At 43.4% G+C, this 270,681-nt stretch overlaps 11 protein-coding genes, 1 long non-coding RNA gene and 1 pseudogene across 38 annotated transcripts in view; 7 read left to right on the plus strand and 6 right to left on the minus strand.

The window, feature by feature from the left end:
- The window catches only part of KNL1 (kinetochore scaffold 1), a 65,708-nt gene extending 8,881 nt beyond the window's left edge, over positions 1 to 56,827 (plus strand). For 2 of the 4 annotated variants that reach the window (XM_082387212.1, XM_082387211.1), the window contains exons 4-26: positions 966 to 1,031; positions 5,258 to 5,319; positions 13,090 to 13,142; positions 13,390 to 13,423; positions 15,442 to 15,479; positions 21,866 to 21,918; positions 22,751 to 27,844; positions 30,962 to 31,100; positions 31,495 to 31,562; positions 31,953 to 32,051; positions 39,234 to 39,349; positions 41,612 to 41,702; positions 42,288 to 42,404; positions 43,264 to 43,351; positions 46,974 to 47,051; positions 47,223 to 47,262; positions 48,451 to 48,552; positions 49,010 to 49,110; positions 52,202 to 52,270; positions 52,941 to 53,050; positions 53,253 to 53,371; positions 54,077 to 54,199; positions 54,907 to 56,827. In XM_082387212.1, coding sequence (XP_082243338.1) covers positions 966 to 1,031; positions 5,258 to 5,319; positions 13,090 to 13,142; positions 13,390 to 13,423; positions 15,442 to 15,479; positions 21,866 to 21,918; positions 22,751 to 27,844; positions 30,962 to 31,100; positions 31,495 to 31,562; positions 31,953 to 32,051; positions 39,234 to 39,349; positions 41,612 to 41,702; positions 42,288 to 42,404; positions 43,264 to 43,351; positions 46,974 to 47,051; positions 47,223 to 47,262; positions 48,451 to 48,552; positions 49,010 to 49,110; positions 52,202 to 52,270; positions 52,941 to 53,050; positions 53,253 to 53,371; positions 54,077 to 54,199; positions 54,907 to 55,006 — 6,960 coding nt within the window. In that variant the 3' untranslated portion in view covers positions 55,007 to 56,827. Of the gene's footprint in view, positions 1 to 965; positions 1,032 to 5,257; positions 5,320 to 13,089; positions 13,143 to 13,389; positions 13,424 to 15,441; positions 15,480 to 21,865; positions 21,919 to 22,750; positions 27,845 to 30,961; positions 31,101 to 31,494; positions 31,563 to 31,952; positions 32,052 to 39,233; positions 39,350 to 41,611; positions 41,703 to 42,287; positions 42,405 to 43,263; positions 43,352 to 46,973; positions 47,052 to 47,222; positions 47,263 to 48,450; positions 48,553 to 49,009; positions 49,111 to 52,201; positions 52,271 to 52,940; positions 53,051 to 53,252; positions 53,372 to 54,076; positions 54,200 to 54,906 lie in introns of those variants that run through there. The other 2 variants (XM_082387213.1, XM_082387214.1) reach the window with 2 other exon arrangements.
- A 1,978-nt stretch (positions 56,828 to 58,805) lies between these two features.
- On the plus strand, positions 58,806 to 64,471 carry LOC309626526 (DNA-directed RNA polymerase II subunit RPB9 pseudogene; annotated as a pseudogene). The gene has a single exon. The product of its transcript is annotated as a DNA-directed RNA polymerase II subunit RPB9 pseudogene (transcript).
- A 19,645-nt stretch (positions 64,472 to 84,116) lies between these two features.
- RAD51 (RAD51 recombinase) lies at positions 84,117 to 124,287 on the plus strand. Of its 3 annotated transcripts, none has more exons than XM_082387262.1 (10): positions 84,117 to 84,395; positions 88,354 to 88,456; positions 92,363 to 92,500; positions 103,700 to 103,817; positions 105,748 to 105,839; positions 112,208 to 112,302; positions 121,217 to 121,330; positions 121,680 to 121,809; positions 122,029 to 122,150; positions 122,861 to 124,287. In XM_082387262.1, the coding sequence occupies exons 2-10, from the start codon at positions 88,370 to 88,372 to the stop codon at positions 122,982 to 122,984; spliced, it is 1,020 nt and encodes a 339-aa protein (XP_082243388.1). In that variant the 5' UTR covers positions 84,117 to 84,395; positions 88,354 to 88,369; the 3' UTR covers positions 122,985 to 124,287. The 3 variants fall into 3 exon arrangements, with proteins under 3 accessions (XP_082243388.1, XP_082243387.1, XP_082243389.1); XM_082387261.1 differs by having other exon boundaries at positions 84,118 to 84,395; positions 88,305 to 88,456; XM_082387263.1 differs by having other exon boundaries at positions 84,118 to 84,395; positions 88,382 to 88,456.
- On the minus strand, positions 113,466 to 121,210 carry LOC309626529. Its single transcript, XR_014243249.1, has 2 exons — positions 115,845 to 121,210; positions 113,466 to 115,539 (listed from the first exon to the last, which is right to left on the minus strand). It is a non-coding gene; the product is annotated as an uncharacterized lncRNA (long non-coding RNA).
- Positions 124,288 to 124,640: 353 nt separating the features above from the next.
- Positions 124,641 to 155,865, minus strand: RMDN3 (regulator of microtubule dynamics 3). Of its 2 annotated transcripts, none has more exons than XM_082387249.1 (13): positions 155,647 to 155,865; positions 143,506 to 143,687; positions 141,503 to 141,695; positions 140,945 to 141,088; positions 132,564 to 132,864; positions 131,697 to 131,799; positions 128,459 to 128,519; positions 126,796 to 126,871; positions 126,556 to 126,633; positions 126,217 to 126,315; positions 125,896 to 125,949; positions 125,676 to 125,756; positions 124,641 to 125,377 (listed from the first exon to the last, which is right to left on the minus strand). In XM_082387249.1, exons 1-13 carry the CDS (start codon positions 155,670 to 155,672, stop codon positions 125,324 to 125,326), a joined length of 1,452 nt encoding a protein of 483 aa, XP_082243375.1. In that variant the 5' UTR covers positions 155,673 to 155,865; the 3' UTR covers positions 124,641 to 125,323. The 2 variants fall into 2 exon arrangements, with proteins under 2 accessions (XP_082243375.1, XP_082243376.1); XM_082387250.1 differs by lacking the exon at positions 155,647 to 155,865 and adding an exon at positions 144,073 to 144,222.
- Positions 155,504 to 159,060, plus strand: GCHFR (GTP cyclohydrolase I feedback regulator). Its single transcript, XM_082387292.1, has 3 exons — positions 155,504 to 155,673; positions 157,392 to 157,486; positions 158,715 to 159,060. Exons 1-3 carry the CDS (start codon positions 155,638 to 155,640, stop codon positions 158,836 to 158,838), a joined length of 255 nt encoding a protein of 84 aa, XP_082243418.1. The 5' UTR covers positions 155,504 to 155,637; the 3' UTR covers positions 158,839 to 159,060.
- Positions 159,061 to 159,412: 352 nt separating this feature from the next.
- DNAJC17 (DnaJ heat shock protein family (Hsp40) member C17) lies at positions 159,413 to 197,866 on the minus strand. 3 transcript variants are annotated; one of them, XM_082387265.1, is made up of 11 exons: positions 197,708 to 197,866; positions 170,078 to 170,147; positions 169,721 to 169,779; positions 169,406 to 169,493; positions 167,579 to 167,670; positions 167,242 to 167,338; positions 166,596 to 166,639; positions 166,079 to 166,156; positions 165,466 to 165,546; positions 164,860 to 164,970; positions 159,413 to 159,615 (listed from the first exon to the last, which is right to left on the minus strand). In XM_082387265.1, exons 1-11 carry the CDS (start codon positions 197,783 to 197,785, stop codon positions 159,493 to 159,495), a joined length of 921 nt encoding a protein of 306 aa, XP_082243391.1. In that variant the 5' UTR covers positions 197,786 to 197,866; the 3' UTR covers positions 159,413 to 159,492. The 3 variants fall into 3 exon arrangements, with proteins under 3 accessions (XP_082243391.1, XP_082243390.1, XP_082243392.1); XM_082387264.1 differs by having other exon boundaries at positions 166,524 to 166,639; XM_082387266.1 differs by lacking the exon at positions 159,413 to 159,615 and having other exon boundaries at positions 164,897 to 165,031; positions 166,524 to 166,639.
- LOC309626524 (uncharacterized protein C15orf62, mitochondrial) lies at positions 161,455 to 163,975 on the plus strand. Its single transcript, XM_082387291.1, has one exon. The coding sequence runs from the start codon at positions 161,973 to 161,975 to the stop codon at positions 162,498 to 162,500; it is 528 nt and encodes a 175-aa protein (XP_082243417.1). The 5' UTR covers positions 161,455 to 161,972; the 3' UTR covers positions 162,501 to 163,975.
- Positions 197,867 to 197,980: 114 nt separating the features above from the next.
- On the plus strand, positions 197,981 to 204,705 carry ZFYVE19 (zinc finger FYVE-type containing 19). Of its 7 annotated transcripts, XM_082387255.1 has the most exons (11): positions 197,981 to 198,213; positions 199,452 to 199,573; positions 199,743 to 199,796; positions 200,181 to 200,299; positions 200,396 to 200,541; positions 200,890 to 200,998; positions 202,799 to 203,008; positions 203,442 to 203,521; positions 203,833 to 203,931; positions 204,066 to 204,193; positions 204,276 to 204,705. In XM_082387255.1, exons 1-11 carry the CDS (start codon positions 198,160 to 198,162, stop codon positions 204,352 to 204,354), a joined length of 1,200 nt encoding a protein of 399 aa, XP_082243381.1. In that variant the 5' UTR covers positions 197,981 to 198,159; the 3' UTR covers positions 204,355 to 204,705. The 7 variants fall into 7 exon arrangements, 6 of the variants coding, with proteins under 6 accessions (XP_082243381.1, XP_082243382.1, XP_082243385.1 ...); XM_082387256.1 differs by lacking the exon at positions 199,743 to 199,796 and having other exon boundaries at positions 197,999 to 198,213; XM_082387260.1 differs by lacking the exon at positions 202,799 to 203,008 and having other exon boundaries at positions 198,145 to 198,213.
- An 83-nt stretch (positions 204,706 to 204,788) lies between these two features.
- PPP1R14D (protein phosphatase 1 regulatory inhibitor subunit 14D) lies at positions 204,789 to 222,977 on the minus strand. Of its 3 annotated transcripts, XM_082387286.1 has the most exons (6): positions 222,649 to 222,977; positions 218,839 to 218,925; positions 216,109 to 216,343; positions 206,336 to 206,419; positions 206,100 to 206,132; positions 204,789 to 205,905 (listed from the first exon to the last, which is right to left on the minus strand). In XM_082387286.1, exons 2-6 carry the CDS (start codon positions 218,868 to 218,870, stop codon positions 205,831 to 205,833), a joined length of 459 nt encoding a protein of 152 aa, XP_082243412.1. In that variant the 5' UTR covers positions 218,871 to 218,925; positions 222,649 to 222,977; the 3' UTR covers positions 204,789 to 205,830. The 3 variants fall into 3 exon arrangements, with proteins under 3 accessions (XP_082243412.1, XP_082243414.1, XP_082243413.1); XM_082387288.1 differs by lacking the exon at positions 206,336 to 206,419; XM_082387287.1 differs by lacking the exons at positions 218,839 to 218,925; positions 222,649 to 222,977 and having other exon boundaries at positions 216,109 to 216,713.
- A 124-nt stretch (positions 222,978 to 223,101) lies between these two features.
- Positions 223,102 to 230,638, minus strand: LOC309626518 (large ribosomal subunit protein uL11-like). Of its 4 annotated transcripts, XM_082387282.1 has the most exons (6): positions 230,504 to 230,618; positions 229,787 to 229,925; positions 226,675 to 226,694; positions 226,000 to 226,229; positions 225,372 to 225,556; positions 223,742 to 224,060 (listed from the first exon to the last, which is right to left on the minus strand). In XM_082387282.1, exons 2-6 carry the CDS (start codon positions 229,841 to 229,843, stop codon positions 224,046 to 224,048), a joined length of 507 nt encoding a protein of 168 aa, XP_082243408.1. In that variant the 5' UTR covers positions 229,844 to 229,925; positions 230,504 to 230,618; the 3' UTR covers positions 223,742 to 224,045. The 4 variants fall into 4 exon arrangements, with proteins under 4 accessions (XP_082243406.1, XP_082243408.1, XP_082243407.1 ...); XM_082387281.1 differs by lacking the exon at positions 226,675 to 226,694 and having other exon boundaries at positions 230,504 to 230,612; XM_082387283.1 differs by lacking the exons at positions 225,372 to 225,556; positions 226,675 to 226,694 and having other exon boundaries at positions 230,504 to 230,612.
- On the plus strand, positions 230,391 to 240,714 carry SPINT1 (serine peptidase inhibitor, Kunitz type 1). Of its 7 annotated transcripts, XM_082387235.1 has the most exons (11): positions 230,471 to 230,598; positions 230,813 to 231,352; positions 236,286 to 236,413; positions 236,645 to 236,783; positions 236,894 to 237,064; positions 237,240 to 237,266; positions 237,606 to 237,731; positions 237,846 to 237,896; positions 238,922 to 239,092; positions 239,330 to 239,377; positions 239,813 to 240,714. In XM_082387235.1, exons 2-11 carry the CDS (start codon positions 230,854 to 230,856, stop codon positions 240,022 to 240,024), a joined length of 1,572 nt encoding a protein of 523 aa, XP_082243361.1. In that variant the 5' UTR covers positions 230,471 to 230,598; positions 230,813 to 230,853; the 3' UTR covers positions 240,025 to 240,714. The 7 variants fall into 7 exon arrangements, with proteins under 7 accessions (XP_082243359.1, XP_082243358.1, XP_082243361.1 ...); XM_082387233.1 differs by having other exon boundaries at positions 230,391 to 230,526; positions 237,240 to 237,731; XM_082387232.1 differs by having other exon boundaries at positions 230,400 to 230,511; positions 237,240 to 237,731.
- Positions 240,715 to 252,832: 12,118 nt separating this feature from the next.
- Positions 252,833 to 254,856, minus strand: RHOV (ras homolog family member V; the record flags this gene model as incomplete). Its single annotated transcript, XM_082387279.1, has 3 exons — positions 252,833 to 254,198; positions 254,398 to 254,456; positions 254,649 to 254,856. 3 exons carry the CDS (start codon positions 254,854 to 254,856, stop codon positions 253,755 to 253,757), a joined length of 711 nt encoding a protein of 236 aa, XP_082243405.1. The 3' UTR covers positions 252,833 to 253,754.
- Positions 254,857 to 270,681: the final 15,825 nt, after the last annotated feature.

The following is a 270,681-nucleotide window of genomic DNA, read 5'->3' on the forward strand; positions in this document are numbered from 1 at the left end:
TATTTGGAAACTGATAACCTGTCTAATGAAGGAAGAAATTTTAATGAAAAAGAAAAAGCGCGATGCCAAATGAAGAGAACGAATCAATAAACAAAAAAATGTATAAAATACTATGAGCAAAAGACAGAAGGCAAATGCTTAGGTACAACCCACAAAATAAAATCAGTTATTTGCTCAGCATTGCCATGAATCTACACACATTTTAAATGTATTCAAGTATTTCATATCTTCCAATAAAGTCTTTAACTTTCTTATTCATTTTTCATGTTTCATTATGTCCTCTTTAATGTCCCTCTTTTATCTTTTATAACAAAATTGCCTTACGGCCAGTTAGTTACGCAGCAAAAATGTTTGCAACAAAGATGTCTGTGGCAAATATGCTTATGGTGAAAGTACTGGACACGATCACCAGTACTAGGATTTCATTTTTTATACTCTGATCACTTTATCTGGGTAATCTCCATTATCAGAACGGCTCTTCCTCTGTGATTACTATAGTACATCTAGCTCTCCCAACTTCCAGGTTCAAGTCCTACATAAAAAATAGTGTCTGTTTCCTCAGGATAAAAAAAAAAGAGAATTCTCAGGATTGAATCATGTTGGCTGATTATCTTGATATGGGTCAAGTCCTCATTACCAAACCAGTCACTATTGACAAAAGAATATCATGTGCAGATTGTTCTCAGCCAGGGCTACCTGTTGAACTCTAGAGTTGGAGTAGAGCTTTACCCAGACCACATGGGATGAGAGTAAGCAAAATAATTGGGGAATGTGGGCAAGGAGAAGGGAATAGATGCCGAATATTTAAAGCAGCCACAAAGTATACCACTGAGCAATATGAATTTGAGGAGTTTTAGAGGTTTTTACAGGAATTTTACCATCTCTACCTTTCTGCTCATGGTATAACTTGAAATGAAGTGATTATTAATAGACATTGCAGATTTTCTTGAATAATTCTGTTCTAGATTTTGAAACCCCCAAGGAGTCCTCTTCAGGACCTCAGAGGTGGGAATGGGAATGAAACTGTTCAGGTAAGTCTCTGGTACAAATGCTTTATAGATGACTGTTTTCAGTGATATTTTTAATAGTTAGAAACTTTATTAGCTATATGAAGGGAGAATGTCATAAATGATTCTCAGTTGAATATGTACAAGTAAGCATCCCATGGCCTTAAGGTTAAAATCCAAACACTTGAGCAAGCTGGCACTCTTGATTTTTAACCCCTATTTGCTTTTCCAAACTTCTTTCTTGCCACTCTCATACATGTGTCTCACCATTCAGAACTGTTTACCATTCCCCAAACAGACATGAACTGTCAAGCCTGCAGGTATTTACATGTGATGTTACCTCTGTCTAGATGGCTAGTCCCTCATTCTTCGTTTATCTGCCAATATTTTATTAAAAATTTGTTTTTCAAACACACTGAAAAGTAGAAAGAATTTTAGGGTGAATGTTCATATAGTCATTACCTAGATTCCATAATTAATATTTTATCATACTTGGTTTATCATATATTTGTAGTCCTCTTTTTTAAAAATTAATTAACTTATTTATGAATTTTGGCTGCGTTGGGTCTTCGTTGCTGCACACTGGCTTTCTCTAGTTGCAGCGAGTGGGGGCTACTTTTCGTTGCAGTGTGCAGACTTCTCATTGCGGTGGCTTCTTTTGTTGCGGAGCATGGGCTCTAGGCACATGGGCTTCAGTAGTTGTGGCTCACGGGCTTAGTTGCTCCGCGGCATGTGGGATCTTCCCGGACCAGCGCTCGAACCTGTGTCCTCTGCATTGGCAGGCGGATTCTTAACCACTGCGCCACCAGGGAAGCCCTGTAGTCCTGTTTATCTGGTAATTCCTATTTGTTTTCAAGACTCAGTTTTGGTATCATTTCTCTCAGAAAATCATCCCTTAACATCTCCTGTTGTAATTGTTTACTAATGTCCATTCTAAATTGAGAACTCTCTGAGGTTGGGACTTCGTTATATGTTTTTAAATATATTATGCCTGGTATATAGTTCACTTTCAGTACATTTTGTTGATTGATGAAATGTGTATAGTTTTGGAGACCATATCATTCTGAGTGCTTATGCTACTTCTGCCTCTCTTATCTTTCTATTTCTCAAATACATCAAGCCTTTCCCTGCCTCAGGGCCTTTGCACATGCTCTGCCTAGAATGTTTTCCCTCTGTCCAACTCTTCATCTGACTACTAACTAATCCTTCAGGTCTCAACTTAAATGTACTTCCTCAAAGAAATCTTCCATGATTATCAGGCTAAATTATTTTTTTATATACAGTGTTTATTCACACCACTCATTACACTTTGAATTTTATATTTGTGTGGATTTTTTGTTTTAATCTGTTTCACCATTAATCCCCATTAGAGTAAGGACTGTATTGTTTCCTTTACCAGTCTTTTTCCATCACTCAGCATGGGATTTGGTATGTATGGTGTTTTTTAATTTAATGAATGTTTGAATGAGTAAATGATAGATTCATAGACTCACAGAGCTTTAAAACCAACAGGACCTCAATACTAATCTTGAATCTAGTTCCTTCATTATATAGATGAGAAATATGAGGTCCAGAGAGGTTAAATGTTTTGTCTAAGCCCACACAGTTAGTGGCAAACTTCAAATTGGAGCTCTAATCTAATTTCTAACTCAGTGCTCTTTCCAATATACCACACAAATTTCAGGGGTTTTTAGTAAGAAATATAGTAGTATTTACTATGTCCATATTATTGTCATTATTAAGCTCAAAGCTGCCTGTAGTGTCTGCCAAAGATCTTAACAGAGAGGATGATTCTTTGTTATAACAAAACTTGTCCTCAGTTATCCAGAATTAGCACAGTTAAAATTCTCTATGGATTTCATTTGTTTTTGTCTTTTGCTTTTTGTGTTCAGTATCTACGTGAGTAAAAATGTTTGCCGTTGTTAAGGAAGATGAGGGAAAATAAAAGTAAATTATAATGAAAAGATGCTCAGCATCACTAATCATTAGAGAAATGCAAATCAAAACCACAGTAAGATATTAACTCATACCCATTAGGATGGCTACTATTAAAAAAAAAAAAAATAGAAAATAGCAAGTGTTGGCTAGGATGTGGAGTAATTGGAACCCTTGTGCACTGTTGGTGGGAATGTAAATGGTGCAGCTGCTGTAAAATACAGTGGTTCCTCCAAAAATTAAAATAGAATTACCATATGATCCAGCAATTCCACTTCTGGGTGTATACCCAAAAGAATTAAAGCAGAGTCTTGAAGATATGTATACCACTGTTCATAGCAGTGATATTCACAGTAGCCAAAAGGTGGAAGCAACCCAGAGTCCATTGATAGATGAATGGATAAACAAAATGTGGTGTCTATGGAATATTATTCAGCCTTAAAAAAAGAAGGAAGATGCAAGAGGGAGGAGATATGGGGATACATGTATATGTATAGCTAATTCACTTTGTTATAAAGCAGAAACTAACACACCATTGTAAAGCAATTATACTCCAATAAAGATGTTAAAAAAAAAAAAGAAGGAAATTCTGATACATACTACAACATGGATGAACCTTGAGGACATTATGTTAAGTGAAATAAACCAGTCACAAAAAGACAAATACTTTATAAATTACACTTAAGAAGTACCTACAGTAGTCATATTCATAGAGACAGAAGGTAAAATTGTGGTTGTGGGCAGGTTGGCGGGGGAAAGGAGGAGTTGTTTAATGGATATACAATTTCAGTTTTGCAAGATGAAAAGATTTCTGGAGATTTGTTGCACGACCACATAGAGGTACTTAACATTACTGAAGTGTACACTTAAAAACAGTTAAGGGGGCTTCCCTGGTGGCGCAGTGGTTGAGAATCCGCCTGCCAATGCAGGGGACACGGGTTCGAGTCCTGGTCTGGGAAGATCCCACATGCCGCGGAGCAACTAAACCCGTGAGCCACAACTACTGAGCCTGCGCATCTGGAGCCTGTGCTCCACAACAAGAGAGGCCGCGACAGTGAGAAGCCCGCGCACCGCGATGAAGAGTGGCCCCCGCTTGCCACAACTAGAGAAAGCCCTCACACAGAAACGAAGACCCAACACAGCCAAAAATAAATAATAATAAATTAAAAAAAAAAAAACAGTTAAGGACTTCCCTGGTGGCGCAGTGGTTGGGAATCCACCTGCCAATGCAGGGGACGCCAATTCAAGCGCTGGTTCAGGAAGATCCCACATGCCGCAGAGCAGCTAAGCCCGTGAGCCACAACTACTGAGCCCGCGTGCCGCAACTACTGAAGCCCACCCGCCTAGAGCCCATGTTCCGCAACAGGAGAAGCCACTGCAATGAGAAGCCTGCGCACTGCAGCTAAATAAATAAATTAATTTAAAAAAAACAGTTAAGATGCTTCAGTATGTTATGCTAAGTAAAATAGTCGCAGAAGGACAAATACTACATGATTCCACTTATATGAGCTGTCTAAGATGGTCAAACTCATGGAAGCAGAGAAGAGAACAGTGGTTGCCAGGGACAGAGAGGAGGGGGAAATGGGGAGTTGCTAATCAACAGGTATAAAGTTTCAGTTATGCAAGATGAATGAATGCTAGAGATCCGCTGTACAACATTGTCACTATGGTTAACAGTATTGTATCATACACTTAATCTGTTAAGAGGTTAGATTAAGTGTTCTTACCACAATAAAATTTAAAAAAATTTTTTTTAATTTTTGAATTTTATTTTATTTATTTTTTTATACAGCAGTTCTTATTAGTTATCCATTTTATACATATTAATGTATATATGTCAATCCTAATCTCCCAATTCATCACACCACCACCCCCAAAAATTAAAATTCTTAAAAGTGGTTAAGATGGTAAATTTTATGTGAATTGTATTTTACCGCAATTAAAAAAAATTTTTTAATCTTAAAAATAGTATAGTAGGGTTACCATAATAGGCAACATATCACTTGTTTTGTTCCCAGTCTTTCTTCTACTTAATTGCAAAATAACCATTCATTTAAAGGAGAGAGAAAAGGTAAGGGATAGTAATCACCTTCCTTAAATATGTTGTTTGTGTCACTGTGCTTATTTTTCACATTGAAAATCATATTCATGTTAAGTGCTTCTATATTGGAATTTTTTGGAGAATCAGATTAATTATCAAAATTAATGATATCACATTAATTCAGAATAAGAACTGGTCTCTGTCTATCGTAATTTTGGAGACCTAATTCACAGTGGTTTCATTAAAAATCATACCATATATTCTCTGCCCTTAGGAATCCAATGCTTTGAGAAATAAGAAAAACTCTCGTCGAGTCAGCTTTGCAGATACTATAAAGTAAGTTGAAAAGAAAAATAATTAAAATGTTACAGGTAATACTTTTTGTGTGTCACACCAAATATGTTGGTACTAACTGATTGGGATAATTTGTGTTTCAATTAGAGAAGCTTTAGAAAATTGTTATTTAAAAGGCTGTTATGCTTAAAAGAGAAACATTGAAAGCATCCCCTCTACAGTCCAGAACAAAACAACTGTGTCTTACGGCTGCTATTTAACATTGTATTGGAGGTGCTAACCAACAAAAAAAAACTAGAGAAAGAAAATGGAGTTATAAAAATTGGAAAGATAGGGATAAATCTGTCACCTTTGCAGATTAAATAATTGAATATTAGGAAAATCCAAGAATATCAATTGAAATACCTCTATAAACAGTAAGTAGCAGGATACAAAATTAATATTTAGAAATTAATATATTTCCTATATAAAAATAATAACCAGATAGAAGATAAATGTCCTTTTTTCCATCATATTTAGTTGCTGTAAATTTAATAATAAAAGAATATAAATTGTACAGGGATTTCCCTGGTGGTCCAGTGGTTAGGACTCTGCACTTCCACTGCAGGGGACACAAGTTCGATCCCTGGTCGGGGAACTAAGATCCCAGATGCCCCGCAGCATGGCCAAAAAAAAAAAAAAAAAAAAAAAAAGAAAGAATTGTGCAAATGAAGACAAGTTCCTGAATAAGAAGATTTAACATCATAAAGATATCACTTCTCCCTAAGTTATTAATTTAATGTAATTCTTATATGTAATTTTTTATGATTATTTTCTTAATGCTGAGCAGTATATTTGTATTTCTCATTAAAGAGTTGTTTAATTGAGAATTTTCACATTCATATCTAGGTGGTAAAGACATCTTGTGGTCATTAATTTTCAGTTATATTGTAGTAAGAGAATGCTAATTTGTATTATTTTGATTTTTATTGAAATTTTCTGTGTGGTCTTGTATATGATCAATTTCTGTGAATGATCCATCCACTTGAACAGAAGATACATTTTGTATTTTAGGGTGTAGAATTTGATATATATCAATTATATCCATTTTATACATGTTGTTTGGGTCTTCTGTAATTTTATATAATTTTAGTCACTTTAATCTGCATGAATTATGAGAGAGGTAAATTAGTCTCTGACAGTGCATCCCACTCTATCCAGTAGTTTTTCTTTATGAATGTTTATTCTATGTTTATTGGTGCATAGTCATCATTGCTATATCTTCATTTGGGATTGCACTTTCTAGCATTATGAAATATTCATCTTTGCTTTGTTTATTGCTTTTTGACCCAAATTCTACCTAGACTGATCTTAAGATTTCTGTCTTTGTTATATTTTTGTTTTCATTTTTGTGGTATACCTTTGTGTAATGTTTGACCATGTATGAGCAATGGTAAAGTTAGTCGATTTCCTCTCTCCCAACCCAATTTTACTTAATAATATACTTTTGTACTATTAAAAATATGCTTAAACTTCAATTAAAACTTCATTGTATTATATAATATCCTTTGGCATTTATAATGGATGAGGTTATTGGCCTACTTCTTCCTCTTATTTTCTCCCCCTCATTCCCTACCCATCTTTTTTAAAAATTTTATTTATTTATTATTTATTTTGGCCGCACTGGGTCTTCGTTGCAGCGCGTGGGCTTCTCTTGTTGCAGTGTGCAGGCTCTAGAGCGCATGGGCTCAGTAGTTGTGACATGCGGCTCTCGTTGGGGCACACAGACTTAGTTGCAGTGTGTGGGATTTTAGTTCCCTGACCAGGGATCGAACCTGGTCCCCCTGCATTGGGAGCACGGAGTCTTAACCACTGGACTACCAGGGAAGTTCTTCCCCCCCCCACCCCCCACCTTTTTTTTAAGTTGTATTATATCTCTTTCTCCCTTTCTCTCACTCTCTTATCTCTCTCTCTCTGTCTCTGGGTATTTGACATTAGGTCATCTGTCACATTTGTGTTTTAGTTGTATTATATATATTTAAATGTTCACATCAGTTCTATTACTATAGTTGCCCTAATTATCTCTTGGTTGACCAAAGCTTTTTCTCTTATGTTTTCCCAAGAAGGGCTCATTGAAGCAATACTCCCTGAGTTCTTGGGCGCTCAGAACTGTTAGTCATAGCCTTTATACTTGAAGATTTAGCTGGATATAAAATCTTCAGTTCACATTTTCTTTTTTTCACTTTGAATATGTTTTGTTTTGTTTTTGTTTTTTATCAAACACCAAAGTCACTGAGGGTTTTTGTTTTTTATACAGCAGGTTCTTATTAGTTATCTATTTTATACATATTAGTGTATGTATGTCAATCCCAGTCTCGCAATTCATCCCACCGCCACCCCACATTTTCTTTAAGGAACTTGTTAATGTGATTCTGTTATCTTCTGGTATTGAATGTTTCTATGAACAAGTCAGAGGAGAGCATGATTTTTCCCCATCATAAACAACTAGATCTTTTTGACAGGCTACCTAACAGATTTTTTTTTCCTTTATCTTTGAAGTTTATTGACTTTACTTGGATACATCTTTATTTTGACTGTTTTGGGTCTTGAATCTTGAATTAACCTTTAAATATCTTTTTCTATTTCATTTAAATTTCGTTAGGGACTCAATAATTTAGAAACACAAATTATGTTTAAATTCTTTGCTTTTCTTCTGTATTATATTCTCTCTTAAGTCCTTTTATTTTCTTTTACTTTGTTCAGTTAAAATTTTTTTCTATGTCCTTTACCATATTTTCCAAGATAGTTATTCGCCCTTATGTCTCTTCCAGTTTTGCCTTCATTCTGTGATGATTATATTTTTTCTTCTGCTTCTTTCATGAGTTTCATCTGTTTGTGTGTCATTTCCTGTTTTCTTACTATCTTTTCCTTGAGTTCTTGTATTTCTGCTTTCATTTCTGTCTTTCATAGAGATTATTGCTTCGTTATGTTTTTTAAGTCCATAGCAAACTGTATGCATACAATTTTCATTTTCTCTGGGACAACATTTTTCTGAGTGTTTTTCTTATGTTAATAAGTTATGTTATGCTTTGCTTTCTTTTAATCTTACAGTGTCCTTATGGATTGTATACTTTTTACTCATCATTGAATGGGTTGGGTTTTCCTGAACCACCTATTTTCAAGACATTTCTGTGGAGGGAGAGGGGATGTAATGGTGTTCCAGGGTAGCTGTCTTTTTGTAAACAGGCTCTCCTTTTAGCTATCATAAAGATAGCTTGTCTACTTAATATCACCTTCTTCAAATTTTATTTTCTGTATAATTCAGACTTCTTTAACTTGGCCTATTGTGAGGTGAGCTCCTAGATCAATTTAACCTTGAATTTAAACATTTTAGGATGAGGCTTGATTGTTTCTTGTCCAGAAATCTTCCTAGGAAAGTCCTGGGCTTTGATCTGCATTGTTTCCCATTCCTCATTTGTTCCTCTCTCTCCTCTGAATTCTTTATCTTAACAAACCTTTAGGATCAGACAGATTAAAGAAATTCAATTCTGTATTTGCCATATAAAACATGATTTTGCATTAGGATAAGTTTATAGTTGCCCAGGATTTCAGTTGTGGGACTACTGGGAACATGTTTTCTTTCTTCTTTTCCTTAGAGGAGTAGTAAGTAGATGTTGGTAAGGGGTGAAGAAGGGGGTTCCCACTTAGCGGCAGACTATGTGACTTCTTTCTGTTACTGAATAGTTCCAAACAGTAGGTACCTTCTGAAATATAAATTCATTGTTGTCGATTGATAGTAATTCTAATTGTTTTATACTTCTTTTCTATCCATCTTTTATCCATAAATCAATTAACGTCTTCCTGGATAAACATGAGTTGTCAATATTTCATATGTATTGAATTCTGGGAGTGAGGGGTGGGAAAGACATAGTAAGATTTGGTATTATCAGGGAAGACTAGCTATTGCCTGCCAGTAGAGTTCCCTAGGTGGTATATTCCTTGGTGACGTTGCTACTGTCTTCCTAGATCTTGCCCTTGGCTTTGCAGGCTCCGTATTGTTTTTTTTCTGTACCAAAAATGGTTCTGTCTCTTAGAGATGGACTTCTACTAAACATATTCACTAGAGATTTGTGTATAAATAAGAATGCTACCACTAAATATATCATGAGAACCAAATCAAATGAATCAGAACCCTTATTTGAGTAGATCAACACATTTCTTATAGGCATTCTACCTAAGAAAGTAAATTATAATGTAAATATGGCTTGCTGATCATGGAATCTGAACTATTAGTTATTTGAATGATTCAGAATGTTTAATGGCACCAGGCTAATGAATCCATGTCCACAGTAGGTATGTACACACCTATTGCAAGCCTTGAATGATTCTGTCTGTATACTCCCAGTATACTCCTTGAATAGGTGTGGCCAAGGTTTGATTTAATAACTCATTTTCTCCCCTTTGTTTCAGACTGACTTTTCCTTCACATGCTGTTTTTCTGTTTTTTTTGGCTACACCACTTGGCTTGTGGATCTTAGCTCCCTGACCAGGGATTGAACCCAGGCTACTTGGTGAAAGCGCTGAGTCCTAATCACTGGACTGCCAGGGAATTTCCTTACGTGTTTTCTTTAGGAATAGTAATGTTAATGTAAAAATAACTATTTTAAATTTTCTGTTAAGCATTTGATTGTTCCTTGTGCTGTGTTAGATATTTTTGTGTAAATTACCTTTTTTCTTTTGAGTTACTACCTTGGGATTATAGTCCCCAAAGTAGAATTGCCAGACTTAAAAGAAGAAATGGTTACATAGTCATTATTACATTTTTGTTATTGGTTTTAGTACCTCTAGTAATGTACCTTTTTTTTCGTAAGGCACTGTAAATATTAGATTTTAACACTTAATTTTAGCTGATTTGATTGATTTTATTGTTATCTTAGTTATTTTAATTTGTACTTTATTTTTCATTACTATTTTTTCTATATTTTGTTCATTTATGCTTTTTTTTCCTTCTCATTTTGAAACGTTTCGTTTTTTATTTCCTAGTCTACCTAGACGATATTGAAGAAAATATTTTAAAGTTTTTGTGTGGTTAAACCCTTTAAATTTTGTGTTATTAAAGCATGTGTCTTTCTTGGTTCGTAAGTAATTTTTGCAACAGATTGTACCTTTGAAAGCTTTCCTTGTATCACAGACACTATATAGGTTGAAAAAAAAAATGAGAGAGCAAGGAACAACCATAATTAAGATAAATATACATAAAGTTAAATATGGAGGAAAGAATTATTTTGCCCTTTCAGTTAGGTGTCTCCATATGTTTGCTAAATGTTTTATTAATTATATGTATTTACAACTTACTCTTTGTCTACCTAATATGTGGTGTTCTAAAATTTGTATCTTGAGGCATCTAAATATATTTCTGCATTTTCTTCTTTGTATTTCTTTCATTTTTTTCCTCTGACTTCTTTTTTTACATGTAATTTGGTTTATTCATTGTTAGTTTTCATTGATAATTTTCATCTTACTGTATGATAGCAACATTGTTTAGTTCTAATACTTTTTTGCTATGAAACTTAATGTGTTGGATGACTTCATAATTATCTTTTCTGTCGTTTGTCCACAGATAATTTTTAGCTGTGAAAATTTTTAATTTGTAACTTATAGGTTGTAGATTGAGTTTAAAATTTTAAAAAATTTAGTCAATAGCCATTTTTTAATAGGGTAGCTCAGCCAATTTACATTTGTTAAAATCAGTACACCTATTCTCCCTGTATTGTTGGATAAATTTAACTTTATTGTTGCAGATTTTTGTTTTGTATTTAAACAAGAATGGATATTGGATTTTATAAATGCTTTTGACCATCTATTAAAATAACTAGAGTTTTTCCCAGTTTAATCTTTAATATGATAAAACAAATTTTTGGGTGTTGAGTTATCTCAGCATTCCTGGGATAAATCCAGTTTAGTCATAAAATATTCTTTTATTGGGTGGGCCAAAAGGTTCATTTGGTTTTTTCCGTAAGATGGCTCTAGTAGCACTTAGTCATCTTTAACTTCATTTGAAACAATTTTGTTAGATTGTATGTGACAGCTGTTATATCAGCGTGCATTTTAAAAAAGACTTATCAAAATCGGTGAATTTTTGTGTAGCCATTTTAATATTGAAGATGGAAGAAAAAAAGCGACATTTTCGGCATATTATGCTTTATCATTTCAAGAAAGGTAGAAAAGCAAGTGAAACGCAAAAAAAGATTTGTGCAATGTATGGAGAAGGTGCTGTGATCGATCGAATGTGTCAAAAGTGGTTTGCGAAGTTTCGTGCTGGAGATTTCTCACTGGACGATGCTCCATGGTCAGGTGAGACCAGTTGAAGTTGATAGCGATTAAATCGAAACAATAATTGAGAGCAGTCAGCGTTATACCATGCAGGAGGTAGCCGACATACTCAAAATATCCAAATCAAGCGTTGAGAATCATTTGCACCAGCTTGGTTATGTGAATAGCTTTGATATTTGGGTTCCACATAAGTTAAGCAAAAAAAACCTTCTTGACCATATTTCTGCATGTGATTCTCTACTGAAACATAATGAAAATGTTCCATTTTTAAAACAAATTGTGATGGGCAATGAAAAGTGGATACTGTACAATAATGTGGAATGGAAGAGATCTTGGGCAAGCGAAATGAACTACCACCAACCACACCAAAGATGTTGATGTTCTGTATATGGTGGGATTGGAAGGGAGTCCTCTATTATGAGCTTCTTCCAGAAAACCAAACAATTCATTCCAACAAGTACTGCTCCCAATTAGACCAACTGAAAGCAGCACTCGACGAAAAGAGTCCAGAATTAGTCAACAGAAAACGCATAATCTTCCATCAGGATAACACAAGACCGCATGTTTCTTTCATGACTGGGCAAAAACTGTTAAAACTTGTATGGGAAGTTCTGATTCATCCGCCTTATTCACCAGACGTTGCACCTTTGGATTTCCATTCATTTTGGTCTTTACGACATTCTCTTAATGGAAAATATTTCAGTCCCCTGGAAGACTGTAAAAGGCACCTGGAACAGTACTTTGCTCAAAAAGATCCATCTTTTGGGAAGATGGAATTATGAAGTTGCCTGAAAAATGGCAGAAGGTAGTGGAACAAAAAAGGGTGAATACATTGATCGATAAAGTCCTTGGTGAAAATGAAAAATGTATCTTTTATTTTTACTTAAAAAACCGAAGGCACTTTTTGGCCTGCCCAATAAAACATTGCTAGGGAATTCCGTGGCAGTCCAGTGGTTAGGACTCTGTGCTTCCACTGGAGGGGGCACAGGTTCTATCCTTGGCCAGGGAACTAAGATCCTGCAAGCCACACGATTTAAAAAAAAAAAAAAAAAACCTAGCAGATTTTCAGTAATCTTTATTTTGTTTTCTAGAGTATTCCAGACAGAGCCTCATATGCGCGCAGTGCAGCCAAACAAAAACAAAAACATTACTAGAGGCAGTTTGCTTATATTTGGGGATTTCTGCACTAATATTCATATGTGAGATTGGCCTATGGGTTTTGTCGTGTGCTATTCTTACTTGGTTTTACTATAAAATCAATCAGAAAGCTTTATTTTACCTTTCTCAAAACAGACTATAAATTAACATCATAGTGTTCTAATTAAAACTTCCAGATTTTCGGGAGTTCCCTGGTGTCCTACTGGTTAGGATTCTGGGCTTTTACTGCCGTGGCCTGAGTTCAATCCCCGGTCAGGGAACTGAGATCCTGCAAGCCACACGATTAAAAAAAAAAAAAAAAAAACCTTGCAGATTTTCAGTAATCTTTATTTTGTTTTCTAGAGTATTCCAGACAGACCCTCACATGAAAATAGTGAAAAAGTCAGAAATTTCAGGTAAATTTGTTACTGCAATCCCTGCTAAATCTGTTTTCTATATAATTATGCTGTGGTTATCTAACCAGATAATTGGTATAACTTAATATCCATCTTATTGCTTAAAAAGTGTAACTTGAGCAATGGGGGGCAGAACGTAAGATACATCGTTAGTATTTTTTTTTATTGTTGTTAATGTCCTTATGCAATTTTTCTAATGCTTAATCAGTGTATTATTGAAAAACTTTAATCTTTTCTCTATTTATAGAAACAGAAGCAGGAGGAAATGTTCTATTTATGCAGTAAGTAAAAAAATGTGATGTAAATTATACTTTAAAACTTGTTTACTCCTATTAAATGAAGTGTTTTTAAAGTTAAAATTCTTTTTGTTTTTTATTTCCATTCCCTTTTGTGGAATACTTAGGATTAATTCAGAAAACAGATTCTTTGCATAATTTAATATACTGCTGTAGTTGATAAGTATGTGCATTGTACACCTTATCCTATTAAGAGGGATGAAACATTCTACTTTCATATATAAATCCTCAAATACATGAGCTAGTACAAAACAATAAATAGCAAGTCCTCAGATTTTTTTTAATTAAACTAGTTTTTCTTATTATAACATTAATACAAAAATTAAATAGCAGTAGGCTTGAACAAATGAAAACATGCTTATCTTAATCATAAGAGAAATACAAACTTAAACTATATTGAGACATAATTTTTCATCCAATCAGTTAAGAATATAGGTAAAAAGTCTCTCATTGCTAGTGGGTATATATTGTAGAAGGCAATTGGCAATATCATTCAAAATTTTAAATGCACATGCTCTTTGGCTCAGAGATTTCATGTCTGGGAATTTATCTTACCAATACACTTGTAAATGTGTGAAATGATGAATATATAAAGTTATTCACTGTAACATTTATTTTAATAGTAAAAGATGTAAAAGATCCTAAAGGTCCATCAGTAAGGGACTGGTTAAATAAATTACAATTTTTCCATGTAATTGACTAGTGTTGAGCTGGAAAAAAAAAAGATTCTCTTTATATATTGACACAGAAAAATCTCTAGGCTATATTACTTAGGCTCCTCACAGATAACCACTGTTGATAATTTTGGATGTCCTTGCAGAAATTTTATATGTATATCCAAGTGCATGGTTTATCTTTAGCACTTTTTTTTTAAACAAGACAAAAATGGGATCACTCAATGTCTTTTGGCACTTTCCATGTTGTTACATGTAGATCTACCTTAGTCTATTATAATCTGTTGTATGTCTGCACCAGCATTTAGTCAGCTCCCCATTGATGGACATTTGGGTTAACATTTTTTTTTTTTTTTTTTTTTGGCCGCGCCGTGCCCTGGGATCTTAGTTCCCCAGCCAGGGATTGAACCCAGGTCCCCTGCAGTGGAAGCGCGGAGTCCTAACCGCTGGACTGCCAGGGAATTCCCTGGGTTGTTTCCTTTGACTTACCTTTTTTTTCCTAAAGCTAAATTTCTAGAAAATGAGTTGCTTTACAGGTCATTCATTTTTTCGTTGTTTTATTTATTTATTTATTTTAATTTTGACCGCGTTGGGTTTTCGTTGCTGCGCTCAGGCTTTCTCTATTTGCAGGGAGCCGGGGCTACTTTTCATTGCAGTGCAGGCTTCTCACTGCAGTGGCTTCTCTTGTTGCGGAGCACTGGCTCTAGGCGCGTGGGCTTCAGTAGTTGTGGCACAGGGACTCAGTAGTTGTGGCTCCCGGGCTCTAGAGCGCAGGCTCAGCAGTTGTGGCTCACAGGCTTAGCTGCTGTGAGGAATGTGGGATCTTCCTGGACCAGGGCTCAAACCCGTGTCCCCTGCATTGGGCAGGTGGATTCTTAACCACTGTGCCACCAGGGAAGCCCCTACAGGTCATTCTTAAAAACAAAATAGGGAATTCCCTGGCGGTCCAGTGGTTAGGACTCCGCGCTTCCACTGCAGGGGACCCAGGTTCCATCCTGGTCGGGGAATTAAGATCCCGCAAGCCTCGTGGCACGGCCAAAAAAAAATTATTTTTAATAAAAAATTAAAAAAGAAAAAGCAAGCTCATGTATTAAGCATATTTTTATAGTGTTCTTGAAATTTAGATATCTGAAAAAATTTAATGGTAAGGTCCTTTAATTGCCTTGTAATTTTTTCTGCCAGTATTAGATGAGTCTTTTTTTAAAGATGTCTTTGGAGTTTTCTGCCAGTCACCCTATGAAAACCTTTTGCCTACCCTACTCTTTCAACTGTTGTGATTCTTGGTAATTGTCCAGAGTATAGATTTTTAAATTACTTTATTATTTTTAGGAATAAGAATCCAGAAGATAACTACTGTGAGATAACTGGTGAGTATGATCAGAATACTTTTCTTATCATACGTTTTTCTCTTTATCTAGATTCCTTGAAAAATAATATGTAAGAGAACCATGAACAAAAAATGTAGAGAAAGTGTTCGTCTTTACACAAAATCTTTAATTTAAAATTTCACAAACTTACTAATATTTCTCTCAAACCTGCTGTTCCTCTTGTTCTCTATCTTGAACTCCCACTCACTGTCGTTCACTCAAGTCAGGAATTGAGTCATGTTTTACCTTTTCCTCCTTTCTCCATATCCATTTGGCCCTATTCTCTTTGATTTTTTTTTTTTTTTTTCTGGCTGTGCGGCTTGCGGGATCCTAGTTCCCAGACCAGGGATCGAACCTGGGCCCCCTGCTGTGGTAGCGCGGAGTCCTAACCACTGGACCACCAGGGAATTCCCCAGGCCCTATTCTCTTTCAATTCTGTCTCCAAAATATCTGGCCCATCTGTTAGTTATTCTCTGTTCCTTCTGCCCGTATTTGAATTCAAGTCCTCGCTGTTCTATCTTGGGCTATTGTATTTAGTTTCTTATCCTTCTAGTCCATTCTACATATTTCTAAATCTTATCATATTACCTCCCAGCTTAAAATTGTTCAGTGACACTATTTTGCTTACGGGATAAAACCCACACTCTTCAGCATAAACTTGGAAAACCTTTTATAATTTGGCTTGTTTTTTTCTCCAACTTTATCTCCAGCCTGTTATAGGCATCCTGTGTTATATCCCATGAATAACTACTTGCATTTTCCCATGTGGACTTTTTTCCTGCCTGTATCCATTTGTAAATGCTATTTCCTCTGCCTAAAGTGATCTTCCTAATACAATTTGTCTAACAGTCTTCTCATCTTTCACTTAACTTAGCTTTTCACTTAGCTTAACTTTAGTGCTTTCAAAGTAGCCAGTCCACAAACTGTTATAGTCCTTGACAGAAAAGGAACTTGCAATAGAATGTAAATCAACTATGGCAGTAAGCTCCTGTTTAGTTAGTGGCATTTTTTTCTTAGCAAAGCTCTACTGATGAAAGGAATTTCACATCAGCTGCAAGCTCCTTATCTCAAAATGAATTAATTAATTGATAATAAGCAGTTCACCATCTGGCAACATATGTTAAGTAATACTGGCTTAAATCGAGCCTTCACTGACAAAACCAAGGAGTTAGTCACTCTGTTTTGTGCTCTTACAACACCCCTTTTATTTCTCAGTCTATTGTAGATTTTTTTTTTATATAAATTTTTTATTTATTTTTATTTTTGGCTGCGTTGGGCCTTTGTTGCTGCACACAGGCTTTCTCTAATTGCCGCGAGTGGGGGCTACTCTTCATTGTGGTGCACAGGCTTCTCATTGCGGTGGCTTCTCTTGTTGTGGAGCACGGGCTCTAGGGTGTGTGGGCTCAGTAGTTGTGACTCGCGGGCTCTAGAGTGCAGGCTCAGTAGTTGTGGTGCACGGGCTTAGTTGCTCCATGGCCTGTGGGATCTTCCCGGACCAGGGCTCGAACCCGTGTCCCCTGCATTGGCAGGCGGATTCTTAACCACTGTGCCACCAGGGAAGTCCCTATTGTAGAATTTATCATGCTGTATTTTAGGTATTTACTTTTGGCTCTCTTATTAAACTAGGAACTCTTTGAGTCCAGAAATTTTGTCTTGTTCTTTGTGCTTTAGTGCATGGTTGAGTTCTGGGGCACATAATAGGTTCTGAAACAATATTTGTTAAGTAAATGACAAGAATGGAAGCTGGATATGTAAATAAGACTTTAATAAAAAGCCCATAATTACTTCATCATATTCAGTCGAGGTTGCCCTAAACTCTTTGAAATATTCTAAATATTAAACTTTAAACTTAAGTATTTTAAAATGTATTTCCTGTTTTATTATAGCATCTTCAGTCCCTTCCTTATTTCCAACATCCAGTTTGTTACCTAAACCTTTATATTTCAGTTCTAGAATGTCTTTTTTTTCTTTTTTTTTTCAACTTCTACTCTTTTTATTTTTTTATACAGCAGGTTCTTATTATTCATCCATTTTATACATGTTAGTGCATATATGTCAATCCCAATCTCCCAATTCATCACACCACCCCGCCCACCACCACTTTCCCCCCTTGGTGTCCATACATTTGTTCTCTACATCTGTGTCTCTATTTCTGCCCTGCAAACCGGTTCATCTGTACCATTTTTATAGGTTCCACATAGATGCATTAATATACGATATTTGTTTTTCTCTTTCTGACTTAGTTCACTCTGTATGACAGTCTCTAGATCCATCCACGTCTCTACAAATGACTCAATTTCGTTCCTTTTTATGGCTGAGTAATATTCCATTGTAGATATGTACCACATCTTCTTGAGGTGGGCTTGTATTACTATAAACTTCCCTCTTAGAACTGCTTTTGCTGCATCCCATAGGTTTTGTATCATCATGTTTTCATTGTCATTTGTCTCTAGGTATTTTTTGATTTCCTCTTTGATTTCTTCAGTGATCTCTTGGTTATTTAGTAACATATTGTTTAGCCTCCATGTGTTTATGCTTTTTACGTTTTTTTTCCCTGTAATTGATTTCTAATCTCAGTGTTGTGGTTGGAAAAGATGCTTGATATGAGTTCAGTTTTCTTAAATTTCCTGAGGCTTGATTTGTGACCCAAGATGTGATCTATCCTGGAGAATGTTCCATGTGCACTTGAGAAGAAAGTGTAATCTGCTGTTTTTGGATGGAATGTCCTAAAAATATCAATTAAATCTATCTGGTCTATTGTGTCATTTAAAGCTTCTGTTTCCTTATTAATTTTCTGTTTGGATGTTCTGTCCATTGGTGTAAGTGAGGTGTTAAAGTCCCCCACTATTATTGTGTTACTGTCGATTTCCTCTTTTATAGCTGTTAGCAGTTGCCTTATGTATTGAGGTGCTCCTATGTTGGGTGCATATATATATATATATATTTTTTTTTTTTTTTTTTTTTTATTTATTTATGGCTGTGTTGGGTCTTCGTTTCTGTGTGAGGGCTTTCTCTAGTTGCGGCGAGCGGGGGCCACTCTTCATCGCGGTGCGCGGGCCTCTCACTATCGCGCCCTCTCTTGTTGCGAAGCACAGGCTCCAGACGCGCAGGCTCAGTAGTTGTGGCTCACGGGCTTAGTTGCTCCGCGGCATGTGGGATCTTCCCAGACCAGGGCTCGAACCCGTGTCCCCTGCATTGGCAGGCAGATTCTCAACCACTGCGCCACCAGGGAAGCCCGGGTGCATATATATTTATAATTGTTATATCTTCTTGGATTGATCCCTTGATCATTATGTACTGTCCTTCCTTGTCTCTTGTAACATTTTTTATTTTAAAGTCTATTTTATCTGATATGAGTATTTCTACTCCAGCTTTCTTTTGATTTCCATTTGCATGGAATATCTTTTTCCATCCCCTGACTTGCAGTCTGTATGTGTCCCTAGGTCTGAAGTGGGTCTCTTGTAGATAGCATATATATAGGTGTTGTTTTTGTATCCATTCAGCAAGCCTGTGTCTTTTGGTTGGAGCATTTAATCCATTCACATTTAAGGTAATTATCAATGTGTATGTTCCTATTACCATTTTCTTAATTGTTATGGGTTTGTTTTTGTAGGTCCTTTTCTTCTCTTGTGTTTCCCACTTAGAGAAGTTCCTTTAGCATTTGCTGTAGTGCTGGTTTGGTGGTGCTGAATTCTCTTAGCTTTTGCTTGTCTGTAAAGCTTTTGATTTCTCCATCAAATCTGAATGAGATCCTTGCCGGGTAGAGTAATCTTGGTTGTAGGTTCTTCCCTTTCATCACTTTAAATATATCATGCCACTCTCTTCTGGCTTGTAGAGTTTCTTCTGAGAAATCAGCTGTTAACCTTATGGGAGTTCCCTTGTATGTTATTTGTCGTTTTTCCCTTGCTGCTTTCAATAATTTTTCTTTGTCTTTAATTTTTGCCAATTTGATTACTATGTGTCTCGGCATGTTTCTCATTGGGTTTGTCCTGTATGGGACTCTCTGCGCTTCCTGGACTTGGGTGGCTATTTCCTTTCCCATGTTAGGGAAGTTTTCAACTATAATCTCTTCAAATATTTTCTCGGGTCCTTTCTCTCTCTCTTCTCCTTCTGGGACCCCTATAATGCGATTGTTGTTGCGTTTAATGTTGTCCCAGAGGTCTCTTAGGCTGTCTTCATTTCTTTTCATTCTTTTTTCTTTAGTCTGTTCCGCAGCAGTGAATTCCACCATTCTGTCTTCCAGGTCACTTATCCGTTCTTCTGCCTCAGTTATTCTGCTATTGATTCCTTCTAGTGTAGTTTTTATTTCAGTTATTGTATTGTTCATCTCTGTTTGTCCTTTATCTTCTAGATCTTTGTTAAACATTTCTTGCATCTTCTCGATCTTTGCCTCCATTCTTTTCTCGAGGTCCTGGATCATCTTCACTATCATTATTCTGAATTCTTTTTCTGGAAGGTTGCCTGTCTCCACTTCATTTAGTTGTTTTTCTGGGGTTTTATCTTGTTCCTTCATCTGGTACATAGCCCTGTGCCTTTTCATCTTGTCTATCTTTCTGTGAATGTGGTTTTTGTTCCACAGGCTGCAGGATTGTAGTTCTTCTTGCTTCTGCTGTCTGCCCTCTGGTGGATGAGGCTATCTAAGAGGCTTGTGCAAGTTTCCTGATGGGAGGGACTGGTGGTGGGTAGAGCTGGGTGTTGCTCTGGTGGGCAGAGCCCAGTAAAACTTTAATCCGATTGTCTGCTGGTGGGTGGGGCTGGGTTCCCTCCCTGTTGGTTGTTTGGCCTGAGGCGACCCAACACTGGAGCCTACCTGGCTCTTTGGTGGGGCTAATGGTGGACTCTGGGAGGGCTCACGCCAAGGAGTACTTCCCAGAACTTCTGCTGCCAGTGTCCTTGTCCTCATGGTGAGCCACAGCCACCCCCTGCCTCTGCAGGAGACCCTCCAACACTAGCAGGTAGGTCTGGTTCAGTCTCCTTTGGGGTCACTGCTCCTTCCCCTGGGTCCCGATGCCACATTACTTTGTGTGTGCCCTCCAAGAGTGGAGTCTCTGTTTCCCCCAGTCCTGTTGAAGTCCTGCAATCAAATCCCGCTAGCCTTCAAAGTCTGATTCTCTAGGAATTCCTCATCCCGTTTGCCAGACCCCCAGGTTGGGAAGCCTGACATGGGGCTCAGAACCTTCACTCCAGTGGGTGAACTTCTGTGGTATAAGTGTTCTCCAGTTTGTGAGTCACCCACCCAGAAGTTATGGGATTTGATTTTACTGTGATTGCGCCCCTCCTACCGTCTCATTGTGGCTTCTCCTTTGTCTTTGGATGTGGGGTATCTTTTTTGGTGAGTTCCAGTGTCTTCCTGTCAATGATTGTTCAGCAGTTAGTTGTGATTCTGGTGCTCTCGCAAGAGGGAGTGAGCACACGTTCTTCTACTCTGCCATCTTGAACCAGTCTCTAGTTCTAGAATGTCTTGAGTCTAATCCCTTATTTCCGTTCTTATTGTCTCTTGCCCTAACACAAACTCTCAACATGTTGTATCTGAACTTTTAGAGTAGCTTCTTCATTGGTTTATCTTCTCTTGAATCTTCTTTCTTCTCCTTCTCTTGAATTATTTTTATAAAATGCATGTCTCATCCTGGAAACATTTAGATTCCTTAACATAGAATAAAAGATGCTTCAAAATCTTACCCTAACATCTTGGTCTTTTTTTTTTTTTTTTTTTTAATTGGAGTATAGTTGCTTTACAATGTTGTCTTAGTTTCTGCTGTACAGCAAAGTGAATCAGCCACACTTATGTATATATCCCCTCTTCCTTGGATTTCCTTCCCATTTAGGTCCCCACAGAACATTGAGTAGAGTTCCCTGTGCTATACAGTCTATTCTCATTAGTTATCTGTTTTATACATAGTAGTGTTTATATGTCAATCCCCATCTCCCAATCCATCCCACCCTTCCTTTCCCCCTTGGTATCCATACATTTGTTCTCTATGTCTATGTCTGTCTGCTTTGCAAATAAATTCATCTGTACTATTAACATTTTGGTCTTATCAGTTGGTACTCTTTACTATGTAACTTCTACTATCCAGGAAATAAAAATGGAGAAGTGAAGGAGGAAAAAAAGTAGTCCACACTTTCCACTTTTAGAATCCCACCTTTTAAAAATCTCTACCACATTCGAAAAATATTTCAATCACACAGAGAATACAGTAATCACTGATCTCTCTGTTTCTAAAATGGGAAAATTTAAAAGTCTCAGTGAAATTTAGGAAGGACTTAGTAACTGAAAAAACTTTAGTAAATACTTGTAGCTGATGAAATTCCTAAGAAAAGGAAAGTCAGGCTCTTGGTGATATATATTTTTGTCATTGACTATAGTTTTTCTTTTTACTTAATAGGGATGAATACATTGCTTTGTGCTCCCATTCAGACCCAGATGCCCCAGGGAGAGGTATGAGTTCATGCAAGTGCCTTCATATTTTAATCTTCTTTGATAGTTAAAACTTTTAAAACACAAAAAATTTCATGTTAGTGACATGACTTAGGGATTACTTACCAAAATGGACCAACATAGACTGGAAAAACTATGTACCTTTCCAGTTAACTAAGTATACTTAAATCACTGCCAGTGTAAATAACAGGGAAATATGTTAATTATATAAGGACTTCTCAACTTTAATGGGCATATGAATCATCTCAGGATTTTATTAAAATATAGATTCTTACCCAGCAGATCTGTGGTAGGTCCTGAAATTCTATAGTTCTAACAGTCTCCTAGGTGATACTAATGCACTGGTCCACAGACCATACTTTGAGCAATAAAGAGTTAGACTGTGTGCTTACAAGTAAAACCACTGCATTCAAGGACAACTCAACCATCCAACAGTATAGAGTGTACTATAAATTAGCCATCATGCACTTATTCCTTCCAAGTCTTTTTTACTTAGAATGAGAATGACCTATCTAATATAACAATTAGAATTTACATTATAGTTACATTTGGTATTGTCAGTCTTTTCAGTTTTTAGTCAGTCTAGGGGCGAATAATTAACCTTAACTTTTAATTTGTTCAGAAACACTAAAAGTATTCACAGACTTCAGAAAAAAATTTAAATAACAAATTACGTGCTGCACACCACACCATTGATTCAAACAAACCAATGTAACATGAAACCATCATCTAGGATTGTTTATATAATACTCTTTCTATATAGTACATGTTATAAAATACCTTTTTAGAAGTTTGCATTTGATTTGATCTCTTATATTTGCTTTCTTTGTAGATTTCAATTACAGAATACAACCATGAAAGGAAACATGCAAATGACCAGACAGTCATCTTTTCAGATGAAAACCAGATGGACCTGACAGCAAGTCACACTGTGATGATTACCAAAGGCCTTTTAGATTGCACCAAAAGTGAAAAATCAGCCAAGATAGATACCACATCATTTCTGGCTAACTTAAAGCTCCACATTGAGGATGCAAGAATGAAGAAAGAATTAAATTTTTCCAGGGATCAAAGCACTTCTTCAGAAAAGAAAATAAATTTCAATGACTTTGTAAAAAGATTGAAAACAGGAAAATCGAATGCTTCTCCTTTTACAGGACCTGATAAAGAAAATTCTGAGATGCCTATTCATTCCAAAGAATCAAATAGGGCCTCTTCTATGCACCAAATGCATGTATCTCTTAGTGTAGATGAAAATAGCAGTAATATGACTAGACTCTTTAGAGAACAAGATGATGGGATGAATTTTACCCAGTGTCATACAGCCAATATTCAGACTTTGGTTCCCACATCCAGTGAGCCCAGCTTAAGGGAATTTAGAGGTGATGATATTACAACTTATGGCAATGACTTTATGGACCTGACAATTAACCACACAATACAGAAGTTACCTTCAGCAGATAATCTGTCTGAAATAGAAAATCAAACTCAGAATGTCATGATGGATGTTTCAACAGGTCATGGAGCTAAAGCACTAGGACAGAAGACAGTCTTTAAGGATAAACCGAATGATGCTTTTCAGGACCCTTCCTTAAACCCTGAAGGTGACATACATATTACCAGCAGTCATATTACAGGGAGAGAAATTCAGACAGTCACACAGACTTCCAACCAGGATGTCAGAACATTGGCCATGATCTCAGAATCTAAACATTCCAGTCCAGCTATTCAAGATTATAAGACATTTTTCTATTCTAGTTGTAATGATGCCATGGAACTGACCAAGTGTTTCTCAAGTATGAGAGAGGAGAAGAATTTGCTAAAGCATGACAGGAGTTATTCTAAAATGTATCCCAATCCAGATGCCATCTCTCTTCTCAGGGAGAATACTATTTATTCGGGAGAAGAAAGCATGGACATTACCAAGAGTCACACAGTTGCAATAGATAATCAGATTTTTAAACAAGTTCAGACAAATGTACAGATAGCAGCTGCACCAGTATCTGAAAAAGAAATGATGATCCAAAATCACATAATTGTGTCAGAGGACAGGGAAATGAATATAAATTATAGCTCAGTTCCTCATGTATCTAAGGAAAGATTACAGCAGAGCCTGGAAAATCCTTTATTTATTTCATTGACTGACAAAAGGACTGAAATCTTCACAGATGAAAATATGGATTTGACTAAAAGTCACATAGCTAATGTAGGAAGTCAGTTTCCTCTTGCATCTTACAGTCTGGCATCTGAGAATACCAGTAAATCTCACTCTCACAGCATAAGCCCTTCAGATGAATGGGAAGAAATGACCAAAGGTCATATTGAACCATGCCGACAACCAAACATAATATCTAAAAACATCCCAACTGACACCTGGGACAAAGGAAAAGATCAAGTTTTGAATATTTCACCCTATCTTGATAAAGATTCTCCTCAGTCACCTGATATTAACCAGAACATAGCAACAAGCCATAATAGAGTATACTCTGGTGGAGATCTTTATAAACAAGTACCACTGAGAAATAATAGAAATACAGTTTCTTGTGAGCAATCTTTGTTTCCTACTACAAAGCCATTGTTTTCATCAGAAGGACAGTCTGCTATGAGAAATCATAATACTGCTAACAGTCAAACAGTGAAATCTGTACCAGACCAGAATTCTAAACTGCCTGAGCCACTGAGGAAAAGTTTAGGCAGTCCTACACCTGACTGTTTTCATGACAAGATAATTATTTGTTCAGAGAAGGAGCAAAATATGGACCTAACCAAGAGTCACACTGTTGTCACTGGATTTGGTCCTTCTGAAGTACTAGAACTAGGTAAGACTAATTTAGAAAACACTAACAACCAGCTAACAACAGTAAACAGACAGAAAGCTGTAAAAGTTGAAAAATGTAATGAAACTCCAATAGAAAAAACTGGAGTATTTATTTCTAATGATATCATGGGTGTGTTGAAGGACAAAACTGGAATTCTGAATGAAAAGCAAGATGTCAAAATTTGTGAAAGGAAAAGTCTTGGCAGACTAAAAATTGATAAGACTGTTGTATTTTCTGAGGGAGATGAGAATGATATGGATATCACCAAGAGTTATACAGTGGAAATAAATCATAGACCTTTACTTGATGAACATGATTCCCATTTGGTGCCTTTGGCAGGAACTTCTAAAACTGTTTTGTATACATGTAGGCAGGATGACATGGAAGTCACCAGAAGTCACACAACTGCTATAGAATGTAAAACTGTCTCACCAGATAAAATAACTACTAGGCCTGTGGACAAAACTGTAATGTTTATAGATAATCACGATGAACTAGAGATGACAAAGTCCCATACTGTTTTCATTGACTACCAAGCAAAGGAGAAAACTGTGCTTCCAGACAGCCCTAACTTTGAACTATCCAAAAGAAAAAGCCTAGAAAAATCAGAAGTGACACCTAATCCTGCTAAGGAGGGTGTTTTCTTTCCGGACAATGGTGAAAGTGATCATTCAGTAGCAAAAGTCAGCCAGCTGACATTACCGGGGGAATGGTCTAATAGTGATCTTTTAGAGAAAGCTGAAGCATTTATATCTGATGATAACATGGAAGTATCTAAATCAACCACTTGGAAAAATGACAAAGGTGTACGAAAGCCTGGATTTCTGAATGAATCCCTATCAGGCAAAAGTCAGAGAAGGAAGAGCCTTAAACACAAAAATGGCAAGACCATTGCATTCTCAAAGAATGACAGAAATGATATGGATGTCATCCAGAGTTGTACAGTGGAAATAAATAACAAAGGTGTCCTGGAAGATAGAGAGGACTCCCATTGGGTGCCTTTGGAAGGAACTTCTAATACTGTTTTACATACATGTGGGCAGGATGATATGGAGATTACCAGAAGTCATACAACTGCCTTAGAATATAAACCTCTCTCACCAGATAAAAGAACCACTGGGCCTATGAACAAAACCGTTATGTTTGTAGATAATCACAGTGATCTGGAAGTTACTAAGTCTCACACTGTTTTCATTGATTGTCAAGCCATGGAGAAAATACTTCAAGAGTACCCTAAATTTGGAATAGCAAAAGGAAAAACCTTGGGTGTTTCTTTTCCTAAGGATGGTAGCTCTGTTCAAGAAATCACTAAAGAACAAGCACTGGCTGTAGAAAACAAAATTGTTCTTCACACTGAGCAAAAGCATCATGTGATACCCTTTGTTCCTACTGATACATTGTCTGGGGGTCAAGGTGAGACAGAAATCAAATTCCATAGCACTGCTGTGGATGAAGAGGTCATGAAAGTTGTAGTCCAGGCCCATGTATTGGAAAAAGCCAAAACTGAATGCTGTCACTTAAATAGTACAGATAGAAGAAATGTGGGTTTTACAGGCAGTTCTGCAGCTGCTACTTGTGGATCCAGTGATAATTATTCCTGTTTACCTAGTGTTGTTTCCTTTTTTGATAATTTGGAGGAGAATGGCATGCCCTTATGTGATAAAGATGATGTAAAAGCCAGTCATTGCCCAGTGCAAAATGATCTTCCTTATGCAAACAATTTAGCTAGTGAATATTATTTGAAATCTGAGGGACTGCCTCTTTCTGCTCCTTGTTCTTTGTTAGAGAAGGAAAAAGTTGTTCAAACCAGTACCCAAGGACAGTTAGACTGTGTCCTAACAGTACTCAAAGATCAAGATCTGATTAAGGAGCCCCCAAATCTATTAGCTAATGAAACTTTAGTATATGGTGAAGATTTGGGGGAGATGACTAAACTTAACTCAAAGCAAGTATCTTGTAAGCTTCCAAAGGATCAAATGGAGGCCTTTGTTGATAATGCAGAGCATAGTTTAAAGAAGACCTTTGTTGATGATGTTTGTGTTGCTTCTCAGCATCATCTGTCAACCCAGCAACGTCCATTACCTCAACAAGGACAGAGTATTGTCAGTAAAGATGAAACAATATTGTCTAAATCGGGAAATAAGAATTTAAATATTGTTAGAGGAAATTCCTCTGAACCCATATGTGAAAACGATTCCACAATGCTCAATAATGAGAAACAGTTTACTATGGCCTGTAAAAAAGAACTAAAGAAAAATATTCAAACAGCTAAATGTAATACAGCTATAGATTTCCACAGTAACTCAGACTTGACTAAGCAAGTTATTCAAACTCATATCAATCCTAGAGAAGCATCAGATCCTGTAATTGCATCTAATGCTGCAACTTTTAGTAGTATCAAACCACATCTGAATAATTTGAATGAAAAAACTGAAGAATTTTTATATTTCCAACCAGTTCATATACCACCTTCTCCAGAACAATTACTTGAATTAGTAAATAAGGCACACAGTAATAAGAGTATAGTGCAAGCTACAGAAATACATAATGTTAACATAGTGTCCAGCAGTGTTAAAGATCATAGGGATGAAGAAAATAAAATTTCTCATAATGGAGCTGAAACCATCTCTGTACCATTAATGACAACTATAAAAGATAAAGTGAGGAGATGTTCTTTGGGAATATTTTTGCCCAGATTGCCAAACAAGAGAAACTGTAGTGTCACTGGTATTGATGACCTGAAGCCGATTCCAGCAGACACAACTGATTTAAATAACTTAGAAACTCAACCAGTCTCCAATAAACATTCAGATACTGGATTTGTTGCAGCTAAACTGAACTTAAGCCCATCTCAATATATAAATGAGGAAAATCTTCCTATATATCCGGGTGAGATTAATTCCTCAGACTCTCTTAGCATAGATACTGAGGAAAAGGCTTTGACTGACACATACCAAAAAGAGATTTCACCATCTGAAAATAAACTGGAAGAAACCTGCAATAGCCAAAAAAGAACCTGGGTACAAGAAGAAGAAGATGATATTCAGGATGAGAAAAAAATCAGAAAAAGTGAAATTAGGTTTAGTGATACCGCACAAGATCAGGAGGTGAGCTCTGTCTTGAATTAAGAAATGTTCTTGATTTTTTATGAGTATTCTTGAATTTTAATTTTAGTCTCGGGTAAGCAGGAATTGATTATTTCCAATTCTAGGCCTGGAGAAATATTCCTATGTAGAATCTTAAGAAATTAATTGACTAGCATTATACTAGTCATCTTAAACCTTTCTTAAATATTCCCATGTAGAATCTTAAGAAATTAATTGACTAGCAGTTAGACTTAAACACAATTTGAAGTGACAAATGGTCACAAAAAATGAAATGGCAAGTAGTACAAAAATTAATATCAAAATTGTGTAATTAATTCTAAATATTCTGTCACTTCTAGTGATTTGTCATTTTGGCTTTGCATATGAGAATCTCTAGCCAGGGTATATGTGGTTTGACAAGTCATCTTCAGTGTGAAAATATTTGGAGGGTAAAAAGTTTTTTTATTATGCAAACTGCTTAAAGAAAAGCTGGACTGAATTTTCTTGGCTAATGAGGATATATAGAAGCTGAAAGTCCATTTCTTTCGAGGATGGGAGAATGCCTAGATCAAGCCCAGTATCTCAAAGTGAAGTAAGTGAGATTTTGTGTTTATTTAAAAAGTCATAGAAGGTTCTTTCTTTATTTTGCAACACCTAGGCTTCTTAGATGTCCTGAGGTGACAATGTATGATAAAAAGTAGAGCTAGTGAATTAACCAATTTGTAAATATCTTCGTTATAATTGATAAAAAAGCAACATCTTGGACATGGAATTGTTAAACCATCGCTGAGAAATGTATGTCAGGACTTGTTCATTAGGTTGGCAGCAGAGGGGCAGAAGGAAGTATAAAGGGAGGGCTATATGTGGATGTGTTCATATTTAAATTTTGATGATAACCACTGATGTGTGTGTATCTCTTGGCTGTACTATAGGAATATGTTGTTAAGTAATTCAGTGGAAACATACCTCCTTGCTAATACTTTAATAGTTTAGATAATGAATCCTCTTAGAAGCATTATACTTTACGTACTCTGTTGCATTATGTCTCATTTTTAATTGAACATTAAGGGAATGTAGTATTTTAGTCGTAACTGCCAATATCTTTATCTAGAGGCCTGTTGCCATTTTTGTCTTTTATGAAATTTTTGTTGCCAAGAAAGGCAGGATTACATTTTTTCCTTCCAGATTGAGTTGGTTTAGTGTATTCTTGGTTATCAAAATACTCATAGCTTTGGGACTTTTAAATGGTAAATATTCATGATGTGTGAAAAAGCATGATACATAACTGTATGATCTTAATTATATAAAAATGGATGCTAAGTTTTGTAGGTACACAAACGAGACCTAGGACGACACATCAAACAGTAAACTGCTTGTGATTGTGGATGATTTTGTTTTTTCTTCTTGTGTTTTTTGGTTTCCTATTTTGCACATGTTAACTTTTAAGAAATAAGTGTTATTTTAAAAACCTGTAAAAAAAAAGGCATAGATTATAAAAGTTGAGGGAACACTGATTTGGATAACTTGTCACTGAAACTGAGTTTTACAGGTGGAGAAAGTATCATAGGTTCATAGGGGACTTCCCTGGTGGTGCAGTGGTTAAGGATCCGCCTGCCAGTGCAGGAGACACGGGTTCAATCCCTGGCCCAGGAAGATCCCACATGCCGCAGAGCAGCTAAACCCGTGTGCCACAACTACTGAAGCCCGCGTGCCTAGAGCCCGTGCTCCGCAACAAGAGAAGCCACGACAATGAGAAGCCCGCGCACCACAATGAAGAAGTAGCCCCAGCTTGCCGCAACTAGAGAAAGCCCGTGCACAGCAACGAAGACCCAACACAGCCAAAAATAAAAAAACAAATAAATTTATTTTAAAAAAAAAGGAAGTATCATAGGTTCATAGAAACAAAGTTTAAACTCTGTTAAGAAATATGTAAATAAGCTTAGAAGATGATTTCAGTGGTTCTTTAAGGTGAGGTCCTGAGGAAATTGTTCATCTATGAAGCTTTGAGAAAGTTGTAACAGTAATATAAAATGTATAACTGAATAGATTCTATGAAAGTTAGTATTATTTTGTTCAATAAATATTTATTGGGTATCTGCTATGTCCTAGGTACTGTTTAAGTCCTGGGAATGCTTCAGTGGGAATTTACGGACAAAAATCTGTTCTCATAGACGTCACATCCTAGCACTTAGACAAGGAATATATTGCCCTTAAAAACATAAGCAGGGCTTCCCTGGTGGTGCAGTGGTTGAGAATCCACCTGCCAATGCAGGGGACGCAGGTTCAATCCCTGATCTGGGAAGATCCCACATGCCGCGGAGCAACTAAGCCCGTGTGCTACAACTACTGAGCCTGCGCTCTAGAGCCTGTGAGCCACAACTACTGAGCCTGCGTGCTGCAACTACTGAAGTCCGCACGCCTAGAGCCCATGCTCCGCAACAAGAGAAGCCACTGCAGTGAGAAGCCTGCGCACCGCAATGAAGAGTAGCCCCCGCTCACTGCAACTAGAGAAAGCCCACACGCAGCAATGAAGACCCAGCTCAGCCAAAAATCAATAAATAAAATAAATTTATTTTAAAAAAATACATAAGCAAGTAGGTAGATGAAAATGGCATTTAAGGCTGTAAAGTCAAATGGTTAAAATGGTCAAAGCAGGACCATATGACTTATTTGATTTCATCCAAAGGAGTCTTGGTCACCTGGGGAAGGAAGTACTAAAGCCTGGAAATAAATGCCTTCTCTGTACTCTAGACAGAGCCATCGTGTACAGCCGGTATTCTCTTCTGGTTTTCTGCAGTGTGGTAGCCCTGACCATGGTGACTAGTAGTTGAAAAATTGGATAGGTCAACATTTGGTAGCTCATAGGATATGGCTGTAACCTAGATACCTCTGGGGAACATTTGCTTTTATAGTATAATGCACAAAGTTATTTCTATATATTTTTAAATAAAATTACTTTGAACTCTAAAAGCCTAAAAAGTTACCTGTTGCTTATTCTAATTCTTTACTAAGGTATTTTATATGATTATAGATAAATTTTATGTTCGAAGTATTTCTCTTAACATTGAACATTTAGTCATTATAAGTATACACTGTCATAACATTATTCTTATGATGTTTCTTTATTGATCATTTCAGATTTTTGATCACCGTGCTGAAGGAGCTATAGATAAAAATGCTAACAGTGTGTTGATAAAAAGCCTGAGCAGGACCCCATCTAGTTGCAGCAGTTCTCTGGATTCAGTCAAGGCTGATGGGACCTCTCTGGACTTCAGCAGTAAGACCTTCATGAAGGCTAAATAATAGAAGTCATCTGCTTACTTGACTAATAATAAATGTATTTCAGTTCAGGAGATACTTGAAAGTTGTATAAGCTTTTTGGTAGTTGATAAGTAAAGTCATACTTAGTTTATTTTTAATTCTTAGTTATTTTAATAAATTGAGAAGTGTATATTACAAAAGTGATTTTCTTAAGAGGCTTATAATTAGTAGAGAAACATATGGAGCCTTAAAACTGTAATACACTTTGCCCTACAAATGACTGTCTTCCCAGAAAAATCCTAGCGGATAGCTTCAAGAGCATGAACCACACATAAACCTGAACAATAACTAAAATTAAGTTTACAATTTAATTTTGACTTTTTCATCACTTGAATTTGCTTTACTTGTAGCACACCCCAGTAGTCAAATAGAATCACAGTTCCTCAGAGATACCGTTTGTGAAGAGAGCTTGAAGGAGGTATGTTAAAGTAGTTCTCATTTCTAATGCAGCTTATTTCCTTATTTTGTTTTCTCGTTTAATTTTTTTTTAATTATGAAATATTTCAAATATACAGGAGACTAGTTTTCTTTTTTTTTGGTTAAGGATCCAACATGGCAATTAATTATGTGGAGTAGAATCACAATTGGAAGACCTACGTTTTGTTGGGTTTTTTCCCAATTTTACTGTTACTGAATAAACTTAAGAAATAATATTAGATAAAATCTGCTCATGTATAGCCTACAAATATCTGGATAGTGTTTCCACAAATATATGCAAAGTACTTTAAGCCATTTAGAAACAAAGGAGGTGGTTATAGTCAAAATGACTCACTTTGAATGGTCATGCAAACTTTTTTTTTTTCCTCAGAAACTCAAAGATGGGAGAATAACAATAAAGGAGTTCTTTATACTTCTTCAGGTCCACATTCTGATACAAAAACCTCGACAGAGCAATCTCCCAACCAAAGTAAGTTCAGTTTCTTGGCAAAATAGTTATCTCAGTTAAAATATATTGTACTTGTTTACTAAACTGCATCAAAGCAAGCATTTATTAAAAAACAAAAAAAGAATCTAAGGAAGCAAATTTTCCTGTATAAGGTTTTCCTGTAGAAGGTATACTTGGGGTTAGCATAAAAATTGATTTTTAAAAAAATAATCATGAATTTTGAAAACGTGAAATTTTATTTTTTTTCATTTCTTGCCGTCTATTTTGTTTTTTATACTTTTTCCTGAACATATGGTTTTTTAAAAAAGTACAGCAGAAGTTTGTTTTTTCGGGTTTTTTTTTTTGTTTTTTTGGTTTTTTGTCTGCTTTGGGTCTTCATTGCTATGCGTGGGCCTTCTCTAGTTGCGGCAAGCGGGGGCTACTCTTCGTTGCAATGCGTGGGCCTTCTCTAGTTGCGGCAAGCGGGGGCTACTCTTCCTTGCAGTGCGTGGGCTTCTCATTGTGGTGGCTTCTCTTGTTGCGGAGCACGGGCTCTAGGTGCGCAGGCTTCAGTAGTTGTGGTGCACAGGCTTAGTTGCTCTCCGGTATGTGGGATCTTTCCGGACCAGGGATCGAACCCGTGTCCCCTGCATTGGCAGGTGGATTCTTAACCACTGCACCACCAGGGAAGTCCCCAGCAGAAGTTTTTAAAACACTTTTCAAAATCAAAAATATATAAGGTCATAGAATACTTAAATAATACAGTCAAACTGAGTTTAAAAGATTAATAGACAAACATATCACTTACATACAAAATTACATAATATTTTTTTCACTTAAGTCTGTCAAACATTTACAAAAATTAATTATGCCCTTGGCCACAAAGAAAATGGGAAAAAAAAACTGGAGATTTCGTGGACATCATCTGATCTTAATCCAATAAAATTAGAACTAATAAAAGGACAAATATCTTAGCTTCTTGGAAATTAAGAAACACATTTCTAGATAACTCATATCAAAGAAGAAATCAAAACTATTTAGAAAGCAAAGTAAGGAGAACATTTAATGCCAAATATATGGGATATACAGCAGAAATTATACTTACCAGGGAATTAAAAGCCTGAGATATCATTGTTATAGAAAAGACTCTAAAAATAAAGGATTTTTTAACACTCACTTTAAGAAATTGGAAAATGAACAATAAAATAACATCCATAAAAAGGCAGGAAGACAGATTTAATCCAGGTAAATAGTAAAGTTATTGAAATAGAAAACAAAAATTAGTAGAAAAGATAACAGATCTAAAAACTGGTACTTTGAAAAGATGATAAAATAAGAAAACTCTTCAAGAGCCTAATTAAGAAAAAGGAGAAAGCTAAAATATATATGGTTGAGAAAGAAGACATGTCCACAGATTAAAGGAGAGATTAAAATAATTTTTTTTAATCCACCAACTGTGATGATAAATTTTAAGACCTAGATGGTTTTTCAGAAAAATATAAATTACCAAAATTAACCCAGGAACTGGAAAACTCTAATTAACTACCATTGAATTTTTTTTTTTTACAATTTACCATTAAAATTGTCTCTAGGACCAGATGAGTTCTAACTTTTAAAGAATAGATCCACACATATATGAATATTTGCTTTATGACAAAGATGCCCCTGCAGAACAGTGGCCTTTTCTATAAATGGTGTTGCATCAGTTGGATATCCATAGGAAAAAAATGAACCTTGATTCATACTTCACCCTATACATAAAAATCAGTTCTATACAACACCAAAAGCACAAGTGACAAAATTAAAAATTGGAGCTCATCAAAATTTAAAACTTGTGTGCTACAAATGATACCATCAAGAAAGGGAAAAGACAACCCACAGAATGGGAGAAAAATTTGCAAATCATACACCTTATAAGAGACTTGTATCCAGAATATATAAAGAACTCTTGAAATTAAAAAAGACAACCCAATTAAAAAAATTGTCTGGGACTTCCCTGGCGGTCCAGTGGTCAGGACTTCGCACTTCCAATGCAGGGGTTATATCCGATCCCTGGCTGGGGAACTAAGATCCCACATGCCCCACGGTGTGGCCCAAAAAAAAAAAAAGCCAGAGGATCAGAATAGACACTTCTCCAAAGAAGATATGCAAATGGCCAATAAACAAAATGGTGATTAAGGAAATACAAATTAAAATGAGTTACTACTTCACACCCACTAGGGTGGCTGTAGTCAAAAACACAGAATAATAAGTATTGGCAAGGATGTGGAGAAATTGGAATTTTCATACATTGCTGATAGGCATGTAAAATGGTGTAGCCACTTTGGAAAAGAGTTGAGTATTTCCTCAAAAAGTTAAACATAGGGCTTCCCTGGTGGCGCAGTGGTTAAGAATCCGCCTGCCAATGCAGGGGACAAGGGTTCAAGCCCTGGTCCGGGAAGTTCCCACATGCCGCGGAGCAACGAAGCCCGTGCGCCACAAGTACTGAGCCTGCGCTGTAGAGCCCACATGCCACAACTACGGAAGCTTACCTGCCTAGAGCCCGTGCTCTGCAACAAGAGAAGCCACCGCAATGAGAAGCCCACGCACCGCAACGAAAAGTAGCCCCCGCTTGCCGCAACTAGAAAAAGCACGCATGCAGCAAGGAAGACCCAGCACAGCCAAAAATAAATAAATAAAATAAATTAAAAAAAAAAAAAAGTTAAACATAGAACTATTATATGATCCAGCAATTCCACTTCTACGTATTTACCTAAGAGAATTGAATACATACATCTACACAAAAACTTGTATGTGAGCATTATTCATAATAGCCAAAAAGTGAACTGATTAGTAGTTACTTGAAGCTGGGATGGGGTGGAGGAGAACGGGGAATGACAGCTAACGGGTACAGGGTTTCTTTTAGCGGAATGAAAATGCTCTAAAATTAGCTGGTGCTTGATGTTGTACAACCCCGTGAATATATTTTTAAAATCATTTAATTGTATACTTAAATGGGTGAATTATATAGTGTGTAAATTAAATCTCAATAAAGCTGTTTAGAAAGAAATCAGTTATAGGAGGATTGTATATCTAACGTGAAAAGTAAATCAAAGATGGAAACTGGGAAGATACTTATGCATCTTTTGGGTTGCCAACCTCATTATTCTTATCACCATAGTGCCCCTTCCTAGTAGAATCTCCTTGCCTCAGCTGAAGATGGGGAGTAGAAAGGTGCCTAGGTATGCAGCCAGAGTCTTAGGAAAAGCAGAAAGAGTACCAGGGGACCAGAGCAGAGGGGAAGGGTAGGAACAGAGAGGATGCTGGCCGGGTGGAAGAGGGAGAGGATATGTAGGAAGCTAATCTTTGAGGGTATGAATGCTCCCCTTTCCTCTCAGGCCTTATGGAGGTCAGGAGGGGCAGTGTTAGGGAAATATATCTGGGAACAAACCCATCAAGATAGTAAGAGAAATCAACTATACTTCAATAAAATAAATTTTAAAAAAAAGATGGTAAGAGAATTCAGGCTATATCAGGAAAGAAATTTAAAAATCCCAAAGTAGAGGAAGCCCAAAGAAATGGAGTATGTATGGGCTGTGGAAAATGAGGTTCACAGCTATGGGCATCTGTTCCAGGACTTAGATGACTATGAGTCTCCTTTAGGGTAGACCTGGGGAGAGCGTTTTTGAGGCAGGTGGGGAGATGTGTGGCAGCCCTCATAGACAGATGTACAGCATCCATATGTGTGTGTGCAGTTGTAGGAGCTCAGCTGGCAGCACTGGCAAAAGGTACTAAGTAGAAATATCAAATCACTATATTGTGTAACAAGAACTAATAACATAGTGTTGTAGGTCAGTTATATTTCAAAAACAAACAAACAAACTTATTAAAAATGAGATCAGATTTGCGGTTACCAGAGGCGGGCAGTGAGAGGTGGGGAAATAGGATCAAGGCAGTCAAAAGGTACAAACTTCCAATTATAAGATAAATAAGTGCTAGGGATGTAAGGTACAACATGATAAATATAATTAACACTGCTGTATGTTATCTATGAAAGTTGTTAAGAGAGCAAATCCTGAGTTCTCATCACAAGGAAAATTTTTTTCTATTTCTTTAATTTTGTATCTGTATGAGACGATGGATGTTTATTAAACTTGTGATAATCATTTCATGATGTATGTAAGTCAGATCATTAGCTGTAAACCTTAAACTTATTCAGTGCTATATGTCAATTATATCTCAATAAAACTGAAAAAAAAAAAAGGTGCTATGGTAGTGCCCCAAGACCTCCTGCATGCCCAAGGAGTGGCTCAGGCCAAAACACTATAACTTACACCCTTTCAGTGCGGTTGAGGAACTACTGCAAGTACCCCTGCCAGGCCTGAGATACCCAAGAGCTGATTGTGCATAAATTGGGCAGTTAATCAAAATAGATAAGTCAAGTGAGGAGGGTGACCTGTGCATATAGTCCTGGACTCAAGGTACAGCAACTTACCCATGTATTGCATACAGCATGGGCAGTTGCATCCAGTATGTACCCATAGTGCATGAGCCTAATATCCATTGGCACTTGGCATTCCTGGTGAATCTCTGAGAATGTGGTCCCATGTTTCACTTTGTGGTTATGAAGGTTCAAGAGGAAACCTACTCTTTTTTTAAAAAAAACTTTACTATTATAGGAATTTTCAAACATATACAAAAATAGATAATAGTTTAATGAACTCCCCATGTATCCATCACCAAACTTCAAAAATTATCAACTCTTTATTCTCTACATTTTCCTACCTCCCCACCCCTGTTATTTTGAAGAAAATCGCAGGCATCATCAATTTATCTGTATTTCAGTATGTATCCCTAAAAAGATGGGGACTCTTATTTTTTAAATATCCAAATACCATAATCATATCTTAAAATGATTAATTATTAAGTCAGTATTTATATTTCTCTGATTGTCTGCATTATTTTCCAATTTGTTAAGTTGCAACCCAAGTGAGGTCCAAACATTATAAACACTTGATATCTCTCTCTCAATTATCTTTTAAAGTATAAGGTCCTGGGCTTCCCTGGTGGCACAGTGGTTGAGAACCTGCCTGCCAATGCAGGGGACACGGGTTCGAGCCCTGGTCTGGGAAGATCCCACGTGCCGCGGAGCAACTAGGCCCGGGAGCCACAATTACTGAGCCTGCGCGTCTGGAGCCTGTGCTCCACAACGGGATAGGCCGCGATAGTGAGAGGCCCGCGCACCGCGATGAAGAGTGGCCCCCACTTGCCGCAACTAGAGAAAGCCCTCACACAGAAACGAAGACCCAACACAGCCAAAAATAAATAAATAAATAAAGTATAAGGTCCCCTTCCATAACCCTCCCTTCCCCCCCGCTTCTCTCTCTCTCCCCCTCTCCCCCTCTCTCCCCTAACCCCCGCTTTTCATGAGGAAGCCAGATTTTTCCATACTCTGCTCAGTATGGATTTTGCCCATTGTGTATACCCAAACTTTCATTTTAACGTGTTCCTCTGTCCTTTGTATTTTCTGTAAATTGGCAGAGGCCTTATCAGATGAAGGGTTTTTTTTTTTCAAGTTTACTTTATAGTTGTACTTTCATCAGGAGATAGTATCTGGTGTTGATGTGATGATCAACCATTATTTAATGATCAACCATTATCACTAGATCATTATCTAGATCTAGTAATTCATTAGGAGTTGTAAAGTAGTGATATCCTAATTTTCTTCTTTTTTTTTTTCATTTATTGTCTAAAAAGAAATATTCCTTTATCAAGTATTTGGCTCCTATATGAAAGGCAGTCAGCCATTTTCCCAAGGAGGCCTGATTTCTTTGAGAAGAAGTATAGAGCTTTGATTTTTCTTTATAATTTAGCCTTAAAAATATTTTTTAAGAAAGAGAGTCAACATCAGTTATAATTGCTTTTAGCACGTTTTTACACTTTCTGAGCACATCTGTTAGAAAGTTTGTTACAGATAGAGAAATGAGATTAAAATCTCATTTGTTATTTCCTTTTAATTTGTCAACTGAAAGGGGAGAATGAGAGGAAACTAACATTTGTTAGATTATTTCAGCAGGCCCTGAGCTTTGGTACTTTTTTTTTTTTTTAATATTTATTTATTTTTATTTTTGGACGCGTTGGGTCTTCGTTGCTGCATGCGGGCTTTCTCTAGTTGCGGCAAGCGGGCTACTCTTCGTTGCGGTGCACGGGCTTCTCATTGCGGTGGCTTGTTGTGGAGCATGGGCTCTAGGCTCACGGGCTTCAGTAGTGGTGGCATGTGAGCTTGGTAGTTGTGGCTCGAGGGCTGTAGAGCACAGGCTCAGTAGTTGTGGCACATGGGCTTAGTTGCTCCGTGGCATGTGGGATCTTCGCGGACCAGGGCTCGAACCCTCGTCCCCTGTATTGGAAGGTGGATTCTTAACCACTGGACCACCAGGGAAGTCCCGCTTTGGTACCGTTTTAAAAAACTTTTACTTTAATCTTAAGAGGTTGGTCAATATTGTGCCCATTTTATAGATGAGGAGACCAAAGCTTAGAGTGGTAAAATGACTTATTCCGTGCCACACTGCCTATAAATAATGTACAGTTGTGGTGTTTTGTTTGGTTTGATTTTTATATGTAATGAGCCGACTTGGTTTTTCCAATACTGCATTAAGGACATCGGAAAGTCATTGGATTAGAGCTGTAAGACAGTTAAAAAATGTCCAAAAGACACTTAAGACATTTTAAAATAACCAAATTTTTACTGCTTTATTTTATGTATATCAGAAAAATTTGAGTTCAACCTGGGATACATGTAAGGAACAGGGCTAGAGAATGAAAATAGAAAAGCATAATCTTGGAAACTGGCATCTTTTTTCTTTCTTTTAAGGGAGAGGTTTTTGGTAAGTTTGAATTTTCAGGTATTGATAGTTTTTAAAACAATGCATAGCCATTTTCCTTTCTCCTCAGTTTTACTGAGGTATAATTGACAAATAATGCATAGTCATTTTCAAATCACTTTCAATCCTATGAGTGGAACATCCACAGTTCCTCTAAACATCTGTGAGAAATTGACTTTGAGATCAGAGACTTTATTTCAAATTCCAACTAGTAGCTTACTAGGTGTATGAATTTAACAGAGTTTTCAAATTTTTCTTTGTAGAACTTTTTAAAATAGGCACTCTGAGACTTGAAACAGTTCTTGAACATGGTTTGGTTCTCAAAATACCAGTTTTGAGGGACTGATTTTTTCTTTTTTTCCAGTTTACTGTAAACACATCACCTACTCCAGAAGACCTGATGTTAAGTCAATATGTTTACCGACCCAAGATACAGATTTATAAAGAAGATTGTGAAGCTCTTCGCCAGAAGATTGAAGAGTATGAAAGTTTTCTTTTTTGTGTGTGTTTTGTTGGATGGGTAAATTATCTGTGTGGCAAGGTTTTGATTAGAATAACACCGGCATAGGAAAAGTTGATAGCATTAATTGGCAGTGTGATATGGTATATGGGAAAGAGTTTCAGCTTTGTAGTCAGACAGATGGAAGTTCAATCCTGGCTACAACAGTAGCTGTGTAACCTTAGGTAAGTCATTTAACCTTCATTTCCACATCCATCAATTGAGGATAATAATACTTACTTAGTAGGTAGAAATGAGCAGTAGAAATAGTGTACATAAAAAGGTTGCATGCCATTCTAAGCAAAGAGTAGGTCCTTAATAAGCAATCATTATTAGATTATGATATCATAAATTGCAAAAGAACATCTTTAAAAGAAGATAATATCCTTTAGAGATTTATATATAGTGCCTAAAATCAAGATTGACTTTGGGTTTATAATTCTATCACATTTGCCCTTGATTTGCATTTATAAAAGAACAAGGTTTTCCTCAGACTATAGTCAGTGGTTTGGTATAAGTAGATGCTGCAGACTAATTTACAAATTAGGTATATCTAGATTTTCGCAGGTAAATCAAGACTTGCGACTCAAGACAATGTTTATATCATACTTATCTAGAACTGTCAAACTAAATTTGAACCAATCTAACAAATAGAAAAGAAATGAAATAATCTTTTAAGAATCGTGTAGTTTTAAAACTTTTGGTGATGAGCACACTGTAGTGTACATAGATGTCAAAATATAATTTACACATAAAATTTATATAATGTTATAAACTAGTTACCTCAATAAGTAAAAATAATTAAAGGGAATTATGTAGTTTTAAAACTAGAAGTTTAAGATGCTGTTAAATTATAGTACTGCAGATTTGCCTGATTTCTGGCTCGTTCATTCAAGAAATATGTATCGAGCACCTACTATGTGCCAGGCACTGTACTAAGTCCCAGGGTTCATCACTGAACAAGACAAGTTTCTTATCTTCATGTTGTTTAAAAGAGTTGGGTGTCTCAGGATTTGTCTGAGAATGTTTTGTTTTGAATGAAGTAGGCAGATCTTGTATACAATGAAAAGTCTGTTTAGATGTGCTCTACTGTTTGATTTTGCACCTATGTGCCTGTATATATTATCTTCTAACTCTGATAAAAATGTATTTCCTCTACTTATTAACAAGAAACTAATATATGACTTTGCTACTTTTATTAATGGTATTCTATAAAGGTGAGATAAGACCGAACTGAATTGGAAACTTTTACTTAAAATAATAGCTACGGGGCTTCCCTGGTGGCACAGTGGTTAAGAATCTGCCTGCCAATGCAAGGGACACGGGTTCGAGCCCAGGCCCGGGAAGATTCCACATGCCGCAGAGCAACTAAGCCCGTGCAGCACAACTATGGAAGCCCACGTGCCACAACTACTGAAGCCTGCACGCCTAGAGCCCATGCTCCGCAACAAGAGAAGCCACGACAATAAGAAGCCTACGCACTGCAACGAAGAGTAGCCCACGCTCACCGCAACTAGAGAAAGCCCGCACACAGCAACGAAGACCCAATACAGCCATAAATAAATAAATAAATAACAAAAAATAATAACTACAACTTCACAACAATAATGCATTCACAAGCTTTAAGGATTCTCTATAAGCGACATATTTTCGTTTTGGAACAAGTTGATGCATTGAGATGAGAAATCTATTTATTTGGGAGGGAAGTTTGTTTTTTTTTTTTATACATGTCAGTGAGATATTTCCTTTTCTTTTTTTTATTTATTTATTTTTTATTTTTGGCTGTGTTGGGTCTTCGTTTCTGTGCGAGGGCTTTCTATAGTTGCGGCAAGCGGGGGCCACTCTTCTTCGCGATGCGCGGGCCTCTCACTATCACGGCCTCTCTTGCTGCGGAGCACAGGCTCCAGACGCGCAGGCTCAGTAGTTGTGGCTCACGGGCCTAGTTGCTCCGCGGCATGTGGGATCTTCCCAGATCAGGGCTCGAACCCGTGTCCCCTACATTGGCAGGCAGATTCTCAACCACTGCACCACCAGGGAAGCCCTGGGAAGGAAGCTTTTTTGAATCATAACATTCTTGAACTGTTCTACAAGTGTTGAAATAATCAGGCTGGCCGCTGTTCCTGAGTGAATTCCGCTCTTTATGTAGAAAAGAACTAGGAAAAATTAAGTATGCCTGTAGATCTGAACTGATTCATTCTAGCTGACTTCTGAACTCCGTGCTAATTAACTTTTCTATGTTTTAGATTAAAGCTTTCTGCACTGAACCAAGATAAACTGTTCACTGATGTAAATAGGAACCTATGGGAAAAAGTGAGACACTACTCTGATGAGGAGGTACTTTTGTCTCATTTTCTGAATGGGAATCAGTATAGACATTTTGAAAAATGTTTATTGTGAAATTAGTACCTGTTACTTGATAATTAGTGATGAGTTCTTTAAAATTTACTTCTCAGATATAATATGTAAACAAGATTTTATTATACATGAATGATTATTAATTATAATCTTTTCAAACGTTAAGTGATCAATTTAATATATGAAATATATTTGAAATTTATTTAGAGTTCCCTCCTTGTTTGCTTTTCACTTAGATTAAGATGGGGAAGAGATTTACTTTAATTAATTAAATAATAAGCAACTCATTTTATATTTGCCCTAATTAAAGAATTTTATTAACTAAGAGCTGGTCGTTTTCTAATTTGTAATATAAGTGAATTAAAAGTAGGAATCAAAATTGAAATCTTTAGTTCTGGACTTAAACTATCAAATGGTATTAAATTTGCAAATGAGAAGCCTTAGGAATCAGAGTCTAGGATGGGCAAAGCTTAGCAGGTAGCAGCTGAACCAGCCTTCCCACACTATTTGCCTTCTCTAACTCATTTGTTTGAGTGCAGTATAATCTTTGACTTTCCCTTACAGCTAAAGGCCTTTGGAATTTACCTGAACAAAATAAAATCACGTTTTACTAAGATGACTAAAGTCTTCACTCACCAAGGAAAAGTGTCCCTGTACAGCAAGCTGGTACAGTCGGCTCAGGTAATTTGAGACAGTTAAGAGCTTAGAAAGATCTATTAAAATTACTTTATAGTGGTTATGGAATACGAAGCATGTTCCTTAGGAGACATGTGAATGAGAGCTGGGCAAAAACTTAAAATTGTTCATAAGAGGTGGGGTTCAATTTATTGAAAGTAGTAAATCCTGGCATCTTGAGTAATTCTAGAATATATTTACTAATATGTGCCTATGTGTCATCTCAAATTTGTTATTCATCATACATACTGAAATAAAACAATACAGGATTCTGATCTTCCATTGCTAAGGACTGTGCTGTAGTATTATCTTCCTCATAGTCCATACTCAGCTGTGTTTGTGTGTGCATGTGTTTAAAGTAGCATTTCCCAAAATGATCATCCTTTAAGAAAGGTCTTGCATAAAAAAACTTTCCATTGACAAATAAGTCTGGGAAATGTTACATGCAGTGTCCCCCTTTTGGAGGAATATAATAACTAGCATATTAAAGTCTAAGGTCAGAAATATATATATATATTTTTTTTAGTCTAAAAAGAAAAAAATGCTATAATTCTATTTGACCAGTGTTTCCCAAATTTATTTGACCATAGAACATTTTTCATGAACTCTTTTTAAGTAATACATATTAACATCTTTTATTACATGGAAATGCTAAAATAAAGTACAAAATATGAACTTATATTAATCTGTTATGTATGCTTTAAAAAAATTTTTTTAAGACCAGACTTGAAGTTTTGATCTTTGTTTTAAGATTTGCCTGTTCATGACTTAGACACAGCAGTTATGTTAGCAGTTTGAACCATTTATAATGTTATAATGTTTTGTTTGAGTTTTAACTTGACAGTCTATGATACTGTGTGTTTAGAACAAGAGGGAGAAGCTTCAGACAAGGATAGATGAGATGGACAGCATACTTCAGAAGATTGATAACTGTCTCACTGAGGTGGAAATAGGTAAAGTATCTTGAATACTTTTCCAAAAGAAAATTTAGTTGTATCTAAATGCTTCCCTACAGTACACATTGCTGGTAGCACTATGCTGAAGCCTTGTATTAGCAGCTTGAGACATTAAATTAGAGCAAATTAAAGCTCCTTTACTGTGGTCATTCATAACACAATCAACAAGAAATGCCCAAGATAATAAGTCTCTTTGGGAAGCTCTTCATAACCTAGACTGTGATATTGTATTGTTGTTGTTGTTTTAATAAATGAATTTACCTCTGTTTGAAAATTATCTATCCTTTCAGTTTGAGCTCTCATGATCCCGACTTGTTAGTATTATCTTGAAACTACTCTCTCAAAGATCACAAAATTTCCCATAATCATCAAATTTGGTAGCTCTCAGTCCTTAGCCATCTAGATGTCTTTCATCATTTGACACTGCTGATTATTCTTTTCTTCCTGAAACTTTCTTTTCCCTGAACTCTATGATACTGCACTACCCTGACCCTATTCTTTTCTCCTAGCTGTTCCTTTTAGCTCCTCTGTTGTCCCTTCTCTAACCTCTTGTGTAGGCATTTAGATTTTATCATCTACTCATTTCTATATTCTTTCCCCTAATGCTTTCATCTTCCTTAACAATTATGTTACATGAATAATTCCCAAATTCAGTGAAATTCATCAAGCATTTGTTGAGCACCTACTACATGCCAGATACTGTGCTTAGCATCAGAAAAAAGATATACATAGATTTTTGCCTTTAAGTGGCTTATAATCATTTTGGGTGAGGGCATCTTTAGCCTCTTTCTCTTGAGTTCCAGACTTAATGTTTCCAGCTTCTTGCTGAACCTCTCGGCAAAAGTGTCCTTAAGCACCTCAAACATTATGTGAAAAAATGGAATTTATTGTCTTCCCTTTCCAAAATAAAATCTGAAAACTTGTTCTCTCTATAAACAAGTTCTCTTTCTCATCTCTAACGGCATCACCATTCTTATAAATTGTAAAAGGCTCGAAATTTTATTGTCTTTTAGTCTCTCTTATCAAGTCCTGTCATATCTGCTTCTTCAGTATCCCCTGTGTTCTTTCCCATTCCCATTAAGGCTGTCATTAATTCTGACATGTGCTATTTCAAGTCTTCTAACTAATCTTTCTGCACTCTTAATTTTATTCTATCTCTTTCCTGTCCAACGTGCACATTGCTGCCAGATTAATGATTATGAAAGACAGTTTTCATTATGTTACTTCTCTGAAAACTTTTCTGCCTTTCCATTTATTACAAAATAAAGTCCAAACTCCTGATCTTGACATTTAACAATCTCTACAATCATTTTCAGATATTCCTTTCTTATATGATTTTACTATTATTCCCTTATACATCCTAAATTCCAACCAAATTTTGTCATTTCTGTGCAGTCCTGCCACTTTGTCTTTGCCTAATGCATTCTCCCTCTATTTTTACCAAAGGACATGTTCTCTATCTTCCTTGAGCTACCATGGCTATTTTGTTAGTACCTCTTATATTACCTATCATACATACTTGTAATTATGGTTACTTTTGTATAGTTTATTTTCCTAAGTAAATTGGAAGCTCCATAGGGGCAAAGATCAGCTTTTATTTTTCTTCATATCCTTCAAAGTTCTTAGCACTATGCTTTGCACAGAATAAGTGCCTAGTACATGTTTTCTGCATTGAATTGATAAGTATATGAATTTCATAGTCTTAAACTGTACCACCCCTTTGTTCATTATTTTGCTTTTTTACTTCATGAAAAAAAATAGAAACCATTAGGGCCAGAACTTCTAAACTTTCTGCTACCAAACAAACCAAACTTACATATTTGTATCAATTCTTTCATCCTTCCTTTTCCCTAAGATCAATGTTTCCACCTAAACTTTGAATTGCAGCCCCTCTTGTCTTCTCAGGAATCTTATAGCACTGATTTTCCCTTATCTGTTGTATAGTCAACCTCTCTGCCTCCTCCAATGGATATGTTCACCTCTCTCTTATCTTTAAAAATACCAACAACCACACTCTTTTTCTAGGTACCACTGAATGGCTCCCTATTTCTTTCTTCATTATTCCTTGAGCAAATTACTGAGTACCTGTTATGTGCCTTGTATAGTGCTCGGTGCTAAGAATACTATGGTGATTAAAAACAAACTTTATGCCCTCGTGGAGCTTTTTTTTTTTTTTCTTCGTTTATCAATACTTCCATTACTTTCTTTTTTTTTTAATATTTATTTATTTATTTGGCTGTGTCGGGTCTTAGTTGCGGCACACAGGATCTTCGTTGCAGTATGCAGGGTCTTTCGTTGCAGCGTGTGAGCTTCTCTCTAGTTGTGGCGTGCAGGCTTAGTTGCCCCGCGGCATGTGGGATCTTAGTTCCCTGACCAGGGATCAAACCCACGTCCTCTGCATTGGAAGGCAGATTCTTACCCACTGGACCACCGGGGAAGTCCCCCATTACTTTCTTTTAATTCAAACATTTATACGCAAAGAAAGGTTTCCATGCTTTAATTATTTAACATAATATACAGAACCACAATACTATTTCAATTGCAAATCATGGGAGATCACATTCAAATATGCTTGGATTTGACAAGTTGCTATTACAATACTGAGAAAAGATTATAAGAATTAAATAGTTTTATGGTAACTGCTATGGAAGAGTGGTTCCATGGTGCTATAAGTTCCTGAAACAGAAATCTGACCTAGTCAGGTCAGGAGAGGCTTCCCTCTGAGGAAGTGGCATTTAAGTCAAGATCTGAAGAATAAGTAGGAGTTAAAGTGAAAAGGGATGGGAGAGCCGACTATTCAATATGAATAGCACAGGCAGAAGCCCTTCTATGGGAAAGAATATACCAAGTACAAGGGTCTGAAATAAGGCCAATGTGACTAGAATAGAAAGCAAAAGGGAACACAGTCTGAGATGAAGCTGGAGATGTCAGTTTTAGGGGCCAGGCCAAGGAGGGCCTCTTAAAGAGTTTTGAGTTTTTCTAAGAACAGTGAATAGCCATTTGAAGGGTGTTAAGCACTGGCTGCAGTGTAGATACTGGATTTGAATAGATCAAGAGTAATTATAAGAAGTTAAGTAGTTATTGGACTGGTATGGTTAAGAAAGGACAATAGCTTATATTAAGGGAAGCTGGTGGTGGCAAAGGATAAAAGTGGATTCAGAAAATATTTTTGAGGTAAAAATGTAAATTTGGGTTTGGATGTGGGGAGAGAGAAGGCTTTTAAGGATGTTTCCAAGGTTTCAGAAACAAATTAAATTTAAAAATGTAAATTTGTGTATGTGCATCTGTATATGTGTATCTGTTCCTGCTTAGTCCATGGGGTTTCCTAACAATAACTTTAATATATGCAAATTATATATAAACAGTTTCCCTCTCAGAGTGTCCCCTAAGAAGCTGCTATTGGAGATCATTGCCATATGGCTCAAAGTTCACTTGTCTGCCACTAGAAGCAAGTCTTCGTATGAAATTATTATTATAGCTCAGTGCTTTTTTGGCAAGGAAAGGTGGGGAAAGATGAATGTGAAATATTCTTAACACTTCATTTGGGGACCATCTATTCTTTTCATCTCTGGTTGTTTATTTTTGACTAAGTTATTCTAATGCATGTTGTCTACTTTAGAAACTAAGAATTTGGAGGATGAACAGAAAGACAATCCTGTGGAAGAGTGGGATTCTGAAATGAAGGCTGCAGAGAAAGGTAAGTGAATTAATTAAGGAGATAAATGGGGAGAAAAAATCCCCTGTTCTGAGTTTATTTATTTATTTAGGTAAGATTAGTGAGATAGACTTTTCAATAAAACAGATGATTTTTGTACCAATATTTTTATGTGTACATTCTGATAGATTTGTTTTGTTTTTCTTTTCAAAGAACTGGAACAGCTGAAAACTGAAGAAGAAAAGCTTCAAAGGTTAGTCTTCTGTTTGAGTGTTAGAAAATATGCTAAACTTCACATGGCTAAGTGACTTCCTACCTCCAGAAACTGACAAGCTTGAGGACATGAGTATTGACTAAGGCTGAGTCAGGGCTTCTACTGTACTTTGAACTTGACCTTGGAGGCCATCTTAGTCAATAGTATTTTCTAAGCATTTATTGTTTACAGAGCATTAATCCAAGACAGTAGTTCTCAAGCTTGTAAAATATCAGGATCCTATTAAAGAAAATCTAGTATTAAACTGCTTTTATATGGCACTTAAATATAAATATAAAATGAGGTATGTGTTTCTTATACTCTGGATCTTATTTAACTGTAAGACTAAAAGAAATCAAATACAAATAATGGCAAAACCAAAAAAATTCCAATTGAAAATGTAAATTTGACAGGTGAGAATATCAATATTTGGCTAAAAATAAATTGATGCTAGCAAAATGACTAACAAATTATAAGTTCTATTTAGCTCTAATAAACTAAACAAAACCAAACGCAGGCACCGAAATTATGTCATGTCTCAGTTTTAAGGTGGGCATTCTTTTTTTTTTTTTTTAAATCATTTATTTATCTATGGCTGCATTGGGTCTTTGTTGCTGCGTGCAGGCTTTGTCTAGTTGCAGTGAGCGGGGGCTACTCTTTGTTGTGGTGTGCGGGCTTCTCATTGTGGTGGCTTCTCTTGTGGAGCGCGGGCTCTAGAGTGCAGGCTCAGTAGTCGTGGCGCACGGGCTTAGTTGCTCCGCGGCATGTGGGATCTTCCCAGACCAGGGCTTGAACCCATGTCCCCTGCATTGGCAGGTGGATTCTTAACCGCTGCGCCACCAGGGAAGTCCCAAGGTGGGCATTCTTACAATCTACATTATGCTTACATTTTTAACATCAAAATGAAAATGTAAATCTTAATAATAATCTTAAAGAACATGTGAACCCCTAAGAATATCTTCATGGATCCCAATTTGAGAGCCATTGATTTAGGCCTTTCTCAATTAGACCCAAACTTCTAGTTTAATGCTTATTAAAAAAAAAACAACAACTAAGAATGCAAAATGGATGTCATACACCTCACTGGGGAGCCATTTAGCACATGACTTTTTGTCATAAACTTTTAATGAAGTCTGAATTCTCTAACAGTGGCCTTATCTTTCTCTAAATACCTGGTTTGATTTGCAGAAATCTCTTAGAGCTGGAGGTACAGAAAAAGCAGACCCTTGCTCAAATAGACTTTGTGCAAAAACAAACAAATAGAACTGAAGAGCTACTGGATCATTTGAGGTAAGGAAAAGTAGGTGGCATTAATTTGTGTTTTATCCTGTACCTTCATGGTTGTCTAAATCCACTAGTGCAGTTGACATGTGTTTGTAATGTGTATCACTGTTTTTAACCTATAATACAATCCATTCTCAAAAAAAAGAGTTAATATATTCAACACTAAGCTGAAAGTATACAAGGTGGGAGAGCTATGGAATTATAATTTTAAAATATTTAATATTTTATATTGCCTAGACTTGGTTTTTCTCTGATATACAACTCAAGATTGAGTCCATTCTTATTTCTTTTAAAAGCGTAAGTTTGTATATTCACAATATTGGAATTAAAATAATGATTGTCTCCGAAGCCAGTAGAAAACTCCAGCAGCTGCTTATGGTACTATTCAGCTGGTATAAGAAGTTAACTCTTTTCTTTTATCTCAAAAAGTGTTTTTTTTTTGTCTTGTTTATTCTCTCTTCAGCTTGTCTGAATGGGATGTCATTGAGTGGAGTGATGATCAAGCTATATTCACCTTTCTTTATGACACAGTAGAACTCACCATCACCTTTGGAGAGCCAGTAGGTGAGTAGCAAGAATAAGATAATTCCCCTGCACATAAATGTATGGCTAAACTTACTAAAGATTCATATCTCTATTTTAATATAATAACTATTGACATAATAAAAGCACTGCTGAAAATCTTAAAAGAGGCAATCACTTTAATTAGTGATAATAGAATTTTATTTTATTAAATAAAAAATAAAATAAAAATTCAGCTAGTGAAAGTTGCCCTTTGTCAAATTACATTAGATAGAAATTTTGCCTATCCAAAATAATGGATCAACATGCTATTCACATCTGTTTACTCTGAGTTCCTTTTTTCCATCTGTCTTTTGTGATAGAGAATTTACTCTAATGGCTGATGATTCTTGACTGGTTGATTTTTGTATATAAGTTAACCTAAAAAGCTAATTGGAAATTCTGTGTGTATTGGTAGGTTTATCAAAGTAGGTAGACATCACTATATGGTAACTTAACAGAGTCCTAGCTATTTTGTTAAAATCTCCTGTCAGTATCTTTAGATCTTTTCTCTTGAAACAGATAGCTTCAGCATGGCCAACCCTGGGTGATCATGGCCAAATTGAAACTTAGGATCTTTATAATCTCCCAGCCTCCAAGCCCAATTCTCCTTAAAAGTTCCTGGGAATTCCCTGGCAGTCCAGTGGTTAGGACTCGGAGCTTTCACTACTATGGCCCCAGGTTCAATCCCAGGTTGAGGAACTAAGATCCCACAAGCCGCATGGTGTGGCCCCCCCAAAAAAGTTATTTTTCTAAGTGAATACCATCAACTTCTGTTCAGGTTCAAAATTAAAACTTAGGAATCACTCTATACCTCTTTCTTTATTTTTATTTCTTTATTTTTGGCTGCGTTGGGTCTTCGTTGCTGCGCGCGGGCTTTCTCCAGTTGCGGCAAGTGGGGGCTACTCTTCGATGTGGTGCGTGGGCTTCTTATTGCATGCGGTGGCTTCTCTTGTTGCGGAGCACGGGCTCTAGGCGCATGGGCTTCAGTAGTTGTGGCACGCAGGCTCAGTAGCTGTGGCTTGCGGGCTCTAGAGCGCAGGCTCAGTAGTTGTGGCGCATGGGCTTAGTTGCTCCGCGGCATGTGGGATCTTCCCAGACCAGGGCTCAAACCCTTGTCCCCTTCATTGGCAGGCGGATTCTTAACCACTGCACCACCAGGGAAGTCCCTATACCTCTTTCTTCCTCACCAGGCATATCTAAATCATGAATAAGACTTATTGATTTTAATTTAATATTCATCTACTTTTTTGTGTCTCTTCTGTCAATAGTCATCCCTAATCTAAATGACTACAGTAACACTATAGGTGGTCTTTCTGGATCTTTTCCTTTTCCTCTCCAATTCTTTCTCCTTCCTGTAGCAATAGTGATTGTTGGGCTTACCTGGTGGCGCAGTGGTTAGGAATCCGCCTGCCAATGCATGGGACACGGGTTTGGGCCCTGGTCTGGGAAGATCCCACATGCCGCGGAGCAACTAAGCCCGTGCGCCACAACTACTGAGCCTGCGCTCTAGAGCCCGTGAGCCACAACTACTGAAGCCCATGTGCCTAGAGCCCGTGCTCCGCAACAAGAGAAGTCACCACGATGAGATGCCCGTGTACCGCAACAAAGAGTAGCCCCTGCTCACCACAACTAGAGAAAGCCCACGTGCAGCAACAAAGACACAACACAGCAAAAAATAAAAATAAATAAAATAAAATAAAATTTAAAAAATAGTGATTGTTTAAAATTTTATCATGCACCTCCTACTCTTAGACTAATGATCAAAATACTAATATAGCCTGTAAGGCCCTGCATGAATTGAATTTTTCCTCCTTTTCCTGCCTCATTTTACACTGTTCTCTGCACATCAGCCACAATGGATTTCTTTCATTTCTTTAAAAGATCATGGTCTTTCATGCTCAGTCATATTCCATCCTACCTCAGGACATTCATACTGATGTTTCTTATGCCTAGAAGCTCTTTCCCCTGTCTTAGTCCTTCTGGGCTGCCATTTTTAAAACACCATAAACTGAGTAGCTTATAAACAACTACTGGAGGCTGGAAGTCCAGTTCTGGAGGCCAGAAGTCCAAGATAAGGATTCCAGCAGAGTCAGGCAAGGGCCCTCTTCCAGGTTGCAGACTTTTCATTGTATCCTCACATGACTGAAGGCCTAGTTAGCTCTCCAGGGTCTCTGTTGTAAGAGCACTAATTCCATTTCTGAGGGCTCCACCCTCATGATCTAAGCAACTCCCAAAGGTCCCAGCTCCTAATACTATCACACTGGGCATTAGGATTTCAGCCTATGAATTTCAGACCATAGCACCTCCTCTTCACTAAATAAATGTCTACTAATAGTCCTTAAGAGCTCAGCTAAATTATCACTTTCTCAGGAAAGTTTTCCCTGACTCTCCTTTACTCATTCCCTCCACTACTTGCCCTCCTGGTATGTGTTATCATTGGCTTCCTGCAGTTTTGTTAATTGAGCTTATTATAGTTTGTAGTTCTTGGTATGTTTATTAGTACAATTATCTGTGTGTCCCCCTGAGTTGTAAGCTTCTTTAGAGCATAGACTGATCATGTCTGTTTGTCTCACTGTCATATCCACGGTGCCTAATACATAGAAAATAATCAACAAAGTGAAAAGAATCAGAATTTGAGATACAGGAGATAACTCTGCTGTCTGGAAGAGCAATCAGCTCTCCTGGCTACCTAAAATTCATTACTATAATGCTGAAAGCATACATGATTTTCACTGTATTGTTACAAAGATAGTAGGTCTGGGGAGGTCATAGTCATTTTCTTTATATGGTTCCTGAAAATAATATTATCTTCACACAGAAGTTAGGGATCGAAGGAGGAGGCCCTGATAAATTACAAAAATGTTCCACACCTTAAATGTCATTTAAAGGCCTGCCAGTTAATATAGTTCAGCATTCTCATGGGAAACTTTGCATACACAGAGAATAATAATATGATTCAAGGATAAACCTTCAGCTGCCTGTGAAAAAAACCTTGCTACCCAGAAAGAGGAGGAGTCTAAAGCACTGAGTTATATGTGGCTTTGAATCAGATAATAAAAAGAAATACTATCCTTGTGTTGGTTTTTCCTAGTTGGTCTCCGTTTCCTGGACAAGGCTTGTAGGAAGATTGTTGACCTGAATTTTCAATCTCTGTTAGATGGTAAGTTCAAAACATTTAAACCAACAAGACTTTGTTGGAAATTTACAAGTGTATATTGCTCCTTGAGAACTCTTTTACATACTAAATTAAATATAAACACCAACAATAATAATAATTTGTTCTTAGAAATGTGTATTAGACCTAAAACTGCTTGGGTATTGTTCCAAATATTGGGTGGGTTTTAAAAGAAATTTTTTAAAAAAGTTATTACTAGATCTTGAACAATGGTTAATAATAGCTATTTCCATAATTTACAAATTACCATTATGACTACTTACTCTGTATCAGGCATGTGTACTACTTACATCAACGCTACTCCCCATTTTACAGTTAGGGAACTACAGCTCAAAAGAAGTAAGTATTGTGTTTAGGATCACTCAGGTAGTAAGGAAAGCCAGAATTTAAACTCACAGTTATGTTACATTTAAGCCTATACTTTTAAGTAAGTTCTAGTCTATATGTGATAAAGGCTTGAGTTTATATCAGAATGTCTTATGTTCACTATATATGTTGATTTATGTGTTTGAAAATAAAATGGAGAAGATACTTAGACACCTAGTAGTTTGAAGGTATTTCTAGTTAATATTTCTAGCTTGTGTTTATAAATATATATAAAATATATGAATAATAAGTAATACCCTGCTTTTGATTTTTTTTTCCCCTTCCTCAGAGGATAAAGCTCCTCCTTCCTCCCTTTTAGTTCATAACCTTATTTTCCAGTACATTGAGCAACAGCAATCCTGGAAGAAGAAATGTACAACACAGCATCAGGTACCCAAGGTAAATTCCCATTGAAGTATTTAAAGGAAAATTATGTTAACTGTCCCAAACAGCAGAACTGAAATTTTATATATGTAATAGTGTATCCTGAAATGATAAATATAGTAAAGTGTTTACCTTTGGGGGGTTCTTTATAAAAGAGCCACTAAACACTGAAATGTTTTCATACTCTCATTTTTTTTTTTTTTCCTATTTTTCCCAGATGCTTCAAGAAATCTCACTGGTAGTGAGCCATTGCAAACTTCTTGGAGAGGAGATTGAGTTTTTAAAGCGATGGGGACCAAATTATAACCTAATGAACATAGCTGTGAATAATACTGAGTAAGTGTGTTAGTTCCCTAGGGCTGCCATAACAAAGTACTACAAACTGGGTGGCTTAAACAACAGAAATTTATTGTCTCACAGCTCTGGAGGCTGAAAGTCTAAGATTGAGGTGTCAGCAGGGTCAGTTCCTTCTGATGGCTGTGAAAGAGAATCTTTTCCATGCCTCCCTACTAACTTCTGGTGATTTGCTGGCAGTCTTTTGGCATTCCTTGGTTGTAAATATATAATCCCAATAGCTCCTTTCATTTTCACATGACATTCTTCCTGTGTGCATGTCTGTGTCCAAATGTTCCCTCTTGATTAGGACACCAGTCATTCTGGATTAGGGGCCCCCACCCTACTCCAGGAGGACCTCATCTTAATTAATTAAATCTGCAATGACTCTATTTACAAATTAGTTCATATTCTGATGTCCTGGGGATTAGGGCTTCAACACATGAATTTTTAGGGGACACAACTCAATCTATAACAGTAAGTAATTTGTTGAAAACTTATTAAAATAATTTATTTTATTAAGTTTCATGACTAATGAAAATACAGCCATAATAACACTTTGTTGCAGTTGTTTTACTCTTTATTTGTTTGATAAGGACAAGAAATGATGTATACCAAAGTTTCTCATGCCAGTATAAAAGGAAAATGTATTTGTGTTTCATTCTATTTTTGTTTTGTATTTTTAATTGAGGATCTTGTCTTTTACAGATTGAGGCTTTTATTCTGCAGCTCAGCAGCATTTGCAAAGTTTGAGATAACTTTGTCTCTCTCAGCCCATTACCCATCTGTCCCATTACCTTTCTCTATTCAAAATCACCTTGGAAACATTGGGTGAGTAAAAGGCCAGCAGAAAAGGGCCCCCAACTACTTTTTTACCTTTGTTATATCTTTTGAAAGATCTCTCAAAGTGGTCAGAAAATGTATAGACCATAGTGAAAGCCAAATGTCACCTCTATCTGACTTCATTTTGAAGAATTTGTTCTTTTAAAGTCAGTGACCTTCATTGCTATCTCCAGTGGATGCTGGAGACAGCTGGTCTATTTTTTTATACTTGCTCCACTTTTTGAACACCCCTACCTAAACAGGAATCAAGAAGGATAAAAATCCTGCATAAGCTTAGCCCAGATCATATTTGAACAACTTTTATGGTGCAGTCGTAGTGCTTTTCTCAATTAGTCTGTGGAAACAGACCTAAAAATATTTCATTTCTACTGTATATTTTGTGACTTTTTGGACACACTGCTGACAGATTGTAAAGTGACAGAGTTTAGAATATGCCCACCTCAAATCCATCAGCAAACACCAACAGATACTTATAGCCAGAGAAAGCAGCTAAGTCAAGATACCTCACAATTATATACAGAATTGGTTCTTAGGCCTTATTTTTGGAATCTCAGTTTAAACTGGACAATCTAGTTATTTCCAGAAATACCTATTTGTGCTTCCTAGCAGACTCAGAAACTGTACTCAAAAATATGAATTCCACTGAAATTAAGACAAGTTTCCAGAAAAATTAAGTAACCTTTTGTTCTTTCCAGCCAAGATGAAATCGCTGCCATTCTATCTAAAGCACCACTGGAAGACAACTACCTAAAGAATGTAGTCAAGCAAATTTACCAAGTTCTGCTTCAGGACTGACTGCCCTTTCTACCAGTAGACCCATGGACTACAGTTGTAACAATCAAGCACAGTACACTAAATAACAATGTTATGTCAGAGTCTCCATTGCTGTTTAATCTTCATCTTTAGGTCACAGAAGTCTAAAATTTCTTCTGATGATGTTATAGTTAATTTGTATGGTTTTTAAATTTCTAGAGTCAGGAATATTGAAAGGCCTCAAATAGCCTGCTGTCAAGTTACTCACCTTTCTACCAAAGGTTTAAGTAGTAGAACACTTAGGGAAAATTTCTCCTAACTAAAGTTGTGCTCTCCGCTTTAGTACAAGCCCTAAGGAGTAACTTTTAAGTATAAGAAGAGGTGTCACCACCGACAAAAACATTAGCCATTTTCCATATATAGGGCTATGATTTTTAGTTGCTGGCTTCTGCCTACCAGGTATTTCTGGGGTAGTCATGTCTATCTACCAACCACTCATCCTCCTTTTGCTCCATTCCAGAGATGTTATTAAGAGAAAGCAATAGCACTCAGCTATTGGAATGGTTGCCGTCTTTTCTCGAAGACCTTGCCTTTTAAATAGTGTCTATTAGTATTTTCCTAATAAATATAATTTTGTAGGGAAAGTTAATTCATTTTTGGTCCAATACATATATGTAAATATATTAATATTGTTCTTGTGTTTGTGAGGTAGTAAGGAGATGTATATAGAAATACAAAAAGATGTATAGACACCCTTCTGCCTGGGCAGTTTCTATCTTTCTGAAGGATGCTTTACAGCAAGATTCTCAGTCTCCTTTTATTTAATAACCAGCTTCAAACAATATCACACCCAAAATACAGGTTTGTCAAGTTTTGGCAATAGTAATGAACTTAATATAAATATTGGTTTCTGAAGCCATACATTACTCATACACAAAGATAAGCACGTCATTGATATTGAATGATCAGTATTATCTGTAAGATAGACAAATATGAAAAAACTTCACCCAATCTTTAGTCAAATCCTAATCATGATAATTTTTGTTTCTCTTATATTGAAGCCTAAACTAAAATATATTTGCATTTTTAAACTAGTTCGTCTTAATATTTTGCTTTATACTTTAGGATGGGGTTAAAGACCTATGGGTCCCACGAATGTTATCTGCCCTCTTGATTGGCTTTTACTTCGGAGCTACTTTGTCAAAAGAGCAACTGGTCTTTTAAGCTTCAAAAGTCAACATAAAACTCATTTGCCATAAAAATCAAGATGTAGATGTTCCCTATTTCTGTGAACTCCTTGAAAAACTTAAAAGTCACCAATATGGTCTATTTCTCATGAAACTTAACTTAGTTTTCTTACTGGAGTTATTTCTTTTCTGTAAAGCTAAAAAATAGAAGTTTTGTTTTATGCATTTTGGTAACCTGGAATGACCAGTTCCCAGAATGATTTGGCTTGTAATGATGGTCTCTGCTTTCTTGGGCTTGGAGTATATAATTGTAATATTTACCTAGTTATTTGCTTTTGTATTTGTTCAAAGTATTGGTTATTTTTATAAAATTCTTTGGAAGTTTTTCCTCTACTGATTGGAAGCAGATTAGTTTTTGTGCTATTAAAATGAGCTTATTATATGAAATATTTTAAAAACAGTGTCTCTTCATGAAGTTGTTTTTTTTTTTAACCATGTCTCCAATACATCTTTGACGATATGCCAACGAAAGCTCCATTTAGGAACACCCACCTATTTGAAAACTCAGATAAGATTAAAGTATGTCAGGACCTTAATGAAAGAACCAGGTACAAACCGTAGTTATCCTTATGTCTCTAAAGGACAGTAAAAGAAAACTATTTTGAAGTTCCTTAGGAAACTATCACTTCTTATGAGTTAATGGAGCGGTTCTCAAAGTATAGTCCCTAGACCAGCAGCAGCAGCCTCACCCCAAAGCTGCTGAATTAGAAACGCTAAGGGAAGGGACCAGCAATCTGGGTTGTTGGGGTTTTTTTACTTTCCTTTTTTCAAAACAACTTTATTGAAATATAATTTACATATGATTCATCATTTTTTTTAAATTAATTTATTTTTATTTTTGGCTACATTGAGTCTTCATTGCTGTGTGCGGGCTTTCTCTAGTGGCGGCGAGCAGGACCTACTCTTCGTTGCGGTGTGCAGGCTTCTCATTGCTGTGACTTCTCTTGTTGCGGAGCACAGGCTCTAGGCACGCAGGCTTCAGTAGTTGTGGCACGTGGGCTCAGTAGTTGTGGCTCGCAGGTTCTAGAGCGCAGGCTCAGTAGTTGTGGTGCATAGGCTTAGTTGCTCTACAGCATGTGGTATCTTCCTGGACCAGGGCTCGAACCCATGTCCCCTGTATTGGCAGGCGGATTCTTAACCACTGCGCCACTGGTGAAGTCCCTGACCCATCATTTAAAGTACCCAAATGAATGGTTTTTAGTATATTCACAGATACGTGCAACCATCACAATTTTAGAACATTTTAATCACCTCAAAAAAGAAACCCCACTTTTCAACAAATGGTGCTGGGAAAATTGGATATCTACATACAAAAGAATGAAGTTGTACTCTTACACCATATGCAAAAATTAACTCAAAATGGATCAAAGATATAAATGTAAGAGCTAAAACTCTAAAACTTAGAAGAAAACAGGGGAAAAGCTTCATGACATTGGATTTGGTAATGATTTCTTAGATATGACACCAAAAGCCCAGGCAACAAAAGTGAAAATAGATAAATAGAACTATCAAAATTTAAAACTTGTGCATCAAGGGACGTAATCAACAGAGTGGAAAGGTAATGTATAGAATGGGAGAAAATATTTGCAAATAACGTATCTGATAAGGGCTTAATATCCAGAATACACAAAGAACTTCAATAACAAAAACAAACCAAAAAAAACATATCACCCAATTTAAAAATAGGCAAAGGACTTGAATAGACATTTCTCCAAAGATGATACACAAATGGCCAACAAGCACATGAAAAGATGTGCATTATTTGCATTAGGGAAATGCAAATTGAAACCAAAATGAGATACCACTCACACCCACTACAATGACTTGTAATCAAAAAGAAGATGGGGACTTCCCTGGTGGTCCAGTGGTTAAGACTCTGAGTCCCCACTGAAAGGGGCACCGGTTCAATCCCTGGTCGGGGAACTAAGATCCCGCACGCCCACGCAGTGCAGCCCCAAAAAAAGAGGGAAAAAGACAAGATAACACGTGTTGGCAAGGATGCAGAAAAATCGGAACCCTTGTGCACTGTTGAATTGATGGGAATGTAAAATTATGCAGCTGCTATGGAAAACAGCATGGTAGTTACTCAAAAATTAAAGGAATTACCATGCGAAGTAGCAATTCTACTTCTGGGTATATACCCAAAAGACGTAAAAGCAGGAACTCTAACAGATATTTGTACACTCACGTTCATAGCATATTTACTGATAGGCAATTTCAGTGTCTATCAGTTGATGAATGGATAAATAAAATATGTTATATACATAAAATGGAATATTATTCAGCCTTAAGGAAAAAAAAATTCTGACACATGCCACAACATATATGAATCTTGAGGATATTATGCAAAGTGAAATGAGCCAGTCACAAAAAGATAAATACTGCGTGATTCCACTTACATGAGATACTGAGTGTGGTCAAATTCATAGACACAAAGTGGAAGGGGCAGGGAATGAGGAATTCTTGTTTAATACGTATAGAGTTTCACTTTTGTAGGATGAAAAAGAGTTCTAGAGATTGCACAACAATGTGAATGTACTTAACACTACTGAAATGTACACTTAAAAATGGTTAAGATGTCAAATTTTGTGTATTTTACCACAATTAAAAAAAGAAATCCATAGGTGTTGCTATGGAAACAGACAGGACCCAGGAACCAGGCTTCATGGTTATTATATTCTGCCAGGAGTGTAACATGTTTTACCCAAAGAGGACAAAGAGAACCGCATTCTTCTCTACGCATGCCAGAATTGTGATTACCAGCCAGAGAAGAAAAACGGGGCATCATCTACGTCAGCAAAATAACACAACTGACCCAGAACATCACTGACGTGTTCCAGGACCAGACGTTGCCGGGAACCGAGCACTACCGCTGCCAAAAGTGTGGCCACAAGGAGGCAGTGTTCTTCCAGTCGCACAGAGCCAGGGCTGAGGATGCCATGAACCTGCACTACCTGTGCAGGGCCCCACACTTTGGCCACCACTGGAGTGAGTGAACCCCTTCAGCCCCACATGTATAAATGCTGGGTTCCTGCGTGCAAAACAAACAAAAAGCAAAACCCATAGCCTTTAGGTATTGCCCCCTATCTTCACATCACTCTGACCCACCCTACCCCTAAAGCAACTAGTAATCTTTTTTTTTTTTAATAGCTCTTTATTGGAGTATAATTGCTTCACAATACTGTGTTAGTTTCTGTTGTACAACAAAGTGAATCAGCCTTATGCATGCACATGTCTTCATATCCCCTCCCTCTTAAGCCTCCCTTCCATCCTCCCTATCCCACCCCTCTAGGTCATCGTAAAGCACCATATAATCTACTTTTTATTACTATGACTTTGCCTATTCTAGACCTTTCATATTAATGGAAGCATATAGTATGTGATATTTTATGACTGGTTTCTTTCATTTAGCATAATGTTGGAAGGTTCAGTCAAGTTATGTATCAGCTTCATTCATTCCTTTTTATGGCCAAATAATATTTCATTGCTTGAATATACCACATTTTATTTATACATGATTAGAGTAATGGGATTTTAGAGATTACACAAGCAACGAATATATATATACAAATTAGACTTCATCAAGATAGAAAACTTTTGTGCATTAAAGAATATCAAAGTGAAAAGACAATCTAAAGAATGAGAAAAGATAATTATGAGTCATATATCTGAGAAGGATCAAGTATCCAGAATATGTAAAGAATTCTTATAACCTAACGATAAATAGACAACTCTATTTTTTAAATGGACAAAGGACTTGAATAGACATTTCTCTAAAGATCTGCAAATGGCCAAAAAGTACATGAAAAAGATGCTTGACATCATTAGTCATTAGGGAAATGAAAATTCAAACCACATTGAGATACCACCTTAAACTTACTAGGATGGGTTATATAAGTTTTTAAAAATGGAAAATAAGTTTTGGATAGGGTGTGGAGAATTTGGAACAATGTGATTGCTGTAAAATAATGCAGCCACTATGAATGTAAAATGATGCAGCCACTATGGAAAACAATTTATCAGTTTCTGAAAAGGTTAAACATAGAACTACCAAATGACTGAGCAATTCCAATCCTAGGTATATATCCAAAGGAACCGAAAGCAGGAGCTCGAAAAGATATTTGTACATTAATGTTCATAGCAGCATAACTCGCATTAGCCAAAACCTGGAAACAATTCAAGTGTATATCAACAGATGAATGGGTAAACAAAATGTGGTATATACATACAACGGAATATTATTCAGCCATAAAATAGAATAAAATTTTGATATAATAAGAATGGACCTTGAAAATACTATGCTTAGTGAAATAAGCTAGACACAAAAGGACAAATATTGTATGATTCCACTTATATTAGGTAAATACAGACCTTATTCAGTTCCACTAGTTTTTATACGCAACTCATTTGTGTGTGTGTGTATGGTTTTATACAATTTTATCCCATGTGTAGGTTTGTGTAACAACCACCACAATCAAGATACAGAACTGATTCATCACCACAGAGTTATGATCCCTTTTGTTTCCACTTTATAGTCACACCCACACCTGCATCCTTATCCTCTGGCAACCACTAATCTGTTTTCCATCTCTACAATTTTATCAATTTTAGAATGTTATATAAATGGAATTATAAGGTATGTGACCTTTTGATACTGGCTTTTTTTCACTCAGCATAATGCCCTTGAGATCCACCCAAGTTGCCATGTGTATAAATAGTCTGTTCCTTGCTATTGTAGAGGGTTATTCCCACTGTAAGGATGTATCATAGTTTGTTTAATCATTCCCCCATTGAAAAATACTGGGCTGTTTCCAGTTTTTGGCTATACTAAATGATGCTGCTATGAATATTCATGAACATATTTTGTATGATCATACATTTTTATTGCCTTGGGATAAATGCCCAAGAGCTTGCTGGGTCATAAGACAAGTGTATATTTAGTTTTATAAGGAAGTACCATACTATTTTTCAGAGTGGGTACACCATTTTACATTCCCACCAACAATGCATGAGAGATCCAGTTTCTCTACATCCTCATCAGCATTTAGTATTATTAGCACAATTTTTACATTCGCCATTCCAACAGAGGTATAATAATACGATTGTGGTTTAAATTTGCATTTCCCTAATGGCTCACATCTTTTTGTGTGTTTATTTGACATCTGTGTGTCTTCTTTGATGAAATGTCTGTTCATGTCTTCCGCCCCTTTTCTGACAGTCTAAACAAATTGGATTGTTTTTTTATTTGTTTTTTTTTTTACTGCTGAGTTTTGAAAGTTCTTTATGTATTATAGATACAACTCCTTTGTCAGATATGTGGGTTGCAAATGTTTTTTTCCCAGTCTAGAGCTTGTCTTTTCATCCTCTTAAACAGGGTCTTTTGCAGAACAAACTTAAAATTTTGGTGAAATCCAACTAACAATTTCTCTTTTATGGATTGTGTTTTTGGTGGCATATCTAAGAACTCTTCACTTAGTCCTAGTTCCTGAAGATTTTCTCCTCCATGTACTTCTAAAAGTTTTATAGCTTTATGCTTTACATTTAAATCTTTTATCCATTTTGAATTAATTTTTGTAAAAGGTTTAGATTGAGGTTCATTTTTTTCCTATGCCCGTAGAATTGCTTCAGCACATTTTTTAAAAGCCTATCTTTCAGGCTTCCCTAGTGGTGCAGTGGTTAAGAATACACTTGCCAATGCAGGGGACACGGGTTTGAGCCCTGGTCCAGGAAGATCCCACATGCCACAGAGCAACTAAGCCTGTGCACCACAACTACTGAGCCTGCGCTCTAGAGCCCGTGTGCCACAACTACTGAAGCCCGGGCACCCTAGAGCCCGTGCTCCGCAACAAGAGAAGCCACTGCAATGAGAAGCCCGTGCACCGCAACAAAAGTAGACCCCGCTCGCCACAACTACAGAAAGCTGCGCACAGCAGTGAAGAACCAAAGCAGCCAAAAATTAATTAATTAATTATTTTTTCAAAAGCCTATCCTTCTATTGAATTACTTTTTTCAATTAACTTTTTTGGTGTGCAATAGTTTTTATTGTGGTAAAATACATAATACTGATCATTTTAACCGTAAATGTACAATTCAGCGATAGACATTCTAGTTGTTTCTGATGCAAATGTTTCTCTAGGCCCTAGAGTGTAGGGCACATTCTAAAGAGAGAAGTTTCTAAGTCAAAAGATATGTGAATCTTAAGCTTTACTAGGTAAAGCCAAATTGTTTTCACAAGTATGTCAATCTTTCCCAAACCCAGTCATGAAGATAGTCCTTTATTTTATCTTCTAAAACTTTATAATTTTTCTATTCACAGTCAGATCTTTAATAAACCTGAAGTTGGTTTTACATATGATGTGAGGTAGAAATTTATTTGTTTTTTTTTTCCATAAGTGCATATGCAATTGTCTGAGCATCATTTATTGAAAAGACCATTCTTTCCCTACTGAGAAATGACATGTGATACCTCTGTCATAAATGAAGAATCCATATATGTATGGGTTCTTTATTTTGTTCCACTGACCTATTTGTTTATAGCCAAGCCAATAAAACACTGTCTTAATTACTATAGCTTTAAGATAAATTTTAATATCTGGAGAGGAAAGTCCTGTCATTTTATTTTTCTTCAGTATCACCTTGGCTAGTCTTAGCCTTTTGCATTTCCACATAAAATTTAGAATCAGATTGTAAAGATGCACAGGGGAAAGGGAGACTTGTTGGGGTTTTTGTTGATAACATTGACTCAATAGACCAATTTGAGAGAAATTGGCATATTTACAATTTTGAGTCTCCAATCCCTAAATGTCTCTTCATTTATGTAGTCTTCAAGTCAAAGCCTTTTGATAAAGTTTTATAAGTTTCCCAATAGAGATTGTGTATATATTTTGTTTCTTGTTACTTTTTTATGTTATTATAAAAGATATCTTTTTCAAATGTCATTATTTTTGCTATTATATAAAATACAATTTTTGTATGTTTGTTTTTGTAAAGCCACCTTTCTAAAACTCTTGATAATTCTAATAGTTTATGAAATTTCTTTTTAATTTTTTTATATACATAATCATATCATCTGTGAAACTGAGTTTTATTTCTGCCTTTACAATAATTATTCTTTTTCTTTCTTTTTCGTGCCTTAATGCACGAGATTAAACCTCCAGTACAGTGTTGATTAGAGATGGTGATAGGCAGGCACCTTTGTCTTGTTCTCACCTCAAAGTAAAGCTTTAAAGTTTCATGATTAAGTGTGATGTTTACTGAAGGTTTTGTGATGTCACTGTTGCTGTTGATATACCCTTTATGCAGTTAAGAAAAGTTCCCTTTTACTCTTAGTTTCTAAGAAATTTAACATGAGTGGATACTAAAGTTTTATCACATAGTTTATTTTATTTATCATGATGATCGTGTGATTTACACTTTTATCCATTAGTGTGGTGAATTCTAGGAATTCATCCATTTAATCTAGGTTTTAAAATGTATTGGTATAAAATAGTTCATAATACTATTATATATGCTTATTATTTTTTCTGCAATGTGAAGATATGTTCCTTTTATTGATCCTGACTTTGGCTATTTGAACTTATTCTTTTTTTTCCTTGATCAGTTTAGCCAGGAGATTATTAGCATTTTAAAATAAAGGATCAAATTTTGGCTTTGCAGTTTTCCAGTTTACTAATCCTTGATTCTATCTTTATTTTGTCTGTCCTACTATTTTTAGGTTTATTTTGCTGTTCTTTTTCCAACTTCTTGCAATGGTAGATATCTAGCTCAATTTTTAGTCTTCTTTTCTACTATGTACTTAAGGCTACATATTTCCTCTTTTTATTATTTATTTATTTGTTTGTTTGTTTGTTTGGCTGTACCGGGTCTTAGTTGTGGCACACGGGATCTTTGTTGCCGCTTGCGGGATCTTTGTTGTGGCATGCCGGATCTTTTAATTGCGGCATGCGAACTCTTAGTTGTGGCATGTGGGATCTAGTTCCCTGACCAGGGATCAAATCCAGGCCCCCTGCATTGGGAGCGTGGAGTCTTAGCCACTGGACCGCCAGGGAAGTCCCTATATATTTATTTCTAAGTAATAATTTTGTTATCATTTAGCTTTTCTACATGATGTTTTAAATATATATTATGTTTCTATATCATATTAATATATACCATATATTTGTCTTTTTTCTTTTGTGGTCAATAAGAAAAAGAGATCATTATTGTACTTCATAACAGAACTCAGTCCCAAGGTTACAGATTGGACTTGGAAAACAGATGAAATTTTGAAGGTAGGTGTTTCCACAAATGAAGAATACCTGAGGGGCAAGAGATTGACTTGCAATACTGATATCTTTGCTCTTAAAATGTTCATATCTTCAGTTTCAAAGTTTATGAAAATGAACAATGAATAACATATCAGACTGAGCCCAGGTAGGACCTATATAGCTGAGAGTAATTACACTCACAGCTGAAGAAAGTCAAGATGTTTAGGCTGAAAATGGTATAAATCCCAAGTGGCACAAATATATATATATATAGATATAGATATAGATATAGATATATAGATATAGATATAGATATCTATATGTATATCTATATATTCCAACCCTTTTAAAATATTTCACTAGAGGGAATTCCCTGGTGGTCCAGTGATTAAGACTCTGCACTTCCAGTGCAGGCGGCACGAGTTGGATCCCTGGTCAGGGAACTGAGATCCCACATGCCGTGGTGCAGCTACAAAAAAAAAAAAAAAAAAATTCACTAGAAATATTTAACAAGGGCAAAAAAGTAATGAGGTAGAAAATTTTAATCACCACGGTAGCATTTCCTTGGAAAGAACCTCAGAATCCAGTCTGATGCTCAGATTTGCAAGTATACGAATTACCTTTACTGGAACTCAGCAAGATATTTAGACTTGCACTAACCAAATTCACAAGAGATTTTTTTCATAGCAGCTATTATCCAGTGTAACATGCACCATCCCAGAAGATCTTAATAGTTATTAACAAAATGTTAAGTTTATGTATCCATATACTTCAGTGTAAACTGCTGAGGAGGAAAATTTTTTTCTCTACCCTGCTAGGTTTGTTAGCAAGACAGTAATAAGGAAGGGCTGGGGTTAAACCAGAGTATGCCATACCTTGCAGAAGTAGAATACTGTACCAGGCAATAACAGAAATTGTAACATGTGCTGGACAAGCTTAAGTTAAGAACCAGAGTGTGAATTTCAGAAACCTCTTTGTGTTCTCTTTACTGATGATTGGAAGGAAGGAGAACTATGGCCTCCTAGGTCTTCATGTGGAACAAAGAACAGGTCTCACTAATTAATGATTTTAAAAGATCAAAGAGGGCTTCCATGGTGGTGCAGTGGTTAAGAAACGCTCAGGGGACACGGGTTTGAGCCCTGGTCCAGGAAGATCCCACATGCCACGGAGCAACTGAGCCCATGCGCCACAACTACTGAGCCTGTGCTCCAGAGTCTATGAGCCACAACTACTGAGCCCCCATGCCACAACTACTGAAGCCCGTGCGCCTAGAGCCCATGCTCCGCAACAAGAGAAGCCACCGCAATGAGAAGCCTGCGCACCACAACAGAGTAGCCCCGGCTCGCCGCAATTAGAGAAAGCCTGCGCACAGCAACAAAGACCCAATGGAGCCAAAAATAAATAATAAAATAAAATAAATAAATTTATTTTTAAAAAATCAAAGAATGCAGGAACTATTATTGGGCAAGAGAAGTAATCATAGCAGATAAAATAAATCAGTCACAAAACCTCCCACTTCCATATCAAAGTTAAAGACCAGCCATAAGCACATCCTTGAGCTGTTCTTGCAGAATCTAAACCCCCTTGAACACTCAACCACTAAACTGACTAGAGCTTAAGGATTGATTATGCTGACCTTTGCTGACCCTCTTGACTTCACTCAACTAGGTGCCTCGATTTTTTTAACCTAGAGTAAACTTTGCCTCATTTTAAGACTAAAATGTCCACCCCAAGGGCAGGGATTGCTACCATTTTTTAACATGCAAGTATGTTTGAACATGTTGTGCTGCTCAACTAGAACTCCACCTCTACGTGGAAGAGCACACTCACCCTTTCATGAATATGCCTGCACCCTTAGCTTAACACTTCCCTGATCTTGCTGTGCTGGGAGACAGTGTTTTCAGAGCTATCTCCCTGTCTCCTTACTTGTCACAAGTAAAAAACACCTCTGCTTTGATCAAAAGTACTTGGCGTGTTCATTGGCTATGCACCCCAAGCCACGGATCCATTGAGTCTGGTAACAATTTCTGGCGACGCTGGTGGGTCCTGATCAGGGACTAGGGTGGCCGGCCACACTGGGGTGAAGCAGTAGGTGGGGGCAACTCCTCCAGGGCTTACTCACCTCCGGTACTGATCAGGCCGCCTGGGGTCTCTTGGTCGGTCAGAGATCTGCTTGGTATCTACCAGCTCAGAGACTGCTCACAGGCTGATCTCTGTGGGTGGAGTGCCCACCTGAACAACTTTGTTCAGTGCCAGCAGACTTCAGAGGGTGAGTAGAATTCAGAACCAGTGCTATAATTAAGTGCAAGTGTTGGGATAATTTCACTTTTTGATTAAAGCAGAATTTCAGGAACGTGCAATTGGGGTTTCAGGTGGGACAAATTAAACCTTGGGTTTCTGTAACTCTGGGAGGTTGTGTTCTTCCCTCTCTGTGAGTGGGAACTTCGTTCCTACTGCTCTGGGGTGTTGCATTCCTCTTGTGGGAGACTAGAGACCTCTGGGTTTAGAAGCCATGTTTTCTGTGACTTGGAGAGGTTAAGTTCATTTTTTAATAAGAAACAAGCGACCTCTGGGTTCAGGGAATGCAGACCTGGATAGGGTCCCTATCAAGTTTCTGGGACACTGGAGACTGGGCAACTTGTTGTCGCAGTTTTTTGGGGATCAACAGAAAACTTGCCATGACTTAGGAGTTCCCACCTGAGATCAGTTGGGCCAGATACTCAACCTCATCAGGTTTTTCTTTTCTTTTTTTTCTTTTTTTTTTTTGGTTGCGTTGGGTCTTTCTCTAGTTGATGCGTGCGGGCTTTCTTTAGTTGCAGTGAACAGCGGCTACTCTTCGTTGCGGTGCCTGGGCTTCTCATTGCGGTGGCTTCTCTTGTTGTGGAGCATGGGCTCAAGGCATGCGGGCTTCAGTAGTTGTGGGGCGTGGGCTCAGTAGTTGTGGCTCGTAGGCTCTAGAGCGCAGGCTCAGGAGTTGTGGCGCACGGGCTTAGTTGTTCTGTGGCATGTGGGATCTTCCCGGACCAGGGATCAAACCCGTGTCCCCTGCCTTGGCAGGCGGATTCTTAACCACTGCGCCACCAGGGAAGTCCCAGGTTTTTCAATCAGGAGGATGAGAGGTGGGAAACTATTTTCAGACTCGGGAGGAACAGACTCTGATGTCTGTAAATTGTATCAGTCAGCCCCTGAGAATGGCTGCTTCCCTGTGGTACATCAGAATGGGAAACATTTCTGTTCTCGAATGTAGTCTGTTGAGATGTATTACAAGTAATTGTAAATCTTTTGGGTAACAAACCATGACAAAGAAACAAAGATAGTGATCTTCTGTAATGTTGTCTGGCCCCAATGCTCATTAGGAAGCCAAGACAAATGACCAGAGAATGGATCTCCAAATCACAGTATCATCCCATAGTTAGTTCTTTACTGCAGAAGGTTAGAAAAATGGGTCAAGATGCCACATATACAGTGCTTTATGGCCCTTTGTAAAGTGACAGCAATCCAAAAGCCAGGAAGCATTGGGAAACTGATTCTGCCAATCATAGAGGGCCTATATATCAGAGGGCCCTGTAGATTCAGGACTTCCCATGGGACGGGCCCAACCTCTTGTACCACCCCCTTACCCGGCACCTCTTATTTTTTTTCTTTTGGCCACGCCACCATGCAGCTTGTGGGATCCTAGTTCCCTGACCAGGGATCGAACCCGTGCCCCCTGCAGTGGAAGCGCCAAGTCCTAACCACTGGACTGCCACGGAATTCCCTACCGGGTACCTCTTACCGGGTACCAACCCTTGACCCTGTTCCGCCTTCCCTGTCAGCACCACCTCCTGCAGAAGTGAAGAAGGACCTGACTGTTCCCTCTCAAGATTTTTGCCTGCCCCTTCCTCCTGGGCCCTCTGTTTCAGGGGGAACCACCTGAAGTGGGGCTAATTATCAACCTGAGGTTTCTGTTTGCCGCCTCAGGCAGGTCCCTAATGGTGAGGGAGGCTTACAACCATCTATGTCCCCTTCTCTACCTCAGACCTCTATAATTGGAAAGAACATACTAGAAGACTGAGAGAGGATCCAGAGAGATTCATAGATTTAATGAGTGGAATATTTACGACTCATAACTCTAATTGGGCAGATCTTCAGTCCCTCTCAACCTCCTTACAGCTGAGGAAGACCAGGGTCCTGTTGAAGGCTGGGGAAGAGGCAGATAAGCAGCACTTAACTCAGCCAACCACCAGATCTGGAGACCAGCAGCGGAAGCAGTCCCTGCCATTGACCCTACATGGGATCCTGTGTTTCAGTGAATAGGGCCTGGCTTGAGAATTACCGAAGTCTCCCACTTAAGGGGATAAAGGTTTCTTGCCGGAGACCCATTAATTGGGGAAAAGTCATAAATATTCAGCAAGAGGCTGAAAACCCATCAGCATTCCTAGAGAGGACTAGAAAATGTCTCCAACAGTATACAACTCTTGATCTAGACGCCCCTGAGAGTAACCCAGTGGTCAATACTTATTATATCTCAGAGTGCCCCCAACATATGAAGGAAGCTGCAGAAAGTAGCAATGGGCCCAAACACCCCAAACTCCCAGCTGGTAGATATTGCTTTTGGGGTGTTCAACAACCAAGCTATGGCTGAGGAAGAAAAGGGGGACAAGAAGCTGAAAAGGCAAGGCACCCTCCTGGCTGTTGCTCTCCAGTTCACCTCAGGTGAGCCACGGGCATCGGATGGTCCAATGTGGGTGAGTAACCCCGGCCCCCACCAAGGGACCAAAGTGGGGCCACCAGTGAAGTTGGGGCCCAATCAATGTGCTTTCTATAAGAAGGAAGGGCATTTGAAAAGGGAATGTCCTGACCATCCTCAGAGCAGGAGGGCCACAGAAATCCCAAAGCTCATGATACCCCAAGTAGAGGAGGACTGACAGGGTCTTATAATCCTGATAATATATAATCCCAACCTCCCCAAAGGAGCACCAGGTTGTCTTAGAACTAGAGGGGGAGAAAGAATTTTTAATAGATACTGGAGTCATTTACTCAGTCTGGACCACCCTGAGAGAAAGACTGTCCAAATGGGAGTGTACTATTAAAGAGGTATTAGGCAACTTTACTAGGAGGTTATTTTTAGAACCATTGACATGCAAAATAGGACCCTGCACACTACTGGACTCCTACCTATATGTCCCAGAGTGTCCCATCCCTCTTTTGGGATGGGACCTGCTCTCAAAGTTAAAAGCCTCTGTAAGTGTTGACCTAATGGAAAGGCATATCTCTCAGTGGGGAAAAACAGCTTTTACTAGCCCTGGGAGAGGATATAAGAAAGTCTGAGAATGTACTTGCCCATATCTTAGAGAAGGTGAACCCAGCTGTATGGGCTCAGGGTTGAGTCTGAAGAGCTAAAAACATACAGCTGATTAGGATCACCTTAAGGAATTCTGATCAATATGCTCGAGGAAAGCAGTATCCCCTTAAGCCTGAGGCAATCAAGGATGAGTTACATAGGACTGAGTGAACTGGTGAATATGGTTGAAATATTTATGGGTTTTTTTTTGTTTTTTGTTTTTTTAAAGATTTATTGATTGATTGATTGGTTGCTATGTTGGGTCTTCGTTTCTGTGCGAGGGCTCTCTCCAGTTGCGGCAAGCGGGGTCCACTCTTCATCGCTGTGTGCGGGCCTCTCATTATCATGGCCTCTCTTGTTGCGGAGCACAGGCTCCAGATGCGCAGGCTCAGTAGTTGTGGCTCACGGGCCCAGTTGCTCCGCGGCATGTGGGATCCTCCCAGACCAGGGCTCGAACCCGTGTCCCCTGCACTAGCAGGCAGACTCCCAACCACTGCGCCACCAGGGAAGCCCTTATGTTTTTTGTCTGAAATATTACTGGCTTTTAATCTGTGTTTTCCAGATATAAGGAAACATTTCCACTTAAGCTAATTGTGATTGACAGCAACTTGGTAAATTATACCTATGTAAGCAGAACTGAAACACTTTTCTTTCTACCTAATCCCTCCAGAAACTGGAAACTCTTAGGTTCCCAGCAGCCTGTCAGGTGAACAAGGAAGGTCACCTCCCAACAGGTGCAGAAATCTCAAGGTATTTTGTGACTTCAAGAAGAGTGGAATTCATCCAAATCTGTAGATATCATAGGCATAATCTGTGGCAAGCTCTTGACGTGGATTTTCTGGCCTTGAGAGGCCTTTTAAAGAGTCAATCTGAGATTCCTTATGAAAAGTTCCAGCACAGCTAATTGAAAAGACCCTATATGATCAGTTAGACTTATGTAAATAATCAGGCCAAGTTTATTGAAATTAGACTTATGTAGCAAACAAATTAGTCTTAATTTGGCTATACTGTTTTCCATAGTGGCTGTACCAACTTATATTCTCACTGAATGTAGGAGGGTTCCCAACTGTAAAGTTCAATTAAATTATTAAAAGTACACTCTAAGTTTGTTTCTAAAGCTTATCACAGCAATCTGTCTTTAGATGAAGATCAGATGCCCTATGACCTGCAACCAGGAGATTAGGCATCTGTCTTCCATCTAGATAAAAGGATCCATACCAGGTACCCTTAACTAGCTCATGTGCAGTGAAACTGAAGGGAACTGACTCTTGAGTTCATATTTCCCACTTAAGAAAGGCCTCTGCACTGGACTGGTCTATAGAAAGAACTGCTGACCCCAAACAACATCCACACCAGGATGAGAAGAAGACAGCAACAATGGTAGGCAGCTGACCCAAGAATCTGGACTAGGCCTGTAAGACCCATCCTACTAATTTAATCGAACTCTTTTTTTTTAATAGTAATCTTTTATTTATTTATTTATATATTTTATTTTTGGCTGTGTTGGGTCTTCGTTTCTGTGCGAGGGCTTTCTCCAGTTGCGGCAAGCGGGGTCCACTCTTCATCGCGGTGCGCGGGCCTCTCACTATCACGGCCTCTCTTGTTGCGGAGCACAGGCTCCAGACACGCAGGCTCAGTAGTTGTGGTTCACGGGCCTAGTTGCTCCGCGGCACATGGGATCTTCCCAGACCAGGGCTCGAACCCGTGTCCCCTGCATTAGCAGGCAGACTCTCAACCACTGCGCCACCAGGGAAGCCCTAATCGAACTCTTTAACAAATGTTTGTAACTGCCTATTAATATTGAAAGTTATTGTTTTATTTCTAACCATACTGGTGGCCCCAATGTTTAGAATGGAAAGAAAATTCTCTAGTGAAGTTGTCACAGAGCCTAACTACTCATGACATGTATCATTGCTTGCTTTAAGTCTACTGTTAAAAGCACATATACAATGTTTGTGTAACAATTAGGTATAATTGATAAATGTATAGCCTATAAAAAGTTTTCCCAAAAAAAAAAAAAAGTTTTCCCATTAGCATACCTCAGCTTGTTCTCTGTGGTCTGATTAGTTTTCCCCCAACGTGGATAACTAGGTAAATATCTGTATAAACAAAAAGGAGACCTAGCACTGAGTGACATGATGGACCAGGGTGAGGCAGCAACCTCACTGGCACTGAAACACAAATATTTTGATCTAGACAAAGATTTGCAAACAAAAGGGGAAATGATAGAAGAAGTCTTCACACTGAAGTATGGGTAAGTCATTCTGGCTAATACATAATTAACCTGAACTTTATGCTGACCAGAACCGTCTGTTTTGTGACCTATCAAACATGTATCGTATATCTGCTCTGACCACTAAGGAGGGGAATCATTTGAAAATCCAAATGGAGTGGCTGTAGTTCAGGCATCCAAGGTGGAGCTGGATGGCCATTGTGAATGTGATTTTTATTCTTTTTTTTTTTTGCCTTGCCACGTGGCATGTGGGATCTTAGTTCCCCAACCAGGGATTGAACCTGTGCCCCCTGCAGTGGTAGTCTTAACCACTGGATCATCAGGGAAGTCACCCATTTTTATTCATTTTTGTTTGTTTGTTTTTGTTTTTTGGATGTGATTTTTAGACACATTCCTGTATTGCTGTATTTTCTGAACTGTGTCAAGGACACTCACTGGTTCTCAAGGCAGTGTCTGCTGGCAGTTGCCAGCTGGAGACCATCCTTGTGGTCTCCTCTTGTAACTATTAAATTTTTTCTTATTTTGGAAATAGTAACAAATGAGACAGTTCAAGCCATAGCCTCCCAGCAGAAGACACTAGATTCTTTAGCCAGAGTAGTACTGGGCAATAAAATTGCTTTAGATTAGATTTTAACAGAAAAAGGAAACATATGTGTAGTGGCCAATAGCTCCTGTTATGTGTATGTTAATAACACATCAGAAGTTAAAACCTCCTTAAATAACATTAGGCAACTCATTACCTGGCTACAACAAATCTCCCTAGAAGTGACAGGTACAGACTGGTTTTCAGGCTTATTCTCCTGAATTCCTCAGAGAATGAGATCTACTTTTCAAGGTTTATAAAAGTTCAGGTTGTCACTCCTCCTTCTACTTCTAATTGGGACTATTACACTAAAATGGTGGACCAAGGAACTAATATCTTCATCATGCAAGACTAGGTTCCAAGACCTGGAACTTGGGAATATTTCCATCTTGGTGTCCATTCCCCAGCTGAGGCAGGACTACACCCCATTTTAGTAGGAAGTATCCAGAGTGGTTATTGCCCCATTCCCTCAAAGATTTTGGGAAAGTTAAAACAGGAGAGGAGATTGAAACTGAGTCCCCCTAAAACTGAGTTCCACTGCCAAGTTTATGATTAACCTCTCTATCCAAAACTATTCCCTTTCTTGTCGTGTCCCTGTTACCCTCAGGATTGAGGAGTATCAAAGAAATGGGGGGATTAAAACTGAGCAGGTTATGACATAGTATGAGTGTGTTTCGTGTTTGGTAATTGCAATCATTGTTGCTTTTGCTGTGGTCATCCATTTACAATGCTTGGTGTCAGTCTACTTATCTCTTGTAAAAATAAAATACAGTGTGTGTGTGTGAAAAAAAGAATCCATATATATATATATACACATACTTCTCCCCTACCTCTTCTGGACAGTTTACTCAGAGGTACCGAGTGGCTGCGCAGGACCCTGTGAGGCCCTCCTAGGTACAAAATCCCCTTGAGTCCCCCATTTCTTATTTGTAGAAAAAGACTAGGCCTTCTCTGAATCCCAAACAGCAGACTCAAGCAGTTACTAATTAGGGGAATGCAGAAGCACAGGAAAAGCAGTCAAGAAACAATAATTCAGTGATAAAACAGAGTCCTAGTTCCTCCTCAAGGCATAACAATATGTTGAATATCTTTGAGTTGTTATGCAGAAACTAAGACCCCCTGCCCAGGTGGAAAATGGTGACTATGTGCTGACCACAAGTGTGTAGACCCCAGACTGATTAGTACCAGGTTGATGATTGAGATTTCTGAAACACCACCTTGTTACCTTACCACCAAGCAGTCAGAAGAAAGTCTATGACCTGATCATGCATGCTGCAACCCTTACCCCAAGTGTTGCCTTTAGAAACACTTTCCTGAGGGACTTCCCTGGTGGTCCAGTGGTTAAGACTCTGCCCTTCCAGTGCAGAGGGTGTGAGTTTGATCCCTAGTTGGGGAACTAAGATCCCACATGCCAAAAAAAACAAAAAACAAAAAAAAACACACTTCCCTGTTTGGGTTTTTGAGCATGAGTTACCCGTTCTCCTTGCTTGGTGCCTTGCGATAAACACTGTTCCTTCCTTCACCACACCCCAGAGTCAGTAAATTGACTTTGCTGCACAGCAGGCAAGTGGACCCTAGTTTGGTTTGGTAACAATAGTACCTCATATAAACAGATACATACATTTTAAATTCATAGGTATGTTAACCAAGGTTCAGCTGGGCTGTTTTCATGGGAAAACTGGATGCCTATGAGTATACTGGCTGTGACATTGATTGAAATTCACATGACTGAATCTTAAGGAATCAAAGCAAAACTGTATTCAGCTGAATCTTGGGGAAATATACTTGTAGAAAGGTGTTTTTATTTACAATGCATGTCTGCTGCCCAAGGACTCCTTCCATTTTGTCAGAGTACTAGGAAATTGAATTAGTAAGGAACAAATGAGATTGCTTGATACACATCACCTATATAGTATTCTGATTTTTTAAAAATGCTTAACTTGAATCTAATCATGAGGAAGTAAATAACCAAATCCAGATTCTCTGGACAACCGGCTTTAACTCTTAAAGTGTCAATGTTGTTGACCTAAAACACACTGCCAGATATTTTTCCAGCAAAAATGGGTTTATTCTGGATCAGCAGAGAATTGCAGTTCAAGATTTGCAACCATGGTGGGCCACATGCAAGTCCCCACACTATAAGGGAAGGAGAACACATTTATAGAGAGGAAAAGGAAGCTGGGAGGGATGCAGTAAACAAGGAGTTCATGGCTTTTTGTTGGTTGAGTCCTTGCCAGGAAAGAAGAGGAGTCTTCTGCTTTTTGCTGGGCTCTGCTATCAGTGCAAGGTTTGAGAGCTCCCCCTTCTGGTCTCCTGACTCTACTTAACTGAGTTTTCTGTTTATTAATTTTTTAAAATGTCATGAAATCAAAACAAAACAAAAAGGCAGGGAAATTCTCCTAGAACACAGGAGACTAAAGAGCCTTTGGAAAGGCAATGCCTGATCCCTGATTGAATTCTGTATTTAAAAAAAAAAATTCATAAAGGATATTTTGGGGACTTGGAAATTTGATGCAATGTTAAATTTCTTGACTGTGATAATAGTATTATGTAGGAGAATGTCCTTATTAGGAAATACATGTCTGCAAATTACTTTCAAATGGCTTTTTTAAAGTATATATGTGGGCGGGACTTCCCTGGCAGTCAAGCGGTTAATACTCCCCGCTTCCACTGTAGGTGTCGCAGGTTCCATCCCTGGTCTTCGAAATAAGATCCCGCATGCCGTGCGGTGCGGCCACAAATTTTAAAAATATATGTATATGTGGGTATGTGTATATATGCATGTGAGAGGAAACAGAGAAACAAATACAGCAACATGTGCATAGGTGTTCAAATGCACCGTTCTTTCAACATTTCTGTAGGCTTTTTTTTTTTTGGCCGCCAAGCGACATGCGAGATCTTAATTGCCCAACCAGGGATCCAACCCTGCCCCTGCAGTGGAAGTGCAGGAGTCTTAACCACTGGACCGCCAGGGAATTCCCAGGCTTTAATTTATTTTTATTTTTATTTCTTTTTTGAAGTATGGTTGATTTACATAGCCACTGTGTTATTCCTTTATTTATTTATTTATTGGCTACACTGTGCTGCATGCAGGATCCTAGTTCTCCAACCAGGGATTGAACCCATGCCCCCTGCATTGGGAGTTCGGAGTCTTAAACACTGGACCACCAGGGAAGTCCCTTCCCAGGCTTTAATTTTTTCAAAATGAAAAATTGCAAATGAAAAGAGGTTTGCTTGGTGGCCAACTAACTAGAGGTAGTATAGTTCTGAGAGAGGTTTCATCCAGGCTTTAGGGAAGCTTGATGAATCGCTTTTATTCCATTAGGAAGTATATCTTCCTGTAACTGTTTCTGATGCCAAATTTTGTTTCTTTCCTCCCTAGACTATGCCAAATTCTTGCTGGTGATGTATCCCCATCCTTTAAAATTTTTCCAAAATGAAAAATTGTATTGTGTTCATTTTTTAAAATCAGACTTAAATCTGTATTATTTTTAGTTTTTGAGTGGGTAATACATTCATATGGCCCAAAATTCAAAAAGTACTGAAAGGAAAGTAAGCATGTCTCTTTTAGTCTGCCCCCAGACACCCAGTTTCCCTTCTTGGAGACAACTAATGTTATCAGTTTCTTGTCCATCGTTTCAAAGCTATCTTGAATACAAAAGCAAACATGTATGCAAGTAGGAATGAGTGTGTAAATATATATTTCTTCTCTCCTTCTTTTTACACAAATAGCACAGCAATACACACTGTCCTTCACTTTGCCTTTTTCACTTAACGACATATCTTGATAGGTTCAGATCAATACATAAAGAGCTTCCAACCCATATTTTTCCTTTTTATTAAATCATAACCCACTGGATGGATGTACGATATCTCTCTTGATAAACATGTAGGTTGCTTATCACCTTTTGCTACTGCAACCTATGCTGAAACTTTGCATATGTGTAAGTTTATCTGCAGGATATTTTCCTAGAAATGGAGCTGTTGGGTCAAAGTCTAGTTGCATTTGTAACCTTAATAGATGTCACCAAATTGCCCTTTAAAATAGTCAAATCAATCCTACTAGCAATGAGTGCCACAAACTTGCTAATACAGTGCATTCCAAACTTTTTGGTGGTATCTCAGTATGGTTTTAATTTATATTTCTCTCATTATGTATGAGGTTGAGCTTCTTTATATATGCTTTAGAGAAATTTTTATGTCCTTTTCTGGGTACTGTTGATAATCTTTGCCCACTTTTCTGAGTTATCTTTCTCATTGACTTGTAGAATGTCTTCAAATATAAAAGAACTCTGTGATATAGGTTGCCAAATTTCCCCCCAGTTTGTTGGTTTATTTGACTTTATGATGGGTTTTGCCATTTAGAAATTTAAAGATATATAGTGATGAAATAAAATTCGTATTTTAAGGCAAGACAAAAATTTAAACATAAAATTTTTCTCTGCCCTTTCGGGCCTCCTCCTTCCCCTCCAGTGTGCATTGTGCATCTGCATTATGTATTAACCAGACCTCCCCAACAGCAGAAATACCTGCTTAACCATAAAGATCAATTTTTCTTCTTCTGGCACCAGCCATATAATCCTTAGAAAAAATCATTCCTTTCTCAATCCTGTAAGGGATCATGATGAACCACTACCGACATTGTATGTGTAGACATCTTTGGTGAACTTAATGAATAGAGATTGGTCCAGAACAGACTGGGTCAGATGACCTGGGAAGATACTGGGAGATACTAATGGAAATTCTTAGCTTAAATATTTACTTACTTTATTAATGTTACTAGCTATATTACTTGTATTCTGCCTATTTTACAAGGTTATTGTTTTTTGCACTACCAAATGTGTGACTAAGCCTTCAGTAAAATAATAATGACTAGGGAACTTGAAATGATTGACCAAATATATAGGTCTATAAGAGCAATGATTGTAATAGTGTTAACTCTAGATATGGGAAGAAGCCATTTCCTGGACCATAACAGACTAGTAAGACAGGCGGTCCAGAGGCTTTGGGCTACTGTTAATAGGGCTGAGTCCAGTAATAGCACAATGAGTGGCCTATTAATGAAATCCTTGCTTGACCTGAGAATGAGTATTCCTAGCGCTGTGGGACAAATTGGTCATGAAATGCCTCCCATCCTTGGTCGAAATTAAGACACAAAGGGAGGGTTTTGTAAGATAAAGAATGGTGGCCAGGGACTTCCCGTGTGGTCCAATGGTTACGAATCTGTCTTGCAATGCAGGGTATGCCGGTTGGAGCCCTGGTCGGGGAACTAAGATCCCATATGCCGCAGGGCAACTAAGCCCGTGCACCACAACTAGAGAGCCCAAGTGCTGCAACTACAGAGCCCACACGCTCTCTGGAGCCCGCAGGCCACAACTAGAGAGAAGCCTGTGTACTGCAATGAAGGGCCCATGCTCCACAATGAAAGATCTTGTGTACCACAACTAAGAACCGATGCAGCCAAAAAGTAAATAAATGAATAAATAAATATTTTAAAAAAGAAAACAAGAATGTTGGCCACCATCCAGTTCTATAAGATTCCAGTCGTTAGCAGTGCAGTCACTGACCTACAGTACACCCGAGAAAGGAATTCAGGGCGAAGAGCAGGATGAGGCATTTCCTGCTCTGGGAAAACTGGCAGAACTGACCCTCAGATAGATATTTTCAGGAGAAAATTTTATGAACCCAGTTTCTTGCATCTTCCCATACTTAGAAAAGCACTAACACCATTAACTAAGATATCCATTCCTTTCAAATAGCAGTAACCTTCTACCAAGATGTGTGCTTGTTTGCACATACCCCTTTGTTAAAATCACATACATACTGGCCTCCCCCTTTACTTCTTTGGAACAGTCCTCAGAGCTTCTGAAAGACTGTCTCCTGGGTTATAATCTTCAGGTTAGCTCAAATAAAATTTTCTGTTTCTTTCTTAGACTGAATATTGATTAATTTTCCATCGACAATAGTCAAATGTTTCAATATTTTCCTTTATAGCTTTTGTAAGGCCCATGGTTTCTCTTAGAACTTTTATGGTTTGACACTTTATATTTATATCTTTGATTCATTTAGAAATTTATCCTAACATAAAGTATGAGATAAGGATCAAAATTAATTTTTTCAGATGGCTATGTGGTTATCCCAACACCATTTAATAAACCCTCTATATTTTTTCCCTTTGATTCAAAATTCCTCTTTTATCATATACTAAATTTCTCTGTGTATTTGTATCTATAACTGAGCATGGTAGGCAGAACAACAGCCCCCCAAAGATGTCCACATCCTTTTAAAAAAAAAATTATTTATTTATTTGACTGCACAGGATCTTCGTTGTGGCATGCGAGATCTTTTAGTTGTGGCATGTGGGATCTAGTTCCCTGTCCAGGGATTGAACCCGGGCCCACTGCATTGGGAGTACGGAATCATAACAACTGGACCATGAGGGAAGTCCCAAGATGTCCACATCCTAATTCCTGAAAACTGTGAATGTTACCTCACATGGCAGTAGGGACTTTGCAGATGTTTTGAAGGATCTTGACATGGGGAGAGTATCGTGGATTAGCTGGGTGGGCCCAGTGTAATCACAAGGATCCTTATGAGGAAGTCAGGATGTCAGAGTCAGAGAAGGAGATGTGATGAGGGAAGCCAAGGTCAAAGTGGTTGTTGGCTTTGAAGATGGAGGAAGGAGCCTCAAGGCAAAGAATGCAGATGCCTCTAAAAACTGGAAAAAGCAAGGAAATAGACTCTCTCCTAGGACCTCCAGAAGGAACACAATTCTGCCAACACCTTGATTTTAGCTCAGTGAAACTCAGAATTTAGGATTTCTGACTTCCAGAATTGTAAGATAATACATCTTTGTTGTTTTAAGCCACTAAATTTATGGTAATTTGTTACTAGCAGTGATAGGAAACTGTGACACTGGGATAACTAGGCTGTGTGCCATTGACCTATCTTTTTAGCACAAGTACATTTTAATTATTGTAGTTTTATAATTTGTTTTAATAGCTGGTCAGTTCAGGCCCTTTTATTTCAGGATTTTCATGGCTCTTCTTGCTTTTTATTTTACCATATAAACATGAGAACTAGCTTGTTCAGTTCCAAAATAAAAACCTTGTTGGTATTTTTACTGAGATCATGTTGTATTAAATTTAAAGATCAACTAATGGAGGACTGCTACCTTTAAGATGTTGAGTCTTGGACTTCCCTGGTGGCTCAGTGGTTAAGAATCCCCCTGCCAATGCAGGGAACACAGGTTCGAGCCCTGCTCTGGGAAGATCCCACATGCAGCGGAACAACTAAGCCTGTGTGCCACAACTACTGAGCCTCCGCTCTAGAGTCCACGAGCCACAACTACTGAGCCTGCGTGCCACAACTACTGAAGCCCATGTGCCTAGAGCCTGTGCTCTGCAACGAGAAGCCACTGCAATGAGAAGCCCGTGCACCGCAACCAAGAGTAGCCCCCACTCACCACAACTAGAGAAAGCCTGCGCACAGCAACGAAGACCCAGTGCAGCCAAATAATTAATTAATTAAATTTTTTTAAAAAGATGTTGAGTCTTCCATTACAAGCAGATAGTATGCTTTTCTGTTTTGTGTCGTTCTTTAATATCTTTTTTTTTTAATTTATTTTTGGCTGCGTTGGGTCTTTGTTGCTGTGCACAGGCTTTCTCTGGTTGAGGCGAGCAGGGGCTACTCTTCATTGCAGTGCGCAGCCTTCGCCTTGCAGCGGCTTCTCTTGTTGCAGAGCACGGGCTCTAGGTGCGCAGGCTTCAGTAGTTGCGGCACGCAGGCTCAGTAGTTGTGGCGCACGGGCTTAGTTGCTCCGCGGCATGTGGGATCTTCCCCGGCCAGGGCTCGAACCTATGTCCCCTGAATTGGCAGGCAGATTCTTAACCACTGAGCCACCAAGGAAGGCCTTTCTTTAATATCTTAAAGTTTCCTTTGATGTATACTTTTCTCATTAAGTTTATTCTGAGACATTTTATATTTTTGTTACAATTTAAAACTATCATCATAGGGCTTCCCTGGTGGCGCAGTGGTTAAGAATCCACCTGCCAATGCAGGGGACACAGGTTCGAGCCCTGGTCCGGGAAGATCCCACATGCTGCGGAGCAACTAAGCCCATGCGCCACAACCACTGAGCCTGTGCTCTAGAGCCTGTGAGCCACAACTCCTGAAGCCCGCGTGCCTAGAGCCGGTGCTCCGCAACAAGAGAAGCCACCTCAGTGAGAAGCCCATGCACCACAACGAAGAGTAGACCCCGCTTGCCACAACTAGAGAAAGCCCACGCACAGCAACAAGGACCCAGTGCATCCAAAAATAAAATAAAATAAATACATTAAAAAAAAGAATAAAAAAAAACTATCATCATAAAATCAAAACAAATTTGTACAAAAAGTTCAAACCATACACAAAAGAATGCAGATGAAGACAAAGTCATCCAAAAATCTTACTAGAGAGCATCCTTCCACATACTAGTTTCTCTTAGCCATAAAGGAGGGCAGTGTCTGTTGGGTAGGCAACCGACAGCGATTGCCACAAATCCCATTGGGATTTCTATTAGGAATTCACTGATTTTGTAGAATTTTCAACTTTATAACATTGAGCTCTTCTGCAAACATAGTTTTAGAGATCTCTCCATGCAGGTCCTGAATATTTCTTAAAGTTTATTCGTAGACATTTATGGGTTTTGTTGCTACTTTGAATGGGATCTTTTTTCTATTACATTATCTAGTTATTGTTAGCACTTAATAAAGCTCTGATCTTTTTATATTTTGTAATTAGCTACACTAATGTACTTATTGTCCCTTAAACTATCCAGGTATATAATCATATCTGTAAATCTTTTCCAAGATTTGCATCTTTTCTTATTTGTTTTTTATCTTTTATTATTTCATTCTTTTGTTATAGCACTTAGTAGCACTTTTTGCACAATACTAAATAATAGTGGCAATAGATAATTTTGTTCTTGATTTTAATGAAAGTGTTTCTAACATTTCCTTAGCAAAGAGATGATGGCAGCTTGTCTGGGATATCTGTATCTATATATTACTGATGATGTTAAGCAAATATCTAATTCCTTTTTACCGTTTTTTCCCCTTAATCAGGAATTTATGTTGAATTTTATTGGATATGTAGGGGAGCAAAACTTGGCACACCAAAATGTCTCTTTGGTTTGTGGGTTATTTCGAGTTGAAAACAATCAAGGCCCAATCAAGGTCAGGAAATAACTTTGACCTTCCCCCTAATTGCCTAAAACAAGTCCACCCTGTGTTCCATTGTCTCTGCATGGCCAAACATTTATTTGCCAAACGTTTGCTTTTCCATCTGCTTGTGAATTGCCTTCCTCTCTTCTGAAGTCCTAAACCACTACCCCCAACATCCTCTTTTGTCCTTACTAAAGACAGTATTTAAGGTGAGGGTTCCTGCTGTTTTGAGGAGTAACTCAGGTTTCCTGGGTCACTCCCAGGTATACATGTTATTAAAATTTTGTTTGATTTTGTCTTACGTCAATTTAATTCTTAGATCAGGCAGAAGAACTTAGGAGGGTAGAGGAAAATTTCTTCCTCCCTGACAGATGCTTTTCCAAAATGATGAAATTAACCATTTGTTTTTTCTCCTTGACCTATTAATATAGCCAGTTATAACTGACTTCCTAATATTGAATTGTCCTTGCACTACTCAAATAGATCACTTGGATGTGACATGGGGTTTCCCTTTCTGGATTTCCCTTTCTATACTCCAGGGTGACTATACTGATGAGATCACTTTTTCTTGAGACGAATTATCAAATTTCTGCTGATTAAGTTTTGGTCTTATTAGAAGGTGCCTCCTTGAGATTTCAGATAGGTCACTTACATTGTAACTTAGGATATATTCAAAACTTTTCAATTACACATTTATAAATATTCTCATGGATTGCTAATTTAACTGTTATCAAGAAATCTATTTTGTCTCATTTCTGACTTCTTAGTGGGTTGTCTTGGAGGAAAAGACGTATTTGTTTAAGCAGAAAAAAATGGAAGATCATTGGAACATAAGGGTATCTCACGGACCTCAAGAGCATTAAATGCTGCTGGGCCCCTGAGAAATTGGAAAGATCTGGAAAGCAGTCAGAATTCAAAACTGTTTCTTTCTGTATGACTCTCTCCCACTTTCTTAGTCTCTCAACTTCTTAATCTTTCTGCAGATGGGGTTTCTCTGGTTTGACATCCACACAGCCAAAGGAATTCCATTTTAATGAAAGGTCAAAGTCATGTACCTTCACTCAGCCAAGAGGGGCTGTGGGTTTGCAGGTGCTCTCAGGAGGAAAGTATGTGAAGAATAGGAGGTAAAGGTGCGTATCTCTGGTATGGAAGGCAGTTCACTATTATCCCCAGGTATCATCTATAACCACTAAGTTAGGTTGATTCTACCTCCAGAATGCTTCCTGAATCTGTTCTCTCTGTCACTGCTCTAGCTCAGGCCTTCCTCTCTTGCCTGAAATATTGCAAGAGCTTCCTAACAGTTTCTGTAGTCTTTACTCTCACTCTCCTGAAATCTATCCTTCAATGCCACAAGGTAACAGTGTGAGGATTAAATAAAAACTTTACTAATTTTAAAGCACTCCACAAATATAAAGTGGTGGGGAACAAAAAACAGGTCTAAGCACATGACTCATCAGGTTAAAAACTTTCAGTGATTTCCCCATTACCTAAAGAATAAAGGCTAAAGCTCTATAATGGTCTTAAGCCTCTTCATAGCCTGAAATAAACGAAATTTAACAGTCTCAGCACCTGTTACGACACTTCTCCTGCCTCATCAGACAACAGTATTCCTTGACCACACTGTTAATTTCCATACCCATGCTGCTCTATCCGCTTATATTGTTTTCCATCTCCTCTTCTTCGCCCAGGAAACCCTACCCAACCTTTAAAACCGAAATCAACTTTTAACCACGATAAGATTTACATTCTCAAAATCAATGTCTCCTTCCTCTGGAGTCCCGCAAATCTCCAGTGAAGTACCACAGCTTTACTAATATTTCAGTCCTTTCTTCCTCTCCTCCATTAGCTGTATGTTCCAGTTTCATCCATCTACTCGAGCGTCCTCAGCTCCACCACCTACAAGGGCCTAGAAAGCCCCTGGCTCCAGAATTTGACTGAGTTGGAGATTCAAAGCAACCTGAAGGGCCAAATACCCCACTTTAGATGCTTAAGAAACAAATCAAGAGTTCCGAAAAGCCTAGCTATTCCCTACAGGTGGTGAGGAACTAAAGCTGCGTCGCCCTCCCGCGGTGCATACTGGGAGATGTAGTCTCGGGCCGGCCCACTACCTCTTGGGAGTTGTAGTCCCCGATCTGGTAAAGGGAAAAAGGACGTAACTTCCAAATTTTGAATTAGTCCTAAGGGAGAAAAACAAGAGGGGAACCCAAAACATCCTGCGAAGTCAAGTTCTTTCGGCCTATCTCGGCCTCACGAGTAGCCGAAGGGGCGGGGAGGCGGACCCGAGAAGGGCGGGGAGACGTTACGTTGACGCAGGCGTGACCCTGCCCAATAGGATTTGGCGGGATTTCCGAAAGCGGCAGACGGAGTGGACGCTGCCGCCGGAGACCGAGGCCTGAAGACAGTTGAGACGCCCCCCAGGAGCACAGTTAGGAGCTGAAACTCGCCTGGGTTACGTGCAGAAGGCCGGAGCAAGGGCGTAGAGAAGTGGGGCGCAGGCGAGGGGGTCTGCAGTCCGTCCGGGGTCGGCCGCGCGCGGGTCCGGCGGACTGTAGTCGGAGCGTGCAGCCCGCCCGGGCGAGTTACGCTGCAGGCGGAGGTGAGTGTGAGGCGCAGACCCGGTCCCTTCCCACCGCGTAAACCGGACCCGTACCCAGACCCAGACTTGGGCCCCAGCTCCCTCAGCGGGCTTAGGGGCCCCTCCATGCCAAGTGAAAAACTCGGATATGACGGGGCGGGGCGGAGCAGGGTTGTGCCCGGGCTCGTCCGACCCTCGGAGCTCATTGTGGCGGAAATAGAAGCGCATTCTAGAGCTGGGAGGAACCTTACTGGTCCTTCACTTGCAACATCCACTTTATGGGTGTGGGCGAGGAAGCCAAGATCCAGAGAGGTGTAGTGACTTAAAAGTAGCAGCTCTTGGGGCTTCCCTGGTGGCGCAGTGGTTGAGAGTCTGCCTGCCAGTGCAGGGGACACGGGTTTGAGCCCTGGTCTGGGAGGATCCCACATGCCGCGGAGCGGCTGGGCCCGTGGGCCACAACTGGTGAGCCTGCGCGTCTGGAGCCTGTGCTCCGTAACAAGACAGGCTGAGATAATGAGAGGCCCGCGCACCGCGATGAGGGGTGGCCCCCGCTTGCCGCAACTGGAGAGGGCCCTCGCACAGAAACGAAGACCCAACACAGCCATAAATAAAATATAAAAAATAAATAAATAAATAAATAAAAAAAGTCGCAGCTCTTAAGCCAGAGCCAGGGTTTCCGGATTTCTGGTCAGTGCCCTTTCCATTACACAAAGTTTGGCTTACAAAGTACCCACCTCCAGTTGCCAATAAGGTATTTGCGTTTTTTAATGCGGAAGACCGTTCAAGCGATGCCTAGGGAATGATTTCTAGTGAGATTTGTTTTTTCTTAAACTTCTGAAGTGAAGTGTAATATACAAATAGAAAAATGCACAGATAAAAGTGTTTACAGCTCCATGAACCATTACAAAATGAATATATCTGTGTAATCACCACTCAGGTCAAGAAATAGAATGCTGTCAGCAGCCCAGCTGCTGCTTGTGCCCCCTTCTCTAATACTCTCCCTTCTCCCCAGAGGTAACCACAGTGTTGACTACTAACACCATTGTCTAATTTTGCCAGTTTTTGAATTTTGTATAAAGGAAGACTATATATTTTTGTGTCTGCCTTTGCTCAACATTTTGTCTGCAGGTTTGTAAATGTCTTTTCATTTAGCAGTTCTTTCTTGTTCCTGTGTTGTATTCCTTATTCATTATACCTGTGGCAGATATCGGGATTGTTTCTAGTTTTAACTTGTATGAGAAAGGCTGCTGAGAATATTCCTGCATACATTTTGGTGCACACGTGTATGCTTTTCAGTGGGTTAATAATACAGAGTAGTGAAATTCCTGGGTCATAGCATTTGCCTATCTTCACCTTCCATATTTAATACTAGTTTTCTAAAGTTGTCCAATTCACACTCAAACCAGCAGTGAACGAGTGTTTAGTTGTTCCACACGTTTGCTGATACTTAGTATTGTCAATCTTTTAAATTTTGTTACCTTGTGGTTTTAATTTTTTTTTCTTTTTTTTTTAAATTAATTAATTAATTTATTTATTTTTGGCTGTGTTGGGTCTTCGTTTCTGTGTGAGGGCTTTCTCCAGTTGCACCGAGCGGGGGCCACTCTTCATCGCGGTGCGCGGGCCTCTCACTATCGCGGCCTCTCTTGTTGCAGAGCACAGGCTCCAGACGCGCAGGCTCAGTAGTTGTGCCTCACGGGCTTAGCTGCTCCGCGGCATGTGGGATCTTCCCAGACCAGGGCTCGAACCCGTGTTCCCTGCATTAGCAGGCAGATTCTCAACCACTGCGCCACCAGGGAAGCCCTGTGGTTTTAATTTTAATTTTCCTGATCATTAATGAAGTTGAGCATTTGTTGATATGTTTATTAGCCATTTGGTATCTTCTGTTGTGCAGTGCTTGTTCAGATCTCTTGCCTATTTTTCTATTGGGTTGTCTGTCTGTCTTGCTGATTTGAAGGAATTCTTTATATATTCTGGTTACCAGTTATATTTGTGGTAAATGTTTTCTCCCCTCACTGTCATTTGACTTCATTCTCACAATGGTGTCTTTTGATGAATAGAAGTTCTAAATTTAAATACAGTCTAGTTTTTCAGTCTTTTGCTTTTTGGTTATTGCTATATGAATACAGTTCAAGCCATCTTTCATAAATTATGAAGGAAGACACTTAAATTTAAGTTGCCTTCAGGTGATTCTGATATTTGGAATTATCATAAACTCACATTATGCTAAACATGCCATCTAAGAGCTACACCTGAACCAATCAAGAACAAATGGTTATCTTCTGTCAAGTCTCTAAGAATGGAGATTTCTTTTTTCTTTTTTTAATTTTATTTATTTATTTTTGGCTGCGTTGGGTCTTTGTTGCCGCGCCCAGCCTTTCTCTAGTTGTAGCGAGCGGGGGCTACTCTTCATTGTAGTGCGTGGGCTTCTCACTGTGGTGGCTTCTCGTTGCGGAGCACGGGTTCTAAGTGTGCAGGCTTCAGTAGTTGTGGCACACGTGCTTCGTTGCTCTGTGGAGTGTGGGATCTTCCCGGACCAGGGCTCGAACCCGTGTCCCCTGCATTGGCAGGCGGATTCTTAACCATTGCGCCTCCAGGGAAGCCCTTATCTGTTGTCTTTTGAGTTAAATTTATCTTGCTTGTTAAATTGTCCAGATTGTCTTGGTGTGATTTAAGTATATTTATTCTTGTGGCCATCAAGACTTGTTTGCTTTTACTAATACCTCATAATAGAAATCTTTTTGTTCTTCATTCTTTTCAACCTGAGCAGTCTTAACTCTATCAAAATAATCTGACTTTTGGTATAGGCCTTATATTTATATGGAATATTTCAAACTGAGCAAGGTAATTCCATGTTATTTATTCATTTGTGCATTCAGTGAGGTCTGGAGTTGATTAAAATGGTGATCTTTATGGGACTTCCCTCGTGGTCCAGTGGTTAAGACTCCGCACTTTTAATGCAGGGAGTGCGGGTTCGATCCCTCGTTGGGGAACTAAGATCCCACATGCTGCACAGCCCCCCCCCCCAAAAATGGTGATCTTTAAATTTCGTACACTTCTTTTAGAAGCAAACTGTGTGACTACAAGCCGTCCTTGCCTAAGGTGGGGATACTTCTCTCATCTCAGTCCATTGTTTCTCTATCAGGAATGGAGGCTTATGGCAATTATTCTGTACCTTTATTTCACTCCTGTCCCACCACCCCAAAACCCTGCTTTCTGGAAGGGAACGATGGAACTGAAACAGTTTAACCTTTCATCGATTTTTTTTTTTTTTTTTTTAAGTAGAGTCCTGGAAAGTCTGCATTCACTTGCTAAATATTTACCAAACACCTAAGATTTACCTAAGATTTATAATGTATCATGAGGTGTATACAAATAAATGAGACTTGGCCCCTATCCTTAAGGAATATGAAGCAGGGGAACAGAGGGATATAGTTGATCTAGTTAAGCTGTTCATCTTTTTTTTTTTTTTTAATTTTATTTTTTGGCTGCGTTGGGTCTTCGTTGCTGCACGCGGGCTTCTCTTGTTGCAGAGCGCAGGCTTCTCTTGTTGCGGAGCACGGGCTCTAGGTGTGTGGCCTTCAGTAGTTGCGGCGCACAGGCTCCAGGGCACCCGGGCTACAGTAGTTGTGGTGACAGGCTTAGTTGCTTCATGGCATGTGGGATGTTCCCGGACCAGGGATGGAACCCATGTCCCCTGCATTGGCAGGCGGTTTCTTAACCACTGCACCGCCAGGGGAGTCCAAGCTGTTCTACTTTAAGAAGCAAGATATTCCTGGCTCCTCCTAAAGTCTTTCTGATACAGCTATCTAGGTGGAAGGGAAGGCTGGTGAGAGATTTTTTTTCTTTTTCCTGCCATGGGTATGTCAGTGATTAAGCCAAAAGCCTGGCAAGTAATTCTTTAAGAGATTTATTGTAAAACTGTGTTTGCAGCTCTGTACTTTCTCTAGTGTTCTTCCTGATGGCCATCTGTACTTTTCAGTATTGAACACTAACTAATGGCTATGCAGATGCAGCTTGAAGCAAATGCAGATACTTCAGTGGAAGAAGAGAGCTTTGGCCCACAACCTATTTCTCGATTAGAGGTATGTGCTTGGTTGCTGATTTTAGAATTATAATGCTGGACAAGATTGTTCTACCTATTGGGAGAAATCACAACCTTTACATAAACCATTGGTTTACTACCTAAGGTCAAAATCCAAATTAGAGTTTTCAGGAGGGTTGTCAAGGATTCTGTGGAAAGGCTTAAGACAGTTGCTAAACATGTCTGGCCAGATCTCTTTTTTTGTCAAGAATTCTTCTACTACATTATCATTTTTCTTTCTTAGAGCTGGATGTCAGAAACTAAGAAGCCCTACGATCCCATGGTAGAGTCTCTGCTGTTTGTACTAAGTATGAAATTATTGTCCAGGGAATTACAATGGCCTGGGCCAGCTATGCAGGAAGGGGAGAGGAACAATGTCTCTCCACTGACCTCGATCTGTGCTGAGGTTACTAGGAAGACAGCTGTGATAGGCAGAGAGAAGGACTTGGGGTTACGTTGTAAGAGTTCAAGACTCTGCACAAGAACATCAAGCACCAGAGCTGGGGCCTTGCACTATTTCTGTGCATTGTACAGAGGCCCCAGAGTGAGTGCAGTTGACTTGGGCTGAAAGAAGCAGGAGAAATGCTGAGAAAGCCTTCATTCTTCTGTCTCTTTATGCATATTCCTCCCATTGGCCCCTAAGCTTCCACTCTCTGGAAGTTACTTAAACGGGTTTGTGATAAACATTGGAAAATTCAGAGTCATAACTTTTGGTTTCAGTTAGCATCCTTATACCCACACATGTGTATTGCTTTTTGCTTAAATATTAATAACAGACCGGTTTCTATGGGCAGGTACTATTCTCTCCACTCTCCCAAACCTTCCCTGACCCCCAAATGCATACACATCCCCCTACTAATTCATGCTGTCCTAGAAGTCATGGTTTTGGTGGCTAATAAAATCAAAGCTGACTTTGTATATAGGGAGAAAGAAGTACCTTTGGGTGGTTTGTTTTTGAGCAGTGGTATATAAATCCCTGACCAAAAGTAGTTTTCTCCATCTTTAATATCAGTTGTTAAAACAGAGCTTTCCAGTTATTGTGCTACAAAAAGGTTATGCTAAGATATGCTCACCTTTGCTCTGGGGCAGTCTTAGCTGTTTACCCCAGCTTAGTGTAAAACATATTTTTTTATGTGTGCTTGATGTGGAAAACTTTGGGAAATGTTTAAAGTGGGCTTTTAGGGCCCAGGGTCTCAAAGTTCATTTAGAATCCTAGTCATAAAAGGTTTAGAGTTACAGGTTTAATCCAATTCATGACAAGAGTCTATTTTAATATACATAGTGCTAGTTTAAAACTACTGGTTTTGCTCTCCAGAAAGTGGGCATAGAGGGAACCTACCTCAACAAATAAAGGCCATGTAAGACAAACCCACAGCAAACATCATTCTCAATGGTGAAAAACTGAAAGCATTTCCTCTAAGATCAGGAACAAGACAAGGATGTCCACTCTTGCCACTATTATTCAACATAGTTTTGGAAGTCCTAGCCACGGCAGTCAGAGAAGAAAAAGAAATAAAAGGAAGACAAATTGGAAAAGAAGAAGTAAAACTCACTGTTTGCAGATGATATGATACTGTACATAGAGAATCCTAAAGATGCCACCAGAAAACTACTAGAGCTAATCAATGAACTTGGTAAAGTTGCAGGATACAAAAGTTATGCACAGAAATCTCTTGCATTCCTATACACTAACAATGAAAGATCAGAAAGAGAAATTAAAGAAACACTCCCATTCACCACTGCAACAAAAAGAATAAAATACCTAGGAATAAACCTACCTAAGGAGGTAAAAGACCTCTACTCAGAAAGACACTGATGAAAGAAAGCAAAGCTGACACAAACAGATGGAGAGACATACCATGTTCTTTGATTGGAAGAATCAATATTGTGAAAATGACTCTACTACCCAAAGTAATCTACAGATTCAATGCAATCCCTATCAAATTACCAGTGGCATTTTTTACAGAACTAGAACAAAAAATCTTAAAATTTGTATGGAGACACAAAAGACCCCGAATAGCCAAAGCAGTCTTGAGGGAAAAAAACGGAGCTGGAGAAATCAGACTCCCTGACTTCAGACTATACTACAAAGCTACAGTAATCAAGACAATATGGTACTGGCACAAAAACAGAAATATAGATCAATGGAACAGGATAGAAAGCCCAGAGATAAACCCATGCACCTGTGGTCAACTAATCTATGACAAAGGAGGCAAGGATATACAGTGGAGAAAAGACAACCTCTTCAATAAGTGGTGCTGGGAAAACTGGACAACTACATGTAAAAGAATGGAATTAGAACACTCCCTAACACCATACACAAAAATAAACTCAAAATGGATTAGAGACCTAAATGTAAGACTGGACACTATAAAAAACTCTTAGAGGAAAACATAGGAAGAACACTCTTTGACATAAATCACAGCAAGATCTTTTTTGATCCACCTCCTAGAGTAATAGAAATAAAAACAAAAATAAACAATTGGGACCTAATGAAACTTAAAAGCTTTTGCAAAGCAAAGGAAGCTACAAACAAGACGAAAAGACACCCCTCAAAATGGGAGAAAATATTTGCAAACGAATCAACGGACAAAGGATTAATCGCCAAAATATATAAACAGCTCATGCAGCTCAATATTAAAAAAAAACAAACAACCCAATCCAAAAATGGGCAGAAGACCTAAACAGACATTTCTCCAAAGAAGACATACAGATGGCCAAGCACATGAAAAGCTGCTCAACATCACTAATTATTAGAAAAATGCAAATCAAAACTACAATGAGGTATCACCTCGCACTGGTTAGAATAGGCATCATCAGAAAATCTACAAACAACAAATGCTGGAGAGGGTGTGGAGAAAAGGGAAGCCTCTTGCACTGTTGGTGGGAATGTAAATTGATACAGCCACTATGGAGAACAGTATGGAGGTTCCTTAAAAAAGTAAGAATAGAATTACCATAGGACCCAGCAATCCCACTACTGAGCATAAACCCAGAGAAAACCATAATTCAAAAAGACACATGCACCCCAAAGTTCATTGCAGCACTATTTACAATAGTCAGGTCATGGAAGCAACCTAAATGCCCATCGACAGATGAATGGATAAAGAAGATGTGGGGACTTCCCTGGTGGCACAGTGGTTAGGAATCCACCTGCCAATGCAGGGGACACGGATTCGAGCCCTGGTCCGGGAAGATCCCACATGCCATGGAGCAACTGAGCCCGTGCGCCACAACTACTGAGCCCGTGTGCCACAACTACTGAAGCCCACGTGCCTAGAGCCTGTACTCCACAACGAGAAGCCACCGCAATGAGGAGCCTGTGCACCACAACGAAGAGTAGCCCCCGCTCGCTGCAACCAGAGAAAAGCCCACTCACAGCGACAAAGACCCAACGCAGTCAAAGATAAAATTAAAAGAATTTTTTGTTAATTTAAAAAAAAGAAAAAGAAGATATGGTACATATATACAATGGAATATTACTTAGCCATAGAAAGGAATGAAATTGGGTCATTTGTAGAGACATGGATGGATCCTAGAGACTGTCATACAGGTGTAGAGAACAAACATGGACACCAAGGGGGGAAAGTGGTGGTTGTGGTGGTGGGATGAATTGGGAGATTGGGATGGACATATATACACTAATATGTATAAAATAGATAACTAATAAGAACCTGCTGTATAAAAAATAAAATGCAAAAATTCAAAAAAAAACCCACTGGTTTTGATAATGAATAGGTTGATAATTTGTTATTAAATGCCTCACATTTTAGGTCATACTTTTCAAAGCTTTTGCATATAATATCACAGTTAAAAAGAGCTCTGTGAAGTAGGTAGGACAAATAACCACATTAGACAGATGAGAGAACTGAAGCTTAAATTTATCCATGGTTTTCTTCACTTGCAGCAATGTGGCATACATGCCAATGATGTGAAGAAATTGGAAGAAGCTGGATTCCATACTGTGGAGGCTGTTGCCTATGCACCAAAGAAGGAACTAATAAATATTAAGGGGATTAGTGAAGCCAAAGCTGATAAAATTCTGGTAAGTACTGTTTATGTGACCGAGGGAGGCAGTAGTGGTACAAAAGGGTGTACAGTGAAAGGCTACGGTCTTCCTCCTTCCACCCCTCCTGTGTCACCCTCTTCCCCTTTCCAGAAGTGACTGCATTACCAGTTGATTATCTTTGTATGTGCCTCCTTGCATAAATTGGGATTTTTCTTAGGGAATTGCAGTATCACGGGTTATGACATAAATACTGCTAAATTGACTACCAGTTTGCACTCCCACCAGCGGTGGGTGGTATGTACCTTATCATTCTGGATATTATGATTTCATGCCTTAGAAATATACTCATTAGTATGCAGCCACAAAAAATAGTTTCGAAGAATATCCATTGACATAGGAAAATATTACTGATATAAGAAAGCAGGTTAACAAAACATGTTTGTGTTCATATATGTTTTTGTTTTTTTAAATGTGTGTTTTTATATATGTATAGCACATACACTGGGGATAGACACACTAAAATATTAACTTTGTTTCTGGATGGTGAGAATGTGAGCAATCTTTATTTTTGCCTCAATTTTCTGAAGTTTCTACAGTTTCTATGATAAACATGTATTACTTTAAATAGAAAAGCTGTTTTTATTGCTTGAATATTAAAGCCATGTTAATTAGGCTCTCAGTGTGTATAATCTGTTAGTCAACTAGTCATAAGCAAGATTCTTTAATAATAAGAAAAAAATGTGATTATGAATCATATGCTTGTTTTTTTTTAACCTAAATAAATGACATAAAAGTGATTTCACTGGCTTAACCTAAATGAGGTAGTAACTTAATAACCCTTTATATTATATAACACTTTAACTTTTTTTAAACTTTTTTTAATTGAATTTTTATTTTATATTGGAGTATAGTTGATTTACAATGTTGTGTTAGTTTCAGGTGTACAGCTAAGTGATTCATATACATATACATATATCCACTCTTTTTCAGATTCTTCTTCCATATAGGTTATTATAGAATATTGAGTAGAGTTCCCTTATAGCACTTTAACTTTGAAATCCCATCCCTTTCATATATACAGTATTCTCACTTAGCCTTCATAATGACACTGGGAAAGATAGGACCAGTATTATCTCTGTCTTACAGATAAGGAAACTTAGGCACAGTGATTCAATTATTTATCCAAAGTCATGCAGTTAATCACAGAACTAAGACTAAATCCAATTATTTTCATCCTGATATACTGTGATCCTTTCTCATTTCCCTCCAAAGTCTTACAGCTACTATTCATTTTTCTTGCTTCATATATTCCTTCAGCACTCATAATACCCTGTGATTACATTTTATTTTATGCACTTATCCTTTGGTATTTACAAGCTATACCTTGGAGATAATAGCAGGTTAGGTTCCAGATCACCATAATAAAGCAAATATTGAAGTAAAGCGCCACGAATTTTGTTGTTTCCCAGTGCATATAAGTTGTGTTTATACTGTTCTGTAGTCTATTAAGTATACAATAGTATTATGTCTACAAAAACAATGTACCTACCTTAATTTAAAAATACTTCATTACTAGAAAATGCTACCCATCATCTGAGCCTTAACTGATTTGTAGTCTTTTTGCTGGTGAGGGTCTTGCCTCCATGTCAATGGCTGCTGACTGATCCGGGTGGTGGTTGCTGAAGGCTGGGGGGACTGCAGCAATTTCTTAAAATAAGACAACAGTGAAGTTTGCCACGTAGATTGACTTCCTTTCATGAATGATTTCTCTGTAATATGCAGTGCTATTTGATAGCATTTTACCCACAGTAGAAATTTTTCCAAAATTGGTATCAGTCCTCTCAGACCCTGGCACTGCTTTATCAACGAAGTTTATGTCATGTTCTAAATCTTTTGTTGTCATTTCACCAGGGTCTTCACAGCATCTTTACCAGGAGTAGATTCTATCTTAAGAAACCTCTCTTTGCTTATCCATAAGAAGAAACTCCTCATCCATGAAAGTTTTATCATGACATTGCAGCATTTCAGCCACACCTTCAGGCTCTACTTCTCATTCTTTTGTTACCAACCAGGGTTCTTGGCCTTCTTAATCAATGGAAATTGATCAGAGGCCAGACAAGAAATTCAGGCAAGGCTTTATTGGGGCCCCTGCTGCAGCAGGGGGGAGTGAGAACAAACAACAGGTTCCTTTGCTTGCTCGCTCCCTGAGTGGGGGTGAGCTTGTTCTTTACGTGGGGTGAGGGTAGGGGTGTGTCCAGGCGTCGGGCTGGAGGGGTGGCTTAGGTGGTTTGCCCATCCCTTAGTTCGTGTTTCATGTAGGGGGCGTGGCAGTACCCTCCTTTTGCTCCAGGCTCTTCAAAAGTGACAGTTGGGTTTTTTGGTCTCTTTGTATGTTTTGTCCAGAATTTGCCCTAATTGCGCATGCAGACAGTTATTTTTTGTCCCATACAGTTTCTTTGTATTTTGTTGCTCAAGGAGAGGTGTGTCCAGGTGCAAGCATTGCAGCACTGCAGCAAAGGATCCCAGGTCCCAGCCTGTCTCACTTTTGTTATTTCTACCACATCTGTATTTACTTCCTCTGTTGAAGTCTTGAACCTGTTCGAGTCACCCATGAGGGTGAGAATCAACTTCTTCCAGACTTCTGTTTAATGATATTTTGATCTTTTCCCATGAACCACGAATGTTGTTGTTGTTTATATATATACTTTTATTTTTAAACAAATGTTCGTAATGGCATCTAGAATAGTGAATCCTTTTCAAAAGGTTTTCAACTGACTTTGCCCAGATCCATCAGAGGAATCACTATCTATGGCTATTATAGCCTTACAAGGTGTATTTCTTAAATAGTAAGACTTGAAAGGTGAAATTACTCCTTGATCCACAGGGTGCAGAATGGATGTTGTGTTAGCAGGCATGAAAACAACATTAAATCTCATTGTACATCTCCATCAGAGCTCTTGTCAATGAGCAATAAAATTTGAAAGGTACATTGTCAATGAGCAATAAAATTTGAAAGGAATCTTTTTTCTAAGCAGTAGGTCTCACAGTGGGTTTCAGATATTCAGTAAACCATGTTGTAAACCGATGTGCCATCATCCAGACTTCGTGATTGCATTTATAGAGCACAAGCAGAATAGATTTAGCATAATTCTTAAGGGCCCTAGGATCTTCAGAATGGTAAATGAACATTGGCTTCAACTTAAAGTCACCAGTGGCATTAGCCCCTAAAAAGAGAGTCAACTGGTCCATTGAAACTTTGAAGCCAGGCACTGACTTCTCTTATGTAGCTATGAAAGTCCTCAATGGCTTCTTCCAATATAAGACCATTTCGTCTACATTGAAAGTCTGTTGTTTAGCGTAGCCAGATTCATTCATTATCTTAGCTAGATCTTGTGTATAACTTGCTGCAGCTTCTACATCAGCACTTGCTGCTTCACCTTGCTCTTGAATGTTATGGAGATGGCTTCTTTCCTTAAACCTCATGAACCAACCTCTGCTAGCTTCATACTTCTCTTCTGCGGCTTCCTCACCTCCCTCAGCCTTCACTGAATTGAAGAGAGTAGGGCCTTGCTCTGGATTAGGCTTTGGCTAAAGGGAATGTTGTGGCTGCTTTGATCTTCTACCCAAACTACTAAAATTTTTTCCATGTCAGCAGTAAGGTTGTTTCTCTTTCTTACCATTCATGTGTTCACTGGAGGAGCACTTTTAATTTCCTGCAAGAACTTCCTCTGCATTCACAACTTGGCTAACGGTTTGGCACAAGATGCCTCACTTTCGGCCTATTTCAGCTTTCGACATGCCTTCCTCACCAAGCTTAATCATTTCTAGTTTTTTATTTAAAGTGAGAGATGTGCAACTTCACTCCTTTCACTTGAACACTTAGAGGCCACTGTAGGGTTATTAATTGGCCTAATTTCAATATTGTTGTGTCTCAAGGAATAGGGAGGCCTGAGGAGAGGGAGAGATGGGGGAATTGCCAGTGGGTGGAGCAGTCAGAACACACAAAACATTTATCAATTAAGTTCACAGTCTTATATAGGCGTGGTTTTTGGCACCCCAAAACAATTTTAGTAACATCAAAGACCACTGACCACAGATCACCATTACAAATGTAATAATAATGAAAAAGTTTGAAATACTGTGAGAATTACCAAAATGTGACACAGACATGAAGAGAGCAAATGCTTTTGGAAAAATGGTGCATATAGACTTGCTCAACACAGGGTTGCCACAAACCTTCAATTTGTAAAACGCAGTATCTGTGAAGCACAATAAAATGAAGGGCAATAAAATGAAGTACGCTTGTATGTTGTTACAGAGTTTGATTATCTTTACTCTTGGAGTTTTCTGTAGTGTAAAGCAAGTATTTAATTTATAAAATTATATATTTATAGTTTGTGTTGACTACTGTTATACAGAAATTTTCTATGAAAAATAATCTTTAGACGCTAAAGAATCTTCAAAAAATGCATCCTACAGTTTCAGTGCATGTAGTTCTGCCACATAACCTAGTCAGATGGACAATATCTGAGATTTATTTAATATCTCATACAATAATATATACACAACCCAGTAAATTCTGTTTTATTGTATATTATACTAAGAGCTTTGAATTTTTAAGCACTGTTATTTTATAGTATTAATTCAGTGGGCTCAAAAATTATAAGTAATTCTTAATTTAAACCCTTAAAGATGTTGCCATCCATGAAGTATGAAGTTGTCATTTATTGGATTGCTCAAATAAATAAATTTGTTGAAGTGGTGACTTAATTGAATAAGTAAGAATTCTGAATACTTAATACCTCTTTGAAAGATTGTGATATTAAGCCAGTAGGTGTCCCTAAAGTCTATATATTGTTGATTACGGGGCATCAGTTTTTGTGACTGAACAAATCCTGACCTTTGCTTATGCCTTGTCAGACATAAAAAACTCCTACAGATTTAAGACAGATGAAAGCAAGCTTATTATATAAACAAAAGAATAGAAGTCAAGTTCTGCCAGATTAGGCAGTTGGCATGGTTTTTACTTCAGATTTCACTTTGGTTATAATCTGTTCCTTTAAGAGCTCATAGACTAGAAAATGTCGGGGTTAAAATGACAAGGGAAAACATCTCCTATGAGTTTGGTTTTTTTCCTTCACATTTTTGATTAAAATTTTTGAACTTACTGCAAAGTTGAAAGAATTTTACAATGAACACTTATTTATCCACCACCTAGACACTGCTATTAACATTTTAATATACTTGCTTTATCATCTGTTTATCTCTCCATCCAGCCATCTGGGATTTTTTTTATGCTTTTTATGCTTTTCGAAGACAGTTGTAGATGTCAGTACATTTCCCCCTAAATATTTTAGCATATATTAACTAGAGTTAAATATTGGTTTATAGTTCTTCTCCCCTCTCTTTAGTATTTTTATTTTCTAATTTTATTTTCTAATTTTCTAATTAATCCTGAAGATTAGTAAAAGTTATAGGAAAAAAGAAGGGAAGAAAATTCTCAAAGAAATAATACAAGATTTCCCAGAGCTAAAGGGAAGCAGAAGTCTAAGGCCCCACAGAGTGTCAAAGACGCACACCTAGACTCTTCAGTGTGAAATTTTCAGTATACCAATTATAAGGAGAAGATTCTGAAAGATTTCAGAGAGAAAAATGTAAGTGACCTCTAAAGGAACAAAAATCAAAAAGATAGCACATTTCTTATTAGAAATCTGGATGGTAGAAGCTAGTAGAGCAGTGCCTTCAAAATTCTGAGGGTAAATAATTTTAAACCTAGAATTCTATTTGTAGCAATATTATTCACCCAGTGTTAGGGCAGAATACAACATTTTCAGAAATACAAGAATTCAGAACATTTTTCTCTCATCCTATTCTTTCTTAGGAAGTTACTTGAGGATATACTTTACTAAAATGAGGGCAGAAAACATAGGATCTAGGTTGGAGAGACTCCAATTCAAATAGTCAGGAAAGGAAAGCCCAGGACAGTAGATAGCCTGGGGAGCAGATAGCCCCATTTGCAGAAGAAAAGGATATCTTCAGGGGGAAAAAGGATTAGCAGAATACATAGTAAGATTGAGAGGTTGGAAAATTTGAGAAATGATAAAGTCAGAGAATACTAGAGAAAGACATGCCTCAGATATAAAATCAAGGTAAAATGGAGCATGATTTTGAAACTAGAGGCATATAAAAAAGAATTCATTTGAACTTGACAGAAACCTTTGAGAGACATCGGTTGTTAACATTGGAACCTTAGTGAAAGAATTGTATTTCTAGCACACCATTTGGTTCTGCAATAACTATAATATAAACATTGTAAGGAGTTTTCAAGTGAAGTATTAAGCATATAGAGAAGTTTAGAGAATAATGCAAACCCACGATTCAGCTATTTATTGGTTTTTTCCCTTTGTGGAAAGTTTTTAAAGTACAAGTTTAATCTCTACTTGCTATAGATCTATCCAGATTTTCTCCTCCCTCCCTCCCTCCCTCTCTTCCTTCCTTCCGACTCAGACAATTTATTTTACTGAATTTAGATTCAAGCTCAGCTAATCATTTGGGGCCTGGACTTGGATTCTTTTTCTACTTCATTGAGTTTTGATAGTTTGTGTCTTTCTAGGGATTTCTGTATTTCTTATAAGTTATCTAATCTGTTGGCATATATTTATTTTGTAATGTTGGTAGTAATGTCCCCTCTTTCATTTCTGATTTTAGGGATTTGAGTTTTTTTAAATCAATTTTGCTTATTTTTTCAAGGAACCGACTTCTGGTTTCAATGATTTTTCTCTATTGTATTTCTATTCTCTTATTTCACTAGTTTCTACTCAAATTTTATCTTCTTCCTTCTTGCTTTATGTTTAGTTTGCTCTTTCTTCAGTAACTTAAGGTGGGAAGGTTAGGCTATTGATTTAAGATCTCTCTAATATAGGCATTTACAGCTATAAATCTCCCTTTAAGCACTGCTTTTCCTATATCCCATAAGTTTTGGTATGTTTTGTTTTCATTTTCATTCATCTCAATGAATTTACTAAATTCCCTTGTGATTTCTTTGATTCATTGGTTATTTAGGAATGAAATGTTTAATTCCATGTATTTGTGAATGCATTTATTTTTATTTATTATTTTTTATAAATTTATTTATTTATTTATTTATGGCTGCATTGGGTCTTCGTTGCTGTGCGCAGGCTTTCTCTAGTTGCGGCGAGCGGGGGCTACTCTTCATTGCAGTGCGTGGGCTTCTCATTGCAGTGGCTCCTTTTGTTGTGGAGCATGGGCTCTAGTCGCCCGGGCTTCAGTAGTTGTGGCTTGTGGGCTCTAGAGCGCAGGCTCAGTAGTTGTGGCGCACGGGCTTAGTTGCTCCGCGGCATGTGGGATCTTTCCAGACCAGAGCTCAAACCCGTGTCCCCTGCATCGGCAGGCAGATTCTTAACCACTGTGCCACCAGGGAAGTCCCCCTATTTTAAAATTTTGGTATCAGCCTATAGACTGATCATTAATGATTTATCATTGACTACAAAGTAGGATTAAACGTTCTCAACCTTGACAGGGTAAAAGAAAATGTACAGCTGACAGAGATGGAAAAGTAGGTGTGGAGGGAGCAAAAATCAAGGACAAATGTCCTCATTTAACAAAGTAGAAAGTTAAGAGATACATTCTGTGGTTGATAGAACAGGAAATGAAGGTTTAAATATGTAGGACTTTGTACTGTATTGTCAGGCAAAGTACATATGTGTTGGTCTATCATAGTTTTTTATTTTTAACTACATGAATGTATTACTTAATTGGCAATTTAAAAATTAATCTTCTTGGAGTCCCTAAATTAATTTATCCCTTATTTGCCAGAGAGATAAAATAATCCTAGAACTAGAACTACTAGTATTTTGATAACTTTTTTTTTTTTTCACACACACACACTGTATTTTATTTTTACAAGAGATAAATAGACTGACACCAAGCATTGTACATGGATGACCACAACAAAAGCAACAATGATTGCAATTACCAAACATGAAACACACTCATACTATGTCATAATATTGACATTCAGTCCAGTAATCCGCCACTGTAACAGCTCCTTTACTTTGCAGTGAAAATTGATTTGTATATTCTTTGCCTCTGAGCCCTTGTGGGATTTTTTTTTTTTTTTTAATTCAGACAGAAAGTCACAAAAATTATACTCATCCTCATCAGTTCACCCAGTCCCATGTAATTCATTTTTTTTTTCATCTTGATATTTTGTTAGCACTTTTATGAGTTCATCAGTTTTTCATTAGAGTTCTGGAAATGCTTATTCATTCAGTTCAGCAGTACAGTCAGTTACCAGAAACCTGTATTTGTCAGAGTCTTTTCCATGAATTTCTTGAAGATGCAACCCTTTTATAGGAACATATTTGCAAAATCATCAGAGTACACCCAGAACTGTCTGTAAATGACAAAAGACTTAAAAATGACCATGGTTAAAGATTTGATGAAAGTTCATAATAATGCAGTTGACAAGAAAATTAGTTATTTCTGAGATATACATTTTAAAGTAATAACTAGGATTATTACTTATAACATTATACCAGAACATATAAGATTTTTAGAAATTTCATGTAATGTCTGAAACATTTATATTAACATATTTCCATACATATTTCCATACATATACAAATATAAGATTTTTAGAAATTTCATGTAATGTCTGAAACATTTATATTAACATATTTCCATACATATTTCCATACAAATACAAATATAAGATTTTTAGAAATTTCATGTAATGTCTGAAACATTTATATTAACATATTTCCATACAAATAACCCAATGAAAGTTTAGTATTAGTTGTTTTGTTTGTTTTTTTATACTGCAGGTTCTTATTAGGCATCAATTTTATACACATCAGTGTATACATGTCAATCCCAATCGCCCAATTCAGCACACCACCATCCCAACCTCACCGCAGTTTTCCCCCCTTGGTGTCCATATGTCCATTCTCTACATCTGTGTCTCAACTTCTGCCCTGCAAACTGGCTCATCTGTACCATTTTTCTAGGTTCCACATACATGCATTAATATACGATATTTGTTTTTCTCTTTCTGACTTACTTCACTCTGTATGACAGTCTCTAGATCCATCCACGTCTCAACAAATGACTCAATTTCGTTCCTTTTTATGGCTGAGTAATATTCCATTGTATATATGTACCACAACTTCTTTATCCATTCGTCTGTTGATGGGCATTTAGGTTGCTTCCATGACCTGGCTATTGTAAATAGTGCTGCAATGAACATTCCGGTGCATGTGTCTTTTTGAATTACGGTTTTCTCTGGGTATATGCCCAGTAGTGGGATTGCTGGGTCATATGGTAATTCTATTTTTAGTTTTTTAAGGAACCTCCATATTGTTCTCCATAGTGGCTGTATCAATTTACATTCCCACCAACAGTGCAAGAGGGTTTCCTTTTCTCCACACCCTCTCCAGCATTTGTTGTTTGTAGATTTTCTGATGATGCCCATTCTAACAGGAGTGAGGTGATACCTCATTGTAGTTTTGATTTGCATTTCTCTAATAATTAGTGATGTTGAGCATCTTTTCATGTGCTTCGTGGCCGTCTGTATGTCTTCTTTGGAGAAATGTCTATTTAGGTCTTCTGCCCATTTTTGGATTGGGGTGTTTGTTTCTTTGATATTGAGCTGAATGAGCTGTTTATATATTTTGGAGATTAATCCTTTGTCCGTTGATTCGTTTGCAAATATTTTCTCCCATTCTGAGGGTTGTCTTTTCGTCTTGTTTATGGTTTCCTTTGCTGTGCAAAAGCTTTGAAGTTTCATTAGGTCCCACTTGTTTATTTTTGTTTTTATTTCCATTACTCTAGGAGGTGGATCAAAAAAGATCTTGCTGTGATTTATGTCTAAGAGTGTTCTTCCTATGTTTTCCTCTAAGAGTTTTATAGTGTCCAGTCTTATATTTAGGTCTCTAATCCATTTTGAGTTTATTTTTGTGTATGGTGTTAGGGAGTATTCTAATTTCATTCTTTTACATGTAGCTGTCCAGTTGTCCCAGCACCACTTATTGAAGAGACTGTCTTTTCTCCATTGTATATCTTTGCCTCCCTTGTCATAGATTAGTTGACCATAGGTGCGTGGGTTAATCTCTGGGCTTTCTATCTTGTTCCATTGATCTATGTTTCTGTTTTTGTGCCAGTACCATATTGTCTTGATTACTGTAGCTTTGTAGTAGAGTCTGAAGTCAGGGAGTCTGATTCCTCCAGCTCCATTTTTTTGCCTCAAGACTGCTTTGGCTATTCGGGGTCTTTTGTGTCTCCATACAAATTTTAAGATGATTTGTTCTAGCTCCGTAAAAAATGCCATTGGTAATTTGATAACTTTTTTAAAAATTTTTTAAATTTATTTTATTTATTTATTTTTGGCTGCATTGGGTCTTCATTGCTGTGCGCAGGCTTTCTCTAGTTGCAGCGAGCGGGGGGCTACTCTTCACTGCGGTGCGCGGGCTTCTCATTGCGTTGCCTTCTCTTGTTGCGGAGCACAGGCTCTAGGTGCGCGGGCTTCAGTAGTTGTGGCATGTGGGCTCAGTAGTTGTGGCTCGCGGGCTCTAGAGCGCAGGCTCAGTAGTTGTGGCGCATGGGCTTAGTTGCTCCACAGCATGTGGGATCTTCTCAGACCAGGACTTTAACCCTTGTCCCCTGCATTGGCAGGCAGATCCTTAACCACTGCACCACCAGAGAAGCCTGATAACTTTTTTTTTTTTTTAATGAATAGCCCAGTTTGCTTTTTTTTTTTTTTTAAAGAAATTCATGTTCTTTTATTTATTTATTTATTTATTTATTTATTTATTTATTTATGACTGTGTTGAGTCTTCGTTTCTGTGCGAGGGCTTTCTCTAGTTGCAGCAAGTGGAGACCACTCTTCATCGCGGTGCGCGGGCCTCTCACCATCACGGCCTCTCTTGTTGCGGAGCACAGGCTCCAGATGCGCAGGCTCAGTAATTGTGGCTCACGGGCCCAGTTGCTCCGTGGCATGTGGGATCTTCCCAGACCAGGGCTCCAGACCAGGGCTCGAACCCGTGTCCCCTGCACTGGCAGGCAGATTCTCAACCACTGCGCCACCAGGGAAGCCCAACCTGATAACTTTTTAAAGAGAGATCGTGCTGGAAATTTGTTAGATGTTATCTCTTCCCACTGTATGCCTGGTTTTACTAAGTGTATTTCATCAATTTGGCATTTCTTATTTTTCCCCAGACTGAGGCAGCTAAATTAGTTCCAATGGGTTTCACCACTGCAACTGAGTTCCACCAAAGGCGGTCTGAGATCATACAGATTACTACCGGCTCCAAAGAGCTTGACAGACTACTTCAAGGTATAGTAATCCCTCATCCTATGTTGTGAACTGCGGTTAGCAAAGCATCCAGGTTATAGAACATAACTAAATAAAATATTGGGGTCGGGTTTATGTGTTAGATAGAATTAAGAAAGAGAAGTATTCACATTGAAGAAGGAAGACCGCTGGAGGGTGGTACTTGACTTAAAAAATACTAAAATTATCTGCCAATTAAATAATTTAATCTCCATTTAATATTGCATTCTGAGAGTAAGCTCCCTCTGCCTAAAGAAATAATTATAACCTTTTATCTACCACAAGGTAGAAAATCTGATGACTGGTTAAAACACTCCATGCTTGAATACTACATTGTAGTATCAATACATTGTAGTGCACAGTAATCTTCAGGACTTTATGGAAAGCTGTAAAGTTTTTGAACTTTTGGAAGCACTGCTTTCCTAAATTTTTGCAAAGTTAGATTTGGTCCTTGTTGCTTCCCCAAATATTCGATCATTCAAGTTTCCTTTTTTTTTAGGGCACAAAATAGCATGGGTTCAGGAATCACACTCAAATTTGAGCGTTTGCTTGCTCTTCTGTTCCCCCTCTCAGCATTTACTGGCTGTATTACATGGTGCAAACTACTTATTGTGTTCTACGCCTCAGTTTTTTTATCTTCATAATGAGGACAAAAAGACTTCCTACCGGGACTTCCCTGGTGGCGCAGTGGTTAAGAATCCGCCTGCCAATGTAGAGGACATGGGTTCAAACCCTGGTCCAGGAAGATCCCACATGCCGCGGAGCAACTAAGCCCGTGGGCCACAACTACTGAGCCTGCGCTCTAGAGCCCACGAGGCACAACTACTGAGCCCGCGCGCCTAGATCCCGTGCTCCACAACAAGAGAAGCCACTGCAATGAGAAGCCTGTGCACCACAACGAAGAGTAACCCCCGCTCGCCACAACTAGAGAAAGCCCGCGCGCAGCAACGAAGACCCAATACAGCCATAAATAAATAAATTTATTAAAAAAAAAGACTTCCTACCTTATAAGTTATTGGAATTAAAAGAATTGATATATATATAAATACATAGCACAATGCCAGATACACAAGAGACATTTGGTAAACATTAGATATTATTTATAATTTATTTTTTTAAATGACTGCTTATTGACTTGTGATGGCATAGTTCTGTATATTGATTGTGGTGATAGCGAAATGAAGCTACAGATGTGATAAAATTGCATAGAACTACACACACACAAATGAGTGCATATATACCTGGAGAAATCTGAATAAGCTCTGTGGATTGTATCCATGTCAGTTTTCTGATATTGATATTGTATTATAGTTATGTAAAACGTTAACATTGGGGGAGACTGGATGAAGAGTTCACGGGCCCTCTCTACATTTCTTTGAAATTTTCTATGAATCTAGAATTATTTCAAAATAAGTATTTTTAAAATTACTGCTTGTTGAAAATTGGGTTTCTAAATTATGTAAACATCTTTCTAATGAGCTCCTAGGACATTTCTTTTTTTAATAAATATAAGTTTATTTATTTATTTATTTTTGGCTGCGTTGGGTCTTCATTGCTGCATGTGGACTTTCTCTAGTTGCGGTGAGCGGGGGCTACTCTTCATTGCGGTACATGGACTTCTCATTGCGGTGGCTTCTGTTGTTGCGGAGCATCTGCTCTAGGCACATGGGCTTCAGTAGTTGTGGCACGCAGGCTCAGTAGTTGTGGCTTGTGGGCTCTAGAGTGCAGGTTTAGTAGTTGTGGCACATGGGCTTAGTTGCTCTGCAGCATATGGGATCTTCCCGGACCAGGGATCAAACCCATGTCCCCTGCACTGGCAGGTGGATTCTTGACCACTGCGCCACCAGGGAAGTCCCCCTAGGACATTTCTATGATTCTTGTTTCTAAATATTTGTATTGTGCTAAGAGGTGTTTCTTATTGCTCTTCTATTAGGAGGAATTGAGACTGGATCCATCACAGAGATGTTTGGAGAATTCCGAACTGGGAAGACCCAGATCTGTCATACGTTGGCTGTAACATGCCAGGTGAGATGTTGGGGCTCTAACTAATCAGATCAGCAAGAATGCGTTGATTCCTGTTATTAGCAAGCATCTGTTAGCATGGACAAAAAATGCACTTTCTCTGTTTTCAAGAATGCTATAGCTAGGGGAACTTCCCGGGCCATCCAGTGGTTAAGACTCTGCGCTTCCACTGCAAGGTTCGATTCCTGGTTGGGGAACTAAGATCCTGCATGCCACGTGGCTTGGCCAAAAAAGAAAAAAAAAAGAATACTATAGCTAGTTAGAAGATAGACTGCTACTGCAAAACTTCCACAGCGTAGAAACTTTCAGATTATTAATTTCATACACTTTCTTACCAACCACTAGGCCTCCCCTGGCTTCACCTGCCCTCTTCACTAGTTTATATTGTATGATTCATCATTAAATGATTCTTCATTAAAGTCATTCCTTTACAGATACCCTCAGATTTACATCCCCCATCTGAAGAGATGCCATTCCTAGATAAACCCTATCTGTCTTTTCAGTGCCTGTTCCCAAGTAGCTGATCATACTGGAGAAAAATCCTAACATAAAGGTGATTGGCGTCACTTTAAATTCAAGATGACAGACTTTAAGTTAACATTCAGTACTGCTTGGCAGACCTACTGAGTTTCTCCTCTGAAAAAGGTTGAATTCAGGCAAACTTTTTCCCACTCAGTAGGACAGTTATCTCATACTTTGTTCTTTCTTCTCAAACCTTCATGCTTCTCTTCAGCCCTCACTCTTAGCCAAATGACCTAACCTGTTCTTCACATCAAAACTATAAAACCCACCTACCTTTTTTAAAAAATTGATTTTATGAAGTATAGTTGATTTACAATGTTTTGTTAATTTCTGCTGTATAGCAAAGTGATTCAATTATACTAATATATACATTCTTTTTCATATTCTTTTCCATTATGGTTTATCACAGGATATTCTTTTTTTAATATTTATTTATTTATTTATTATTCATTTTTATTTTCTTTTTCTTTTTGGCTGTGTCGGGTCTTAGTTGCGGTACATGGGATCTCTTCATTGAGGCATGCGGGATCTTTCGTTGCGGTGCGTGGGCTTCTCTCTAGTTGTGGTGCGTGGGCTCCAGGGCGCACATGGGTTCTGTAGTTTGCGGCACACAGGCTCTCTCATTGAGGCACGCTAGCTCAGTAGTTGTGGCAGGCGGGCTTAGTTGCCCCGCAGCATGTGGGATCTTAGTTCCCTGACCAAGGATTGAACCCATGTCCCCTTCATTGGAAGGTGGATTCTTTACCACTGGACCACCAGGGAAGTCCCTATCACAGGGTACTGAATGTAGTTCCCTGTGCTATACAATAGGACCTTGTTGTTTATCCATTCTATATATAATAGTTTGCATCTGCTAATCCTAAACTCCCAATCCATCTCCCCCCGCCATCCCTCCATCGCCCCCCACCTCCAGCAACCAGAAGTTGCTTCTCTATGACTGTGAGTCTATTTCTGTTTCGTAGATAGGTTCATTTGTGTCATATTTTAGGTTCCACATGTAAGTGATATCATATGGTATGTCTTTCTCTTTCTGACTTATTTCACTTAGTGTGATAATCTCCAGGTCCATCCATGTTGCTGCAGATGACAATAAAAAATACCCCTCAGCCCAACAATGTATTACTTTGGTAAACTCTAAAAAGGATTTCAGAGAGAGAGACAGTTTTATGGAAAGATGAGTTCAAAATTAGAGATGGTGGTTTGAGGTGTTTTGAACAAAATGGCATTACAGATCTTCCTTGACATACAATGGGGTAACATCCTGATAAACCCATCGTAAGTTGAAAGTCATAGGTCACAAATGCATTTAATACACCTAACCTACTGAACATTGTAACTTAGCCCAGCCTACCTTAAACATGCTCAGAGCACTTACATTAGCCTACAGTTGGGCAAAATCATCTAATACAAAGCCTATTTTATAATAAAGTATTGAATATCTCATATGTAGTTTATTGAATACTGTACTGAAAGTGAAAAACAGAATGGTTGTAAGTGTACCAGCTGTTTACCCTTCGGCTCAGGCAGCTGACTGAGCACAGCACACTGCTGCTGCCCAGCATCGTGAAAGTATTGTACAGCATATCGCTAGCCTGGGAAAAGATGGAAATTCAAATTTTGAAGTATGGTTTCTACTGAATTTGTATCACTGTCGCACCATGGTAAAGTTGAAAGATTGTAAGTCGAGCCATAGTTAAGTTAGGGACTATCTGTATTTGAATCTAGATAGATTATACTCACTTCTCCCATGGGCAAACTTACTGATGGAGTTGGAGAATAACTGAAAGGAAATCTGCCTCCTTTTATCATTATGACAGAGGGGGCTTCCTAGTATCTTTCCATTCAGTGTGAGTTCTTATCATCTCAACAAAATAACCAGTCATTGTTGGAACTCATTTATAAATTTAAACATCAAATATAAATTGTTCTCTTTTGTGTATTTTTCCCTTATAAAACAAGTTATGAACTGTCCTTCATAATTCATTCTGTATTTAAAAAGCACTTTATAAAAAATGTTTATTACATCATTGTAATGCAGTGCTATAGTTAAAGGTGGTATGTGCCATAAAAAAATATGGATTTTGTTAGGATCCTGTGTCTTGGGTAGGGTTCACATTTTAGTGAAACACATATATCTGCAGAGGCTAATATTATGAGACTGATTTTCTGAAGTTACCCAAGAAAATCTGTCTCCTCATTTTTTCATGTTACAGATATGCCCATCAGTCAATACTTCTGTCTTGAAGTGGTGAATGCCATTTCTTTCTTTCTTTCTTGCAATATTTATTTATTTATTTATTTATTTAGGCTGTACCAGGTCTTAGTTGCGGCATGTGAACTCTTAGTTGCAGCATGCATGCAGGATCTAGTTCCCTGACCAGGGATCGCAGCTGGGCTCCTTCCATTGGGAGCGCGGAGTCTTACCCACTGGACCACTAGGGAAGTCCCGCCATTTCTTGAGATAGGAAAATATTTTGGTTCTTCATGAATAAAAGTTTATCTAATAGCTAGAGGCCCAACTTGATGGTCTCCTGTTTTTCTCATCATTTTCCTTTCTCACTTGTCATTTTAATTGTGTTTCTCTCCTCAGTTGCTCTACTGATCTTTTCATTGCAACCAAAATGTCACCATATGACAGTCACGTTAGGATTCCAGTATCAAGTAGACCTAAGCCATGTTGGCTCCATCTCATACATAACTCCTAGTAGAAAAAGAGTTAGGGGGATAGGAGAACTTTTAGGATAAGAGGGGAAGCAATGAGAAGAGGAAGAGTGGTATAGTAAGCTGTAGAAGCTATAGCTTATTGCCCAAAGCACCATTAGAAAATTGTTAGCTAAAGGGAAATAGGAGTGTTTAAAATAACACCCAGACATGGGTCATTTGACATGATATGTGACCTTTTTAAATAGAAATGATTTCCCCATGTTGTTTTGTGTTTTTTTAATCTTATTTTTTTTTTAATTTATTTGTCATATTTATTTTATTTTTGGCTGCATTGGGTCTTCGTTGCTGCGCGCAGGCTTTCTCTAGTTGGTGTTGAGCGGGGGCTATTCTTCGTTGCAGTGCGCAGGCTTCTCATTGCGGTGGCTTCTCTTGTTGTGGAGCACGGGCTCTAGGCGCGGGCTTCAGTAGTTGTGGCTCGCGGGCTCTAGAGCGCAGGCTCAGTAGTTGTGGCCCATGGGCTTAGTTGCTCCGTGGCATGTGGGATCTTCCCGGACCAGGGCTTGAACCTGTGTCCCCTGCATTGGCAGCCGGATTCTTAACCACTGCACCACCAGGGAAGCCACCCCCTACCCCATGTTGTTTTGACAGGGATTCATGTGGAATAAATATTTAAAGTACAATACACAATATAGTTGCCATGGCAACTCAGCCTATCATGCTGATGCTCTTAAGTTGTACAAACAGACTCCTATATTGGAAATGTTTATTAAGTTGTCAGATAATGCCTATTAATAAACTGAAGCAAAATTCTAAAATAAACATATCCTCTCTATAAAAATAACTGAACATTCACAGTTGGCTGAATAACTATGGATCTTTGATATTTTTTTCAGAGAAAAACAATTCTAATTCATTAATAATAGAAAGGATTACATGTCACCAGCCTAAGAGCTGGAACCAGAGGTATAGAGAGGATGTTAGATTACTATTTAAATCTAAACATTATCACCTCACATTTTTTCAGGTTTTCTCAACTTAATGAAGCAAAACCCCACTATGTATTAGATCTCTGTCTAATAGTGAAGTTATATAAAGTTGGGAGCCATATTTAGGTTACAAAAATGAATAGCCCATGCTTGTTCAAAGTTCTAGAATAATTTTAAAATTCTGAGAAGACAGTTTAACATAAGTACCAATTTTAAATGCACATGCCCTTGACAGAAAATGTGTCTTACAGAACTTTTCACATATAGTCAAGAATAAATGTGTAAAGAATTTACACCATAGCATTATAAAATGGTGAAAGTTCAAAACTTGCATCACTACAAAATAGGAAGAAGAGTTAAATTATGGTACTAAACAGGTATTAAAAATAGCTACTTTGGTGGTGTCCCAGCCCAATAACACAAGATGGCTGAAGTGGCACTGGGAGGGTGAGGTGGAGGAGACGAAATGCACTGGGGTGCAGAGCATATAGTCCATCCCCTTGTGACTGGCCCAGCAATACCCTGGGACCATGTCCACTTCTCTGCTGTCAGTTGGCCTACCAATGCCATGCCCAGCCACTCATGGCCTCCCTTCTGCCCAAGGAGGTCTATTAAGCTGGAAAAGAACTCCCTCTCATGTTAGCACTAAAGATACAAGAAAGTGAGAGAAGGGAGAACTTCATTCATCTTAATTCCTGGGGACTTAGCCCCCTGAATGTGAAGATTTTCTCCTCCCCCCAAACTGAGGCAGCTTCTGCTGTCTGTCCTCTTGGCCAGTGGTTTTAAACATTTCCTCTATCAAGACCCTCTTTTGCTATATACATATCCTTTGCTCCTTTCATGGATTCCTAAGATTTGAAAGATTTTTATCTGCCAACCTGCATAATGATAAAGTAATCATTTCCCCCTTTCCAAATTAACAAAGCCTTCTGTAATTGAGTATATGCTAAAATCAGTGCCCTAAGAGGTGGAGGATATCATAAGTCTTCCAAGTACATTCTGTATGTCAGGCACTGTGCTAAACAGTTTACATGAATTATCTAATCTTCAAAACAGTGCCATAGGGAGATTTTATCTACATTTTACAGAAAATGTAGAAACTGAGAATTAATATTCTCAGGTTCACATAGCAAGTGGCAGAATCACATATAAAAAGTGTTTGTATGAAAATGTATAGAAAATGATCTGGAAGAGGACTCCTGTGGGAGATGGGAGTGATCAAGAAGAACTTTCAATTTTTTACTTTTTTCTATATTGTTTGAATTTTTAATACAAGCATGTAGTACTTTTGTAATTTTGAAAAAATACATTTTCTCAGAAATAGGAAAAGAAAATTTTGGCGCTACCAGGCACTTAATGTAAACTGTCCTGAGGGATTTTCCTCAGAATTTAAAGGTGTATTAGGCTCCCAAGTAGATTTCAAGGGTGGAAACTACACTTTAGCAGCATTCGCTTAAAATCTGTAGAACTCAGGGTGTCTGGCGTGGGATAGGTAGCCTGAAACAGATTTCCCTGAGGAGCTCATAAGACAGTTTTCATGGCATTCCTCCATTTTCTTTCCTTTTTTAAAACTCTTTGTATTCTTCCTTTTCTGCTTTTGTTCATTTTTAACATCTGTGTGTACAATTGGAGCAAACACCTTTTTATTCTTTCTTGCTCATACTGTAGACGTGCTAGGGATGCCCCTGGGGTATTTCCAGTCTCCTTTAGCAACCCTAAGGAATGAACTCTGCTCAATAAAGTGAAGTGTAAGTGTGGTCTGCATATGCTAAAATTAATTGGGTATTGGATCAGGGTCTCTTACTTATTAAAGCTAAGTAAATGATCTTCCAAATGTTTGTTGTCTTGAGATAATTGATCGGTCCTGTGTTGGTATACAGTCATAGAATTTTAAAAAAAATTAGAAGTTTTTATTTTAAAAAAAAAGAATTTTGTCACCTACTTTGGTCTATATTTCCAAGCACTCCAACTCTGGCTAGACTCTAGCCTCACATGTTATGGGACACAGTGAGCTTCATATCTGCTATTTCTATCAGAAGTATCAGAAGTGAATGCCTCCTCCCTACCTCTGATTGTCACTTTAAAGTGTTTTTTCCTTTTGCTTTATTGGGGGTGGGAGGAATTATAGACCCATCATGAGGAAGTTGGTCAGTTATATTAGAAGTACAGTGTCATTTCCACTGTTCTTTTTCTCTCTAGCTTCCCATTGACCGAGGTGGAGGTGAAGGAAAGGCCATGTACATTGACACCGAGGGTACCTTTAGGCCAGAACGGCTGCTAGCAGTGGCTGAGAGGTAGGTTACTGGATCAGATGAGAGAAATATGGCTCCATATGTCACTGTAGTGATTGCCAGGGTTAGTCTGGCTGAAGGGTGTCTCTTCTTCTCTCTTATTGCTCTGTATCCCAAAGTCATATGTGTGTTTCAAAAGAATAACCTTCCTTAGAGAAAAACATGCTTCTTTAGTCAAAAATCTATGAGTTGCTGTCAGACTGGATAAAAAACAAGATCCAACTATATGCTGCCTTCCAGAGAACCACTTAGATTCAAAGACACAAATAGGTTGAAACTAAAAGGATGGAAAAAAGATATTGCATGCAAACAGTAACCATAAGAGGGCTGGAGTGGCTGTACTAATATCAGACAAAATAGACTTTAAGACAAAAAAAAAAAATCAGAGGCAAAGAGGAACGTGTTAGAACTAAAAGGTCAGTTCATCAGGAAGATATAACAAATGTAAACATATACAGACCTAATAGAGCCCCAAGATATGTTAAACACAAATTGATATAATTGAAGGGTGAAATAGACAATTCAAGCATAATCACTGGGGACTAATGCCTCACTTTCAATAATGGAAAGAACATTTATCAGATGCCCTGATAAAGAGCATCTACAAAAAACCTACAGCTAGCATCATTTTAACGGTAAAAATCTGAATATTTTCTCCGTAAGATTGGAAATAAGGCAAGGATCTCCACTCTCACTACTTATGTTCCACATTGTACTGTAGATCCTAGCCAGTGCAGTCAGGCAAGAAAATGAAATAAAAGGCATCCAGATTGGAATGGAAGATGTACACTATCTTTATTCACCAATGATATGATACTGTATGTAGAGAATCCTTAGGAAACTACACACAAAAAACTGCTAGAACTAAATTAGTTTGTCGCAGGATGCAATCTCAATATGAAAAATCCATTGTACTTCTGTATACTATAAATGAACAATTCAAGAATTAAGAAAATAATTCCATTCACAGTAGTGTCAAAAAGAATAAAATACTTAGTAATAAACTTAACAGAAGTTCAAGACTTGTACACTAGGGACTTCCCTGGTGGTCCAGTGGGTAAGACCCCGTGCTCCCAGTGCAGGGGGCCCGGGTTCGATCCCTGGTTGGGGAACTAGATCTTGCATGCCGCAACTAAGACCCGGAATAGCCAAAATAAATATTAAAAAAAAAAAAAAAAGGACTAGTACACTGAAAACTAACAATGCTGAGAGAAATTGAAGATCTGCATAGAGAAACATTCCACATTCATGGATTGGAAGATGCAATATTATTAAAATGGTAAGGGAGTTCCCTGGTTGCCTAGTGGTTAGGATTCTGGGCTTTCACTGCTGTGGCCCAGGTTCAGTCCCTGGTCGGGGAACTGAGATCCTGCAAGCCGAGGTGCGGCAAAAAAAAAAAAAAAAAACTACCCTCAAATTGATCTATAAGTTCAACACAATGCCTATTGAAATTCACCAAGACTTTTTGCTGAAATTGACAAGGTGATTATAAATTAATATGGAAATGTCAAGGACCCAGAATAGCCAAAACATTCTTGGGAGGAAAAAAAGAACAAAATTGGAGGTCTCAGTCTTCCCAATTTTAAAACTTAACTATAAACAACAGTAATCAAGACAGTGTGGTGCTGCCATAAGGATAGACATATGGATCAATGGAACAGAATTGAGAGTTCAGAAGTAAACTGTTTCGGGACTTCCCTGGTGGCACAGTGGTTGAGAATCTGACTGCCAGTGCAGGGGACACGGGTTCGATCCCTGGTCCGGGAAGATCCCACATGCCACGGAGCAACTAAGCCCATGCACCACAACCACTGAGCCTGCGCTCTAGAGCCCGTGAGCCACAACTACTGAAGCCCACGCACCTAGAGCGTGTGCTCCGCAACAAGAGAAGCCACCGCAGTGAGAAGCCAGCGCACCACAACGAAGAGTAGCCCCCGCTCGCTGCAACTAGAGAAAGCCCATGTTCAGCAATGAAGACCCAACACAGCCAAATAAATAAATAAATTTGTAAGAAAAAAAGAAACTGTTTCACTTATAGTCACTTGATTTTTGACAAAGGTGAAAGACAATTTAGTGGAGGAAATAATAGTCTTTTTAATAAATGGTGCTAATGTAGTTGGATATCCACATGCAAAAAAGATAAATTTAGACCCTTACCTTACACTATACATGAAAGTTAACTAAAAATGGATACCATTCTGGTGATTCCTCAGAAAATTAAACGTAGAATTACAATATGATTCAGGAATTCCACTTCTGGGTATATACTCAAAAGAATTGAAAGCAGGGACTCAGATAGTTACACACCAGTATTCATGGCAGCTCTGTTCACAATAGTCAAAAGGTAGAAACAACCCAAGTATCCATCAACAGTTGAATGGATAAACTAAATGTCCTATATACATACAATGGAAAATTATTCTCAAAATGGAAGGAAATGCTCACAGTATGCTACAGCATGGATGAACCTTGAAAACATTATGCTAAGTGAAATAAGCCAGTTGCAAAAGGACAAATGTATGATTCCTCCTATATGAGGTACTTAGAGTCAAATTCATAAAGACAGAAAGTGGAATGGTGGTTGCTAGGGGCAGGGGTGAGAAGAATGGGGGGTTATTGTTTAATGGGTACAGAGTTTCAGTTTGGGATGGTGAAAAAATTCTGGACATGGATGGTAGTGATGGTTGCACAACAACGGGAATGTACTTACTGCCATTGGACTGTACACTTTAAAAAGATTAAAATGGTAAATTTTGTTATGTATATTTACTATATATATATATATTTTTAAAGAATGATAGTCCTATATTTAGCTAAAATTATAAAACTTTTAGGAAAAAAACAGAAAATCTTTGTGACCTTGAAGTAGGCAAAGTTTTCTTAGATACAACACCAGAAAGCATAGTCTATGAAAGAAAAAAACGATAATACAGAGTCAGTTTTCATTTAATCAAAATTTGAAACTTCTGTGCTTCAAAGAGCACTATCAAGAAAATAAAAAGACAACCCAAAGAATGTGAGAAAATATTTGCAAATCATATATCTGATAAGGTTCTAGTATCAAGAATATATAAAGAACTCTCACAACCCAGCAGTAAGACACCCCAATTAAGAAATGGCCAAAGGACTTGTATAGACATTTCTCCAAAGCAGATGTAAAATGGCCAATAAGCACATGAAGAGATGCTCAATATTATTAGTCAAGAGGAAATGCAAATTAAAACCACAGTGAGGGCTTCCCTGGTGGCGCAGTGGTTAAGAATCTGCCTGCCAATGCAGGGGACATGGGTTCGAGCCCTGGTCTGGGAAGATCCCACATGCCGCGGAGCAACTAAGCCCGTGAGCCACAACTACTGAGCCTGCGCGTCTGGAGCCTGTGCTCCGCAACGGGAGAGGCCACGACAGCGAGAGGCCCACGCACCGCGATGAAGAGTGGCCCCTGCTTGCCGCAACTAGAGAAAGCCCTCACGCAGAAACGAAGACCCAACACAGACAAAAATAAATAAATTAATTAAAAAAAAAAAAAAACCACAGTGAGATACCACCACTAGGATGGCTGTAATGAAAAAGATAGTAACAAGTGTCAGGGAGGATGTGAAGAAACTGGAACCCTAATACATTGCTGGTGAGAATGTAAAATTGTGCAGTCACTTTGGAAGAAAACAATGTGGCAGTTAAACATAAATTTGTCGTATAGCCCAGCAATTTCACTCTGGTTATGTACCCAAGAGATATGAAAACATGTCCACACAGAGACTTGTTTGTGGATGTTTATAGTATTGTTATAGTAGCCAAAACCTGGAAACAACCCAATTGTCCATCCACTGAACGAATAAAATCTGGTTGATCCATACAATAGACCACTATTCAACAATTAAAAGGAATGAAGTACTGATACTTGTTACAGCATGGATGACCCTCAAAAAACATGCTAAATGATAGAAGCTAGACATAAAAGACCACATATGATTCCATTTATATGAAATTTCCAGAAAGAAAATCTGTAGTGGGAATTCCCTGGCAGTCCAGTGGTTAGGACTTCGTGCTTCCACTGTAGGGGGCATGAGTTCGATCCCTGGTCGGGGAACTAAGATCCTGCATGCCACGAGGCAAGGCCTAAAAATAGAAAAAAAATCTAGAGAGACAGTAGATTTGTGGTTGCCTGGGACAGGGAGTAGAAACAGAAAGTAACTGCATATAGACTTGAGAAATCTTTCTGAGCAATGGAAATGTTCTAAAACTGAATTATGAAAGTCATTGAATTTTACACTTAAAACAGGTCAATTTTATGGTATATAAATTATTCCTCAGAAAAGCTGGTAAAGAATTTGTTCATTTTTCTACATCCCCTAATATAGCTTTCAAATAAACTCTCAGAATTGTTTTACTTAATTTTCCCTTGTCTAGGGTCAAATGTGATCATTTGACCCCTACCACACATTTTACTGAAACCTAGTGATTAAATGGAATTTAATTGCATGTTGAGATGTCAGATTCACATTGGAACCTGCCTGGCTAAGTTGAGGAGAATTTTCTTTTCTAATTCGTTTATAATTATAACCAAATTCTCTTTCCCAGTTTACAATTTGAGGAATCCAAGTCATCGAATATACACCATTGAGGCATAAAATTAGGTCGGAACAGTAATTGTAGCTCTTTGCTTCTGCTTACAAAATCCCTGTCAAGAAGAAAGAATTACTTTCTTGCAACCTGATCTTAGTTTTCTGAAGATGAGTATACTAAAATGTATCTTCCCTCCCCAAGTTGTTTTTGGTGTTCTACAGAGATCACACTTTTCATTTTTAAGTATGCTGTTTTATTAGTTGAAGAGTTCTTTGGGATAAAGTCATTAAGGTTTTGTCCAGTAATATAAATGGGTGTTCAGATAGGATATATGAGACAGTAGAATGTTGGCTATGAGGACTGGGACTTTGTTTTGATCACTTGCTGTATCCCCTAGCCCTCGAACAGAGCATTCAGTATTTGTTAGTGAATTAATACTTATTAATTGGAGCCATGTTTATGGCTGTTTTTGTCAACTGAAAGAAAAATGTTTAAATAGAAATTTCATTAATCATTTCAGTCACTTCTACCTATCAGGAAAAATTTTTATAACTGAATTTCTGTTTATGTACATTGCATTTAAATTTATATTTCTGAGAAAGTTACAGGACAGGGCCTCCTCAAGATAATTAATACCTAATTTCCTTTCACAAGAGAACAACCCTCACTGATTAAGTTTTGCCATGCCTATTGAAGAATATTAACCCACATTCAGGTGACTAGCTCAGGGGGTCTAAGACTAGTCCTCAGTATAGCTGCATTAGCATCACCTGAGAAATTGTTCGAAATGCAAATCCTCTGATTCCACTCCAGATCTATTGAATTAGAAACAGTCAAGAGACTCTGAGGATAGGGTCCAGCAATCTGGTTTTGGTTTTTTGTTTTGTTTTTTTCTGGCCATGATGCACAGCCTGCCGATCTTAGTTCCCCAACCACGGATTGAACCCGTGCCCCCTGCAGTGGAAGTGCAGAGTCTTAACCACTGGACCACCAGGGAAGTCCCCAGCAATCTGTTTTAACAAGCTCTCCATGTGATTGGGATGCTTGCTAAAGTTTGAGAACCATGGCCACAATTGCTAGCGACAGTGTCCCTACCTTTTTTGAATGTTCTTTTAAGTACTATGAAAGAGAGAATGCCAGAACCCCCTTGAGGCAATACAGCTGTTTTTCAAACTTGTATGTTAAGAATCACCTGAGGGGGCTTCCCTGGTGGCACAGTGGTTAAGAATCCGCCTGCCAATTCAGGGGACACCGGTTCAAGCCCTGGTCCGGGAAGATCCCACGTGCCCCGTAGCAACCAAGCCCATGCGCCACAACTACTGAGCCTGCGCTCTAGAGCCCACGAGCCACAACTGCTGGAGCTCGTGCTCGGCAACAAGAGAAGCCACTGCAATGAGAAGCCTGCGCACTGCAGAGAAGAGTAACTCTCCACGCGCTGCAACTAGAGAAAGCCCGCACGCGGCAAGGAAGACCCAACGCAGCCAAAAAAAAAAAAAACACCTCAAGTGATTTTTTTTTAGATTTATTTTTTTAATTTTTGGCTGCATTCGGTCTTCGTTGCTGCACACAGGCTTTCTCTAGTTGTGGCGCGTGGGGGGCTACTCTTCTCTGCAGTGGCTTCTCTTGTTGCCGAGCACGGGCTCTAGGCACGCGGGCTTCAGCAGTTGTGGCTCGTGGGCTCAGTAGTTGCGGCACACGGGCTTAGTTGCTCCGTGGCATGTGGGGTTTTCCCAGACCAGGACTCAAACCGGTGTCCCCTGCATTGGCAGGCAGACTCTAAACCACTGGGCCACCAGGGAAGTCCTATTTGTTTTCTTTTTAAGAATAGCCATTCTGACAGGTGTGAGGTAATATAGCTCATTGTGGTTTTAATTTGCATTTCCCTTGTGATTAGTGATATTGAGCATCTTTTCATGTGCCAGGTGTTTGTTAAATATGCAAATTATCACAACTCTTCCCTGAACATTGTGATTCATTAAGTCTGGTTTAGACCTAGGAATTTAATTTTTTTAACAGAGTATTCTTATCCTGAGGAAGTTCTGGAAACACTAAGAGAAGTTGCTTATTTCCAACCAACTTTTTCCAAGTTGTGGGAATTGAAAGTTCTATGTGCTGCTTCAGGAATGTAAGCACAGAGATCCCAATAGTCGTCTTTGTGAACTCTGTTGAGAGAAAAGCCAGGATGACTCTTTGTTTTTCTAGTAAATCTTCCATATTCTGACAGCAAAAGGTAATCTCCGTTCCTGATAGTAGATTATATCAATGTTTCTTGAGGCAAGACTAGAAGACTTGTGCAGTACAGTACTTAGGCCTCTTCAGTCTTTTTTTCTGTCTTATAGTCATGATTTAAATAAAGAAAATTTTATCTCCTTATTCCCATTTGGTCAGGATCCCAAGGTAAAACTCTATCTTCACTTCATTTTCTTATCTCCATGCCCAGACTCAACAAATTCATCATCATCAATCCACTTAATACAAGAGCTAAACTTCCATTTCTGTTGATAATGGTGAAGAATAGCTGGTGAAATGTCCAGGAAAGTGCAAAGACTGCATGTGCCTAATATGATGAATCAATTCATCGTAAGATGTGGAAAATTCATTTGGCTAGAGTGGGATCTCCTGATATCGAGGTTCAGCTTATTGCAGTGTTATTTCAAGTGCTAGAACATTCTTTTGTTTTTTTATTCTTTTGGGTAGGAAAAATGAGAGGAAAACTATTTACTAAAGCTAAGTCTCAGAAAAATAGGTTTGACACAGTGTATGCTTTTGTAATGATCAGAATCTACATAGAATAGACTACTTTTAAAAGACTGATAAAATCTTAAGCATAGAAGTTTTTGGTTCTCAAGGAATTATAGCACACTGATTTTGTTTAAACAGATTATCTTTTGAACTGTTACATAAGGGAGTCAGTATTATACTTTTGGACTATAATGATTTTAGGTAACATTAATATGAAAATATTACTTGAGTTAAAGTGATGATATATAATTCTCTTTTGGTTTGGGTTATAGATAAAAGCTGTATTCAGCAACATTTATTCAGAATGTACTAGGTATAAAAAAAAATGTGCTAGTTGGAAAGGCCTAGTCTTTTCCCTCAAGGAATTTGTTGTCTAGTCAAAGAATGGCAGGCAGCTCCTCACAAGTGCCATAGAAAAGCCTAAATCAAATTTTCTGGAAGTGCAGAAGAGGGAGAATCACGTCTATTTGAGAGGTACAGGGAAGCTTTTATAAAAGTGCAGGTATTTAGTTGTCTTGATAGATGGATAAATCAAACTACCTTTGAAGAAATGGGGTCCCATTAGCATACATTTAATGAGAAGTTGTCTTACTTGGACCACCTTGCGTATTCATGTCTTAGGTAGCAGTTACAAAGGTGAGAAAATATAGATTTTTCTAAGAAAATAGGAAGTATTTTTAAATGCAAAGGGAAGAAAAATCATTATTGAGGTATAAGATGAATTAAGGTATCACTTATTTAACCATACTAGATACATGTCACATATTCTATAACTGTAACTAGTTACTAGCAAGAAAAAAGGGGAGAATAGATGAAATATACTTATTTCTCTTAAACCTCTTACAGTATTGAGTCCTTAGAAGGTTTTTGAGCTTAGAAGGTTTTATTCCTATACAACAACAGTTTATATATTTTTTTAATTGATCTTTTTTTTTTTAATTTTTTTTTTTTTTTAATTTTGCTTGTGGCCTTTTTTCAAGTTTATTTGTTTATTTTTGCTGTATTGGGTCTTCGTTTCTGTGCGAGGGCTTTCTCTAGTTGCGGCAAGCGGGGGCCACTCTTCATCGCGGTGCGCAGGCCTTTCACTGTCGCGGCCTCTCTTGTTGCGGAGCACAGGCTCCAGACATGCAGGCTCAGTATTTGTGGCACACGGGCCTAGTTGCTCCGCGGCATGTGGGATCTTCCCAGAGCAGGGCTCGAACCCGTGTCCCCTGCATTGGCAGGCGGATTCTCAACCACTGCGCCACCAGGGAAGCCCTTTAATTGATCTTTGAGTGATCATTGTTTTTGTTTCAGTCCTAATTCTGTCATGCTGCCCTTTGTTTTTCCAGGAGACCACTGTTTCCTTATATTTGGAAATTTCTCATTCTAGTTCAAGAGTCCTCAAAGAATAGATTTGATTTATTCTGAAGTCCTGCCAGGTAGATCTACTCTAAAGCAGTTGCTGTCATCTCTTTATAGTTTCCCTGGGCTTCCTAATAGAAAGGGAATTATATTCTTTAGCCTTCTTACTATCATTTCTTACCTACCCATCCAGGTAATTTCGTTGTTAGAGATGAATTTCTCATCTGCCTTGGTTCTGTGTGCAGCCTCAAAATGTTCTTTCTTCTAGATATGGCCTCTCTGGCAGTGATGTCCTGGATAATGTAGCATATGCTCGAGGGTTCAACACAGACCACCAGACCCAGCTCCTTTATCAAGCATCAGCCATGATGGTAGAGTCCAGGTATGTGGGCAATAGAAGATACTGAATATGTTCCCAGAGCCCTTACCCTGAATCTTGTACAGGCTATGGCCAATTAGATAGTAGCTTGAATTAGATATGGGGAGATTTAAGTTTTAGTTCCTATTTTGCCACTCTTGCTTTGTCGTTTAGGTCAAGTCACTTTTAAAATATGAAGCTATAATCCACCTGAACTTGTTGGAATTTTTTACTTTGTTATAGGGTTATTCAGAAATGGATGCTGTATAAATAAATAATATATAACTATAAATATAAAATTTCAGGGTAGTGGGAAAGAGCAGAATCTGACATGGGCTAGAAACAGGCTTCAGAGAATCCGTGTTCCCTGTAGGTACGCACTGCTAGTTGTAGACAGTGCCACCGCCCTCTACAGAACAGACTATTCGGGTCGAGGTGAGCTTTCAGCCAGGCAGATGCACTTGGCCAGGTTTCTGCGGATGCTTCTGCGACTTGCTGATGAGGTAAGTTGTGGGGTAGGGACAGAGAATGCCTACTTTCAGGGGCCATGAATTCTAGTAGCCTTGCTGGGAGGCCAGGATACCAGGGCCTGGTATCATCAAGGTATCAGTTAGATATAGAGACTTTAATCATTCATTGCTTTGTGGGGGATAGGGGTGGCAGCAGTAAGTCTCTTGGAATGTCTGACCACAAAAAAATGACATTTATCCTTTCCCTGTCAGTTTGGTGTAGCCGTGGTCATCACCAACCAGGTGGTGGCCCAAGTGGATGGAGCAGCCATGTTTGCTGCAGATCCTAAAAAACCTATTGGAGGAAATATCATTGCTCATGCCTCAACAACAAGGTAAAGTGATGGGAGAGATGGCTTCATCATGGAGTGTCATATTAACTGTGCAATAGACATGAAGATAACATTTCCATTTGAACCTTGTTAACTGCTGCTGTTGTGTAATTAGACACAGGAGCCCTTGCTTATAACCTAACTGTCATGCTCTGGTTAGAACAGGTGTTTGCTTTTAGTTCATAAAGGAATTAAAAGCTCTCATATGTGGAAGAATAAATATGAGCAACTGATGTCTCTCATTATTTTTATAAAGGTTTCAATATGGGAAATCCACTGCGGGGCAGGGGGTGAGCAGAAATGCATTCCTCTGGATTGGAAGTGCCCTAAGGCAGTGGTCCCCAACCTTTTTGGCACCAGGGACCAATTTTGTGGAAGACGATTTTTCCACAGACAAGGGTGGGGGTAGTGGGGGGGTGGCCAGGATGGATGGTTCAGGCGGTAATGCAAGCGATGGGGAGCAGCAGATGAAGCTTCACTCACTCGCCCTCTGCTCACCTCCTGCTGTGCGGCCCAGTTCCTAAGAGGCTGCGGACCGGTACTGGTCCACGGCCCGGGGGTTGGGGACCCCTGCCCTAAGGAATACAAAAAGATCCCCAAAGTCCTTCTAGGAAGTATATATGTAAAAAATTTTTAGACCTACCATAAATAGTCAGGAATCGAATTTTTTAATTATAATAACTTTGGTGCTTTGGTCTGTGTCTTTGTCCCAGACTGTACCTGAGAAAAGGAAGAGGGGAAACCAGAATCTGCAAAATCTATGACTCTCCTTGTCTTCCTGAAGCTGAAGCTATGTTTGCCATCAATGCGGATGGAGTAGGAGATGCCAAGGACTGAATCGGTTTTTTTCCTGTGATAAACCTTAAGTGCTGCAGCCTAATGGAGAGGACTGCTCCCTGAGGTTCTTCACAGGCCTCTTCCTGTTGTGACTGCCAGGAAAAGGCTTCCCGGAAAACAGCTATTATATCGGCTTTTCTTATGGTGTAAACACGAGACAGGTCAGTAGTCACAAGCTGATCTGAAATGTTTATTCCTTCTAGAGTATATTAATCTCTATGTGAATTCTTTGGTTTGGGGGTGTAGGTATGAAGTACCTTTGACATCATAGTGCCTTGGGGTTGACTCAGGACTAACTGCTATTGGCCAATCTTATGTCTCTAAGAACTAACTAAAACTGGAGAGACCTGACTTCTCTCGCTGTCTGAATAATGTTGGGGAAAAAATGCCTGAGCTATGTGGCAAAGGGAGTGGGTCTCCTCACAGGTGTTTTTTTTCTCTGTCAGTCAGTAAAACTCTGAAATCAGAAGCAGGTAAAGTTTGTGTGTCTGAATTAGCTTATATAAGAATGCTTTTTTAGATAAGGGGTATTGAGTAGGCCTGCTGGGCTACCAGCCCTTCACCATCTACTCTTTTTTAATGCTAAGAGCAATTCAAGATAGTTCTGGAATCTTAAACATTTCAGAAGCTCTTCAAGTAAGTAGATTCAATGTGGGACTGCTAATAAAGTAGTTATTTGTAGTGAATGTGCTGTTTATAGGAGTTATTCTGGTACAAGCTGAATATTTCAGGATAGGGCCTTCATAATATAGTTTTGGATCTGGGTAGGGTGATCAGTTTCTATTGCTTTAAAATTGAAAATTTAAAAGGGAAGTCCCACATTCAGATGATTCATTTTATACTCCTTTAACCTAATAGAAGATCTCACAAGATGGCTACACCATGGCTTTCCTGTGGCCTTTGTTTTTATTCTTTAAGAAGTTTTGTATTGTATAGGGCTGGTTCTTGCCCAGATTATTCTACTTCAGGGGTTTAAGATACTCCTTCCTCTTCAGACTTCTACTCAGGATGGGTTCTAACCAACTCTTCCAATTTCAAAGGGCCTCTCGGCTAGTATTAGGAGGAGAGGCAGTGCGACTCTCTGCTGTTGCCTGTGTTGATCCTACTATATATAGGGAGTTAGGAAGACACAATTTAATGCAACTTTAAAAAGTTCTGTTCCCTGACTTTATAGAACAGAGTACCTCCTAGGCCTTCTTTCATTTCTACATTACAGAACAAACCTGGGATGAAATAATAAAGCCACAGTAACAGATTCTGGAATGGAAGCTTGGTTCTTAAATAAAAGCACCTCCATCTTTTAGTCCTATAAAGTATTTAAGTGACCTTGACCTAAAAACTTGTCTCAATTTTTCTTGTAGGGAGGATTTTCTTTACAGATGGGATTAGGCTTTGTGCTGTTGGCCCTGAGAGGGTCAGGGAGCACCTGCTTAGTTGGACTAGGCCTTGTTAGGCTAAAAGTAAGCTCTTCTTGTGTTTTACATTTAACTAAAATTTTCTCTGGAAGTATTATTAACCAGAGAGCTTATTCTAAACTATGTGGTACTGTTTTTCTACTTGTCTGCAATAGCCTCATAGTAGAAAACAGTTATGGAAGTGTCAAGCAAGAATAAGGAGCTGATAACAAATAAACATAGAAAGGGGATTATAATCACGTCTAGTTAAATTTGGTTTATTTCAGGTTTGTACCAAAATATATTCCAGGCAACTCCTCAGATCATCATTTTCACAGTCTCATAAGCCTTATGCACTGCTGTTGTTCCAAAAGCTTCCAGGACTCTGGAAGTCAAGTGGTCCAGCCCCTCGGCCCAGGAATACAGTTACAATCCACACGATAGGTTGAGAAGAGGCAATACCCATGGACTCCCCGACCTTTTATCCTGGTAGGTTAGGGTGTGATTTTAGGACTATATACTTTGGTGTTGAATATTAATCAGTGAAAAAGATTAGAGAGTAGAAGTTCTATGTTTTGTTCCTATAGCTCTTTGGAGTTTCATCCACCTCACCAGCAGTTGGAAGACAGCCTTCAGTGCTCTACCCACACTACCCTAGGGCAGGTGTTATACTAGTCTTGATTTTTCAAGAATTCACTTTACGGAGAGAGTAACAGAAACCCGGGCCTCAAGTACTTCCCCAATTTCAGATTAGGTAACGGATTAGAATAAAAGTTAACCAGTAGACAAGAAGAAATTGGGGAATGGTGGCAGGTAGCAGTCAGACCTAGGAGTCAGGACACTCCCTTAACCAGTCTTGCTCAGTTTTCCTGATCTAAGCAGAATCTAAGAGAAAAAAGACTTGATTTTTTTCCCCCTCAAGTCATGAAGGCCATTGAAATGTGATTATTCTCCTAAAATTACTTCCAATTCTTCCAGGTCCTTCTGGAAAGCTGAATCCTAGGGAGACAAGAGAATAAGACTAGGACTCAAAATCTAAGCCAACATTTCCAAAACCATTGGTACCTGAGAATGGGCCCTTTGCTTCCTTGCTAAGCTGTTATCATAGTCTTTTTCCTACTTTCCCAGAAGAGCCTGGAACCTACGAAATCTGTCTCCTCCCCTAGGTGAGATGTATACGAAACAGCCCACATGCAAAAGGAGGAAATAAGACCTCAAGGGAAGATATTCTTTCCTGAAAAGGTCACATAATGACTCAGAGAAGGATCCCTGTGTTAGTAAAGGTCTTAAGTATTACCTCTTTAGTGACATTTGGCAGCTCCAGGGCCAACTTCATCCACTGTTTAGCTTCAGGGTTTTGCCCTAGTTCTCTGTAGCACTGAGAAGAGACAACAGTGAAAACCTGGGAGAAATGCCACCAGGAGACTAGAAGGGGATTAATATGTATGCCCTCAGGAGTTCCTAGAAATATCAACACACATACTTTCATCTATGTTGAAATAGGCAGGTGAGTTTACCTTGGAAATATATATCCTTCCTGCTTTGGAAAATCCTGGCTGTAGTTCTTCAGCCTGAAGAAGGGAGAACATGTATCAGTAAGGTGTTCCAAAGTCCAAGTCAGGCTAAAGTTTATTAGAGAGTTCCAGTCCCCAACCTGGAGATTGATTCAGTGAATCTATATTTTTTATAAGCTTTTCTGATGGTTCTGATTTTCCCATAGAACAGGCACACATAAAACTGCCCTCTACTAGAAACCCCTTCCAATAATGTCCTTAGGAAAAATAAGGTCACCCTGGCCTTTCTGGCTGCTGTCCACCCTTCCCTTCCTTCCCCAATACCTTTAGGAAGCTCTGGAGGGCGTCCTGCACAGTGGCACCGAGAGGGCTTTCACACAAGGCTGTCGCAGTTTTTTTTTCTAGCCAGCTTAGGTGAGAGACCTGCCACCAAAAGATCAAGGTGTGACTAAAAACGTAAGTATCTTTAGGAACACTGAATGTTCTGTACTGAAAGCAAACAGGGCCAAATAGGACTGGGTCTAATCACCACTAACATGACCGCTTAGAGGAAATAACACATAAGCCAGACCAGGCTGAGGACCCTGCTCTTCCTTGCAAGGTGATCAGTGTCTCAGGACAGTTAGTTAGGGCCCTTATGTCAAGCCCTGAAATTTAGCTCACCTGGTAGCACCACCTGCCAAGGAGAAAGTGTGCCATGGGGTTTTCTGGCTTGAGAGCAATGGCTTTGTCCACATGCTCCTGAGGGGAAAATATAAATATAAGCTAACATCAGATAGCAGAGTTACTAAGGGAACAGAGGCAAGTCACAGAGGCTGTAGGAACACCTTTGCAAGGAGCTAGGACGGAGCAGGGAATCTGGACCAGACCAGCACCAGGGAAGGAGGAGAAGCCTTTCCTCACCTTGAAGCTAAAGCCACTCTGGATGCGCCTCTGGATGCCCTCATGCTCAGCCAGCTGACCACAAAGCACTGCATACCTAGGGGGAAGCAGCAGCAAGCTCAGGGACAAGGACTGAGTACCGTCCCTGCCAGTATTGGGATTCCCACCCATGGGCAACTGCACGGCCCCTGCATCCTTATCCAGAGATGAAAATATCATTTCCATCTGTACATAATTCCTCTTTTCACAGACTTGTGGTCCCAATTCATATTCTTTAGCAGATACAGTGGTAGGCTCACAATTCTCCAAAGTACCCTAGGTACAAAAAAGGTGGGTCTTCCACAATAAAGCTCTCTTAATATTTAGGCAAGGTCTCAGTCCAAATTTCCCCTCATAATGAGTATAGCCATAGCTATCATAAACACTTAAGCAGGTATCTAAAAATCAGCATCAAAGTATAAGAGACCTGAGTACACTGCTTTTTGTCTCCTGAGCAGACATTAAAGAAGAAGGTCTCATTAGCCTTGGAAGTATACAGGTATATCATTGGGAAGCTGTTTGGGAATGGGATTCTCTAGGAATTTCTAATGTTAGCTTGGGAACCAACAGAAGCAGAGGAAGAAAAGGCCTCCGATTTCAGCCCTCTCCTCTACATCCTCCCTCCCAGGAGAACAAAGGCAGCCAGCTTCCTATCTTCTGCCTTCAGAAACAAAGGTCTTATTACCCCCATCCCCTCTGCATTCTTTCTAGAAGCACAGTTGACAAATGAGTGTCTAAAGGCCCAAGTTGCTTTTTTGTGTACTCACTAAATATCTGGGGGTATTTGTATCGGATACTTCCAGAGGCTCATTTCCAGTTTAGTCCAAACAGCTGTTCCCCAGGAAAAGCTAAGAAAGTATGAGGTCAATTTCCATCCTTGGGACCCCAGGAGCCCCAAGAGAGCCCACAGGGAAACAGCACCTGTGACACCCACGAAACAGTGACCTGGCGTCTGAGAAGAGGCACTGCAGAGACAAAGTTTCAGCAACAGATGGAGAAACAGCCTCTCCCAGCTCACAATCTGAGGGCAGAGTTATGGGAAGCAAGGAGGTGGAAAAGGAACATTTTCACTAAAACTGAGGTGCTGGAACCACGCCCCCAGGACACAGGTTGGCCCTGACCCACACGGGTTGGCAGAACTTTGCCTCACATCAGACCACAAACAGGGCTGATGGTTTTGTAATATTAATGACTGCTGAACTTCCTGGGGGTGAGCTCACATCTACTTTTCCTCACGCGAGCCAAGCGAAGAAGCCAAAGTCCACCACCAGCCAGGGATCGCAGCTAGGGGAATGAAGAGCTTGTATGGGAGAGGGGAACTGCCAATGTCCCAGCCTCTCTGAGGAGCCAAGAACCCACAAGTTTTGTAGCCAGGGGTGACTAACAAAGCTACTCATTTCTCCAAGCTTCAACAGAAAGAAAATTGTACTATTCCCCCTTGCCTCATCCCCAAGGCACTTCCCAAAGCAAACTCCCCTGGGTCCCTAGCTTGGGGAAGGATGGGACATATGAAAATAAAGGCCAGAGCTCCCTCTCCTGGTGCCTCTGGCAAATGCCTCTTTGGCCACAGGGCAGAGAAACGGAAGGGCTCTCCTCCACTCTAACCCATGCTGGCTCTTCCTGGGACCCTGCGGGGTGTTATTACCACTGGTGACACTCAGCATTCTCATTCCCCTTCTCCAGAGCGGCCTCCGCTGCTTCTTTTCCTGTAAGACAGAGGTGATCCAGAGTTGACAAGGGCTCCCATGCACCCTTCCACGGGAAAGGCTGTGGGAAGAATGACTGCTCTAGCTCACCAACCCCCACCCAAACGGGACTTGTAAATACTTATGCACTTGAGCAGAATGAAGAGCTGCAAATAGCTTTTCAGGGATGACTTCTTCACCTTGCTCTCCCTATCCGTCATCAGCTGCCCCAGCTCCCTTATTTTTATAATACCCACCTGATATGCTTGAAGCATTGCAAATATAAAAGGACTCAAAAGCAATCAGAAACTGTCCCCAATAGACCGTTACCCTGGAGAGTTTTTGATTTGGGGTCTGGGTAGGCTTCAGGGTGTCCATGAATCCCACTGAAGTTGTATATAATTTTAGGTATATGTGCGTTTTATTGAGGAGAGGGTCCACAGCTTTGATCAAATTCTCTAGAGGGGGACTTCCCTGGTGGCGCAGTTGTTAAGAATCCGCTTGCCAATGCAGGGGACACGGGTTCGAACCCTGGTCGGGGAACTAAGATCCCACATGCCTTGGAGCAACTAAGCCCGTGCGCCACAACTACTGAAGCCTGCGCACCTAGAGCCCATGCACCACAACAAAGAGTAGCCCCCACTTGCCACAACTAGAGAAAGCCTGCGTGCAGCAATGAAGACCCAGTGCAGACAAACAAATAAACATTAAAAAAACAAACCAAATTCTCAAGAGGATCCATGATCTAGGAACATTAATCATGTTCTAGGCCAGAACTCCTCACCAGAGCCAAATGGACTGGGATCTGACCAAAGATGAGTTTCATGTAGTTCTTCCCCAGGTTTTCCAGGCACCAAAACTAACAGAAAGCAAGGCCTAAACACATGTAGGCTCTTGACAAGGGTCCCCTAGAATGTCAAGGAGCTGGAGCCCTTCAGATGAGGACCATCACGCCTACACACTGGAGAAAAGAGAACACTGCAAAATGGGAAATCTGATTAGAACAGAGAGGGCTTCCATAAAAAAGAATGAAATAATGCCACCTGTAGCAACATGAACAGACCTAGAGATTATCATACTAAGTGAAGTAAGAGAAAGACAAATATCATATATCACTCATATGTGGAATGTAAAAAAATGATACAAATAAACTTATTTACAAAACAGAAACAGACTCATATAGGAAACAAACTGGTTACCAAAGGGGAAAGAAGAGGGGAGGGATAAATTTGGAATTTGAGACTAACAGATACAGACTACTACATATTAAATAAACAAGGACCTACTGTATAGCACAGGGAACTATATTCAATATCTTGTAATAAACTATAATGGAAAAGAATCTGAAAAAGTATATATATGTATAACTGAATCACTTTGCTGTACATCTGAAACATTGTAAGTCAACTAACTATACTTTAATAAAATTTAAAAATAATAATTAAAAAAAATTTTTTAAATGGTGAGGGCTTGGAAGGGAAGATAGAACAAAAGTAATGGGTTGAGGTGATAGGCTGGCTATTCTGAAATGTTTCCTCATGTTTAAGTGATAGTAATCATGGTATAATTTTGTATATGCAACAAATACATTTAAAGAGAGCAGATGAGAACCCTACATTCCCCTATCCAAGCAGAAGAACCATACGGCTCCACCACTGAGGGACATTTTCTCTTAGGGGACTTCTCTCCGCCCCCTTCAAAGCACTATCTCACTAGGAAAATAACGGTGAAGAATGAGGCAACCAGTTCCCACTGCCTCCTGGTGGTCCAGCTTCTAGAGAAAGAACAAAATGAAGAACTTTAGGTCCAGCAAGGTTGGTCCTAAAAAGCTAGAATCCCAGAGCAGAGCCTTCAGAGATGCTGCATAGTCCTCTGACCTCCAGGAGGAACAGATTTGTCCAAGGTGCTGTGCTCAGGAAGCCAGACCAGACCAGTGCGGGCTTCGCAGCTCCTCTAATCACTGCCCCACCTCCACCTGTAGGGTTCATGTTGGCTGTTAGTGCTCAGAGATGATCAAAAGGGAAAGGAAAGGTGGTTGTTGCTACCAAGAGTGCAAAAATCAGCCCCAAAGGCTGATCAGAATCCTCACCTGAAATTTAAGAGGGGAAGCAGAAACTTTTGAAAAGAAAGAAGCAAACAGTAATTAAGCAAGCACCTTTTGTTACAACTTCCAGGGATTTTTTTGAAGATCTATATCAAACATTCAACTCAACTGACCTTTCTATATTGGCAGAATTCTATAACTGTTTAGAATAATGATCTTGAGGTACTGTCACTCTACATTATCAAAGATTTAATGTTTGCAGGACTGTACTTATAAAAGTAGGAAAGCAGTTAACTTTGGATAACTGAACCACAAGATCTGGAAGTCCACTGACAGTGCCTGACTCAAAGGGTGTGTAGGTAGGCAGGACACATCACCTTCCCCATAAAACCAGTCTCTTTTTAAAGTCCCAGGTTTCTCAATGACCTCATGACAGAGAAGGACAAGCCTTGAACCTGGCACAAGTCAGATGCACCCTACACCCCCAGGTACAGATTTTGACAACAGAATTCTTAAGTAGACCCCAGGGACTTCTAACCTAGCAGTATTCTCCCAAACTGCTCCTTCTGGGCACTCACCAAACGTACTCCACTCATTATATTCTTAAACACCTGCCCCACAGGCTCCGTAACTGAAACCAGATTCCTAAGCAACAGCCAAAAAACCTCCTCAGATTAAGAAAGGTTGTGTCTTTTGTAGTTGAGGAATGAGAACAGAGAACTGTGCTAATATGATAGAACTACAATTGACCTTGAACAACGTGGGGGTTCGGGGCACCAGCCTTCTGCCCAGTCAGAAATCCACATGTAATTTATAGTTGGGTCCAACCAACCATGGATTGTGGATTGAAAAAAATCCACATGTAAGTGGACGTGTGCTGCTCAAACCGCTGTTGTTCAAGGTTCAACTGTACTCCTAAAGTCGTGTATACCCATGTGACTCAAGCACCATGCCATGCAGAGAAGCAGAGGTTGCTCTCTGTCTCCAGGAGGAAGCAGGGGTCTCTGGGAGCCAGTCTGTCCCTAGTGAGTAGTTGAGCCCCAGCTGTACCGACAGCCTGCAATTTGGTGGTTCCCCTGGCCCCAAGCTGATGGGCTGGCTCCACCCTCAGAGTCAGTCAGTGGCCTTCCCACCAGGAACCTGTCAGCACTTACCACTTAGGGCATAGAACCTCTTCTCACTTGCCTCCTCAGCAAGCTCACACATGTCACTGTAGGCGCGGGCCAGGCGCCAGAGAAAGTCCTGCTGGCTTCCATGCTGCAAACCAAACAGAGGGATGAGGCCCCCTTCTCTCAGCTGCAGAGAACTGGGGCTCGACCTTCTCCCCACACCCTACCTTTGAGTGTGTTATAAACACTGACATCAGGCCACCTCACGTGACCTCTCACCTGCAGTTAGCTGATGACATTATCTCTAGTCAATAGATTGCACAACCCACAGAGTGAGGGCATTCTGGCCTTCTAACACTGTGAGGAAAAAAGGTCAATTCCAACATGTAATGAGGCACAACAGAGAAGTCTTGCTAACAATGAAAAATTGTGAAAATGCCCAAGAAAAGGGAAATTCTAACTTTGGGGGCATTTATAGCCAGGTGAGCATAAATTCTGGCAGTGAACCTGAGAAGGGAATTGTGGTTGAGTGACCTAGTAACCTAACACTTGTCACTTGTGATGAAAACTTTAAATGGGGTAGGCAGCTGTGGCTCTGCCTCAAGGGAAATAGGGAAAAACATTCCAGTTCTTTCCACATTTCTCCTTAAGGTGAGAGGAGGAGCTCTTCTGCAGTAGCTCTACAGGAGGCAGCCGACTGCCCTGGGGCTGGCAGAGAAAACAGCTCTGGGGCAGGCAGCACACAGGGGCGGCGCTCAGCCTCCTAGGAAGAGGATGTACAACCCTGGGGTGTAGATGCAGAACTAGCCACCTCACCCTCATTTCCCTTCCCATGTCACCTTGCAGGGTCAGTGACACATTCGCGGGGGGTTAGCAGGGGGACAGAGGACAGACAGGCAGTTGGAGCCTCACCGCCAGCTTGTTGTTGAGCAGCAGCTGGAAGCCCTCCCGCTTGCCCTGCTCACTGCCCTGGTGCAGCTCGTCTGCCTGCTGCAGGAGGGGCAGCACATCTTCTGGGCCAGGGGAGCCTCCAGCCTCCAGGGCTTCAGGCGCAGGGCCTGAAGCCACCTCCACCTCCACCTCCACCTCCAGGTCCAGAGAATCCTTTCTCCCCATCTTCACGGTCTCACAGCTCACTTCATCTTCCCCGTCATCGTCACTCTCCCTTTCAGAGTCCCGCTCATAGTCAGACTCAGCGTTGGCTGTTGTGTAACTGTGGCAGAGAAATGTAAGTGACAAGGTCAAGGGAGGGATTCCTTAGCCTCAGATCCCTGGGGTCTTGCCTCCACCCACAAAGAGGCACTCTCCACAGCACTGTTGTCCAAAGCACCAACTAAGAACCATTCCCCCCCCACTTAAGGGCAGGAATTAGTCCTTGAGAGAAAGCTTCCTATGGGAAGTATGAGCTGGGAAAATGATCTGGAAGGGGAAGAGTGACCAGCTGGGGCCCTGTGACAGTCGGAGGCCAATATGAGAATCCCCTGCTGAGCTACCACCAAGTCTGCCAGAAAATAGACAAAAAGAGAAAGCCTAGAAAGGTATGTACCAAAATGGCAGTAGATCTCTCAGGGTCAAGGAATTAATTTTTCCCCCTATACTTTAGTATTAGATATGATTGCTTTACTGAGCATGTATTCTTCTTATAAATAAAGAAATAAAAGTTTAAGATAAAAAACCTTAAGATGTAGGTGGAGCTGATCTCCTGAGCTAGATGGCTCACCAGGCTAAGGGTCTGTCAATCATTTTTGCTTTATCAGCCAAATGCACCTGTCAGAACCAACATGGGTGGGTGCCAGTCTCGGCGGCCATGGGCGGCCACAGATACCCACATTTTCTTTCTCAATTCAATGTATACCTCTGTCCCAAGTCAGCAACCAAACCTAAACCACAACAGGAGTAGCCCTTGAAAACCCTGGGAACTTGCCAGGGCTGGGAGGGGCCCTTTTGCAGCTGGAAGCAGGAAAGGAGAAAGATGCAAACAATCCCTTGGGAAGGTGTCTGTGGGGCCACTATGAGCCAGGTGTCTCCTAGGGAGCCCAACCCTGATGCAGCCACTGAAGAGGAAGCCAAGTTTCTCTTGGATCTTGGCCTCCACCAGCAGCTAATTATGGTGTGTTCCCTAATTGCCAACTGAATCAGACAAAAACTGAGTAGAGCAGAAGATAAGGCTTCCAGGGGTCACAACCAGACACCAAAGAGCCCTCCAGACTGAGTGAAGGAGAAGCAAATTCCATCAAAGCCAGAAGGTTCCAAGACACAGGGAAGATCTTTGAGTCACTTAAGGATAAGCCTTTCTCTGTCCTGTAATGAAAGGGGTAGGACCCCTATGACTGGAGCAATCAGACCTGAAGGAGAGAGACGTACGAATAAAGTCAATACAAGACAGCCTAAGGTCAGGGGCTGAATGCTGTAGGGCGAAGTGCTGTCTTCCTCATCCAGAAAGCCAGAGATGACGAGGGGGCAGGCTCCAGAAGGCAGCAGGTGAGAAACCAGACCTGATGCCCAATCCATCCATGCTGTTTCTTTATAGAGGAGCTTTCAGACTCATTTAACAAAGGGGCTCCAGTTACATCTATTACAGGAACTTTTGAGGTACTTGTAGGTAACCTGTAACCTTCCTAACCTTGCTTTTTAAAAGGTTATCCAAGTATCTCTCCCCTCTAGCAATTTGCAGTAAAAACTTTAGAAATTAAAGGGACAAGGAAAAGTGGTACCAGATTTCACAACCAACCTGGGTGGTGATGAGCAAGACCACACAGAAACAGCCTAGAGAAACTCGCTACCAATTCCTAGGCTTAGACAATAACCTGCCCCAAACGAGAAAGTCAAATCAGCCAAATCAGCATCTACCAGTGCCCCTACTCAGCCCAGCCAGGCCCAAAGGTAAAATGAGTAAATGGATTTTTTGGGGGTGCGAGCTTGAGTCTCATCATCTCCCACTGCAAAAAGAAGAGGAGACCCCATTCCTTGTTCAGCTGAAGGCTACCTTGGCAGATCAGGAATCTCCCAGGGAGGGACCCCTGCTCTCATCCCTGCTGGAGCACAGGCATCAGCACAGTCTCTCCAGGGAGCTAGGCCAAGAGGAAGGTCCTGCGATGCTGTGATCCTGCTGGGTCCTAACGGCCAGGGAGCTCACTTGGACAAGGAAACGGAGAGGACAGGAGGGGCCTTGCTGCCACCCAGAGTGAGAGCTGGTAGAGCCCTGTGAGGCAGGGAGGCTCTAGCGAGGCTGGCGTGGTGAGGAGACCTTTTACTGCACCTCAGCCCCACTTCAAGGAGCTCTGCCTCACTAATCTGCAACCCTGCTGCCTTACATGCAGCGGGCAGGCAAACACTTGTTGAGTGAATACAGACATCGGCCCCCTGGACTTCCATGGGCTTCCAGCCCCATCTCTTCCAAAAGAGATTTTTCACGTGCCAGAGCTCAAGAGCTGCTGTCTCGACATTCACAGCATTCTCTCACATTTCTTGGACCACCAACCCAGCCTCTGGAGAAATCCACCAGAGAAAAAGGGGTGGCCCTTTTGTTTAACATGACCGGCAGCTTTTGAGATGAGTCAGAGACTGCAGAGACCTTTGAAAAGGCCCTTTGGACCTGTGCACTCAGGAGGACACACTGTTCCCACAGTGGGGCGAGGACCCAAGGCTCCCTTGAAGCAAGGAGGCCACCTCTACTCCTTGAGGAGAGCCCCCAAGTCAGTGATCAAGAACTCGGTTACAGATGCACCCCCTCCTGGCAATTACTTTTCTTTCTTTCAACTCCTAAGCCCCATTAGAGGTGCTGAGCTGAGGCATTCAAAGACAACCAGGCCTGGGCCCTGACCCAGAGAGACTCTCAGTGGTGGGGGAAGATAAGACCAAGCAGAACGAGGTGATAAACGCCCAAGAAGGAGTGGCAATGAGGTTGCAGGCAGTTGCTCTTGGCTGGGATGCCCGGGAAGGCTTGCCAGAGGAGCTGTAGGGCAAGTTAGGTTTTGACAGGGAGGGAACTAAAGCTGTGTTTGGAACATGCTCTGAGAACAAGCTCACGGACCCACCCAGTGATTCTGACTCTACCACATTCAGTTGATCCCCTGGGAGCTCAAAGTTGCTATTTTATTTGGAAGAAAGAGGGAACACAGCTTTCAGTGGAGTAGAGTAGCCCATCAAATCGTCTTATTCTTTCATCCCTCAAAAAAGCTCTCCTTCCCCAGGGCCCACATGTTTAAAGTTATTCCAGACCAGACATTCCAGAATTCTGGTCTCCTTCCAGAATTCTCCCTGGACCATGACCATGGCAAAATGAATGATTCACCGTGGCCACTGCTCCAGATAGCAGCCAGCTAAACCAGAGTCTTGAACCACGCACGACCATCGGCTTCCACATGCCTTAGGATCGATCATGGGGCTGAGCCTGCTAGAGCTGTAATTAAGAAAGACACCCTTCCTCTCACACCATTACAGGTGGCTGGCAGCCCAGTCCTGCCCCTTATGGCCTTGGGAGCCCCAGTGAGCATCCCAAGCTGTGAAGCACCTGCAAGCTTCCCTGGTTAATCACTCTGGCTCTCACTGCCCCCAGAAGTTTGTACAATTACTAAAGATCATCACTAAGGGGTTTGAGTTCTAGTATCCTGGTCTTGGGCAGAGCTGTGACCTCTCCTTCTGTTCTACGCTGTTATAAAGTTCAAATGTCAAGTGATTGGCTTCCTTGGGTTGCATAGAGATGCTCCTTAAGTCTCAGGGCCCATTATCAACTATTTTGTCCTTTTCAATCCAGATGTGTCAATTTTTATTTTTTAAAATTTATTTATTTATTTATGGCTGTGTTGGGTCTTAGTTGATGCACGGGGGCTTTTTCTAGTTACGGCGAGCGGGGGCTACTCTTCGTTGCGATGCGCGGCTTTTCAGTGTGGTGGCTTCTCTTATTGCAGAGCATGGGCTCTAGGCACGTGGGCTTCAGTAGTTGTGGCACGCGGGCTCAGTAGTTGTGGCTCGCGGGCTCTAGAGTGCAGGCTCAGTAGCTGTGGCACACAGGCTTAGTTGCTCCACGGCATGTGGGATCTTACATACCGTAAGATCGCTCGAACCCGTATCCCCTGCATTGGCAGGCAGATTCTTAACCACTGCGCCACCAGGGAAGTCCCCAGATGTGTCAAATTTTAATTTCATTTTTGCCCCCTCTAACACAGCCCTCTGGAAGCATGTTTCAGCCCAGAGGTACTAGGTAAATTGAATAGAAAAGGGCTACTTCTTTGAGCCCTTGAGAATACAGATAATAGGGATCAGACAACCCAGTCAACAGTAGTCATGAATGGAGGACCAAAGCTTTTTACCAAGACCTCACTTATTTCAAGAGGCACCTGAGCACTAGTTAAATTCAGCACAGATGCCCAATGGCAGTGACATGGAAAAAGAGAGAAATACTACTCTTAATTTTCTTAGAAAACCAGATGAGGAGAGGCAGGAGAATATAATGGATCAAACAAGAAAACAAGGCTGAAACTTCTGAAGAAGATGTACTGAACAGACCGTACTGCTCTGGACAGGTCTTCCCTGGGCAGTGAGCTGTGGCAGCTCTCTCTCTTTTTTTTTTTTTTTAATAAATTTATTTATTTAATTTATTTATTTAATTTATTTATTTTTGGCTGTGTTGGGTCTTCGCTTCTGCACACGGGCTTTCTCTAGTTGCGGCGAGCGGGGGCTACTCTTTGTTGCGGTGCGCAGGCTTCTCATTGCGGTGGCTTCTCTCGTTGTGGAGCATGGGCTCTAGGCGCGCGGGCTTCAGTAGTTATGGCTCACAGGCTCTAGAGCACAGGCTCAGTAGTTGTGGCGCACGGGCTTAGTTGCTCCGTGGCATGTGGGACCTTCCCAGACCAGGGCTCGAACCTGTGTCCCCTGCATTGGCAGGCGGATTCTTAACCACTGCGCCACCAGGGAAGCCCCCGAGGCAGCTCTTAATCAATGGGAAGAACTGCCCGGGGCTGCAGGCAACATGTCTTCCTGTGAAGGCCCTTCTGTGCCCTGATGACCAAGCCATGCCTCAGAAGGCAGATGAGCCTGGCTGAGCCTGTGCTTAGGAGCTGTATAACCCTGGGAAAGCATGCATCAAACCTCGCTAAGCCTCAAGTCTCTGTCTGAGAAACAGGGCAAAGAACATCACCTACTTCATAGGAACCTTGTGAGGATTAAATGAGGAAATACCTCTGAAGTGCATTGCACAGTCTCTGTCACAGAGGAAGAATAAACGGTAGTTAATACTATAAAGCAGACAGCCTCTTCAATAAGTGGTGCTGGGAAAACTGGACAGGTACATGTAAAAGTATGAAATTAGAACACTCCCTAACACCATACACAAAAATAAACTCAAAATGGATTAAAGACCTAAATGTAAGGCCAGACACTATCAAACTCTTAGAGGAAAACACAAGCAGAATACTCTATGACATAAATCACAGCAAGATCCTTTTTGACCCAGCTCCTAGAGAAATGGAAATAAAAACAAAAATAAACAAATGGAACCTAATGAAAACTTAAAAGCTTTTGCACAGCAAAGGAAACCATAAACAAGACCAAAAGACAATCCTCAGAATGGGAGAAAATATTTGCAAATGAAGCAACTGACAAAGGATTAATCTCCAAAATTTACAAGCAGCTCATGCAGCTCAATAACAAAAAAACAAACAACCCAATCCAAAAATGGGCAGAAGACCTAAATAGACATTTCTCCAAAGAAGATACACAGATTGCCAACAGACACATGAAGGAATGGTCAACATCATTAATCATTAGAGAAATGCAAATCAAAACTACAATGAGGTATCATCTCACACCGGTCAGAATGGCCATCATCAAAAAATCTAGAAACAATAAATGCTGGAGAGGGTGTGGAGAAAAGGGAACACTCTTGCACTGTTGGTGGGAATGTAAATTGATACAGCCACTATGGAGAACAGTATGGAGGTTCCTTAAAAAACTAAAAATAGGGGCTTCCCTGGTGGCGCAGTGGTTGAGAATCTGCCTGCCAATGCAGGGGACACGGGTTCGAGCCCTGGTCTGGGAAGATCCCACATGCCGCGGAGCAACTGGGCCCGTGAGCCACAATTACTGAGCCTGCGCGTCTGGAGCCTGTGCCCCGCAACAGGAGGGGCCACGATAGTGAGAGGCCCGCGCACCGCGATGAAGAGTGGCCCCCGCTTGCCGCAACTGGAGAAAGCCCTCGCACAGAAACGAAGACCCAACACAGCCATAAATAAATTAAAAAATGAAAAAAAAAACAAACTAAAAATAGAACTACCATACGACCCAGCAATCCCACTACTGGACATATACCCTGAGAAAACCATAATTCAAAAAGAGTCATGTACCAAAATGTTCATTGCAGCTCTATTTACAATAGCCAGGACATGGAAGCAACCTAAGTATCCATCATCGGATGAATGGATAAAGAAGATGTGGCAAATATATACAATGGAATATTACTCAGCCATAAAAAGAAACAAAATTGAGTTATTTGTAGTGAGGTGGATGGAGTTAGAGTCTGTCATACAGAGTGAAGTAGGTCAGAAAGAGAAAAATACAGTATGCTAACACATATATATGGAATCTAAGGAAAAAAAAAAAAAGGTCATGAAGAACCTAGGGGCAAGATGGGAATAAAGACACAGACCTACTAGAGAATGGACTTGAGGATATGGGGAGGGGGAAGGATAAGCTGTGACAAAGTGAGAGAGTGGCATGGACATATATACACTACCAAACGAAAAACAGATAGCTAGTGGGAAGCAGCCGCATAGCACAGGGAGATCAGCTCGGTGCTTTGTGACCACCTAGAGGGGTGGGATAGGGAGGGTGGGAGGGAGGGAGATGCAAGAGGGAAGAGATATGGGAACATATGTATATGTATAACTGATTCACTTTGTTATAAGCAGAAACTAACACACCATTGTAAAGCAATTATACTCCAATAAAGATGTTGAAAATAAATAAATAGTTTTCAGCTGAAGAGGGACATGCTGCGCAGATCATCCTGAATGGCTGGTTTTAGCTTTAAGTTTCCATTTGCATGTTGTTAGCTAAACCAGTCATTCTGACCTGACAGAAGGCTTGACTGTTCACTTCGCCAGTCTCTTCCTTGAGGAGGAAGAAAGGTCATCAGAGGCCACTAAGGAGAGACCAGCCTCTAGACCTCACACAGGCCACCTGGATGACTGGACCTCACAGCAGAGAAGGGCAGATGCTGCCACCTGCAGCATCGGGCACCCCAACAAAGATGTTCATTCAGACTCCATCCTTGGGACCAAAGTTTCAAAATGGCATTAGTGGTTTAAAATCAAAAAGCCGTTTGCGGGCTTCCCTGGTGGCGCAGTGGTTGAGAATCCGCCTGCCAATGCAGAGGACATGGGTTCGAGCCCCGGTCTGGGAAGATCCCACATGCCGCGGGGCGGCTGGGCCCGTGGGCCACAATTACTGAGCCTGCGCATCTGGAGCCTGTGCTCTGCAACAAGAGAGGCCACAATAGTGAGAGGCCTGCGCACCGCGATGAAGAGTGGCCCCCGCTTGCCACAACTAGAGAAAGCCCTCGCACAGAAATGAAGACCCAACACAGCCATAAATAAATAAAAATTAAAAAAAAAAAAAAAAAGAAAAAGAAAAACATGCCTTTAAAAAAGAAAAAAGCCCTTTGCCTGCCCAAGTTTGGGGGTTGTCCACCAGACTCCTGCCTGCGGCCCTGTCTCACACACAGGCCTATGGTCAGACCTGCTGGGCCACCAATTACTCAGGTGAGTCACCGCCCACCTGTGAAGATGGCAAAGACGCATAAGCAGCCCTCTCCCGTGGGAAGAGAACTTCCCGAGGGAGGGAGAATGCTTAGTGCTTAGAGAGCTCTGTAGACCTGGCCCAGCCACTCAGTGAAGGAAACAGTCATAAAACAAAGCTTACAAAGTCCTTGTGATAACACAGGAAAACGCCCAACCAATGTTACAGGAAAACAAAAATAAAAGATACAATAACTACATAAAAAACAAACCTACTTGGAGGAAAATAACAGATGCAAGCACTAACCACTGTTAACATTTCAATTTGTCTGGATGACATAAGGTGGATGGTTTTTCTTTTTTAGGTAAGAAGTGGTGTTTTTGTTTTTGGTGGATGGCTTTACTTATTTCAACTGTTCTGTATTTCATTTATTTATACCCTTACCTTGTTCCAAAAATTATTTACAGCAGTTTGGTGTGAATTTTCCATTATAAACATTATTTTTACAAAACATAACCTGGCTGAAGCCACAACTGTCTCCAGGAGAGAAGACTCACCCGCCTTCGCTCTCAGCATCTGTGAACGTGGTTCCCGAGGTGGCCGTGAAGTAGACAGAGCTGGAGCCGGTGGAGTCACTCCTCTCCCGGGCAAATGGGAACCTTCGCCGCCGGGCCACTTTCTGGTTCTCTTCCAGGTGGGATCTGAAAAGCAGGCTCATTTCTAGAAGGTGCCATTGGGCCCCATCCAGCCTGCCTTTCCCCTCACCATGAGGGAGCCTCTTACTACTGCTGCTCATTGAAGAGCTAAAAGCAGAGAAAATCCTGGGTCTCTACCCTCAGGAGAGCAAGCAGGGCAGCTCGCTGGACCCAGCCTGCACGCAGACCAGGTTAGTCAGAACAAAGCATTTCAGCTGCTACAACAGACCATGAGGGCCCAAAAGCAGCAAGAACTTGTGCAAGGCAAGGAATCAAGCACACGGCTTCCCTGCCAATTAGGTGAGAAGCTATAAAACTGGCTTCGTCCTTAGAGACGGACAGCAAAGGCTGAAAAGCTGTAGGGATAGGGAAAAGTTGGGGAGCGGGGGACAAGGCAGAAAAGGAGGCTGCATTACTCACCGGACCTCGCCCACAATCTGCCCAGCAAGCCCCTGCAGGCTGCGCCTCAGCTCCTCCACCTCCCCGCGCAGCGCCAGCAGGCTGGTCAGCACGAACTCCAGACGGCCCAGCACCTCCTCCTGCCCTTCTCGTGGAAGGCTCAGCAGCACCGCAGCATCACCAGCCTCACCTGGAGCTGCCCGCAACGGCCTCACTGCAGGAAGGAGGACAGGAGACACTGATGCCCATGGGAGAGAGTGAGGAAAAGATCTCGCACCCAGAATTCAGGAACACTTGTTTCTCACTGGAGTTCAATTTACAAAGATCTTTGAGGCTCAGAGAGCATATGTTCACAAGTCCCAGGTAATGATCCAGAAAAAAATCAAGGTCCCAACCTCCAAACAAGAGCCCTCTGTTCCAAAAATCTTCCCCACCAGGGCCCTTCAGCAGTACTGCATACCATGGCAGATCATGTAAAATGCTCACAAGAGTGTGGTATCCAGAAGGAAGGACAGCTGTCCTGCTAGAGTAAAAGAAAACCCTTTATCTGACTATATTTCGTGCCCAAATCCCAGGCAGTCAATACTAACCACACAGCAAAATTAAAATTGAGCTCACTCAAATTCTGATCTTTCACTTTACAAAGAATGGCAAAGAAAACTCTGAGCTCCTCTCAAGAGCTTCATTTAGTATCATCAGAGAGGGCCAAGGAGAAAAGGGGCAGTTACTGAGAGAAAAGGTACACTGGGAAAAGCTCACCCAAACCCCACTGGAAAAACACCATTGCCGAGCCCTGAATTGAGCTCTAGGTAAATGCTAACAGTAAATGCTAGAAAACTGACAGCTACCTAAGGCAAGTGGACTGGAAAATGTAAAAACAGAGAAGAAACCAGTAAGGCAGGACCCACAGTCCAAGCAAGTATAAAGCTGTTAAAGGAAATCTAGTAACAATCTAGGCCAGATTACAATACACATCCAACAGTGTTCCAGTACGTAAAGCAAGAAAGATCCCTGGGAATGCGGCCACTTTCTCCCAACCTCAGCAGAAGAAACACTAGAGCTAAGAAATTACAAACAAACAAAATACAAGGAAAAGAAAGGAAGGACAAGCACACTTGCAACACTAGGTTACTACCTAGTGCTATAAAACGCTAGCCAATGATTGCAATCTAAGGTGACAACTCTTTGAAGACTTCAAAAACTAACTTTTCCAAACCATCTGGCATTTGGTAATCAGAGGAAACACTTGTTCCCAATTAACACAGGGTGAGATGATTTGAATGCTCCTCTATCACACACACCTGGGAGTGGTTTGAACCAGCCCTAGATGCTTTGCTCCAATGAGTTAACATGAAAGTTTTGCAAAACTGAAAGCGCTACCCATTTCAGCCGTGGCTGGCTCCCAGCCATATTCAGCTTCAATTGCAGTAAGTGCACTCCCAGCCCCATGCTGTGGAAAGTCCACAGGACTAGGTGACCAGGCCACTCAGGAGAGCAAGCAGCGCAGCTACCACTTACTTGCTCTGTGACAGCCTCGGGAAAGTTACACAATCTTTTTCAATATCGACTTATAAGAAGGATTTTAAAAACTTGGACTAGATAGTCTCCAAGGTGCCTTCAAAACTTAACACCTAATTTAATACATAAGCCTCAAAAAATTTTAATTCCTACAAGACTAGTTTTTCCTTTTGCCTTCTTTTGGACTTTTCCTCTACTTATTAAACAGCTCACCCACACTAAGCAAGTGCCTTTAATATATATATAGCACTCCTGTGGCCAGAACTAAACGTGAAAGCTAAGCCTTTTCGCAATATACTTTCCTGCAATTACAGGAGAAAGACGACAGAAGAGGAAGACTGCTTTTCCTTTTCAATAAACTTTCCCCAAACGTGAAACTCTCGGACCTCGCACCCACCCTCCTATTCCTTCCTCCGTTGTCCTGTCCCACAGGTTCTGCTAAAGGCAGCCCCGACCCCAGGCCCACCCCTCAGCAGTCACTGAGGCCTCAAGGGACCGTCTCCTACCCTGGCGTCCCGGCTCTGAAGTCTGCATGTAGTCCAGGGAGCTGGGCTGGCTCTGGCTCTGGCTCCGTTTCCACCGCTGGCTGTAAAGGGCACATAGGAATCCAAGGCCCGCGGCGGTGCCCAGCAACAGTCCTAGCCCGGCGCGGGTGCCACCCAAGGCCCCCAGACTAGACATGCTGCACCTGCAGCCCGCGTGAGCCACCGAGAGCAAGCGGGCGAGGGAGGAGGAGAGAGATTCGTGAGCGTGGTCCACCCATCTCCAAGGTCGAAACCCTGGAGATAATCTCCTTGCCCAGACCCTGGGCACCCACCACCCTCACCCTAGTCCCGACCCTAAGGTTTCTGCTAGCCCCGGACCTGGCTACCGCGCGGCTCAGCCGGCCCGGACGCAGCGTCCCCTCAAACACGCCCCCTAACCCTGATTCCGGAGTCAGGTTGCTGGGCCTCCAAACTCCTCCCCCAGCCTCACGACACTGCAGACCACAAGCCCGCCGCCCTGGCTGCAAACCCCTGGCCTCCCCGCCGCGCCATTTGAAGGCCCCCTGGCCTGTCAGGAGCTCAACTCACACTCCTACCCCGCTGCTCACTACTGTGGCAGCGGCCGCCGCTTCGCGCTGTCAATGACCGTGACGTCATCAAACGGTGCCGACCATCAGCCCCGCGCGCCTATAGGAAGGCGGGGGTGAGAAGATCATCGAGGCTCCGCCTCCGGTGCAGGGTTTTTTTCAGGGGGCGGGGCCACGGGCTCTACCAGAGGGGAGCAGCCAGCAGAGTAGGAAAGGGGAACCTAGAATGGGTTAGAAGCCGGGAAGAGGGGGAAAGCTGGGAGATCCCTTGGGCCGGATGCTAGAGCAGTAACCCCCACGGTCTGGCCAGCTGAGGTTCCATTTCCCTCCATTCACACCAGATTACTTAGTGTTCCCGGAATATGCTCCGCGTATTCACCCTTTCTACCTTTTCGACTGCTGCTTTCTGCCTAGAATGACCCTTTCTCTACCTGGAAAACGCGACCCCCCTCCCACCTTTCCTTAACACTCGGTCATAACTCAGACTTTGTTTGATTTCAGCTTAATTTGTTTATGCATTTTTACTCAAACCATTTACTAAGCACTAGACAATAGTGACTGGCATTTCAGATTAGAACAGATAAATTGTTGGTTATCCACAAGAGGTCCCTGAGTCCCCAGGGCCAGCTTCTGCCAGTTGACACCTAAAAACTTATATTGTAGATGCACACCCCATCATTAAAAAAAAACTTAAACCTTACATTGTCGTTATAACATTAATCAAGGACAGGGTTATAAAAACTTTTTTAATTTCCAGAATGTAAATGAAATTCATTCCTCTAATGATAACATTTTTTAACATTTGGCTGAGGCTGAAACTTGGGTTTATCTCTGATTGCTTAAATTGGTTCAGATATCATTTCGGGTTTTTTTGTTTGTTTTTTGTTTTTAATCTGTGTTAATCATTTTTTTCTACCTACCTGTGGCCCATAGTTCCTTCTATAATTCTATTTTACTCCTGTGATTTTATGGAACTGTAATTTTAGAAACTAAAAAGACATGATTTTGTGCACTATGGTTCCAATTTTATCATCAGCATTCCTTAAAAGTTAAATTTTAGTTTAGTGGGAGCTGAAGTATCTAGACCAGTCCTTCCCAAATCCTTGACTAGATATTATTTATTCACTTTTTAATTGTGAGATACTTTACACATTTAAGAGACATTTGAGGACTTCCCTGGTGGCGCAACGGCTAAGAATCCGCCTACCAATGCAGGGGACATGGGTTCAAGCCCTGGTCAGAGAACTAAGATCCCACATGCCACAGAGCAACTAAGCCCGTGTGCCACAACTACTGAAGCCCACGTGCCTAGAGCCCCTGCTCTACAACAAGAGAAGCCACCGCAATGAGAAGCCCGCGCACTGCAACGAAGAGTAGCCCCCACTCGCCGCAACTAGAGAAAGCTCACACGGAGCAATGAAGACCCAACACAGCCAAAATTTAATTAATTAATTAATAATAAAAAAGTACATTTGATGTATAGGTACATTGCAATGAATCAGTGAAAAGCAATGAGGTACCCATCCCACCGCCTAAGGAACAGAACTTCACCAATACCTCCTACTCATTTTTTTTTTTAATTTCCTACTCATTTTTAAGGACTCGGTTTGATTAGTACCTCTTGTGATACACTAAGAGATTAACTATGTTGTCCTGGTGGTGAGAAAGGAATGTTTTTAATATCTTTTCCATATTTTTCCTCATTTTTCTGAAATAACCATATATTTCTTTTCTAATAAGAAAAAATATTAACTTTACTTTAGAGGGAATAAAAACCCGTTTCCTCTGGGAAACTTTCCCAGACCACCATCTTAGTGGAATTAATCTTTTTATCTTTCTTTGCTCTTGAGGCTTGTTTACCTCTATTACACTTGGTTCCATGATTATTTGCTTTCTAGTCTGTCTACCCCACTGGGCTGCTCACTCTTCCAGGATAGAGTTCATGCCTGATTCATCCCCTATGCCTAGCAGAGCTCTAATGCAAAAGCCATCCATAAAAGTTGAATGGAGAAAAGAAGAAAATAAGGAATGACCAATATCCAGCCCCTGCCACACTGACAATGCTTTTGTTACCAAACCAGGTTTGTTTGCGCAATGTGTGGCAAGCCAAATGCTGAGACACAGAGGTTTGCGGCAGAAAAATAATTTATTCACAAGGCAGCCAAGCCAGGAGGTGGGAGAACAAATCTCAGATCCGCCTCTCTGAAGGCTTGAGCTATTTATGGGATAAAGAAGTAGTGTAGACTTAGGCATGGGAAAAGGTGATTAGAGGTAGGGAAAGGTGAGGTAAATAGTGTTTTGCACAGGCGTATCTGGATTATATGCTTCTTCATGGGATGCATGTTCAAAAATGGAGGGGCTTAGTGTGATCTGAGAGTGGACTTTTGGCCCTCTTATGTCAAAAGGTTGTTCTTTGGACACCGGTGAGGGCCCAGCTTTAGGGTCAGTGGTCCCAACCAGTCTTAGCCAGCTTGAACTGAACAAGAGCTGATTCAAGGTTCTGAAAAAACAACTTAAGCCCCTGTTACTATAGCGACCCATACTTCAGAAGTGTTATCTGTAGGGGTGGTTAAGGAGTCTTGTGATATATTACCCAGGCTATGCGATGCCTGGAGGGTATGAAATTAAAGAGAGGAAAAAAACAAATTAAAGCTAGCTTAATCAGTGAAGGTAGTTTACAAGCAGAGGGGTTTTTAACAAGCTGTTCCTTACCTGTTGTTCTGTAAAACAGGCTGAAGAATTTCTGCTAGTCACAAACCTCTGTTAACACTGTGGGCACAGTTTCATTTTCATAATGAAAGCTGAGTTGTAGAAGAACAATTTCTCCTCTTTTTACAGGGAAGGGAGATCTGCCAGATAAACTGATTGTGGCAAGGGGCGAGGCCAGATGGGAAAACCAAGTAGGGGAATTCATTTCCTCCTGGATATTAGAGATGTTATCTGGTGTGCATGCGTCTGCCAGGGGAATCAGCCGTGGGCTGGGTGATTCTGGATGGAGTGCTCTATCTTATGCTGCATCTGCAGACCACTTTTGCAAATGTAATAAATCCCTGGCAGTCTGAGATAGGCACTGCCCTCCTGTCTCCTCCCCACCCCTCAACCGCCCAGCCTGAGAGAAGAGAGTAGAGCAGACCCCAAACCCCTGTTCTGCTCTCTGCCCAGAATACGAGAGCCTTATGTACCTAGTTCTTTCAAGAGAGGCGACATATGCCTTGGGATGGTGGCCTTACCTCTTGTGTCTAACCTCTAATACGCTTGACACTTAAAAAAAAAATTGTTCTTATAAAATATTTAATGGCTACAAAATAATACTTATAATACATGTATAAAAATTGAGTACATTTATAACCCTTTGTACCCACGTCCTAGCGTAAGAAAGAGAACATCATTTTTGTCTTTTAAGAACCCTGCGTTCGTTGTTTTGCGTATACTGAAGAATCCTTGCATCCCTGGGATAAATCCCACTTGATCATGGCCTCTTTTTAATGTGTTGTTGGATTCTGTTTGCTAGTATTTTGTTGAGGATTTTTGTGACTATGTTCATCAGTGATATTGGTCTGTAATTTTCTTTTTTTGTGGTAGCTTTGTCTGGTTTTGGTATCAGGGTGATGGTGGCCTTGCAGAACGAGTTTGGGAGTGTTCCTCCCTCTGCAATTTTTTGGAAGAGTTTGAGAAGGATAGCTGTTAACTCTTCTCTAAATTTCGATAGAATTTGCCTGTGAAGCCATCTGGTCCTGGACTTTTGTTTGTTGGAAGATTTTTAATTACAGTTTCAATTTCATTACATGTGATTGGTCTGTTTACCATATTCACAAATTAAAGAATAAAAACCAGGGGCTTCCCTGGTGGCGCAGTGGTTTGGAGTCCGCCTGCCAATGCAGGGGACACGGGTTCAAGCCCTGGTCTGGGAAGATCCCACATTAGTTGCTGCAGAGCAACTAAGCCCGTGCGCTACAACTACTGAGCCTATGCTCTAGAGCCCGTGAGTTGCAACTTCTGAGACCGCACACCACAACTACTGAGGCCCACACGCCTAGAGCCCATGCTCCACAACAAGAGAAACCACCTCAGTGAGAGAAGCCCACGCACCACAACGAAGAGGAGCCCCTGCTCGCCACAACTAGAGAAAGCCCACGTGCAGCAACAATAACTCAATGCAGCCAAAAATAAATAAATAAATAATTTTAAAAAGAATAAAAACCATATGATCATCTCAATAGATGCAGAAAAAGCTTTTGACAAAATTCAACACCAATTTATAATAAAAACTCTCCAGAAAGTGGGCATAGAGGGAACCTACCTCAACATAATAAAGGCCACATACAACAAACCCACAGCAAACATCATTCTCAATGGTGAAAAACTGAAAGCATTTCCTCTAAGATCAGGAACGAGACAAGAATGTCCACTCTCGCCACTATTATTCAACATAGTATTGGAAGTCCTAGCCATGGCAATCAGAGAAGAAAAAGAAATAAAAGGAATACATATTGGGATAGAAAATGTAAAACTCACTGTTTGCAGATGACATGATACCATACATAGAAAATCCTAAAGATGCCACCAGAAAACTACTAGGACTAATCAATGAATTGGGTAAGGTTGCAGGATACAAAATTAATGCACAGAAATCTCTTGCATTCCTATACATTAACAACCAAAGATCAGAAAGAGAAATTAAGGAAACAATCCCATTTACCATCACAACAAAAAGAATGAAATACCTAGGAATAAACCTACCTAAGGAGGCAAAAGACCTGTACTCAGAAAACTATAAAACACTGATGAAAGAAATCAAAGATGACACAAACAGATGGAGAGATACCATGCTCCTGGATTGGAAGAACCAATATTGTGAAATGACTATACTACCCAAAGCAATCTACAAGTTCAATGCAATCCCTATCAAATTACCAATGGCATTTTTCACAGAATTAGAACAAAAAATTATACAATTTTTATGGAAACACAAAAGACCCTGAATAGCCAAAGCAATCTTGAGAAAGAAAAACGGAGCTGGAGGAATCAGGCTCCCTGACTTCAGACTATACTACAAAGCTACAGTAATCAAGACAATATGGTACTGGCACAAAAACAGAAATATAAATCAATGGTACAGGATAGAAAGCCCAGAGATAAACCCACGTACCTATGGTCACCTAATCTATGACAAAGGAGGCAAGAATATACAATGGAGACAAGACAGTCTCTTCAATAAATGGTGCTGGGAAAACTGGGCAACTACATGTAAAATAATGAAATTAGAACACTACCTAACACCATACACAAAAATAAACTCAAAATGGATTAAAGACGTAAATGTAGGGACTTCCCTGGTGGTGCAGTGGTTGAGAATCCGCCTGCCAATGCAGGGGACACAGGTTCAATCCCTGGTCCAGGAAGATCCCACATGTTGCAGAGCAACTGGGCCCATGCACCACAATCGCTGAGCCTGCACTCGGGAGCTGCCGAGCCACAACTACTGAAGCCCACGCGCCTAGAGCCCGTGCTCCGCAGCAAGAGAAGCCACTGCAGTGAGAAGCCCGTGCACTGCAACAAAGAGTAGCCCCTACTCGCTGCAACTAGAGAAAGCCCGCATGCAGCAACAAAGATCCAACGCAGCCAAAAATAAATAAATAAATAAAATTTTAAAAAAGACCAAATGTAAGACCAGACACCATAAAACTCTTAGAGGAAAACACAGGAAAAACACTCTTTGACGTAAATCACAGCAAAATCTTTTAGGACCCACCTCCTAGAGTAATGAAAATAAAAACAAAAATAAACAAATGGGACCTAATGAAACTTAAAGGCTTTTGCACAGCAAAGGAAAGCATAAACAAGACAAAAAGACAACCCACAGAACGGGAGAAAATATTTGCAAATGAAGCAAGAGAAAGGATTAATCTCCAAAATATATAAACAGCTCATGCAGCTTAATATCAAAAAAACGAACAACCCAATCAAAAAATGGGCAGAAGACCTCAATAGACAGTTCAGCAAAGAAGATATACAGATGGCCGAGAGGCACATGAAAAGATGCTCAACAACACTAATTATTAGAGAAAGACAAATCAAAACTACAGTGAGGTATCACCTCACACCAGTCCAAATGGCCATCATCAAAAAATCTACAAACAAGATTCATGAGCATTGCTTGATGCTCAGGAATTTCAAAAGAATAAGATTAGATGATTGATGACAAGGATTTCTGCAGAAGAGCTATGCAAATAGACCTCTCAGAATGGGCACAGGGGTGGAAGATGAAATCTATCCCATGCAAAGTCTCACCAAAGGTTATTCAGAGCAGAGGAATCTTAATAATCAAATGGACAGAATGGCCCATTCTACAGATGTTGAGAACATCCCTAACCATCTGCTGCTTGTGCAATGGCTTCATGAACAAAGAGAATCTAATGTCTAAGACGAAGGTCATTCATGGGCTGAATCACATGGACTTCCCCCAGACAACATGATCTGGTTAATACAACTCCTGAGGGCCCAAACTGCCAACAGCAGAGCCCAATACAGTGTATCTTCCCTGGTACTGCAAACCAGCCAGCTATGTGGAGAAAGATGACTATTTGTGGCTTCCTTCCATCATTGTGAGGCTGCGATATCTACACAGGCATGAACTTTATTCTGAATTTGCATATGATAGCCCTGCCTGTCTGCAAATTTACAAATTACTTTAATGCCCAATGATGCACTCCAGGGCTTCCCTGGTGGTGCAGTGGTTGAGAATCTGCCTGCCAATGCAGGGGACATGGGTTCGAGCCCTGGTCTGGGAAGATCCCACATGCCGCGGAGCAACTGGACCCGTGAGCCACAACTACTGAGCCTGCGCGTCTGGAGCTTGTGCTCCGCAACAAGAGAGGCTGCGATAGTGAGAGGCCCGCGCACTGCGATGAAGAGTGGCCCCCGCTCGCCGCAACTGGAGAAAGCCCTCGCACAGAAACGAAGACCCAACAAAGCCATAAATAGATAAATTCATTTTTTAAAAAAATGATGCACTCCAAAACAATGGCTAAATCTCTTCCTAAAAAAGTGAAACATGGACTGTTGCCTATGGAATTCACTGGCCTATAACACAGAAGCAGCTGCTCTTATAAAATGAATGATAAACTGGACAATTGAGGACCCAATTTAGGAAACAGCAGAGAAATGACTTTTAGAGTTTGGAGTGCTGTCCTACAGAATAATGTTTAAGCTCTGAATCCAAAACAAATTTATATTTTGTTTCTCCCTTACCAGAATACAAGGGTCCTGGAATGATGGGGTGGCGTGAGAAAGGAAGGAGGCATGGTCCATTGTATTAATTGACACCAAATCACAGACCGTACCTAATGTCTCTTCTGCTCAAATGATCAGAGACTTGAGATGAACAAGATTTGAGGACACTTGCCAAAGAGATTTGGGGAAGAGATGTGGGTAAGATCAACTAAGAAGACACCCAGAGCGTGAGAATATTTGCAGCCCTTGTAAATCTCACCAAAAAGGCCGGAATTGTAGGGAAGACTCTCTTATGAACTATTTCAAACATAAAATGGTGTCCATAAAAAAATGATAAAAACCTGTGTACCCACTACCCAGATTATGAAATAAAACAGTACCAGTACTATTTAAGGTCCCTGGGTAACCTTCCATGATCTCACCATCCTTACTCTCTATACCCCCTCCTAGATGTAACCACTGCTCTGAATTTAGTTTTTTATGTCCCCATTCATGACTTCGTAAGTTTATTACACATGTACATATCAACAAAAAATATGTCAATTTTCATATTTTTCCATTTTATATACATGGGAGCACACTATCTGGATCCTTCAGCAACTTATTTATTTTTTGCTCAAGATTAGGAAAAGCATCCATATTTAATTTTCAATAATGTATAATTGTCTAATGAGTGAGTTTATTATGATTGTAGTTAGCAAATACCTTTTGAGTATTATATAAGTTGTTTCTAAATTTCTTTTTGCTATTATAAATAATTCTGTAATTTTTGTACCTGTATTCTTGTACATTGAGTTTATCTTGAGTTTTCTGTATGAGCAATCATATTGTTTGAATAAAAACACTCATTTATGAAAAAAAGAAACCTACAAACAATAAATGCTGGAGAGGTGTGGAGAAAAGGGAACCCTCTTACACTGTTGGTAGGAATGTAAGTTGTTACAGCCACTGTGGAGAACAGTATGGAGGTTCCTTAAAAAACTAAAAATAGAACTACCATATGACCCAGCAATCCCACTACTGGGCATATACCCTGAGAAAACCATAATTCAAAAAGACACATGCACCCCAATGTTCATTGGAGCTCTATTTACAATAGCCAGGACATGGAAGCAACGTAAGTGTCCATCGACAGATGAATGGATAAAGAAGATGTGGTACATATATATAATGGAATGTTACTCAGCCATAGAAAGAAATGAAATTGAGTCATTTGTAGAGATGTGGATGGACCTAGAGTCTGTCATACAGAGTGAAGTAAGTCAGAAAGAGAAAAACAAATATCACATATTAACGCATATATGTGGAATCTAGAAAAATGGTACAGATGAACCTATTTATAGAGCAGGAATAGAAAGGCAGATGTAGAGAACGGACGTGTCGACACGGGAGGTGGGGAAGGGGAGGGTGGGATGAATTGGAAGATTAGGTTTGACATAAATACACTACCATGTGTAAAATAGCTAGCTAGTGGGAACCTGCTGTATAGCACAGGCAGCTCAGCTCGGTGCTCTGTGATGGCCTAGTTGGGTGGGATGCGGGGGGAGGGAGGTCCAAGAGGGAGGGGATGTGTATATGCATATGGCTGATTCACTTCACTGTGCAGCAGAAACTAACACAACATTGTAAAGCAATTATACTCCAATCAAAAAAAAAAAACAAAACCCTGCATGTCTGTCTCCACTCCATCCCTTTTCCTTTTCTCAGAGGTAACTACCCTTAATATTACACTTATCATTTCCTTTTCTTTTTAATCTGCCCACGCATGTCTTTATCTCCGAACCATATATTGTTTAATTTTGCATGTTTGTGAGCTTTAGGTCAATAGAATTATTCTGTATTTTTCCAAGATTTGCTTTTTCATTCAGCATTTTCGTTGCTATAGTTTCCATTGTATGAATCAACCAAAAACTCCACTTTTGATGGCCATAAAGACTGTTTCCAGTTTTTTGCTAGTTACAAACAGTGCTATTATGAATATTCTTTTTTTTTTTTTTTTTAATATTCTTGTATGTGTATCCTGATGCAGTCGGTGAGTTCTCCTAGGTTTATCTAGGAGAGGTTTGGTGGGTCACAGTGATGCATGTCTTTTTTTTTTTTTTTTAAATAAATTTATTTATGTTTTATTTATTTTTTGGCTGCGTTGGGTCTTCGTTGCTGCGTGCGGGCTTTCTCTAGTTGCAGGGAGGGATGGCTACTCTTTGTTGCTGTGCGCGGGCTTCTCATTGCGGTGGCTTCTCTTGTTGCGGAGCACGGGCTCTAGGCGCACTGGCTTCAGTAGTTGTGGGGCATGGGCTCAGTAATTGTGGCTCGCGGGCTCCAGAGCGCAGGCTCAGTAGTTGCAGCGCACGGGCCTAGTTGCTCCGTGGCATGTGGGATCTTCCCGGAGCAGGGCTCGAACCCGTGTCCCCTGCCTTGGCAGACGGATTCTCAACCACTATGCCACCAGGAAAGCCCAGTGATGCATGTCTTAAGCTTTACTAGATGATGCCGAATTGTTTTCCTTGTTTTCCAAGTTGATTGTATCAGTCATAACAATTTGCAGTCCCAACAGTAATGTTTCAATTGTTAGACATCTTCACCAATACATGATGCTTACACATTTTTATTTTTTGCAAATCTGTAAAGCAGTATCTCACTGGTTTAATATGCATTTCTGGGATTTCTAATGATATTGAACATCATATTATAAGTTTATTGGCCATTTCCACTCTCTCTTTTGAAAAGTGCCTATTTGAGTCATTTGCCCATGTTTCTTCTATTGATTTATCTTTTTCTCCCTAATTTGTAAGAGTTCTTTGTATGTCCTGGGCATTAATCGTTTGTCAGTTTAACAAATCCTTTGTTAATCTTGAACATGTCTTATCTCTCTAGCTAAACTGTTAGTCCTGGAGGTTGAGGATAGGGATAGAGAGTACAGAAAAATAAATTAGAACAGTAAGGATCCTTTAGGATTACAACTTCCTATTTCCCTTATACCTTTCTCCACATGGGTCAAAGTGCTGGAGGCACAGAACGTGCCCTTCAGTGAAGTGAAGATTTTTCAAGAGCCTGGGAGGGAAGGTTACAAGCTGGCTTTGTTTTGCTTTCTTTTTCTTTTCTTTTTTTTTTTTTATTTGCTCCAAGTATTTTATTTTTTTATTTTTTTATTGGGGTATAGCTGTTTTACAATGTTGTGTTAGTTTCTACTGTACATTGGAGTTCCCTGTGCTATACAGCAGGTTCTTGTTAGTTATCTATTTTATACATATTAATGTATGTATGTCAATCCCAGTCTCCCAATTCATCCCACTGTCTTGCTTTCTTTTTAAAGAACCAATCACAACAAGGCAGAAAAAGAATGTTGAGTTGTCAGATTTTGATACATTCAGATGAGGGCGTGGACGCGTGGAGGTGAACTCGCTGCACTCTCTTTGGTGGCTGGTGAGGGCAAGTTTCTTTTGCCCCCAGGTGTTGCCGTGTGAGCTCTTACACGTGCGCTGAGTCTCTCCAGCTTCGCCGGAAGCTTTCTGAACCGACAGCCAGATTCCGTTGGTTTAAGTCTCTCCAGGCCTGGCACTCAGCCAAGCGCTCAGTTCCTTTACAGATTTACCTACAAGGCCACAGAAATGCACGGTTCCGCCGCTGTACTAGGAATTGCAGTCGGGAAGGCGGGAAAGAGCAGTGCACCCGAGGGGTCTCCTGCCTGTCTCCCGCGCGCTGAAGGAATCTCTGGAGAAAGTGTCTTGGGGCCGGGAAGTGGGGATCCGCTAAACATTTTAGAGGCGTCCCCGGGTGCGGTGGGCAGGAGCTTGGGAGGCCTCAGTGGGGTAGCCGTCTGCACCCTGCTCTGCTTCACAGGGGAGGGGGCGGGGACCAGGAGGACTTTGTAACCTGTTATTGAAGGTGTTGCAGTAACAGGGCGCAAAGTCAACACGCGCGCAGGGCGCCACGGCCCACCGCAGCCTGCAGAGCCCGGCGGGCCACCCGGGTCTCCGGTCCGGGGCTGGGGGAGCGACACCTCGCCCCCCCTCCCCCCCCGCGCCCAACACAGATCCCGCCTCGCCGCGGGACGACCCGCGGAAGCAGCGGCGGGCACCAAGGGTCCCAGGGCGCTGCCCTAGCGCTGGGGGCGGGTCTCGAATCGCCGAGCTCCGGGGCGTGTCACGGGCGCCAGCTCCTGATTGGTCGGCCGGGGCGGTAACGGGCCAGGAGCTGCTGGATTGGCGCAGCCCGAGGCCAGAGCAGGAGTAACTGGACTCCAGGCGGCCGGTCGCAGTCCCGGAGCCCGAGGGGCTGGCGTCTGCGCCGGGCCCAAAGTCTAGGGAGAGAGCCTGACCGGGACGCGCGCACCATGCCCTACCTGCTCATCAGCACCCAGATCCGCATGGTGAGTACCCGCTGGCCATCCCTGGGAGTTGGCGTTCGGCCCGGGTCAGGGGTGGGGGGGCGCTGCAGACCGCATCTCGGCGCCTCCCTCCCGGGCGACGCCCGCGGGTGGCCGGACCCGGAAGCCGCCCGGAACACGCCCCCCTGGGCGGCCGGGAGGGAGGCTGGGTCTTGGACTCAGCCTGGATCCAGGGACTCAGAGAGCTCTGGCGGCCCGGCGACTACAGCGCCGCGAAGGGGACCAGGTTAGTGCGTCCCCACCACCCAGCGAGCTCCGGGCGCCTGTGGCTCCGGTCCTACCTGCCTGCGGGAGGTCGGAGCCTTCGGGAGGGACCCAGGAAGTCCTGGTCTCACATGTGCAGCACCCACTGCCCCACACAGAGCCACTCCGCCAGGGAGTGGGGAGTGGGAGTGGACTAACCTGAGGGAGAGAGGTTTGTTAAAGAAAAGGATGTGCTAAGACGCCAAGACCCCTGTGCCGAGTGGCCCACTAGCTGCACCCTTACGCACTTCCAGGAAGAGCTCTCCTGAGACCTTAGAAAAGGAAGAGAAGAAAGAACCCGAGACTGCCCATGGGGTTAGAGATGGGAGAACACCATTCAACAGTCAGAAACCACGCCCCTTTCCCTGGGCGCAGTTTCCTCTGCAAAAAGAAGGTGCTGGTTGCTCCATGAGTCCCCATTTGGCTCCCCAGTGCTTGGGTGATCCATCAGAGGGTACACAGCTCCCTTGGGATGCAGGAAATAACAGATGGGATCACCACTGGGTGGGAGAGGTCTCGGCAGTGCCACAGGGCAGTGGTTTAGGAACCAGTCAGCTGTGCAGTTGTTAAAATGTAGACTCCTGGACCCCTTCCCAGACCTCCGTAAGCACTCTGGAAGCCTGGGGCTTGGGAATTCAGTGCTCCTCAAGCAATTTAAAAAAATAACAGTTTCATTGATATATTATAATACATATCACCACAGAATTCACCAAAGTGTACAATTCAATGGTGATGGGGTTTGTTTTTTTTTTTTAGCTTGCTCAGGGTTGTGCATCCATCAACATAGGCAATTTTAGAACATTTCTATCACCTTAAAAAGAAACCCTGTACCCATACCCTGTCCTTAGCAGTCACTCCTCGTTTCCTCCGGGCCCCTCAGCCCCAGGTAACCACCTGTCTACTTTTCGTTGTAACATGTGGTCTTTGGCCTCTTTCACTTACATGATGTTTTCAAGGTCCATCCATATTGTAGCACACATCAATACTCGTTCCTTTTTATTGTCAAATAAAATTCCATTGAATGGCTATAGCACATTTTATTTATCCACTGATCAGTTGACAAACATTTAGGTTGTTTCCACTTTCTGGTTATTATGAATAATGCTACTGTGAACATTCGTGTGCAAGTTTTTGTGTGGACATATGTTCTCATTTCTCTGTTCTCCAGGTGATTCTGATACACAGATATAGGCGGTGGTGCCTGGCGTGAAGGTGCCAGTAGTTGGGCATTGCCCAGCCCGGCCTAGAGGGTGCAGGGAGGCCCCGCATGGCTCAGCCTGATCACTGATGGACTCCACCCCTTCCCAGCTTGTGTTTAGCCCCCAAGATTCCTTTCCTCTCCCTGCAGTCTTTAACTGAAGCGGGCTCAGAGCCGGCAGGCGGGGGAGGAAGGAGAGGTGAGACCGCTCACCTCTACCTGGCAGCCAGCCAAGCAGCCGCTGTGACTTACCTTGCAGGAGGTGGGCCCCACCATGGTGGGCGATGAGCACTCCGACCCAGAACTGATGCGGCATCTGGGGGCCTCAAAAAGAAGCGTCCTGGGAAACAACTTGTAAGTAGTAGCATTCCTAAGGATCTTCTCCTTGCCAGCCCCTAGACCTGTCTCTGTTCCTTTTACACAACAGGACAATGCCACTGCCTAGCCTCAGGACCCCTCTGCCTGCATCCTGGGGATCTGTCCTCTGTAGGCTTTCTCTGAGAGCTTTCCCACTGGCCCTCCCTTCACAAGGGAGCCCCTGGACAAAGTCCCAGGACAGAGTCCGGTTCCCTGAGTATAGGACTCTGCAAGTGGACTGCTCCTTGCCCTGCCCTCTCATCTCTAAACTGGATCCCATCAAGGCAAAGACAAGCACAGAGAAAGGCTTCTGTCTTGAAGAGATGGCTAAGGAACAAAGCTCAGCCCTAGAAACAGGGAGAAGGGAGCCTGGGTCCTGCTTCCAGTTCAGCTGCTGCCTGGGGACTTAGCCACTTCCCTTGGCATCCTTCACACCAGCCCCAAGTCTAAACAGTGATTGATGCTTCCTTTTCTGCCCCTCACCCCTTCCTGCCGTAGGCAGGGAGAACTCCGGCTACACAGGCTCAAACTCCTGAGAAGGGTCACCAGAGTGCACCCCAGTTAAAAGAAGGGAAAGAGGAGGCGAGCTGGCCGTAGCCCCTTGGTCAGGGTTGGAGGGCAGAAGCCAACCCCATCCCTTTGCCATAAGGCTTTTGTCTCTGAGATGCCCAGCCTGGGGCTTCAGCCCTTTATCTACCTGATGGCCCTTCAGAATCAATTAACCCTGAAAGAAGGGAAACCAAGCATTCTCCATCCTAGGGAGTGGCACTCCGAGCCAGGAGCTCTTGGGGGCCAAACTGACTGCTCCACGACTGCAGGACAGCCAGGCAGCAAGAGGGCAGAGGCCTGGGGGAGGGTCCCAGGGGGAGCAGGCTGCTCCTGCTGAACGGGCAGTGGCCCAGGGCACATGGAGCTGTTGTCAGACTCATGCTGGTTCTACTCTCTGGATGACATCGGGAAAGCTGCTTTACTCCTCTCTTTTCTCACTTATAAAATGGGAACAATTAACAGTACCTTCCTTAGGTTGTTGGAACAAATGAGATGATGCAAAGAGCTTAGTAGATGAGGGGCAGAGAATGTGTACTCAGCCTGGCACCCAGAAGGCACCCAGCAAATGTCAGTCCCTGTTAGTACTCCTGACCAGGCCTAGTCTGCAGCAGATACTAGCTTGGTACGCGGGGCTGTGCTGTTGTACCCCCTCACGCCACCCTCCTTCTCTTCGCAGCTGTGAGTACTACGTCAATGACCCTCCTCGAATAGTCCTTGACAAGCTGGAGCGCAGGGGCTTCCGTGTGCTGAGCATGACAGGGGTGGGCCAGACATTGGTGTGGTGCCTGCACAAGGAGTGACCCTCCCACGCTGAGGAGCTGCAGTCACCCCTTCTCTGGAGTGGTTGCCATGGGCCCCGACCCCAGGACCCTGCCTCACTCACCGCCCTGCCCATTCTTCCCAAGTCGTCATTTTCCTCGGCCCAGCACCACTGGGCAATGAATGGCCTTCTCTGAAACCTGCCTCAGCCAGTGGGGGGGCAGGGCCCCTGGCCCTGGTGCCCCCAGCTGCCCCTCCGGCTTCAGGCCTGGCGCGGGCCCTGGAGGAGGCCGTGTTCTGTGGCAGGCTGAGGAGCTGGCAAGAGCCAGGCTGCCCCTGGCAGGGAGCTGGGTGCCCCCACGGAGCGTGGCTCCAGGACTGCGCGCGTGGGTCCTGCGTAGCTAGTCCAAGCCAGTAAAGGGCTGTGATGAGTGGTCGCTCCTCTGCTCCGCTGGCCACTGACTCTCACCGTGCGGAGCGCCTCCCTGGGGTCTGCCCACTGCCTGGGAGGGAGAGCCAGGCCTGGGTGGAGCCCTCTGAGGCAGAACCCAGAAACCAGGGCCACGCTTGGGCAGGCCCACACCCTACACCTATGTATGCAATAGAGGTAGACTCTTTAAAAAAAAAAAAAAAAAAAAGTTTATTGGTGATGTTTAAGAAAAGGGCTGTGGGATGGGAGGGCTGGAGGCAGGAGGCTACGTGGGCTGCCCAGCCTGGTCCTCCTGCTGCATCTGGGCGATCAGCTGCTGCCTCTCAGCTGCCTGGCGCATGCGCATCATGACGAGGCTCTCATAGTCCCTCTCAGACCGCACCGAACCCTGGGGGTGCAGAGGGAGGACACGGGGGCGTCAGGGCGGCGGGGCAGAGCCCCGCGGATTCCAGACTCGGAGGACAGGGCCTAGGCAGAGCCGCCGCCAAGAGTCAAGGAGGGAGGATGCCCAGGAAGGGAAGGACCCTGGAACATCCTGCAATCCCAACTCACCCATGTTCCTTCAGAGCAAGCAGGCCTTTGGCCCCAGGCCAGCTTCTCAGCTGGCTCCCCTTCAGCCCATCTCAAGCAGCTATCACCCCACCACGCCTCCCCTTTCCCAGGCCCTTTACATCTACAGTCAGCTCAGGTGAATCACTTCCTCATGCTCTAGCCAGGCCTTCATCTCCCTTCATTTCCTCCACCCCATGGCTTCTGCTTCTCACAAGTTACCAGTGAAGGGGGGTTGTCAGAGGCGCAGAAATACACTCCACTCTGCCAGGTGGAGGTGAGAGCACTGACCCCTCCCAGCTGCCCACCCTCCCTGTGGTCTGGCTCCTGCTGAGGATGCACAGGGAGCCCTACCCTAGACACAGCCTCACTGAGCCCCACCCTAGAAGGAGAGAGAAACAAGCATGAGGCCAGCTTGCCTCCTAAAAATACACACCAGGGCTCCTGGAGGTCAGGGCCCGTGGCTTTTTCTTTTATGATCTTGCCCGCACAGTGTGGAGGATTGAACAGTGCAATATTTTCATAATCAAAAGAATAATAAACGACCACCTCAGTGGGCCAAGGCTGTGGGGTGGAGAGGCAGCTCTACAGGAGAGCCCTGAGCCACCAACGCCATGCCCTGATAAGGTCTGCAGTGGCACTTAAATCACTTCCTCCCTCCGTGCAGCTGAAGCTGCGTGAAGAAGTATGAAGCCCACCAGAGTTGGCACAGAAGGGAGCCAGGCCAGGGGGGCTGCACAGTAGAGAGCTGCTGAGGCCTGTTTCGCAGTACCCCAAGCTGATGCACCTTCGTGGAACAGGCCAGGAAAAAAGTACGGTGGTCAGTGACCCGGGGGATTAGAAGGGAGTGGCTGGGGTTAAGATGCCAGGCCCTGGCCAACTGGTTTGGAGTCAGGGGTGTACAGAACCAGGAAGTGTTACTCAGCCCAGATCCCCCTGCCCTTCCCGACAGCCCCACGCCTCCTCCTCTCTCCTAGGCCTCCGCAGCTCCTAGGAGAATTGCCCTCCCAGCCAGGCTCACCTCCTAGGCTTGGCCCAGCGCCTTCCCCAGAGGCGGGACCCCAAGTGAGGCCCAGGCAGCCCCACAGGAACGCAGGACCCTGGCTCTCAGATGTCCTTTCCTGCCCTGAGGCTATCTGGGAAAATCGAGGAAAGGCTGAGGAAATGGAGCAGCCAGGCTTGCTGTCAGGCCAAGGGGAGGGCAATTCTCCCCTCCCCAAGGTAATGCTGCTCTGCTGAGAAAACCTGAAGTCACCCTCGGCATGCCCCGAGCCTGGCCCTGGGAGGAGCCAGCCCTTTATAGGCACAGGGCTGCTCCACGTTAACACACCCTCTGCCTCCTTCCTTCCCCCCATCCCTGCAGGCTCTGCTAATGAGGGCCTGTCACGGGGCCCCAGGGCTGAGTCACCCACACCAGCCACAGGCCTCTTCCTTCCCCAGCAGTTGTTCCACACGCCTGCCTTTCAATTAGCTCCCACCTCCCGGAGCTCCTCACCCCACACCCACGGGGGCTGGGGAGCCAGGCCTGCCCGCGGGGACGCAGGGCGTTGGGCTGTGGAGGAAGAGGCGGCAGCGTGGTGACACACAAACCCGGATGGTCCCCAGAGGAATGTTACGCTCCCCGGTGCCCTGGGGCGTTGCCGCTGCCCCAATCCCTGCCTGCGGATGCTGCAATTACCTCAGAGCATGAGACCAGCCTTCCACCTGACTGAGTCAGCCGAAGACAACAACACATCTCCTCCGCCACACACTGGCACAAACAGCCAAGCCACTAATCAGTCTGGGAGCAAGCGGCGGAGAGGCCGGCCTCCCGCAGGGCCAGGGAGAGGGCGAGGAGCCCGGCACTGGGCAAGAGGAGCCACCTCAGATCGCGCCACAGCTGCCCTCGCTCCGGCTCCACGGAGTGGAGTGCTGTTTCTTCCTCCGGGGGTTTTTCCACTGCCCTATCAAGTAACCAGGCCACTCCTGTCCCTCTGGGAGACTCCCGTCGCCAGGAACTCTCAGCTTTTTCGGCTCTCCTGGACACGCGGCCAAAGGTCCCTGCTGAGCAGAAACCCGGAGGCCTCTGCTTCTGCCAGCGAAGGCTGCCTCCCTGATTCTCGCCGTTCACTGCTCCAGCGGGACCAGATGGCCCCCAGCTGCCCTTGAACCGGGCTTCTGAGGTACCAGGCTTGTCTGCTGGCTCCCCGGGGCCCCATGGAGACCTGGCAGAAAGGCTCCTTCTGCAGCACCTCCTTCTTCAAGGGGCTGAGCATGCGGCGGCCGCGGAGACTCCGGCGACAGGGCAGCGTGCTCAGCCAGGCCAGCACGGCTGGAGGGGACCACGAGGAGTACAGCAACCGAGAGGTCGCCCGGGAGCTGCGAGGGAGGCCAGATGGCCGGCGCCTGCCACTGTGGGGGGACGAGCAGCCCCGGGCCACCCTGCTGGCCCCGCCCAAACCCCCGCGCCTCTACCGAGAAAGCTCCAGCTGCCCCAACATCCTGGAGCCCCCATCCACCTACACCGCAACCTACTCTGCCACCCTGCCCTCCGCGCTCTCCCTGGCGGACGCCCTCCACCAATACTCCGATGAGGACCCTTTGGATACGCCCCCCTTCCAGAGGACACCTGCTCCGGACCTCAGTGATCCCTTCTTCTCCTTCAAAGTGGACCTGGGGATTTCACTTCTTGAGGAAGTTCTACAGATGCTGAGGGAGCAATTTCCCAGTGAGCCCAGCTTCTGAATGGGGGGAGGGTGGGCAGAGGTGGGTGAAAGAGCCAGAAGCCTGGGGACCCAGAGAAGGAGGGGACAGTCGTGGATTAAGGTAGGGATAGGAATCCAGGTCCCTGCCTTCCCTCTGGGTCCTGAACAGTTCTCTGAGTCACCCCAGAGTGGAGGGACAGAGGTACAGAGGCAAGATGGAAATGTGAGGGGGGCACCTGCTGGCAGGAGCCCTGAAGGCAGCTAGCTAGGCTGGGAAAGGGAGGCCATGCCTGCAACCACAGGGACCAGGCAGAGGCCAGCAGAGAGGGAGGGCGGCATAAGGGGTGAGTCCGGGGGTGGAGGACGCGCAGACTAGGCATGACAGATGGGTGCCCTGGGCCAGCTCCCTCTGAAGCCACTGTCAACAGAACGAGGTTACAGGACAGGTCTGGGCAAAAGTGGTCCAATCCAGGCTGGAGAGGAAAGTGGGAGACCTAAGGGGAGAGGGATGAAACAGGCGTGACCTTGTACAGTATGGTAGCCACTAGCTGCACGTGGCTGTTTAATTGAAATTAAATACAATTAAAAATTCAGCCCTCAGTCACACTAGCCAGGTTTCAGGTGCTCAACAGCCACATACGACTAACGGCTACCACACTGGACAGCGCAGAGTGAACGTTAACATCACTGGAGAAAGTTCTACTGGGCAGCACAGGCCTAGACCATGGCCTGGGGCCTGGTGGGGGGAAGGAGGAAGCATATGGGGCCTGCAAGGGAAGGGAGGGGCTGACAGAGTAGGAAGAATGAGGCAGGTAGAGATACACAGTGTAACTCTGGAAAACAAATCAAACAAATCACTAGCAGAAAAGGGAGCATGAGAGACTCAAAGTGCCAGTACAGCTGCCCGTAGCACGAGCACTCCCTGGTGCCCAAGGAAGGAGGCTCTAGGGAATGCCAGGCACAGACAGCTTGCGAAAGGGGGCTGTGCGGAATTCCCAGAATTACTAGTGACGGGAGCCCTTGGGAAATGCAACAAGAAACAGTGGCAGGTTTCCCTCCTTCCTGCGCCCATGAGAATATGGGCGGGAGGACTGGATCAGGGACAGACATGAAGCTCAGAGCTGTTACAATGAAGAGGCAAGCTGGTCTCCAGAATCCTCACCAGGACTGAGGAACTCTGCTTTGCTCAAAACCTCTGACGACGGGGCTACGGCCCCACCCTGAGGCCTGGCCAGAAGACTTGGAGCCAGAGCCCAGTTGGCCGCATGTGGTTCTGACACCCCAGGCCTTTCCAGGTGTGGCAGAGGGGGAAGGGAAGCCTGGACACACAGCGCCTCCACAACCCAAACCTGTGGCCTCCCCCTTCCCTCCTCTTGTGTGGCTGTGCTGAACTGAAAGCCCCCGTGGGATGGTGATAAAGAGAGCTCTTTGTAACACAGCCTATGGAGTGTCGTCTGGGGCTGTGAAATGCTGGGCCTTAACCGTGGGGAAACGGTCTCTAAAGAAGGGTCCCGAGTCAGGCTCAGACCAGGTCCTTTGCCTCCTCTGTCCAGGGTCTGGGACACACTCCAGAGAGCTCCCCATCCTCACGGCCAGGTGAGGGGCGTGGTGGCGGGGTGCCTGAGGCAATGGGAGCGGAGCCCTTGCTGACCCACGGAGGGGCATTCTTCCCCACCGAGGGGCTGGAACACGTCAGCCTGAGGCTCTCACACAGACCCCTGGGCACTTCAGAGAAGGGAGAGAGAGCTCTTGTCCCACCGAAGTGGGGACAAGTGTGACCAGGGCTGTGTGTGTGTATACGTGTGGGGCGGGGAGCGGAACATAAGCCTTCATGGAGCCGCGAGGACTAAGAGCCGGTGTTGGGCTTGTGTCAGCTCAAGTGCCTGCTTTACCACAAATCGGGCACCAGGCAGCACCTCAGTGTCGGCAGGGTAGCCAGTGTTATTTCTAAAGAGGAGATATTGCCTCTTGACAGTAGGTCCCCATCTGGGATAGCCGTGGACGCACCTGGAAGGAAGCTGGGGAAGGAAGCAGCCACCCTCATCACCGGCCCCTTCCCTGAAGCACCAGGTCATCTCAGCGCCAAATGCTTCACACTGCAACCAAGCGACCCGCAGGCCAGGACAACGCCTTTGGGTGATGATGAGAGAACCCAAAGGGGACCAGAATATGATAAATAAGGTCTAAGAGGTCTGTATAGGGTGGGCCCCACTGGCACTCAGAGAGGAAAGGGGATCAGCAAGGAATCCCAGTCCTCCTGCTTGGATTGGCAGACCTGCCAATCTCTCCATATTCCTGATGACTGGGATTTGCGAGGAAAGGGCCCTGAGAAGAGCCCAAACAGGAAGAGGCGCCCCGAAGCCTGAGCATGCCCGGCTGCGTGAGGCCTGGCTCCTTACCTGGGACAGTCCTGGGTGGTTAGGGCCCATTGTGCTCTGGGGCCGTCCCTCCAACCAGGAAATCTTCAGGGGGTTATCGACTAGGCCCACTTCATTCTGGACAGCCAGCTCCTGTCAAATACAGCATCCAGTCCTGGTCCCATCACTCCAGTCGGCTGCAGAGAGGCTCTCTCTACCCCCACAGAAAGAACCAGAACCAGCGCTCTCATCCTCCAAGCAAAGCACAGCAAACTTCACACAATGGTATGCTGAAGCGCTGACCTTCCCTGAGCGCCACGTGAGCTTTCTGACTGGGGAGTGGGGCAAGGGGAGAAGGCAGTGCCAGGGCTCCAACCTGGAGGCGTGCTGGCTTCCAGGGGAAGGTGGAGGGTGCGGAGCCAGGCAGCAGGAAATGAAGCCGTCCCTGGAATATTCTCCTGTCCATCCCTTCACCTGCTGTGCCTCTACTCCTGGGAGCTGGAGGGGCTCTGGGGAATCCTGGCTCTGAGCTGGCCCAGAGATCCCCCGGGAGTGTGGACACCTAAGCTCAGAGGGCCCACAGAACTGGATTCCTCCCCTGGAATGGCAGGGCTGTCGGCGGCCCCCAAAGCCCCACAGAGCACTCACCGCAGCCTTGATGGTTGCAAACTCCACCACGGCGGTGCCTGCCTTCTTACTGGACAGTACCAGGTTGAGCACCTCTCCGTACTGTGAGGATAAGGGGGTCCCGGTAAGCATGGCTCAGCCTTCAGGATGGCCCAGCTCACACCAGAGACAAGCCTGGGCCACCCAGAGGCCACCAGGCCATTTTTAGCTGGGGTATAACCTCTCATTGCTAGGTTCCCAGAAAGGGGGGATCAGAGATGGGAAAGAAAGGTTCCCTCGCCCCTCGGGAATGCAGAGGACAGCAAAGGAGAGCTCGGCAGACGTGGGAATTTAGACCAGCAGAGACGCACAGCTGCCTCAGCAACTGAAAGAGGTGAAGAGGATGTGGCTTTGGTGCCAGACAACAGCCTGTTCTCGCCCCACACACGCAGCCAAGCCCTTTGCTTCTAAGGACAGCAAGGGAGGGGGCACACGGCAACATGAGTGACTGGGGGGCCGTGGCCTGGGGAGAAGGTCTGTGACACAGAAAAAAAGGCAGGTAGAGATGGGAAGGAAGGTTAGGCCTGGAGCTCCTGGGGTTTGAGCTGAGGTGGGGCCTGAGATGATGGGTTAGGGGGAAGTCAGCAGGGCAGACCTTTTGAAAAAGCCGCAGGAGGACATCTCTGGAATAGCCGCCTTGTGACTTGGCCTCCTTCTTGCCCTTCCACTTGAGCTGAAAAGACAGCAGTGGGCGTCACCATTAAACACTGACTTCTCAGCAGAACGAGACCCTGCACCTGAGCTTTACAGTCTGAGCAGACACCCCCCCCTTCAAAGCACTGGTAATCTAGGGAGCACCCCCCAAAATGCATTCCCCTTGAAAACAGACAGGCAGGTGGCCTGCTCACCCACAGCTACGCTTCCAGCCCTATAAGATGCTCTCCTTCGAGGGCCTCAGGGATGCAGCCTTCAGGGCTAAGAGCAGCCTTTCACGGCCAGCTCTGAGAGGCCATCCTGATGCCCAGGCAGTGGGAAGATGGAAGGATGGGATGTGGGTAGTGGTGTGGCTCCCAGAGAGCCAGCATCCCCGCCAGAAGCACCTGTGCCCATGGAATCATCTGTTCTGCTGAGAGGAGATGGTGTGAGGTGGCCTGTAGATCCGCAGGGCTCACCTTTAGCTTGGGGGTTCCTTTGCTTTCAGGATTTTCTGCCATTCCTAGAAAATTTAGGAAAATTAGCAAGGTAGAATATGATGGAGTCAGAGGTTCTCTCTCCAATGGAGACACAGGCCAGGGCCAAAGGACCTAGAAAAGATCACTCCTGACCAAGGGCAGTATTTGCCCCGCCCTGCTGTGGAGCCTGGTAGGGCAAGTAGAGGCAATCCCACCCCAACCCTGAGGAGCTGTCACCTTGGGACAGCTGCCCAGCTGCCTGCTGAAGGCCATGGTCAGCACTCTGCCAACAAAGGGCTATGAACACCTACGGGGGGCAGAAGGTAGAGGTACAGACCACACAATTCTACTGAAACAGAGTACCCCAGAGCCTTCCCCACCCCGCCCTGGTGATCTGCTCCAAAACAGAGCCAGCTCTGCTTGGGACTAGGATAAATGGGGCCAGGAGATCTCAGGTAGAGTGAAAAGCCAATAGCCCTCAGAGAACTGGTAAGAAGAGACAGGTGGCATGTGTCCAAGTGGGGTGCCCAGGGGGTTCCAGCAGGTGGAAGGTTCCAGAACAACTTCCCTGAGCAGCCAGTGTGGCCACTCTGGGCATCAAGAGCTGCCTCAGAGGGGGAGGCAGGTTTGGGGGACGGACTCTCACCTCTCAACCTCTGTTCCCGTTCCTGGCGTATCTGCTCCTGGATCACCCTCTGCTGCTCCTCCAGCTGCCGGGAACCCTCTTCTCGCAGGCGTCTGATCTGCAGAGTGGGAGTTGGGGAGGGTGACAGTTCTGTGCAGATCCAATTCCAGGTTGGCTCACCTTGCAAAGGTCCCTGGGACATTCCACCTGCAAGCTAGGCTCAGCAACCTGCAGGTGGGACAGATTACCCAGATCCCACAGAAGAAAGTGGAAATGGCATGTCCTCTCCAGTCACGGCAACCCCTTTGCTCCACCAGCCTCCTCCCCCTGCAGATGGCCGCAGTGCCTGGACGCTCACCTCTTGCTCTAGTGTCCCGGTGCTCCGGCTCTCCTCCTCCTCCTCCTCGTCGCTGCCGTGGGCCTGGGCCTGCCGCTCCCGGGCCTCCAGATCTACGAACAAGGGTTGAATGACCCAATGTCTGGTCTAAGCAGTTTCTACATGGCCCCAGCCTACCAGGCTCTGGCTGCTTCCCCAAAGTCTCACACAGCATGAACCTATACAGTAACTCTGGCCCCTCCCTCAATGCCCATGTGCTCCCAAATTAATTTCCATCGAGAAAAGTCCTAACAAGGGAGAGAATAGGATCCAGCTGAGTGGCCGGGGTCTGGAAAAGTTAAAGCAGCTCACGCTGACCAAGCTGGTTCTCCAAACAGTGAACAAGGTGTGGGTGGGTGCTTATGTCAGCAGCCCAGGGCCACGGGTCAGGGCTGCCAGTGGGTGGAGCTCCTGGCCTCTGTTCCTGTGGTTTGGCACCACAGCCTGACCTGCGACCTTGCCATGGCTTTGATGCTCTTCCCACCACTGAGCTCAAGTTCCCACAGAATCTTCTTCTTTTTTTTTTTGGCTGTGTTGGGTCTTCGTAGCTGCGCGCAGGCTTTCTCTAGTTGTGGCGAGCGGGGTCTACTCTTCGTTGCAGTGCGCGGGCTTCTCATTGCGGTGGCTTCTCTTGTTGCGGAGCACGGGCTCTAGGCATGTGGGCTTCAGTAGTTGCAGCACGTGGGCTCTAGAGCACAGGCTCAGTAGTTGTGACGCACGGGCTTTGTTGCTCCGCAGCATGTAGGATCTTCCTGGACTAGGGATTGAACCCATGTCCCCTGCATTGGCAGACAGATTCTTAACCACTGCGCCACCAGGGAAGTCTCCCGACGGAATCTTCTACCTCCCCCCTCAACTCACATTTACCAAGCCTCACTGTGGACCCAGCTACAACGGCTCCTACAGGAACGGCAGCCTCCATGCAAGGACATCACCCCAGGTCCTGGAGCCTTCCCACCTTCCAAGAGAAACCTGACTGTGGCCCTGTCCCAGGCCAGCTGCTGTGACAAATGCTTCTGTCAGGTCTGGGACTCGCCGCTTTGTTTTCTGTTCACTTTACTTACCTAAACTCTTCAGGTTTGTTTGTTTTTGATGGATGTACTGGGATGGTATGTGTACATAATAAATATATGGATGTGAAGCAGGCAAGAGGAAGGGGAGGAAAATCGAGTAAAGAATGCTTGGACCAATCTTATGGGGGTGATGAAAATGTTCTAAAATTGATTTAGGGTCATAGTTGCACCATTTGGTAAATTTACTAAAAATCACTGAACTGTTCACTTGAAATGGGTGGATGATATGATATACGAAATATATGTCAATAAAGCTGTTTTTTAAAAGACGAATGCCTGAATCTCTTTGGATCCTTCTGAGAGGATTTCACAGGGACGAATGAAGAAGATCCAGGATGGCATGGCCAACAAGGACGCTGATTGTACTCATGCTGTGTGGGTTCAAATCCTGGCTCCAGCAAGTTCTTATCCTTTTGGTGCCTTAGCCTCTTTTGTCTATAAAAAGTGGGTTTCATAACACCCAGCTCCTTGGATAGTTGTAATAATTAAAGGAGGCAGTAAAACATCTGTCACAGCGCTTAGCTAATAGCACACCTAGTCACTGTTATTATTCCTAAGACTGTCCTTTAGGAGCCACTCCTGAGAACGGGGTTCTGCCCTGAGCCGGGGTTCTGCCCTGAGCTGGGGCCGCAAAGCTCTGAGTTGCTGGAACTGAAGCTACAGGAGGAAAGGTGGGGGAGCTGCAGGAAAGCGGTCCAGGGAAACTGCAGGCTACCAGCACCACGATGTCACCTACCAAGCTTCACTTTCTTCCTTCTCTCATCAAGTTTCTGGGTCCTCTCTGCTGCCTGCTTCCTGGCTTTCCTGACCTTGTCATATGCAGCCTGGCAGAAGAAAGGAACACGGAGGAGCAGTCAGCCAGGGAACACACACAGAGCCCAGCCACCTCCCCAGCCCTGCCGCTAGCCCTAGAGCCATCAGGAGGCAGTCTGGTGACAGGGTCTTCAGGCTAGGACAGCAAGGACTGTGACGCATGGCCAGGTATAGAGGATGAAGCACACAGTGGTCTATAAATGTGGAGTACAATTTAGATAGAGAAGGATGAGCTTACCCTGGCGGCAGCATCGGTCAGTACCTCCAAGGCCTGAGAAAGCTGATGGAAGAGTTCAGCTAAACACAGGGATCAAAAAAGAGAGAGGAGAAAAGTAAAGTTAGACTTGATGATGGTGTGCTCCCTCAAAAGAGCACCTCAAAGAAGCCACAAGCTGCTAGAAAAGCAGACATCAGCAGATGATGGACTAGCAAGGAAGGGTGAGCGCATCAGCAATTGACCAGATGCTCCTAACATGCGAAGTGCAGCCTTGGGGCCCAGCGCCCAAAGCCAGGCTGTGCGCGTTGGCCTCCCACAGCACTCACACCACACCCAGGTGGGTTGGCCTCCTTCTCCCCATGCCTAGGAGAGGCTCACCTGCTCTGGGATTATCCGGATTTTTGTCTGGGTGGCAGGAGAGGGCCTTCTGCCTATATGCCTTCTTCATCTGGAAGAGTTAAGATTTGGTTATTTACTCTCTCACCACAGGACAGAAAGCAAAACATTGTTAAAGTGATAAGGGAAATCCAGGGAGTGCTCTCCATCGCTAAAAGAAAGGCTGCCACACTGAAACAGTCACCTCACAACCACAGAGGAGACCTGCAGTGGAGGCAAAGGCCGTGGAGGGAGCTGACCACTGCCCTGCAGTAGAGGGGCTGGGCCTGCTTCCTGCTGAGCACCCAGTCTTACCACTGTGGATGTCAGAGGGCTCCTGGCAGGGGGCAGATGTCCCTATAGCCACCCGGAAACAGGCACTCTCACACACTCATGGTGTAATGTAATGTAAACCAGGGCAACCTTTCTGGAGGGAAATTTAGCCATCAAAATTTAAAATGTACTTTCCCTTTGACTTACTCTGGAATTTGGACTTGTAGAAGCATGCCAAAATAAATATGCAAGGATGTCCACTAAAACATAGTTTATATTACCCCAAAGTGGAGCCAACCAAAATCTCCAACAACGGAGAGACCCATTAAAAAAATTACCATAGACAGAAGTCTGTATGTGTTGTCTAGAAAGATCTTCAAGTCCTCATCACAAGAAAAAAAAATCATAACAATGTATGGTAACAAATAGCAAATCATGTTGTACAAAATGTGCCAATTATACCTCAACTTAAAAAAAAGAAAGAAATATCTTCAAGGTATGGTGCATGAAAAAAACAAGGCTTAGTATATACAATGATCATTTTGGGGTTGAAAATAAACAAGAAAGTAAAAGAAATGTAAATAGTTAGAGACACTCGGGCATGTGCACAGCCCTTGTTTTCTCTTCTTCTCTTTCCTCAAAGCAATCATATGAAACTTGTGGTTTCCTTTGGAAAGAAGCTGAAAGTGGGGGGGAAGGAAACATTTACTTCTCATTTTATACTTTTCTGTAGTTCAAATTTTCAAACCTTAAATAAGTCTTACTTTATTATCTTTTTTATTGATAACGGGTTATCTTGGTGGCGAGGCTATGGTCCTTTTTTAGTTTTTATCTTTGCACCTCTCTGTATTAAAAAGAACATGTTTTATTTCTTATATTAGTAAAAATAAGCAAACATAGCCACCAAGATTCTCTTTTATATATTCCCCACACATAAGGGAAGGCAGAGCACAAAATCCCAGAAGCTACCCTCTGCTTCCTGAGGCCTTGCTCTCAGTTCTGCCTGCACACCTTACCTACTGCTCAAACCTCCTGGGAGGAGGAGCCTCTAGACCAGAACCTCTACCAGTAGCTAAGAAGACTGGCTCCCCAGGCTTCCCAGAGGGAACCAATAAACACTTCTATCCAAAGTGTGCTAAATAAGGGGCTTCGGGGCTTCCCTGGTGGCGCAGTGGTTGGGAATCTGCCTGCCAATGCAGGGGACACAGGTTCGAGCCCTGGTCTGTGAAGATCCCACATGCCACGGAGCAACTAAGCCCGTGAGCCATAACTACTGAGCCTGCGCGTCTGGAGCCTGTGCCCCGCAACAAGAGAGGCCGCGATAGTGAGACGCCCGCGCATCGCGATGAAGAGTGGCCCCCACTTGCCGCAACTGGAGAAAGCCCTCGCACAGAAATGAAGACCCAGCACAGCCATAAATAAATAAATAAATAAATAAACTTATTTAAAAAAAAAAAATAAGGGGCTTCGGAGGCAAGCAGCCAGCACCCCCAGGGGAGGGCCTGCGGGCAGGTGCCTAACTCCACTCCCACCTCCAGAGCTAAGGAGGGCCAGGAGCCACCTAGCCCAGGACCTCTGGGGTGTGCTGCCACCTGCTGCGCCACGGCTAGAACCACACCTCCACCTGCCAGGGCAACCAAGCCCATCTAGCTCTCCTGGCTGAGCCTGAGGAAGCAGGAACCACTCCCAGGACAGGCTTTGAGCAGAGAGGGTGTAGATGTGCTTCCCTGCTCCCCAACCTTCCCAACTGCCCACCTACGTTCACCTCCCACCCCAACTTAGGTCTTCACCATTAAAAAGAAATGACAACAATAACAAAATCTAGCTTTTTTCACTATTAAGAAATAATAATAAGGGAAGGGGAGGTGATAGTTTTATATATAGTCTCACACTTGGAATATTCATCTTTACTCTTTTTTTAGAATTATTTATTTATTTATTTATTTATTTTTGGCTGTGTTGGGTCTTCGTTTCTGCACGAGGGCCTCCTCAAGCTGTGGCGAGCGGGGGCCACTCCCCATCGCGGTGCGCGGGCCTCCCACCACCGCGGCCCCCCCTATTGCGGAGCACAGGCCCCAAACGCGCAGGCCCAGCAGCTGCGGCCCACGGGCCCAGTTGCTCCGCGGCACGTGGGATCCTCCCAGACCAGGGCTCGAACCCGCGCCCCCTGCACTGGCAGGCAGACTCCCAACCACTGCGCCACCAGGGAAGCCCTCATCTTTACTCTTTAGGCACCTTATCATTCATCTTTTCTCCCTTTTACTCTTTCTTTTCCTTTCTCCATTATGCCCAGGGCCTTATTTCTTTTTATTTTAAACCAAGCCTTTATTATATATTCTTTACATTTAAGGGTCCTTTATTTGTTTTTTCAAAAAGTAAAACAATACAAAAAATATATAAAGAGAGAGCTAAAAAGCTAATATTCTTTCCCCATTTCCCCAGCCCTCTCTCCAAGGTTCCTGTGTTAACTGGATGGTGGGTGTCCTTCTAAACCTTCCCCCTTGATCATTCCAACAAATGATTTGGGGTCTTGTTTTGGGGTCTTTGGGGTCTTGTTTCTGCCTCTCCACCCCCACCTCTCTCTCTCTGATCCCAGGCCCTTTCTCTGAACTGGTTGTGAGGAAGAGGAAGGGAGAAGAGGGTGTCTATTGCCTCAATTTGTAACACTGCCCTCGGAATGAGCTTCCTCAGGACCAGGATTAGCAGCCATGCACTACTGATATTGGAGGATTTTGTGGAAGATGGTTTCTTTTATATCATGGGGCTCTTTTCAAAGAGTTACATGTTCTTTTTTGTAAATCTAAGAGGGACAGTAAAAGGGAGAGAGGAGCTAAGAAGGAATAGTACGAAAGAAAAATAAAAGAAGCATGGGGGTGCTGGGTAGTAGTACATTCTTCATTTTCTCTTCTTTTTTTAAAGAATACAGATTTTTATCCTAAACGAATGATATTAAATATTGTTTTGTGTTTTATAATTCATTTTAGATGTTCTATATCAGAAGATTGGTGGGGTTTTTTTCACTTAAACAGGAAAACAAAACTGTTCAAGCAAAAAAACTAAGTATATAATAATGGGAAATAATCTACATATATTAATTTGCTTCCTTATCAATTCTCTTTCCAGAATGTGTTCCTTTGACATATGTCTTTAACAGTCTCATCAGACTTTATTTGAAGCAATAGTACAACTGGACCTAGGTCACCTCACCCCCTGTATGGGTGGACCCCCATCTTACCCCCACCCCTCCAGCCTCCCACACTCCCAACATCTACAACCAAACACAACTGCCCCAATCAACTTGATGTATCCTGGACCCCTATTTCCTCAAGGGCTTACTGGGCCTCCATTTCCAAATCACCCTTTAAAGGTGAAAGAGGTTGAACATTCTGTGTTTCAAGATCCTATTGGAAAAATTTACCAGTCTCATGAGTAGGGGGAGAGGTGAGGCCAGAAGGTCAAGGTCAGGCTGGTATTCATTTTTAGAGAGGAATGTCTAAGGGTAGGAGGGGAGCTCTCCGAGAGCCCTTCAGTACAGCACCGAATCTACCCCACCTCCCAGGTCCACTCATGGAGCAGCTAGGATATGGAGGGGCTGAGCTGGAGCTGGGGATACAGAGGAAAGTCAGGAATTTCCCTGAGACTGAAGAGAAAGGACACTGCTTAGCAAGGAAGATGGCTATGAAAACAATGAATTACACTGAGGTTGTAAGATGCCTGTAAGAGAGGGCCCTAAGAATGGAAACAAAGAGAAAAGAGTGGCTAATTTTAGCCCTGAGGGCCTCAGAGAGGAGGCAATATCTGAGCTGGATCTGAAAGGTGAGTAACAGTTCTCCAAGCAGAGCCAGAAAGGGCATTCAAGACAGAGGATGTGGAAGAGCCCAACTTCTCTTCAAGCCCCAGACAAGCTTAGAGAAGAAATGTTTTCCTTTACTGAGGAATAAGTACTGAGAACAGAAAAAGACATGGAAAAGGAGAGACATGGTTGCAATAAAACATGGGAATAAAAATAATGTTTTTGTCAAAGAATATTTTGGTTAATTAAAAAAAAAAAAATTCAACCAAAGAAAAGTAATAGAAGAAAACCAGGAAAAGAATAAATTCATACAAACAAGTTTTAACGCACAAACTTGGGGTGAAGAAATGCTAGGGAATGAGAGCATACATGTAGGCAAAGAAATGCAAACTGGGCCGAGAAGAGGAGAAAAAGATTAAAGTTAACTCAGGTATGATACTGAAAGTACAAGAAAGTTAACGTGATTCATAACGTATGTGTGATTCATAAAACAAAGAGTAGAACAATTAGAAGAGAAAGCCCCACAGTGCATATGAGCAGGGCCAGATGTGGAGAGCCTTCTGAGTTCAAAAGTAATGAACCAGGATGAATGACTGAGGAGGCATTTGGGGTCTCCAAGCCCAAAGAACTTGAACCTCAAAGTTCTCTGTGAGCTAATCAAAGTTTATCATAAAGCACAAAGGCAAGATTAATGGAACATATAAGCATGGCCAAGAAACAAATAGTAATAAATATAAAAATTCAATGTATAGTAAAAAGTATTACTAAAATCCAATACACTGAGTGAAAAAAAAAAGTTTTTAGCTCTTCATCTCAAACCATATACCAAAATAATTCCAGATAGATAAAAAAACTAAATACAAAAAAAGAAACTAAAAGAACCTAAAGAAAGAAAATGATGGTAAAAAAAGAAAATGATGGGACCTTTTTTTTTTTTTTTTTAAAGTAAGCGGTACCGGGCTTCCCGGGTGGCGCAGTGGTTGAGAATCTGCCTGCCGATGCGGGGGACACGGGTTCGAGCCCTGGTCTGGGAAGATCCCACATGCCGCGGAGCAGCTGGGCCCGTGAGCCACAATTGCTGAGCCTGTGCGTCTGGAACCTGTGCTCCGCAACAAGAGAGGCCGCGATAGTGAGAGGCCTGCGCACCGCAATGAAGAGTGGCCCCCGCTTGCCGCCACTAGAGAAAGCCCTCACACAGAAACGAAGACCCAACACAGCCATGAATAGATAAATAAATAATAAATTAAAGTAAATTAAAAAAAAAAAGTAAGCGGTACCTTATTTTATTTTATTTATTTATTTATTTATTTATTTTTGGCTGTGTTGGGTCTTCGTTTCTGCGCGAGGGCTTTCTGTAGTTGTGGCAAGCGGGGGCCACTCTTCATCGCGGTGCGCGGGCCTCTCACTATCGCGGCCTCTCTTGTTGCGGAGCACAGGCTCCAGATGCGCAGGCTCAGTAGTTGTGGCTCACAGGCCTAGTTGCTCCGTGGCACGTGGGATCCTCCCAGACCAGGGCTCGAACCCGTGTCCCCTGCATTGGCAGGCAGATTCTCAACCACTGCGCCACCCGGGAAGCCCCATGATGGGACTTTTAATCTGCTTTTAGGATGGGGAAGAAATTCCTAAGCATTAAAACAAGGGAAGGAATCACACATGCATGCACACACACATGCATACTTACACAAAATGAATGGATTTACAAATGAAAAAATTTTAATTTCCCTAAGTAAAAAATCATAGACAAAAGAAAAAAATCATAGACAAAATTAAAAGATGAAGGTAATGATAACAGAGAGAAGTATCTGCATGAAATATGACACACAACACAGTCTTCACTATGCATAGAAATCATGCAGAAAAAGACAAGCAAGAAAAAGACAAACTACAAGAAAACAAAGAGAACATGAAGAAACAATTCATAGAATATAAATGGTTAATAACATGAAAAGTGTGCACAGCAAAGGAAACAATAAACAAAATGAATAGAAAACCCTCAGAATGGGAGAAAATATTTGCAAACAAAGCAACTGACAAGGGATTAATTTCCAAAATATACAAACAGCTCATACAGCTCAATATCAAAAAAACAAATGACCCAATCAAAAAACGGGCAGAAGACCTAAATAGACATTTCTCCAAAGAAGACATACAGATAGCCAACAAACACATGAAAAAATTCTCAACATCACTAGTTACTAGAGAAATGCAAATCAAAACTACAATGAGGTATCACCTCACATAGGTCAAAATGGCCATCATAAAAAAATCTACAAACAATAAATGCTGGAGAGAGTGTGGAGAAAAGGGAACCCTCCTACACTGTTGTGGGAATGTAAATTGGTACAACCACTATGGAGAACAATACGGAGGTTCCTTAAAAAACTAAAAATAGAGCTACCATATGACCCAGCAATCCCACTCCTAGGCATATATCCAGAGAAAACCATAATTCGAAAGGATGCATGCACCCTGATGTTCATTGCAGCACTATTTACAATAGCCAGGACACAGAAGCAACCTAAATGTGCATCGACAGAGGAACGGCTAAAGAAGATGTGGTACATATATACAATGGAATATTACTCAGCCATAAAAGGAATGAAATAGTGTCATTTGCAGAGATGTGGATGGACCTAGAGATTGTCATATAGAGTGAAGTAAGTCAGAAAGAGAAAAACTAATATCACTTGTATGTGGAATCTAGAAAAATGGTAGAGATGAATTTATTTGCAAAGCAGAAATAGAGTCACAGATGTAGGGAATAAATTTAATGTTACCAAGTGGGGAAAGGAAGGGTGGGATGAATTGGGAGATTGAGACTGACATATATACACTACTATGTATAAAACAGATAACTAACGAGAACCTATTGTATAGCACAAGGAACTCTACTCAATGCTCTGTGGTGACCTAAATGGGAAGGAAATCTATAAAAGAGTGGATATATGTATATGTATGACTGATTCACTTTGCTGTACAGCAAGAAACTAAGACAACATTGTAAAGCAACTATACTCCAATAAAAATTAATTAAAAAGAAAAACATGAGGGACTTCCCTGGTGGCGCAGTGGTTAAGAATCTGCCTGCCAACGCAGGGGACACAAGTTCGATCCCAGGTCCAGGAAGATTCCACATGCTGCAGAGCAACTAAGCCTATGCGCCACAACTACTGAGCCCGCGTGCCACAACTACTGAAGCCCACACGCCTAGAGTCTGTGCTCCGCAACAAGAGAAGCCACCTCAATGAGAAGCCCATGCACCACAATGAAGAGTAGCCCCTGCTCGCCACAACTAGGAAAAGCCTGTGCGCAGCAACAAAGACCCAATGCAGCCTAAATAAATAAATAAATAATAAGTAAATACATTTAAAAAATAAAATAAAATAAAATCATGGTTAAAAAAAACATGAAAAATTTTCAGCCTCACACACAAAAATTAGGCCCTTTTCACCTCTCAGTTGACAACAAGGAAAACAAGGATGGTATTTAATGTTGGTGGCTTTATGGTGAATATGTAAATTGACACCATGAGCCTGGTTTTTTTTTTTTTTTTTTGGCTGTACTGCATGGCTTGCAGGATCTTAGTTCCCTGACCAGGGATTGAACCCGTGCCCCCTGCAGTGGAAACATGGAGCCCTAGCATTGGACTACCAGGGAATTCCCAACACAATGATTCTGGAAAGCAATCGGGCACTATAATCAGGAAGCTTTGAAAAGTGCAGACCCTTTGATCCCGCAAGGCCTCTTCTAAGAGCCTATTCTAAAGAAATACTTAGAAATTTATACAGTATTTATAAACATTGCTGTTCATTTATAGCACTATTTATAAAAGAGAAAGTCAGAAATCATCTACATTCCAAAACAACAAAAATGGTAGCTAGCACTTACCACATAGCAAGCTGTCTGAAGTGCTTTACTTATAGTAACTTACTTAACTCTTAACACATCCCTATGAGGTAGAAATTATCATCCTCATTTTACAAAGGAGGAAATTGTGACATAATGAGGCGTTCATTATGATACTGAAAATTCATTCAATGAAAAACCATGCAATCATTATTTCATACAATACCTGCTCTACTCTAACCATACACCATAGAAAAAACTGTGGCTACCACCCCACCCATGCCATCAAAGGCCAAATAGGGAGTCTAGACTTCCACCCTTACCAGCTGTAACAAAGCACCCCAAACCTTTGCCAGGGTGGTGTCAGAGAAGGCCAAGAAGGGAGTTCACCCTCGCCAAATGAAAATATAAAAATATCCCTGAAAGAGAGGGTTATAGTTGACATTTACTTTTCACAATGAGCTTGTATTACTTTTCACATCAAGAAAAAGATTGTTAAAAAAAAAAAAATTAAATTCTCCAATCAAAAGACAGAGTGGCTGGGACTTCCCTGGTGGTCCAGTGGTAAAGAATCTGCCTTACAATGCAGGGGACGCAGGTTCAATCCCTGGTCAGGGAACTAAGATCTCACATGCTGCAGGACAACTAAGCCCGAGTACCACAACTACTGAGCTTACGCGCCTCAACTAGAGCCTGCGTGCCACAAGCTACAGAGTCCACGCTCTCTGGAACCCGCATGCCACAACTACAGAGCCCACGTGCCCTGGAGCCTGCATGCCACAACTAGAGAAGAGAAAATCTACACACCACAACTACAGAGAAGCCCACGCACCACAACAAAAAGGCTGCACGCTGCAACGAAAGATCCCACATGCCTCAGTGAAGATCCTGTGTGCCACAACTAAGACCCGATGCAGCCAAAAACAAACAAACAAACCCCAAGACCCATCTATATGCTGCCTACAAGAGACTCACTTCAGATGTAAGGACACACACAGACTGAAAGTGAAGGGATGGAAAAAGATATTTCAAGCAAATGAAAACCAAAAAAAGCTGAGGCAGCTATACTTATATCAGACAAAATAGGCTTTAAGACAAAGGCTGTAATAAGAGACAAAGAAGGTCATTACATAATGATAAAAGAGTCAACCCATCAAGAGAATATAACATCTGTAAATATTTATGCACACAACACAGTAGCACCGAAATATATAAAGCAAATATTAACAGACCTAAAGGGAGACATAGACAGCACTACAATGATAGCAGAGGATTTTAATACCCCTCTTTTATCAATGGATAGATCATCCAGACAGCATATCAATAAGGAAACATCAGCCTTAAATGACACATTAGTTCAGATGGACTTAACAGACATATATATAACACTCCACCCAAAAGCAACAGAATAGGGGCTTCCCTGGTGGCGTAGTGGTTAAGAATCCACCTGCCAATGCAGGGGACACAGGTTCGAGCCCTGGTCCGGGAAGATCCCACATGCCGCGGAGCAACTAAGCCCATGCGCCACAACTACTGAGCCTGAGCTCTAGAGCCTGTGAGCCACAACTACTGAGCCCGCACGCTACAACTACTGAAGCCCATGTGCCTAGAGCCCGTGCTCTGCAACAAGAGAAGCCACTGCAATGAGAAGCCCACGAACCACAACGAAGAGTAGCCCCCACTCGCCGCAACTAGAGAAAGCCCGCACGCAGCAACAAAGACCCAATGCAGCCAAAAATAAATAAATAAAATAAATAAATTAAAAGAAAAAAAAAAGGAACAGAATACACATTCTTCTCAAGCACACATGGAACATTCTGCAGGACAGATCATATATTAGGCCACAAAACAAGTCAATAAATTTAAGAAGACTGAAATCATATCAAGCATCTTTTCTGACCAAAATGGCATGAAACTAGAAATAATTACAAGAAGGGAACTGGAAAATTCAAATATGTGGAGATTAAACAACATGCTACCAAACAACCAATGGTTCAAAGAAATATCAATGAGAGCAAGATCTGTTTTTTTTGAAAAGATAACAAGACAGACGAATTTTTAGCTAGACTCCCCAAGAAAAAAGAGGGGACTCAAATAAATAAAATCAGAAATGAAAGATGAGCCATTATAATTGATATCACAGAAGTACAAAGGATCATGAGACTACTCTGAACAATTATATGCCAAAAAATTGGACAACCTAGAAGAAATGGATAAATTCACAGAAACATACAACCTACCAAGACTGAATAATGAAGAAACATAAAATCTGAACAGACCAATTGCCAGTAAGGAGATTGAATCAGTAAATAAAAATCTCCCAATAAACAAAAGTTCAGGACCAGACAGCTTCACTGGTGAATTCTACCAAACATTTAAAGAAGAATTAGGGACTTCCCTCGTGGTGCAGTGGTTAAGAATCCACCTGCCAATGCAAGGGACATGGGTTCAATCTCTGGTCCAGGAAGATACCACATGCCGCAGAGCAGCTAAGCCCGTGCGCCACAACTACTGAGCCTGCACTCTAGAGCCCGTGAGCCACAACTACTGAAGCCTGTGTGCCTAGAGCCCGTGTTCCACAAGAGAAGCCACCTCAATGAGAAGCCTGCACACTGCAACGAAGAGTAGCCCCCACTCACCAAAACTAAAGAAAGCCCGCGCACAGCAACGAAGACCGAACACAGCCAAAAATTAAAAAATTAAAATTAAAAAAATTTTGTTTAAATTTTAAAAAATTTAAAAAAAAAATAAAGAAGAATTCATACTAATCCTTCTCACTCTTGCAAAGAATAGAAGAGGAGGACACATTTCCAAACTACCTTTGCAAGGCCAGCATTATTGCCCTGATACCAAAACCAGACAAGGATGCCACAAGAAAAGAAAATTATAGGCCAACACCCCTGATGAACACTGATGCAAAAATTGACAACAAAATATTAGCAAACAGAATTAAACAATAATATGTACATTAAAGGATCATACACAATGATCAAGTGGGATTTATTCTAGGGATGCAAGGATAGTTCAACATCCACAAATCAATTAATGTGATACACTATATTAACAAAATGAAAGATAAACATCTTATGATCATCTCAAGAGATGCAGAAAAGGCATTTAACAAAATTCAACATCCATTTACAATAAAAACTCTCATCAAAGTGGGTATAGAGGGAATATACTTCAACTTAATAAAGGCCATATATGACAAGTCCACAGCTAATATCATACTCCATGGTGAAAAGCTGAAAGCTTTTCCTCTAAGAATCAGAAACAAGACAAGGATGCCTACTCTACCCTCTTTTATTCACCATAGTATTGGAAGTCTTAGCCAGAGCAATTAGGCAAGGAAAAGAAATAAAAAGCATCCAAATCAAAAAGGAAGAAGTAAAACTGTCACTATTTGCAGATGACATATTATATATTTAGAAAACCCTAAAGGGTCCACCAAAAAACCTGTTAGAACAAAAGAATTCAGTAAAGTGGCAGGATACAAAATCAACACACAAAAGTCTCTTGCATTTATAGGCACTAAAAATGGATGATCAGAAAGAGAAATTAAGAAAACAATCCCATTTACAATTTCATCAAAAAGAATAAAATACCTAAAAATAAATTTAGCCAAGGAGGTGAAAGATCTGTACACTGAAAACAAAAAGACAATGATTAAAGAAGTTGAAGAAGACCAAATAAGAGGAAAGATATTCCATGCTCATGGTGTGGAAGAATTAATATTGTTTAAATGTCTTTACTACCCAAAGCAATCTATGGATTCAATGCAATCCCTATCAAAATTCCAATGGCATTTTCACAGGAAAAAAAAAAATCCTAAAATTTGTATGGACCCACAAAAGACCCCAAATAGGCAAAGCAATCTTGAGAAAGAAGAACAAAGCTAGAGGCATCACATGTCCTGATTTCAAACTATTTACAAAGTTACAGTAATCAAAACTGTATGGTATTGGCATAGAAACAGACACCTTGATCAATGGAACAGAATAGCCCAGAAACAAACCCACACATATACGGTCAATTAATTTACAACAAAGGAGCCAAGACTATGTAATGGGGAAAGGACAAAGAAGCCAAGAATATGCAATGGGAAAAGAACAGTCTCTTCAATAAATGGTGTTGTGGGGAGGGGAGGGATAAATTAGGAGCTTGGGATTAACATACACACACTGCTGTATATAAAATAGATAACCAACAAGAACCTACTGTATAGCACAGGGAACTCTACTCAATATTCTGTAATAACCTATATGGGTAAAGAATCTGAAAAAGAATGAATATATGTATATGTATAACTGAATCACTTTGCTGTACACCTGAAACTAACACAACATTGTAAATCAGCTATACTCCAATAAAAAAATTTTCCCCAATAAAATTTTAAAAAATAAAAAATGGTGTTGGGGAAACTGCATTCCCCATTTTGCATTTTGCCACATGCAAAAGAATGAAACTGGATCGCTATCTTACACAATTCCAAAAAGGAAACATAGGGAGTAAGCTCCTTAACGTTGGTCCTGGCAATGATTTTTTTTTGGATTTGAGAGCAAAAGCAAAAGCAACAAAAGCAAAAAATAAACAAGTGGGACTACATCAAACTAAAAAGCTTCTGCACAGCAAAGGAAACCATCAACAAAATGAAAAGGCAAACTACGGAATGGGAGAAAATATTTTCAAATCATATATCTGATAAGGGGTTAATATCCAAAATATATAAAGAACTCATACAATTCAATAGCAAACAAACAAACAAAAAAACCCCAAAACAAAAAACAACCTACAAACAAACAAACAACAAAAAACCCAATCTGATTAATAAATGGGCAGAGGATCTGAATAGACATTTTTCCAAAGAAGATATACAGATGGCCAACAGGTACATGAAAAGGTGCTCAACATCACTATCCATCAGGCAAATGCAAATCAAAACCACAAGGTACTACCTTACACCTGTTAGAATAGCTATTATCAAAAAGACAAGAATAAGTGTTGGTGAGGATGTGGAGAACAGGGAACTCACGTACATTATCAGTGCAGCCACTATGAAAAACTGTATAGAGGTTCCTCAAAAAATTAAAAATAGAACTACTGGGAATTCCCTGACAGTCCAGTGGTTAGAACTCTGCACCTTCACTGTCAACGGCCTGGATGGATCCCTGGTCACGGAACTAAGATCCCACAAGCCGCACGGCATGGCCTAAATAAATAAATAAATATTTAAAAATAAAAAATAGAACTACCAAATGATCCAGCAATTCCACTTCTGGGTATTTATCCAAAAGAAATGAAAATACTAACTTGAAAATATAATGCACCCCCATGTTCAATGCAGCATTATTTACAGTAGCCAAGACATGGAAACAACCTAAGTGTCTACTGATGGATGAATGGATAAAGAAGATGTGAGATTATACATATACATACACACACACACGTATACACATAGATAGATAGATATACTCATTCAGCCATAAAAAAGGAAATCTTTCCATTAGTGACAATATGGATGGACATTGAGGGCATTATGCTGAGTGAAATGAGTCAGACAGAGAAAGACAAATATCATATGATCTCATTTACATGTGGACTCTAAAAAACAAACAAACAAGAAACAATTCATAGATACAGAGAACAGATTGGTGGTTGCTAGAGGCAGGTAGCTGGCGGAGGGTGGGGGGAGCAAAATGTCAAAATGTACAAACTCCCAGTTATAAAATAAATAAGCCATGGGGATGTAATGTACAGCATGGCAACTACAGTTAATACTGTACTGTTTATTTGAAAGTTACTAAGAGAGTAGATCTTAAAAGTTCTTATCACAAGAAGAAACAAATTTTAACTATGTACAGTGATGGGTGTAATTTACTTAGACTTATTGTGGTGATCATTTCACAATATATACATCAAACATATCAAATCATTATGTTGTATACCTGAAACTAATATGTTATATGTCAATTATACCTAGAAAAACAGGGGACTTCCCTGGTGGCACAGTGGTTAAGAATCCGCGTGCCAATGCAGGGGACATGGGTTCGAGCCCTGGTCTGGGAAGATGCCACATGCCGTGCAGCAATTAAGCTCGTGCGCCACAACTACTGAACCTGCACTCTAGGGCCCATGAGCCACAACTACTGAAGCCCACGTGCCACAACTACTGAAGCCCCAGCGCCTAGAGCCCATGCTCCGCAACAAGAGAAGCCACAGCAATGAGGAGCTCGCACACCGTAACGAAGAGTAGCCCCCGCTCGCCGCAACTAGAGAAAGCCCGTGTGCAGGAACAAAGACCCAACACAGCCAAAAAATAAATAATAAGTAAATTTATTTTTAAAAATTAAAAACAAAAAGCAAAAAACCAGGGATGCTGAGCTTCTTTCAACTATTCTAAGCTAGGAAGTAGCATGGTTCACTGAAAGAAAGAAGGCTCTGGAATCTAACATGTGTTTTCAAATTTTGAATCTTCCGCATACTACTAGCGTGACCTTGGGCAAATTACTGGATCTCACTCAGCCTTAGGTTCTTCAACTACAAAGTGTGGGAAGTATCCTCTACGCATAGGGCTGCTGTGAGGATTAAAGAAAATAACCCATGTGAAGTACCTAACAAAAACCAGGCACTCAATATAAGGTCCAAACCTCTTATTTATCCACTCCTGGGAGGGAGGTAAATTGTGACACCAGCCCAGGACAATGCCACCCTGACAGGAACTCCAGGGATGGACATGGGTCCACAATGGGCCCAGGTGAGTCCAGTATGAATTCTTGAGGTGTACAAGGCTGGTTTCAGGTCTGCTGGGGGAAGTTCTAAAATTCTATCCTTGGTTAGCCCCCAGGGGCTCTGAACTACTCTCATTCAAAGTGTAGGGGGTACGGGTAGGTAGCCTGAGATCTTCCAGAGTGGCCATGAACCAAAACCCAGCTGGCCTAAGAATGCTGGCCAAGTGTGTCTGTCCTGATTAACTAGTTATTACTATGGTTAGCTGCTAAGCCTGCCCTGGGCAAGGCCCACTGCTGGGTTTTAGCCTCGAAGGCCAGTTCTGACTTTGAACCGGTTGGCCTGGAGTTTGGTGTTTTGTGTTACAAATAGGACGCCCAGCTTTGCCCAGCCCTCCTGGAGTGACTGGTGCCTAAAGAATTTCTCATCATGTAAACACAACTCTCCTACAGCAGGCCTCTGAAAAGCTTCCGTGTCAATATTGTTTATTACGAAATATTCTACCTTATTAGCAGCTCAAGAGGCTGGATTCAGGGCAAAAAGATGCAACAATATTTTTCTTAACTATGATAAGTTGGGAAGGAAGAGGAACTTTCAGAAGAACAAAGAAATAGAAGGACCCTACATGTAATGATGTGAGAGAAAGACAGGACCATCTAATCCCAGGCACTGGGGTTGGCAGCTCCTCTATGAAACCGAGTCTGCAAGTGCTGGGACACCTAGGCAAGGTTGAAGCAGCCACTGGAAGGTGCCAAAAGCTGCTGAATTGTCTTAACACTTGCAGTTTTCCTTCTTTACCTATAGGTTTCTCCTAAATCCCCAGGTTTCCCTAGCACTTGGAAACATTCATTTGCATTTCCTGAGACTTCACAGAAAAGAGCTAGGTGACAGTTGAGGGGCTTCTCACCCAATGCCCCCTGCCCAGGCCATGGTTTTTCAGAGGACCAGGCTGTCTCCAAGGCTCAGCCCCAGAATGACAGAGATCTCAGATGAACATAAGCTCCACGAGGACTTTAAACTCCAATTTGCAGAAGTGTGGTCTTCCTCCTGATGTCTTTCTAAAATATTACTCCCTTTCCCCATCGTAGGACACTACTTGAATTTAATCTGTCTTCCATATCTCAGGATCATCATTCAGAACAGAAACTACTGAACAGTACAACATGTTCAGATGTTACTGAGGGCAGAGTCAGGCTTTCCCTATGCTTCCTTAGGTGGTAATGATCTTAAATTCTACTCTTTTTATAGTTTCTCTATCTCCTCCCCAGTCAGCCTCTACTACACTGTGCCAGATGCCAGCATGTCTCTGGAAGTGCTTATAATCTGCTGTTTCTTTTCTGGTATGGTCTGGAAAAACAGATAAACTGGTTATGATTGTGCCTCAAATGAGAGCATACAGGTACAGGAAATTATGGGGGTTCTTGTGAATAAAGGGAATGTGCTTTAGGGGGCAGGGAGTTTTGCCTATCCCCAGGGGCCAGAACTGTGCACTGGACAGCACCTGGTACTCAGTAGGCACACAGTAAATATCTATTGAATGAAAGGGGCAAAGGTCCATTTGTTCTCAACCAAACACAATTAGGAAGCCTCAACTATGTCAATTACTTCAGGCCTACTGAAGAGCAGAAGGAAGGGGGTGCTGTCCCAACCCTAGGAGACCTTCCCACACTATTTCATAATTTCCCCTTCTACCTGCTAACACTTCCTTTTGAGAAACTAAGCCTGGAAAAGGAAAGAAATCACTATAGCAGACTGATAAGAGAACCGTAGTGGGAACTAAATGTTATCCCCCCAGAGCCCACATCACAGAGGGGAATAATGAGTCATGAATTAGCAGCCACCCACCCAGCCCTTCCCGGGGCTCCATAACTGGTTTGGCCACTCACAGCAACCTGAGCCCAGAGCAGGGAAAGGACCCCGGAGCCGGGTCTCCCGCCATCTCCACTGGGCTTGGCGCCAGGCACACAGCAGGGCCTCTGACAATCCTCCTGCCTCCAGTTTCACCTCTTATAAGGAATGAACTCCTGACTGACACAAAAAAGCCAAGCACTAAGGGGTCCAATAAATATAAAATAGCCATCATTAAACTTAAAAGAAAGGTGCCCTACAAAGAAGAGATCATTATTTTTTAAAAGGCTGCTATCTTTTCTTATAATAAAACTTGGAGCCAGGTAAGCAGTACAAGTAATTAAGCCCAGTTCTCAAAAGCCAGACTCGTAGGTCAGACTCAGATACACAGGACACACAGGGAGGTCACTCTATGCGACAACAGGTACTGAATGAACAAACCATGCCAGTGAATCAGCTACGAAGCCATTACAGGCCCAGTTCCAGGAATGGGAACAGTCAGTAATCTAGGCCTGGGCAGTAATTCCTCCCTAAACCTGGGGGAGGCAGACAGTTCCCCAACCCTGTACTAGCCACAACACCAGAGGTTATGTGACTGCCTGATGTCATAGGCAGGAAGTAAACCACAGAGCTCTAGGCACTTACCTGGAAGTCCCCTGTGCCTAAAAGATTGGCCACTTTCATTCCTTACAGCCTGTGGTCCACACTGCAACAGCACTACATAGAAATTCCCAAATTCCTGCGGAAACCGGACTGCTCCAAAGGCTCTGAGCAAGCAGGGTACCAGCCACCCCTCAGACCAGCACCCTTAGATCAACATTCCCAAAACGCGGGCCTGCTGGTGGTAACGAGATGCTGGGGACACCCAGACCTCACACCAACATCTCTTGTAGTCTGCTAACCACGGCCCACAGTCCAGACTCAGGACAGTGACCTGTGCAGCCTGAACCAACTGAGACCATGTACAGGGCCTGGGCTGCTTCTCCCCATATGTTGCCCCTATGCACCCTAAAGGATCTGGATCCCCAGCCCATCCCTGAGGTCACTCTTCTGGTCCTCACACCCCTCGGGCTCTCACCTCTGGGTCCCCCTTTAGCACCCCCAGTATCCCTTCCTGGGCCTCAACCCCTTCCCTGCCCTCCTTCTCAGCCCACTTCCCCAAACCAGCTATCCACCGGGAGCACAGTCTACAGCCCTCCTCCTCCTCCTCCTCCTCCCATGCCCACTTCTCTCAGGCCCCGCCTCTCCCTCCCACCCTTACCCTAAGCAGGCTTACATCATGCTCAGACTCCAAAATCCTCACCTGCATTCTTCTATCAGGTTGGAGATTCCCACCCCTCAGATCTGTCAGATACCCTGGGTCTGGCGGCCCCTCACCTCTCCCCACAGCCTGCTGTCACTCTTAACCCCTGGAGACCTGGGTCCCTACCCCCAAAGCCACTCTCCTCTGCCCAGGTGCAGAACTCTTTCTCTCTGGGCCCTGGTACTCCCTACATCTCATTCTTTTTTCCCCTTAACACACTGGTTTCCTTTATAAACAAATTATATTAGTAAAAAGAAGTGAGTCAATTTAAAGAAAAATAATAATAACCAACTAACAGTATTCAGGAACAGCAAAAATAGGGAAAGCAGCTATGCAAATGGAGAATATTTTGAATTCTACCTTAGCTGAAATGAAAACTCCACTGTGGTAGTTTTAACACAAATTTTAACATACTTCCTCAAGTTGTCCAGGTCGGCTTAATACCCTTCGAGCTCACCCAGGTCGTGCAGCTTTACTCACAGAGTCAAATCTCTATCTGTGTCACAGATGGGAACACACGGCTTTCTGGGGCCCGCAGACCCATCTCTTATTACCCTAATTGCTCCTGAGGTGTGGGTCATGGAAAACAGCTCTGAAATAGGAGTAGAAAATGCAGGTTTGGGCAGGCGCTCTGCATTTACTAGCCACTTTATGCTGGGCAAATCAAACTCTGTCAGTGTCAGTCTTCTCATCTATAAATTGGAGCTAATAGTCCTTGTGTACCTCACACTTGTTTTTTTAAAAATTTATTTATTTATTTTTGGCTGCGTTGGGTCTTCGTTGCTGCACGCACGCTTTCTCTAGTTGCGGCGAGCGGGGGCTACTCTTTGTTGCGGTGCGTGGGCTTCTCATTGGGGTGGCTTCTCTTGTTGCGGAGCACGGGCTCTAGGCGCATGGGCTTCAGTAGTTTTGGCACACGGGGTCAGCAGTTGTGGCTCACAGGCTCTAGAGCGCAGGCTCAGTAGTTGTGGCGCACGGGCTTAGCTGCTCCACAGCATGTGGGATCTTCCTGGACCAGGGCTGGAACCCGTGCCCGTGTCCCCTGCATTGGCAGGCGGATTCTTAACCACTGTGCCACCAGGGAAGTCCTCACAGGCTTGTTTTGAAGATCACATCAAATGAGATAATTTATGTGAAAGCACTTTGGTGTCATGTAAATGTGAGGTATTATCTTGAATGCTAATGAATAGCTTACAGCTTACAAACACAAATGAATCATTCCTTTTGACTTAACAGGCAGCCAAGTAACTTCAAAAATTCAGAGTTTCAGCCAGACAGACAAACCCAGGAATGAGTTAACCATCAGAGAGATACAGAGAGGACTTGGAGGCCTGGCTCCTGGTCCCACCCAGTGCTGGTCAGGCCCTTGGTGAATGAACGACAGCTGTCAAGTGAAACCAGGCTCACTGCCCAACCCTGAGGCCTCAGTGCCTGTTCTGGAGGTAAGAGGCTTTGAGAAAGGCTCCCATTGGAGACAGTGGACTGAGTCAGGCTCACCTCAAATCCAGAAATGGCCCCCAGATGCCCACAGAATCAAGTCCAACCACCCTAGGGCCTAGAGGCCCAGAGACACCACTTTTTTCAGATTCAACTCCTGCCACACCCTCAACAGACCTTAGGCAATGTCCCATTCCTTGTCATGCCAGGCACTTTGACTTCTACCCCTTCATGCCATTCCTTCAAGTCCTTCTCTGTCCTCAAAAACTTATTCCAAAAAAAAAAAAAAAAACAAACTTATTCCTTTTAAATCTGTAAGAAACAATGTCAATGTATCACATTTTAGGGTATAACAGAAATAAGTGATTTAAATAAAGGTATTAGGGTTTCCCTGGTGGCACAGTGGTTAAGAATCCTCCTGCCAATGCAGGGGACACGGGTTCGAGCCCTGACCCGGGAAGATCACACAGGCCGCGCAGCAATTAAGCCCGTGCACCACAACTACCGAGCCTACGCTCTAGAGCCCGCGAGCCACAACTACTGAAGCCCACATGCGTAGAGCCCATGCTCCGCCACAAGAGAAGCCATCTCAGTGAGAAGCCCACGCACCGCAACAAAGAGTAGCCCCTGCTCGCCGCAACTAAAGAAAGCCCGCACAGCAACAGAGACCCAACGCAGCCAAAAATAAATAAAATAAATAAATAAAAATAAAGTTCCCTTTAAAAAATAAATAAATAAATAAATAAAGGTATTAGCTAGCAAACAGGTAAAACAGCCTTTTCCTTAAAGCAATAATAAAATATAAACTGAAAAGGTCAATATTAAGTTTCCATGGTAGTTTTCCTGGTAAATACATTTAAAACTTTAGTCTTCAAACAGTTGATCAAAATGCATTTTCAAGCTTCGCCAAATAACACCTGCCAAAATACAGTGAGTTATGTACCCTTCAAAGGGCTTCAAATGAAAGGCAAGGCTGCTATAGACAGGAGAGAAATTCACGTGTCAACTGCAGAGCAGTGGAAGGAATATTAAACTGGGGCTCCAGTCTGACCCAACACTCACTCACTGGGTGATCTCAGCAAGTTCCATAGCCTCTTTGGACCTCCATCCTCCTGTCTATAAAATGAAGAGAGTAAATGATCATGATGATCCCTTTTAACCCTGCTGTGATATATTCTTTTCTCCTCTCAAGGTCTTGCACAAAAACACCTCCTCAGGGGAAGTCTTCCATGATCCTGCCAATCATATGAATCTTGTCTTCCTCTTTATTCCAACAGCATTTTCCTTATATACTTTTATTCCACCTCTTTCACTCTACCTCAGAATTCATTGTTTACTATATTGTGTGAGCTGTCAGAAAGCAGAAGTGATGTCTTCTTCAGCTCTGAAGTCCCACCACGCCTACACAGTCCCTTGTCCATGGTGACATACTCGATTCATTTGTAGATTTGAACTGAACAGTGAACTCTGCTGATCCTCAATTTTGCTCTACCTGATGCCCCACCTCCTTTCTACCCTGACCACTGCCTTGGTCGAGAATCACTGGTGTAGTGTGAGGTGAATCAGCACTGGTCCATCAGGACTGGAATGAGTGAGACGGTGTGAGAAGTGGAGGGCAAACTTAGACATGAGTTTGGGAGATGTGCATTGGACATTAGCACTTACAGTGTAAGGAAGGTGGAGCAACAATGATAACAGCATGAGGGAACTTGTAGTGAGTCTGTGCCAAGTGCCTTGCCAAGTGCTTTGCCTGGATTGAGCCTCATAACAATGCCAGAGAAGAGGGACTGCCACCATTCCCATTTCGCAGACATGGAAGCCAAGGCACACAGAGGTTAAATATTTGCTCAGGGTCACAAACTAGGTAAGTCACAGAGCCAATATCCAGGCAGTCTGCCTCTAAAATCCACTTTCTTAACTGTCACTGGTGATAAGTACAAAGATGATTATAAAGGCACATTTAGAATTCCCAACATTGCTCAAGGCTCTGTATTATGATTTCCATCCATTCTCAACACACGGTAGATGTAACAAACAACAACTCTTGGCCTTACTTGTTAAGATTAGTTATAAAAGCTATCATTTTCTGCATATGAGTTACACTCTCTAGGAAATCACCATCTGATTAGAAAGCATCACCTTCTAGAATTATCAACTTTGACCTCTGCATTTCAAAATGATGGACCACAAAAGCAAGAGACAGAAAGGCTGGAAACAGACACGATGGGGTGACCCTCCAGGAACTGCTCTCTTCACATCTGTATCCCTAGTAGCAGGCTCTGAGACAGGCACACAGTAGGTAGGCACTTAAAAGTTTGTGGAATCGAATGGTGTTTGTGGGAAATGTTTCTACCCTCCTCGAAAACACAGATGAAGAAAGGGAAAGAAAACCAAAAGAGGCAGGGAGAACACTGTAAAGTTTGATTTAATGAAGTGTGGGGGACCTGTTCTGTGTGTGTGTGTGTGTGCAAGGCACTGGGCACACAGCATGCTGTTTTCGAGAGCCAGGATGGGAGCTGCCAGCTGAGAGATGGGGCGATCTCCTGCCTACCCAGTGGGAGTATAAGATGGCACCACTTTTCTGAAAGACAATTTTGAAAAAGCTTTTAAATACATCTACTTTTGGTAAATATATTTGATTGGTCTAGCAATTTCACTTTGCTGCAAAGTATTACTGCATAAGAAAGTAATAATACATATTCAATCATTCAACAAGGATTGATTGAACACCTATCAAGGGCCAGGCACTGTTCTAGGTGCTAGAGACATAGCAGTAAACAAAAAAGAGTAAGTCTCTTCCTTCCTGGATCTTTTACATTCTAATGGGGGAGACCAATGGTAAGCAAATGGGCATGTAATACAATGTGTAGTAATTAGATGTACGACTTCTGAAAGCCTTTGAGAGGGTAGGGGGTGATATGTGAATGGAAATCTGAATAAGGTGTGGGAGTGAGATATACAACTACCAGGAAAGAGACGTTCTAAACAGAAGCACTAGCAAATGTAAAGGCCCTGAAGCAGGAATGTGTTAGGTGAGTTTGAAAAAATATCACTGGAGGCCTCTTTCATATCCATTAGGATGTATTATCCAAAACACCGAAAATAACAAGTGGTGGGAAGAATGTGGAGAAATTAGAACGACTGAGCATTTCTTGTAGAAATGTGCCATGGTACAGCTGCTGTGGAAGGCAGTATGGCAGTTCCTCAAAACATTAAACGTAGAATTACATATGATCCAGCAATTACTGTGGGATATATACCCAAAAGAACTGAAAGCAGGACTTGAACAGATATTCATACACTCATGTTCCTAATAATACCATTCATAACAACTAAAAGGTGGAAACAACCCAAATGTCCATCAAAAGATGAGTGGATAAACAGAATGTGTACATACATATGGTGGAATATTATTCAGCCTTAAAAAGGAAGGAAATTCTGATCCATTCAACAAAATGGATGAAACCTGAAAACATTACATTAAGTGAAATAAGCCAGATATAAAAAAACAAATATTATATATTTGCATGTTCATTTATATGAGGTACATAAAATAGTCAAGTTCATAGAGAAAGAAAGTAAAATAGTAGTTACCAGGGGCTGAGGGGAGAAGAGAATAGGGAGTTAACGTTTAAAGGTATGGAACTTCAGTTTGGGATGATGGAAAAGTTCTGGAGATGGATAGTGGTGATGGCTGCATATCAATGTAAATGTACTTAATGCCACTGAATTGTACACTAAAAAAAAAGGTTTAAATGGAAAATTTTATGTTACGTATATTTCACCACAATTAAAAAAAAAATTATAGGACTGATGTGGCTGGAGCCCGGTGAGCAAGGGAAGAGTGATAGGGAACATGCAAGAGAGGCATTGAGGGCCCCAAGGGCCAGGAAGGGCCTTCAGCCTTCATTCTAAGACTGATGAGAAGCCCCTGGGGAGCTGGGAGCAGAGGTAACACCATCTGACTTACCATCTAAAGGCTCACTCTGGCTGCTGTGTGAAGAGGCTCAAGGGGGCAAGAACAGAACTAGGGAAAGGATTAGAAGGCCATTGCAGTCACCTAAATAATCCCTGAGATTAATTCAGAATCTCTTCAAGGTTTGCAAGTGGCATTAATCCATGACCTACTCTTCATCTTGGCAGGCTCTAGGGTCCGGCCCTGTCCTGTGTGTGTGCGCACATACACGCACACAGGCACATGTGCATTAGCACATAAGAATCTGGGGCTTACTGCCTGAGATTCTAGGAGGAGATTGGATTCCTGGGGCGTTATCCTCTCCCCAGGAGCACTTCCACACCAAACCTGGGTCCTCAACTCAAAGCTTTCCTACAAGAAAATGATACCTTGCCCCACCTGTCTCCCTTAGGGCTGGATGGGGAACAAAAACGTCTACCTTTGGGACTTGCTGACTCTCTAAATTCCCATGACATATGTTCTTCTTTGTTTTTATTCTGTTTTGGTTGGTTGTTTTTATTGTAAAACATATATAAAATAAAATATATATTAACATAAAAGTTACCATTTTAACCGTTTTTAAGTGTATAGTTCTATGACATTAAGTACATTCATATTGTGCAACCATTACCGCCATGTCTCCAGAACTTTTTTCATCTTGTAAAGCTGAAACTCTGTACCATTTAAACACTAACGCCTCATTCCACACTCACTCTCCTGTCCCCGGAAACTACCATTCTACTTTGTCTCTGTGAATCTGACTACTCTTAGGAATCTTGTACAAGAGGAACCATATAATATTTGTCCATTTGTGACTAGCTTATTTCACTCAACATCATACCCTCAAGTTTCATCCATATTGTAGCATGTGTCAGAATGTCCTTCCTTTTCAAGGATGAATAATATTCCATTGTATGTATATACCACATTTTGTTTAACCATTCATTTGTTGATGGCCACTTTGGCTGCTCCCACCTTTTGGCTATTGTGAATTATGCCACTATGAACATGGGTGTACAGATATCTGTTTGAGGGACTTCCCTGGTGGTGCAGTGGTTAAGAATCCACCTGCCAATGCAGGGGACACAGGTTTGATCCCTGGTTGGGGAAGATCCCATATGCCGCAGAGCAACTAAGCCCATGTGCCACAACTACTGAGCCTGCGCTCTAGAGCCCGCGAACCACAACTACTGAGCCTGTGTGCCTAGAGCCCGTGCTCCGCAACAAGAGAAGCCACCATGGTGAGAAGCCCACACACCGCAGCGAACAGTAGCCCCCGCTCTCCACAACTAGAGAAAACCTGCGTGCAGCAACGAAGACCCAACACAGCCAAAAGTAAATAAAAAAAACAGGTATCTGTTTGAGTCCCTACTTTCATTTCTTTTGGGTATATACCCAGAAGTGAAATTGCTGGATCATATGGTAATTCTATGTTTAATTTTTTGAGGAATTGTCATACTGTTTTCCACAGCAGCTGCACTACAAGCAATGTACAAGGGTTCTAATTTCTCCACATCCTCACCAACACTAGTAACTTTCTGTTTTTGTTTTTCTTTAATAGCCATCCTAATGGGTATGAAGTGGTATCTCACTGTGGTTTTGATTTGCGTTTATCTAATGACCAGTGGTATTGAGTGTCTTTTCATGTATTTATTGGTCATTTATGTATCTTCTTTGGAGAAATGTCTATTCAAGTCCTTTGCCTATTTTTTAATTGAGTTATTCGGTTTCTTTGGTTTTTTTTTGAGTTATTCGGTTTTTTGTTGTTGAGTTGTGGTTGTTTTTTTAACAATCGTTTTAACATGAAAAACCATTCTCAGCTCATGGCTCATTAAAAAACCAGGTCATGGGCCATTTGACCCCTGAAGTCATAGTTTGCCCAACTCCCTCATTTTACATTTGAGGAAAGTCAGGCTCTGAATGAGGCCCCAGATCTCCTGATTCTCAAGCCAAGTTGTTCCAGTGGGCTCTTAGCTGCTACTTCCTTCATTCAACAAATATTTATTGAGAGCCTACTCTGTGCCAGTCACCAGGAAGGGGCTGGTACAGAAGTGAATGGACCAGACCTGCTCCTCAGAGCTAAGAGTACAGAGGGGAGTAAGGCATGAGATAAATAATCACACAAATGAATATATACTTGCAAACTGATATAAGTGCTGGAAAGGAGAAGTGGCTGCTTTGAAAGAACAACAGGCAAGGCCTCTCTGAGGAAATGTCATTTAAGCTGAGTTCTGAAGGCCAAGTAAAAGTAACCCAGGTTAACAGAAGGGGAGGAAGAGCGTTCTCGGCAGAGGGAAAAGCATGTAAGAAGGGGTAAGAAATTCTATTGCATGTTTTATTAAAAGTGCAATAGGGTTTTAAAGGAGCACCAAGATTATTCCATTTTCCGTGAGTAGAACAGATTGGAGGAGTGCAACAGAGCGGAATAGAATAGACTGGAAGCAGGGAAATGAGTTGGCAGGCCACTCTAAGCATTCAGATGGAAGTTGATGGGCGTTTGGGCTGGAGCGGTGGTTGTGGAGACGGAGATTAATGAACAGGTTTGGAGATTATCTGAGAAGTGAATTCATTAGGACCTGGTGATGGACTAGATGCAAGAGTGAGAGGATAGGGAGGTATCAAGAATGACTCCAGGGGACTTCCCTGGTGGTCCAATGGTAAAAAATCCGCCTTCCAACGCAGGGGACGCGGGTTCGATCCCTGGTCAGGGAACTAAGATCCCATATGCCACGGGGCAGCAAAGCCCGTGCATCACGACTACTGAGCTCGCGCACCTCAACGAGTTGCAGCTACAGAGACCATGCGCTCTGGACCCCGCGCACCACAACTAGAGAGAGAAAACCTGCACACCAAAACTAGAGAGAAAGCCCACGCGCCACAACTAGAGAGAAAACCCACACACCACAACTAGAGAGAAAGCCCGCACGCCTCAACGAAAGATCCCACATGCCTCAACAAAGACCGTGCATGCCACAACTCAGACCCAACACAGCCAAAAAAAATAAATTAAATAAATAAATATTTTTAAAATTCTTAAAAAAAAAAGTCTTCTCACCTATCCCTTATCTCACCTGAGTGAAAACTGAATCCCAACCTCACTGCACTGCTTAGACCTTGGCCTCTTGCCTAGACAACAGCCCCACCTGACCCCCTAGTGGCAGCTCCTCTACCCACCCCCTACTTGTGTCCTTTCTGCACACTGATGTTGAATATTTTCTTTAAAATTTGATTATGTCACTTCTCTGATTAATATATACATCAGTGGCTCGTAATTGCCTTCCTCAGGAGTTCTCAACTTCGAGGTTCCAACACACTGGCTAGATCTGGTGTGACGTGTCCAAAGTAATTTCTCACTATTAACGAAGTACTAATTAAACAATTTACAAATGTAGAACACTTAGAATAGTGTCCAGCACATAGTAAGTATTATATAGGTGTTAGGCATTATTAATAGTGAAAATTTAAGACTTATGAGATAGGTGTAACAGATGCTTTTGGTGCTGTGTATACATCCCCATGGCCCACTTCTGATTGCAGCTGCAGCTGCAGGGAACAGTTCTGTACAGGCTGACAGTATCTCTCCTCAAGGGCCCTATGGGTCTCCCTGCTTTTCTGCCCCAGAGCTTCCTCTTCTCACAAGCTCCGCCGATGAGCAGAGCAGCCTGGAGGTACAGGGGCATCTGCAGGCATTAATTTCCATCTGGTGACTTATCTGCCTCCCCTTCCTACACTGCTACAGCTACCACCATAATCCAGGGGAAAGTAACAGAAATCTTAATTACAGCTTGATCTGTGTCCCACTCCCTGACACATTTATCAACGCCTTCCTGTGAAACTCTAGGTCATCTGCCTTATCCTTCTGATCCTCCTGCTTTTGGCCCACTATCACATGGTGAGAGGGCAACACCTGAGCATCTGCTACTTGAAAAGAGTCAAAGGGCTGGGATGTAAAAAGAAAATAGAAATGGCAGAGTCATATATCACACTGCTACGGAGGGTATGAAAAAGGAATGGAGGAGCCTTGAGACCTGGCCTTTCTTCCGCCCTAGGCTCTAAGCAGAGTTAAATCAGCCAGCAAGAGAGAGACAATGAAGCTCGCCCAGCCACAGTTTAGACAGAAGCGGAATCGGAGGCTAACACTGCGCACGCGCAGGAAGTAGGCTAGGGTTGTCTCACAGGCTCAACCGCGGCCTCTTCTAGACAAGGGCCACGAGGAGAGCACAGTACAGTTCCCCGCGCTAGGAGCCTTCGTCTCGTGCCCCCTCTTCCTCGTGAGGCCCTCAGACCATTCAGGAAAGGTCTGGGAACCCACCTGAGGCCGTCGGGCCGCCCCTCGTTCCCCACTCAGGGCCCGGCCGAACGTGGGAAGCTGGTGGTGCCAGCCTCGGGCGCGCCAAGACAGGAAAGCCCGCCAGGTCGCTCGGGATCGGCCCTCCTCGCCCCAGTTCTCACCTCTTTGTCCGTCGCCTCCTCCTCGATACCTAATAACGCGTACAGGTCCATCTGTAAGAGATCCTTGGCCACCGCCATGGTTCCAACCCTGACTGGGTTAGTACTACAACTCCCAAGAGCCTAAGCGTGTGGGGATTCCCGGGGACTATCGACCCCAAGCCTGATGAAGGCGCTTAGCCCCCTGGGAAATGTCGTGATCTGAACTAGGCTTGACTGCCTCTGAGGGAAGCGGGCACTAGTGAATGAACTACGACTCCCAGCAGCCATCGCGTCCGCCGCTGATGCTCTCGGGCTGGGGTGACTGTAGTGATTCTCCTGTCGGAGGCCTTGGCTGGCCCGCGCGAGTGGGCGTGGAGAGTAACGGAGGGGCTGGGTGAAGGTGCAAGGGGTCCTGGATACGAGCCGCAAGAGCTCAGCTCCGCCGACCTTGCCGCGCCGCGCCGGCAACCAGGATGGAGAGTAGGTGCTACGGCTGCGCTGTCAAGTTCACCCTCTTCAAGAAGGAGGCGAGTGTTCTCTCCCCGAGGGCTAGGGAGGACGCAGAGTAGAGGGAAATGCACAGGACTTGCAGTCCGCAGGCTTGTTTTTACGGGCCCTCTCCAGCTGTGTGGTTTTGATGAAGTCACTGAGCCTCAGTTTCCATTTCTATAAAGTGAGGCTAACACTCCCTCGCTTTCGGGGTTGGTGTGAGGGTCCAGTGAGGTGCTGGAGGTGAGAGTTCCCCATAAACTGTAAATTGGGCTCCTGTCATTTTTGGAAAGCTAGGCTTTTCTGTCTGTCAAGTGTAGGATCCGGCTGTTTCCTTCCCTCCACCCTGCTCCTCCACAGCCTACTCTACATCACACCATGCCCTTTACTCTCTCTGCTCTGAAACCGTCACCGGCAAGCAGCATGCCCTTCCCCGGTTTCTTGAGTTAGATTACCGCCCTTTCTCCTGCCCCAGGGCACCATGGCAAAGTCTCACTTGTCCTCAGGCCAGACCTGCCAAGTTTCCCTGGTAAACTGCAGGCTGCCTCAGCCTCAGTTGTGACCAGGAGATAGGAACCAGATAGGATGAATGAATAGCAGGTAGGGAAGCAGATCCATGTAGCACTCAGAAACCTGGGTTTTGGAGTCAAAGTGCTCAGGATCCAAATTTGAGCTCTGCTGTCATTCATGGGGTGACCTTGGTTTGGGCAAGTCATGTAACCTCTCTGACCCCGTTTAAAATAGGAATAATAATGGTGCTCATCAGGATTAAGTAAGATAGTGTGTATAAATTGTGAGGATTAAATCAGGTGATGAAAGTTAAGTACTGAGTTTAGTGCCTGGCACACAGTAAATGCTTAATAAATGGAGGCTACTGTTACCATCCCATCCTGAGTCAAGCCTCCTTTCATCTCTGCTAGAGCAGAGAAGGCATGGGCTCTGCACTGTTTCTCCTTTTTGAAGAGTCAGTGACCTGAAGCATGGGGCTTTGCCTATTTGTCTTTCACACTCCAGTGTCAGGGAATTGAAGACAGAGTAGAAAGCATGGGAATTTTGCATGAAGCTTTACGAGATTTGAATAGAAGACTGGAGACTGAGGAATCGCTTTACCCTCCACCCCTGTCTCTCCCCAGTCCTTAAGGGCCCCACTCCTCATCCTCCTCCCAGCAGCTGGTCACAACTCCAGTGTCTGCTCTCTGTGTGTGTTCGGAGAGTCCCAGGGAGGAGCCTGCAGGGGCAGGTGAGAGGTAGACCCCTTGCTTCATGTTTCTTGTAGTACGGCTGTAAGAACTGTGGCCGGGCCTTCTGTTCCGGCTGCCTTAGCTTCAGTGCAGCGGTTCCCCGGGCTGGAAACACCCAACAGAAAGTCTGCAAGCAGTGCCATGAGGTTCTGACCAGGTGAGAAGCCAATATGGTCGAGGGTTCAGCCAAGCATGGCAGCAGGCAGATGGCCAGGCCTCACAGCCTTGTGCTCTATGTCTAGAGGTCAGCCCAGGAAGTGTTTGGGATGGGGAACACTGATAGGCAGATGGCAGGTGACTTCTAACACCAAATTTCTTCTCTATAGAGGATCTTCTCCTGCCAATGCCTCCAAGTGGTCACCACCTCAGAACTATAAGAAGTAAGTGCTGAAGGGACAGAGACAAATGGGGATGGGGAAAGGACAAGGGAGCCATAGGGTAGGAGTCTCTTCCCAGCCTACAGATCAGATGAGCACAGGATCAGGAAAATATCTACCTCTCAGGCTCCTGACTGCCCTCTTGGGCTCAGAAAGCAGCTCACCAGTCCTTTCCCCAGAAAAGATTCTTGGTAGACCTCGCCCTCTCATCTGGACTCTCCCGTCGGTCAGCTGGGTTGGGCTGCAGGGTGACATGAGCAAGCGCCACAGAAAATTGTCCGTTGGAGGCCTCCCTAGCTGCCTAGAAATGATTTGAATGGGAAACAGTGAGTGCCTTCACCCCTCCCTTCTGCATTCTTTAAGAGCCTCTGTCTCATATCCTGCCAGGCGTGTGGCAGCCTTGGAAGCCAAGCAGAAGCCCAACACTCCCCAGAGCCATGGACTGACCCAGCAAGACCAAGTCATTGCTGAGCGCCTAGCACGGCTCCGCCAGGAGAACAAGCCCAGTGAGTGGGGGCAGACAGGGTGGAAAAGACGCTATTCAGGGCTCGTGGGACTAGGATTCCTCTGGATCTTACAAGGCTTCTCTATGCCAATTGCAGAGTCAGTGCCCTCGCAGGCGGAGATAGAAGCCAGGCTACTTGCACTGAGGGGTGCACCCCAGGGTTCCATCCCTTCCACCCAGGAGATGGAGGCACGGCTTGCTGCACTGCAGGGCAGAGTTCCACCTTCTCAGACCCCCCAGCTGGTGAGTGCTGTGGCTTTGGAGGGATGGAGGTCCTGGGACGAGGACCCAGCAGAAGCCCAGATACGTGTATGCTTAGATACTTTGCAGGAGTACCTCCCTGCTCCTGAGGCCTGCTGCCAGACCAAGGAACCAGGGACAGGCAGCAGGATCGGGTGGGGCAGGAAAGAGTGGCCCCTTGGTCCCGCTGGGGACTGCCAGACCTACTTGATCACGTGGGCTCTGGAACTGTCCCCTTTCCCTGAGCTTTGGGAACTCCTCAGCATCCACCCCTGACCTAAACTGTTCTGAGCCTTATGGTGCGGCTTCCTGCCTACGCTGCTCCCCACTGAGGTTCCCTCCTCTGAGCAGGCACATCAGCCACCAGACACCAGGACCCAGGCCCAGCAGGCACAGGATCTGCTGACAGAGCTAGCAGCGGAGGTGGCTATTGATGAGAGCTGGGAACGAGGAGGCCCAGGTATCTTCTCCACCTGGCTCCCCCAGGGACCTGCCCCCGACTCTTTCCCCAGGTGGGAGAGGCTCTGCTGCCCACGCTCTGGGAGGTGAATATCAATCAGAGAATAGTCAACATTACAAAGGCTACCATTTATTGAGTGTTTACTCCAGTGGGAGCCAGTGTAAGCCTAGTAGATAAGCGTGTGGGCTTTAGGCTCAGACAGTGATTCCCTTTTCTACCACTTACTAGCTGTGTGACCCTCGGCACATTACTTGACCAAAGTCTCACTTTCCTCATCTGTAAAATGGAGGAATGTGTGGTAAAACCGACCTCACAGGGAAGTCATGAGGAGGAAATGAGCTAATCCAGTAGTGCTTAGGACCCTGCCTGGCTCATAGTAAATGCTTAGTGAATGTTCTCTACAATGATGATGATGATGATAAGGAGGAGGAAGAGGCTATTTACATTTAGTTGAAATTAAATAAAATTTAAGATTCAGTTCCTCAGTGGTACCAGCCACATTTCAAGTGCTCAGTAGCCACAAGTGGCTCATGGCTACAATCTTGGACAGCACAAATACAGACCATGATATGGAATGATCCCATCATCTTAAAAAATTCTTTTGGACACTGCTGTTCAAAAGCTTCAAAGCAGTGGTTCTCAACCATGGATGATTTTCCCTCCAGGGCCCATTTGGCAATGTCTGCAGACTTTTTGGGTGTCACAAGTCAGAGGGTACCACTGGCATCTAGTGAGCAGAGGCTAAGGATGCTACTAAACATTGTACATACACAGGACAGCCCCACAACAAAGAATTACAGGCATGCCTCAGAGATATTGTGGGTTCAGTTGAATACCACTGCAATAAAGTGAGCCACAAATTTTTTGGTTTCCTGGTGCATGTAAAAATTATGTACACGATACTGTAGTCTATTAAGTGTACAATAGCATGTTTAGAAAAACAATGTACATACCTTAATTTAAAAATATTTTATTGCTAAAAATTGCTAACCATCATCTGACAACATAGGGTTGCCACAAACCTTCAATTTGTAAAAAAAAAAGGCAGTATCTGCACAGCGCAATAAACTGAAGCTCAATAAAACAAGGTATGCCTGTATCCTGTCCAAAATGTCAATAGAACCAAGATTAAGAAACCCTGCTTTAGAGATACAATCTCACTGAATATCCTCAGTAATCCTATAATAACTGTTATTATCCGTATTTGATAAATGAGGAAACTGAGACCTGGTGAGCTTAAGGAACTTGACCAAGGTCACACAGCTATTAATTAGTAAAGCTGGGACTTGAACCCAAAGCTATCTGACTTCAAACATCTTACTCTGAAACTCTGAGCTAAAGGGGACCATGTCAGAGCCACACCCACTCTGGTAAAATTCTTCCTGCCTAGTGACGTTCAAGACCTCAGCTTCCCTCATGTCCTCTCTGCGCTGCTCCCTGGAAATGCTGATTCCAGCCTGTAAGGCAGAGAGCCTGGCTGGACCTTGACCTCCCCATATCCTGCTCCTTTTGGGCAGTGATTCTCATACCATGGGGCACCCACCCTAAGGGCAGCATGTTAAAATATCAGGTGGGTGGGGATGGATATAATTGAAAAAGAAATGTCTAAGATTACTAGTTTTTTACATTTGGGATAATGGAGGAAATACTAATTTTATTTGTAATATAAACCACAGGAGCTATTGTTGAACAAAAAGCGGATAATCTGTGGTTTTTTTTAAAACCTTGAGAAACGGGCTCAGTGGTTTCTGATGAGAGATCCTGAAATATCTGCCCCCCTGAATGCATCACTCTTTCCAGCCACCTCTATCCAGAACGACCTCAACCAGGGGGGCCCAGGGCCCCAGAGCACCAGCTGCAAGGGACAGGCCACCTGGTCCCTGGAGGAGGAGAAGAGGAGGCTGCTGGCTGAGGCAGCAGTCGCGCTTCAGGAGGAGAACACAAGGCAGGAGCGGATCCTGGCCCTCGCCAAGCGCCTGGCCGTGCTGCAGGGACGGGATCCCGATAGAGGTAGAGGCTGGGGGGCAGCCACTCATTCATGTCCACTGGGCCGTCCTCCCCACTCTCACCCTCAGGCCAAACTGCACAGTGGCTGTACTCCCTGCCAGGCTGAGTCAGGGGCTGGGGGTCCCTGTGCCCAGGGGTCTATCGAGCTCCACCCAGAACCACGAGGAAGGTGCTGGGGCAAAGCACTGGATGAGGAACAAGTGGCAGCCATCAGGGGGCAGGGGAACCCTGGGTCCCTTCAGGTACGGAGCTTTCTGTTCATGCCCTCCAGCCCGGCATGGTGGGGCAGGGTCTGATCAGAGTGGCTGCAAAGGCTGCTCAGTTCTGGAACACGTGCCACTGGAAACCAAACCTCTCCTGGGGGCAGAAGTACAGCCACTCAGGTGAGCTCTCAACCTCACTCCTCTTCCCCTGCTCCCGTCTCTCCCTCTTCAAGTGACCCTCCAGGACTACCGCCTTCCAGACAGTGATGACGAAGAGGATGAGGAGACAGCCATCCAGAGAGTCCTTCAGCAGGTCGGCCCCGCCTTACCCACCCGACCACCCCTTGTCCTGTCCCTGCCACACTGCCCCACCACCCACCTGACCCCATTCACTCTGCCTCCGCGCTGGGGCTCGATGGCTAGTCACTGTGCAGCTCCTGTTCCAGCTGGGCCGCCCTGCCCCTGTGACACAGACCTGCCCCTGGGCCCTTGAGATGGGGTATCGGCAGCCACAGACAACATAAAGGAAGATGGGTTGACAGCTAAGGCCACAGAGCACAGAAATACTGTGTGTTGGCGGGGCTGCCTGGAGCGGGGAGCTGTACCTCTTCGCCCTGTCCACAGCTCACTGAAGAAGCTGCCCTGGATGAGGCAAGTGGCTTTAACATCCCTGCAGAGCCAACTCTCCAACCCCAAGCCCAATCCTGCAGGGCAGAGCCTGAGGTGAGGAAAACCCCAGACACAGACCCCGGGCCACCACCACAGCCTCCCTCCTTGCCTGGCCGACTGTTCGTCCAGCCGCCCTCCCAGACCCCATCGGGTACCTTATGTCCCCCATTCCTCCCTGGTCTCCAAAGGTCCAGGCCATGGCTGCCGGGCCTGAGGCTGAGGAAGAGGAGCTCCCCTGGTGCTGCATCTGCAATGAGGATGCCACCCTGCGCTGTGCTAGCTGTGACGGAGACCTCTACTGTGTCCGCTGCTTCCGGTGGGTGCAGGTGGAATGTTCTTTGGGGGTGGGCGAGTTGCGGGGCCGCCTGTGATCCCTGACCTCTATCGATGCTCCACAGGGAAGGCCATGATGCCTTTGAACTTAAAGAGCACCAGACATCTGCCTACCACCCCCAGCATAAAAGCCGAGAGCACTGAGGGAACCCTGGTCCTCCCGGGAAGGCCATCCTACAGGCAATCACACAAGCTGGAGCGCCCTCCAGGGCATCTGATGGGAGAACATGTCAGGCTAGACTGCTTATGAATGCGCCCTTTCCTGAGCCTCCGTCCCTGGAAGGAGGAAGGATTTCTCCATTGGAGACGATGACTGGAGGAGCCAGAGGGAAGGCAGAAGTCTGGAGCCTCCAGCATTGAAGTCTGGACTAGGAGTGAGAGGCATGATGGGGGAAGACCAGCCTGAATCCAAGGAGGAGCCTTGAAACTTGCTCAAGGGTCCAGGGCCCTCCACTGGCACTTAGAGCATTTAATAAAGTATGTTGATTCATTGGACCCAGCATCTTTTATCTATAGAACCCTGTGGGCCCTGAGCCTGGGCCTTGGAGAGGTGGCAAGAGCAGAGTAGGCTGTAAGTCCAGTCCTGTAGAGTGAGGAAAAAGCTTGAGCCATCCTGCAAGCTTCTGCAGGCAGGAACAGTCCCACCCGTCCTGGTGGCCTCATATGCAGTAGGCATGAATATTCATACTACTGAACTGAACTGAACTGCATCCTGCTCTGGGCAGCCCAGCTTAGCCCCCAGGCCCCACCGTACTCAAACGCTGCATGCACAAGCAGTGAATGCATACCCTGCTTCCTGCCTTACTCCCAAAGGATGCCACCTCCAGGGCTCCTGTCCCAACCCACGTGCCATTCAGACCCAGTGTCTGTTCCCACCAACTTCCTTCTGACCTGATTCCTGGCCTTTGAGCCTATACCCTTTACACCCCTCTGCTTAGCCCCTGCTTTTTCTCTTTCTGCCTCTGGCTTGGAGCTGGTTCAAGAAAGAGTCCTCAGCCTGAGGTCTCCTGAATCATTTAGTGAGGGAAGAGGGTGTAGCTTTCCCTGAGGCCCCCAAACCCAGCTAGTTTTTTTCCTGTTACCTCTCCTATGGGTCTTTGCCACTTGGGTTCCTATTGGTGATGTCAGGATGCGGTGTCTCTTAGCCAGGTGCCTTCTGCTTGGCCTCCGGGCCTTGCTTGATGGTGATTTCTCTGACGCAGAACTGTGACCTTTATCTTTGAATTCTCAAGCCCTGGGTGGATGGATGGATGGATGGACAGATGGGTGAGGTATGTGGATACAGCCTAGTGACTCAGGATGCTGGCCTTATGGTATAACACTTCAGTCCCTCCCTCCTCCATCCCTCAGCACAGATATGCTCCACACTCCATTCACCTGGGGCTCCTGAAGGTTTTATTTACTCAGCTGCCAAGGAAAGCACTGGGCCATAGCCATGACTGGCTCCCAGAAAGCCCAGCTGACAGGAATTAGCTGTGACTGCACATAGACAGGGGTGTCCAGATGTCCCTCCTCACTCTCCATGTTCCTTGTCTGTGTCCCAAGGAGCTGTTTCCCTCTCAGCCCAGGATCCAGGGGTTCAGGGCAGACCTGGCAGTGCTGAAGCTGGTGAAGGTAGCCTCACAAGGCTTGTTTCTGAGGCCGACTGAGTCTCCGAAGTTTCTTGAGTTGACTGAGCAGCTCAGAGATAAAAGGCTGAGAAAGAAACAGGGGTGAGATCAAGGCATGGGGTCACACCCACCCACCACACTGCTTTCCCTCGTCTCCACCTGACCCCATCGCATCAGAGTCAGGGAAGGGGAGAAGGACCCAGGACCAAGCTTTCCTCTTCACTAGCTGCCGTCCCACTGGGCCTCCTCTTACCCCCAGACTAACAGAGCATCCCTTACCTCTGTGGGGCGGGGGCAGTTTTGGAGAATAGCCTGGTGGAAGAAAGCAGAGAGTGGGTCCCCAAGCCACAGCACTTTGTCACGATTCCCCAGTCAGTCTCCCAGGAATTCTCCCCTCTGAATTGGTTCTCCCCACACAGATGGGGAGGCAGAACCTGGGTTCTTGGGCTCCCCTTGGTCCAAGCCCAGCTTCCATCCCCCAACCCCTGGGCCTGGGGCCTGGCCCCCCATTCTACCTCCAACTGAGTCTTCTGCTCCTCTGTGGATAGTTCCATGAGAGCCTCCAGGTCGATCTCAGGCTCAGAAGGAGTTGGTTGATCCTGTTTAGGAATCACACGGGGCTCAGAGGAGCCTGGCTAGCTGGTGCTGGGGTGACAGTTAACTGTCAGAGGTTCACCCGTCTCCCACTCTATTTCCCATGTTCAGTTCCTCTCCTCACCTTACTCAAACCACCCCATTCATCCTTTTATTCAACAGTTACTGAATAACTACTATGTTCTACCTGAAACAGTCTAGGGTTCTTTAAAAAGAGTATCTGTTTAATTTCAATAGTTATAAACATTGTTAGTAGGGATGCAAAATGGTGCAGATGCTTTGGAAAATAATTTGGCAGTTCCTTAAAATGTTAAATATAGAGTTATCATCTGACCCAACAATTCCACTCATAGGTCTATTCCCAAGAGAAGTGAAAACATACATCCACATATGTCCATATGAATGTTCACAGCAGCATTATTCATATTCAAATGTCCATCAACTGGTGAATGGATAAATAAAATATGATGTAGCCATACAATATTTTTCAGCAATAAGAAGGAACAAAGTAGTGATTCATGCCACAACATGGATTAACCTTGAAAACATGTTAGTGAAAGAAGCCAGTTACAAAAGGCTTCATATTATATGATTCAAATTGTATGAAATGTCCAGAATAGGTAAATCTATAGAGACACAAAGTGGATTAGTGGTTGCCTAATGCTGGGAGTGGTGGTGGTGGGGAATGGGATGTGACCACTAGCTGGTACAGGGTTTCTGTTATAGATTATAAAATGTTCCAAAATAAGGGTCGTCCCTGGTGGCGCAGTGGTTAAGAATCCACCTGCCAACACAGGGGACACGGGTTCGAGCCCTGGTCCGGGAAGATCCCACATGCCACGGAGCAACTAAGCCCACGTGCCACAACTACTGAAGCCCACACATGTAGAGCCCATGCTCCACAGCAAGAGAAGCCACCGCAATGAGAAGCCTGTGCACCACAACGAAGAGTAGTCCCCACTCGCTGCAACTAGAGAAAGCCCGCACACAGCAGCGAAGACCCAATGCAGCCAAAAATTCATTCATTAATTAAAAAAAATAATAAAAAAATTAAAAATAGAACTACCATATAACCCAGGAATTCCACTTCTGGATATTTATCCAAAGAAAATGTAAACACTAATTCAAAAAGATATATACACCCCCAGACTTCCCTGGTGGCGCAGTGGTTAAGAATCCGCCTGCCAATGCAGGGGACATGGGTTTGAGCCCTGGTCCGGGAAGATCCCACATGCCACGCAGCAACTAAGCCTGTGTGCCACAGCTACTGAGCCCATGTGCTGCAACTACTGAAGCCCGCGCGCCTAGAGCCTGTGCTCTGTAACAAGAGAAGTCACCGCAATGAGAAGCCTGTGCACCGCAACAAAGAGTAGCCCCCTCTCGCCACAACGAGAGAAAGCCCGAGCGCAGCAACGAAGACCCAACGCAGCCAAAAATTAATTAATTAATTTAAAAAAAGAGAGAGAGAGATATACACCCCCATTTTCACTGCAGCATTATTTGCAATAGCCAAGATATGGAAACCACCCAAGTGTCAATGGATGGGTGAATGGATAAAGAAGATGTGGTGTATATATATGCACTGGAATACTATTCAGCCATCAATAAAAAAAAAAAGAAAAAGAAATCCTGCCCTGTGCAACAACATGGATGGACCTTGAGGGTGTTTCATTGAGTGAAATAAATCAAAGAAAAACAAATACTGTATGATCTCACTTATATGTGGAATTAAAAAAACAAAACAAAAAATGAACTCATAGATACAGAGGACAGATTGGTGGTTGCCAGAGGCGGGGGGGGGGGTGGGGTTAGGCAAAATGGGTAAAGCTGATCAAAAGGTACAAACGTCCAGATAGAAAATAAATAAATCCTGGGGATCTAATGTACAGCATGGTGACTAGAATTAATAATATTGTACTACATATTTGAAAGTTGCTAAAAGAGTAAATCCTAAAAGTCCTCTTCACAAGAAAACAAAATATTTTTGGAACTGTGTATGATGACAAATGTTAACTAGGCTTATTATGGTGATCATTTTGCAATATACACAAATATCAAATCATTATGTTGTACACCTGAAAAAAATGTCAATTACACTTTAATAAAAATGCTTTTTAAAAATTTAAGATGTAAACTCAAGGACAAAGATTTAATAAACCTAATAATTCTGTACGGCTTTATCAGGGACTTTCTTAAGTGAAAGTGGCCTGGTGGGGAAGAACATGACTTCTAGTACAGGTTGGTGCAATTTTCTTGACTCATGGGAAGGTCCACCATTGCTTTTGCATCATCAGTGCAAATATCAATATAGTTTAAAAGGCAAACAACATCTTGCATCATTTATGAAAATAATCATGGACCCCCTGAAAGGGTCTTGGGAATGCCCGGGATCACCAGAACACACTTCAAGAACTGCTGCCTTCTCCATTTTTCTATTGGGTTGTTGAGGTTTCTTAACTGATTTAAGAAGTTTTTGTTTTGTTTTGTTTTGTTTTGAATTCAGATTAGCTCTAACATTTCATGTGTCATGGAAATATAGTTTCGGGGAGTCACTGGGGAAATAGGTGTATTAATTATATAGTTGAATGTAATGGTCTTTTCCAGTTTGACTTTTGCTTCCTTTTTTTTTTCAAATGCTTAGCAAGTTCTTCCCATACTAACTTGGATAAATATTTGATATTCACCTTTACATTTTTTTAGAGATTTGATAATTTCACCTTTTCTGATTATCTAATCCTTTGGAATCTATTTATTCAACAAATATGTGTCCAGTGGCTACTGTTAACCTGGCACTGTGAACTTGGGAACTTCAGTCAGCAAAACAAAGATCCTGCCCTCAAAGACCCTACATGTTAGGGGCAGTTGAGGAGACATAATAAAAACAGATGCACTGTCTGGAGCCTGTGCTCCGCAACAAGAGAGGCCGAGACAGTGAGAGGCCCGCGCACCGCGATGAAGAGTGGCCCCCCGCTTGCTGCAACTGGAGAAAGCCCTCGCACAGAAACGAAGACCCAACATAGCCATAAATAAATAAATAAATAAATAAACAAAACAGCACCAAAAAAAAAAAAAAAAACAGATGCACTAAGTAATTTAGTTGTATAATGTGTTTAAAAGTAAGTGCTGGGGACTTCCCTGGTGGCGCAGTGGTTAAGAATCCGCCTGCCAATGCAGGGGACACGGGTTCAAGCCCTGGTCCGGGAAGATCCCACATGCCACGGAGCAACTAAGCCCGTGCGCCACAACTATTGAGCCTGTGCTCTAGAGCCTGCAAGCCACAACTATTGAGCCCACGAGCTACAACTACTGAAGCCTGCACGTCTAGAGCCCATGCTCTGCAACAAGAGAAGCCACTGCAATGAGAAGCCTATGCACCGCATCGAAGAGTAGCCCCCATTCGCCTCAACTAGAGAAAGCCCACGTACAGCAACGAAGACCCAATGCAGCCATAAATAAATAAATAAATAAAGTAAGTTCTGGGGACTTCCCTGGTGGCACAGTGGTTAAGAATCCACCTGCCCATGCAGGGGACACGGGTTCGAGCCCTGGTCTGGGAAGATCCCACATGCCACGGAGCAACTAAGCCCGTGAGCCACAACTACTAAGCCTGTGCTCTAGAGCCCATGATCCACAACTACTGAGCCCGTGCGTCACAACTACTGCAGCCTGCATGCCTAGAGCCTGTGCACCACAACAAGAGAAGCCACCACAGTGAGAAGCCCGTGCACTGCAACAAAGAGTAGCCCCCGCTCACCACAACTAGAGAAAGCCCATGTGCAGCAACGAAGACCCAACGCAGCCAAAACAAGTTAATTAATTAATTTTTTTAAAAAAGTAAGTGCTGGGACTTCCCTGGCAGTCCAGTGGTTAAGACACCATGCTTCCATTGCAGGGCACATAGGTTTGATCCATGGTGGGTAAACTAACATCCCACATGCCACACGGTATGGCCAAATAAATAAATAATAATAAATAACAAATAATAAAATAAACTTGTTTTAAAAAAATTCCCTCTCTGTTTAAAAAAAAAACAAAAACAAGTAAGTGCTATTTGAAGAACTTTTTGGATGGTGGAAATGTTCCATATCTTGATGGGGTAGTGGTCATATATGGCGAAGTGCATTCAAATGTACACTTCAAAAACAGGCAAATTTTGTTGTCTGCCATTAGACTTCAGTAAAGTTGATTTAGAAAATAAAGAAAGGGCTTCCCTGGTGGCGCAGTGGTTAAGAATCCGCCTGCCAATGCAGAGAACACAGGTTCAAGCCCTGGTTGGGGAAGATCCCACATTCCATGGAGTGGCTAAGCCCATGCGCCACAACTACTGAGCCTGCGCTCTAGAGCCCGCGAGCCACAACTACTGAGGCCTGCGCACCTGGAGCCCGTGCTCTGCGAAGAAAGAAGCCGCCACAATGAAAGCCCGCACACAGCAACAAAGACCCAACGCAGCCATAAATTAATTAATTAATTAATTTAAAAATGTTTAAAAAAAAGAAAAAGAAAAGAAAGAAAGAGAAAAGATGCCTCACCCTCTCATTCCTTCCACTGCCAATGGGTAACCACTGTTAACAGTTTTGGTCTTTCTATACCATTTTTAAAATAAACAGTGCTAGGGTTCTAAGTTCTTTCACCCTAAACTCTAGACTTTCCCCTTTGCTTCCTTGGTTTCTAGCTCATCTGATTTAGCATTCATTCATTAAATGCATATTTATTGAGAGCATGCTATGCACCAAGCATTGTGATGGGGCCATAACAGCAAAGACAGAGAGACATGATCTTGCCCTTGAAAAGCTTCTAGTCTCCTGAGGGATACAGACAAGTCAAATGGCAGTTATAATACAGGGCAGTAAGCCCTCTGATGAGACACTATGGGAGCACATGGAAGGGGAACCTAACCAAGCCTGGGGTTTAGGAAGGCTTCCAGGAAGAGGTGACCTCTAATCTGAGACCTGAAGGCTGAATAGGAGTTAACAAGATGTTTATACTTCTGATGATGGAGTAACAAGGACTGGATTTATTCTCTCAACATAAGTAACTGGAAAACTGGACAAAAATATATGAAAAGTGTTTTCAGACTTTACACACAGGTAGCTCAGCACTACCTGGGAAAGAAAGGAAATTAAAGAGGTAAATTCTATAATTGTCCTGGATTTCTTCCTGGAGGCAATTTCCAGACCACAGAGCAGAGAGGGAGATCCCAAGCAGAGCACAGTGGTCATACTAAATTAACATGACAGATACCAGAATTCGGGGTTGAGGTGGCTGGAAGTTGCCAGAGTTCTGCAGAGGAGGGAGTTATGAAGAAAGAGACCTCCAGAAATCTGCATAAGGGTTCTCCTGAGTCTTTGCTGAACACAAGATACACATTCACTGGGTAAAATGTCACAAAGCCAGGTACTATGAGGCACTGTGGGCACAGAGATGAATACTTCCCAGACCTCACAGAGGACTGACACAAATCAATTTCCACTCAGAGTGGACAGTCATCACCGATCATACAGGAATTCAGGAGAGACCTCAGGAGGGCCCTGCTTTACTTGGGGGGTAAATTATTTCCTAGATTAAAGGCTACTCTATACTCACCCCAACAGAACTTAACAAGCTTCAGAAGGATCAAACTGAACCACAAGTAGCTAAACTGCATCCTAGAACAAAGTCCAACACTCTAAAGGAAGAAAAAAAATCCAACAACGTAAAATTCACAATGTCCAGCATCCAATCAAAAATCACTAGTCACAGGGCTTCCCTGGTGGCGCAGTGGTTAAGAATCCGCCTGCCAATGCAGGGGACACAGGTTTGATCCCTGGTCCGGGAAGATCCCACATGCCATGGAGCAACTAAGCCCATGCGTCACAACTACTGAGCCTGTGCTCTAGAGCCCGTGAGCCACAACTACTGAAGCCCGTGTGCCACAACTACTGAAGCCTGCACACCTAGAGCCTGTGCTCTGCAACAAGAGAAGCCACCACAATGAGAAGCCCTCGCACTGCAACGAAGAGTAGGCCCCACTTGCTGCAACTAGAGAAAGCCCACACACAGCAATGGAAGACCCAATGCAGCCAAAAATAAATAAATTAATTAATTAAATAAAAATAAATCTATAAAAAAAATCACTAATCATGCCAAGAAGCAGGACATGTGACCTATAAGCAGGAGAAAAAAATCAATTAATAGAAGCAGATCAGGTATGACAGAGATGATGGAATTAGCAGATGAGGAAAACATGAACATAGTAATGAGAGAAATGGAAGACATGAGAAAGAACCAAGTGAAGCATCTAGAGATGAAAAAATAAAATATTTTAAAGAAAAATTCTACTGAATGGAATTAATAGCATATTTGACACTACAGAAAAAAAATACCATTTAAACTTGAAGAAATAGCAAAAGAAACTAGCCAAAATGAAGCATGGAGAGAAAAAAACTAGTAGAAAAGAAAAGAACAGCATAGAACTTTGGTGACCTGTAGGACCATATCAAGTGGTCTAACATATGTGTAATTGGAATCCCAGAAGGTGGATCCTGGGGCCAAATAATAAAAATACATTCTAATGATTAGAGCTCCACCTCTAAAAAAGGATTAGTCCTGCTCCCAAAACCATTTTATATCATTTATGACATTAACTATACATATACTGAACATAGGGTATGTATATCACTGAGAGTCAGATTGTCACTGCAGTCTGGTATTGAGAATATGTGCTCAAATCATAATCCAAAATATTCTTTCCCTAAAGTATTTTTTGAATTCTCAGAAAATGAGCAGATATATCAAACAACTCTGACCGAGGTGAACAAGTATGGTCATCTTGTGACTCTGTATTACATGTGGTGGTTTCCTGACAGATGCTGCCTGATTTGACCCCTTTCTCAGCTCCACTCCATACTCTGTCCCCTTACTCCTGATCTCTCTGCCATAGAAACCAGCAATCGAGTAAAGTTCAGAGATTAGCTAACAAATGTTTGTTTCACATTTCATTGACCATATATATATAAGTATATATATATATATACACACACACACGTATATATATATATATACTTTTTTTTTTCCTTTGGCCTCACTGCTTGCAGGATCTTAGTTCCCTGACCAGGGATCAACACTGGGCCCATGGCAGTGAAAGCTCCGAGTCCTAACCACTGGACCACCAGGGAATTCCTGACAACACATTTTTAAAGTTGTAAGTTTAATAGATTGTTTCTTAAAATGTCATCACATCAAAAGGGCTGCATCAAAATGCATGGTATCATGTAAGCTATAGGAAAGGAATGTTTCAAAACTCTGGGGTGGTCAACAGTGTCCCCTGCTGATGTGTACACTAGATTTAGCCCCAAGGTGGTGATTGGTGACTTTACCAAGAGGTCTCAATAGAGTGGTGGGAACAGAAGTCAGAATCCAGTGGTTTGAATAGTGATAGGAAAGGAAAAAGTAGGTAAAGCCTCTGAGTTGGTACAAATCCTTTAAGGAGCCTTGTAAAGGAAACAGGAAATAGGGATGGTAACAAAAAGGGGGCATATTGTTAAACAAGAGTCTCCTTAAAATAGGAGAAACTCATGAGTGTTTAAGTCCCTGCTTAGAAGCCAAACCCACACTCCATTTCTGGACAACAGGAGCTCCAGGCCCCCAAGTCAATTTGTTTTGTTGAACCCAGACTTGGCTTTTCACAAGACCCTAAAGTAGGCTGCACACCCAGTGAGAAGAGGTGGGTGCTCCAACAAAGGAAGGTTGGGTCCCACTAAACTAAACAAATAGTGACACAACCCACTCCTGGAACCATTCCCAGTGGTGCTACCCAAGGTGGGCATGTGGTGGGGAGTCCCAGTGGGTGGAGAGGGGCTCTAAGAAGGAAGAACTGAGGCAGGGTAAGCCTGGAGACTGGGTTACCTCAACCTCTGCCCAAGATGACCAGCCACCTGGGGCTTCCCCAGCCACTTGCCTGCTTCCTGGTGAAAAGGGCAGGGATTAGAAGAGGAACTGCTACCTGGCACCTTTGGACAATTGCCATGACAACTGTAGACCAGGTATTTTATTACAATCATTGCCTGGGAGCGGTCCTCCCACATGTCCTGTTTTCCAGTGTTATGAGCTCATTATTTTACAGCTTTTCCCCTGCCTTGATCTTTGCCCTGAGGTGTCTGAGATATGAGACTTTTTATACAAGGGCACAACAGTCTGAAATTGAAACTGATCCAGAGAGGGAGGGTGCTGGCAGGAATGAAGGGCAGTGGAGATGTCCTGCAAGGTGAGAGTACACATAGGCCAAGAAAGTTTGCCTGTCCTGCTCCCAGTTCTAGGGCATCTCTCTCCCCTCTGCGAGTGGCTCAGGATGCTGCCAGGGACACCGTCAACACCTGGACCAAACCAACACATGACACAGTGAGACTCACAAGACAGCCTGGGCCACCTGCATCACTCTTCCCCGCCCCCAACCACAGGACCACTGACACAGACCTTACCTGGAAGAATCACAAGCCCTTGCCGCCCCCAGAAGAAAAGACAGGACCTGAGTAAGGAAGGAGAGAAACAAGGACCATGGCATGTGGACAAGTAGGACTCTGGTCTCTGGCTTGGTGCGTGGCTCTCGCCAGCCACACGCTACAATCAGCAGTGGAGCTTATGAAAAAGACCAGTGCCTGGGCCCCACCCTAGTAGATTGAAATTCAGTTGAAATGCAGCTGGGGCATTGGATTATTACTGAAGTACTTCAGGTGTGGAGAACCACTAGCAGCTTGAATAAACGCTCAGGTGCTACAGGCAGAGCCCCAGCTGCAGCTCCTGGTCCCTGGGCTCCCTAGTGGTGTGACCTTGGGCTAGTTACTCAACATTTCTAAGCCTCCATTTCCTCCACGGTAAACCGTACCTACCTAATGGACTTGTGGGGAGGGCTGAATGAAATAACACAAGTCAGGTGCTGGGCGCTGTACCTAGCGCAGAGTTAAGTGCTCAAAATGTTATTCTTGTTGTTGGAGCAGCATTTGTTACTACCCTAGGATCCCGATTAGGAGGTATCTAGGTCAAAAAAAAAAGGGCTACTCTCCCAGGGTGGGGTTGAGGGGAGTCAGTCAGAGCCAGGGCCGAGGCTAGGTCAGGTGCTGGTATTAGCGTTCGCTATTGGTCACTTTGACATTCTAGTCCAGCACTATCTGTTCTGAGATGATGGAAATGTTCTGCATCTGTGCTGGCAACTTGGTAGCCACTAGCCACCTGGATGTATGGGGCACTTGAAATGTGGCTAGTGTGACTGAAGAACTGACCTTTTAATTTAATTTTCATCAGTTTAAAGTTAAATAGCTACACATGGCTGACAGCTACAGGAATGAACAATGTCGCTCTAGACGTGTATGTGTGTTGAGGTTGAAAGTAAATAAAGACATAAAATAAAGAAAAATAACTCCTCTACTATCTCATCTGAGCCTCAAGAAGTCCTACAAAAGGGATACGACAGGCATTGATAGCCCCATTTTATAGATTAGGAAACTAAGTCTCAGGGATGTTAAAAGACCTGCCCCAGATTACGTAGAGAGTGCGAGGCAGAGCCCAGACCAGAGGGAGGCAGATTTCAGGACTGCAAACCCATGCTTCACCTGTGGGGAAAAACGTCTCCATGGGAGTATGCCTCATCTGCCCTCCAGCTCCTCCTGAGACCTCAGAGCAGGCTCTCTCCCAGTCCCCCGGCCCACGGTGTCTTACCCACCTGGAAGAGATCCTGAACCTGGGCGTCCACCCACTGCTCCATCTCCAGCCAGCTCTGGAGCTGCCCCCGGTCATACTTCACCGTCAGCCGGCTGAGTTTCCGGGACCTGGACGCTTTGGAGGGGTCGGACTGGGACTTTGAGTCTGTGGATGATGTCCTCCTCCTCCCAGAAGCCCACTGGACCTTCTTACTTGGATTCTGCTTGTCCGGGTTGGGAGACGTGCAGGAAGCAGGGCTTGAAGACAGCATGGAAGGATTGGTTTGATCAAGGAGCTGGGAAAAACTGCCAGTCAGAGCAAGAGAGCCAGGGAATGAGGAGACAGAACAGAGGGCGAGGCCAGCAGGGAAGAAAGGAAGGCGGGCAGGAGGGAGGGCCAAAGCTCCTGGAGTGGTGGGGGTCAAAGATCAACAGGCCTTTGGCTAGTGCTGGGAATGCCAGTCTTTTGGCTCCTGGCTGCTAGTGAGTGGCACTCCTGAGCTGTGCCCCGGCCACCCTTTCTGCAGCTGCTGGGACCGAGTGATATACCAAGCAAAGGTCAAGAGGATGCCATGCCTCCGGAGGAGGAAGAGGCCCTTCTGAGGCCCTCAGAAGAGGGTCCTGAGGGATGCGGGGCTCTGACCCGAGTCATACTCACCTGAGAGCCCTCAGCATCTCACTTTCCTGGCCTAGATCCACCTGGGCCCCCAGAAGCTGCGGTCACACGGATCCTGCAGGAGTAGGGTCCCTGGCTGGCAAGGGCTCCTGCTCAGAGAGTGGTGCTGCTGATGGCAGAGTCGCCTCAGGGATAATTAGAGGGGTGGTTATCTCTGGCCCTAATGGGGTCAGTATTCTCTGTGTCTGAGTGTGAGCTGCCTTTAGGGATGTGAGAGAAGAGAGAAGAGGCACTACCCTGGCCCTGTATGTTTGCAAAGGCGAGCTTTTCTCCCAAGCCCATTTCCCAGAGGCAACTGCTTAGGAAGCCATGTTTATCATCCCATGACCCTCCCCTGACTCACGTCCTTCCTGACACAGAGGAACCCTGCAGGCCTAACATTTACCCAGCTGTCAAGGACTATTACTTCTAGGCATACTTGCGTTCTAAAGGAAGGGTGTTTTTGGACTTCCCTGGTGGCGCAGTGGTTAAGAATCCGCCTGCCAAGGCAGGGGAGACGGGTTTGAGCCCTGGTCCGGGAAGATCCCACATGCCGCGGAGCAACTAAGCCCGCGTGTCACAACTACTGAAGCTCGCTTGCCTAGAGTCCGTGCTCCGCAACAAGAGAAGCCACTGCAACAAGTCCACACACTGCAACGAAGAGTAGCCCCCGCTCACCGCAACTAGAGAAAGCCTGCGCACAGCAACGAAGACCCAACACAGCCAAAAATAAATACATTACAAAATAAATAAATAAAGGAAGGGTGTTTTTGTTTGTTTGTTTAGTCTTTTGTAACAAAAATTTCAAAACTTTTTAGAAAAGTTACACAACAGAATACTACTATAATTTTTTTTTTTTAATGAACAGCTCAGAAGGACAAATAAAAAATGAAAGTGTCTCTCTTCTCCCCAGTTCCACTCCCTAGAGGGAACCCAACCAACAGCTTCTGCTTTTACTTTTTATTTATTTATTTATTTTTTAAAATTTATTTATTTTATTTTTGGCTGCATTGGGTCTTCATTGCTGCACACGGGCTTTTCTGTGGTTGCAGCAAACAGGGGCTACTCTTCATTAGTGGTGCTCAGGCTTTTCACTGCAGTGGCTTCTCTTGTTGTGGAGCACGGGCTCTAGGCACGTGGGCTTCAGTAGTTGTGGCACACGGGCTCAGTAGTTGTGGCGCACGGGCTTTAGAGCACAGGCTCAGTAGTTGTGGCGCACAGGCTTAGTTGCTCCGCGGCATGTGGGATCTTCCCGGACCAGGGCTTGAACCCATGTCCCCTGCATTGGCAGGCGGATTCTTAACTACTACGCCACCAGGGAAGCCCCAGCTTCTGCTTTTAGTTCTCTTGTGATCACCATTATCCCTTTGTGTAATATCATAAATTTGTCCATTTTAGACAGTATCTCTTCTCTCCTCAGTATGAACGATGAGAGATTTAACTCCCTCACTCATGCTCCCTCATCCCCTTTCCTTTGCATATTCTAATTTTTGTTTATGTATTTCTTTGTTTTTCTTTTATGTATTTCTTTTTAGGTCTTGTAGTGGTTGCCTTTATGATGCTGAGTTTCTGTTTCCAAAGTATCAACTTCATACACTGACTCCTAAAAGAGTTTTAGACACAGGCCAATGGATGAGTCTTTAATGATGAAATTTTAGGCCCTAAGTTAACAGGGTGAGGGAGATGTTTGAGGGCTGGAGGCCAGGATGTAGCCTGGAAAAGCCCAGGCTTCAGAGGAAGGCTGGCAGATCCCAGTTCAAACCCAGCTTTGCCCTGTATTGGTTTAATAACCCTCAAATTTCACAACCTGAGTCTGTTTTCTCATCTGCAAAATGGGGTTTTGGAGAGGATTAAATGAGATGATGTATGTAAACATTCAGCCTGATATCCAAAACAGAGTCCCTTCTCAATAGACATCCCTTCCCTTCCTTTCTTTGCCTTCTCATCCTCCCTGCCTTCCTCGTGAGGCTCTGTCCGTCAAAGGCTGGCCCTGGAATTTCTCTGCAGTGGCTTCCTTCCTGGTCCTCTTTGGAAGAAGGTGGCAATAAGAAGGGTGTAGGGAGGCCTCTAAAATACAGCCTGTAGACTCAGCTCTTACCTTGATGACCTGTTATATTCTGTGATAGGCATTATTATGGTTGTTCCCTCCCTCTTCCGTTTCTGTCTTCTGAAGCGTTTGGGAGCCCTTTCAGGAAAAGGAACCAGATCAGAAGAGTCTATGGGTTTTGTTCATTCATTAACTCATTCATTTAACAAAGATTTTATGAGCTCTTCTAGTAGGCCAAATATTATACTCAGTACTAGTGATTGGTGATCCAAAAAAGACACAGTCTCTGTTTTCATGGAACTTACAGTCTAGTGTAAAAATAAACAAACATTAACCAACTAATCAAATAAATGTAAAACTGCAACTGTATTTAATGATCTGAAGAAAAGGTAAGAGGAGATATAGAATGTCCAGTGTGGGTGTGACCTAGCAAGCGGTAACATTTGGACTGAGTTCTGAAGGATGAGTAGGAGTTAACTAGGTACCGGGGCTGGCAGGAGTGGAATTGGCAGAAGGCACAGCATATGCAAAGGCCCTGTGACAGGAGAAAGAGGGTGAGTACAAGGGACTAGAGAAGGTCAATGGAGGTGGAACAAAGAGATGAGGGAGGCAAAAGCGAGCCATGAGGCAGACAGGGTGGAGGTATCTACACAGGGCCCTGTCAACCATGTTAAGGAGTTTTGTCTCTATCCTAAGAGCGTTGGGTGGGAGCAACTGCAAAATCTTAAGCAAGGGTGGTTGGGTAGACTGACGAGTTCAGATTTAAATTTCCAAAATATCGCCTTAGCTATTGACTACAGAGTGGATCAGAGGGCACAGAAGTCCTGGAGGTCGGTTGGGAGGCCATTGCTGTAGGGCTTGACTTGGGGAGGTAGCGTTGGTGATAGTGAGAAGTGGACAGATTGGAGAGCTATTTAGGGGGTAATATTTAACAGAACTTGGCGATGGATTGGAATATGTAAACTTCATGAATGCCTACACAGGAATACAGACAGGTTCATGCATGGGGCCTCTCTGAGCATATTTCCTCATCTGTAAACTGGGGGTTGGTGAGATTCTGCATGAGCACACAACATGGCCCCAGTGAAGCTCGATGGTACACAAATGAGTTATGCCCATTATTTACAGTGTAAGCCTCCTTATTTACATTCTTCCATCTCAGCATTGACCTTCAAGTGTCACTATTCATCAGTAAGTTTGCCCAAGATAAGGGAACTCAAGTTTCAAGATAAGATGTGAAGAAAAACCACTAGGACCACAGGGTCATATCATGGTGGGGAAATAAAGAGGGTGCAGGCCTGGGCAGAGGCAAGGGTGTCTGCCCTGCTCTCCTGGCCTGGCCTGGCCTGGGTCCAGTGGTGGGATAAAATAAGCAGCAGGGGGCTTCCCTGATGGCACAGTGGTTGAGAATCTGCCTGCCAATGCAGGGGACACCGGTTCGAGCCCTGGTCTGGGAAGATCCCACATGCCGCGGAGCAACTAGGCCCGTGAGCCACAACTACTGAGCCTGCGCGTCTGGAGCCTGTGCTCCACAACAAGAGAGGCCGCGATAGTGAGAGGCCCGCGCACCGGATGAAGAGCGGCCCCCACTTGCTGTAACTAGAGAAAGCCCTCACACAGAAACGAAGACCCAACACAGCCATAAATAAATAAATAAATAAATAAAGCAGCAGGCCGACCCCATCAGAACTAGACAGGATTTTTGTTTTTATTTTTGTTTTTTAATTTTTCAGCCACGTCACGCAGCATGTGAGATCTTAGTTCCCCCACCAGGGTACCCGTGCCCCCTGCAGCAGAAGTCTTAACCACTGGACCACCAGGTAAGTCCTTAAAAATTTTTATAATAAAAGAAAAGCATGTTCATTTTAGAAACATTTCTAAATTTTCTAAAACATTTAAAAATTCCCATAATCCTGCCACACAAAACCACCACTGCTAGCATTCTGGCAAGTTTCTTTCTATTCTCTTTTTTTTTAATGATTTTTTTAAAAAATTTATTTATTTTTGGCTGCTTTGGGTCTTTGTTGCTGCACGGGGGCTTTCTCTAGTTGTGGCGAGCAGGGGCATTCATTGTGGTGCACAGGCTTCTCATTGCGGTGGCTTCTCTTGTTGCGGAGCACAGGCTTTAGGAGCACGGGCTTCAGTAGTTGCAGCATGCGGGCTTCAGTAGTTGTGGCTCGCGGGCTCTAGAGTGCAGGCTCAGTAGTTGTGGCTCACTGGCTTAGTTGCTCCATGGCATGTGGGATCTTCCCGGACCAGGGCTCAAACTCATGTCCCCTGCATTGGCAGGCAGATTCTTAACCACTGCACCACCAGGCTATGAATATATATTTAACATAGTTGAGAAAATGATATATAATATATAATTATTTAGAAAACTTTAAAAACTACTATCTTTATTATTCAAGAAATAAGTTTAACAGAAACAGACTCACAGATATAACAGACTTGTGGTTGCCAAGGGGAAGCGGGGATGGGAGAGGGATGGACTGGGAGTTTGGGGTTAGTAGATGCAAACTATTACACATAGAATGGATAAACAACAAGATCCCACTGTATAGCACAGGGAACTATAGTCAATATCCTGGGATAAACCATAATGGAAAAGAATATAAAAAAGAATATATATATGTGTATAACTGAGTCACTTTGCTGTACAGCAGAAATTAACACAACATTGTATATCAACTATCAACTACACTTTAGGGACTTCCCTACTGGTCCAGTGGTTAAGAATCCACCTTCCAATGCAGGGGACACTGCGGGTTCAATACCTGGTCGGGGAACTAAGATCCCACATGCTGCAGGTCAACTAAGCCTGCGCACTCTGGAACCCACTCGCCACAACTAGAGAGTCCGTGCACCACAACTAGAGAAGCCTGTGCACCACAACGAAGAACCCACACACCGCAACGAAGACCCTACTGCAGCCAAATAAATATATATTTTTTTAAATTAATTTATTTTATTTATTTATTTTTGGCTGAGTTGGGTCTTCATTGCTGCACGCGGGCTTTCTCTAGTTGCGGTGAGTGGGGGCTACTCTGTTGTGGTGCGTGGGCTTCTCATTGCGGTGGCTTCTCTTGTTGCGGAGCATGGGCTCTAGGCGCGTGGGCTTCAGTAGTTGCAGCATGCAGGCTCAGTAGTTGTGGCGCACAGGCTTAGTTGCTCTGCGGCATGTGGGATCTTCCCTGACCAGGGATCTAACCCGTGTCCCCTGCATTGGCAGGTGGATTCTCAACCACTGCACCACCAGGGAAGCCCCAAATAAATATTAAAAAAAAAAAAACTATCGGGACTTCCCTGGTGGCACATTGGTTAAGGCTCCACGCTCCCAGTGCAGGGGGCCCAGATTCGATCCCTGGTCAGGGAAATAGATCCCACGTGCATGCCGCAACTAAGAGTTTGCACGCCACAACTAAGGAGCTGGCGAGCCACAACTAAGGAGCTCACTTGCCACAACTAAGACCCGGCCCAACCAAATAAATAAATAAAATATTTTTTAAAAAACTATCAATACTTCAATAAAAAAAGTTTTTAAAAAGACATGTTCATTGTAGAAAATTCTAAAATATAGATATAAGAAGTATAAATGATATGTTTGGTATATTTTCCACTTTTTATATAGATTTACTTATTTTGGATTTTCACGAAATTAGATCATTTTGTAACATATGTGTGTTATTTTGTAACTTATATTTTGAATACTTTTTGTGTCATTAAGTAATTTTATACACATCTTTTTTCAACACTGCAGTTTCTCAAAATTTGGACCATGACTCAGAGTAAGAAATTCATTTAACCTCATGACACACACACATGCAAACACGAAATGAAAATTTCTTATGAAGCAAAACTTACCTTTATTTTATTTTTTCAAATGCTGACGGCAAGTCACTTTGCTTTCAAGACTCACTAATAGTTTCCAACCTGTTCTGTTAGAGGCAATTCCATGATCTAGTTACTCAATCCCCTGCTATTAGATATATAGATTGCTACCAATTTTTTTGCCATTATAAATATTGCTGCTCTGAACATCCTTGTAACTATTCCTTTTTTTAGCATCGCATGCTTCCCACCCCCACTCCCCCCTCCCCCGCTTTAGCGGATTTTCTAGAGGCAGAACTACAAGGACAAAGGAAGTGTGAACTTGTAGGGGAATTTGATGTTATGGCCATATTAGCTCCCTGAAAGGTTGTACCAAATAAACTGTTTATAGTTTGATATCCTAATTTTTTTAGTTAATGAATATGTTAGTTTTATAGTGCTGCATAACAAATTATCCCCATATTTATCAGCTTAAAACAGTAGGCATTTATTATATCACTGTTTTAGTAGGTGGCTTAGCTGGCTCTTCTGGCTCAGGGATTCTCAGAAGGGTGCAAGCCAGGTGTGGGCCAGGACCGTTGGCCAGACATCTGTTCCCTGCCATGTGGAGCTCTCTAGAGGGCTACTCAACACATGGCAGCTGGTTTCCACAAGAGCCAGGGCACTGAGGGGTGGGGCGGGGGTGGGGGGTAGGCAAGATGGAAGTCACACTTTTTTTTTTTTGGTTGTCAAATAACCCTTTATTATTCTTCTTTGCAGTGCTTAACTAGCTGGGCATTCCACCGCACCACTGTGGATGTCATCTATGATGTCGTGAGGGTGGTGGCCATCAACATTGCAGCCCACAGACTGGGCGGCCCCCAGGATCTCTTTAATGGTTCCAGAGAGTTCTCTAGCTAAAGATTGATGCCGCATCTGTCGGGCAATGTTGACAATCTCATCAAAAGTCATGTTTCCACTGTGCTTAATGTTTTTCTGCTTCTTCCTTTCTCTTGGTGATTCCTTGAGGGCTTTGATGATCAGGGCAGAGGCAGAAGGTATCACCTCAATCTGGGCCTGTCGGTTCTGAATGGTCAGCTTCACTGTAATCCTCAGACCCTTCCAATCACCAGTTGCCTTGGCGATGTCATCACCAACTTTTTTTGGAGACAGACCCAGGGGGCCGATCTTGGGGGCCAGGGCAGACGTGGCACTGACTGCCCCACCGGTGCACCTCAGGTACATGACTTTGATCTCGTTGGGGTTGAACTTAGGCGGCATGGTGGAGGTAGCTGGTGTCGGATGAATCCAGATTCGGGACGACTGAAGAAAATTGCACCTTGGCCTCCTCCGATCCGAAAGCCAAGAGCAAGTCACAGTCTTTTTGTAACCTAATCTAGGACGTGACATCCCATGACTTTTGCTGTGTTCTATTCATCAGAAGCCAATCACTAGGTCCAGCCATGCTGAAGGGGAGGAGATTACACACACAACAGCATGAATACCAGCAGGTGTGGATCATTGGTGACCATTTAGAGACTATCAAACACACTGAAATATTGTGAGCATTTTTTTTTTTAATTTCCCAAGCAGCTATTTCACTTTTTAAAAATTTATTTATTTGCTGCTCTGGGTCTTCACTGTAGCACATGGGCTTCTCTAGTTGCAGCACTTGGGCTTCTCTAGTTGTGGTACATGGGCTTAGTTGCAGTATGTGGGATTTTAGTTCCACGACCAGGGATCGAACCCGGGCCCCTGCCTTGGGAGCAAGTAGTCTTAACCGCTGGACCACCAGGGAAGTCCCATGAGCATTTTGGACATTAGCAAAATTCTTCAAAAATTCCTCTTTGAGGGAATTCCCTGGCAGTTCAGTGGTTAGGACTCTGTGCTTTCACTACCAAGAGCCTGGCTTTGATCCCTGGTCGGGGAACTAAGATCCCACAAGCCTCAAGGAGTGGCCAAAAAAAAAAAAAAAAAAATTCCCCTTTTAGGGCTGCAGCAGTATCTGAGGGGCCTTGTCTCCTTTACATAAAGATTGAACCAGTGACAGCAGCCTCGCCTTGAAAAATATTTCAAGGGTCATTACTTTCCCGAAAATTCCTTATCAAAAATCCTTGGGCTTTCCTTGTGGCACAGTGGTTGGGAATCTGCCTGCCAATGCAGGGGACACGGGTTCGAGCCCTGGTCCGGGAAGGTCCCACATGCCACGGAGCAACAGAGCCCGTGCGCCACAACTACTGAGCCTGAGCTCTAGAGCCCACAAGGCACAACTACTGAGCCCACCTGCCACAACTACTGAAGCCCACGCGCCTAGAGCCTGTGCTCTGCAACAAGAGAAGCCACTGCAATGAGAAGCCCGTGCACCGCACGAAGAGTGGCCCCCGCTCGCTGCAACTAGAGAAAGCCTGCGCACAGCTTGCAGCAACGAAGACCCAACGCAGCCAAAAATAAATAAATTAATTTTTTAAAAAAATCCTTGACTCTGCATTATCAAGGGAATTAGAAGGCTTTTATTTAGATCATTAAAACTAAAATTTATAAAATTTATTTATTTATAATCATTAGATAATTAAAACTAAAATTTGTTTTGTAAATATATTATCCTTCTGTTTCAGTTATTATTGCCGCAGAACAGTTACCCAAAAACTGGGTTTGCCTCTTGGTGGGTGTTGAGCCAACAGATACGATCAAGCCAAAGACTGGGAAAAGGAAGGATTCATTATTACTTGCAGCAAGTAAGGAGAACACCAGGGATCTTTCCCAAAGCAGCCTCTCACCGAACAGTAAAACTGTGGAAGTTCTGAGCTAAGGGTACATGCATATTCATGAAGAGGCTTGAGCAGAGGAGAATTCAGCATAGAATTAGGGCAAAGGTTGACAGAGTCCAAGTCTTGGTGGATTGAAGTCAGGAGGGTCAACATCATCATTCCGTCCCCCACCTGGGTGGGGGCCTTAGTTCCTGCTGAACTCAAAGACATATAATTATGTATTGAATATATCCCTTGAGGAGGAACTAGGACTCTGCTTTATCACTGCACTATTGTTTGACTGCCTTCTCTGTTCTGACATTCCTTTGTTCCCTCAGGGTCCTTGTTACTGAGACCTGTTTGAGGGCAACCACTGTGGCCAGGCTTAGATCACAAAATGGCTTCTCTCTTTTTTTTAAAAATTTGTCCTCGTAGCACGGCTTGTCGGATCTTAGTTCCCCGACCAGGGATCGAACTGAGGCCCCCGGCAGTGAAAGCCCGGAATCCTAACCACTGCACTGCCAGGGACTTCCCCCAAAATGGCTTCTCTTATGTCAAGAATGCCATTCCTGATTCTCTTTCTCCAGGGACCCGCTAACCTAACTGCTTATGAAATCACACCAAAATTTAAAGGCTTAAAACAAACACATTTGCTCACAATTCTGCAACTTGAGCAGGGCTTCACAGGTGTAGCTAATCTCTGTTGGGACGCGTCGACTGGGGCTAAGGATGCAGGATGGCTTCACGAAGCTAGTCAGCTGAGGTGACTGTGAGATAGCCAGATCCCTCTCTCTCCCTTCACAGTCTCTCATCCTCCAGGGTCTTGCTCTCTTCCGGTGGCCTCTCTCTTCCTCAGGGTAGTCAAACTTCTTTACATCACAACTGGTTCTAAGAGGGGAAAATGCAAGCCACAAGGCTGAGGCCTGAAAGTCATGTGGCACCACTTCTGCTCTGTCCTACTGGTCAAAGCAAATTATGGATTCAAAGGGAAGGGAAAGATAGATGTCACCTCTTGGTGGGAGGAGCAGCATGCACTTACAAGGAAGGTGAGGTCCTGTCTACCATCTTTGATAGCCATCTTTGTAGACAATCCATTATACCTACTTACAGAAACCACCAGACCACCATCCAAGACAAGGCACTCAGTGTTTCTTTTCTAGTAGTGGTGTTAAGGACTGAATGTTCTCACCAAAACACCCACTCCTAAGATCAGTGGTTGGTACTGGTGGGATGGCAAATATGAAGGAAACCTGCAGCATAAACCCTGGCTTTCTCTTTCCCAAGTTCATAGAGAGGGAGTGAGCCACGTGGTCTGACAAAAGAGGTAACTTACCCAGACAGCTCTCCTTGGGCCTGCAATGTAGAATTAGAAAACAATATCATCTGGAAACGCTTTGCAGGAAGTCAGGTCAGAATCACAGAAAGGACCCAAGATTGGCATTCAAGAGCCCTGAAGTCGGGGGGTGGCCTCTGCCACATACTATCTCTGTGTCTCTGAACAAATCAAGGACAAATCTCTGGGCTTCAGTTTCTTTCCTATGTAAGGCGAAGGGCTTTAACTAAGGTCCCCAGTACCTCTGACGCTCTCTACCTCTCCACAAACCAAACTTTATGAATCCATCCAGAGGACAGCTGGTTCTATACACACTGCTAAAGAGGGTCTTGGGGGTCACTGAGGATCTGAACAAGTGAAGGGCAGATGAAGGCAGGGCTGGAGTGTTACCGAGTCCAAGCTCACTCTGCTCGCCAAACAACAGGCCAATAAATCAGGAGACGAGCTGTTGAGGCAAGGAATATGACTTTATTTGGAAAGCAGGCAGACCGAGAAGATGGCGGACTAGGGTCCCCAAAAAACCATCTTATCAGGGTCTGGATGCCAGTTTCTTTTATAGAACAGAGAGGGGGAGGAGGTGAGGAAGTAAAGTAAAAAGGCCGTATATCTTGCAAAACATCTCCTCCTGTGGCCTGCATCTGGGAGGGGATGTGTTAATTTCTTCTTTGCAGCCATTCACAGGTGGGCAGGGTCAGATTGTCTCCCTGTGAGCTGAACAAAGGCACTTTAGTTTAACATTCAGGCACAGGGGCAGGGTTCCCTAAGGCAGGCCATTATGTATGATTATAATAACAAAAACAATGAAAAGCAAAGGTTAAATTCAAAGAAACAAATTCAACATGGAGTCAAAATTGGCTCTTCCCTGGGGCTTCCCTGGTGGCGCAGTGGTTAAGAATCTGCCTGCCCTGCCAGTGCAGGAGACACGGGTTTGAGCCCTGGTCTCGGAAGATCCCACATGACGCGGAGCAACTAAGCCTGTGAGCCACGACTACTGAGCTCCTGAGCCACAACTACTGAAGCCCGTGAGCCTAGGGCTTGTGCTCCGCAACAAGAGAAGCCACCACAATAAGCATGCGCACCGCAACGAAGAGTAGCCCACGCTCTCCACAACTAGAGAAGGCCCGCGTGCACCAACGAAGACCCAACGCAGCCTAAAATAAATAAATAATTTTTTTAAAAAAAGAAAAGGCAGGGGGCACAGATGACTCCCAAGTGACTGGGACAGTGAGATCAGGAGAGAATATGGAGAGAGAAGCATTTTGGGGCTAAATATGATCAATGTGGAGGTTGTGATGATGTAGTTTTCTCTTCACCATGGAAGCATTCCATGCTCACTAAAGGAAACTTCGGAAATAATTTTTAAGCTAGGAAGAAGAAAATGTTACTTCGAATTCCCATCATTCAAATGCCATCGCTTTCACCACTTTGGTGGACTATCTTAGTCTTTTTTCCCCTCGTGTGTAGGTTTTGTCTTCTGGATGTAAGAAGCAGCATAAGGTAGTGAGAAAAGTGTAGTTTTTGATGTCAGAGAGACTTGAGATAAAATTCTGGCTCTGTCACTTTTTTTCAGGTGTCAAATGTTTTATCTGTATTAACTCATTTAACCTTCATACTAACCCTGTGAAGCCCCACTTCATATACAAGGAGGCTAAGGCACAGAGGGGCTAAATAAGTTGCCAAAGGCTACAACTGATAGTAAGTGGCAGATGAAAGAGTTAAACCCAGTAGTGTTGAGTCTGAAGCCCACAAGCTGAACCCCTACACAGTCTTGCCTCCCACTCTTCACTGCGTGACCTTGATGGAGTTTAGTGAGCCTCTCTGCAAAGCAGAAACTATTCTCAGAGCTGTTGTGGGAATCAGAGATCACAGATGTCGAGTGTCTGGCACACAGCAGGCATCTCAAATGGGGGTTGATCATCACTTGAAAGTTTGTGTTTCAGGCAAGTTGAATCTGAGGTGAGGGTGGAATTTCCAGCTGAAGTCAGAATTGTAAGTTCAGTAAAGCAGTGTTTAGGTGCTGAAGCAACAGACTTGGCCTTCCTGGACTCCAATCCCTGCTCTGCCACCTAACTGCCACGTGACCTGACAAGTTCATTCACCTGTCTGAGCCTGTTTGCTCATCTGTAAAAGGGGAATAAAAATAGTACCTACTTTCTTGGTTTGTTTTGAGTATATGGGGCAATGCGTGGGAAATACATAGGGTTTGGGCAATGTCAGGGCTTGACAGATGTAGGTTTTTGTAATGGTGTAGATGATGGAATGGAAGTAATGTGTAATGTGTAATGGTGTAATGGAAGTAATGATTAATCTGTAGTAATATTACCATAAGGTAACAGTCTCCTGTGTTAGGATTCTTGTATGCATAAGGTATTGAAGGAGGCAGGAATCAAATCTCAACAAAATCTTTTCTTTCCAGTAACTGCACAATCATATGCTTCATTCCTGGTGTACCATCATTGCTCTATGTTCCCCACTGTGCCTGGGGCAGTGGAAAAACCCAGAAAATCCAGAGAAAGGGAGACAGACCTCAGATTCCCACCCCCAACACTCATAATGTGGGCAGCTAGGGAATGTTGCAGTTTAGCCAGGAAAATGATTGAAGGGTTGGCTACAGGACCTAGTAGGTAAAGCTGCTCTAGATAAGAAAGTAGGAAGACCGTTCCCATTGGGCTGGGGTTTGTTAAGTCATCATGAAAAGGTGTGGAATCTCTTTTGGGGGAAAGCATTAATAGGACCAATCTTGCTCTGTAAAGAATGGACTTTAGGAGGAGTTCTTCTCTCAGGAAATACAATGAGCCTGGCTTCAAGGAGTCCATGGCTCTGTGAAGGTCATTAGCTCAGCTACTTTGGTAAGCTGGAATTTCTAGCTCCCAAAGATGTTACTTCACTGGAAGAAAGCAGCCAGCTCCTGACCAGGAGCACCCCACCTGGTGAGAGAGGAGAGGGATTCTGCAGAGAAGGGATCAGCCCACCAAGGAGGCTAACAGGGACTCAGCTCCGACAGTGACCCGAATGTAAACGTTAGTACAAGATGAGGAAGGGCCTCAAACCAAAAGGAACCACTGCAGATCAAACAGGGAAGCCTGGCCGCTGGAAATTTCCTGTTTCTCACTCTGACAGAAAGGAGGGCTTCCGGAGCTGGCAAAGGTGGTGACGATGGAGCAGGCATCCTGGATTCCAGTTACCAAAGGTGCAGCCACGCAGTTTCTGAGATCTCTTGCGGCCACAAGATGGAAATGATTTCCTGAGGGCTGACGACGACAGCGAGATCTTTTGCATCGGGCTTTCCCCCATTTCTTCTCCGCCGGCCCCTTCCCAAGCGCCTCAGGCCTGGGCCTGGGAATGCCGCCCCGGACCGGAAAGGGAGGCCGGAGGCAGCCGCCCCAGAGCGCCCGACCCACCCTCGGGTGCCTGACTTCGCTTAAGCGTCCTCCTGACCTGTCCGGGCCTCCGGGAATAGGGGTGTACTTCTGGGGTGCGGGGAACCCCGCGAGGCTGGACTCGGTGGATCCAGAGGCCCGGGGCTGGGCGCCCCAGCCTCGGAGCCCCTTTGGGCACCAGGCTGAGGGAGAAGGGTCGGGGATCCCGGGGATGCGGATAGGCGGTCCGGAAGCTGGGGCTGGACAGGCGCACCGGGCGTGGGTGGAGCCGGCGGCGCCGGGGTTAATGTCCGCCCCGCCCCGGCCGCGTTGACTCAGTTTCACCAGAAACTAGTGGGGGAGGAGGTGGCAGATCCCCAGCGCACCGGACACCGGGGCGGAAGCTGCGGCCCGAGCCGCGCAGGAAGCCGGGACCGGAACTTCGGCTGGCCCGGCCCCACCCCACTCACCTGAGCAGGTAACCAGGGCCGAGGTGAGCGAGGAGGAGGTGAAGCGGGTTCTGAGCATGTTTGGCCCTTTGTTCTCTGCTCGTTCGTGTGTCCGGGTACGTGAGCTCCTTTAGACGTCCGTCTGGCCGTCCGTCGGGCGGTCGGGTCACCGGAGTGTGCGTGGGAGGACCGGGCCCGCGTGCCCCTCTCCACTCCCGGGGTGCTCGGTGCTCCCCGGTGCTCCCCTTCACTTCCTGCGGGCCCGCCCACCTACCTTGAAGTCTCCCGGCTGATCCGATGTCTCCTCCTCCGTCCCCTCCCCTCTCTCAGGTCGCTATCACCCTCGGAGCTCAGGGGCCCGCACTGTGAAGATGACCCCCGTGGGGAGGAGGGCGACGGTCCCTGGGGGGATGATGGCCGGGGCCCGCCTCTCCCAGGCCCACATCCCAGCGGTCGCCGTGTGGCTCCTTTGCGCGCTCGGCCTCCTGGGCACCGAGGCCGGGCCGCCGCCCGTGCCCCCCAGTCTGCTCACGGCCGACAACTGCCTGGACCGCTTTACCCCCGGGGTGCCTGCCTTCGTGCTCGACACCGACGCCTCGGTGAGAAACGGCGCCACCTTCCTGCGCTCCCTCACCGTGCGCCGCGGCCGGGACTGCGTGCACGCCTGCTGCAGCTCCAACGACTGCAATCTGGCGCTGGTGGAGTTGCAGCCCGACGGCGGGGAGGCCGCCATCGCCTCCTGCTTCCTCATCAACTGCCTCTACGAGCAGAACTTCGTGTGCAAGTTCGCGCCCAGGGAGGGCTTCATCAACTACCTCACGCGGGAGGTTTACCGCTCCTACCGCGAGCTGCGGACCCAGGGATTCGGAGGTAAGGACGAGGGTGCCAGGATTCGGGGAGACTCAGAGAAGGGACTGGTTTTGGAGTCCTGCGCGAGGCATCAGAACGCAGTTAGGAGGAGAGTCCCATTCGACCCCAACTCCTCCTTAGAAGTAGGCGATACAAACCGTAAATAAAGGACAGGCTACAGGAGTGGGGAGGGCTGACACCCTAGAGCACAAACTGGCTCCTGAATTCAGGATGTTGAGTGGGTTGGTGCTCTGGGATGTGTGTACAGGAGAGAGGACGCAGCTTCTCGGGATTCTCACTTCTGGCCCCAATAGGCCAAGTCAGGGAGTTAGCTGTCTGAAGGCCACCTGGTGACTAGATAGATAGAAGATACGCCTGGAGCCTTGGCGGAGCACTGTCCTAGGCACCTTGGTGCCCTGTCAAATGAACCTGGTGAAGGATAGGTTCCTTCTCCACTGCTGGGCTTGGGAGTGTTTCTAGCATCTCTCTGTACTCCTCCCCCCACGAGCTGATTTTTTGGTGGTCTGGGGGAAACTGCCAGGCCCCCATAGTCTAAAGAACAAGCCCAGTCTGGGGGTGACCCAATTGGGGAAGGGGCGGTATTGAGGGCGCAGTAGCCTAGAGGCTCTGGGGTGGGGGTGTGGAGGGTTGCTGGGTGAGTCAGCCCACTGGTATGTATACCTGGTAGGGAAGGGATGTCAGCTGTCCAGGCAAGTGTGTGTGTGTATAAGACAGGCAGGGCTCTCCCTGCTTAGGATCTGGTAACCAAGCTGTCTGCTCACCTTGTTTACTTCCAGAATAAGAGCAAAGTCGGACCCAGGGCTCCTTCTCTTTCCTCCTGGGACTGAGCAGTTAGCTGGGGTCAGGGTCCCTCCAGAGACCTTCATTCCCCATTCTCTCCACCTGCTGTTCTGGCCAGGTGGGGCTCCAGGGCAGGGATGGGTCACTCTGATAACCTCTGTTAGCTCTCTACAGTTTGCTGATTGCTATGCCACTCAGCCTCTCACTTAGGCATCATGATAACCACCTCTGAAAAGGGTGCTATTAGTAGTCATCCCACTTTTAGATTAGGAAACTGACTCCCATGTTAAATAATTTGCCCAGGATAACACTGCCCACAAATGGGAGACCTGGGACTCAACCCCAGGCAGGACCTCCAAAAGTCCTGTGCTGTTCCTCACACAAGACCACCTTTCTGGTAGAAACCTGTCTCTGATCCAGGACAGCTCAGTGGACAACAGAACCAGAGACTGGGGAGCCCAGTGGCCAGGATTGGACTGGAGCTGGGTGGTCTCAGTTTTGGAAAGTAGAAAAGGGACTTTCTTCTCCAGCCTTTCCTCTTCTCCCTATCCCTCCAATAGCTCTGGATCTCTGAGGAGAGGTAGGGTGGAGATTCCGGGAGAGGGACACTGTCTCTGGGCCAGGCTGGGCCACTGAGTCCCACTGGGCCAGGGCCTGAGCCTGTTCCACAAGGAAGCAGCAGAGTGTAGGTGGTGATACTCTAATTGACCTGAGCTGCCTGCCCTCCCTGCTCTGCCAGGACCCCTCACTGTAGGGCTAGCGCCTGAAACTCTGGGGTCTGGGCAGGAAGCTGAGCTGGATGGGGCCTTCCTCATCTGGAAACCTCCCCACCCCCTGACTGGCCTGGTTGGCACAAGACAGGATGGAGTGGGGATTTCCTGGGACCTGTGGGGAGCTGGGTAGAGCTTGGACTCAGTGTGGGCCCCAGGCCATTTCAGGGCACCGCAGCGTTTTGGGGAGTGGGGGATGCCATGTGCATGTCAAGGAGTCCATTCTCAGCTGAGTCCCATTAGAGAGGCTGGAAGTACAAAGAGGGTACAAAGAGGGTCAAGCCACTGTGCCATCCTGGAGGCTAGGCTAGGGTAGACCGAGGCAGGCAAAGTGGGCAAGTGCTCAGGGCTTCTGAAACCTTTGATTTACTGGGGAGAATCCTCCCCAGGGTGGGTTGATCTGTTCCGCCTTTCCCGCCTACGGCCGGGCCAGTCCAGTCCAGATTGCTGGGGCCTCCTGAGCACCCTGCTCTTTCCTCCTCTCCCCTTCCCCCTCTTTCCGTTGGAAGAGTGGCTTAGAAGGTGGAGTCTGTGTTTCGCTTGAGAGTCCTGAGGCCTGGCAGCTGGGGGAGGGGCTGGCTTTATTGCTACTCTGGCCCTTTGCTCTCTTGGAGGTGGGAAAAAGGGAGTGGTAGGGCAGGGCATCTGCCCCTTGCTCCTGGGGGCTGGGGCTTGGAGAGGACCAGCTGTGTGTGGGTGGACATTGCTGATTTGGCCTAAGGTCTGCCGTGCCACTCAGCTTGCCACTTCCACCCTGGGGGCCAGTGGGGCTAGCCTATCTTTCTGCTAGTAGACTGCCGAGTAATCTGTCTTCTTTCCCCTTTGCAACTGCTGTTTACTTCCTGAAAAATGCAAGGAGGGAGGAATGGGCTCCTCCCAGCTCACTGCCCCCTTGGCTTGGCCTCTCACCTCAGGGCCTGAGGATGGCCCCTGTTGGGCCCTTAAGCCACTGGGCTGGGGCTTGGTTCCAAACAGGTACTTTCCTGCTCTCCCAGTCTTATTTCCCCTCAACCGAGGTTCCCTTTTCTCATTCCCGTAGCCCTCTGCACCATTTGATGTGTTCCTCTGTGGAAGTTCTCCCCTCCCATCCCTTTGCTGTCACTGTGTGTCCTGGTCTTCTCACCTCTGGGACCACCCTCTGAGAGTTCCCTGTTGGCTCTGCTTTCTCTGCCTCATCAAAGAGGAATCCCTGTGACTCAGCCTCCTACCAGCTGTTCTTATCTCTTTACCTTCTCTTCTTTGAACTCTTACACTTGATGTAACCCTCTGCAGAGCCTCTGTGGAGGGCAGTTGGGCAATACACACCCAAAGTGTAAATGCATATAGCCCTCAACACGATTCCACTTGCAGGAGCTCATCTTGCGGCTATGCTTAAACATGTGTAAAACAACTTACCAGGCAATCAGTCACTATACCATTGTTTATAAGAGCAAAGAATTGGAAACAATCTCAGTGTCTGTCAACACATCCTATAATTGGATACTGTGGTGCTGTTTTAATCATAATAATAAACCCTGAGGTAGCAAGGGTTAGTTCTTAATAGGGAGGGAGGGAGGGAGGAAAGAAGGAAGGAAGGAGGAAAGGAAGGAAGGAGGGAGGTAGGAAAGAAGGACCTACATCAAGAGAGACTGATGGACTGGTTAAATGTGTTGTAAATTTTGGTGCATTCATACAGTAAGTATTATGCAACAACAAAAAAAAAGAAGAAGAAGTTCTTTATATATTGCTATGACTGATTTCCAGTATATATTAAGAGAAAAGCAAGATGAAGAACTAGCATGCTTGTGAATATTCTATACACTCTCTCTTGATACTCACACATACACATACACCCAAACTAGTAACTGAGAATGCCTCTGGAGAGAGGAACCTGGGGGTTTAAGAATTGGGGACTTAATTCTCACTACCCTTTTGTATTTTTTGCATATTTCATCATGTACATGTATTACCTAAGCTAAAAACAAAAACAAAACCCAAAGATTATAAAGATTATTTTAAAAATCACACTTCTAAGCACATATGGCCTGCAACATGGTGTTTTGCTGTTTTGGAGAGAGCATGAATCAGACCAGGGTTCAAACCCCAGCTCTGCCGTTTTGAAACTGAGCGACCCTGGGCAAGTCATTTAACCTCTCTGGTGTCAATTTGCTCATCTGGAAAGAGGGGCGAGAATGCAGTTGTGGCAGGATCTATCCAGCCCAGCCCATCTCCTTAATGTCCACCAAACCAGTCTTGCAAATTCCCTACTCCTTGCTTTGGCTCATCATGTTTTCTGCTGTCATCAACAACACAGAACATTCTTCCCCACAACCAAACAAATAAAAACAAAAGGATCAAAAAAGCCTTTCTCCCTTCTTCACAAAGCCTTGCCTTTTTCCTCTAGCTTGCTGTGGTCTTTCCCTTCTCTAAACATCCACTTCCTTTTCTTGTACGTGTATCACACAGCCCTTCGTCTTGTTGGGTCTTTCTCCCATTTTGCTTCCTGTTGTTGGGTCTTACCTGCCTAAATGGACCATAGTACCCTCAAGGGCAGTGTGTCCATTTCCTAGGGCTGCTGTGCCATGTTACTACTCCTGGGTGAGTGAAGACACTAGAAATGTACCGTCTCACAGTTCTGGAGGCCAGAAGTCCAAACTCAAGGGGTCAGCAGGGCCACACTCGCTCTGAAGACCCTGGTTGGGGGAGGGTATGGTTGCCTTGCGTCCCCTTGTGACTGGAGGCAGAGTCTGTCTGAGGTGACAGAGGCATCCTGCTCCTGTGCCAGTCATCGTGGGACACCAGGGCTTGATGTGGTGCTGCCTGGGGCTCTGCTCAAGGTCTCTGTCCAGATGGGCTTCTTAGCAGTGATATGGGCTGCAGAGTGAGGGGTGATGGTGTTAATTACACATTGACTTATTTGGCTTTTCAAAAGTATCGTTACTCTTAACTTTTTAAAGCAATTAGCACAAGTTCCTGCTTATTGTAGAAAACAGGAAAAGTCCCCCTTCCAAATATATGTGCATATATTGATATATATCTATATATATATAGTGTATATATATATATAGTATATGTATATTGATATATATATATAGATATATATCAATATATATTGATATATCGATATATGTATTTTTTTTCTTTTTTTCCTAAATGGGATCAGATGGCAATGCTGTTTAGTTATTTGCTTCAGAAAGTTGGTTTTACAACATAAAAATGTCTTAAGTATAATATATCTAAACAGAGGGCAAGAAGATGGTTTACTTATGAAATTGCATCTGTGTCTCAGGCAGGCTGCCGAGTCCTAAGTTGGTCTAGTTGCGACCCATAAGGCACCAGCCCCCCACTCCAGGAGAGATCCTGTCCATTCAGTGAGAGTTGACCTTACTTCACCTTCCTCCCAGGGTCCCGGATCCCCAAGGCCTGGGAAGGCACAGACTTGAAGGTACAGCCACAGGAACCCCTGGTGCTGAAGGGTGTGGAGAGCACAGATTGGCACCTACTGCAGGGTGACACAGACGTCAGGGTAAAGGTGCGACGCTGGGCTGGCTCCCTGACCCCCACCTCAGCTCTCCAGGGCCCCCTTTCGGGGGCCATAGGCCAAACTGCGGCTCCAGGTGGGGTGGGGTGGATAGAAGCTGGGGATCCATTTAATACCAACTCCCTCTGCTCCCCACGGTGGGGCAGGGGGGCTGACTGGGAGGACCTGGGGCCAACCAGGGGCATCAAGGGGTCCCAGCCTGATGGCCACTCCTGTGTTTAGAGGAATGATCCAGACCAGGTGGAGCTGTGGGGACTCAAGGAAGGCACCTACCTGTTCCAGCTGACAGTGGCCGGTTCAGACCAGCCAGAGAGCACGTCCAACATCACAGTCACCGTGCTGTCCCCCAAGCAGACAGAAGGTGAGGAAGGGGGTTGGGGAGGCAGACCCAGGACTCACCCACCCTCTGCACCCTGCTCCGGCTCTGTTGATTGGCCCTCGGAGCTCCCTCACCAACTTTCCTTCCCCCAGAATATTGCCTCGCATCCAGCAAGGTGGGCCGCTGCCGTGGTTCCTTCCCCCGCTGGTACTACAACCCCACAGAACAGATCTGCAAGAGTTTCGTTTATGGAGGTTGTCTGGGCAACAAGAACAACTACCTTCGGGAAGAAGAGTGCAAGCTTGCCTGCCACAATGTGCAAGGTGGGCCTTTGTGAAGCAGTGTTGGGGCTCAGGTGACATTCCCCCAGGGTAGGTGTTCTCTCGTCACGGGTCAGGGAGGTGAGCGTGGGAATCCCCTGTCCCCAGGCCCCCTATCAGCTCATCCCTGCTGGGGCCTGGCCCTGCCTCCTCTCACTTCTCTGTTTTTCTCTCCCAGGCCCCTCAGTGGAAAGGCATCATCCAGGTGGGCTTTGCTCCTGTCCTTATTCCCCTCACCCCTGCCAGCTCTCCAACCTCTCTCAAGTCCAGGCCCCTGACCACACTGCCCTGGCCCAACAACCCATTCCTACCATCAGGATGAAGGCCCACGAGTGCCCCAGCCCTTGCAGCCCAGGATCCTCCTATCAGCTTCTGCCCATTTTGTGTGTAGGAGGGTATAAGGGACAGGGGTGGAAACGGAACCGGGGTTGTGTCATGATGCCACCTTGGGGTAGAGAGGGCCAGGTAGATGATGGACTCCTGGTATTTGCTGGCCGCTGCTTGAGCCTGACCTCACCGTCCACCCCGTCCCGCCCCCACCCAGTGTGCTCTGGCACCTGTCACTCCAGCAAGTTCCGCTGCAGTGATGGCTGCTGCATCGACAGCTTCCTGGAGTGTGATGACACTCCCGACTGCCCCGACGCCTCCGATGAGGCCGCCTGTGAAAAATGTGAGGCCTGGGGGATGGAGGGCGGTGGGCGCAGCAGGGGAGGTCCAGACCACTCACCCCACACCTCTGGGAGACCCTTGTCAGGTCTGTGCCTCTGATTTTTCATCTTTGCAGATACCAGAGGCTTCGATAAACTCCAGAGGATCCATTTCCCCACGGATAAAGGTGAGCTCCTGCCCAGGTCCCCTGGGTCAGGGCTGGCACTGCTATCCTCACTCATCCCATCAATGGGCCGAAGGCCTGCTATGTGTACCAGGCTGTGGGCAGAAAGCTGGGTCGGGGGGTGTCCTGGACTTTCCTTCTGTGTTTCCCAAGCATCATACATCCTCTTAACACGTTCAGAAATTTAGCCATGCCTACATATCACTGAGATGTTATTCATTTAACTTAACGTATTAAAAAGGAAATTTCACGTCACTACTGTAAATGAAAAGCCACTATTACATGCCACGATCTGAGACTGACTATTAAAATAAGTATAATAGGGACTTCCCTGGTGGCGCAGTGGTTAAGAATCTGCCTGCCAATGCAGGGGACACGGATTCGATCCCTGGTCCGGGAAGATCCCACGTGCCGCGGAGCAACTAAGCCCGTGCGCCACAACTACTGAGCCTGTGCTCTAGAGCCCATGCGCCTAGAGCCCGTGCTCCACAACAAGAGAAGCCACTGCAATGAGAAGCCCACACACCACAACGAAGAGTAGCCCCCGCTCACCGCAACTAGAGAAATCCTGGGCACAGCAACGAAGACCCAACGCAGCCAAAAATAAAAATAAATAAATTTTAAATAAATAAATAAGTATAATAAAACGTGGTAATAAATTTTAGCTGGACAGTGTTGTCTGCCAAGGCTCAGGCCCTTAGCCTTCTTTGTTAAAAGGTAGACTGTCCAGTGCTAGAGAGAAAACTAAGACCTTGATAGAATTGGGAATGCTGAAAGAAAATTGAAAAATAATTATATGAGTCAGTCTAGGGTGATTCTGGGCCTAAGCTTACTCTCCTGTATTTATCTTCCTTGCAACACTTTAGATGGGCCAGATATTTCTGGGGCCCCCAGGCCCTCATTGAGTCACAGCCATCCTCTGCATGAGGAGGAGGGTCAGGAGGTGGTGGGCAGCAACGATGTGGAGCCTGGTGGTGGCAGGGAGGCCCCGTGGACATTCACCCCTTTGCCTGCTCCTTACCCCCCAGGCCACTGCGTGGACCTGCCAGACACGGGCCTCTGCTTGGAGAGCATCCCTCGCTGGTACTACAACCCGTTCACTGAACGCTGCGCCCGCTTTACCTATGGCGGTTGTTATGGCAACAAAAACAACTTTGAGGAGGAGGAGCAGTGCCTTGAGTCCTGTCGTGGCATCTCCAGTGAGCAGGGCTGTGGGGGGCGGAAGATGGGGAGGGGAAAGGCTTAGCTAGAGCATTTGGCTCTGTCCCAAGGCCTGGGCTGGTCACACCTCGTCCTCAGAGCACCTGGAGTAGGGGTGGGAAAGGATGGCATTGGGTCTGGGGCACTGCTGAAGAGCAGCTGTGTCTTTGAACCCTTCGTATTGACTTGTCTCTCCACGACCCCCGCCCCCTCCCCCCACCCTGATCATTTTGTAGAGAAGGATGTGTTTGGTCTGCGGCGGGAAAGCCCCATTCCCAACACAGGTAAGCCCCCATCTGCCCTGTCACCACTGAGTAGGTATCAACTCAAGGATCAACTCACACAATTGGTTGTGACTGCCTAAGCCAGTGTCGAGAAGGATCCTGAGGTTGGCTAAAGGGACAGAGTGCCACGATCAATAGTGATATCTGCCAGGGGCAAGGGAGAGAAGCATAAAAATGCATGCCAGGTATGTGTGCCTTCAGCATCCTGGGCCTTTCCCCACACTACCTGCAAGTAGAGCAACCTGGAGCCGAGACCCAAAGCCCATCAGAATCCCTCCCACCGAGCTCCCAACGGAGCTGGTTGAGCTGCTCACATGCCCGAGGGCCTTCCACGCCCGGCATCCATTTGCCTTGGTCCCTTCCATACAGAGTGGGGGTGGGCGTCAGAACCGAGCAGGCCCTGGGAGCACCTCATTTGACTCCTTCTTCCTCCAGGCTCCGTGGAGGTAGCCATTGCAGTGCTCCTGGGCACCTGCATCGTGGTGGTGGTAACCATCCTGGGTTACTGCTTCTTCAAGCACCAGAGGAAGGGCTTCCACAGACACCGCCGCCACCACCCCCCACCCTCTGCCCCCACCAGCACCAAGGTATCCACCACCGAGGACATGGAGCACCTGGTCTACTACCAAACAACCCGACCCCTCTGAGCCTGGGGCTCTAGAGGGCTCTGGCCAGTTCTCACCTGGCCCTGCTTCCTCCTTGCCAAGATGGAGGCCTGGGCTGAGGAAGACTTTGGGACCCGACTCCTCCAGCCTGTTCTGCCTCCAGGGCCAGGGCTCCAGACCCTCTTGGAGGTGTCTCAGCTAAGCTCAGGCTACTTGTTCCTGAGAAAGCTCAAGGGTCTGCAAGGAGCAGAAAACCTCTGAGCCAGGAATCCCACGCATGGTTGGACCCATCTGCCTAGGACTTCAGAGGAAGTTGGAATTTTGCTTCCTGTTCGGAGCTGCCTGCCCCCATCCCATGACCTTGGGAAGGGGCCTGGGGTGGCGTCAGAGGCTGGAGGCCCCAACTCCGTCCTCCAGAGCTGCCCCTCCCACCCTGCAAAGTCCAGGGCTGGGGTGCGGGGGAGGACGTCCCTGTATATTCTGTGTTGTACAGAGCTGCTTTCTGTTTATTTAATGCCGTGGCGGGTGGGTGAGAGGAGTGGAAAGCGGCTGTCTGGCCGCTGCCGCCTCTTCCCCTTCCCCGCGGAGTGAGCCCCAACCTGGCCTGGGCTGGCACACACAGCCAGATCTTCCCCACCCCCCAGGGCCCTGCAACATCACACTCCCTCCTGCTCCCCTACTTCCCACCGGCCCCAGTCCACCCACAGTGTAATAAAGTGATTTGTCCTGTGAGTCTCCTGCCTCTGCTCTGTGGGCCACAAGAGGGACAGAGCTGCACGGGGAGATGCGACTGCCCCGTCCTACCGGTTCAGGCTTTGGTCACCCTGTTTAGCAGGTTTTCCCGCCCTTCCCGAAACTGTCCTAGCCCCAGCCCCTGAGGGTCGGGATAAGTGCCAAGTCTGACCGCCAGGGGGTGGGGAGGGGAGAAAGGGCCGTGGGAATAGGGGGGCCTAGGGAGGCCACGGAGCACTGTTTCTTCCGGGTTTGAGCCTGCAGTGTGTATTTGAGGACGGGGGGCGGTGGGGGGGAAGGGGAGGGTGCATAGTCTTGAACCCTGGTTCTTTTTTTTCCCCGCGGCGTTTGGGAATCTTAGTTCCCTGACCAGGGATGGAACCCAGGCCCCCTGCAGTGGAAGCACGGAGCCCTAAACACTGGACCGCCAGGGAAGTCCCCTGAACCCTGGTTCTTATCTCTGCTCCCTTTGGTGTGGGTGCAGGGGTCCCATGTGGCCAGCCACAGAAGCCTCTGCTTCTTTACCGGAGTGTAGTTGCTCCCCAGGCTCTGAGGAGCAGAGGAGGAAGGAGCCTTTAGCTGAGGTGCTTCTCTCCAACCCACACCCCTGCATTTGTTTGAGCTACCTGCCTCTTGGTGCCCCCTCCCCAAAAAAAGAAAACATCATCCCTTTAATTCACTTCTTCATTGTCTTTTTTAACAAATTTTCTTTTTTTTTGGCTGCATCACACGACATGTGGGATCTTAGTTCCCCGACTGGGGATCTAACCTGCGCCCCCTACAGTCAAGGCACAGAGTCTTAACTGCTGGACCAGCCGGGGAAGCCCCCATTTCTTCATTTATTCAACAAATTATTTATTGAGCTCCTATGTGCCAGGCACCACCAGTCATTAGAAATTTGGTTTTGTAAGATAAGCACATAGGAAGTACTATGTAAGTGCTTTACATATCTCAAGTGATTGCCTCAGCACACAACCCTGGGATGAAGGTACTATTATTAACCTCATTTTACAGGTGAGGAAACTGACTCAGCAAAGTTCAGTTCCTAAGGTCCTAGAGCTGGTACCGGAGGACTGATTTAAAACCTTACATTATGGCTCCAGAGTCTAGCCTTACAAAAGAGACACTTTTAAATTGTGATAAATGCTATACAGAAAAATCAAACGGCAGTGTGAAAGGTTGGGGGCTACTTTTAAAGGATTGAAGGGCAACCTAGGTGAATGTCCATATTTGAGTCCTAAGTGTACGGCTCAATGAATTTCTGTGAACACACCCAGGAGCCAAGCACTCAGATCAAGAAGCAGAACCTTATTAGCAGCCCAGGATGGGCCTCCTTTTGATGGGTAACTTTCTCACACCTTTGTGTTCTTGTACCTGTTGTACTCAGCCTGCACCACCTCCCCCTTTCTCATCTTTCAACCTAAACTCTAGTTCTCATTCCTGAAATCCTCCTGCATACACACTGCTGGGGGGCACTTCCTACTCTACATCCCTGTGTCTGCTAACAGGACCTTCAGCACAGAGCACCCCCTTTTCCTTTCCATTTACTTATCTGTCTTCCCACTGGGTTGTGGGCTCCTGGAGACACAGATGGTATCTTAAGTCATCTCTGGGTCTCCAGCACCCCACACCCCCTCTATGACCTTAGTAAATGGTAGTAGTTCAATAAACATTGAGTAGATGGCAGGGGGTGGGTCCCGTTACGGTGCTGTGGCTATTCCTATTTCATCAGGCACTGTATTTTTTTTTTTTTTTTGGCCGAGACACGCAGCTTGTAGGATTTTAGTTCCCCAGCTAGGGATTGAACCTAGGCCCTCGGCGCTGAGAGCACAGAGTCCTAACCACTGGACCGCCAGGGAATTCCCAGACACAGTATTTTTGATTCCTACCTTGCCAGCCACTCATCCATCCTTCAAAGCTCGAAATGGGCTCTATTCCTCTTCTGGTCTCCCCAGCACTGGGAACAACCTTCATTATCCCTTGGTTCTCTGTGAGCACTTCCGGGCTGAGGTCAATTCTGTATCCCAATGCCTAGAAGAGTAATCAGCACATAATAAAAGCTTAATAAGTGTTTGTTGGACCAAAGGGAGCATCCTCCTCTTAGGGAGAGGTGGAGATGAAGTGAGATGATGGCAGACAAAGCGCCTTCCCTAGGAAGAGCTGCTGGGAGGGAGGGAGGGCAGGGCTGAGTCAGCTGGGTGACAGGAGGTGGGAGCGCGGAGGAGCCGCTAGGGGGCGCGCTCACCACTGCTGGGCGCTGTCTTTGCTGCAAGGGTTGGATCCAGAGTACACAGTCCCAGGCAGGTGTCAGATGTGGAGCAATAAAAGCTGAGACGCAGTGCCTGTTCTTCTGCGGCTTACACTCTGGAGTGCAGGCAGAAGGAATGCAAATACTGTAACAAAACAATATGGTCCCCAAACTACTGAGATGTCCCCAGCTGTTCTCTGCTCCATCCCCAGCCAAATGACTCCCTTTCTCAGAACTTTCATGCCTCCCAGGACTTCCCTGGTGGTCCAGTGGGTGAGACTCCGCACTCCCAATGCAGGGGGCCCGGGTTCGATCCCTGGTCGGAGAAATAAGATCCCACATGCGTGGGGCAACTAAGCCTGCATGCTCTAGAGCCCGCATGCCACACCTAGAGAGCCCGCGTGCCACACTACTGAGCCCGCGTGCTCTGGAGCCCCCATGTCACAACTAGAGAGCCCCGCACGCCACAACTCCAGAGCCCGCATGCTGCAACTACTGAGCCCGAGTGCTCTAGAGCCTGTGCGCCACAACTAGAGAGAAGCCCACGCGCGGCAACGAAGACCCAGCGTGCTGCAACTAAGACCCGACGCAGCCAAATAAATAAATAAATAAATATTTAAAAAAAAAAAAAAAAGACCCGGCACAGCCTAAATAAAAATAAGAACTGTCGGGGCTTCCCTGGTGGCGCAGTGGTTGAGAATCTGCTTGCCAATGCAGGGGACACCGGTTCGAGTCCTGGTCTGGGAAGATCCCACATGCCGCGGAGCAACTGGACCCGTGAGCCACAACTACTGAGCCTGCGCGTCTGGAGCCTGTGCTCCGCAACAAGAGAGGCTGCGATAGTGAGAGGCCCGCGCAGCGCGATGAAGAGTGGCCCCCGCTTGCCGCAACTAGTGAAAGCCCTCGCACAGAAACGAAGACCCAACACAGCCAAAAATAAATAAATAAATAAATAAATAAATAAATAAATAAGTAAGTAAGTAAGTAAATTTAAAGTAATTATAAAAAAAAAAAAATAAGAACTGTCATGCCTCCTTTCTTTGCACAGGCAGTTGCCTCCACCTCAAATGCCTCTTTACCCCCTGGAAAGCTCCTACTTACCTCGCGATCCAGCTCAAAAAGCCTTCGTTGTTTCACAGCTGTCCTCTCCATCCTCTCACAGCTCTGCTGCATACATATGACCCGTGTTAGCATCGTCTACCCTCGTAGGGACAAGGCTCCTCGGGGGCAGGGATGGGGACTGGGTCTTATTTATCTCAGTATCAACCGTGCCAGGATCTGCTTGTGCATACAAGGTATCCCACAAATGGCTGTTGAATAAAACAGAGGCTGATCAAGCCATGGAGATTAAGAAAGAGGTTAAGAAACGGCTTCATGAAGGAGGTATAAAATGAGATGAGCAGGTGGGTTTGGGTGTTCCAGGCATAACAAAATCATAGTGAGCAAAAGCTGGGCAGGGGAGATCATGGGTCTTGTTTTGACTGGGGTCCAGCAAGCTGCTCAGTTTGTCTCAGGCCTTGAGAGGAAAAGCTGGGAGGCTGGTGGGTAGAGGTCACATTGGTGGGCACTTGGGGATTTGAACAGAGGGACAGGGGAAGGGGTAATCCAAACTCGGCTTTAAGGAGTGTAGAGGTAAACAGGCCATATCACTAGAGGTCACAACACAGGGAGAGGGGAAGGAGGAGGAAGCCACACCAAGTAAATCGGGGAGAGTAACCTATGTGAAGTACACAGTAGATGTGCAGTAAAGGCTAGTTGGCAAGGTTGCACGATGGCAGCCAGTTGGGCTGTGACCCAAACAGTGGTTTAATTTCTTTAATTAGTCACTAACATTTAAAGAGTCAGGAAAGTTTATTTTTTAAAAATCCCATATCTCTAGCTTCTTGTGAAAACTTGGGAGACTGGCAGTGGGGGCCCACATTCCTGCAGCAATTTAGGTCTTAGGTCCTCTTGAGCGCCTCAGGCTCTAACCCTCCCCATCCACCCTGCCACTCCCAAGGTCAGGTGCTTGCCTGGGCCCTCCAGGCATTCAACCTTGGGCCTCCCATCATCTTATCCCTTATAACCCATCCCCCTTTCCTCATATGGGGGAGTTTTATTCAAAACTTATTGGTCCCAACAGTTCAAATAAACACGGACAAAAACTGGGTTGTTTCTCCCAAACCCATCCCTGCCCACTTAAACAAAAAGCCCTGAATGAGGAGTGGTTTGCCCTATTGCACAAGACCACTTCCTTCCCCGCCACCGCAGCTAGACTGAAGCCTGGGAAGGCACTGCTCAGCTCCCCCCGCACCCCACTCCAAGGGTTGTGGTCAATGGCACCACCTAGAAACCCCAAACCCGGAAGCCTGCTTCAGCCCTGGGAGTGGCCCAGACTTCCCCGCAGGCTCTCCTTCCCCACCTGCAGTAGCTCCTGGGGTTCCATCAGCTGAGCCCAGAACCAAGAAGAACAAGGAAATAGACTGGGAAGGAAACTGAGAAGCCCCCTGTCATGAGGCTAAAAAAACCCACTTTTTTTACACAAAACTGGAAAAAGATATTTACCCAAATGTCCACAGTGTTCTCTTGTCGTTGATAAAATTACAGGTGGTTTTTACTGTCTTCTTTTTGTTGACCTGCATTTTTAAAATTTTCTACAATAAATATTTATTGCTTTTGTAATATGAAAAATGTGTTTTTTGAAGAGGTATTGAGATCTATTTCAGAAAGAAACAAATCATCAGACGAGGAGGCTCCCAGGTGGGATAGAGACCATGGAGCTAGAAAAGGAGAGATAGCATCCTAAGCTCAGGGGAAGGGAGAAGCTCTGAGACCTGGTGACTGACTGGCTCATGCAGAGGGAGAAGCTGAGTCAGTGGGGCCTTCAGGTTTTCTGTCCTGGGAGCCTGGCAGCACCACCAACAGAAACAGGGCTGAGGGGAGGGGGGGAAGCTTCAGGAGAACCAGGCAGAAGGTGAGGGATCATCAGGAACCAGACGGAGGCTAGTTTTATTGATTTTATTGCGGGTTACTTAGTTTTTGTTTGCTTTTGCCTAGCCTTACTGGGGAGGGATTTAAAGGCAGTTTAAAAGCATCTATAAACTATGAGATAACCTGAGTATAAAGTAGGACCAAGATTAAAAAAAAAAAGAAGAAGAAGGAACATAAAATAGGGCTAGGAACAGGGTAAAAACACACGTGTCTTGTAGTCTTTGGGCCCCACACTTAGCTCTGTGTCCCAGCTGTGGGTGCATCCTGGTGAGGCCCCGACACTCCGGAGGTGAGCATGTGGGCCTGGTGGAGGGAACGAGCCGTGTGAGGGTGAAACGGAGGAGTGGGGAGATTACTGGAAGAGGGAGAGAGCGGACCCAGAGAGGAGAGCGGAAAGTGAGGACAGAGGCTCCTCTTGGAGGAAGAGGAAGCAGAGGAGGATTAGTTGGAGGGGCGGCGGGAGACCCAGGAAGAGAGAGAGTCTCAAAGGCGAGGGGTTTCAAAGCCTGCCAGGGTCAGGAGAGGAGGATGCTGGGATTGAGGAGCCAGCTGACCGTCATGAATGGTTGAGGAGCCAGGTGGGAGCCTAGCGGGGGCAGGGGGCAGAGTCAGGTTGGAGACTGTTGGAGAAGTGGGGAAGGGAAGGAGAGCTGTGGGTAAGGAGAGGCCCGTGCTGCATTTCAGGCCTGGAGGGAGAGGCTGAAGGTACAGTGACAATGGAACGCTGACGGAGTACAAAGGATTACATTGCTGCCCCACCAGCTCACTTGGGGTTGTCTTCCCAGTGGATTTTCTCTGACCCACATACCCTCTCTTGCTTGATCCTCTTTGCAACCAGTTTATGACCTCAGGTTAACCAGGGTTAGTCTGTGGCCCCCAGAAACCCCATAGTGGTCTATGAAAAGCAAAGGATTTGGACTAGATGGCGAGATCCTTTCTATCCCAAAACTATGGTTACAGGTTACAGGCTCTAGGACCCCCTGAATGCACAGCTGGGGGAGGCTGTCAGAACCAAGCTGTTGAGGCCCAGAGCGGGGCAGTGACTTGCCCACAGTGGTTAGGGACAGAGTGGACTGGGAGGCCTGAGCCCCAAACTATTTGCTCTGACGTCTCATCTTCTCCAGACAACCAGACTCTTGGGTTCAGTTTCTGTCCTTTCTCTGGAAGTGGGACAAAGGAGCCAGGAGCCAGGCCAAGAAGCTGTCAGGGCTGTTCCCAAACCTCAGGAAGCTGGGATCCCAAGGTCCACAACCAGGTAAACACAGGCCAGCGCTGATACCTCTCGCTTGGCTCTTGATAGTTTCCTCCAAATCAGTTCCCCACTATTATCTTGCTTATAGTGGGCCCTGCAGGCCCCCTAAGAGCCAGGGAGGGGCAGACAGTACTAGCCCCACTTCACAACTGGGAGAAACTCAGACAAGGAAGAAGGCAGTAATTTGCCCAAAGCCGCCCTGCGAGTCAGGGATAGGACTGGAATAGTAGAACCTGTGGGAGGGATGGTCCAGTGGTTAAGACTCCGCGCTCCCAATGCAGGGGGCCTGGGTCCCATCCCTGGTCAGGGAACTAGATCCTGCAACCACAACTAAGGCCCTGCATGCCACAGCTAAAAGATCCTGCACGTGGCAACAAAGATCCCATGGGATCTTAGTGCTGCAACTAAGACCCGGGGCAGCCAAATAAATAAATAATTTTTTTTTTTTTAAAAAAGGAGAACCCATGGGAGGTGGGGTGGTCAGCAGAGCACATGGCCTGTTGGGCAGGGGTGGAATGGTGCCAGAGGGAGAAAAATGCACACAGCCTCAGGACTCGAGGGTCCCCTGTCTCACCAGGAGAGTGATCTCGCCATCCCAGGAGGGAGACCTCTGAGGACAGGCTCTGCTTGCTCCCCAACCGGTGCGGGGTCCGGGGGGTGGGGAATGGAAGATGGGCAGAGGCAGCGGAACGTGGTCACAGAGAATACAGATCTGAGGAGAAACTAATCATGGGTCAGGCTGCTTGCTTTTCTGCCAGATTCAAGGGGCCCCAGGGAATCCCTATGCAGCACAGCGCCCAAGGCTCCCCTGCTGCCCCTCACTGCCAAGGGGCCAGGGAGTCATCTGGACACCTGGGGACAGAAGCAGATTGGTGCAGGCAGGGGTCAAGGAAGCCACAGAGCTGGCCAGTCAAGGAGGCCAGTGACTGGCTCTGCCTTCCAGAGGGGTTATGTGTAGGGTGACCATAAACCCAGGTTATTAATAGAGTTCGCATACAATCTCAAAACTATCCTGAGTCTGACAATGAATTCCATTGTCATCCCAATTAGGGGACAAATCTGTTCAGTGGAGGAAGCCTTGAGAACATTCCACTAGGAGGGCAGGCCTGGTTCAATGCTAACATCTCTCCTCACATCCCACTTCCAGCCCTGTCTCCCTCTGCCCCGCTCCCGAGCCTAGGAAAACCTACTCTGTCCCCTAAACTATGCCTCCCAGCCCTGCCCTCTGAGAGATCCATTTCTAGGGGGCAGAACCCCCCAAGTGACACACCAGAAAGAATCTTGGACCCAGGGTCAGGACCCAGGGGCAAGCCCCATCTGCTTCACCTTGGTCGTGTGGCTCTGTGCTTCAGTCTCCTCATCTGAAAATTGGAGCTAATAAGAGCCGTCTGGCCCATCTTGAAGTTCGGTTGTAAGAATGGAAGGCGATAACGGAGGAGACCAGGCTGCCTAAGCCTTGCCACGTACAGGGACAGAAAGCAGTGGTTTCCTGGGACAGCCAGCACTGCCCAGGCCTGGGAAGTCACTCCCTACTGTTGCCATAGCGTGACTCATGTGGCTCCTCGGCTGGCTGGGTTCCGCTCACCGGAGGATTTGGCCCAGGCCCCAGGAGGGCGCTGACAGTGCAGCCCTGCTGGGAGCTGGGTTTCCTGGCAGGCAGGCACAGTGGGCAGGTCTGACCTGTGAGAGCCTGGTTCCCGCCTGGGGCCTGGGCTGGTTGCAAAAGGGGCCGGTGCTCCTGACGCAGATTGCTCTCGGTCTCACTCTCCCAGGCTGGTTCCCAGGAAAATGAGGAGCTCAGAGGGTGTGTCACCTCTGCCCTGGGCACCATTCTGCTCCCAGGGGGAAAGGAAGCCAGGCCCAGCTCCCTCAGGTGTTCACACACTTACACACCAGCCTAGCGCGCATGCCCAGAACAAAGATGCACGTGGAGAGAGACCCCTCACACAGGCCCACACAGAACTGAACCTGGGCACACACAGACACATAGGCATACAGCCCCCAAGAAATGAGGCCCAACCTAGATGTGCACACACAGGCACAGAGACCAACTCACACACGCAGACACACACATAGAGTTGTGTATAATACACACTCCTAAGGGCAGACATTGTGTGGATACACAGACTTACACGTTCAGAGCTATACACATCTCACCTAGACACCCACATTTACAGACATGGATACACAGACTGCACATATATAGAATGATTCAGAGGTGTGCACAAAGGTGATACCCACTTGAAATACACAAGAGCAAAAACAGGGACACAGAGGAACGTACATGAACACCAATATGTCATATATACACACCTTGTCATCATTTAGTATTTATTGAACACCCACAATCTGCTAGTCATGCACCAAGAGAAAGAGCCCCCCACGAGTCACATAGACACAGAAACTCAAGTTCCCTCATAAGTGCCACTTGGGATTATATGGGGGCCCTGTCTCCAGGCCAAAGATGAAGGACATTTTTTTCTGTAGTTGGTCACCAACCCATGGTGGAAAAAATAATCAACTGTGGATATAGTCTTATTTATAAAAGAAAAAAACTACTTAAAGGAAAACAACCTAATTGCCCCCAAATGGGGATCTAGTTGAAGAAATTATGGTCAGGGTGAAATAGTAAACAAACATACATATATGGTTACAGATTCTGGTCAGAGTTAATAATGACACGAAAAAACGGTTAAAATTTTAAACAAACAAAAAAACACCCCAAAATACAAAATTGTATATACAGCATAATCACAAGAAATATTTCAAAAATATGCATAGAAGAAAAGACTGAAAGGAAGTACATCAAAATCTTATTACTGGGCTTCCCTGGTGGCGCAGTGGTTGAGAATCCACCTGCCAATGCAGGGGACACAGGTTCGAGCCCTGGTCTGGGAAGATCCCACATGCCGCCGAGCAACTAGGCCCATGCACCACAACTACTGAGCCTGCGCTCTAGAGCTGGTGCTCCGCAACAAAAGAAGCCGCCGCAATGAGAAGCCCGCGCGTTGCAATGAAGAGTAGCTTGAGCCCGCGTGCAGCAACGAAGACCCAAATGCAGCCAAAAATAAGTAAATAAACTTAAAAAAAAAAAAGACTGTTAGTACATTTTCAATCTTCTAGTTCTTCAGATTTTCCAATTTTTCTATAAACATTATGGAAAAAGAAAATAGACATTTTAAAAAATCAGCTAAGAGTTGGTTAAAGAGATATTAAAAATAATTTACATTAGTAAGCACTAATGTAAGACTGTATATGTAAGAAACATACACTTTTATCCATTTAATATAATCAATGTTCCTTTAAATTTAGATTCAAGAGCAGAGAAAGCAGGGGAAAAGAGGCAAATGAAAGAGAGATAAAGAGGTAAAAACAGCCCCAGAAAAGTAGAGAGAGGCCGCATTATAGAGAGAAACAGAAGCAGAATGAGACAATGGTTTTGGAACCAGAGGTAAATCCTTTTTGCTCTGCATGGGCTTGGGCCCCCATGCCTCAGAGGGCCTTTCCAGCAAGCCATTGCTTTTTAGGGCTGTCTTCAGGCCTCAGTGACACAAACCTGGACATGAACTTTATCCTCAGGATCCCCTGCAGGGCTCACTGCTTGGCTTTTTTATCTTAGGCACTTAATGGCCAGCAGCAAACATTGCCTGAGCTCAAGACCCTGTGGGCGCACATGGGCATGAGTGGGACTTTTCCTCTGTTTAGCTGGAGAGATGTGACCAAATTCGGTGTCCCTTCAATGTGCCAAGAGAGCAGCGCGGACAGTAATACAGGTCCTGGAGAAGGGGAGTATTGATTGGAAGATGGTTAAAGGAGAAACAGGGCATCTGGGGGATTGGGGGGTGTGGAGGTGGGGGCACTTTCTAGAGGATTTGGCAAAAGCAAAGACTTGGAGTCAGAAGTAAAAAATTATTGGGGATCAGGGAGTGGGGATCACTGGGACAAGCTGGGCTTGTCCGGGTTCTTGTCAGATTTGAGGTCCTGAGTACTGAAATGAGAAGCTGGGAGTTCATTGCAGGCAATGAGAGGTAGTAACAGTCTTGAGTCAGGGAGGTGCCAGAGGATAAGGAAGCAGCGCTAGGGGGACTGGAGTGGGAAGCGGCAGTGGCAGAGATGTAGGAGCGAGGCTGACAAGGCTCAGTGACCCAGCAGGAGAGGAGACATAGTGACATGGATGTGCTGGTACCATCAGAGAATTAGGGAAGAAGTTGGAGGTGGGGCGGCCCAAAGATCACCTGTTGAGGCTTCCTCCCCTGACCCATGGCACCTCTAAGTCCCCTTGGAGCAGTTTGAAAACCTCTAATCCAGAGTCTTGAGTGTTTCATTTTGCAAATGAGGAAACTGAGGCACAGAGAAGGAAAAAAAAAATTGCCTAAGGTCATGGTTGCTGCTAGAGCCTGAACTTGAACCAGGAAGGGAGTGTGTCAGGCTGGGTTGAGGTAACGGCAGGCCACGGAGCAAGGGTGTGAGACCCCCATCAAGGCCTGGCGGCAGTGGTGCAGCTCAGCACCTCCACCTGAGGGGGCAAGGGGACAAAAGGAGACAGGTGGCTGGAGTTCTGGGGGGTGGGCCCAGGTGGGACAGAAGCTGGACAGTCTTGGCTAAAACTAAACTTGGGGATTATCTGAGGTTTCACTTGGCTAGGGTTTCTGTCCCTCAGCCGTGCTCTTTCTCACATACACAACTTCCTGCCGAGGGAGCTGCGCAGGGAGAGAGCGCTCACCTGGCCCATTAGTTGCCTAGCAGGTGTTCCAGGTGTCCCAGGAAACACCTCTCCACACAAATAACACTTACCCATGTACCTACTCTGGAGTTTGCAAAGTGCTCTTGTAGCCACTTAGTAATAATATCTCACTTGCGATATTACCGTTGTTCTCTGAGCCTCTCTTTCCTTATGGGTAAAATAAAGTGGTGACCCCCCCGCCCCCAAATGTGCCCATTAAAGTTCCTTCCAGCTCCAATTCCAGGGAATGTTCTCTGGATCCCTGCTCCCCTCCAAGTCCTCAATCAATGAATGCTCACTCTCAAAGGATTTCTGGGACCAATCTTCTATTTAAGTTGTTGACAACTGGCATCCTGACCTTCACTGGGTCCTTACGTGGACTTTGAGTGCTAAGGCTGAAGACTGGGTCCAACCAACCCAAGTCCAAGAAGTTTGGCCAGTGGTCGAGGTTTAAGCTGTATATGGGGGTCCCTTCATGCTCAGGGTCTGAACCAGGGGGCCACCCCAACCTGAGACCCTGGGCCCTGTGGACTGTTGGAAGGATCAGAGCAGGAAGGTTAGAAGGCTCAGGATTGCCCCAGAGCCCAGCGCTGAGCACTGTACTCTAGAAGGGAGGGGGAGAGGGGAGGGGCACCACCCGCCTGGTGAGGTCATGGGAAAGCAGCTCTGGCGCTGACACCTGGGGAAACCCGTTTCCAGGCTGCTTCCCACGCTAGCTTTCCTGGGAACCAGCTAAGCCCCAAGTGGGGAGCTCCCAACCCGCCCCCCCCCCAGTCCAGTTCCCATCACACTGTCCCATCTAGTCCAGCCCGCACCTTTCGATCTAGCCTCATTCCTTTGGTACCCAACCTGCCTCCATCCAAACTGTTGGGCCTTGAGGGACCAATGTGCTGACCCCTGCAGGAAATGACACCGAGACAGCAGCTTCAGAAACTTAAGGCTTTATTTGCAGACTCCACACTGCCTTATCTTCTAGGTTGTGACCTTGGAGAAAGCCCCTTCTTCCTTCAGGCTCCAATTTGCAGCTCCTCCCCCTCCTCTTGCTGGGCCTTGTCTCTCACTTCCTGCCCCACTCCTGGCCTAGCCAGTTTGGGCAGTGCCTAGGGAGCACTGAGACCCAGTTCTTCCCAGGGACCAGCCCTACCCTCCCTGGCCCTGGGGGTTGAGGACAGCCCAGGTGGCAGCCTTGCTCCTCAGCTGCCCCACTTCTCTGCTCTCCTTCTTTCTCTTCTTCCTTCCAAGCCTAGCCCTCTCGTCTGCCTCCTCCTCCCCAGCCTGCCTCCAGTCCCAAGGCTCCAAGCCTTTACTTTCGGATCCCTCTCAATCTCTCACTGACCTCTGTCTTACCCAATCCATCCTAAACTTCTCTCCAATTCAGGGCCGGACGCCTTCCAGCCCTCCAAGATGCCCAGCTGTTCCCCAGGCTCTTCCTCACCCCTGTGCCAAGGAGCGGGTGGGGACCACCAGGAGGGGTCCTAATTCGGCCAGATTGACCTGAGGGCCCATGATAAGAAACTGGGTATTGGATCCCAAACTGCTTGGAGGCAGCTGACACCGTTAGGATCATCCCATGAAAATCAAAGTACTGGGATTTCTCTGTACTTGGAGAAATCCAAGTCAGAGAAATCCACAGAAATCCAAGTCAGAGCCGTCCCTCCTCCAGGCCCTAGGCTCACCCTGGCACATAAGAGTGGGCAGTTGCAGGCTGTGTCGCCACAGTGTTCAGATGGGAACTGAGTCCCATGGAGGTGGCCTGGCCCTGCCAGCAGGTCCCTCAAAGGCTCCGTGCCCCAGGTTCTAGAAGTCTGTGGCCATTGGCCTACTGATAATTTTGCTGCCACAGCTCTTCAAACAAAGCAGAAGAACTTCTTCCAGCGGCAGCGGGAGAGGGTGCGCACACCTTTGGCGTTCAGTTTCTTCTCCAGCCGGGCTTTGTGCTCAATGGCACTGAGAATGGCCGAGTCAAACACCTCCTTCAAGTTCTTCTGCGTCAAGGCAGAGCACTCCAGGTAGCAGCAGGCTCGGATCTTCTCAGCCAGGCCCTGAGCCTGGGGTGGAGGCACGGGGCCTTTCCGGCCTCCCTGGTCCAGCTGAATCAGTACATTGACATCGTCCCTCAGGTCGGCCTGGGTGCCTACCAGCAGCACGGGCGCCTGGGGGTTGTGAGTGCGGATCTCTGGCAGCCATTTCTCTGTGATGTTTTGGAAGGAGCTGGGCTGCACCACGCTGAAGCAGACCAGGAAGACATCCGTATCCGGGTAGCAGAGGGAGCGAAGGCGATCAAAGTCTTCCTGGGATGGAAAGGCCAGGCCATTAGTAGCGTTATTCCCTGCCCCTGGACGCGGGAATCCGCTTGTCACCTGAGGTTGGAGACTGAGACTCAGTAACTAAGGGCCCAAGGCCTTCTCCATTCCTGATGGAACTGGGGTCCTCCCAGCCTCCAGCCCACCTCACCCCAGACCAGCAAAGGCCGCTCCCGACTTCTCTCACCTGTCCCGCTGTGTCCCAGAGCTCAATGCGCACCGGGGCTCCATCAACCAGGACTTGCACTGCAGAGGGTCAGGGGAAAGTCTGAGTTAGAGCGTCCTGGATCCCACCAGGCCTCACCAGCGCCACCTCGGGGCCTGCTCCCGCCAGCCCCCCTCCGGCGGTTTCTGTGCACTCGCGCCTCGGCGCCAGCCCCAGCCCCCGGTGCACAACCCCACCCCCGGCCACACGGCCGCCGGGGCCGTTGAACTTACCGGAGAAGGTGTCCAGCGCTGTGGGCCGGTAGCGCGCGGGGTACCCATTGCAGGTGTAGCTGACAATAAGGCTGCTCTTGCCCACGGCGCCGTCGCCCACCAGCACGCACTTGATGCCCAGCTCTGGGGACGCGCTGCCCCGCCGCGAGGGAGGGGTCGGGGCCCGGAGCGGGGACGACTCGGCCTCGCTTAGCTCCCGCGGGGGCATGGCCCGCTCCGGGGACAGCCGGGGACCAGGCTCCGCTGTGCTCGGTGAAGCAGGGTCCGTAGTCTGCCTCTGACTGAAATCTGCCGAGACCCGGCTCAACCGCCAGCAGCTACCCACGGGTATATGTGGGGGCCCCGCCTACCTCATCTGCATGTCCTGTGCGGCCTCGGGCCCCGCCCACCCTCCAGGCCTCCTCCAGGACCTCCCTCTGCAGCGCACCGCAAGAGGTCAGGCAATCTGTCACACCCGGAGGAAGAGAGGCAGGCCGAAAACTGACGCTCGGAGAATCACACAGGTACGAGGACAAAGACTCGCCCAAATGAGGCAGATCTAGGTATCTTGGCAGAGAAAGATATCCAGGATTTATTGTTAGGAGGAAGAAGCAAATTGCAGAACACATAATGCAGCATGTTCAAATTAAACTTTGTTCAAATTAAAACAAAAAACTAGACATATGTTTGTACGAGTATAAAAAAGTCTGGATAATAATTTTATTAATTAATGATTTTTTTAAAATATAGAGATCATGAAGAGGCAGAAGTTAAACTCAGGCGTGAACTCAGCAGGCAGGAATTTAACGACCCCCTTCCACCGAAGAGCCTCCTCTAGACTCAGCCTGAAGGCAGGCTTTAAACACCTTCACTCTGCTCCTCTAAAGGAACTCAGGGTGCTGGAGAAGCTAGCTGGGGAGGATCTTCAAGGACAGTCCTCCAATTGAATATTTTCTAAATCCCCAAAGTTCCTAATATTATCTTTATCATCATCATCATCAAAAGCACATAGTAATTACCTATTTTCTGATGCTGTTCTGGGCCGCCCACTGTCCTTGCCTTAGAAGGAGTTTACAGACAGAGACATGATATCCCAGGTAGCCCTAAGAAGGTCACCAAGAGAGCAAGTGAAAAATAGCCTGATGCTAATTTCATCTCTTTATTGCAGCCACACCAAGTGACACCAGGCCCAGAATCCTTTCTCTGAATTCCAAGCCTGTACAAAGATCTCAGCCTACACAAAGATCATTGAAAACACCTCATTCATGAGTCGTTGAAGGGAGAGTGTTGGGAGGCAGATAGGGCAGTGAATATTAAAGAAAAGATATAATCCAATTTTTCAAACAGTTGGTAGTATAAAAATCCCTAAGTCAAAATCTCTAAATCTCTTGAAAAAACTCTCAGGACCCCTGGTTTTTATTTATTTTTCTTTTTTTCCCCCACTGTTGGTCAAAAGTTGAGGACAACTAGAACATTGCTGATTTAACCATTTAAAGCTTGACTGTGGGGAAATGGCAGGATCCCCAGTATCCACTTCTGCATCCCAATGTCTGCATCCTACATTCCCTATGTCCGAGTGTCTGGGGATGCTAATAACCCCTAATTATAGCTCCCAATGACTTCTCAGACACATCCACATAAGTTTATTCATCTAGCAAGTGAAAGAAGCCTCAAAGTGTTGTCTTGCCATTGTATCACCCAGGAGGTCTAAAAGCTATTCTTTTTGCTCTCCTGGAAAGGGAGGCAAGAATGGGGATTTGAAAAGACCTAGACATCAAGAGACGTGTCCCAGTATTCCTAGTTCTTCAGCTCATTAGCTGTGTGATTCCTGAGAAATCACTTGCTCCATCTCACCTATAAAATGCCAGGTGAAGCATATTTATTTCTTAAAGTCCTTCCGGTGCTAGCAATCTGTTATTCAGGGAACCTAGGGAAGTAGCCTCAGCCCAGGTGTCTGGGACAAAATTAACACACACACACATACACACCCCAAACAACACACACACACAAATGCTCTTCTTCACAGCACTCTTGTCCTTTTACACAAGCTTTAATAGTTTTATTGTAGCTGAAATTTGAGGGTAATCCTGTTTAATTCTTTCTGCAGGTAGAAGGGATATAAATAATACACAAATACACAAATGGGGGAGGTATCAGCTGGCCATGGTTAAAGCCCTAACTTGGCCTGCAACAGGCCATTCTTCGCTGGCCCCTTGGGTGGGGACACTTTCTAACCTAGGTCGCTCTGTCGGAGCTCGTTTCGGGACAGTCTTGTCAGCAAGAGGGGGAGGGAGGAGACAACCTGGGGAGCTGGTGAGTCATCTATTTCTCAGCTAAGGGCTTGTAATTCTGGCTGCTGCTGCTGGGAGAGTCCCCTCCCGAGGGTGGCTTGAGTCTTATTCCTGCCCACCTGATGGATTATCTGTCCCAACTTCCAGTCAGATACACATTTGCTAAGACTAAAACGTCGCCTTGACTTTCTCCTTGGAGAAATGATTGATTTTAGGATTGGAGTAGGAAATATACAAGATGAGCCTGGAACATTTTGTAGCACAGAAAGTAAGGAAGTGCTAAACAAACAAACAAAACAACAGGAAGGTGGAGATAAGTTAGAGGACACAGGGGCCAACTGAAAGAGCTTCCAAAGGCCAAATCTGGGACAATTGGAGCGACAAAATAAACCAGTATTGGATTATAACCCAAAGTATAAAATAAATAGCTGCAAGTCTATTCTGATATAAATGATTGAATACATAAATAAATGGGGGATAATAGCCAAATCTCCTGTGAAGAATTCCAAATAATGTATGTAGATACTCCACGCTCAAGGAGGAGTGTAAACCAGCACTCTTGTAGGCTGTGCATAGTGATTTCCTTGCAAAGAGGACAGTCTGAAAAGGGTGGGGGAAAAAGTAACTTTACAGTGGAGAATCCTGACAAACTCTCCCTCAAGCAGGTGATCAAGATTAAGATCAACATTGATAAGTCAAGTTGATAGTATGTACCCTTGATGTGATGTGATGAGAATGACATTTTACCTCTGAAGAATTCCAGCCTAATCACGAGAAAAACATCGGAAAAGTTCCAACTGAGAGACATTCTACAAAATGCTGGCCCAGTACTCCTCAAAACTGTCAAGATCATCAAAAACAAGGAAAGTCTGAAAAACTGCCACAGCCAAGAGGAGCCTAAGGAGACATGACAATTAAATGTAATGTGGTATCCTGGGTGGGATCCTGGAAGAAAAATAGGATATTAGGTAAAAACCAAGGAATTCTGAATAAAATATGAACTTTAGCTAATAATAATATACCAATGCTGGTTCATTAATTGTGACAAATGTACCATACAATGTAAGGTATTTATAATGGGGGAACCTGGGTGTGAGATACAGGGAAACCCTGTGCTATCTTCTCAATTTTTCTGTAAATCTAAACTGTTCCAAAATAAAGTGTATTAAAAAACAAAAAAACGGCTTTCCTGGTGGCGCAGTGGTTAAGAATCCACCTGCCAATTCAGGAGACACGGGTTTGAGCCCTGGTCCAGGAAGATCCCACATGCTGCAGAGCAACTAAGCCCGTGCGCCACAACTACTGAGCCTGCGCTCTGGAGCCTGTGAGCCACAAATACTGAGCCCCTGTGCCACAACTACTGAAGCCCACGCGCCTGGAGCCTGTGGTCTGCAACAAGAGAAGCCACTGCCATGAGAAGCACACGCACCGCAACAAAGAGTAGCCCCACTCGCCGCAACTAGAGAAAGCCCGCACGCAGCAACAAAGACCCAACACAGCCAAAAATAAATGATAAATAAATTTTAAAAATTAAAAAAATAATAATAAAAAAGTATGGTACTGGAACAAAAACAGACACCTAGATCAATGGAACAGAGTATATAGAGCCCAGAAAGAAACCCTTGCTTATACAAGCAATCTACAACAAAGGAGGCAAGAATATACAATGCGGAAAAGACAAGCTTTTCAAAAATGCTGTTGGGAACACTGGACAGCTACATGCAAAAGAATCAAACTGGACTACTTTCTCACACCATATACAAAATAAACTCACAATGGATTAAGACAAATATAAGACCTAAAACCATAAAACTCCTGGAAGAAAACATGGGCAGTATGTTCTTTGACATAGGTCTTAGTAATATTTTTTTGGATCTGTCTCCTGGAAAGGGAAACAAAAGCAAAAATAAACAAATGGGACTACATCGAGCTAAAAAGCTTTTGCACATCGAAAGAAACTATCAACAAAACAAAAAGACAGCCTATTGAATGGGAGAAGATATTTGCAAACAATATATTCGATAAGGGGTTAATATCCAAAATAAACAAAGAACTCATACAATTCAACGAAGAAAAAACCAAAAAAAAAAACCCGATTAAAAAATGGACAGAGGACCTGAATAGACATTTTTCTGAAGAAGACACACGGATGGCCAACAGGCACAAGAAAAGATGCTTAACATCACTCATCATAAGGGAGATACAAATTAAAAGCACAATCATTAGAATGGCTATCATCAAAAAGACAACAAATAACAAATGTTGGTGAGAATGTGGAGAAAAGGGAACACTTGTGAATTATCAGTTGGATTGTAAATTGATGCAGCCACTATGGAAAACAGTATGGAGGTTCCCCCCAAAATTAAAAATAAAACTACCATATGATCCAGCAATTTCACTTCTGGGTATTTACCTGAAGAAAACAAAAACAATAATTCGAAAAGATATATGCACTCCAATGTTCATTGCAGCATTATTTACAGTAGCCAAGATATGGAAACCACCTAAGTGTCCATTGATAGATGAATGGATAAAGATATGGTATATATGTACAAAGGAATATTACTCAGCCATAAAAAAATGAAACCTTGCCACTTGTCACAACATGGATGGATCTAGAGGGTATTATGCTAAGTGAAATAAGTTAGACAGAGAAAGACAAATGCCGTATGACCTCACTTATATGTAGAATCTAAAAAACAAAACAAAATGAAATAGGGACTTCCCTGGTAGTCCAGTGGCTAAGACTCCACGCTCCCAATGCAGGGGGCCTGGGTTCAATCCCTGGTCAGGGAACTAGATCCCACATGCTGCAGCTAAGACCCAGTGCAGCCAAATAAGTAAATAAATATTTTTTAAAATAACAAAAAATACATAAAAAGAGAGTCATAATTACAGAGAACAAACAGGTGGATGCCAGAAGGGAGGAGGGTGGCAGGGAGTGAAATACTGAGGGGATTAAGAGGTACAAACCTCCAGTTGTAAAATAAATAACCCATGAGGATGTAATATACAGCATAAGAAATACAGTCAATAATATTGGAATAACTGTGTGGCAACAGATGGTTACTAGACTTATGGTGATCATTTCATAACATATGCAAATGTCAAATCACTATGTAGTACATCTGAAACTGACATAATGTTGTATGTCAACTGTATCAAAAAAACCCCAAAAACCTAAGTCCTAAGTTAAAAAAAATTAGCTAGCTTAGGGAGAGTGTAAGATTAATAAAATAGTTTTAATTAGCGGAAAAACAAAACAAAACAAAAACAAAACTAAAACGTGGCCCTGACATTGAATCACGGCAGTCATAACATTTTGTTTCCAAAGTGTCCAACACAAGGTGTATGGAGCTTAGACTTGTAAAAGTGCTTTAGTTTGCCCTATCTCACATGATACCCAAGTGCAATTGCTGGGGTGTCTGAGGGGTGTTGGGCGGAGTATACAGGGGCCCAGAGAAGTTAGGGGACTAGCCTCAAGATCAAAGAAGCTAGTAAGTGGCAGACAGTCCCAGAACCAGCAATCCACAGGTTCACACTCAGGTGTGGTCAAATTCTTAGGCATTTCTGTTAAGCCCATATCTTATTTAAAATTACTGCATACATTGGAATACCTACAGCAAAACCTCAACTCAATAAGAATAAACCAAAAGAAATCTATCTGTACCCCACCACCGTGATTTTCCTATTGCTGAAAAAGGGATTAACAAAAAAGAAAGAGTTTACTCAAAAAGTTCAATGCACAGGCTCTTTGTGAGTGAAATGCACCTCATGTAGCCTTTTTCTATTTCTTCTGCATACTCCACTCCAAAGCTTCCGAATCAGGCCTGCTATTCAGAAGGAGCCCAGAGACTCAATGGGCAGGTCAGAAAGCTTTGAAATAAAAAGAGGATGCAAGAAAAAGAATTTTATATCTAACACTTAATTTCTTTGTCCACCATACTTCAATAAACCTGGGAAGAACACTACTTATTTACCAACATACTGATGATAATACAATAATTAGACTGCACACTCACCAAGCTTTCCATTTAATTAATTGGGTTTTTCTCTACTCGGTGTACTTGTGTCCTGGGAGAGAGTTGGCGGCAAAGTCAGCGGCCTGGGCTGAGTCAGCCTCCTGGTGCCAAGGGAACAGGATCTTGATAGTCAACCCTCCAGCCCCTCCATGCCATCTGTCTCTAGGATCAGGCTGCCTCTGGGGCTTCGGCCCTGCCCTGCCCACTCCCCCGCATCCAGCCTTACTTAGCCTTTGCTTCTCCCTGCCTTTCTCTCCACCCCGTCTCCATCTACCGGATCCCAACTGCTACTGCCCCCCTCAGACAACTCTTTCCTGCCCAGACTTTGCACTCAAGCCCTGGCCACTATTTTTTTCTTTTTCTTTTCTTTTTTTTAACTGCCTTCAGGAGTTGCCAGCTAAAAACGTTCATGTAAAAGAACTCCCCTCTTCTTTCATTAACAGAGTTCCCCTTCTAACTTCCTGATTTCTGACCACGTAGCACAATTCTCTCAAGCTAATGAATTGGAAGGAGTTGGAGCCGAATAGTCTCCAAACCTCCCAATGCACTTGGACTCCCTCCTCTCCATCCTCCTCTGTCCTCAGTCCTTTTCATGAAGTACTTGACGCCCCTCTTCCTTTTGGCATCCCGTGCCCAAAGAATCACCTCCTGCCTGCCTCCCTGGCTTTGTTTTGCTCATTTCTAGTGCGTTCAGTCTTCCTAAGACAAGTTTATTCCGTCACCCTCCCACTAAAGAACCTATAGTGAATCCCTGTTCGCCATCAGGTAGACTGTACAAGTCCCTGCTGGCATCCCACAGCTTCTAATTACAGTACACCCCCAGGATGGGATAAATAGCCACTGAAATAATCCTTAAGAGAACTTCCAATGATGTAGGAAAATGTTAAAAATAATGTTAAATGATACAGAATTATATAAACAGTTTGAGCCCAAGTATTTTTTTTTAAGTGTACAGTTAGAATAAAAGAGAGTCCTATATGAAGGACATAGACCAAAATGTGGAGAGTCATTGCCATTGGGTGGAAAGCCTGATATATAATGAACACTTAACACATGTTAGCAATTAATATTATGTTGCTTTATCATCATCTTCTCTCCTTTTTCTACAATGAACATGTTACTTTACACCAAAAAAAGTTACTGGGCTTTCCTGGTGGCGCAGCGGTTAAGAATCCGCCTGCCAATTCAGGGGACATGGGTTCGATCCCTGGTCCGGGAAGATCCCACATGCCGCGGAGCAACTAAGCCCGTGCGCCACAACTACTGAGCCTGTGCTCTAGAGCCCGTGAGCCACAACTACTGAAGCCCGCTCGCCTAGAGCCCGTGCTCCGCAACAAGAGAAGCCACCGCAATGGGAAGCCCGCGCACCGCAACGAAGAGTAGTCCCTGCTCACCGCAACTAGAGAAAGCCCGCGCACAGCAATGAAGACCCAACACAGCCAAAAATAAATAAATAAATTTTAAAAAGTTACTGAAATTAAAAAATATATTTGTCCTATATTTAGAAAAAAAGAGGAAATGCACCAACATGTCAATGACTACCTCTGAATGGCAGGATTATGAATAGTTTGTTCTCATTCATTCCTTCATTCCATGAGGTTCTTTTCGAACCCACTGTGGGGCAGGCACTGTGGAAAGTGCTGAGTGCACATGGATGAACAAAACAGGCCTCATCTCTTCCCCCACCTTGCTCTACCCTACATTAACCTCCCTTCTCTAAACTCCTTGTCTGTTTCTCTCACTTTGAGAACATTATGTATTTCCTGTGTGCATATCATATACTTCAAGCAGCTGGGAACAGGGAGGGTCTCATACAACTTCTGGCTCTTACTACCCCAGTCCAGTGGCATCCCACTTAGGAGGAGCTTATTAACTCTTTGTGGAATGAATAAATGAATGGTGAGGCATGATTTGCCAAATGATAAAGAGACTGATAGGCAGGCAGCCCCACCTTCCCTGATGTCACAAGCACTTGTCCAAATGGCCAAGCCCTGGGTTCAGCCAAATCCTCAGTTACTTCTCCTCAAAGACTGGCTCCACTGGCCCAAAGCCTCCTCTTGAATAGAAGTTGGGGCCTGAGACCACCGAGGTCCACTCAACTCCCTGGGGTTAACCCTAGAGTACGTGTTTTCCTTTGATGATGAGGATGATCATTATGAACATTAGCAACCTTACAAAAAGAGGACCCAATAAACAAGCATTCAATTAATAATGACATCTAAATTCTCTTCTTGGCATTGCTTATATAAATTCGCATTTTACATAGTTTTAATCAGGGATGATATTTACATTGTTTAGCAACTGGTATGGCTGCAGAGAGATGCTAGTCCTTGTGCTGGAGCAGCTTTTTAGAAGATCTCTAGTGTGTCTGATATTAACCCTTTAGTGGCTGGCTCCTGGTGAAGAGTGATGGGGAGGGGCACACTCAGGGAAGTGGATTTTTTTTTTTTTTTTTTTGGCCACATGGTTGCGGCACATGGGCTCTAGAGCACGTGAGCTTAGCTGCGGCATGCATGTGGGATCTTCGTTCCCCGACCAGGGATTGAACCTGCGTCCCCTGCATTGGAAGGCGGATTCTTAACCACTGGACCACCAGGGAAGTCCTGGAAGTGGATATTTTAACAACTGGTGTGGCCACATCGGTGTGTACCTGCTGAACTCCATCAGTCTGGTTGGGTTTGGAGTGAGTGTGAACCAAGCAAAGAGGGCTTGGAAACAGCCTGAAGAAACAGCAGGAATCAGGCCCAGAAGGGAAAGAGTCTGGTCCATTTTGGAACTAAAACTAGCTCAGCCTGGCCGAGGATAAAAGTGGTGAGAAATGAGCTGGAGAGGGAGGCAGGAGCCCAATCCAGGTCACATCACAGCTTTTCTTTTCCTTCGGGGTTATTTCACTGGCGAACAGCTAGCCTAGGGTGACCAGGACTAGGAGGTATCCTGGGACGCAGAACTTTCAGTGCTAAACCCAGGAGGGCTGGTCTCCCTAACTAGATCTCTTTTTCCTCCTGTTAGTAGGTACAGCCTGCTCTTCAGAAAGACCACAGCAATTGAAACTAGAAACAGAGCAGGATTTTCCAAACCAACATGAAATCAGCTTTCACTATTTTTTGTAAAAGTGCTGATAGAAAGGTACTGGGTTTTGTTCACATTTAAGTTTGTATAAAGCTAGTATCTCTCAATCAACTTCCTTTCCCTGCCTTTATTGCAAATTATGCTTTTGTTAACAAGAGACAAGATAGCTTGACGGTTAAGAGCGTGGGCTCTGGGCCAAAGCACCTGGGTTGGTATCCGGGTTGTGTCCCTTAATAACTGTTGTCTTTTCTGGGCCTCAGTTTCCTTGTCTGTAAAATGGGATTGATTAAAATAGTACCTGCTTCATAGAATGTTGTGAGGATTAAATGAATTATGGAGAATGCTCAGAATAGTGCCTGTACAGAGAGACTGCTCTGCAAGGGTGCACTAGTGTTATAATTATCTTCCTCTGGGACAGGGCAAGTTTTTTCAGATGAAGTCATGGCTCCACCTGAGACTGAACAATATAAATTTGTCAGATAAGGTAGATTCGGAATTTTTTCTTCTGTGACCCAGATAGGGAACACAAAAAGTCATCATACTAATACACTGGTGTTGTCATTATCTTTATAGGTGAGGAAACTGAGTCTCCATTGAAGTTAAGTGACTTGCCCAAGGCCTCACAGCTAAGACAGAGCCAGGATCGCAGAACCCCGTCTGTCGCTCCACCACCACCCCTATTCAGTCCTCCCCTTAAGAATGGTGGGCTAGGGGCTTCCCTGGTGGCACAGTGGTTGAGAGTCTGCCTGCCAGTGCAGGGGACATGGGTTCGAGCCCTGGTCTGGGAAGATCCCACATGCCACGGGGCAGCTAAGCCCGTGTGCCACAACTGCTGAGCCTGCGCGTCTGGAGCCCGTGCTCCGCAACAAGAGAGGCTGCGATAGTGAGAGGGCCGTGCACCGCGATGAAGAGTGGCCCCCGCTCGCCGCAACTAGAGAAAGCTCTCGCACAGAAACGAAGACCCAACACAGCCAAAAATAAATAAATAAATAAATAAATAAATAAATAAAAAAGAACGGTGGGCTATGGGGACTTCCCTGGTGGTCCAGCGGGTAAGACCCCATGCTCCCAATGCAGGGGGCCCAGGTTTGATCCCTGGTCGGGGAACTAGATCCCGCATGCATGCCACAACTAAGAGTTCACATGCCACAACGAAGATCAAGTGTGCCACAACTAAGACCCAGCGCAGCCTTAATAAATAAATAAATAAATCTTGGAAAAAAAAAAAAAAGAGTCATGGGCTACACCATCAACGGACATGGTTTAGGAAGACATGATATATGTATACACACACACGCACGTGCACACACACACACACACACACACACACACACACACAAAATGGAATATTACTCAGCCATAAAAAAGAATGAAATATTGCCATTTGCAGCAGCAAATGGATGGACCTAGAGAATATTATACTTGGTGAAGTAAGTCAGACAAAGACAAATATTATGAAATCACTTATATGTGGAATCTAAAAAATAGTACAAATGAATCTATATACAAAACAGAAACAGACTTATGGACACAGAAAACAAACTTACAGTTACCAAAAGGGAAGGGGGGGAGGGATAAATTATGAGTATAGGATTAGCAGATACAAACTACTACACATAAAATAGATAAGCAACAAGGATTTACTGTATAGCACAAGGAAATATACTCAATATCTTATAATAACCTATAATGGAAAATAATCTGAAGAAAATATATACATAACTGAATCACTTTGCTGTACACCTGAAACTAACCCAATATTGTAAACCAACTATACTTCAATTTTTAAAAACATATTTTTAAAAAAGAGAAGAATTATGGGCTACAAAGCATGTTATCTATTGCTTTATTATCTTTTGTCTTATAAACTCAAATATCCGTTCTGACATTTGGGCAGAGATCTTTTGATTTTTTTAATCTTTATTTTTAAAAAAATATTTCTTTCTTTCTTTATCTGTCTATCTTGGTTGCACCAGGTCTTAGTTGTGGCATGCGGGATCTTTAGTTGCAGTGTGTGGACTCTTAGTTCTGGCATGTGGAATTCCTCTTAGTTGTGGCATGCAGACTCTCTTAGGTGCAGCATGCATGTGGGATCTGGCTCCCCAACCAGGGATTGAACCCGGGACCCCTGCATTGAAAGTGCACAGTCTTACCCACTGGACCACCAGGGAAGTCCCGTGGGCAGAGATCTTTTTAAAATTTGATATCGCAATCAACTCTACTGAGATATCATTTACATCTAAAATGCACCCATTTTAAGTATATAATTTAATGAGTTTTGACCAATGTATCCACCTACATAATCAACACCACCACAATCAAGATACAAAACATTTCCATCTCCCCGAAAAAGCTCCTTCTTGCTCCTTTCTGGTCAATCCTCCACCCCCATGCCAGGTCCTAGGGCAAACACTGATCAGCTTTGTCGCTAAGGTTTAGTTTTTGCCTGTTTTAGAATTTCAAATAAACAGAAACATGCTCTGTGTACTCTCTTATGTCTCACTTCTTACACTCAGCCCATTTTTGAGTTTCATTCATGCTTTTGTATGTAAGGCTAGTTTGTTCTTTTTTTATTGCTGAATAGTATTCCATTGTATGGATGTACCACTATTTGTTTATTCTATTATTGATAGACATTTTTAAAAATAAATTTATTTATTTATTTTTGGCTGCATTGGGTCTTCGTTGCTGTGCGTGGGCTTCTCATTGCAGTGGCTTCTCTTGTTGCAGGACATGGGCTCTAGGCACGAGGGCTTCAGTAGTTGTGGCGCACGGGCTTAGTTGCTCTGCGGCATGTGGGATCTTCCCGGACCAGGGATCGAACCCATGTCCCCTGCATTGGCAGGTGGACTCTTAACCACTGCGCCACCAGGGAAGTCCCTCTTACTGATAGACATTTGAGTTGTTTCCAGTTTGGGGCCATTATGAATAAAGCTGCTATAGACATTCGCGTCCAAATCTTCGTGTGGACATATTTTTTCTTTCTCTCAGGTAAATACCCAGGTATGGAACTGCTGGGTCATAAAGTCAGTGCATGTTAAGTGGCTGTGAGTGGTCACACCATTTTATATTCCCACCAGCAATGGGTTCCACGTTGCTTCACAGCCTCACAACACTACATACTGGTGGTCTTTTTGAACAGTTTGGATTTTACTGTTGTTGTTGTGTTGTTACTCTTGTTCTTAATGTAAAAATCTCATTATTTTTAAAAGTTTGAAAACAGTTTCTGCAAGAGGCCACGTGGATGAGTACAGAGGCAAGTTTTATTCAGACATACGCAGTGTGACGGCGTGATATAAATGCACATTAATGTGTCAAGTCATGCATTAACTCAGCAGGCACTTCCCAAGTACTTACAGTGTGTCAGGTCTTATGATCTATAAGGTTGGAGGCAGGATGAGGGCTGGTTGTTAGATTTTATTGGTTTTCACATAATCAGAGAAGGCTTCCTGGTTAAGGCATCTTTTGAAATGTATCCTAGACTAAGGGATAGATAAGGAGCATAGAAACTGGCTTGGAGGCAGTGCCCTGAAAGCCATTATTCCCTGGGCGCTGTCCCCAAGTGTCTCTAAATGGACTGTGAGAAGGGTTTGGCTTTCAGAGAACTACAGACTGTTAGAGATGGTCTAGTTCTACCCTCACCGTTTACAGTTGAGGAAATGAGAGGAGTTCAGAAGGGCCAGGTGACTTGTTCAGCAGCATCTGGCTGAGTTAGCTTCCATATCCTGAGAAGAAGGGGGTCTGGAGAAACAGCCCGGGAGGGTGGTGGTGGGGAGGGCAACGGCCAGCCTGGGAGGGGCTCCTGGCGAGGTGGTGCTGGTCCAAAGCATGCACCCCACCAAGACTCCCAGACTCCCTAGAAGTGTATAAAACCGTAGGTACTGGCAACTAAAACTTTTCATCTTAAGACCACATAGCTGCAGAGAACGCCACTTGTAGCGTACTGTGAATAGTAACGCTTAAATAAAACTATGACCTCATTCTTTTACATATACACATTGGAATCTAAAATACCAAAGGAGTTTGATATTCTAACACATCCATTTAAAATAATGTGAACAAGCTCTACTTTAACAGTTGGAAAGTTTATGTTATTTGTTTTCTCTTTCAGTGCTCCCAATCTTACTGTAACATATGTTATGATTGAAAGTTTTATTGGTACTTTATCCTAATTGGGTGTAATTAGTATATACATTTTTTAACATTATAATGTTATATATCTGGTGACTTTGAGGCTCTAAGTCTTAACATTGTTTTCTTTTCAATTAAATTATCATTATAATTATTCAACTCATCAAAACATAAATATATTACACATTTTGATATAGTTACACATAAAAAGTAAAATTATACAAGAAATACATTTTTTGATGCGATGCATCAGGCTTTTTTGGTTTTCTTTTCAATTAGTTTATGCATTCATGGATAGAATGCTTGAATGCGACAAAGTTCAGCATCAATTCTCTTACTTTTTTGTTTTGTTTTGTTTAATGTAAGTGCAGAGAAACCTTGTTCACATACATCTTTAGATGGGAATGGAAGGTTTGGTATAGCAATGTTACTTGATTATTTGACTCCCTTCCAAATTATATGCCAAAAATGTTAGCAATTATTTTTAATGATGTTTTATTTATTTATTTATTTATTTATTTATTTATTTATTTATTTTAGCTGTGTTGGGTCTTCATTGCTGCGCACGGGGCTTTCTCTAGTTGTGGCTAGCGGGCGCTACTCTTCATTGCGGTGCGTGGGCTTCTTGTTGTGCTGGCTTCTCTTGTTACGGAGCACCGGCTCTAGGTGCACCGGCTTCAATAATTGTGGCTCGCAGGCTCTAGAGCGCAGGCTCAGTAGTTGTGGCGCACGGGCTCTAGAGCGCAGGCTCAGTAGTTGCGGCACATAGGCTTAGTTGCTCCGCGGCATGTGGGATCTTCCCAGACCAGGGCTCGAACCCGTGTCCCCTACATTGGCAGGCGGATTCTTAAACACTGTACCACCAGGGAAGTCTCTGTTAGCAATTTTTTTTTCAGTTAGCTAAAACTTGAATAGGTTCTCAAATCGTATTCGAATTAGCAAATTAGAAACTGTTCGATGTTTTCTTGTCACCTGGTCTTTATTCTCTTTGTGGGAACACCAACAATAATTCCAGTGGTCTCTTTGCAGGGCTCCTGGCAGATTTTTATGCTCTGAAGCAATGTACCATGGGGTGGGGTGGTTTCCATTTCACCATCCTGTTGGGTGAGTGGTGCACTTTTCTTCTGAAGAGTTAGGAGCAGGGGAGGTGGAAGGGGATATGACCTCGCTCCCAGGGGCCTTCTCCTGCTGTTCACTTTTGGCCCAGGGAAACTCTGGACACTTACTCCCTTAAAACTATTTGGTGTACTCTCCTTGGGACCTGTGAACCCCAGTGTGAGGACCACTGACCTGAGGATGCCTTCCATACCCCTAGGGACCTGTGAACCCCAGTTTGAGGACCACTGACCTGAGGATGCCTTCATTTCCCACCTAGAGAGGTGAAAAAAGTGTCCTATCCCCTCTCACCCGGTGGCTTCTCTGGGGTCTTCACAACCCTGGAAGGTGGTGGGAAGAAAAAGGGCAGGCTGAGTCTATACATGCCTTGGGCAGGGCTTTGTCACTCAGTGAGAGAAGGAATGACAGTAACAGGGAGGGTAGAAGGCTTTTTGAGAACCGGGACTATTTTAGGTAGTTTTGGAAACATCTGGAAGGGAATCAAACAGGAAGAAGAAGAGATTTACCTCTTACAAAGGGTTATAAAGAGGTGTTCTGAGTGAGCCAAGGACCTTCTTTCCTTCAGCATATTTTAGCAGAAGCCAACAATGTGCCAGCCCTGCGGCAGGAGGGGGTCTGCAAGTCACCTGTCCCTGCCTTCAGTGAGCTTATACTGTACACAGTTGGCCCAGGGAGGGGGAGGGAAGGGAAGAGAGTGGGAGGGGGAGGAAGAAGAGGGGGGAGGGGAAGGAGGGGATGGAGGAAGAGGAGAGAGAGGTGGTGGGGGGAGAAGAGGGGGAGAGAGAAAGAAAGAGAGAGAGGAGTTACTAGGCAGTTGTAATGCAGGGCGATCATAATATGGGGTGATCAGCACAGAGGGCTGAGGGAGAACCCAGGAGGGGCCCTGATCCTGGCAAGGGGAGGGGTACCAGGGAAGAAGCCAGTCCGGAGGGAGCAAACACCTAAAACCAAATACTCAGGTGTCTGGAGGGGTGGGATGCATCTTGGGAATATCCTTAGATCAGCACTGAGAGATAAGAACAGACCTGATGAGGAGTTTAACTGGGTATGAGGCAAAGGACTGCTCTGTTTCCTTAATAAGTCTTACAGCTCTCTCTCTCTCTCTCTCTCTCTCTCTCTATATATATATATATATATATATATATATATATATATACATATACACACACACATATATTTAATCATATATATGATTAAAATAAAAAATTAAATTTACAAACAAATTCCTAAATCTCCCACACAGAAGAATTCCAAATGATTTGTACTTCACCCTCAAGTGAGCACAAATCTCCACTCCTTAAGTCTCGTCTGTGCATAGTAACTTCCTTCCAAAGAGTACAGTCTGGAAAGGAGGGGAAGAGTAACTTCACAGTGGAGAAACCTGACAAACCTCAGTCAGGGGATCAAGGTCAACATCAACAGTGA

Source organism: Balaenoptera borealis (assembly GCF_965194805.1).
Source record: "Balaenoptera borealis genome assembly, chromosome: 3".
Lineage (NCBI taxonomy): Eukaryota > Metazoa > Chordata > Mammalia > Artiodactyla > Balaenopteridae > Balaenoptera > Balaenoptera borealis.

What these genes read in the sequence shown, in the direction of transcription:
- DNAJC17 (XM_082387264.1), bottom strand. Translation starts at nt 197,785, where the DNA reads ATGGCGGTGGCCAAGGATCTCTTACAGATGGACCTGTACGCGTTATTA. An exon ending in TCCGGATAATCCCAGAGCAG is followed by an intron (nt 169,780 to 170,077) that starts GTGAGCCTCTCC and finishes CCCTGTGTTTAG; the next exon opens with CTGAACTCTTCCATCAGCTT. An exon ending in TTGCAACCATCAAGGCTGCG is followed by an intron (nt 164,971 to 165,465) that starts GTGAGTGCTCTG and finishes TGTATTTGACAG; the next exon opens with GAGCTGGCTGTCCAGAATGA.
- LOC309626524 (XM_082387291.1), top strand. Translation starts at nt 161,973, where the DNA reads ATGGAGACCTGGCAGAAAGGCTCCTTCTGCAGCACCTCCTTCTTCAAG.
- PPP1R14D (XM_082387286.1), bottom strand. Translation starts at nt 218,870, where the DNA reads ATGCCTATCACAGAATATAACAGGTCATCAAG. An exon ending in AGCAGAAGACTCAGTTGGAG is followed by an intron (nt 206,133 to 206,335) that starts GTAGAATGGGGG and finishes TTCTTCCACCAG; the next exon opens with GCTATTCTCCAAAACTGCCC. An exon ending in ACTGCCCCCGCCCCACAGAG is followed by an intron (nt 205,906 to 206,099) that starts GTAAGGGATGCT and finishes TTTCTTTCTCAG; the next exon opens with CCTTTTATCTCTGAGCTGCT.
- ZFYVE19 (XM_082387255.1), top strand. Translation starts at nt 198,160, where the DNA reads ATGGAGAGTAGGTGCTACGGCTGCGCTGTCAAGTTCACCCTCTTCAAG. An exon ending in TGCCATGAGGTTCTGACCAG is followed by an intron (nt 199,574 to 199,742) that starts GTGAGAAGCCAA and finishes TCTTCTCTATAG; the next exon opens with AGGATCTTCTCCTGCCAATG. An exon ending in CTTCTCAGACCCCCCAGCTG is followed by an intron (nt 200,542 to 200,889) that starts GTGAGTGCTGTG and finishes TCCTCTGAGCAG; the next exon opens with GCACATCAGCCACCAGACAC.
- LOC309626518 (XM_082387280.1), bottom strand. Translation starts at nt 224,004, where the DNA reads ATGTCACGTCCTAGATTAGGTTACAAAAAGACTGTGACTTGCTCTTGG.
- GCHFR (XM_082387292.1), top strand. Translation starts at nt 155,638, where the DNA reads ATGCCCTACCTGCTCATCAGCACCCAGATCCGCATG. An exon ending in TCAGCACCCAGATCCGCATG is followed by an intron (nt 155,674 to 157,391) that starts GTGAGTACCCGC and finishes CTTACCTTGCAG; the next exon opens with GAGGTGGGCCCCACCATGGT. An exon ending in AGCGTCCTGGGAAACAACTT is followed by an intron (nt 157,487 to 158,714) that starts GTAAGTAGTAGC and finishes TTCTCTTCGCAG; the next exon opens with CTGTGAGTACTACGTCAATG.
- RMDN3 (XM_082387249.1), bottom strand. Translation starts at nt 155,672, where the DNA reads ATGCGGATCTGGGTGCTGATGAGCAG. An exon ending in ATCTGGGTGCTGATGAGCAG is followed by an intron (nt 143,688 to 155,646) that starts GTAGGGCATGGT and finishes CGCGGGCTGCAG; the next exon opens with GTGCAGCATGTCTAGTCTGG. An exon ending in GAAGGATATATATTTCCAAG is followed by an intron (nt 125,757 to 125,895) that starts GTAAACTCACCT and finishes GTCTCTTCTCAG; the next exon opens with TGCTACAGAGAACTAGGGCA.
- RAD51 (XM_082387262.1), top strand. Translation starts at nt 88,370, where the DNA reads ATGGCTATGCAGATGCAGCTTGAAGCAAATGCAGATACTTCAGTGGAA. An exon ending in CCAAAGCTGATAAAATTCTG is followed by an intron (nt 92,501 to 103,699) that starts GTAAGTACTGTT and finishes ATTTTTCCCCAG; the next exon opens with ACTGAGGCAGCTAAATTAGT. An exon ending in GCTTGACAGACTACTTCAAG is followed by an intron (nt 103,818 to 105,747) that starts GTATAGTAATCC and finishes CTCTTCTATTAG; the next exon opens with GAGGAATTGAGACTGGATCC.
- SPINT1 (XM_082387233.1), top strand. Translation starts at nt 230,854, where the DNA reads ATGACCCCCGTGGGGAGGAGGGCGACGGTCCCTGGGGGGATGATGGCC. An exon ending in GTCCCCCAAGCAGACAGAAG is followed by an intron (nt 236,784 to 236,893) that starts GTGAGGAAGGGG and finishes TCCTTCCCCCAG; the next exon opens with AATATTGCCTCGCATCCAGC. An exon ending in GTCCTGTCGTGGCATCTCCA is followed by an intron (nt 239,093 to 239,329) that starts GTGAGCAGGGCT and finishes ATCATTTTGTAG; the next exon opens with AGAAGGATGTGTTTGGTCTG.